Source organism: Apus apus, chromosome 25 (assembly GCF_020740795.1).
Source record: "Apus apus isolate bApuApu2 chromosome 25, bApuApu2.pri.cur, whole genome shotgun sequence".
NCBI lineage: Eukaryota > Metazoa > Chordata > Aves > Apodiformes > Apodidae > Apus > Apus apus.
The window spans coordinates 1,671,751-1,941,191 of NC_067306.1; the positions used below are offsets into that span (position 1 = coordinate 1,671,751).

The window sequence follows — 269,441 nt, forward strand, 5'->3', positions numbered from 1 at the left end:
CCGCCCTGCTCCGAAGGGATGAAGTAGCTGGAGATCCGCTGTCCTAGAAACACGGCGTGGGGAGCGGGAGCGAGGGGTGTTTGGGGGCGGGGGCTCACCGAGGACGCTCGAAGAAATCCGTTGTTGTGCCCGTGGCTGTTTCAGCTCCGTTGTTGCAGCGTCGTGCATGAAACATGATGTTTCGTTGGCCGAGCCGGGCTGGGTGCTGCCGGGCTCTGCATTCCCCTTCTCTGCGAGGCAGATGGGCGAGGAGGAGGGAGGCGGTGGGCTGCTCTGCTACCTGCTCTCCCCTCTTTCTCCTTCCTCCTCCCTCCGCCCTCAGTCGCTGCCGAGACACAAAGGGCAGGACGAGCCGCGGGGCTGCAGGTCGCCCCTTGTGAGATATTTCCAGCATCCTCGCAGGAGGAGGGAAAAATCTGGTGCATCCCGGGCTGGGCTCGGGCGTGGGGGGAGGTGTCGGGGAGGAAAACTTAAAATAACTCCAAAAGCTGCTTGTCCTCCCCCTGCCCCGGCTGGCTGCTCCCCGCCTGCTTTGGGGGGTGAAGGAGAGCGCCGGTGGGGTCTGCTCCCCCCTCTCAGGAGGGGTGGGTGTGCGGAGGGTGGGTGTGTACGATGTGCCCTGTGCCACCCCCGCTGGGTGCCGGGGACGCTGTCAGGGCTGTGCCGCCCGTGGGTGGGGGTCCCTTTGTCCGCCCACGCCGCGGGGAGCGCCCAGCCTTCCCCCCCGCAGCCTCTCCCCTCTTTGTTCTCGCCGTTTTCGCCCTGGCTGTGGTGAGAAGGGCCGGGGAGGGGCGATGCTTCGCCCCCCCGCGCTGCCTGGGTGTCAGCACCCAACTCCCGGGGAAGTTGGTGTGGGCTGCGCTTGGCCTCGGGAATGAGCCTGGAGCCGGGAAGGAGCCCGGCACCCGCCACGGGGCCCTCGGGAGCCGTGACCCCTTCACGGGTGTCTCGGGGGGTGGGAGGGGCGTCACATCCCTCCGCCTCTCGCTTAAGGATGGAGGTGGAAGGGGTCCCGGTGCAGGCAGGGGGTGGGCGTGACACCCTGACATTCAGCCCTTCGCTATGGCTGGGTCAATCCCAGGGACCCCAAACTGGCTCCAGGTCTGCCAGCACCTGGATCCTGGGGGCTCGGAGGCTTTTCGGTCCCTCTGGTTGCTCCGTGGCTTTGACACGGTTGCTGAGGTGAGGGCTGCTCTGCGGGATCCACCCCCACCCGTGACAAACCCAGCCCGGGGGTCAGGGCAATGTCCCCACGGAAGCTGCCTGGAGCCGTGTGATGGCTCCAGCCCCAGCCGTGGCTCTTCCCTCCTTGTAACAAGGAACACATTTCCAAGGTGCTGATGATTTCCCACCAGACTGCCCCCGGAGCTGCCGCCGCTCACACGCCTCTGGAAATGGCTCCGTGCTCCTTCTGCCTGGCTTCCCTGGGAGCTCCTGGTGGGCTCTGACCCCATCCCGGGAGCCCAGGAGGGTGGGGGGCAGTGAGTGGGGAGCCCCAGGCCCTGGCTGGGCTGCCAAAGGGCTGGTGCCTTTGTACAAAGGGAGCTTTGGTCTTTGTCAGGTGCTGTCCCTCCCCTCCCGGCAGGATGGGCCGGGAGGGATGTTCATCCCGTTGTTTGTTTGTTTGTTTTTCCTGGAATGTCCTGCCCGGGGTGTGGGAGATGCTGGTCCTTCACCTGGGGAGGCGGGGTGGGATGGGAGAGGGTGGGGGCAGCTGGGGGGGGTGATGCTGAGAATTGGTGATTGCACTGAACTGGAAGACGGGGGGGTGGGAGGTTGGGGGGGCTGCAGGCTCAGCCCTGGTTCTCCGTGCAGGAAAGCCCCACAGCTCCCCCAGAATGTGGGTTGTTTGGTTCTGTTGTTGTGTTGTTGTTTTTTTTCCCTGTTGGGAAAGGGGGATAAAAGCACCTCTGTGCTGCATTGGGGTGGGTGTGAGCCTGTCCCAGGGCATGGCCCTGCTCCATCCTGGCTGGGCATTGGTGGGCTGGGCATGTCTGTCCTTCTCCTTGTCCTCCTCCCCTCTCCCTCCTTCCCTTCTACTGGTGCTCCCAGCAGCAGCCTCACAGCAAAGGCCCAGCCTGGTGGGAAACACCCACCCGTGCCCACCTCTCCTTGCTTTTCCCAAGAAATTCTCCATATTGGAGCCTTTCTGGGAGGGAGGGGAGCCTGGGTGCCCTTTTGCTGCTGCAGGGACGTGGGTGGGTGCTGCCTTGGCACCCACAGGGTGCAGAAATCCCCACAGAGCACTGCCATGGAGCTGAAAGACCCCACTGCTGGGGGGAGCGGGATGGGAGGGGCCCAGCCCAGCAGCTCAGGGTTTAATCAGAGAAATCAATCCTCCTCTTTGCCACCCATCGATCCCAGCAGGGACACGCCTGGCACGTAGGGACGTGTGGGAGCTGATATAGCCCATGGTGTGTGGCACAGCAGGGAGCATCCCCAGCAGCAGGGGTTGGAGCCCAGGGAGGGGACAGGGCCAGGCTGGTCCCTCCTGGGGTCAGAAGGGGAGGGGACTGGCTGCAGGTATCCCCAGGGTGCTGTGTGCACGGGTGAGGCTGCTGCTGTTCATTGTAGAATCCCAGACTGGGTTGGGTTGGGAGGGACCTTAAGAATCATCCAGCCCCTGCATGGGCAGGGACACCTCCCACCAGCCCAGGCTGCTCCAAGCCCCATCCAACCTGCCCTTCAACACTGCCAGGCATGAGGCAGCCACAGCTTCCCTGGGCAACCTGTTCTGGAGTCTCATCATCCTCACAGGGAAGAATTTCTTCCTGATGTCCAGCCTAAATCTCCCCTTTTCCAGTTTTAATCCATCCCCCCCTTATCCTATCCCTCCATGCCCTTGTAAAAAAATCCCTTCCCAGCTTTTTCGCAGGTCCCCTTCAGGTACTGGAAGGTGCTCTAAGGTCTCCCTGGAACCTAATATTTGATTTCCAAGCAAGGGGAGTTTTGGAGAGGCTGGAGGAGGCAGCCAAGTGGGATCAAACTGGGCATTGGGAAGCTGTAGTGTGTGAGTGGGGAGGAGGAAGGTGCCGTGAGGTGGTTCCTGTGTTTGGGGGGGGTCACTTCTCCAGCGTTTTGCTCTGCCCCCAGGTGCTGGGGTTGTGTCCCTGGTTTGCTTCTGCTTTCTTGTGAAGCACAATTCCCACTTGCTCCAGTCCTGGAGCTCCTGGCTTGAAGGTTTTGGGCCTCCAGCAGAGCAGAGGGAGGGAGGCAGCACCCCTGGTCCTGGGGACCTGTGCTGGGGAAAGGGCAGCACTGGTGGGGAGGTGTAAGAAGGACAGAGATTCCCTTTTGTGCCAGCTCTGTGGCTGTGAAGTTCTTGTACCACCAGCACTTTGCTCCGTTTGGCTCTTTCCCAGCAGCTGTGGTCAAGCTTAGTAACTATTATTATTATTAAAGCACCCCTGGGCGGGTGAGGTGAGAGGTGCCTGGTTTGAGGTCCCCAGCGTGGGCTAGAGGGGTGGCCTGGCCAAGCTTTGCAGCATTCAGGGACTCAGAAGGCAGTGAGCAATCCTGTTGCCATCACCCGTGGAGGCCTGGAGCCCACGGTGGGGCTGTGCCCGTGGGTCTCACCCGGGGGGCAAGTCCCATTTCCAGCAGCCCCAGCCAAGGCGTGTAGGTCTGGGGAGGTCCCAGCTCATCCCCACCAGGCTCTGCAGCTCGGGATGGGAGGGCACGTGCTGGTTCCCATCAGCTGTGCTTGCTGCCATCCAAGGTCCTCCCCACCCCCGGGCTGTGCAGGCTGCAGGTGCATCAGGGCTCCAAGAGCCACTCAGAAGAGGAGCTTGAAATGCTTGCTAAAAAATTACTGATTTGCTCCTCACCACCCAACGGGGATAATAAAACTTGGCAGTCAGCTGTTTGTATTTTTTTTCCCTCCCCCTGCATGGTTTCCACTTTCAGAACAAATGCAAATGTAGATTTTTTTTTTTTTAAATTATTTTTTTCTTTAAACTCATCTCCAACAGAAGGGCTGGTGGAGGGGGCTGGGAGGGGGCGGGAGGAAGAGGGATGGGGGGGACAAACACTTATGGTTTGTTTGTTTTTTTTCCCCCTGTGCTGAAATGTTCTGATTGCAAAGGGAGGAGAGCAAAGGCAGATGATGCATTGGGGCTCCTAGCACAGCTAACAGCTCCAGGCTGGGCATGCCAGCATCTGTGCTCCAGCCCCAAACTGGGAACCAGTGCTCCAGCGTAACTGGGGAAGGAGAGTCAAAGAGCAGCTTCTCTCCCAGTCCCACCCCACACCCTCTTGCTCAGGTCACCCCGTGGTGTTTCAGACCTTGAAAAGGGCCTGGGGGAAAGGATGGGCCAAGGATGGAGACAGGGGCTCTCCTGCACGGCTGCTCCTCTGCTCCAGCCAAACCCTCTGGTGCTGCTGGAGCTTCTCCACCTCCAGTTTATAATATTTCAATTACAGCCTGTTAAAAGCCTTCATGTTTCAGGAGCTGCCTGGATTTACAGCTCCTGTCCTGTGGCCAGCTGAGGCATCCCTGAGCTGCAGCTTTCATGCTGGGGCTGCAGCCCCACGGAGCACCCATGGGTCAGCCCCCAGCCCCACAGGGCACCCATGGGTCAGCCCCCAGCCCCACAGAGCACCATGGGTCAGCCCCCAGCCCCACGGAGCACCCATGGGTCAGCCCCCAGCCCCACAAGCTCTCACTCACCTTGCTGCAGCCATGATGGTGGGACCCAGCATTTGGCTCCTGACCTGCCAAAAATTTCCCAGTCTCCCTTTCCCAAAGTGCTCAGGGTTTTCCTTGTGAGCACCCTGGGATTATGGGCATTGCATCTTATGGCCAGTGGCTCTCATTAATTGGCTTAATTGCCCGTGGGAGGCAGGGACAGGCACAGTGGGGAAAGGAAGCTGCAATTCCCCAGCCAGTAGCTTCACCCCCAGAGAGATAGTTTTGAAAAGCAGTTGTGGCATCTGGTCTGGGGTTTGTGGTTTGCTTTTCAGTGGGATATTTTGAGCTGAAATGACACCAAATGGGGAGTGACAGAGGCTGGATCCTGCATCCAGCTGAGCCCAGGGGGAGCCAGCAGCTTGCTGTGGGAGCAAGAGGGAGGGATGGAGCACTGGAATGGGATTTTGGGGGGATGCATTGTCCAGTGTAGGATTCCCTGGCCCTTCCAAGACCTGGGGTGCAGGGAGAGAAAAGGGATGAAAACAGAGAAGTGAATCCAATGATGAGCAGGGAGGAAAGGGCTGAGCAGGGACCTGGCCTGTGGCACCGGGTGCCCAGGGCAGCCAGGGTTCCATTGCTTGCTTGGATCTCCAGCTGGATACCAGGCTTGGCTCTGCAGGGCACACAAATTTCTAAAGCACTGGCATGTTTCAGATGCCAAATTCCTATGGAATTGGTGTGTGTAAAGCATGACATCTCTGCAACTCTGTGGTCAGCCTCGTGGCAGTGCCTCACCCAGCTCCTGCTCTGCCTGGGTGCTCCTTAGTGCATCCCTGTGAGCACCAGGCTCTTGATATTTTTGTCTACCTGGAGACAAGGCTGCCCTAGAGAGAAATCCCAGCTCCAGCTGCCCAAATCTGGGCTTGGCGACCCCTCTCCCAGCCTTACCAAGAGGCTGGTGTCACGCTGCTCTTCCTGAGCATCCCCTTGCTGGCTCTGAGAGCTGGAGCTGGGGCTTGAGGAGCTGGAATGGGTTGTTCAGGGAGGTTGTTGATGTCCCATCCCTGGAGGTTTTTAAGACCAGGTTGGATGAGGTTTTGTGCAGCCTGCTCTAGTGGGAGGGTTCCCTGCTCATGGCAGGGGGGTTGGGACTTGATGATCTTTAAGGTCCCTTCCAACCTTAATGATTCTGTGATTCTTGAAATCCCGTGTCCATCTGCCGGGGGCTCGGGGTGGCTGGGCTGAGCCGAGTGGCACAGGGAGAGGGTGTGAACCAACCACCTGTCAGCTGAGTTTCCTTCTGCGGTGCTTGGCAAGGGCAGAGCTGGAGATGGGTCAACTCTCCTCGCCCGGGTTATTTAGAGGGATGCTGTCATGGCACTCAGGGTTTTTATTTGGCTCGGTGGTTTTATGTTAATCAACCAGCTCGTGCGGCAAAACGAGAAGGGAAAAAGTGTCACTTTGGATCTTCATGCATGGAAAAATACAGCACCTCCCTCCTGCAATTAGAGTTGGATCTCTGGGAAAGTGGCCGGGGAGGCAGGCAGGGCTGGAGGCGCTGGATCCTGCTGTGGCCACCCCTGCCTGCTGTGGCCACCACGTGCCTTTTCCTGGCTTCAATATCCCCTTTGCAGGGACCTGCTGGACCTGCCCCAGGGTTTGCTCCTCTTCCCACATCACAGGGATGAGCTGGTCCCAGGCTGCTCTGCCTCTCAGGAGAGCTGGAAGGGCAGTGCTGGTCCTGGCAGCTCCCACCCACTGTGGATGCTTTCAGGAGGGTGACAGGGTGGGTTTGGGTGACCTGACCACCTCCCCAGTGCTGCAGGACTCTTTCTGATAATTTTTCTTTCCCAGACAATTTTTGCCCTTGTAGAGCATTTCTGGTAGGGAGGAACCTCCAGTGCCTGGCAGCCCTGGGGCCAGCAGCCCGTGTCTCTGAGGGGCAGTGGGTGTGTGTGGGGGTGAGGAGGAGCACTGGAGCTGGCTGGATCCAGCTGGGATCAGTGGGGATCACGGAGGAGCCTGAAGCAGGAGGAGATGTGGCTGCAGAGCCTCGGTCTTCATCTGGCTGACTGCACCACACCGGGGTCTGGTCAGGCCCCGCTGGGTCCCTTGCAGAAGTGGGGGTGACGTCCTGATGGCCCCACTGCCACCAGCAGGCAGCAGAGCAGAGGCAGCTCCTCCCTGCCCGGCCACGCACCAGGCGGCCCCGGCGCTGCCCGCGGGCTCCGTCTCATTTCAGGAGGATTAATGATTCCAGCACCATTTGAAGAACATTATATGGCTCATTAAAAACACATTGCCCAGACCAAACACAGAGTGGTTGCTTGTTTCCAGCCCTGCCAGCTCACCTCCCTGTGCCAGCCCGTGGCACTGCCCTCTGGGCACAGGTGGTGGTGAGGCCCAAGGTTTTGCTTTGCTGTGTGTGGAACGTTCCTGGCCCACCTTTCCTTCCTCCTCCAGCTGCTTCTGGGAGTGCTCGAGGGACCCAGCCAGCTCGGGCGGGGTGTCCCCTCAGCACCCCTTGGGGTATTTTGGCAATGCTGAGGTGTGGGTGTGCTTTGGGTGCACAGATGGTCAGAGCATCCTCTGCCCTCACCTCCCCTCCGTGGCACATGGAGCTGCCAAGCCCTGGGTGAGCTCAGGAGGCTCCCAGGGAGCCCTTGTCCCCTCTCAGGGAACCTGATTTCCAGGGCAAAGAGGGCTGGCAGTGTCTGCTCCCCCCAATACCCGTTCTGTTTCTCCCTCCCACACTCCTCCCTTCTTCCACCTTCTCTGCTTCCTTTTGAGCTCTCCCTGTGGCAGAGGGAGTCAAAGAGGGGAGAGGCTGGGGCTCTTCAGTCCTTCCTCATCTGCTGCATGAAAAACCAACCTGTAAAGGATGCTCAAGGACACTGCAATGACACCTTCCTCACTCCTCTCCCTGCCCTTCTCCTCTTCCTGCCCTGCAGGAAGCTGTTCCTGCCCCAGGGAATGGTGCATGGCTCAGCCAGGCTGCTCTGCTGAGGCTCACGACTCCATCCCTGCCTCTGTTTTGATGTTGCCATGTCATCTGCCCAGGCTCCGTGGTGTGAAGCAGCATCTTCTCCTTGCACGAGGTCCCTCAGGGCCAGGTGGCCACCAGAGCTCTTGGATAGGGACCTGTGCTGCTCCCTCAAGGCTTGCACCAGGGTGCTGAGCCTTGGGGACATTTGGATGGCTTGGGACAGGATGGCTTTGGTCTGGGAGCTGCCAGGGTCTCCGTCCCCAGGATGTGAGGGGACCTTGAGCAAATTGCTCAGCTGCCCCGTGACTCGGCGTCGCAGCCAAAATAACTCCGGGGAGGTTGTGGTGCTCCACAGATAATAATTAGCTCTTTTCAGCTGTCAGTCCCAGCTCCTCATAAAAGCAAGACTGTTATCTCCCTTCCACACGTGGAGAAGCCAAGGTGCTCCTAGGGCAAGTCCTCGGCCCAAGGTCACGTAGGGGGAAGCAGAGACCAAAACCAGGAGCTGGGACCTGCCACCAGGTCTGGGCTTGGGCTGCTCAGCAGCAGGGGCAGCTCTGCCCACTGGAAACATCCCTGGCCTTTTCCTCCCTCCAACACCAAGAAAATCCTGAGGATGAGGTCGGAGAGCTCGGTCTTTCTCCATGGGGAATGCTGTGCAAGAGGAGCCAGGTTTGTCCCCCTCCTGTTTCTGATTTCCACTAGAAAAGCTGTATTTTGGCACCAGGGTCTTGTTGCAAGCCAGGGAGAGGAGGGATGTTCTGGCAGGTAAGATCTACCTTGGGGAGCAGAAGCATCACTTTGTGTGCCAGGTTAGGGAGGTGTCTCCTGCCTCCAGGCTCCACTGCCCATGTCTGGGTGGGCTGGGGTCCCTGGGTCCCTCTGGGCACCCATGGCCAAGCACCCTGCCCTGGCTGGGGGCTGCTGGGTGCCACAGCCACCGCCAGCAGCAAATTCACTCCGGAGCATTTCCTGACATATTACAAAACATGGCATAAATAATTAAACCTGAACTGCAATTATCAAAACAAATGAATAAAGCACATTTAGGAAGGATTTTCCACTTCTCTTTCGTGCTTCTTGTTTCTCTCCCATTACGCCTTGAGGATTATTTACTCACTCTGGGTGTGAAATCCATTCCCGAACCGTGAGCCTGTGAATCCACACCCTGGTCTGTGGGGACGTGGGGGGGGGGGGGGGGGAAGCTGCACATGGCAACCACCCCCCTCCTTACTTGGCTCTGGGGGCGCAAACCCTCCCCAAAACTGGGGACCATGGGGCCTGGCCAAGCCCCAGGCTGCCCTGGGAGCATCCTGAGGGTGGCACAGCTGAGCTCCAGCAGGGATTGCTGAGTCCTTCCGTGCCATTTATTGGGGTGCAGGGGTGAGAAACGGCCCTCAGCACCCTGCTCCCCTCCTCATCCTCCTTGCTGGGAAAGGGAGACTCCACAGAGGGCCTCCCCCCCACCCTGAGCTGCCTGGTCTTGCCCTGTGGCTGAACCGAGAGGGCAGTGATGGAAGGAATGACATCAAGTGGGGACACAGGGAGCAGAGCCAGGCTTGGGACCAGGGGACAGATGTCCTGGGGCTGTGGGAGTGATGGATGAGCTGAGCTGCCTCCCGGCGCCGGGTGCTGCTTTGCCCATTCCCAGCAAAGAAAGAGATCCTTGTGGGTGCTGTGGGCTGGCTGGCCCCTGCCCTTCTCACCCTGCTCCTCCAGGCACAGGGGCTTGCGGGAAAGGGGGGGAGAAAACCACCACATGTCCCTAAAAACAGAGACTCAAAGCAGCCCTGGGGTGTTTTGCCAGGAGTCAGGCACTGCCCGGGCTGAGCTGCCCGTGGGCAGGATGCTCAGGGGGGTCTGGAGCAGGGGGCAGAGGCTGGGGGGGTTCTCCCCACACTCACCCATCTCAGTTTATAGGGAGCAGCTCAGAGTGAGGCTGGCCCAGAGCCCTGAGGGGGTGGAAGCCCCAACAGAGCTGGGCCTGGGAAGATGCTTTTTTGTGCTGGAACCTTGGAGTTGACATTCCCCAGGCTGGGAGGTGGCAGGTCCCCAGGAGAGACTGTGCTGCTGCACACGACAGGGCACAGCGAGGTTGTGCAGTTCCACTTGTGATGGAAAGGTCCAATTTAAGCATTTGCCAGAAAAAAACCCAACACAACAAGTCCATCCATCTGATTCTCCCTCGTTCTTCCATGCCCTTTACTCCTCTCCTCACCAAAGACCCCTCACTCAGGCCAGGGCAGAGCCAGGCAGGGTCCTCTGGGCCGAACCCCACAGCAGCAGATTGGGGTATTTTGGGGTTCATTTGCAGCCCCTGTGTGGACATTTGCCTCCCTACACTGGAGCAAAGCCCCCCAACAATGCACAGGGGAGAACATGTCCAGCATTGTGGGCGTGGGTTCAAATGGGGCTGCCACTCTTGTGCCCCTCTGGCAGAGCCCCCCCCTGGGCTCCCCATCCCTCTCCCCTCTGGGTTTCATTCTCAGACACTTTCTGCTGCTGCTCTGTTATTTCAGATTTATTATGTGCTTGCTTGCTCTGATTTATTTGTTTATTCCCCTCCATCCCTGGCAAACTCCCTCCTGGATCATGTTCATTCATGAATCTCCTCCTTTCCTGTCCCTAACCAGGGCTCGATCGAATTGCAGGAGGGAAGAAGCCAGGACTCTGTTCCCTTTGTTTAAAGTCTCCAGGTCAGTACCGGGGCCCAGCAGCGTGCTCCTCCCCACCCTGCTTGTTTGATGTTTGATGTTTCGCTCCTTCCCCACCCCCCTCCCGGCTGCAGGGACCCTGGTGGGTGAGGGCAGCACCTGCACCTCGTTTTCCCGGGTATTTATAGGAGGGTCCTGCCTGGTTTCTGGTTTGCGTTGATGACTGAGGCATCAGCTCCCACCCTCCTTGCAGGGGAGGGAGGGTTTTTGGAGCTGGGGATGGTGGAAGCAGCTGGAGGACATCCCTGTTGGTCTTGGAGGGACCAGCTCTGTCACCACCCAAAGCTGGAGTTTGAAAGGTTTGGATTTTAACTTGTTGGGAGTGGGAGGGGAAAAGCTTTCAAAGGAGAGGAAGGTGTTGGCTCTGGGTCAGGTGGAGAGGCAGGTGCCTTATCTAGGAGCTGGCTGTGGAAGTGTGGCTGGTTTAGAAAAGCTGTAAGAGGGGAAATGTGGTGGAATCTGTTCAGCAGCAACCCCTGCTGGGTCTGTCATAGTAATAGATTTTATTTCTCTGGCATCTGTTGGCCTCTAATGGGCTGGGTGGTCACGTTGCCAGAGACGGTTCCAGCGCCTCAGCAGAGGTTGCAGGGTTTCTTGCTGGGGAGGCTGCAGAGTGCACCAGAGCCTGTCCATCAGGCAGCAGCTCTGAGCTCAAGTAATCCCAAGAGCAGCAGCAGCACTGGTCAGTCCTGCCCCAGGTGATCAGGAAACCACCTGTCTTCAGTGAGAGCACGTTTCCTCCAGCAGCCGAGGTCTCTGGGAGCTCATCCCGTGGCCACTCCCCAGGGCTGAGAGCTGCAGGCACCTTGCCTGTCCCTTGAGGGACACCGACCTGCACCATCCCATTTCCTTCTGGTTTTGGCTTATTTATCTGGGACTTTGGTGGCCTCCTGCCCTGGAGCAGCTGGTTTTTCTGTCCTGGTGCCAGCTTGAAGGTAAGGGCAGCTGCACCAGCATCTCTGCCTGTCCTAGGGTTGTGCCTGGCTGTCAGGCAGCTGGGGGGGACAGTCTGGAGGTGGAGGAAATGAAGCTGGTAACACGTAGGGTGTGGCAGACCCCCAGCACGAGGTCCTGCTTGTTGTAAAACCCAAGCTCTGGAACAGCAAGCTGTAATTTAATTGTGTTTCCTGCAAAAACCTCATCGAGTTGTAACGAGCGTGTTATCCCAAAGTGGGAGTGGGGAAGTGGGATGAAGGCAGCAGCCCCTGCTGGGCTCTGCGTCCAGATGGGGATCCACCCTGGGCTCTGAAGGCTGTTCTAGCTTGTTTGCCATCCCAGAATTACACAAGCAATTAAGTTGCTGGCTCCAGAGGATGTGCACGCTTGCCCCTCAGCTGGAGAGCAGATTGCACGGCTGCTTCCTTGGGAAGGAGAGCTCAGGGGCTGTGCTGGTGGCCATGGCTGCTGCTTCTTTCTTGTAGGAGCTGGAAGTTGGCTCTCTGGACTGGACAGGGCACAGCCAGCCTTGGTAGTTCCATTACTGGTGTTTTGTGGGCTGGGGGGGGACAGACCCTGCAGGTCCTGGTGCTGAACCTCAACACACTGGAGGGGAAAGTGGCCTAATGGTGACACTTTGTTGGGATTCACGTTCTTGAGTGGGTCAGGCAGCACCTGGAGGTGTTAACACCAGCACTAGGAAGGCTGAAGGAAGGTAATGGATATGATTTGTGAGACTGGGGCATGTGTGTGTTTTTTTGGTCTTAAAAAGACCCTTCTGATCACCCAGTTTCACCCCAGCCACATGATGGAGGCCACGAAGCCTGGGCAGTAACTCCAGCAGCACAACCATAACTTCTAGCTGGCTGAGTTTTGATGTTTCCAAAGGACACCCAGCCTTGTTGGGAGGTGGGTGATGAGGGAGCCCCCCCCACCCCTGTGGCACGTTTGCCTTCTCTCTTGTCTGTGTCTGAGGCTTTGCCTGCCAGTCACCAGATCTGGTCCTGCCTCTGTCTGAACAAGATTAAAGAGCCCCCACATCCTTGCAGAGGTGAATGCATAGACAGCTATAAGGTCACCCTGCAGCCAGGTAACGATGCCAGTTAATGAGCTTGTCTGGAAAAAAAAAGAGGTGTTTTTGACCCTTTCTGAAAGGCTGCGAGACCTGCTTTGGGCCGACAGCCCCGTGACTCGGTGACGGAAACCAGCAAGGCTCTTTCATCCCATCCCCAGTTCTGGCAGCAACGTGGCTCAGGGTAACCCTGGAGGCAGCCAAGGAGGTTTTCAGGGTGTCTGGGGGAGGTGGAGGCTTGGGTTTTGTTTCCCAAGTCCTGTTGTGAGCCAACAGGATGCAACAGGGACTTGTTAGATGAGGCTGAGCTCTGGGATGGAGCAGGAAGCAGCAAGGGGAGCCAGGAAGGTGCAGCTGGGAGCTGGGGATGCTCCTCTTGGTGTTTCTCCTGGGGAAGGGACAGTCACTACAGGCAGGAATGGAGCTGGCTCAGGCAGAGCAGAGGCCAGAGGTCCCTGCTGCCCGGGTGTTCCCTGGGATGGGAGAAGGGGCTGTTCCCATCCACTGCCTGACTCTTCCCACTCACCTCTCCCCTTCCCAGGGCTCCCAAGCTCGGATGCTGAACCTGCCTGTGCTCTCTAAATACTTTTCCCTGTCAAGCAACCCAGGGAGGAATAATTCAGAGGCAACAGCTTTTTAATATCTCTGTGCTTCCAGTTGATGTTCAGTGCAGTCATTTGCCTTTTAATTAAAATTATTGCTTCTCCCCACACGTGCATCTTCCTCCCCTCTCTTAAAATCAGCAAACAGCCAGCCTGCCTCCCCCTCCTCCTCTGAGCTCCCAACCCCAGGCTGCTCCTGGCCTGGAGCCTTGTCAGCTCTTGCCCTTTGGTGCCACGTAGCCACAGCTCCAGGATCCTTCCCTGGTGTAAATCAGGGTGGATTCTCTGCCAGGAGCAGAGCCACGGGGATTTATACCAGGTCTGGCTGGGCAGTGTGACCAGGGTCAGTGTGTGAACCACGGGCAGCTTATCCTGGAGACCCAGGGTCCAGTGAAATCCCAGTGTCAATCCCAGCAGCTGCAGGAGCCCAGGCTGGGGCTGTGAAACCTCCCTTTCCAAACCTGCCTGGAGGGGGCTGGGACTGGCAGCAGGGGGGTGAGCCCCGGGGTAACGGGGGGTGCCTGGGGCCCAGGCAGCACCAGTGATCCCCAAAATAGAGCTGGGAGAGGACAGGGTCCCCCCAGGCTCCCCACGGGTGCCTGCAGTGCTGGCAGGTGTCAGGCTGACGTGCTCCAGACCTGCCAGCGCCGCTGACGTACCTGTAATTACTGTCTGATGAGCCAGAATTAGACTGGGAGAGGAGCAGGTGGATGCAAACGAGAGTGTCCTTGGCTGCCAGAGAGAGGTTTAACAAGTGTGAGGCTGCAGGCAGAGCCGACCCCACCCCACGTCCCTCCTGGCTGCTCCCCTGCCCAGCTGGGAACCAGCTTTTGGGAAGGATGGCTGTGCTGGGGTTGGTGGGGGTGGCAGGAGGGCTGGAGGCTGCTGGGGAACAGGCTCTTGCACTCAGCTGCTTGTTTCACCCTGAAACCTGGTTGCCCCGTGCTGGGTGATGGCTGCCTGATCCTCAGCCCCTTATTCCCATCCATGCAAATCCCACGGGATGGCTGTAGCATCCCTTGGCTTCTGGCAGCTCTACAGACCTCCCTGGGTTTGCCCATTTCTCACCATGCTTTGTGGTTTCTCCTGTTGGTGGCTCTGTCTGTCACCTGCCATGCTCGGGGTGAGGGATGGGTGCCCAAGCTGCACCAAGGTGTTAAAGCCTTCAGCATGGTCCAGGCTCTGTAATTCACAGCACAAGATGGGAATGATTCAGAATCATTTAGCAGCTTCTGCTTGGGAAGAGAGAGACCAGGACCTCAATTAAGCTATTTGTAAATTGTTAATTTAAGCATTTCACTCAGATGCCTTAAACTGTTCCCTCCTGCAGTTTACAAATGGGTAAAGAGCACAGAAATACAAATGGAGCAGTGGGGAAATGCCATTTAGTGCCCGTTTTTGGCAGTGGTGATGGCACTGCAGCTATCAGCACTTTGATATAAATCAGGGTAAACCAGGGCTGCCTTTAAAGGAAGATTGACTGGGGAGCAGTGGTCCCCAGGGGAGGTGGGGGACACTGTGGGGGTGACAAGGAGGTGATGCTGCCACGGCCTGAGGAGCTGGGAGCTGCCAAAATGCCCGGGCAGTCCCAGAGCTGCTGAGCCTCCCTGCCAGGAGGGGGTTTTGGGATGGTTTTTCCTATGTCCTGCAAACCAATTGTTAAAAAAACCCCAAAGCAGGTATCTTTCCTCTGGGTTTAGCCAGGTGTCTGCTTAAAGGTCACCTGGGTTTAAGCCAGGTGACTGTCCCCTCTGGTTTGGCTCTCCAGGTGGGTCAGCAGCAGCGTTGCTGATCAGTCTGGATGGGTGCAGCTCCCGAGCATCGATGGGTGCAGCTCCCCAGCATCGATCGGTGCAGCCACCCTGATTTATCCTGCAGATTTGCCCCCTGGTGCTCGCAAATGGTTCGGCAGCGGGACAGCTCGTCGATGCCAAAAGGTTTGAGGGGTCGTGAACCTCCTCTGAGGCACTCGGGAAGTTTGCCCCCCAATCCCAAAGCACTGGGAGGGAGCTTCTAGCCCCCCAAAACCCAGGGCTGCCCTTGGGGAGGCTTTCACATTGCTGGGGATTGCTTTCCCTCTGCAGAGCTAAAATGGAAAACTCCTTCCAGGGACCTGGACAGGCTGCCCAGGGCAGTGGTGGGGGCCTCATCCCTGGGGGGGATTTAAAAGCCGGGTAGATGTGGTGCTGAGGGACATGGTTGAGCAGTGGTCTTGGCACTGCTGGGTTAACAGTTGGGCTTGATGACCTTAAAGCTCTTTTCCAACCAAAATGATTCTGTGAATTGGACCAGGACCTGGACCAGGACATGGACCTGCCCCAGCTATCTCTGAAGCTGGTCCTGGTGTACGTTCCTTCATATTTCCCATTTCAGGATGGTGGGTATTTTAGTGCTGAGCCGGGCACAGCTCCTGTAACCCCCCCTGCCTGGGATGGGACCAGGCTCAGCTCCGAACCCTGTTGCAGGGAGCAGGATTTGCTCCATCTGTGCTCAGCAAGTGAGCAAAGAGAGAAGGGTGCTGAAGCTCTGCCAGCCCAGAAGGGTTTGGTGCTGTGCCACGGCACCGGGTGCTGCGGGCGCCAGCCGGGGCTGCTCTGGGCTGCCAGGCATCGCTCGGCTTGTGCCGCTTGGGGAACAAATCCTCGCTTCTCCAGGTGGGATTTGGCTTCCTCGCCAGCTGGGGAGCAGAGCCCCAGCCCCATGGGTGCTGCGGGAACAGCTTGGGCTGAGAGCAGAGCCCAGCCCTGCTCTGTGGCAGCAGCGGGTCCCCGTGGGAGGCTGGCGGGGACGGGAGCGTGTGACGGGGCCCTCCTGCTGCCAAGTCCTCCCCTCAGATCCACCTGCCACCGCTTGGCAGGTCCCGGTTGGGATCCGTGAGGGGCCCTGCCAGTTCTTCCAGGCAATGCCAGCCTCGGCAGATGTTGCTGCAGCCACGTGGCTCGGGTTTCTCTCCCCCAGATCCGTTCCCTTCCCTCCTCCGAGGAGCTGAACCATCTTCAGAGCTTGACACCTCCAGGTTCTTGCTGGGGTTTAAGGAGTTTGTATTACTCAAGAACTTATCAGCCATCAGTTGGCCAAGCTTAGTAAGAAATTACACTCCCTGACCCTTCAGCTGTGAAATATGTTTAGCTGTGTGATGTCAAAAGGTCTCCAATGCATTTTTTTTTTCTTCTTATAATCTGGTTCCTTCCCTGTTTCTGGTGTTAGCAGATATGGCACCTCTGCTGGTTCAGTGCAGCCACCAGCCTCTGAGATGGAAAAGGCCTCTCTGTGCCCCGAGGCTGGGGATCCATCATGCCTGGGGAAGGGTCTTTTTCCTGTTTGTGACACCCCAAGGGCTGGGATCAGGTCTAGTCTAAACCTGCAGGGACAGTCCCCAGAGCCATCCAAGCCTTCTGGTTTGAGGCAGAGCTTGTATCCTGATGTGGCCTTTTCTGGCCTGGTAAAGGACGTTGTCATGTGAGGAGGGGAATTCAAGCATGGGAAGCATTTTTCCAATGGGACGCTGATTTCCCATTGGATCTCCACTGCCCGGCTCAGCAGTCCAGTGGGTGCTGTTAGAGGCTCCTTTGAAGATCACCTGATGCTTCAGAAACCTGGGTGTGAGCAGGGAAATGGTGTATGTCCATCTATCATGGGTTACTGCAGGAAAAGCTTCAGTCTGGCATCCTGTTCTTAAAGCTCATCCAGCCCCATCCCCCTGCACGGGCAGGGACACCTCCCACCAGCCCAGCTTGCTCCAAGCCCCATCCAACCTGCCCTTCAACACTGCCAGGGATGGGGCAGCCACAGCTTCCCTGGGCAACCTGGGCCAAGGTCTCACCACCCTCACAGGGAAGAATTTCCTCCTCATGTCCAACCTAAATCTCCCTCTTCCAGTTTTAATCCCTTCCCCCTTGTCCTCTCCCTCCCTGCCCTTTTCTCAAGTCCCTCCCCAGCTTTCCTGGAGCCCCTTCAGGCACTGGAAGGTGCTCTAAGGTCTCCCTGGAGCCTTCTCTCTCTCTCAACACCCCCAACCCTCCCAGCCTGTCTCCAGAGCAGAGCTGCTCCAGCTCTCAGATCATCTCTGTGGCCTCCTCTGGACTCGCTCCAACAGCTCCATGTCCTTCTTGTGTTGTGAGCCCCAGAACTGACCCCAGCCCTGCAGGGGGCTTTCATCAGAGGGGGAGAACCCCCTCCCCATCACCCTGCTGGTCATGCTGCTGGTGTTCCAGCACAGAACCAGGTTGGTTCCTGGGCTGGCTGAGCACATCTCCCACCCCGGGGCAGGGGACTTGCTTTGTCCCTGATATCTTGTCATTTGAGTGCTGGACAATAGTCCTGTGTGTGCAGCGTGTCAGGGCACTGCCTGTGTGAATATTGCTGTATAGACTGGGCTGTGGAGCCCGGCTGTGAGCAGACACAAAGCTGGTCTGTCCGGCTCGGGGTGGGGGGGCTGGATTCCCGGTTTTCCCTCCCCATGACTGCCCTACTGTTCGGTGCCGGGGCAGAGCGGGGCTTCATTGTGCTGGGGAGCTGCCCGCGGGTCTTGTGAGAAGCAGTCGTGGTTTTGGAGAGTTTACAGGTTAAATAGGAGCCGCGAGAGGCAGCGCGGAGGGGGGGGCAGTGCCCTGTGCAGAGACCCCGCCTGTCCCCGGAGCCACCAGGGGGACGGGAGCGGGGACGCGGCCAGTGACATCGGGCATCCTCCCTGGCCAGCCCATGAGCTGCTGCCTGAAAGCAGCTCCCTGAGCAGCTGCTGAGAGCAAACCCGTGTTTGGCGTTGCAGGTGTAAATGCGGATGTCCCACCCTGACGTGCTGGCTGCTTTTACCAGGCTCTTGCTGGGAATTTCCTGGCTGCTGCCCTGCCCGGCCCGGCCCTGGGGAGCACGACGAGTCACCTTGCAATGGGTTGTTTGGGTTTTCCTGGTGAGCACAAGTGGCTCTTGCCATCACCCCCCGGGCTGCACTGCAGGGGCAGAAGTCGCCTTGGAAAGCCCCGGAGTGGGAAGATCAGCCTCTGGGTTTAGAAACGGACATTTTCCCCGTTCTTGAGCAAGTCCTACTGGGTTTTGGGGGTGTAGGTAAGTGTCCCTACCCGTGGTGATGCCAGGACCCTCCTGAGGACCATGCCCTTGGTGTTGGTGCAGCAGTGCCAGCTGCAGGTGATGCTGGTGGGAGCTGGGATGGTGCCTGGCACCTGCCATCCCTGCAGCAAGGAAGGTGGTGGAAGGGTCCTGGGGTAAACCTGCTCAGTGCTGCCCTCAGCTCCTGTCCCCATCCTGTGGCAGCTCAGTTCCCTGCCTGTGGGGTGGGGGATGGGTGCTCCTCTGCTGTCCAGGAGTGTGGGGACTGTCAGTGGATGGATGTGAGGCAGCAATAGATCTGCAGGCAGGTTCTTCAGAGCAGCTCATCAACTGCAATAATGTTTATTTATTCCTCATTGGCAGAGCAATCAGAATTAAAAGGTCACCCCATCCTCTGGCCCTCCCTGCAGCGGGACTGCGGGAGTGAGCCAGGTCTCAGGGATCAGCAAGAAGGACAATTAATCCTTGCTGCCAGCAGTAATCGTGTTTGCTTTTCCAGCAGAGCATCCTTCCACTGCTACACGCTCCTCGTGTCCCCAGCTTCAGCTCTAGCTCCCTGCTCTCCCTAGGGCCGGGGCCACAGGGAATCTTCCTCTGGGTCCTGGCACACGGGAGGGCTGGGCAGGTGTCCCAGCCCTGCCACTGACCTGCTTTTTGTCCTTGGTCAGGTCTCCTCACCTCTCATATGCATCGCTCATGTGGACACAAAGCCCTTTGGAGCAAGTCCTGCCCCTTCCCCACGATATGAACGCAGAGGAAGAGATGTTCTTGGCCCCCAGCTGGGGAGGAAGAAGCCCACCCTGTGCATGGTGTGCAGGAGCCAGCCCAGCCTCCTCGCTCAGTGCTCTCCAGAAGTGCTCAGCCAAGGGGAGCCAGGTTTTTTGGGGGGATCATCATAGCAGAGCATGCAATGAATCCTGCCTGTGCCAGCGTGACTCACGGCTGCGGCTGTTTGAGAGCCTGGATGGGCTCCAGCCAGGAGCTCAGTGCTCCTGAGTCTCTCCCATCTTGCCCTGCCACCGCTGGGCCCTGAGCCAGGAGTGCTTCTCTCCCCCATCCATCTGTGCCTCAGTTTCCCCATCTGCAAACTGGCGACCAAGCCTCCTGCGAGTCTGTTGTGTGAAGGTTCCTGGGCTCTCCAGCCCTTCCCAGCTGAGCTGTCTGGGCTGTGGTTTCAAGCCTTGAGTGGTTGGAAGTCCATGAGACAAACTTTAGAATGACAACATGAGCTGCTGCAGCAGGGTGGGGAGAAACACCAGGAATGGGAAACGAAGGGAAAAGGGGTGAGTTTGCAAAGTCACTTCCCAGCACTGGAAAATAGGGGAGAGACCTGGAAAGGCGGGAAGGACGGAGGCAGGTGGAACTTTACGGCATGTGAGACGGGATCTGGGCAGAGCACGCGCTGGGATCAGCTGGGGTTGCTCTGCCACGGATGTCGGGAACAACTGACCCTGCAGGCAGGCGGTGTGCAGGCACCAGGGACTGACCTCCAGACCCGGGGAGCCGTTTCTCACCGAACAAGGTGGCTTCGTTGGCTTCCATCGAGTACTGTGCGCAGGTGGTTTTTTCAGGCTGCAGGAGTTTGCTCTTAATCAAATTTTATCAGCGTTTTGGTGGTGCTGGGTGGTGTGCTGGTAGCCTGTGGCACACCGGTAGCCCAGGGCGTGTTACCAGTAGCCCACGGCACACTAGTAGCCCCGGGCAAGCTGCTGGTGGGCCCTTGCTCGGGCAGGGCAAAGCAGCAATCTGCTGGCCGAGCGTGGCTGCGCTCTGGCTCCCAGCCCCTGTGATGTGTTTGAGGGGACACGGTGACATTTCAAGAGGAAGAAAAAAAAAAAACAACACAAAAAACAACCCTACCCAGAGACCCACGGGTCTGAAACGCCTGAGCCAGAGGAGAGCGAGGGGAGCTGAGATCCGCAGGGAGCGGAGGAATAAAACGGGGAAAGGGGAGGGGGCAAGTTGCTGGGGAGGGGGCAGGATGTGAGCACAAGGGCTGGCTCGGTGCCGGGGGGTGCGATGGGCGCGGGCAGCCGTGGGCACCGCCCGCCCCGGACCCTGGGGTGTCGGGAACGGGCTCGGGAGCTCCGGCGTCCATCGGCTCCCGCAGCGCTCCGGTTCCGCCTCCCTGTGCCGGGGACTTCGGCTGCGGGGGTTCAGCGGGGGTGACCCGGGGTGAGCACCCCCTGAGCGCTGCTGCCGCGGGTCAGCCCCGCGAGACCGGGGGGGTCACATCTCCCCACCCGCTGCCTGCGGAGCTCGTCAGGAACCCGCCCTGGGTTTAATTAACACCAACAGCCAAGGCAGCTCGGTACGTCTCCTCAGATTTAACTCGACAGAGGCGGCGTGTTGCTTTAAATGCCGAGTGATTAGTGAAACCGTATTTCATTGGGTTTAAACATATGCGATAAGATGCGTGTGTTTGTCGCACAGATTTCGGAGTGGTGCTCCGAGCCGTCTCCTGCTCCCTCTCGCCTGCCTGGCTGCCACCATGTATCCTCGCTGGGCAAAGCAGCCCTTCGGCGTCCCCCCCGGGGCCCTGCCGAGGCTGCGGGAACAGGAGAGACCCCCCGAGCCCGGGGACCACAGGCGGCCTCCGTTGCTCGTGGGTATGGACAAAGGAGGGGGTACGGACACTGCGGGGGGGACGTGGAGGGGGACGTGGGGTCTGGAGGCACTGGGTGATGCTGGTCCCTCAGGGATGGTTCCAGCCCCAGGCAGGTGGGCTCTGGCCCCGGGGGCGATGGCTGGGCTGGCTGCCCGGCGCTGGTGGGAGGAGGCAGGCAGGGCTGCAGGCGGCTGCTGCTGCTGCCCTCCTTTTGCTTGAATAAACCTCAGCTGCCTGGACAGCAGCTTCTGCCTGGCGCTGCTGGAAGGGCCGGGGGGCTGCAGCTCCCTCTGACAGGGCTTGGGAAGGGCAGGAGGGTCTGCGCAGGGACGGGAGGGATGGCATCTGCCTCCAGGGATGGTGTGGTGGCCTTAGCCTGATGCCACCTGCAGCAGGACATGGGGCCACTCTGAGGTGGGATGTGGGGGACTGGGCACCTTGGTGTCCTCATGCCCTGTGGACAAGAGGACACATCCCAGCAGCATCCCTGTGCTGTGCTCTGTGTGTTGGAGCCTCTGATGGGGCTGACAGCAAAGTCTGGGAGGATCTGACCCATGTTTTCCAATTATGTGTGTGCTTTCCTGTATCTAAGAGGCTTTAGACATGGATCTGAGCAATATTTTTTCCAGCATTTTTGATTTTTAACTAGCTGTGACTAACCAGGCTGGCACAGCATGCTGTGACCAACCACCTACGTGCTACCTGTGTGCTTATAAATAGGGTCTGTTCTCCACACCCCATTTGGAGCATTCCTGGGCTCCTGAGTCCCTCTGTAACACCAGAACAGCTTCTTCTGACCTCTCCCCTGCAGCTGCTGGGGTGTAGTGTCACCCCACTTCCTGGCTGGAGTCACCCCAAAAGGCAGGGACCCTCAGTTCCTGCCTGGGGGCTGCGGGGGAGCAGGGCTTGGTGCCGTGGCAGGAGCTGCTGAGCTCTGGGCTGTGTGTCCAGGCACGTTGTGAAGGCAGCAGGAGCCAAAGTCTTCGAAAGAGTTTGTTCCCCCCGTGCCAAGGCAGAGATGAGCCAAGTGTTGTGCCGGGCTGAGCGTGGCACAGCTCTCCCCTGGCCCTGGTTCCCAGCATCACCCTCCCATCCTCCTTGTCCTCCCCCTCCCCACCTCCCTCCCTCTGCTCTGGGTTGAGGAACCATCAATTTGGTGTCTTGAGGGGACAGTTTCTTGCTTTCCTGATGCCTGATAGATTGGAATTGATTTCCAGAGCAATTTGCTTGAGCAGCTCGAGGCAGGAGCGCCGAGGACCCGTACTGTGACCTGGCTTTGCAAAGGGTGGGGTGGGGACAGCTGCATCTGGGGCTGTTCCTGAGTTATGGCATTGGTCCATGCTGGGGATCCTCCAGCATGACCTATAGGGCAAGCTGGGATCTCGGAGCAGCAGGAATTCACCTGCCTGCAGAAGGGAGGATGGAGATGACAGCTTTGCAGGTGATGGGGATGGGCCCTTTCCTCCAGCAGCCCCGTGCCTCAGGTTCCACTCTCCCATCCAGAGCCACAGAGCATCCCCAGGCTCGGGCCTGGCTGGCACTGCCAGGGCTAACCCCACCCCAGCTGCCAGGCTGTGCTGCTGTGTGGGTGGGAGACAAGACCACAATGTGGCTTGTGTTTGTGCTGTGAAGAGCTTGGCCCCTTCCACTCTCTCCCCTCCTTTATTTTTATCTGGTGTCCCCTAGCTGCTGGCATCTCCCCAGCCTCTCTGCCATCCCTGCCAGCTGAGGATGTGGCCTCTTGCCAGGGCACGTGGGGCTCCTTTCTGCTCTGGTCCTGACTGGGGGGGCTCTGCCCAGCCCTGCCCCGGGCAGGGATGCAGATGATCCTGCTGGCTTCAGCCTTCTGCCAAAGGCTGGAGAGGAAGCTGATGGCAGGGAAGAGATTTGCTCCAGCTCTGCCAGCTGTGAGCCATCCTTCCTGTGCCACCTCGCCCTCCACAAGCTTGCCCTGAACCAGGGCAGCTCCTTTCTGCCTCCCACTGCAATGGGGACTGATGCTTCTTACAGCCAGGGTGTCCAAGGGGACCAGAACATGTGGCGACAAGGCTTATTAACCTCTCACAGACCCCCCTGTTGCCTGGTCAGAGCCCACATCACTGGGCTCATGCTCTTCAGCATCACAGCTGCCTCCTGAGCTGCTCGGGAGAGAGAGCAGGAATAGCCCCTGGCTTGGAGCTGGCAGGAGATCCTGGGGAGATGCTGAGCCGAGGAGGCAGGGACAGAAGGAGGAAGGAGGCGAGGAAGGACAGGACCCAGCTCATGCTTTTTGGCTGCTGCAGGTTAAGGTGGGCAGGGCTGGAAGGCTCCTCGGGCATCAGGTCCCCCTTCCCTGGGTGACAGCACAGGGACCAGCCTGTCCAGTGTACCCCGGCAGGAAGGAGGGATGTGGGGAGGAGGCCCCAGGCAGGAGGGTGCTGAGCACAGAGTGAGCAGCCGGGGTGCTGCCCCTGCTCTGTGCCCGTGGGAGTTGGGAGGTGAAGTCCTCTCCCTTTCCCGTGTGCACCCGTGGGTGTGATAACACCTGCCGAGGTGGGAAGTAACTGCTGCTTTTTCCAGGGCTGGCCAGATGGGACTTCTCCTTCGGTTTGCGTTTTGACAACGACATGGGGATTTATTCGGTGGTTTCTCTGCTTCCGAAGCAAAGGAGGTGACTGTCAGGGCAGCCTTGCAGAGAGATGCCAGCTGGACCGCCCCGAGCTGCAGGCTGGGAGCAACTGGTGTGCACCGAGACGGTGCACGGCCTCGGATCGGCTCCTCAGAGCCTCAGGGCAGCAGCGGGGTGCAGGCAGCATCCAGGGCACGTAGCAGCTGGGGACAGGCAGAGCCACGTCTGCGGGGCCACATCCGAGCTGTCACCATTCCCGGGCACTGTCCCCCTGCCTGCCTTTGAGGAGCCAAGCCATGTCCTGGCCGTGGTGCCAGGGGAGCAGGGCTGTGGGGGCTGCTCTGACACTCCCCTCGGGAAGTTCCTGATGAAAGGGTCGGCGGGTGGTGGTTTATTTTCCCTGGTTCCACTTGATTTTAGGAGTGAAAGGCACGGCAGGGAGCCTGTGCTGCAGGGATGGGGAGAGGAGATGGGAGAGCTGCAACCCACCCTCCTGGGGGGGCTGCTGGGCATAGCATAGCCAGGGGAAGTTTGTTCCAGGATGGATGTTAATGGTCCCTGGTGGTGGCCTTGGCATCCCCTTGCTTTTCCCAGGCGGTTTGGTGCCAGGTCTCCATTAGCCGGGAAGCAAGAGGATGGCAGGGAAGGGTCAGCCCTGCCACCCACCAGCTTTCAGTCCCCATATTGCTTGTTCTCTCCTCCACCCTCACATGCTGGGATGGACCCTGAGTCTGTCCCACTCCCGGCGTCCCCACGGGACAGGGGAATCCACAGCCAAGGGTCTCAGCCGGGAGCAGGGACACATTTCTCTGTAGACAGATTCAAAACGGGCAGCTCTGGCTGCACGGAGCAAACGCTGGTGATGGCTGGACCTGTTTGGTATGTGGTGGTGCCATGGGTCTGGGGTGTTTATGTGTCCCTGGTGTGTCAGTTGCCTTGTCAACCACTCTGGGCACAGCTTTGGGAGGAGAACACCGACAGATGTTGTAGCTGTGGCTGCTGGACCCGTCGTGGGGGGTGAGATGGGAGCTTGGGGCATGTCTGGGGAAGAGGGGGGTGAACTGACCACTGTGTCTCCATCGAAAAATGAGTGCAAGTAGCAAGTGGCTGAGCCAGGGACAGGGACCCCCGGGGCAGCAATGCCTCTGAAGAGCCCTTAACCACAGCACGTCCCACTTGGGCAGGGGTGGGTATTTCTGAGGCCCACCCCCGAGGAGGGCTGTGCAGCAGAGCGGGAGTTAAGTGCAGCAGGAACCACCCAGGATCCCCCTGCCCTTCCCAGCTCTCGGAGCCTGGCAGGGAAGGGGTTAGTGCCGAGCGGGGCTCTGGGTGCTGGGCAGCCCTCCCGGGTGCTGTGCAGGCTGGCAGTGCGGCAGCCGCAGCCTCTGGGAGGAAGAGACGAGCGTTCCTCTCCTCCCGCTGCCTTAATGGCCGGGCGCGGGGGAGCCGCATCGCTCCGAGGGGCATCTTCTATTCTTTCGCCTCCCTTTATCCCCGAACGTACTCGCTGCTTCCCCTCCTCTCGCCCCTTTTTGTATAATCGCTTTCGTGGATGATTTTTCACGCTCCGTTAAGTGCCGTTGCTGTCACGGCCCGCGAGAGCCCGGCTGCCTCCTGAAGATTTATGGAACTGCAGTCGGGAACCGGCTTGGAAAGATCTTTCCGGTAAAGCCGGCGGGGGGATCCGAGCGGCCCCCGCGGCTGCTCTGACCTGGCGTGGCTCTCGTGGGGCCACCCCGGTGTCTCCCCCCTCAGCCTTTCCCATTCCCGGGAGCAGGGAACTGGTGGAGAACTGCACCTGGGGCAGCAAAGCACCGCTCCTCAAGAGCATCGCCCCAAGCACTGCCGGGCTCCGGGGCCGTTTTTCTCCCGGGAAGGAGGGGATGGCAGCATCCTGCTAGGAGCCCGGGCTGTGGCCCGGCCCGGGGAACACCTCTGCTGGCAGGTGAGGAAGATGGATGGATGAATCGTCAAAGAGAGCCACGCTTCCCTAGCCCCCAGCTGCTCGGAGAGGGGCTGGCCAGGATTTACCGTGGGATTTTGGCGGTGGTGGGAGCCCTGCGCCCGGCCAAGCAGCCGCCTGCAGCCCCTGGAGACGCGGGGGCTGCCTCCCCCGTCCCCCCGAAGCCGTTTCCCGGCCGCCCTGGAAGTCGTCCTGCACCTACGGGTAAGAGATGGGACAGTCCCTGTGTGGATGACATGTCCCACGGCGGCACCCCGCTAGGCTGAGGACCCTGGGCAGGCTCCGGCCACTGGCTCTCCCACCCCAGTGACCTATTTGGATGCAGCTCGGGGAAGCGCTTCCCGGGGATCGGCTGGTGCTGTGGGCAGCAGCGGGGCAGCCCGGGTGGGGGTACCCCTGCTCAGCATCCACCCACAGTCCTTGCACGGGAGGAAGAGAAACAACTTGGTTGTGGGGATTTCGGGTGGCAGGATGTCATTATCTCTTTGGGGTGAGGCCAGGAGGGGAGGATTAGCACCTTCTTTCTATGGATCGTGCCAGGGAAGCACAGAGGAGCATGAAGGGTTTAAAGTCCCTGTCTGAGGGAGACCTCATACCCCAGTTTCTGGCTGTTCTCTTATCAAACGGTCTCTGCCCGATCTGGACTGGGGTCTGGAGGGGAGAGTGGCCATCGTGGGGACAGGTACACGTGGGTCTGCGGCGGCTTTTCCTCCTCTTCGTTTGTCATGGAGTTGATGGTGCTGGGGCTGCCTTCCCCTGGCTTGCTCCGGAGCTTGGAAAGGGATGCGGGAACGGATGCGGCGCAGCCGGGGCTGGAAGGGCCCCCGCCAGCATCCAGCTTTGCTCTGACCCCCGCGCAGCTTGTGCAGGGCTTTTCAAATCATCCTTTTTAGTAGTCGGCAGAGAGACAGGGAGCTGGCGCGTTCCGCTCCCGGAGCGTATCATTAGGGAGCGGGGAGCTGCATGCTGATGCGTGGCTCGGCAGGGAGAGGAGGAGGTTGGGAAGGAGCCCAGAACGCAGCCTCACCCCTGGCTAAACCCCCTGCTAAACGCGGGGCTAATGGAGGCACCGGGGAGGGGGCTGCAGGGAACCGGCCCCTCCTGCACCCCCAAGCCCCCTGTCCCTGCACTTTCCTGTGGTTTGAGATCTCCAGCGAGGGAGAGGAGCTGCAGCTTTCAGGGGCTTTCAGGGTGCCCTGTCACCCGTCTTCCACAGCCTTCCTGGGTTTGTCATTCCAATGGGACAAATGATGCTGGGAGTCCTGTTGGCACCCAGGATCCCGCACTGCAGTGGGGCTGGTTTGGTGGGAACAGGCCATGCTGGGCTCCCTGCCCGTGCTGGGGGGAGGATGCCCAGGGTCCCACTCTTCCTCTTCCCACTTAAGAGCTCCAAGAATGTGTCCAGGCACTGCCAATGTCAATGCTGGGGCTGGGGTGGGTGCTGGACGTGCCCCCCTCCCCGAACATCTCTGCTGCTTTGCCATAGCAGAGCAAGCTCTGAGCCACCAGCCGAGGGCAGGAGGAGGTTTCCATTTGGTAGCAGCAAATCCTCGGGAAGAAGTGTGTGCCGTGGAGGGGCTGGTACATGAAGGGGCAGGTGACTCCAGGGCTCAGCAGGGTGGGACAGGAGAAATGGCTCCATCTGAGCCTCCCATGGGGGCTGGGATTAGCGGGGTGGTGCCCCGGGGTGATACTCTCAGCCCCACGTTGCCTTCTCTGCCAGCAGAAGGACTGAGGTGGCCCCTCTGGCATCGCTCCTGTGACACTTCTCATGTGGGATCTCAGGGCGTTTTGCACATGACCAACGTGCCACCACCACCACCCCCTTGCAGCAGTGACGTGGGGACCAGGCTCAGCGGGGCAGGGAGGGACAGAGAGTTGCAGCCCTCAAATTCTGCTGCTGATTTTTGAGTCTGGGGCTGATGGTCCCATGGATGAGGTCCCACTTGGTGATGGAGCATGGGGGACAGGAGCTGGACTGGTTGTTTTTTGGAGAAGGAAAAGGGATAAGGATGTCCCTGTGGCTTTTGCTGAGAGCCTGGTAGCAAAGCCCCTTGTATGACCTTGAGCAGAGGAGTTATGTCTGTAGCACAAGCTGGAGTCCTGTCCTACGTTAGTAACACAATCAGTTGATATAAAGCTAGTACGTTGAGCTGATCAATGATGAAGTGAAAAAGAAAAACCCTCCATGATTTGCTTAACGGGAGCTTGAGAAGGAAGGGAGTGGGAAAAGGGACAAGGAAATAGATGAATAACGGATCAAGGTTAAATGGTGAGTGAAAAAACGAAGACTTAGCGTGGTGAATCCCTGCGACGAGTGCTGCAGGTTGCCAGACTAGTTAGTGGTGGCAAAGACAGCTCGTGGCACGGTGGTGGCAGTCGGGACCAGCCCAGGGTGGTGTGACACGGGCTCAGATGGCACAAGAACCTCAAAAGCGGCTTTTTGGAGCAGGGGTTGGTGTCCCGAGGTTGCTCTGCGGCAGGTGTGGGGCTGAGCAGGGGCCGGGGACCGCAGAGTGACCTCGTCCTGCAGCCACCGAGGAGGTGCCAGGCGCTGGCAGCGCACGGGGACTTCCAGGCATTTGTCACCGCTCGTGCTGGATGCGCTCGGCACAGCTTCCCTGGCGAGGAAAATCCCGGCGTGCAGCTAAGGAATGATGAGCAAAGGGATGGGTCCTGGCTCCCCTGCCCGCGCTCACTGCCCACTCTGCCCACCCAGGATGGGGTGAGCTCTGCAGGGGCTGGGACGGGCAGAGCATCCCCCGGGGCCGGGACTGGTGTCCGAGGGCTGGGCTGGCAGCCGGGCGGGGGGCTGAGCCTCTGATGGGGGGTCTGGTCAGGGCGCAGCAGGCAGGGCACGGGGGGTGGGGGGTAACGGGCAGTGCCAGGCAGACACGATCCTCCCCCAGCCCCGGCCCACATTTAGTTTTCTTTTTGGTCTGTCCGTGTGTCCGTGTCGCCCTGTCTGTCTGTGCTCCGGAGCCGTGCCCAGCTCCCGTGTCCTGTCTGTGCTGTTTTTAGTGACCCCACACTCTTTTATTCATGTTTTGGTCCAAATCTCACAGTGTCGGTGACATCCCAGCCCCTCCACCCCCCCACCCCCCCCCCCCCCCCCCTTCCGCTGCCCCCTGCTCCATCCATCTCCTCCCAGCACCAGCCCCACACCCCGGGGGCACCGCTGCCATCGCAGGGGGACAAACTGCACCCACCAACCCCCTGGTTGGATCCCGTGGAGGGATGACCCCGCTTCCTGCCAGGCTCAGCTCTCACTTCTAGCTTAAAAACCCCGAACCTGAGCACCCCGAACCTGAGCACCCCAAACCTGAGCACCCCACCTGCGCCCCGTGGCAGCGGGGCTGGTCCTGACCCCGCTCTGCTCTCCCCCCAACCCCGCGCAGATCCCGAGAGGACCAGCACCCACATGATCTCTGCGGACGATGCCGAGTACCCGCGGGAATACCGGACCCTGGGCAACGGCACCCGCCGCTTCTCCAACGTAGGGCTGGTGCACACCTCGGAGCGCCGGCACACCGTCATCGCCGCCCAGAGCCTGGAGGCCCTCACCGGCCTCCAGAAGTCGGAGATGGAGCGCAAGAGGGACGCCTTCATGGACCACCTGAAGAACAAGTACCCGCAGCACGCGCTGGCGCTGCGGGGGCAGCAGGAGCGGCTGCGGGACCAGGTGAGGGGCGTCTCCTCGGGGCACTGGGGGAGGAGAGGGGCACGGGGACCGCCTTTTGCTCTCTGGGACTGTCTGGAGGAAAAAGAAAAAGTCAGCTCCAAGTCCTATTTTTATTTTCCTTTTTCTCTCCCTCCTTTCCCCCCCCCCCCCCCCCCCCCCCCTCCCTCCTCCCCATTTTCCCTGCAGGCAGTAAATAATAACAGGGAGGAAATGGAACTGTAGAAACCCTGGGTGCCACATTTAAATAATACTGGGAGATAGGCTGGGAGAGTTGGGGTGTTCAGCCTGGAGAAGGCTCCAGGGAGACCTTAGAGCACCTTCCAGTTCCTGAAGGGGCTCCAGGAAAGCTGGGGAGGGACTTGGGACAAGGGCAGGGAGGGATGGGATGAGGGGGAATGGTTTAAAACTGGAGGAAGGTAGATTTAGGTTGGACATTAGGGAGAAATTCTTGTTCAAGGGCAGGTTGGATGGAGCTTGGAGCAACCTGGGCTGGTGGGAGGTGTCCCTGCCCATGCAGGGAGGCTGGAATTAGATGATCTTTAAGATCCTTTCCAACCCAAACCATTCCATGACTCTATACAACACTCTGGGCCTGCCTGAAATGCTTGAAACTTGCTTTGCTCTTCTAGGGGAGCCTGGCAGGTATTTCAGATCACAGGCTTTGCTCTTCTGGTTTGTTTTTAAATTACGTTTGAGAGAGTTTACAAAATCAGAGGCGAACAGAAACATTTCAGAAATGTCAACATCCCTTTCAGCCTGGCGAAGCCTGCAGCAAAACACCACAGTGCTCATGCATAGGGCTTGGAAAGTGATAACAGTGTTAATTTTGAGTGTATGTGTATAAAAAACAGTAGATAAAAACCCATGCAAATCATTGTACCAGCACCCAACAGACGGCTGGGAAACCTGCTGAGAAATCCAAGGTGGCAGCTCACTCAGTTTGGGAGGGGAGAGAATTAAATGGGCAGGTTAATAATAATGAGAGGAATGGGAATGGGATGAAGTGGTTGGTGGGACACAGCTGGGCTGTGTTTGGGGTAAATCCTGCCCTCGGGAGGGGGGGGGTAAATCCAGCAGGAGAGGGGTGGCATGGCCGGGTTCCTGGTCTCCCTGCACACCATGTTCTGGGATGTGCAACTCGGCCAGGGCAGCTCCTGCAGAGCCTGATGCAAAGAGGAAGTTCAGGACATTTGGAAAAATCCCCCTGTGGTGGTTTAAAGGGGTGGCCCCACAGCCCCTCCTGGCTTCCCACTAATGTCCACATCCCTTTGGAATGGGCCTTTCTGCATGGGCACCCAAGGGTACAAATGAACTGGGAAGGCACAGTTTTACCCAGACAAATTATAAACCCCAGAAAGTAAGGGATTATCAACCTTCCCTTGGCCATAACCAGCTGAGTGCAGCCATGCCAGCTGTATCCCAACTAAACCCTGCCCTTAAACCCTGAGCTGCAGCCTGGGGTTAAATACCGCAGCATAGTGGGAGCAGGAACGTGCCTCTTCCAGGTCGAAATAAAAGTACATAAAAGCTTGGATTTAATCTTGTCCAGTTCTGCTGCAGGAAATAATAATAATAATATAAATAAATAAATAAAAAGGAAAAGGCTGGAGCTGAGTGTTAACGTGTTGGTGGCTGCCTGACAGCAGCAGATTTGCAGCTGCCCAGAATAAATCCGACTTTGGAATAAATAAAGAGCAGATGTACGTCCCCACGAAGCCAGACCCTGCTCTGTCCTGCATCACCACGGGGTGTGCTGGTGGTGTGGGGTGCAGGCAGGGGTGCAGGCAGGGGTGCAGGCAGGCTGGGGAGGCGCTGATTTGCTGCAGCTGGCTCTGTGCCTCAGTTTCCCCAGTTAAAGTAGGGGCCTCAGCTGCTTCCCTGCTCTGCAGCGGGGTGTGCTGCTACACTGGGGACCCTGGGGGGACTGAAATGTGGGGCTGGGGGTGCGAGGGGCTGCGGGCAGGGCAGGGAGGCGATGCTGCTCTCCCAGCTGGCAGCAGTTTTTTGCAGTGCTTGTTCTCACGAGTGCTTTGACCTTCTCTGTCGCTCTGGGGGTGACGGGCACTGCTGATGGGCGTGCTTTGGGCTGGGGAGGTGGGGAGGGGGGGTCGGGTAGGGTGCCTTGGTCCAGCATCACGGGGCTGCTGCAGCCCCCCCCCCCCCCCCGATTAAAACAAATTAAAAATCCCAGTTCTTTTGATTCAACTTGGCAGTTGTTGAGCCTTTCGGGGAGCGTGTGCTGGTGCATTTCTGCAGAACTGTAGGAAGGAAAACCTATGGGAATTCGGGGTCCTGGGGAGCCGCCGGGCGGGGAGGGGGGGTGTTATGAAAGCCACGCGGGTGGGCAGCCAGGGTGCTGAATACAAGGCGGGCACAGCTCCTGCAGGGGCTGCAAAGCCCTGAGTGGGTGGGATGGGGGGAGCCCGGCAGCCCCCTGAGCTGCAGCAGCATCTTATGGGGGAGTGGGGGGCGCGGGTTGCGTGTGCATATGTCTGCAGGTACAGGTGTACATGTGCACAGGCATGCGTGCACAGGTGTGCGCGTGCCCCACGCTGCCTGTGCTCACCTGCTGTGGCCCTGCCGGGCTGCACGGGAAGGGCAAACGCTGCGAAGATGCTGGGCCGGGAGGGCTGGGCTGCCCGTCCCACCCCGGCACGCCCCTGGCCCGCAGCACCTGCCTCTGCTCCCATCGCATCCCCGGCACCCATCCCTGCCCCATCGCACCCCCATCCCTGCCCCACTGCACCCCCATCGCACCCCCGGCACCCATCCCTGCCCCATCGCACCCATCTGTGACCCCATCCCTGCTCTATTTCACCCCCATCCCTGCCCCAGTGAACCCCCATCCCTGCCCCATCCCTGCCCCATCGCACCCATCTGTGACCCCATCCCTGCCCCATCCCACCCCCAATTCTTCCCCCGCCCCCCCCCCGGCCCCGCCCCCTCCGGGCGCGCGCACGCCCTCTCGCGGCAGCCGGGGGGGGGTGCGGGGCAGGTGGAGTCGCGGTTGCCGTGGTGACCGCGCCCCTATCAGGGCGGGCGGGCGCGCGCGCGGGGCCGGCGGCGGCAGCGGCGGGAGGTGGCGGCTCCGGTCCGGTCCGTTCTGCCCCGTTCCGCCCCGTTCCTCCCGCCGCGGCCCTGGCTCTGCCCGCCTCCCCCCCTCGCCCCGCACCCTCAGCTCCGCGGAGCCCAGCGGAGCCCGCCGCGCTGCGCATTCCGGGACGAGCTCACCTGCCGCAGGTACCGGGGCTTTGGGGGGAGTCCGGTGGGGCGGAAAGGGGCGCATCCCTCCGCGGGGGTGAGGGTCTGGTGTCCGCTTCCCGCTGCTGCTGTCCCCTGGCCTCCCCCTTCCCCAGATATCCCGCTCCCTCATCCCTGCATCCCCCTCCCCAGGCATCCCGGTCCTCCCCTCCGAGATGCCGGTTCCCCTCCCCGAGATCCGCGTCCCCCTCTCCCACCGCCATCGCCAACCCGTGTCCCCCCATCGTGCCCTTCCCGTGCCCGCGGGGCTCAGCGCCAGCGCAACCCCCCCCCCCGCCCCCCTTCCCGCTTCCCCTTTTCCTCCTGTTCCCGTTTCCTGGGGGCCCCCCCTCCCAGGGCTGTTTGTGGATGTCGTCGTCCCTGCGTTACCCTTTGGTGCAGCAACCAGCGGTAGCGGGGGGCTCACCTTGCTCCCCCCATCGCACATGGGGCTGTGCAAACCCCCTCCCCCCCCGCGGTGCCACTGCCAGCCCTGCTGTGCAGACCCCCATCTTCCCAAGGCAGCCCCGCGCTGCCCCCCGTGTCCCTGTCCCTCTGTGGGGGACACTGCTCCCCTCTCCTCTCTCGGGCTGCGGCGCAGGCAGCCAGAGAGGGGCAGATGGTGGCCGGGGTGAGCAGCAGCCCTGTGCCATGCGGGGGCTTGTCTTGCCTCCAGCTCTCTTGGCCGAGCATCCTTCCCGTGGGGAACCTGCTGGGCCCTTGAGGACCCCCCGGGTGTGTGCCCAGCCTGGACCCCCGTAGTGCTGGGTCCACCTTGCTCCAGCCCCCTGGGAGGCAGGGGAGCTGGGCACACAGAGAGGTGTCTGTGGCTTTGGTGTGTGATTGGTATCCATCTCGTCCTGGTGGGGTGTCTGGCTGTGCTCAGGGTGGATGGGGTACCAGGACACTCTGGGGTGTCTGTGCTGGGGTTGGGCTGGGGTACCAGGACACTCTGGGGTGTCTGTGCTGGGGTTGGGCTGAGGTACCAGGACACTCTGGGGTGTCTGTACTGGGGTTGGGCTGGGGTACCAGGACACTCTGGGGTATCTGGCTGTGCTGGGGGTGGGATGGGGTACCAGGACACTCTGCTTGTACAAACCCAGTGCTGAGGGTGTCTTGTAAACGCTGCCTGAAGTGAACGGGTTGGCAGGAGCTTGCTGGGGCAGTGGGAGCAAGGGGCAGAGCCCTTCGTTGCTTTTCTCGGGATCTGATCTTGGTCTCCAGAGGTGGAGTGTGATGTGAACCATTGCAAGCTGCTGTAATGGTGGAGGAGAGTGCGCGTGGCTGTCGGGAGTAACGTGAACGAGCATGTGTGTGTGTCCCTGTGGCTGCAGCCAGAGCTGTCTCTATCGATCCTTTTATTTTTCCCCTACTGGGAGCAGTTCCTGGTTGATTAAAAGAGACCTGGCCCACAGTTTGGCCTGGAATCAGGTCCCTGGGAGTCATGCAGAGGTCTGTGAGACACCCCACTTCTCCTTGGGCTTGATGCACAGAGCAGGGAGGAAGCGAGTGTTGAGGTCCCTGAGAAGTGGGTAGTGAGTACAGCTGCGTTGGTGGCAGCGAGGGCAGCTCTGGGGTATGGCCCAGCAGGGAGATAACCAGTGGATGCCCAGCAGGAGTTGGATCCAACAGCATCCCCTTGGGCTCCCAGTGCTGCCCAGTTCCTCGGAGTGGTGCAGGGCAGCGCGGCGCTGGAAGGAGCGTGTGTCTCCCTGCCCCTCCGGCGCACACGGATGTGATGCTGGGAATGCAGGCATCCACCCTGTCCTGCCACCCAGAGTTTCCTGCTTTGGGTGGCAATTGGACTCCTTCTGCTGGTGGCCTCGGGTGTCCTTGTGAGTTGGCCTGGGGGGGCTGCTGCTGGCTCCCTGGTGTCACGGTGCTGGGAAGGAGAGAGAGCACCAAAAATCTGCAGCAGACAGAGGCAGCGCTGCTGTCCCTGCTGCTGCAGACCTGGCTCCGGCGGTGCCGGCAGGGAGTGGGGAGGGTCATTCTCCATCAGCAGCTCCACCTCGGTACCCTCTGCCCCCCCCCCAGCTCTGCTGCTGGCTGGGCAGGGATGGGGCAGCCCCCTCCCCTGCACCCCAGGGTGCTGGTACCCACCATGGACCCCGCGAGGGGAGACAGGGCTCACAGCAGGGGGGTCCAGGGCTGCTCTAGCCCCACGGAGGGGTTGCAGCATGGGGAGAGCTGCAGGTCTGAGGGGTGCAGGGGACCCCACAGAGGATCCGCCCCCCCCTTCACTCTCGGTGGGGAGTTTGCAGGGATTTGCCTGCAGGGATGAGCTTCTCTGCCTTCGGAGGTACCTGGTGGAGGGTGGGAGGTCACCCCTAAGCTTCCGGGGGGGGGTCCTGGTGTGTCCGTGGCAGTGTGCAGCAGGGAGGGGATGGATGCTGCCTGCTGGGTTTACCTTGCACGTCCCTATTGTGTTGGTCCACCTACGCCGTGCCGTTGCCATAGCTACTCTGCAATCTGATCTGCCCGACTTCAGCCTGTTTTCCCTTGCCTACCCCCCAAAACCTTTGGCCATGCTCCCTGGCTGCCCTCTCCACACCCCGGGAGCAGGATGGAGGGTGCAGGAGACCCCGGCCCGTGTGGACGCTTCCTGCCAGTGCAGGGATGGGCAGAGGAAACCCCCCCCCTCCTCCATCCTGAGCAGGTTTGGATGTGCTGAGCACCAAACCTGGACCCCAGGGAACCTGCAGTACAAGAGAGGCCCTTGACCTTGGATGTGGAAGCTGGAGAAGGGAGATTTTCAAACCTGGGCAGGCAGTGTGTGTCCTGCTCCATCCCCCTGGGGCGCGTGGCTGTGAGCAGGCATCACTGCTTGGCTTTGTATTGGTATTGGGGAAGGAGGGGACTTGAGTGAGGGTCAGGAGCACAAATCCACTGATGGCCAGAGGTGTTTGTGCTCTCATATCCCCTGGGCTGCCTCAGAGACACAGTGTTGAAGGTCAAGGCTGTAACTGGTGCTGGAGAAGTGATGAACCTTCTCTTGGAGGTGTGTGGGGGACAGGATGGTCCTGCTGGGAAACTCTGAGCAGTGCAGCCAGGCCAGGGGTCTGTTGCCTGTCCTGGTGTCACTGTGACAGCCTGCTGTGGCATCTCTGGTGATACCTCTGGGTGGCCATCAGAGCCTCTTTGGGCTGGGGACTGGAGAGAGGTGTAAGAACCCCCAGATCTCTGCCTGAAGATGCTTTTCCCTGAAAGAGGAGCAGCAAAACTAGCATCTTGGTGCTCTTTTTATGGTGGGGACAGGGTTGCAGGACTCACTGAGGGCCCTGAGGAGCCTGGGTCTGGTGGGAATTTGCCCCAGCACTTCTGCATCCCATCTGCTCTCACGTTGGTGTGCTGGGATGCTCAGGTTTGAGAGGCCTTTTCAATAACTTCAAGACCTCAGATGACAGTATCTGCAACACGCAGCGTTGCTGTCACTTCACTCTGTCTGGCTGCTGTTTGCATTTGACTCTATCTTGTCATTTTGCTCTTTCCACTTTAATTCAGTTTTTCTGGCGCTAAAAAGCATTAAAAAACCCCAAACTTTAATAAGGAGAAAACAGATTAAACTCACTTCACTGTTATTTTTCAAGGAGATTTTTGTTTGTCAAGACGTTGTGCCTGGGGGGGGGACTCTATCGGAAACTGAAACTCCTGAAAATGAGTTAATTAAAAAGCCAATGAAGCTGCCTCTGCCTCTCCCTTTGGTGGAGTGTGCTGGGGATGCTGCTGCTGCCCGTTTTAGAGGGACACATTTGGTCCTGCCTTGTTAATCACTAACAGATTTGTGCTGTAATTGCTAACCAGGGGAAGTCTGCCTTGGTCAAGGTGGTGACTCACTTGGGTTTCATGTACCTCCTGTCTTCTCCTGGGACAATCACTAAACCAGGTGGTTTTTTTTGTTTAAATGTGACTCCAGAATGTCCTTCACTACACCACCCCTACCCCCCCCAGCTCTGGTTTTCCTCTCTTCTGCAGCATGTAGGTGGGGGCACCTCCCTGAGCCCCCCCGTGTGCGTGGGCTCCCTCACAGCATTGGGGTCACAGCCACAGCTCACCCCCGTTTTGCTCCAGCTCCTAAGTGCTTGCCTGTGCACATCTCTGGGCTTTTTCGGGGGGGGGGGGCCCAGTCCAGGGTAGTCCATCATTTTGCAGCATCATGGACATGACTTTCATTGTAATTATAATCTCAGCCTTTGTAATTCTTCATACCTTCTGCACAGCTCTGCTGCAAGCCGAGCTGCCTGTTTTATCAGTTGTAACAAGGCTGTCGCTTCAAATCCTCTCTCGGACCATTATCTCCCTTTGATGCTTTTGAAGAGCCAGCGATATGTTAATTCTACCTTGGCCCTCTCCTCTCCCCTTCTCTTTGTACAAATCCACCCTTGGCCAGCCTGGCCGGTGCTGGCAGGGGAGCTGGGCGCCGAGCTGGGGCTGGCCCTGCTCTGTCCCCCACTTTTTGGGGGGGTTTAAGGCTTGTGCTGGTCCCCTGGCACCGCTACCTCCTTGGACACAGCCTGGGCAGGTACCTGTGCCAGGTGAAGGCATCCTTTTTTTTTGTTTTTAGCTTTGGGAGGTTTGGGGTGGGTGAAGGAAGAGCAAACAGCAGGACGGGGCTGGGCAAAGCGCCGGCGCGGCAGCAGCGCCTGCGGGGACAGATGGAGCCCCTGGAAGGTCCTGGTGGTGGTGGCCATGGCCATACAGCACCAGATTGTCAACCCTGGGCAGTCCTGCCACTTGGCAGGGTACAGGCAGGGCAGGCAGCTCATCCCCCCCAGTCCAGCAGCCAGAGCTCGGGGGTCCCTCATGCTCCTGGGGCTGCCAGTGAAGGGGTTTTCCTGGGGCTGGGTGCAGGGAGCTGTGCCCTGCTGTGCCACCCTGGTGTGTGCTCCAGGTCATCCAAACCAGCCCAACTGGCTTCCAGAATATTCTTGGTTCCCTCCCACAGCACTTGGTGTTCAGACAAGCTCATCACCAGTTTGATGTGGAGTGTCTGTGTGCAGTGGGGATGTAATTTATGGGCTTTGTGATAAGCCTGTCCAGTCATCCTAAAATAATAAATAAAATACATACCAAGGGCTGGCACCAGATAGGATCAGTAATATCAGGGTCTGAGGAAAATTACTGAGACTCTTGAATAGCAAAATAAAGAGCATGGAGGGGGGAAAAAAGTTGCAGAAGGAAAAAGTCAGGAGCATCATCTTGCAGCACAGACTGGATTGGGGCCCTTCAGGAACTGGGACAGACTGGTTTGGCCACAGCTCTTGGAGTATTTGGATGAAATATCCATTCCCATGTGGAGGTGAATTGCAGCCATTCAAAGCACAAAGGAGTTAAGAGGTGGGTGAGCATGGCCTGGGTGCCAGGGCAGCAGCATATCCATGCCTCCAGGCAGCAGGCATCTCTGGTGGGGGTTCTCCCCCTTTTCCTTTGACTGGGTGTACTGGTTTCAGGTGAGGAGAACCAGCTGCTAGAGAGGATGAGCCTGGCGAGGCAAGGGGATGAAGGATTCATTCCTGTCCTTTTGCTGTGGTTTATTAAGGGTCCCTGGCACAGACTTTCCTGAGAGGTGGCATCCGAGTGTGGCCTCGGGGCGGCTGGATGAGGGCGGCCAAGCAGAAGCAGAAGCAGAAGCACCGTCACCAAACGGCAGCTTCCCCTGAGCCCGGGCACGTCAGAGCCTTCAGGAGCTGATGCAATCCTGCTCCGAGGCTGCCGGGTGGGCTGGGGCTTCCCGAGGCTCCTCCAGCCCGGGAGGAGCAGCAGCTCCAGCTCCCACCTGGGCTGGGATGCCCTGGCCTGACACACAGCACAGCTGTGGCTTCTGATTTGCCCCCGTGCTTGGTACTGGGAAGGTTCCAGTGCTGCCAGCCTTGCTTTTCCTTCCCCCAGCATCTTTTGCTCCTGGTATCTCTTGCCCCCTGAATTTTTTTGCCCTCAGCACTTGGGCTGCAAAGATCTGCTGGTGTTTAATTGCTGGATCCCATGGATGGCTTCGTTTAGTACCCATGGGCATTCTGAAGCAGTTTCTCACTTCCAGGCTGCTGGAGTTTTGGAACAGGTTTCAGTGCCCAGGACAGGCAGGGATCCTGCTGGTTATCTAATAGTGCCTGGTAATCACGGCTCTGAACTTCTATTTCTGGTTCTGCCTCTGAGTCATGGTGTGCCCTTGGAAAAGACCTTTGTGCCTGGAGGTTTGTCTGCCTGAGCACACTGTGCTCCTTGGGCTTAAGTCACTTTTTAAACAGTTTTGGTTTGGTTGAGGCAGGACTTGGTTTGGGTCTACTGATGTCTTAGGGGGTATTAAAGCAAACTGCATCTTGAGTTGGAGTAAGTCTCCTGCTGGGGTGTAAGTTGAGGCTAACAAGTGAATTTGTGTGTGTACACATGGCCTAGACCTCTGTTTACCTTGTCAGCAGGAAGGTCTGCAGCAGCAGATCTGCAGGGGGATTGTCAGATAAATACTGGTGGTGGTCTAAACCTGAACGTTATCACAACTTCTTCCTCTGCTTCCAGAGGAGATCCCTGGGCAGCAAGTGGGCACCACAGGGACTGGTGGGGACTGGGAGCTTGGTGTGGGTGCTGGCTTTCCATTCATTATTATAATGATGACATCAATATTAACATTAACATAAATATTAATGATAACATTAAAGAGGATAATAATAATTATATCCTCTAAGTAACAAACTAGGTTCACAGACACAGTGATTGTGGTGGGGAAAGAAATGCTGTAAAAAAGTGAGGTGATAGGTGGGTGTGAGAGGGGAGAGAAGAGCAGTCAAGAACTTTGATCCCAATAAAAAGACAGCTGGGACAAAACCTGCTCTGCACCCATTTCTCTCACCCCACCCATCAGCCACACGTCTTGGTGATATCAAAATGCTTTGGGGATTGATCCCCTTCCAGCAAGGTGGATCACACCAGACCCCTCCTGCTGCCCCCTCAAGCTCAGGCTCGGGGTGCTGCTGCAGCCAGGGTGCTGTGGCCAGGCTGGGCTGTACAGACCAGCCCCGGGGAGCTGCAGCTGCTTTCCACACCGTGCCAGCACATTCCCAAGTGCTTTGCTTTGCCTGAGCAGCAGGAGCTCCCCTGTCCCCATCCAGCCTGCTGGGGATGCTCTGCCCTGGGGCCTCTCAGTGTCCCCATTATCCATCCTCTAGGACCCTGGTGCTGCCCTGGGAAGGGGTCCTGGGTCTCTAACCTCCGCTGTGCTCCCCTGCCCAGGGGTGGGTGTTGCAGGGACCTGCAGCTCCAAGTATCCTCAGGACTTTCTGTGCCATCTTCCACTGGTGATGAGCAGCAGGTGCCCTGGGAGCAGCTCGCTCCCCAGCTCTCCAGCTTGCTGGGCTGGAAGTCGTGCCAGCTCCTGTCACTTGATGTCACATATTGCCTTGACACTGGTGGAAACACTGGGAGGAAGCAACAGTGGGAGGTAGCAGGGGCAAAGAGTGGGGGGGGATTGAAAGATCCCTTTAAAAATTCAGATTATCTTGGCCCCCAGCACCGATTCCCAGGGCAGCAGCCTGACCAGCACCTGCTGGGATGGTGTGGACGTACCAGTGACTCCAGTAGCAATACTGGGCTGCCATCCCACCGCCTGCTGTGCTCTGCTTCAGTCACCTTGCACCTGGGTCTGCATCCATTCCCCACCACCATCCCTGCCTCCTTGCATGATCCTGCTTCCCCTTCACCAGCCTGTAGCAGCATGAAACTTAAGCAACCCGTTGGGAGGGGACTTCAAACAGAAACTAGAGCAGGTTTAATGTCGCAGTTTAAAGCCGACAATTCTCAAAAGGAAAACAAAAGTCAAACCAGAATCTTAATGGTCTTTTTTGTTTTCTTTTGTTTTGTTGTTTTATTTTCTGTTAGCAACCCAACTACTGGAGCTTTAAGGTCAGTATTTCTGATTTTTCCTGCTTCTGTTTGAAATGCATGTGTTTTTCCACCCTCGCCTCATCTCTGTGACTGTGGAGGGGGGGTGGGAGCTCAGGGGGTTTTTTGTTGAGGGTTCCCGTGCCAGAGTAGTTTGTTCTCAGCTCAGCAGAGGTTTAAGCTTCTGAGAAGGATCTTGGTTTTTTTTTTGGGTTGAGTTGTTCAGATACAAACCTGTTGTCTGAGGAGAATGAGTCTGTGTCCTGCCCTCACAATCACCCATGTCAAATCCTGCTGCCTTTGGAGTTAAGTCATTGCAGCTGAGACCCGAATTCCGGGAAAAGGTCAGAAAGGAGGATGTTGGGGATGAGCTGGGAAGTCCCACCATGGAGCTCCAGCCAGGTGCCTGCTTCAGGACAAGGCTTGCTCTGATTTCCAGCCTTCTGAATGGAGGAGAGCTGGAGAGCAGAGCCTGTCCCTGCCCTCAGTGGCCCTGCTGAGCTCTGGGACCTGCTGTGCTCCCCATAGCACTGTGTGCTGGTCACTTGACTGCTTGCCCAGCATCAAGTCCCACTTCAGGCTCCTCATCTCCTTCTCCTGAGCCCCTCATTCCCTCGACAGACCAGGCTGATCCCACCAGGCTGATCCCAGGCTGATGGGCAGGAGATGAGCCTGGTGCGGGGGTCTCGGTGCTGCTCCCTGGAGCTGGGCTGTGCCTGCACCTTGCTGGAGAGGCAGCAGGAAGGGGCTTTCCAACAAATGCCGTGTTGGATCCCAGGGACCAACTGCTGTTTGGCGTGTCCAGGGACCTCCTGAGCAGCAGCAAAATTCTCTGTTTGGCTGGTGTTGCTGAGCCCCACAGGAGGGCAAGGTGCAGCTCTGTACCCTCGTTGGCCATCACATCCCTGCCTCCATCCTCTGGGCGTTCTGGTACCAGCCCCTTGCGCTGCAGAGAGGGCGGAACAGAGAGATCATCAGTCTCTGCTTCATTGCACCCCAATCTTTGTGCCCAAACCCACCTTTTCCAGCCTACACAAAGGGGATCCTGACGGGAGTCCCCGGGCAGCTCCGAGGGGCTGTGCCTGCCCGGTGGATCCTGCCAGCACCTTGGGAACAGTTGCCCCATTGTCTGGCAGGGTGCAGTACGCATGTCCTCGCAGCTCCCCTGCCTCCCTCCTCCTCGCCCAGGGATGTGGTGGCAACACTTCAAGGTCAGGCGTGTTGCTGGGTGACCTTGGCATGTTGTCCCTGGTGGGCTTGCTCTTCCTGTGGAAAAAACAGGCGCTTTCCTCAGTTGGCAGCAGAGAGTGGAGGCACTGGCGTAAAATGCAGGATATGTGCACTTGTTCCCAGTTTTCGTTCTTGAAGTATTTGCAGCGTAAAACCCGTGTGAGCAGCAGCTCCCCAAATGTTCAGCTGTCCCTGTTCTCACCGGCCTGTTCCAGCCATGTGCTCTTGGGGACATTCCTGGGACTGGGGGAGGAAAGCACAAAAGCCTTGGGCTGTTGTTGTTGTTGGTTGGTTTTTTCCCCTGTTTTTTTCTGAGTAAGAAATGAAACTGGGATGATCTTTTAGGGGGCCACCCAGTCCACAGGGATCCCCCCTGGCAGCACCTGGGGGTCTGCAGCCACAGAGGCTGCGTTTTCTGTAGCCACAAGTTTTTCCACCCAAGCCTGGAAGTACTTGGCATTGCAAGTGAAGCACCTTCCTTGGCTGTATCTGTTGTGGAAGTGTGTTATGGGTTACATCATCCCCCATTTCCCAGCCAAGGGAGGCCCCCAGCTCCCTGACCCTGCTACCAAGTGGGGCATGAGCCAGTGGCAGCTGGGGATGGCTTGTCCCCTGCAGGGAGCCTGATCCCAGCAGGCAGATGCTGGGAGCTTCCTCGAGGCCACCTGCATCCCCTGGGGTCTTCTGTAGCTGCAGGCTTGGTCTTCAGCGGGAAAGTTGCCTCCCACCTTCCTGCTCTCTCCTTGTCTCCTGCCCCAGCGCATCCCTGGGATTGCTGTGCTCTCTCTGCACTGAGGCAGCTTCAATGTCCCGTCCCACCAGCTGGGGCAGATCGATCCAGCTGCTCTGTGGCCACTGTCACACTGCTGCCAGTCCCCCAAGTCCCCAGGCAGATGCCAGAGTCCTCCAGCTGGAACATCCTGGCAGCCACCCACCTTTCCATCACCCAAACCGCCTCCCAGCTCCCAGCCACCATCCCGGCTGGTCTGGGGTTCTGGGTGTCAGCCTTCCCTGGGCAGGAACATCTCAGCCCCGTGCTTTGCGGGGCTTGGGGGCTGCAGGGACACAGCCCTGGATCTGGCTGGGGTGGCAAATCCTTCCCCAGGGATTTGTGAGGCAATTTGAAGGGTCTGGGGGCTCCCGCTGTGTCGATTGCAGGGGTGGGCTGCTCCCTGCTGGCATGGGAGGAGGAATGGAAAGAACTGAAGGCAGAGCCTTGGAAGAGCCCCTTTGGTGCCAGGACTTTAAAAGAACATCAAAGGGACTAAAGAAAAAGCTAGTGGGGAAAAAAATGACTGGGATGTGGAAGGGAGAAAGGGGGGGTTGGGGCAGGACACATTTGTCTTTAAATCAAGTGCCTGGGGCTGTGTCACCCGGCTGTGACCGTCCAGCTCCTGCCGGATGGCTCGGATGTGGCTCCGTGTCCTCCACCCCGGCATGGTCAGGCTTCCCGGGAATGCCGGGTCTCCGTAGCAGGAGCGGTATTTGCCTTGCGGGAGACGAGCAAATTCCGGGCGGGTTTAGCTCCTGCAATCCCGCCGCTCCGGCTCCAGCCGCCTCCTCCCGGTGGCCTCAGCATCCGCCCGCTCCTCGGGGACCGGACTTTGCTGCGGAATATTTTATTGCTGGCGGGAGGAGGAGGTCGGGGTGTAGCCGAGAGCTGCCCAGCTCCCCCCTCCTCCTTCCCCCGCTTTTGGGGCGTTTGCTGGTTTTCTGAGGCGTCCCTGGCAGCTTCTCTCTGGTGCTCGGGGATGGGTTGGTCCTGGGTGTTGTCACTGTTTATTGTTGCCACGTGGATTAGAGTAGGAATGGGGAAACTGAGGCACGGTGAGACTAGGTGACTTGTTTGAGATTACCCAGAGGAGCTGCATCAGCACAGCCTGCAACCGTGTCTGGGCTGGTGTCCCACGTTTGGGGTTCTTTACCTACAGCTGGTGCTGCTGAAGTTGGTTTGTTGGGTTTTGTTGCACTTCAAACCAGCCCCTCGGAGCTGTTTTCCCAAGGGGCACCCACACGTGGCCACGGGGCCTGGCCTCCCTGTGTGCAGCTGTTCAAGCAAATCATGCCTCAAATACCAGAGCTGAGCCTTGTCACCTGTCACTGCCAAGTCCCCGTCACTAATGCTGCTGACCCTGGTGTCCCTGCTGCTTTGCACCCTGTACTGGCTCCTCTCCCTGCTGGCAGAGGCTGCAGCCCTGTCACACCCTGCAAGGGCTTGTCCCTTCTCCCCCTCTCATCCCCTTTCTGCTGCTTTCTCACCCTTGGCTTTGCTCCTCGTTCTCTGGCATCTCTGCTGGATGCTGTAATTTGCTTATTTTTGGCAGATGCTGTCACACGAGGCAGCCTTGCCAGAGAGTGGGGACTGAACGTGGTGGCTGCTCAGCCCTGGTGAGGAAGGGGATGGTTGGGGTGGGCACCCACAAAGGGAGGGCCAGGTAGGGGTGGAGGCAGCACTGCACCCTCACCCCCAAAACCTCCATAATCCATCTCCTGGGATTGCCTCAGCCTTGGTGCTGGATCAGGCTGATTTCTGGACCCTCCCTCCACAGGATCTTCTGGCAGGGATGCTCCACTCTGCTCCCCATGGATGCCAGGCTGGACATGCCTGGTCGAGGCCCAGGGAAAACAGCTCCAGGAAGGAAAAGCTGGCTGGCTTTGCCAGGGGTTAATGATTAACCTCCCTGCCAGACCCAAGGTTGTATCCAGCACAAGGAGATGAGGATGAGTAAGCACAGTGTGTCCCCTCACCCAGGGGTGGTCCCAGCTCCAGCTCTGGGTGCCAGTACCTTCTGTTGCCCCACTAGGAGTGGCAAGGCTGTGCTTTTTGGGAAGAAAGCGAGTGTTTTGGGTGCAGAGTCCTCGGCATATCTGGGCTCGTGGTGGTGCCCTTGGTGCTGCCTTTTCCCACCCAGACATCCCAATCTCCTCTGCCAGGCAGGTGCTGCCACCAGCCCCAGGGGTGCCAACCTCACCACCGATGTCCTGAGGGGCCAGGGCCACCGCGGGCAACCAGCAGCCCTCAATATTCATGAGGCTGCAGAGGATCCAGGCTTTGAAATATTCATCAGGCAGGGGAAGGCAGAGGCTGTTGGTGCCAGCAGGAAGGGGGAAAAAATGCGGAGAGGGAGCAAACAGCCACACGTGTCCCCCTGCGGAGCCACCTGGGCCGTGTCTGAGGGCAGCGGGATGTTTTCTGCTTGGAAATAAGACATCCTGGGGTCAGGTTCCTGCGTATCACCTTCAGAGGGCTGGGCAGGTTCGTGTGCTGTGCAGGGTGGGTGTGATGGCTGCTGGGGTGACGGGGGTGCTGGCTGCAGGGGTTTCACCCCTGCCTGGAGCCCATCGCAGGGCATCGAGCTCCCGCTCACATCTGGCTGCCGGCAGCAGGCTGTGCACATCTGGTGGGGAAGGCCCCTCTCTTTAGTCAAGGGGTCCGGTTTTAAAACCACAAAAAAAAAAAAAAAAACCCCAACAAAACACACACCCTAATCCGATTTTAACGCTAATCCTGTTAACATTGAGATCGGGATTAATTCTGGGTTAATCGGGATAATCCTGACAAAATGTTGGGCATTAGACGTGGGGTGAATTATTGCTGCCGCGAGCGGGACGCTGGTAACTCGGCTGCAGGGCCTGGCTGGGGGGGAATGGAGAGGCCACAACCCCCCCGGGTGGGGGAGACCCCTGCTGTGTGGTTTATCCCTTCCTATGATGCTCAGAGCACCCTGTGCTGCTCGTTTCTTCCACCTTTGCTGCTGCAGCCCCAGTTACAGGCAGTTTTTCCTCCTTTTCTTCCCAGCTCGGCATCTCCTGGCTCCTCCATCTCTGGGGACAGGAGCTGGGCTGCTGGAAGTGCTTCCCTGCCCAGGGACTTTGCTGAAGTTCAGGGTTCAGTTTGGGTGGTGCCAGAGGGATGGGATGCCATCCAGAGGGACCTGGACAAGCTGGAGAAGTGGGCCCAGGTGAACCTCATGAGGCTCAACAAGGCCAAGTGCAGGGTCCTGCACCTGGGCCGAGGTAACCCAAGATATGAACACAGGCTGGGGGGTTCACACTTGAGAGCAGCCCTGTGGGAAAGGACCTGGGGGTCCTAGTGGATCAAAAGCTGGACATGAGGCACCAACGTGCAGTTGCAGCCCAGAAGGTCAACTCCATCCTGGGCTGTATCAAAAGAAGTGTGGCCAGCAGATGGAGAGAGGTGATTCTGCCCCTCTGCTCTGCCCTGGTGAGACCTCACCTAGAACACTGCGTTCAGCTCTGGTGCCCCCAGCACAAGAAAGATGTGGAGCTGTTGGAATGTGTCCAGAGAAGGGCCATGAAAATGATCCGAGGGCTGGAGCAGCTCTCTGATGAGGACAGGCTGAGGGAGCTGGGGGTGCTCAGTCTGAAAAAGAAAAGGCTCTGGGGGGACCTCATAGTGGCCTGCCAGTACCTGAAGGGGCTACAGGAAAGCTGGGGAGGGGCTTTTTACAGGGGTTTGCAGTGAGAAGTTGAGGGGTAATGGTTTTAAGCCAAAAGAAGAAAGATTTAGGTTAGAGATCAGGTGTAAATTCTTCAGTGAGACACTGGAACAGGCTGCCCAGAGATGTTGTGGGGGCTCCATCCCTGGAGGCGTTGAAGGGCAGGTTGGATGGGGCTTGTGCAGCCTGTTCTAGTGGAAGGTGTCCCTGCCCATGCAGGGGGGTTGGAACTCGATGATCTTTAAGGTCCTTTCCAGCTCAAAAAATTCTGTGGTTCTGATTCTTTTTCTGGCTGGTGGAGCTGCTGTGAAACACTGCACAAGGGTGCAAGGGGGTCCAGTTGCATCTGCTCATTTCCTGCTTGCTGGGAACAAGCACCTGTGCTGAGATGTGTGGGAGGAGGGTGGCACCACAGCTGGGGAGCCCTGTCTGAAACTGGTTTGAAACTCAAGAGCTCATATCTGGGCTGGGGGAGGCTGGCAAGGGGATGCCCAGGTGCCAGCAATGCTGGGTTCTGGTCAGGAATGCTGGGTCTGGTCAGGAATGCTGGGTTCTGGTCAGGAATGCTGGGTTCTGGATGCTCCCCAGGGGGATTTGCAGCCAGACTGGAGGCAGGGAGGTGTCTGCCTGGGAAGTGTCCCGTTACTGGGCTCTGCTCCTCTTACAGAACAGCCAGCAGCTCTTCACTGACTCATGCTCTGGGAGCATCAATAATTAAGGATGAGCAGAATTTGTTAGGAATGAATGGATGAATGGATGGATGGATGAATGGATGGATGGATGGATGAATGGATGGATGGAGCTGTTTGCCGTGCACGGGGCATCGGTTTGTTTGCAGAGGGGTTGGAGTTGCTTTGGGGGGTGACCAGACTCCTGAGGGTGTGAACTGGGCAGACTGGGAAGTCTCCAAGGAAGTGTCCAGACACCAGCTGGAGTTCATTTTGCCAGACTCCACTCTCCTGCACCCCGGGGCACTAATGCACAGCCCTCTCCCCATGAGGAGCCCCTCCAGCCATTACTGGGGCCCAGGAGGAGATGGAGGTGGTGGAATCTCATCCCAGCACCTCAAAAGGAAGGGAAGAGCAGGTACCATCTTGCTGAGGCTCTTGGGTACCACCCAGGCTGAATGACCCCAGGCAAACAGGTGGGATGAGGTTGGCCTGGCTGCAACCCCCTGGTGATGTTGTGATGGGGTCAGGCAGGCAGAGAGTTGGGGAGGGGAAAACACTGCAGGACACTCAGCTGCCCACCCCTCCCTCCTCGCCTCTGTTTCTTTAACAGCTCTCAGAGCTGCTTCAAAAAAAACCCAAAACCAAACAAGCAAAAAAAACACCTTTCAAATTTCAATTAAAATTTTCCTTGGAAATGCTGACAGAAACAGAGCTGCGGGAGGGACAGATGTTGTTGTTCTCCCAGCTTTGCCAACAGCTTCGTTCCCTGCTCTGACCCCGGCTGGCAGTGCCGAGCAGCCGCGGCCCCGCATCCCTGAGCACCCCAAGGGATGCTCACCCTGGTGATGGGGTCCCCAGCCTCCCTTTGGTGCATCCTCCACTTTTCCAGCACCCAGGCATTGGGAGCATCCCTAGCTCTGCAGGGAGAGGCTTTCCCCCAGACCCAGACACGTTTCTCCAAAGGGTGAGGTGGAGCAGGCTCGGTGCTGGAGTAGCCGGTGAAGCAGCGCTGAGCCTGGTGTGTCTGGAGTTCCACCTGGGATGGCCAGGGAAAGGCTTTTCCCCATCCCTTTGTTCCTGAGATCCATTTATCCAGGGAATGCTGTGGTTAATGGATGAGAGGAATAGGTATTTTTATTATTTATTTTGTAATAGATAAGGAGACAGAGGCAGGAGTGGAGAGGAGTGATGGAGAGTAGGGGTCCAAGAAGCATCAGGCAGGAGCCCCATGTGAAGGGTCCTGTTACCCTCTCCCATGACTTCTCCCATCCCAGGGATGCTGTGCCAGGAGATGGCACAGGAAGGTGCAGTGGATCACCCTGGTCCCTCAGCAAGAGCCTGGGGGACTCCCAGCACAGCTCAGGGGTGGCTCCAGCACCCACAAAGAAGTGATGCCAAAATATCCCTCCCTGCTCCTGGCACTGAAGCTGGAAGCTGGTGGGACCTTCTCATTCCCAGCACAGCCCAGACTGCTGGGATGCTGAGACCCAGTGCCTAGCCCGAGAGCTCAGTGCAGCACCAGATGGGACCCATGGTCAGATGCTGGATTAAATGATGAGTGGGGGATTATGAGGAATTAATCCAGATCAGTGTCCAACCAGGGGCTGCAGCAGGGGGTTTATGTACTCGGTAAATAACCAGTTGCGTCGCTTTGCCCAGGGCTGGGCTTGCCAGCTCCATGCCAGCTGTTTTCCAAGCTGATTTTTTGGGAGATGATTTTTCAGCAGAAGAGATGCAGACAGAAGGGAGCTGGGAGGGTGGCAGCATGGCAGAGACACTGCCCAGGACCTTCCCAGGGCTCCATCAACCCGTCCAAGGATGATGCCCCAACACGCTCTGGTCCCTTGTCCCTGCCAATGGGGCAAGATGGAGCTTGAGCTAAGGGGGTTTGGGGGCTGCCACCAGCCCCAGCCCCACCACGGTCACTGCCTGGTGACAGGAGGGTCCTGGTGGGAGGCTGAGCTGGGGGCCAGAAGCTGCCTGTGGCATTAGCACAGCGAGGGCTTGTCCTGCCCAACTGCGAGCCCAGGTCTGTATCCACGCTTGTGGGCTGTGTCCTGGCTGGTTTTTGGGAGGGGAGAGGAGGTGGCCTCTCCACCAGGACAGGCTGCAGGGCTTGGGTTGAGCTGGGAGGAGAAGCCATGTGGCACATTGCTGCGGGGAGCTCAGGGACCATCCTTCTCCTGCCCTGTCTCCTTGTTGCAAATAACGTTCTCACCGTGGCTGAACCAGCCCCGAGCCCGGCGGGTTGCTGAGTGCTGGGGCATGTGAGGAGCAGGGGGGGCAGGCAGCAAAGGCCTGAAATGGCTCCGTGGATCAAGGCTGACATTGCCCTCCCAGTGAGGTGCTGGTGAGGGCTCGACCACCTCTGCTGGGACAGACCCTCTGCCCTGTCTCCAAGGGTCCCTTTGCAGGGTCACGTTTGCTGCCTGTCTTAGGCAGTGAGTGGAAATATTAATGAGCTCCAGCGGCTTTGAGCTTTGCACGGGAACAGCTGCAGAGTGCCCTGCTCCAGCCCGGGGCAGGAGCCTTTTTTTCTCTCTTTTCTTTGAAGTGCCCTGCGGGAGGTCCCGAGCTGCTCCTCTGCCCCAGCTCTCCCAGCTCCACTGCCTCCAAACCCCTTCTGCTGCCCTCCTCTGTGCCCCTGGTCCCTCTTCTTCCCTCCCAAACTGTCCCCTTCTTCCCTGGAGCTGGCTTCACTCTCCATCAGAGCAGAGAAGCTCCACTATGTCCCCTGCTCCAGTGGGGTAACCATGGTGCCCATCACTGTGGGGCCAGAGGGACAGTCCCACTTCTTGCCTGGGTCCCCCAAACACCTCTGGCTCCTTCCCTCCCTCCTTCCATTCCTGAGCTTTCATCCCGTAAAGCTGGGGAAGGTAATATGGGAGAGGGGTGTGGAAGAAGGGAGGGGAGGCAAGGCAGAGGAAGCATCCTTATCTGCCCAGGCAGATATAATGAAGCTGCTTCAGCGCTGACAGTGAAGGGATTGTTGGGAGTTTTAGGAGCTAAAAGAATCACTTAATTGTATCTTTTTTTAGCTCTGGGGAGATAAAAGACAAAAGCCCCCAAGTCTCCCCTGTTCCCTGTCCTACCTCTTTTATATAAGACTCCCAGGGAGGTGTAGAGGGGCTGGAGATGCTCCTGCCCCTGCCCCTGAGGGGTCTTAGGGGAGCAGGGTGCTTCACGTGTGGGTTTTCACTGGGAAAACCACCGAAATAGCACCTGGGGTACAAAGCTTAGGGACTGCAGGGTGTTAGGTGTTGTGCTACAAGGGCTGTAGGGACCATGGGATGTCGGGTGTTGTGCTGTAGGGACCATGGAGCAGTGGGTATGGGACTCTGGGGCTATAGGCACCGTGGGGCACTGGTTGTGGGGCTGTAGGGGCTGTAGAGGCTGCAGTGCCCTGGGGTGATGTGCCGAGGCTCACACCTTAGCCACAGGGATGGCACTTGGCAACATGGCCTCTGCCAGCCTGTGCTGCCATGGGAGGGCAGGGGGGAAGGCAGAGATCCAACACATTTTTTTTCTTACCATTATTTTCTCCAGAAGAACAGGTCCTGGGGAGGGGATGATGGGGTGTGAACCCACAGCCTTTGGTCAGCTCGTGTGAAAGCTCAGTGGCTTTTAAGGTCCAGCCCAAACGTGGGCTCTTTTTTTGGGGGGTTGAGAGGGGTTAGTGGAGGAAGATGGGTGGAGACAGAGCAGGGTGAGACCCTGCTGGGACAGAGCAGGGGAGGGAGCAGAGAGGAAAGGGCTGCTAGGAGGGCAAAACTAGGTGTGAGACCACTGGAGAGGTGGGACCACAAGCCTTCAAGGTGTCCCAGGGCTGTATAAGGACAGGGAGCCCCAAAACCAGCTGCTTCACCCCCAAAACCTGCATGGGGGAGAGGATCTGCATGGTCCAGTCCCCCTTCCTGCTGGAAGCCTTTCAGCACCCGTGCTGCCAGCCTGCTTTGTGGGAAAACAACAGCAACACTAAGCAGTCAATTTTCCAGCAATTAGCTACAGTGAGACCATTTCAAGTCCTAGAAAACCCCGCCCCACAGGATTAATTAAATCTTCCAATTAATGTCTAATTTAAATGATGATGATGGCTGTTATCATTTCGTATTGATTTTTCTTTTTTTTTTTTTTTTTGGTCTTAAAATAGAGCTGTGGTCCCTTCCACGCTGCCTTTTCCACACCCCCGGAGCTGTTTGTTCTCTCTGTTTGATTTGCCAGCGTTCAACGTGTGTCTGGAAAATCAAGCCTGGTCCTTTGGGGCGGTGACAGGCGACGTTCACTGCGGGCACCTCTGACAAGGGGACCTGGCTGAGTGGCTGGAGATGTTTGTGCAGAAAGCTCCTGCCTGGAGCCTGAACTTTCAGGCAGTGGAATTACGCTTGGCCATGTGAAATTGGACTCCTGGCATATTAAATTTTTACTGCTCTAAACCCCAGCCCATTACCTTCCCCCGGCTCAGGCAGCCATAAACCTTGCTGCTGCTTTGCTTCCAGAAGAAGCTGGGCATTTATGTTCCCCAGGAGCTGGTTCATTGGTGTAATGGATGTGTAACCTCCTGTAATTGCTAAGGTTATTCCAGAGCTTGCATGCGAGCCCTGGCTCTGTCACCAGCTGGTTTTATTTCCAGTGTGTGGCTGGTGAGGGAGCTCAAAGGCGCCCAGAACCGCTCGGGGAGGCTTTGAAATGCAGAGTAGGGGGAGGCTGAAGTGGAAAATGTGAGAGAGTGGCAGGAGGTGAGGGGACTGTGAATGGTTGTACGTGGTTAGAGCAGGAGATGGGGAGGCCTGGAGCTGGCACTGGATCTGAGCTACATCCCTGTGCTGGCTCAGCTGGGGATCTGGGACTGAGCATCCCTGGATGCAGCTCAGCCTCACCCAAGCTCTGAGCTCTGGAGAAAATGTGGGAGCAGCACATCACTGTGCCAGGGTTTGGGGTACCCAGTGCAGCTCTCCTCTGACTTCTCCCATCTCCCCTTCCAGACAAGGAGCTCCCGACACTCCCAGGGCTCCCAGCCTGGCTTGGCCGATCAAGCCAAACTCTCCTTCGCCTCGGCCGAATCCCTGGAAACCATGTCGGAAGCGGAGCTGCCCCTGGGCTTCAACAGGATGAACCGGTTCCGGCAGAGCTTGCCCTTGTCCCGCTCCACCAGCCAGACCAAGCTGCGCTCACCAGGTACCCCTGGGGCTCAGCATCCCCTGGGATGGGCAGATGCTGGCACGGGCCGGGTGTGGGGTTGGTTTGGATCCGCCCAAATCGCCCCAGGAGGAGCAGGAGGTGCTGCACAGGGTGGCTGAGGGGGACGAGCAGCCTTTGGCCTTGCTGCTCCAGGGTGAGATTGGGTGCCCAGAGGTCCCTGAGTCCTGAGTTGGGCACGGAGACCTCCAAGGAGGTGGAGAAACCTGTGTTGGTGGCCTGAGCATATCTTCAGCTTTGGGTGGAGATCCACATCTCACCGCTTTCTGCTCCCTCTGCTTCCAGGGGTCCTTTTCCTACAGTTTGGGGATGAGACGAGGCGCGTCCACATCACCCACGAGATCAGCAGCATGGACACCCTGCACGCCCTCATTGTCCACATGTTCCCCCAGAAGCTCACCATGGGGATGCTGAAGTCCCCCAACACTGCCATCCTCATCAAGGACGAGTCGCGCAACGTCTTCTACGAGCTGGAGGATGTCCGGTGAGGGCAGGGTGCTCAGGAATCCACCGCGGATGGATTCCCCTTTCTCTGAGGGCATCATGAGCTGGGAAATCAGTAGGATGAAAGCAGAAGGGTGGGTGTGGGTGCAGTTCTGGAGCTGGGACTTGCTGGGGGCTTGGTGGCTGTCCTGGATGCTCATGGCTCTGCTTGTCTGGGATGCTCATGGGTCTTTGTCTCCTCTCAGTGACATCCAGGACAGAAGTATCATTAAAATCTACCGGAAAGAGCCGCTCTACGCCTCGTTCCCAGCCTCACACATCACCAACGGTGACCTGAGGGTAAGGGGGGGACAGGGTGTTGTGGGGAGAACCTGTGGTGTGGGTGCACTGGGGGGCTGGGACCAGTAAAGAGGGGAAGCGATGGAGACTGGGACTGGTAATTGTGTGTGTGTTTGTGGAAGGAGTAATGACCACAATTTGTCTTGCCTGGTTTCAGAGTTGTTAAGTGTTACTTTAAGAGAATGGATGTTTCGGGCGTCACAGCAGGGTAATAAACATGATAATTAGGGGATTCATCAGAATAAATCATCCCGTTCCTGGATGGGAATGAGGGAGCTGCTGTTTGCCACGGCCAGGTGAAGACACAGGAGCTGCAGACCTTGCTCCTTGGAGGGCTGCAGGGAGGCAGGTCCCATCTGGGCAGAGCCAGGGCAGGATCCAGCCCATGGGGCCACCGTGCTAACCCCCACCCCACCTCTTTCCACAGCGGGAGATGGTGTACACCTCCAGGGAGTCCTCTCCCACCCGTCGCCTGAACAACATGCCTCCAGCTTCCCACCTTGCCTCCAGCTCCCCCCCCCCAGTGCTCCAGTCCTCCTCCCCATCCCGTTCCCGCATGTCCTACAGCGGGGGCCGCCCGCCCTCCTACGCCGGCAGCCCCGTCCACCACAGCGAGCGTCTCTCCAACCTCCCACCTGCCCCGGGGGTCTCTCCCAGCCCCAGCGCCATCCTGGAGCGTCGGGATGTCAAACCGGACGAAGACCTGGCTGGGAAGAACGTGGTGCTGATGAAGAACGAGGGGCTGTACGCTGATCCCTACGGCATGGTGCACGAGGGCCGGCTCAGCATCACCTCCACCCAGTCCCTGGCGGGCATGGGAGACCCTTTTGGCTACTCGGGGGGGCTGTACAAGCGGGGGTCCGTGCGCTCGCTCAGCACCTACTCGGCGGCCGCCCTGCAGACGGAGCTGGAGGACAGTCTGTACAAACCCAACGCTCCCATCTACAGCGACACGTACGGGCCCGGCCTGGGGTTCCGCATGCCCCCCTCCTCCCCTCAGAAGATGGCTGATGGTCGCCTGGTGGACGTGCAGCCGGGCCAGGGCCCACACAGCCCCTACTCGGGCCCCCCCAGCCGCTCCTCACCCGTCCGCCAGTCCTTCCGCAAGGACTCCTGCTCCTCCGTCTTCATGGAGAGCCCCGTCAACAAGCCACGGAACCCCAGCTCCTCTGGCCCCCCCGAGCTCTTTCCCGGCCCCAGCGATCGCCCGCTCTTGGGGTTCGGCTCCCCTGGACCAGCCAAGGACACGGAAACGAGGTGAGAAGGGAAAAACAGCCGCACAGGTGTGAGATTTTCTGCTCGGTGCAGGTGGGGAGGCAGAAGAGCAGAGGAAGGCTTTTCCCCGTTGCTGCCATGGCAGAGGTGCTGGGTGGGGAATGAAGCACCAAATCGTGTGGGACTGAGTGGGGAAACTGTGGGTAGCTGGAGACAAGAACCGTGGAATCACAGGGTGGTTTGAGTCAGAAGGGACCTTCAAGATCATCCAGTCCCACAACTGCCATGGGCAGGGACACCTCCCACCAGCCCAGGCTGCTCCAAGCCCCATCCAACCTGCCCTTCAACACTGCCAGGGATGGGGCAGCCACAGCTTCCCTGGGCACCCTGGGCCGGGGTCTCACCACACTTTGAAGAAGAGAGATGGAATGGAGGGGGTGGATGTTGCTGGTGACAACAGCTCTGACCCCTCCCCAGTGTCCCTCCTGGGACTTGCAGGGATCTGGTGGGTGGGTGTGGGTGAGACTAGGACAATGAGGGTGTCCGTGGTGCCAGCACTGACTCCTCACCCAGCCCCTCTCCCGTGGCAGGGAGCGGATGGAGGCGATGGAGAAGCAGATTGCCAGCCTGACGGGGCTGGTGCAGAGTGCCCTGCTCCGCGGCTCCGAGGCTGAGACCCCCAGGTAAGGGGCAGGAGGGCAGGTGTGGGGCCCCGGGGGCCACCAGCCATGTCCCCTGGGCAGGTGAGGACAGAAGTGCCAGGTCCACGCTTCCTCCTGTCCTCTCTTTCATTGCAGTGAGAAGACAGAAGCCACCAACGGTGGGACCCCCCCCATCAGCATGTAAGTGACTGGAGAACCAGCCCCTTACCCCCCCAGCCCCCCCTGCCACAGCTGCTGGGGCTCTCAGGGTGGGCACAGGAGCGGGGGGGGGGGGTGGGGCTCTGCAGCCCCCACCACCAGCAGCCTGTGGGCTTGCCCTGCTCCTGCTGGCCACGCTGGCTGACAGAAGCCAGGATGCTGGTGCCACCTTGGCCACCGGGGCACGCATGGGCTCATCATCAGCCGCTGTTGACCAACCTCCCCCCGGGGTCCTTCTCCACTGGGAGCTTTTCCAGCCGCTCTTCCCGAGGCTGTACCCAAGCAGCCTCTGCTTTATCTCCCCCCTCACCCCCCGCAGCCACCAGCCGCAGCGGCATGGGGACACCGGTGCCCGCGCCCCCGCCACCCTCGGCCACCAGCACCCCGGCGGGGCAGCCCACGGCCATCACCCGCCTGCACATGCAGCTGCACCTCCACGACCTCCAGCAGAACGCCAGCGACCTCCGCAACCAGCTGCAGCAGCTCAAGAAGCTGCAGGTGGGTAGCAAGCTGGGGGCGGGGGGGGGGGGTGTCACCCCAACCCCACCCAGCTTTTACTGGGGTGGTTCCACCCCCAGAGCAGGAATATCCCACTTCCCTGGTGGTTTTGTGGCAGAGAGGGAGGGGATCCCTCCCCACGCTGAGCTCAGGGGTGTCCCCGCCGGTCCCGGGCGGGGGGGCGGGGGGGGGTCTGGCCCTGCCTGAAGCCCCTCCTGTCCCCGCAGCTGCAGAACCAGGAGACGGTGAAGACGATGCTGCGGCGCACGGAGACGGAGATCAGCGTGCGCGTGACCGACACCATGCGCAAGCACGAGGACCCCCTGCAGCGGCAGCGCAGCCTGGTGGAGGAGGAGCGGCTCCGCTACCTCAACGAAGAGGAGCTCATCACCCAGCAGCTCAAGTGAGCCAGGGCCGGGGAGGCAGGGGCTGGGCCGGGGTCCTTGCCTGCCGGTCTCCGCGGGGCACGTCCCGCAGGGCTGGGGGTCGGCAGCTCTGCGCGGTGCCGGGTCACACCCTCCGCCGTGTGTCCAGCCTGAAGGGAAAACCAAGGGAAAATGTTCTTTACTGTGAGTGTGAGGCTGCCCAGAGAGGTCTCCTTCTCTGGAGACATTCAAAACCCATCTGGACACGTTCCTGTGTGATCCTGCTCTAGCAGGGAGGTTGGACTAGGTGATCTTCAGAAGTTCCTTCCAACTCTGAGCGCTCTGTGACTATGACTATAAGAGGGGGTCCCCAACCCAGTTGTCCTCTCCCCTCTGCTATGTGGGGATCTGCCAGGCTGGTTGTCGTGGAGCAGCAGTGTCACCTCTGTCCTGCCTCTGTGCTCACAGTGACCTGGAGAAGTCTGTGGAGAAGATCCAGAAGGATTTGGCCCACAACCACCGGCTCATCCCAGTGCAGGAGCTGGAGGAGAAGGCCGTGGTCCTCAAGCAGCTGGGGGAGACGCTGACAGACCTCAAGGGTGAGTGAGAAGATGGCTGGTTCTGGGGTTGGGTGGCAAGCGGAGCCTGCCTGCATCTCCCCTCTCCATCCTCACACACGTGGGATGCTCCAGGTTTCCTGTTCCCTCTGGGTTTGCACATTTGCGGCTGCTGGTGTGCTCACCTGCACCTCCCTGCTCCATCCCTCCCACGGGGACAGGCAGGCAGCAGGGGGGGGGTTCCCCTGGTGACCCCCAGCTCTCCCCCCATCAGCCCAGTTCCCCAGCCTGCAGAGCAAGATGCGGGTGGTGCTGCGGGTGGAGGTGGAAGCCGTCAAGTTCCTCAAGGAGGAGCCGAACCGCCTGGATGGGCTGCTCAAGCGCTGCAAGACAGTGACAGACACCCTGGCCCAGATCCGCAGGTGAGCCCCCCCCACCCCGGCCCCACAGCCCCCCAGTGCTCACCCTGGCTGCCCCCACATAGTCACATCTTCTGCCCCTTACGAGAACCTTGGAGGGCACAGCTGGTCCCTTCAGTTGTCCCTGTGCCCGCCACGTCTTTGCTGATGTCTTCTCTGTGTTATGGATGCAAAGCTCAAGGGCTGTGAGGAAAAAAAAAAAAGGCTCATTTCTCTGCTAAGGAACTAAAACATGCCCTCAGTCCTCTCCAGTGTCCATGTGGGAACCCATCTTTCTAAACTGGCTTTCCCTGATCACTTGGAAAAAAAAGTGTCCTCCTATAGCCAGCCAGAGAGGCAACCCTTGGTGTGATGGGAAATCTCTTTCCTGAGGAGCACAAAAATGTTCTGCTGGAGAAAAATCATCTTCCAGATTCAAGGCTCGTGTGTGGGGCTGAGCCCCACCTGCCTCCTCCCATCACCACTCCTTTTGGGGTGGCTTCTGGCTCAGCCAGGCTCCAGCACCAGCCTTGCCTCAGGCTCATTGCTGCCCTGCTTTGCTGCAGAAACAAGCTTGGATGATCAGGCAGCCTCTGAATCTGCCTCCCTGTCATTCCCGGTCCTAATCACTTCGGATCCAAAGAGCATTTTCAGACAGATCTGACAGGGCAGGATTTGGAGACATACAATTTCCTGCAAGGTTCATGAAAATGGACAGTGAGGTAGAGGAGCTTGTTTGTGTGCTCCCCAAGAGAGGCTGTAGCATCAACTCCAACCCCTTCTACACATCAGGGAACCTGGGACAAGGGGGAACAGTTTCAAGCTGGAAGAGGGAAATTTAGGTGAGGCATGAGGAGGAAATTCTTCCCTGTGAGGGTGGTGAGAGCCTGGCCCAGGTTGCCCAGGGAAGCTGTGGCTGCCCCATCCCTGGCAGTGTTGAAGGGCAGGTTGGATGGGGCTTGGAGCAGCCTGGGCTGGTGGGAGGTGTCTCTGCCCATGCAGGGGGGCTGGGACTAAATGAGCTTTAAGGTCCCTTCCCCCCAGTCCTTGCAGCCACCCAGCACCTTCACTCTCTCCCTGGCAGGCAAGTGGACGAGGGCGTGTGGAGCTCCCCCAGCAACCTCAGCCAGTCCCCCAAGAAGGTGGCCCCTGAGACAGACTTCAGCAAAGGGCTGGATCTGGAGATGCCTACCAGCCCCCCAGTGAGCCTCCACCACCTGACGGCTGCCACCGAGACCCTGGGCATGCCCAGCTTTGGGCACAGCCCCCCCCAGACCCAGACCCACCCTTCCAAGAGCAATAACTCTTCCCGAGCTCCAGAGATGGTACCTGCCAAGACCCAGACAGGACCAGAGACCCCCAGCAAGAAGAGTGCAGACAAAGCTGTATCTGTGGAGGTGAGAGCCTGGGTGGGGGGGAGGGGGGCATTCCTCAGCTGGGGGACTCTTCTGGAAGGCCTATTCGTATGGGTTCCAGCTGAAATTTGGAACAGGAACTGAGTCCATCTTCCTGCTTGTTGGGTTTGCGGCCAATGGGATATCTGGGGTTTGAACCTCTCACTGTGAGAAGGACATTGAGGGGCTGGAGTGTGTCCAGACAAGGGCAATGGAGCTGGGGAAGGGTCTGGAGCACAAGTCTTACTGTGTCTTATTGCAATTTCTTCACTGAGAGGGTTGTCAGGCCCTGGCACAGGCTGCCCAGGGGAGTGGTAGAGTCGCCGTCCCGGGAAGGATTTAAAAAGCATGTAGATGTGGTGCCAAGTGACATGGTTTAGTGGTGGCCTTGGCAGCGCAGGGTTAACGCTTGGACTTGATGGCCTTAATGGTCTTTTCCAACCCGAATGATTCCATTATTCTGGAGGGTGGGGAGCTCTGGGTGATGCCAGCAGCCTTGGGAGCCACCCCCAAGTGCATATATTGGGGTGCACAGCTTGGAGAAGGGGTCAGCACCGGCCTTCCCCACCCCTCCTGGGCTTGGCAGGAGGTTGGGGAGGTACAGCTGGGCTGTGGGTCACATCCTGCCTGCAAGGGCAGGCACAGCTGGTGTGTGGCTGGGGGGCTGCAGCAGGATCTGCCTCTTGGTCCACAGGCTGCCGAGCGGGACTGGGAGGAGAAGCGGGCGGCGCTGACCCAGTACAGCGCCAAGGACATCAACCGCCTGCTGGAGGAGACACAGGCCGAGCTGATGAAGGCCATCCCCGACCTGGAGTTCGCTGCCAAGCACAAGCAAACCACGGGCAGCAGCAGTGCTGCCTCCACCCCCGAGCACAAGCCCTCCAAGCCGCAGCACGCAGCAAAAACGGGGGGCAAAGGGGACCCCAGCGGCCGCCGGGGCTCAGGTACCGTGCGGGGAGGAGATGGAGCCATCTCTGCATCCCAGGGGCTGGGGCTGCCTGGTCCTGCACGTGCCCTGGCCGTGCTGTCTCCAGTGAGGCTGCCCCACAGGGGGGAGGTGTGTGGCTAGGGGAGCCTTGGGTGTCGTATGAGAGGGGCAGGGAAAGGTCTCGTGCCCTCACAGCACCGTTTGTGCCCAGACGAACTGACGGTGCCTCGATACCGGACCGAGAAACCTTCCAAATCGCCTCCCCCTCCTCCTCCCCGCCGGAGCTTCCCCTCGTCCCACGGGCTGACCACGACCCGCAGCGGCGAGGTCATCGTCACCAGCAAGAAGGAGCCCGGGTTCATGAAGGTAGGAAGCGATGCCAAAGGGATGGACCAAGCAGGTCCCCATTGGGGAGACCAGCCCCAGCTCCCGGAGCACCCCCAGAGCCCTCACCACCCTGCTGCCCCCTTGCAGAAGGCTGAGTCGGAGGAGCTGGAGACCCAGAAGCCACAGGTGAAGCTGAGACGGACGGTGTCAGAGGTGGTCAGGCCGGCGTCCACCCCCCCCATCATCGCCTCTGCCATCAAAGACGACGATGACGAGGATCGGATCATCGCGGAGCTGGAGGTGAGCGCGGGAGGGGCTGCGGGGTGCCCCAGCCTACCCCCACCCCAGGCCCTGCCACCCTGCCCCATCTGCTCACGAGTGGCTGCCCCCAGCTCTGGGCATCTGTAGGGAACACCTCGGGATGGGGGCTGGGGAATGACACCCCAAGCATTCCCACAGGAATGGGCTCCCCCCACCCTGTGTCGCAGCAGGAGCATGGTGCTGTGGGAATGGGCAGCACAAAGCAGTGACACCGTGCTGGACTGGTTCACCAGCTCTCTTCAGCACTTCCACTCGGGCTTTAAGCCAAACTTGTTTGGTTTTTTTTTAACACTGTGCAGCTTCAGCTGGAGGTTTGTTGGGTTTTGTGCACCAGGTGCCCTGCAGAGAGCCCACCTGAGGCACCGTCCTGAGGCTCTGAACCCCCCAGGCTGGCTCTGCCCCGTGTCCTGCCCTGTTGGCTGCAGTCAAGGTGCCCAAGTGGGTCGTGGATGTCTTTTCCTGCTGGTTTTCCCCAAGGAGACAGGGGGACCAGTGATGCTGCAGACAGGGGACTGGTGACACTGGTCAGCAGAGGGACAGGCATGCCTCCATGGCTGATGGGAACAGCCAATGTTTTGCTCACTGCCAACACCTGCCGAGCCCCGGTCCTGGCGTGACCATGGCAAGCATCCCTGCAGGCATGGGTTGCATCATCATTGTCCCCAAACCTCCCTCCTCCAACCCCCCATGTTTGACTCCCCAGGTGTTTCAGAGAAGCTCTGCCTCCCCTTTCCTTCCCAAGCTCCGTTACGATCCGCTCGCGGCTGCCGCCTCCCCTGGGCATGCAGCCATGTGGCCCAACGGAGCCTCCGGTGCAGCTGAAGGATGGAAGGTAACAGCTCTCTCCGAGCGATCCTTTCTCCTGCTGCACTTCAACCACCTCCTCTTCCACCTCTCTCCAACTCACTTCTTGCTCCTTCCTCTGGTTTAACAAACTAACGGCTTCCCTTGCTCACTGCCACCGCGTCCGGCACTGACACGGCACAGGACCCAGCACTAACCCAGCCCGGGGCTGCTGCTGCTCCCCTGAGGGTCAAATCCTGCAGCCCCCGGGGTGAGAGGAAGGAAGGAGCCACCCCAGCACCCCACCAGGCAGGGCACAGGGGGGTTTTACTGCTCTCAAGCCACACTGGGTGCCTGGGGAGGGTGTCACTTGTGCATGTGGTGCATGATACAGGCAAGAGGGGAAGGGCTGGGCTGGAGGCCAGTGGCTGCTGGGACCCATTTGGCCTTGGCCTCGGCCCTGTCACCCCTCTTGGGTGCTGGGGCAGGTGCAGCCCAGGTGCACCACAGCCCTCCTACCTGGGGCTCCAGGGGAGAGACAGCAGGAGAGAGCCCAGAGCATTGATGGGATGGAGCAGGGGGGATCCCTGGAGTGAGGGAGCAAAGGGGTAGAGAGCAGAATGAACACTGAGCCCTTCACCTGGAAGCATCTACTGAGGGGAGCTCTGCCCCATTCAGGGCAGCTCATCTGCTAGGGGGGCTGGGTATGTGGCAAGGGTCCTGCTGGGTCCCTCCCCTCTCCTGGGGGTCCCAGCAGCAGGGCTGAATTGACCACAGCTGTCCCAGAGCAGCATCTCATGTCCCTGCAGGCAAGGACCCCTTTCCCCATCACTGGGACAGGTCAAGCTCCAGACCCTGAGCTCCATAACCATCCCAGCACTCCTGTCTCCTTCCCTCTCTGCCCTGGGTGCTACACAGACCCCCAGGGCTGGAGCACGAGTGAGACACACTGTGCCAGGGCACATGTCCCCACTGCCCATCCAGTGCCACCCAGCAGTGTGGCATGGCCACTGTATCTCCCCGTGGCTGCAGCTGCCAGAGCATCTCTCCAGCTCACCTTCCCTTGCCTCTGTGAGGGCACAGCCAGCTCTGCTCCCCTGGGCACTGTGTGGCTCAGGGCATGTCCCTTGGGACAGGAACAGAGAGGTGGGGCAGGAAGGTCAGTAGCTTCTGGCTGCTCTGGGTTTAAAAGGTCCAGTGGCCCTTGGTTGCAATGGCTTGTCCCTTGCCTTGGGCTCTGCTGGGAGCAGTGTCCTGCCACCAGGCCTGGGCTCTCCTCTTGCCCCAGTGTCGTGCCAGTTTATGGGAGAAATCCAAGCTGGGCCGTGGCAGTCGCGTTTCCAAAGGCATTTGGGAGCTGCAGCAACACTGACTCATTTTAGCTACAGACTCCAAGCAAGTTACAGCCAAAAATCTCCCAGTCCCAGGTTGCCTTAAGCACGGTGGGAAATGAGTCCGTCTCTGTAAGGATGGGTAGAGATGGGTAAGGGTGAGACACCAGGGCAGGAGGGAGCCGAGCATCCCCCTTCCTGGCCGAACCCGTCCCTGCGGGCGCGGTGATGCCCGGAGACACTGCGGGGTGCGGGTCGTGTTAGGACACGCGGTGCTCCCGGCAGCTCCCGCCTCCTCCCGCCGCGCTGCCCCGGCTCTTAACCTCTCTGAATTCTCTACCTAGGAGCCGCCGGCCCCGGCAGCCCCGGGGAGCAGGGCTTTCTCCCTCCCACAGATTGTGCTCACCGAGTGGGTGTCGGAGCCGCCGTCCCCCGAAGCCGAACCCGAGGTGTGGGTGGAAACGGGCTGCAGGGAGCACGGGGACCCGGCCGGCAGAGGCGGGGCAGGAGGGCAGCTGGCGTCCCAGCGCGGCGGGACGTGCCGCGTGTCTCCTGGCACCTCTGGAAAAGCTCCATCTGCACCTGGGTACCCTCCGGCCTCAGCCCCGCAGCCCCCGAGCTGCACATCTCGGGGCCGTGCCCCCGCGGCAGCAGAGAGCTGGGGGTCCCCTCTAGCAGCCAGCAAGGTCCCGGCTCTCTCAAGGCATGAACCGAGCGGTCCCGGGGGGGGAGGAGGAGGGGACACGGCTGCCAGCGCTGCCGGCAGCCAAGAAGGCAGCAGCAAGACTTGTCACCGAGATCCCTTGGCTGCTCAGCCCCGGGGGGAAGCCGTGGGTCCCGGTGCTGGTGTGGTGATGCTCCCCTCCACCAGTGCAGGCAGGGGCCCTGGTGCTGTTCCCCGGCTTCCCGGTGATGGGGACCCCCGAGGAGGAGCCAGGCAGAGTGTGAGGGACCCATCGCTCCCTCCTGGACACTCCGCTGGGGCTTGCAGACCAGTGCAGAGGGAGGGCAGCTTGCCAGCCCCTGCCTGCCCGGTGCCAAATCCAAGAGCTTTCCCAGGCAGAGATCCAGCCTGGAAGGGAAATGGACAGTCCCAGGCTGAGCATCCCCAGGAACAGGTCACTGCTTTCTCAAGGCCACGTCATGGGGCAGCATCACCAGGCTGGGCTGGTGCAGCTCCAGCTAATGGGGGGGAAGGTGGCACAGAGGACACCACGGTGGGGAGGAAGATGGTGGAGGGGCTTTGCAAAGGGCACTTGCCCCCTCATTGCTCCATGACTCCATGCAGCAAGGAGATTTATGAAGGCACATACCGGAGACTGGATAGCTTGGAAGAAACGATCCGTGAGCTGGAAATAACCATCAGTGAGATCAGCAGCCATCCCTCAGTTGAGTTTGTGTTCCGTAAAGAACTGCTAGGACAAGCAGGATCCAAAGATGCCAGCGGGGAGACCAAGGAAAGCCTTGGGGATCTCAAACATGGCAGCTGTGACCATGGGACTGCCCTGGACCTCAGTCAGGCCAAAGGTGATGTTCGTGAGAGTCCATCTCCAAGCAAGACCAAGCCAGCTCTGCTTCCCAAGCTGCAGCTCCCCGGCACTCCGCAGGTTTATTTTCTGTTACCCTCTTGCTGTGCTCTGCCCTGGACTCAATCTGATGTCTTTCTTCCTGCATCTCTACCTCCTCCCTCTCTGTGACTCTACCTCCAGGCAGAGCCAAGGTGGAAAACAAATCTCCCTTTCTCCTTGTCACTTGGAGGGGTTTGGGAAGTGCAGGCAGCAGAGGCAGCATCGTGAAGGCAGGTGGTGCCAGGCAGTGCTGCCATCTGCCCCTCACTGGTGTTGGTGCCACCGGGTGCCATCCCTTGCTGTGCATAGCACCGGATTAGACCCTGGTTGTCCAGTATCTTCGACCCTGGAAGGTTTTGGGGCTGAGCACGGGCCGGTGACAACTACGGGGCAGTGATGTGCATCCCCCGGGGCTGGGCGACAAAGGCAGCGTCCCTCCCTTTCCCGTTTTGCATAAACACTTCTCTAAGGAGCTGCTGTTTGACTGTGGCAGCTGCTTCTCCTAGTTAACTCACAGCGCTGGCTCCCCGGAGCCACCCGAATTGGTTTCTGCTGGAATCAGCAGCTCGGCTGGCTGGATAGCTGGGAAAAGAGGGGGGGGAAATGCCCTGAGCTGCCGCGCCGTCAGCCTGTTCCTTCAGTGACAGAGCTGGGGAAAGAAACTCCCTTTGCATTTGCAGCCCTTATCAGCCGCAGTTCCCAGCGGTGCCACAGCCCTGTCGCGGTGCTCTCACTGGGTGAACGGGCTGTCGAGGGGCTGTAGCTGCAATTTCTCCTGCCGCCAACTCCTGCTGCACCGCTGGAGCCTGGCAGGATGGATTTATGGCTGTGGCTGGTACCTGGGTATGCACGGAGCTCAGGGTGGGCAGGAGAGGCTGTGCCAGCAGGGCTGGCTGGTTGGTGCCATAAGTAGGTGAGGGCAGGTCGTGTACCAGCTCTCAAGGATGCTGCCAGTTGGTTGTGGAGGTGGAGATCCAGTCCCTGCTTGTGCCAGGGATGCTGGGCTGCAGGCAGGAATGGGATGTCCTGGTGCTGTGGGATACAGGAGTCCATCTGTGGGACCACTGAGGGTCATGGTGTGGGGCAGGCAGGACAGGCAGTGCAGAGAGCCATCCCTGCCCTGATTTCCTGACCTGCCTTTCCTGCTGTCCCTCTCCCACCGGGGCTGCAGTTCCACATCTCCGGGGCAGCATCGGCGCTGCCAGTTCTGCTGCCTGCAGCAGCTGGTCCAGCCGTGGGGCAGGCAGGAGGCAGCAGTGATGTCAGGGAGAGGGTCTGGGCTGCCCCAGGAAGCAGGGGACACCTGGCACTGCTGGTGCCAGCACCATGACAGGGACGCGCCAGAGGACGCGCCTGCAGGTACCGCTTCCCTCGCTGCTGCTCCTGCAAGTGTTTATATCTTCACCTGTGCATAACTAGGGAATAAAAACCTCTCTATTCCCACTGCCACCATTCCCACCTGGAAGCTGCTTCTGCCATCGCCTCTGTTCCTTTCTCTTGGCCATGTTCCCTGCCCTGGTGGGGATGTTCTCCCTCTGCCCTTTCTCCTGGTGTTTGCTGTGTCTGCCCCTAACTCCCTCTTTCCATTGCAGCAGGAGCTCTCGGTAAGTCCTGGTTGGTTTCTGAGCCCTCCAAAGCAGGAGCTCCTTTGGCACGTGGAGCTGGTGTCCCTGTCCTTGCCTGGCTTTGCCACCACGGGCTGTCCAGGCAGGGACATGGTGGTGCCACAGGGGCTCAGCACAGCTCCGGGCACCTGATGCCTGCTGCTGGCACTGCCCAGCTGCCCACAGTGCCACCATAGGCTTTCACCTGCTGGTTTTAACCCCCTTCCCCAAATTCCCTGTCCCAGCAGAGCGGTGGTGTTGCCATCCCAGCCATGAAGGTGGTGAACCCGGCATCTCGGCTGAAGCAGAGCCAGCAGGGCAGCCCTGACAAGAGCAAGCACATAAAGCAGCGGATGGAGTACATGAGGATCCAGGGCCAGCAGCAGGTGAGTGGCTCCAGCCCCAGCTCTGCCTGGGGAGACACTTCTTACAATGGCTTGTAGGGAGAGGGCAAGGGGGAATGGCTTAAAACTGGAAGAGAGGAGAGTTGGATTAGACATGAGGAGGAAGTTCTTCCCTGTGAGGGTGGTGAGACCCTGGCCCAGGTTGCCCAGGGAAGCTGTGGCTGCCCCATCCCTGGCAGTGTTGAAGGGCAGGTTGGATGGGGCTTGGAGCAGCCTGGGCTGGTGGGAGGTGTCCCTGCCCATGCAGGGGGTGGGACTAGGTGAGCTTTAAGGGGTGCAGGAAGGGCTCTCACCTTGCTTTGTGCCCAGCATGGTGGTTTCCATAGCTGGGGATGGGGACGTGAACTTGTGCTGAGAGTGGCAAACTCATGACCCGTGTGGTGTGAGCCATTTGTCCCCCAGCCCTCTGTCCCATCACTGCACTGACAGTAAGGGCTGAGCCCCAGCATTGGTCCCCTCACCCTGAGGGACCCCCAGGCCCCCTCGCAGAGCATTTTGGCCACAGTGCTGAGTGCTCAGCCCAGGGGCTCCAAGGGGCTTCATTTACCCAGGGCTGGGGCTGCCCAACCCATCTGGGGGCAGGGGGGAGGTTTGGAGAGCCAGGACCCTCCCTGCACCCCAACACCATGTCCACGGAAGCAGCTTGTGCTGGGAGGGGGGTGTCACAGGCAGGGTGATGGTACCAGGCACCCAGCAGTGTCGGGGGGGGGCACAGCAGCTGGAAAAGGAGCACTTTAGGATGGGATGTGTCCCCCCCAGCCCAGCACCTACCCCTCTTCCATCCCTGGGGGCTGCTCCTGCTGTGGGTGTCAGGGCTCACTCCCCTCCTGCTGACCCCCCACTCCTAGTGCTGTTGGGGGCTCTCAGGTTTGCTGGGGCCGCAGGTAAAGTCACCACAGCCAGTTTGCTGCCTTCCCCCACACCTCCCCACCTCTCCTCTCCCCTCTCCCAGCCCTCTCCCCCCCACCTCCTGCCCCCCCAGTGGGCAGCAGCACCACGGGTGCCTTCACCCCATCCTCTCCCCCTGGCTCTGTCTCTCCCCACCCTTTCCTGAGCTCAGCCGTGACAAACCACCCAACAAACCCCATTTTGCTCTTTCTGTTGGATCCATAAACCCTGTTGGATAAACAGAAGGTTTTTCCCAGCCACCTGGACTGGGCTGGGGGGAAACTGATACAATTTGGGCAAATGTCTCATGAATAAAATGGGCACCTTGCTCCCCCTGGCTCCAGCAAGAGGGCTCAGCCCCCCCCAACCTCCCCCTTGGTGGCTCCATCACCGAGTTGGAGCCACAAAGTTGACTGTGACCAAGATGGTCCCAGAGCAGTGGCCAAATGTCCCTGGGCAGGGTCTGTCCTTGAGGTTGGGGTCTCCCTGCTCCACCCCCCCACAAGTATATGTGGGTGTAGGTTGGTTTTCACACACGCCCCAGAATCAGCAAGAGTTGGGGGGCGTCCCTGTGCCCCTGTTCAGAGCTGTCCCATGGGCTGGAAGCAGAGAAACACCAGACCAGGAGTTTTCCACAGCACTTTGGTCCTCCCTGCCCTCCCTGGGCAGGATTTGGCCGTTCCCCAGCAGCCCACCCCCCTGCAAGCAGGAGCACCGAGGTCTGGCAGAGCCCTCTCCCTGTGCCAGGAGGCTTTCTGAGCATCCTCCCTTCCTGGTGCCCCAGCTCCCTTCAGACCAGCTTCTGCAGGAAGTGGGGTTGGGTGACATTGGTGCTGGTGGTGGCCCCACCAGCCTGGTGGGCACAGGGTGGGCACCATCACCCCCCAGAGGAGCCGGGGCTGGTGTGGGGCTGCCGAGGCTCTGCCCTGGATGGCACCTCCAGTCTAACACTGCCCTTCTTGTCCCCTCCCTGCCTTTCTCCCCTCTCCCCTCCAACCCCCTCTGTGTGTGTCTGTCTGTCCCTCTGTCCCTTTGTCTGTCTTGTCTCTCTCCTCCTCTCGGGGATGTCCCCTTCCCATCCAGTAACGTGTGGGACCAGCTCATCTCGTGCTCTGTTTGTGGTGGACCTTTTCCAGCTGCTTGACCTCAGGCCTAACTCAATGCTGCTTCTGAACAAACTCCTGTTTGGTTCTTGGTTGTGGTTTTGTTTTTTGGTTTTGTTTTTTTTTTTGTCCTTTCCTGTTTTGTTTTTTTCTTTCTTCCTTTCTTTCGTCTTCTGGTTTTTTTAAGGAACTGTTTGACTTTCCTCCCCTTTCTCCTCCTCCTCCTCCTCCTTGAATCTTGCTTTTCTTTCTAGGCCGCTAGACCATCTAAAGAGGCTACTGAGACCTCCCCCACGGTCTCAGAAAAACCCACGTCTGGCAGAACATCCATCCCTGTATTGACTTCCTTTGGGGCAAGGAACTCCTCCATCTCATTCTGAGCATCCTTGCCAGCTCCACCCAACCGCTCTCCTGCTCCTGGGGCCGGGCTGCCTCTCCCTTCCTTGGGCGGCTCCTCCCTTGGGACTTTGGCTTCTTGAGGCACCTGGAGGGATCATCACTTGTCCCTCTCTTTTCTGTTTTTCCAATGTCTTGCTCCAATGTGGCCGACCTTGTGTCTTGCCTCTCTGCTCCACCACAGCCTGGCCTCGTGTCACCTCAGCTCCGCCGCAGCCCGACTCCTGTTTCCCATCTCGCTCCGCAATGGCCAACCAGCCACTTTCTGTTTCTCTCTCTCTCTCTCTTTCTCCTCCCTTTTTCTTTGATTCTTCCCTTCCCTTTTGGTTCCTTTGGGTTACCCTTGGTTTGGTTGCCTCCCCCTCCCCCTGCCCCAACCCTCCCTACCCTGCCCCTTTTCTATTTATTTAAAGAGCTCTCAGAGCTTCGCTCCACCAGTTCCACCAGCTTCAAGCCAGGAGGACACGGGGCAGCGCCCGACCCCGCTGCCTGCGCCGGCAGCGCCCGTCCCACCACGGAGAGGTGGGAAACAGCGGCTGCCGAAGACCCCCCGGACACCCCCTGACCCCCCCACTCACCCCCCACCGCCCTCGAGCATCCCGGCAGCTGGGACACCCACCCGGAGGATGCTCGACGCCCCGGCCAGGTCTGGGCAGGGGGTGGTGGGTGACACCTCGGCCGGGTTGTGTCCTGCCCTGGCCCAGGGGTCGGTGCCATCCCGGGGGGGGGTCCCCACCACCAGCCCCAGCGCTGGACGGGGGCGGGGGGCACGGCGGGGGGGCCGGAGAGGCCGAAAGCTGAGGATGTAAAATGGGGAGGGGGCAGAGCTGGGGGTCACTGCGGGGTGGCAATGAAGCACTTTAACTGGTGGCCGGGGTGGGCAGAGGGGGGCTCGGGGTGGGGGGGGGTCTCCGGCCACACGGGGACACCCTGCCAGGTCTCTGTCCCCTTCTTGAGTGCCAGCACCCTTGGGGACAGGCAGGACAGGTCCCCGCAGCCCCCAGCTCTGGCAGAGGTGCTGGTGGGGACCCCCCCCACGCCACAGCCAGTGTCCCCGTGGTCCTTCTCCAGGGGACCCAAGCCTAGGGGACCTGGGAGGGGGTCCCTGGGGTCGGTGGCCAGTCCGTGCCTGCCCGTGGCCACCACCCATCAGCGCCGCCGAGCAACGCGTGTGCAACCACATGTGTGTGTCCATGCACGTGTGTACATGCGTGTGCAATGTGTGTGTGTGTGTGTGTACATGGGTGTGTACCATGTGTGGGTGTGGGTGTGTGTGCATGCAGTGCAACACCAGATCAAATCACCCCTTTCGTTGGTTAGTTCGTCCTTGGGTTGGTTCTTTTTAGTATTATTACTTCTTATTTCTTCTTTCTTTTCCCCCTCCCCTCTCTTTTTTTTGTATATCAATCATTTTTGTACAGAAGAACGAGCCTTTTTTTGAATAACAAAGAGAAAACAGGGAAAAAAAAAAAAAAGCAAAAAAACCCACCACATAAAAAAAAAAAAGAATCATGATGCAATTTCTTTGGATTGCAAAAAGCAACTCTTTACATTTAAGTGAAGTGTCTTAACATTTTATATTGTTTTAAAAAATATATTTACATATTATATATATATAATATACGTAATATAAATATATATATATATAAATATTTAAAAGGAAAGAAAAGAAATAAATCTCTTCACGTCTGGTATCTTAGGGGCTGGATTTTCTGCCCTGCTTAGACTAGAGCTCCTCGTGGTTTTGAGAGGGTGGGTTCCTCGCGGCTTCTTCCTCCCTCCTGCTGCGTCCGCATCCTCCCAGCAGCACCTTCCTCATCCCAACCCCATTCCCGGCCGGAGCCGGGGGTGGAAGGGGCCGGGTGCCCCCTCCCTATCCCCCCCCCACCCCCCCAGGGACTTTGCCTCCCATGGGTGAGAGCCCCCGGGGTGCTGCAGCACCCACCTCCCAGCAGCAATAGCAGTCACTTGATGTGTTTAATTACTAATTGTTGTTGTGGTTTTTTTTCCTTGGTACCAAAGTGAAACTGTAGCAAAGCCACAGCTGCTTGTGGCCGGGATGGGAAGGGTCCCTCTTCTTCCCCCCAGCCCCCTCCACCCCCCTCTCTTGCCCCACCACCCGTCCCGGTGCTCCTAAGGGGCTGGATATGCACCCTCCATCCTGCCAGCACCCATGGCAGGGGGGACCCACAGATATGTGTGTCCCCCACATTTTGTTGTCGTGGGCAGGGGGTGTGAGGGTGGCAAGTGCCACCAACCCCCACAGGACACGGGTATGTGGGTGCAAAGGGGTTGGGGGGGGGGGCTGTAATTTGTGCCCCCCCCTCCCCAATCTGGTAGCACCCATGGAAGAGACCCACAGATGCCTCCCAGGTCTTTCTGTCCTGGGGAGGGGGAGGTCAGTGAGGGCAGCAAGTGCCACCAGCCCCTCCCCTGGGGACACAGATAGGTGGGTGCAAAGGTGTTGGAGGGGACTAATTAGTGCACGCCCACCCTGTTAGCACCCATGGGTGTGCCAGGACACCCATCCCACTGGGACCAAGCTCCAGCTGGCAGGGTTGCAGGGTGGTGGGGGGGTCCCATTCCCTTCACCGCACCCTGGCTTTGTCCGATGAGCATCCCCCCCAACACACACAATGTGGGACTCCCACCTCCAGATGAGGAGGATGGGCATCAGGTGCTGGGGTTCACAGTGCTGGGGGTGCACCCGTTATTTTTCCCTCCCCCTTCCCCATGTCCCCCACCCCCCTTTCCCTTGCTGCCCACCGTGCTGGTCTCTCCGTGAGCGTGTGTCTCTGCGTGCGTGTGCGTCCGTCCGTTCATGGCCTCATGCAAACTGTCCGTGTGGCAAGCAAAACCTTGGTTCTGGCTAAAAAGGACAGGGGAAAAAAAATGAAAAAAAATATAAAAAAAAAGGAAAAATGTTGCAAAAATGATCTTTAAAAAACAACCCAACAGCAAACCCAAGCAAAGGAAAGCGCTGCCTGCATCGTGCATGTGTGGGAGGCGCCCACTGCATGCGCACCCTGCTTTACTCGTCTGGATGTTGTTTCAAAAATAAAAGGCTATAGCTTTTAAAAGGGCAAAAAAAAAAGAAAAAAATATCTTTAAAAAAAAAAAAAAAGGAAAAAAGAAAAAAAAGATGAACAAAAAATAAAATTCCTAATACTCTTTAGAAGCTGTTTTGGGGTTTCTACGACGTCGTGTGTCTCTCTCTCTCTCTCTCTCTCTCTCTCTCTCTCTCCGCATGAATTTTTCTTGTGAACTGTTTTAAAAGGATTTAATAAAAAAATAAAACAACGAAGAAAATAAAACAAGGCCTCACACAGGGAGGAGGGGAGGGCTGGGGGGGAGGGGCTGGCCCCCCACCCCATGCTCCCCCCACCCTGTGCCCATCGCTGTCCCTGTGTCGCTGTGGGTGCCATGGGTAGTTCTGTGCGCAACGTGACCATTGTAACTTGCAAACTCCCAAGACAAAGGGTTGCTTTTTCATTTCATTTTCTTTTTTATTTTGTTTTTTTTCCCCTTTATTAAATACTTTTCTTTTCTATCGGAGTGTCTGCCTTTAATAAAATTACTTTTGGGTTTTGTTTCTCTATGGCACTTTTCTTTCCACACACCCTCCCCTCCAGGTGTGGTCTCTTGGGCGTGTGACGGGGTGGGACATGCCCAGCCCCAAGGTCACCCCAGGTCCATGTCAGGGATATGGGGGGGGTGTGGGGGGTCCATCTCCTTCCCCCCATACTCAGAAAAGCGAGGATAAATCCTTCCCTAGATACAGGGAAATGGGGGGGTCCACATACTGAACCCCACCCCAGGCAAGGGAAGTAATAACAGCACAAAACCACCTGCTGGAATAACCAGTTTATTTCCAATATATAGACCAGGACTGGGGGGGTGGCTGAAGCTGGGGGGGTTGGTTGGGGTTTTTTTTTGCAGTTTTGCATATTCCGGCTCTGCACCGACTCGTACAACACACTGGGAGGGGGCTGGGGTGGGGAGGGAAGCACATGCAGGAGGGTTTAAAAAGTCACCACTGGTCCAGCACATCCCCTGGTCAGGGCTGGCCCCTCAGCTGAGCAAAACTTCTTAAAAAATCCTTATAAATCCTTTGTTGTATGTTACACGGTCAGAGACAATATTTACAAAGAAAAAGAATAAAGAAAACAAAACAACTTTACAGCAAATATTTGCATAACGTATGAGAACCACAAGGAGAAACAATGACATGACTTGACACCCCCCGGCAGTGGCTGCCCGACCTGGTGACACATGTGAGGCTGGGGGTCCCTGTGTGTGTCCCCCCAAGCCATGTCCCCAACTCCCCAGCACCTGAAGTGCACCCCCAGCCTAAAGTGCTTCTGGCCCTGGGGGGGTGGGAAGGGGAGCGGGGCTGGGGAGGGGGCTGTGTCAGTCCATGCCACACATGCTGTCCCAAACCACTGGTGGCCGATGGCAGCATGTCCCCCACCCCACGATGCCCCTCTTGTCACACCCACTCCCACGCAAAGACCCAGCCCGTGGGGATCCTGTCCCTCACCTCGAGGGTCACCCTGGTTCTGTAGCACCCTGACACAGAGCACAGGGTGACAGCACCGAGCTCCCCAAGGTGTGGGGTGGGTCTCTGGGGAGGGGGGGTCAGCCGCAGCATCCTGGGAAGCGCCCGCACTTCACATCACCACGGCTGGGGACAGCAGGGCCACCACCCCCACCCGGCCTGGGGACAGTCCCCATTAGCCCCCCCAAAACCCTCCTGGCACTGCCCGGGGGCCGGGGGATCATGGCATGGGGCCAGACTGCCCCACGGGACCACCACGGGCCCCTCCAAAGCCAAAAGGGACAAGGTGGCTTTGTCCCACCTACGCAGACTCCTTAAATAACAGCAGCTTGACAAGAGCACAATTAAATACAAGAACGAAGCCGAGTCCTTAAATTAAACATGGCTGGGGGCAGGGGGGGTGGGTTTGGGGGGTCAGAGACACTGGGGGAAGCGCAGGGGGGCCGGAGGGCTGCCTGGGGGGCTCTTGGTGCCTGGTCCCTCACCAGCGGTGCCGGGCTGTGCCGTGGTGGGCGCGGGGGGCCGGGCTTTGGTGGATTCCAGGCTGCTGAGCCCCGAGTCCTTGTCCCGACAGGGTCCCCTGGGCACCTCCAGCCCCGGCGGCTCCTTCCACTCGTTGAAGTTGAGGTCCTTGAGGCCACCGGGCACCACCACCGTGTGCCGGCGCCAGCCGCTCTTCTTGCGGCGGGTCTCCGGGGAGTGGGCCCGGCGCAGACGGACCCCCATGTCGTCGGTCGAGGTGCGCAGGCGTTGCCGGAGCTGCTCCCGCAGTGAGGGTCTCCCGGAGGGGACCCAGCCCTGCTCATCCCCGAGGGTCTCGCTGGCCAGTCGGGGCCTCCCCAGCTTCCTGCGGGCCAAGGTGTCGCATTGGATCAGGCGGTGGGAGTTGAAGGAGGGGCGGCCGGGGGGTCCCTTGTCCCCTGTCCCCCCGTCTGCCTGCCCTGGCCGGGGCCGGGTGCCCTCCCGGCTCTCCGTGTCCGTCTCCATGTGGCTGAGCTCGCTGCGCTCATCATCCGCCTCCTCCCCGCGGCTCCCGGCCACCGACGGTACCTCGGAGCACAGGCTGCGGTCCATGGTGGACAGGGTGGAATAGCCCGACACGATGGAGCGGGCGTCCGGCGCCGGGTCGGACCCAGCACCCCCAGCCTCCAGGGAACTCTCCTGCTCCATCCCGGCCGGGCTGGGGGCCGCCGTGCCGCGGGGCGCTTGGCCAGGTGCTGGCAGGCTGGGCGCAGACCCCTTGTCCTCCTGCTCCCGGCCCGGGGTGTCCCTGCGCTCCGTGTCATCATCGGTGCTGCTCCCGATGCCCTCGGCCTCTCTCTTCTTCTTCCTCTTGCAGGCGGCGGCCGAGACGAAGGGGATGGCGAGGAGCTCCCGGCGCGGCGGTGCCTTCCGTGATGGCCACGTGCCCTGGGGACACAGGGACCCCGGGTGAGGGATGGTTGTGCCAGGGTTAGGGACAGGCTCCGTGTCCCAACTATCATGTCCCCTCCCCACCAACCCCCAGCCCGGCACCCTCGTACCTTCGGTTTGGCGGAGCCGCTGCGGGTCGAGCCTGTAAAGCAGAGCAGAGAGAGGGGGGGGTTAGTCAGGCCCCCAGGGGTGGGCACATCCCGGGGAGGGGGCTTCAGTGGGTAGAGCTGGGGGGTGCTGCTCCGTTCCCCCAAAGAGGGTTGGGGACATGCCAGGGCCATAGGACTGGCTGTCCCCTGGCAGGGACACCAGAGCTGGATGGGTTTGTGTGCAGGAGATGCTGGGAGGCTGGGGAGGGACTCCGGTGGTGCACAGGAGTCCCTGGGACTGCTCACCCACTGCAGAGCCCCAGGATGAGAAGTGGGGACAAGGCGGGGGGACACGCAGGCACACACAGACAGGAAATGCAGCCAGGACCCCAGCAGCAGGACCCCAACCCTCTCATGGCCACGGGGCACAGATGGGACTGGGGCTGGGCGTGGTGCTGCCACCGTCACCCAGAGGGGACACAGGGAGCTAGCTGGCTTAACACATCCAGCCTCAGAGTGGGGTCTGGGATGGGCTGTGCCAGAGTGGGCTGGGACAGGCCATGGGGTTGTCCTGGCTACCTGGGGGGTTAGGGGACAGGTAGGGACACGGGGGTGACAGGCAGCACTGGCCCTGCCACCGTGGTGTGAAGGACAAGACGACAGACACCCTCACCCACCCCGTGTGCCCCAGGATGGGGTTAGCAGCTGCTGACGACGAGAGAGGGGGAGGCAGAAAGGGGGTGCTGACCCTCCCTGGGACATCGGGACCCCCATCCCCCAGTGTTTGGGTGTACCAGTCCTGGGACACCTGGCACCCATCCCTGCCAGGGGATGCCACCAGCAGTCCCAGCGCTGCCCCAGGCAATGACGCCAATGATGCAGGAGAGGCAGGGTTAAAGGATTTGGGGCACCCCAGGGGCTCGGCCACCTCTTGTGATCCTGGGGAACCCTGGGTCCAGTGGCTGGGCAGGACAGGGTCCCCTCCCCTCCCGCCGCCACCCCCCTGCTCCCGCTCTCTCGTGGTCGCCCGGAGGAGTTAGTGCGTGAGCAATGCACCCAGGATAACACTGTACCCGCTCTAGCTCTCGAGGAGGTCCGCTGGAGGAGGAAGAGGAGGAGGAGGAGAAGGAGGAGGAGGAAGAGGACAGCACAGAGAAGTTCAAGGAAAGAATGTAAGAAATCAGTCGAACACCCAAGTCTCCCGATCTCCGGGTTGGCAGCAGGGGCTGGCGTGGGGCAGTGGGTCTGGGCAGGGGTCCCATAGGCTGCCATGGCTGGAGGGGTTTTCAGAGGGACACGAGCCACCAGAGAGAAGGGTGACAGAAAAGGGCGGGGAGTGGGCTCTGCTGGCACCCCAGGGAGGATATCTCCCCTTTCCAGTGAGGAGGGAGCTGGGACATCCCGCTCCAGCACACGCAGGTTTGCCACGGCGAGCGCGGCTGGCTGCCCGTGGTGGTGGGAGCATGGGGGGATGGAGCAGCTGGAGAGACTCGCTGGGGTCCCTGGGTGCCAGGTCTGGGGGGGCCGGTGGCGCAGACACAGCTCCTCACCTGCAGCATCACCGGGTGCCGTGGTCCTGCCGATGTTGGGGAGCAGGTACTCGATGTTGGGCACTGACTGCACCTCCTTCTCATCCACGGGGGTCTGCCAGGGGAAAGGATGCAGAAGTCAGGCAGCTGCCAACAGCCCCCCGGCTCCCCACTGGGGCTCTGCGCCCCCCCCTGCCCCATAGCAAGACCCCCCGGGGTGGGGGATGGGACTCACCTTCTCACCCTTGTCTTCCTTGTCACTGAAGAACCAGTCTGACTGTGGGGGGGACACAGGAGAGGGGTTAGGGACTGGCAAGGAGCAACAGGACCTCGGGGTGATTAAGGAGCACTATCCCCTGGGGTGCAGATCAGGCCCCCCCAAGCCACACCACTGCCCACCTGCCCCTCAATGCCACTTACGTGCTGGATCAGGGTCTCCACGATCTTGTAGCGGTCGGGCATGTGTGTCACCATGTCTGTCATGTTGTCCTCGGACGTGCGCACCAGCGTGGGGCCGAACACCAGGGCCAGGTTGCGGGGCTCCATCTGCAGCCAGAGTTGGGGTTAGTGGCCACCCAAGGCCACCCTGCAGCAGTCGCTGCTCCATCAGGCACCATCTCCCTTCCCAGCCCACCACGAGATGTGGCTCAGCCCAAGCCAGGGGGAGCTCGAGGTGGGGCAGGGGTCCAGGAGAGCCTGCCTGGCCCAGGGTGGGCAACAGTACCTTGTTCTTCTCCGAGTGGTCAGCAATGGTCTTCAGGTGACCCACCAGGAACTTGAGTGTCTCATAGTAGTGACCTGGCAGGTCCCGGATCTGCAGAGAGACACCAGGTCAGCTCCCTGCTCCCCCCCTACTCATCCTTCCCACCTCCCCCAGCTCCCAGGGGGGCTCCAGGGCAGTGCCCCCCACCCCAACCCCTGCCCCATCTCCCTACCAGCTTCCGCAGCGTCCTCATCCTCTCGCTGGCATCTTCTATCCGGTTGGCCTCAATAAAGTCGTTGTACTTGTCTGAAAGCAGGACATGGGGGGAGAGTCAGAGGTGGGCAGAGGAGAGAGGGCACCCCCCAGGGCCAGGGACCCCTGGATGCACCAGCCAGAGATGCTGGGGGCTGGTGGGGTCCCACTGGGATGGGGCACAGATGGACAAGGAAGGACAAGGACAAGGGTTGGACCAGGGGACTCAGCGAGGAGGGGGTCTACAGAGCCTTGGGTGGGTGCTGGCCTGTTCTGTCACAGGATATGGGGACCTGTCCCCAAGACAGGGACGGGTGGGACAGGCTCTGGGGCTGCTGGTCAGCACATCAAGTCATCAGCACAGGGTCACTGGCACAGGGGTCACCTGTGGCCACCCTGGGGACCCAGCAAGCACAGGGACTCACCATCGGTGAAGAGGGGCTCGGGCAGCTTTCGGAAGAAGGATTTCAACAAACTGCTGATGACGTTCAGGTCCTGCCACCGCTGCGGGGAGAGGAGAGGAGAGCCTGCTCAGAGGGACCACACCAGGCAAACCCAGGTGCCAGCAGGAGAAAGTCCTCAAGCCAGGCCACCAGCACCGAAGGGGACACCAGCCCTGGCTGTGAGGAAAGGCCTGTGCCACTGCAGCAATGTGGTGAGATGACAGGGGACAAATGTGCCCCCGAGCTGCCACCTACGCTGCGGCCACCGACCACTAGGCGGCCCTGCCACTCCAAGGAAGATCACGGAGATGGAAATAGGGATGATGATGGAGACAGGGATAACCATAGAACCACAGAATCATCGAGGTTGGAAAAGACTTTCAAGATCACCAAGTTCAACCATCCACCCTACAACCTTAATGATGGCGACAGGGATGGTGACAGAGTCCTGGACCAGGACAACAGCCACAAAGTGCCTCCCAGGACATGTCTGCCCTGCCCTCACCTCATCTTGCAGGTTGATCTCGGTGGCTCCCTTGTTGAGCTGTTCCTGCAGGCTGGACACCACCGCGTTGTTCCCGGGCACGCGGTAGATGCCCATGTACTCCAGCCCTCGGTCCTCCACCACCCTGCAGCAAGCTTCCACGATCAGGGGGACATTCTGTGGGGACAGGGAGGGGGTGACTGAGGTGCCAGGGCTGTATGGGGTCCACAAGGGCTGGCACCACCAGCACGCCTCTACCTTGTTGTCCGGGGCAGGCTGGCAGTCCTCCAACCTCACACCAAAGGCCCTTGGGACAGATTTCTTGTTCTTCTTCATGATGTTGATGCCCCACGGGGCTTTTTGGGAGCCGCTCTCATCTGGGGAGCAAAACCCACAGGATCATTTGCTAATGAGCTGGGACAAATGTAAAGAGGGTCCCTGCTGCCCTATAGGGACAAGCACAATGGCAGCTCTGGGGTGAGACTCACCCCCCCATCTTTGCAAAGCCCCCTGGTTTGTGCCCCACACCCCAGGAGTGGGTCCTACCTTTCGTGACGGCCGCATCCTGCCTGGGGGACCGGGGCACACTGGTTCCCGTCTGCTTCAGGAACTCGGCTCTGATCCCCAGCCCACGAGTGCCCTTGGGTGAGGAGTCAGGCTTGGCACCTGCGGGGCTGCAGGGAGAGCAGGGGGCTCAGGTGGGCACAGCGGGGGGCACCAGCCTGGCATAAAACCTCCCAGAAAATGATGGCATCTCCCCCAGGCTGCCTGGCATCCTGCCCATGCCCACGGGGCTGCACTCCACACCAGGGACCCTGGGGAGCACGGAGCCACTTTAACCCTTTGCTCAGTGCCAGTTTGGCTGAACTGGAGCCTGCTGGTACCCTGGGCACAGCCTTTGCTCCATCACTTTAAAACTGAAGTGCAGGAAGCACTGGGGGGGCTCGGTGCCCACCGCCCCCCGGTCCATACCTCACTTTCCGGTAGTCATTTAACTTCTTGCTGATAAGTGCTTGGCTGGCAAAACCGGGGTCCTGGGGGGGCAGAAAGAAGAGGGGAAGGGAGAGCTTGAGCAGCACATCCACCAGAGCCCTGGGCAAGTCCAAGCTCTGCCAGGTACTGTGCGGGGCTGGGCAGGGCCAGGCGAGGGCAGAACCAGGTCCCTGCTGCCCCCAACCCACCACTGTCCCACTGCCATCTCCGGCGCGGGGCAGCACGTGGCGTCCAGGGTGACAGGCAGGGTCCAGGATGGCCAGAGAGACTCAGGGACTGGCACATCCCGCAGCACCATTCACACCTCCATCTGCCAGCACCAGGCACACCCGCTGCACCACGCAGCATCCAAAGACACGCACCCGTCCCTGCCCGACAGCACCACAGCACTGGCAGGTGCCCAGACACTCCAACCCGGCAGCACCTTCCCTGTGCTGGTGCTTTCGGACCTGTCGAGCCCTCTGCACCCTCCGGAGCGGGACCGTGTCGCAGAGAACCAGAGACCACTCCATGCTCAACGCACCCTCCAGGGCCGGAGCCTACCCTGACCCCGGCACCAACACTGCAACCAAATGAAGCCATCCCAGCTCCGTGGGCACAAAACCCACGGCCAGCCCAGCACCGGCACATCCAGCCCCGCAGATCCTCTGGTGGAGTCCACAGCCCCCAGGGAGCCTCTCTCCCCATCTCAGACCTGAGCAACTCATTGCACAGACCACAGCTCAGCCCCGACCCAGCGCCAGCCCTGTGCAGGCAGGGACCTCCTTGCCAAACCTCTCTCCACCAGCAGAGACACAAGACACCACGGCAGAGCTGTGCGTGCTCCTCTCCCAACACACAACCAAACGCCGCCGGCAGATCCGGCACCAACCCCGCCTGGAAGCACCGCTGAGGCACAGGGAGAACCACAGCACCTCCACTGAGCATCCCAGCACACCCTGCCCAGCCGAGGCTGGTGGAGCTGCATCTACTTGGACACCATGAACCCCTGTGCACCCCTGGGAGCACAGCACGGGACCGGTGAGACCCACACAGACCACGGAGCACAGCATGGGACTGACAAGCCCCAAACTGGCCCACCATGGAGCACAGCACACGGTTGGCGAGCCTCAAACCAGCTGGCCACAGAGCACAGCACAACATCAACAAGCCCCACGCTGGCCATGGAGCACAGCATGGGACTGACATCCCCAAACTGGCCAGCCACGGAGCACAACACACGACTGGTGAGCCTCAAACCAGTCGGCCACAGAGCACAGCACAACATCGACAAGCCCTGCCATGGCCACGGAGCATGGCATGAGACCAGCGAGCCCCACACTGGCCTGGGGAAGCAGCACAAGGCAAAGAGCCGGAGAGAGCCGAGGCGGTTAGTGCCGGGAGAGCCAGAGGCAGCCGGGAGCCCCATGTGGCTCTCACCTCGCCCTCGGCCTTGCTGTTCTCCCTGATGACTTTGATCCAGGCCAGCATGTCTTCCCGATCCTCTGCCTGAAAGAGATATTCACAGAAGTCAGCGGTCGTCAGGCGGAAGACGTGCTTCCTCTTGGTCTCGCTGTAGGAGATGTCCACCAGGCACGCTCGGATGCTGATCGGCTCCTCCTCACCTGGGGCCGGGGCGCAGGTCACCGCCTCCCGCCTGTCCTTGCCCAGGTAGAGCGAGTGGGTGCGCAGCGCGGCGAAGACGCGCTTCCACTGCCGGATGCCTCCACCGACCTTCTGCGGGGGGAAGGGGAGAGATGGGGCAGGGACCCCAAGGGTTGATGGTGGAGGGGGAGAGTTCCCCCTCCTCCCCCGGCACTGCCGGCTGGGCTGGGTGGGGTGGTGGCACCCACCTACCTTCCCCTTTTTGGTGAGGATCTGCTTGCAGTGGAGCCAGCCCTCCTTCCTCACGGCGCTGAACGGGACGTCCGAGAGGTCGGAGGTTGAGTGTCTTTTGGAGCGGGCATCTTCAGACGTGCCAAGACTGTCCAGAGACTGTGGAGGGGGGACCAGAGGGCACAGTTGGGATGATGTCGTCAGTGTCCCGACCAAGCAGAGCAACTCCAGGCTACCATCCCATCGAGGAACCCATGTGGGGGGCACCCCAGAACCCCCAACCCTTGCTGTCACCCAACACTCACCCCATCAGTGAAGAAGCTCCTCAGCATGCGGAGGCTGGGGACCCGGCTGGGCATCCTCCTGGGGGGAGAGCAGCCCCCGTGAGTGGGATGGCAGGAGGGGATTGTGGAGCTGAGTGGTGGTGGGACAGGGAGGGGGGTCCAGCCCTACCTTAGGATCTTCCCCTCATCCCGAAATGCATTCAGACCATCGTCACAGGACTTGGAGCGCTCGGTGGTGATGGCCAGGAGGTAGGACGATCGCCGGCCAGCCTTGATGCTGCCTGCCAGGGGGAGAAGGGTAAAGCACATGCTGCTCAGCCCAGCAGGCACAGGGCAGAGCTCCAGATCCCACCCAGAGCCCCCCAGCACTTACTGCAGTCCTGGGAGTAGTGTCGGCTCAGGGCGAAGGCGAAGGTGGGAGAGGAGGGGCTGGTGGCAACTGCAGGCGCCGAGTTCATGGCGCTGGAGACCACCGAGGAGGCAGGGACATGTTTGGCCTTCAGGTCGATGCTGGGGCTGGTGGGTTCATCTACGAGAGGGGTGGGCAGTGTTGTGGGAGGGGTCAGGGCAGGATGGGGGGTGGGAAGTTAGTGCTGAGACCCCTCAGTACTTCTGGTAGGTGGTGTGTTTTCAGGTGCCACCCCCAGCAAGCGGGTGCTGTGGGCACAACACCTCACTGTCCCCACACCAGCCACGGACAGATGCTCTGAAATCGTGCCACATGTCCTGTCCCCCCTTTCCCCCAAATATGTGCCCTCTCTGGTACAGGACCCGCTAAACCCTCTCTTGAAGGCAGCGACCCCCCCACCCTGACTCACCGATGAAGGGGATGGATGCCAGGGAGTCCTCAGGGGCCGCCAAGGGAGCCACGTGCCGGCCTTGCCGCTCAGCCACCGGCCTCTCCCCTCTGCCCCCGGCCACGGGGGGGTCACAAATGTCCGTCTCCTTCACCCCCTCAGGGAACACAAAGTTCATCTGCCGCAGCGGGACGGGCACCTTGCGGCCCGTGGGGGGCTTCTGCCGCAAAACCACCTCTTCCCTCCGCTCCTCCGGCTGCTCCGGCACTCGGCTGCTCTCCGGCCGCTGCTCCCTGGGTGCAGTGGGGACTGGTGGGGGACCGGTGGGTGGGAGGACAGCAGGGACCACCCTGTCTGACCGCTGTGAGATGCTGAAGGTGGGCAGGCCCCCGAAAGCCGGGTCGCGGAAGGAGAGGGCGTGCAGCAACCCGGTGCGGCGCTGGAAGGACGGGCTGTAGCTCCGGTAGCCGATGTAGCCCGAATCATCCACGCTCTGCAGGTTGGGCTGAGACGGGTGTTTCTGCACTGGCACCGGTTCCCGTGAGGAGGAGGAGGAAGGTGCGAAGGATCCGTGCGGGATGGGCTGCCCGGCAGCAGGGACAGTGGCCCGGCAGAGCCTCTCGGGTGGCCACGCAGAGCGGTCGAGGCGAGGGGAGAGCAGGGCGCTGGGCTCCAGAGCCTCCATGGAGCGGCCGTACCTGCCCAGGTAGTGGTCGGAGTGGGCGCGGGGGGTCCAGCCCTCCCGGGAGGGCTGCAGCAAGGTGTCGTGCGAGACGCTGTGGGGCCAGCCCCGGGGGGCTGCGGCTGAGCCCCCGAGCCGGTCGTGGGACGCGCTGCGGTGTCGGGGCGGCATGGCGTGCCGGCGCTCCTCCGAGGCGCTGCGCCGCGGCTCCTGGCTGCAGAACCAGCGGGTCAGGGCCTGCTGGCACTCCTGCCTGCCTGGGGCTTCCCGGGGGGGGCGCCCAGACCGTGGTAGCCCCCCGACACCCTCCTTGAAGCTGCAGCGAGTCCGGTGCTCTGAAAGGTGCTTGGGGACCCCGTAGGAGGAGGGAGCGGTGGGTGGGACCCCATATCGGTCGGGCAGAGAGGATGAGATGTTGCTGGGGCAGCTGGTGCGGGAGAAGGAGCCGGGGGGCCCGTGGGGTGCGGTGGGGGGCCGCGGGGGGGGACCCCCGGGCTGCGGCTCGTCGGGGCGGTGCGCAGGGCTGCCGGTCTCGCTCCGGGTGCCAGCGAGCGTGGCCGGGATGAGGGGGGATGAGGGGCCCACGGCAGCGGGGCGGGGGGCACAGGGGTCCGGCAGCTGGCCTGGGGGGGGGGTCAGCACCCCGCGCCTGGAAGGGGTAGGTCTTCCGTGGGTAGCAGATGGGAGGGGGCTCGGGGATGCTCTGTGCCCCCCCCGAGTACGGCTCGTTGCCCTTCAGGTAGGCGTCCTGCGAATACGCCTGCGGGAGGATGAGGGGGTCAGAGTGGGGGGTGCCGGGGCAGCCCCCCATCCCACAGGGATGCCCCAACCCACAAGCAAATCCTCCCATCGGGGCGGGCTGGGCAGGGGTGGCTGTAGATTCCCCCCGCCCTGGTCCCACTTTCCCACAGGACCCCCCCAGCAGTGAGCGATGCTGCTGCTCCCAGCCTCTCTGCTCCTCCCTCTGCCCCGCAGCACTCGGCTGCCCCCCCTCCCCTCCTTCCTAAAATACCCCGGCCTGCCCAGCCTGGCTCTCCCTTCTCACTTTTCACAGGCACCTCCATCTTCACACCCGAGGGATCCTGAAAGCCCAGGACAGGAACAGACTGGGGATTCCCAAGGCCCTTGGCAGGGCTCTTAGATCCCCCACACTCCAGCTATGCCTAAGGGTCTCCTCCTAAAAAAATCAGGGGGGATGTCCCTCGTCCTGGTACCTCTACTTCCAGACCCACTGCTGCTCCAAGGATGCTGGCAGGGGCTTGTCCCTAACTGTCCCCAAATGTCCCCAGCAAGATAGGGACACTTGGCCATCCCCACCCAAGGCACAGGAGGAGCATGGGCAGGGACAGATGAGGTTTGGTGGGACAAACAGCCTGGAAAAGCCACAGTGGGGAACCTAGTTCCTGACACCCACAGGGCAAACTCACCAGCTGGAGGATGTCCTCGTCCTTGGGCATGATGGAGAGCTCCAGCACATCATCACTGCGGGGACAAGGGACAGAGGGGTCAGGGTGGCAGGGGTCAGTCCCCACCTGCTCCCAGGGAGGCCAATCTCATGCTGTCCCCACAAAAGAACAAATGTCCCTGTCCCCAAGGGATGGTCACAGCACGCCTGTCCCTGGTCCCTTGCAGCAAGGGGATGGGGTCTCACCTGTTCTGGATCAGCGCGATGACCTGTGAGTAGGTTTTCCCAATGATGCTCTCCCCATTCACCTTGACCAGCCGGTCCCCTGCAAAGCCAGGGCAGGGGAAGATGGTGTCACTCAAGTCACTGGGGAGGTGGTGGCACTTGGTGGTGCTGCTGGTGACCCATGGGTGGCTCACAGCAGGGTCTGAAAGTGGCCAGGGCTTTTGGAAGGGGCAGAGCCAGGTACCCTGTGGCAAGGGCAGCCTTGGGGACTCCAGAGCCCATGGGGACACCAATGCTGCTCTAGGCAACCCAGCTCAGGGGTGAGAGAGCTGAGCCCCCCCGCCCAGTGCCAGGGAGCAGAGGGAAGGGGAGGAAAAAAGAGAAGGAATGTGAGAGAAGGAGCAAAAGAAACAAGAAAGTCCCCAGCAGAGGGAGAGCATCACACACATCCCGTGAGCATCCTGGAGCCACCCCAGCCCCGTGTGTCCCTGCTCACCCGTGCGCAGCCCAGCCTGGTGTGCTGGCCCGTCCTCCCGCACGTTCTTCACAAAGATGGTGTCCATGGGCTCCAGGCGGCTCCGGGGGGGACCTGCTCCCCAGGGACACAGCGTCAGGGACCCGCCAGCACAGCCAGGCCCGTCCCACGGCAAGAACTGGCAGCACCCTCCTCACCTCCCCAGGACCACACGTGACAGCTCTGCCTGCACCCAGGACCTGGGGGGCACAGGTAAAGCCCCGGCTCGGGCAGCCCCCCCCCCCAGCCCCCATCTCCCCCAGCCACACCATGGTCACACGGCAAGAGCAGAAACGCTGTGAGAAACCAGCGGGTGGGCAGGCTGGGGTGGCAGTGGAGGATGGAGGAGGGACACGGATGACGACCCCTCCCCAGGGACCACCTGGCACGAGGCAGGTGTCCCCCCCAGCAGGCACTGGGTGCCAGGTCTGGGCACTGCTGCCCGCACCAGCTCCCCGGGGAGCGCGGCCCCGTCACCGCGCCAGCGCCGATCCCTGCTGACACCTTCGCATTCGCTCATGTCACCGCCAGCCTCCAGGAGCACGACAGGACCCTGTCCCCAAACACCCCGTGCTCCACCGAGCTGCCCGCCGGGACCGGTGCTGGCCACACCACAGCCCCTCCAGAACCCCTTGGGCACAAGGTCCAGCAAACCTCCCAAGGGCTTTGGGGACACTGAGTCCGTCCGCCATGGCAAGTGCCACCGAGCTGCCAACAAAGCACTGCAACCTTTCTGCAAGCCAGCAGAGACAGGGGACTGTGCCCCCTGGCCACACCACCTGCTATGACCTGTGACAGCTGCACCTCTCCCGGAACCCTGTGCCCCCCAATCTGGGTGGTAACGTCCCCCTGCATGGGGGGTCCCCACGGTGGGTCATGGGTGCTCACCTGGTCGGTTCCCGTTCTCCTCCTCCTGCCAAGAGAAAGGAAAAACACTTATTTGGGAGAACCCAAGCCCCTGCAGTGGGGTCCTGGGAAGGCACAGAAGTGCCCACTGGCACCCACGCCAATGCAGCACATGGGCAGAGGGTCCTGGAGACAGGGACCCCCGAGAAGGGGACAGCTTTGCACCGCTGTCCCCAGAGGGGCACCGTCTGCCAAGGGGACTATATTTAGCCCTGCAATGATTCGGCGGGGGGAGCGTGTCCTGCAAGGGGGGGACACGTCTGCAGCTTCCCGCTACTTGGGGCGGGCTATGGCAGGTGCTGCAGGGGGTGGCAGAAAAGACCTGTCCCCCCTGCCCCTTCCACAGGCAGGTGACAGCCCTGGGAGCCATGCAGCTCTGTCCCACGGGTAGGATATGTGTCCATGGGCTCCTACCCTTGTCCCTCATGTCCTCCTGTAGGGATTCCCCTGCCTGGGGGTTGCTCAAGCTGGGGTGAAGCGCAGGGTGCTGGCACCCATGTGGGACTGCACCCATGCAACCAAGCCCCCAGCCCTGCCATGGAGCCAGCTGCATCCCAGGCTGCCCCATAGAGGGACTAAGGCACTGGGAAGGGAATTTCTCACTCTACTAGTACCAGATCCTGCCATGTCCTTGGGGCGGGGGGCACAACCTTGGCTCCAGCCAAGAGGTTTCACCAGACACAGCTCCCTCCCCAGGCCCAGCTGGTGCAGGGCAGCAGAGACACAGCCCTGATGTCCCCAGGGAGGGCGGGCAGGTCCCTCCAGGAGGCTGGGAAGGGACTGGTTTCCATCCAGTATGACGGGGGGGACATTCCTGGTGAGGAGGAGGAGGAGATGGTTGGAGGCACCTCTCCATGGTGTCCATCGCGTGGTGGGATGGAAAAGCCACACCCTGTGGTCCCAGCACCATTGTCCAGGTGCCAAGTGGCTGCCACGGTGCCACAACAAGAGCGTGGGGCCACCGAGGTCCCCTGGGGGCACAACCTCACCCTTCCCCCTGCCCTTCCCGACCCCCGGGGCAGCCCCACTCCGGAGCTGGGGCCCAGGCTGGGTGCGGCGAAGGCAGCTCTGGCTTCTCCCTCCCTGCTGACTCAACCCCACCGAAACTCAGCCCCCGGACCTGGCCGCCCGCCGGCGCCCGCGGGTGCCGAGCCCGCCCTGCCGCGCCCTGCCCCGCCGGCTGCGCCGCCAACGGGTGCCGGGAGCTATTCCCAGCCCCTTTCCAGGAGCATCCCCACCTCCCGGCGCTGAGCCGGTTCCTTCCCACGCCGAACCCCGTGCTCCTCAGCCTCAGTGCCCAGCACCACGGGGCAGGATCAGTCCCTTGTTCTTAGAGAATCCCAGACTGGTTTGGGTGGGAAGGGACCTTAAAGCTCATCTAGATCCAACCCCCTGCATGGGCAGGGACACCTCCCACCAGCCCAGGCTGCTCCAAGCCCCATCCAACCTGCCCTTCAACACTGCCAGGGCTGGGGCAGCCACAGTTTCCCTGGGCAACCCGGGGAATTTCATCCAAATACCTCATCTAGATCTCCCCTCTTCCAGCTTGGAACAGTTCCCCCTCATCCCATCCCTCCCTGCCCTTGTCCCAAGCCCCTCCCCAGCTTTCCTGGAGCCCCTTCAGGCACTGGAAGGTGCTCTAAGGTCTCCCTGGAGCCTTCTCTTCTCCAGGCTGAACATCCCAACTCTCCCAGCCTGTCTCCAGAGCAGAGCTGCTCCAGCCCTCCCATCATCTCCGTGGCCTCCTCTGGATCCTCTCCAACAGCTCCATGTCCTTTTTGTATTGGGGACCCCAAACTGGACCCATCACTGCAGGCGGTCTCATCAGAATGGAGCAGAGGGGGAGAATCTCCCCCACATCCTGCTGGTCACACTGATGATGATCCAGCCCATCTTGGAGGATGTTTTGGGAGGATGGGGCAGAGGTGGAAGTGAGTACATTGTTTTGGAGCAGCTTCGGGCCATCCCCATGACGAAATCTCCTTTGCACAGTCATGCTGCTGGAGACTGGTCAGGTCCACGTTCCTGGTGCGGACAGGAAAGAGCAGGCAGGAAGGATTTGGGAAAGCAGGATCAGGAGCCTGGGAAAAGTGCTGTGACGGAGGATGCTGAGTGGGGACTCCAGCGAGCGAGTCTCCCCACCCTGTGACTCACTTCCCACCACAGTTCCCTGCCTGCAGGGAGTAGGCAGCAACTGCTGAGCCATGGGGCAGCCAGAGCCATGGGGCAGCTGGATCTGTGGGGCAGCCAGAGCCATGGGGCAGCTGGATCTGTGAGGCCCAGATCTGCCAGGACAAGTTGAAGCTGGTCAGATGAGGAGGGTTACAACGAAGGGTTCAAACAGCATCCTCTGAATCCCTGGAGGTGTTCCAAAAAGGTGGCACTTGGGGACATGGGCTTGGTTGTGTTGGGCTGACAGTTGGATTTGATGATCGCAGAGGTCTTTTCCATCCTCAATGGTTCCGTGATTCTATGAACCACGCACTCCCAGGCCCAGCTTCGTGGTGGCCACATGTGATTCACTTCAGCTGGAGCCGTGTCCTGCTGCCCTGAGCCTCCCCCAGCCTTGGGAGCTCTGAGTTGCCTTTTCCTGCCATTCCTGGGAATGCTGGAGCCATGGGATTCCCTCCATTCCCAGGGACAGCCATGTCCCCTGCTGCAGGGCTCTGGGATGTCTCCAGAGACACTGCTCCTCCATCCCTGGGCCACCCATGGGTGGGTGCACCCCAAGAAGGCAGATGACAGATGGTCCAGACCAGCACCCCCCCCCCAAGCATCCTGCATCCAACCATGGCACTTCAGAGCCCTGGGGGTCCCCACGACCCATCCCCAGCCCAGCACCCCCCCAAGATCCCAGCCCTACCTTGGAGGGGGAGTGCACGGCTGACTCGGGGGGGTAGACGATGAAGTGGCGGAGGGTGAAGCCGAACCCCCCCTGTGGGCTCTTCCGCAGCACGACCGTCTTCGGGCCCACCCAGGGGAAGGGTCCCCCCTGGGCCGTGTTGGCGTTTGGGGACGCCCCATCTCTCCGGCCTGGTGTTGGCTGTAAGGGAGGAGGAGGAAGAAGATGTCACTTCTCAGGAGGGGGACTGTAGGCAGTCAACCCCCCCGCCCGCCAACAGCCCCCTCAAGGCCCCGTGCTGGGGGCTGAGATCTGCCCCAAAAGCTGCTCCACTCCTCAGAACCCTCCTCCTGCTCCTGGAAGAAATTCCAGCCCTCAAAGTCCACCCCACCAGCATCCCCCCCGGGGCCTCCTCGCATGAGACCTTTTGGAAGAGGACACATGGAAAGGAAATTAAAAAGAAATAAAGGGGGGGAAATGAGCTGTGCCTGGGGAAACAGGAGCCAGCGAGGCAGAGATGGGGGCAGATGGGGGAGTCAGGGACAAACGGTCCCATTCTGATGACACCGCAGTAATAACCTCGGGCAAGCCGGAAAGAGCCGCCTGGGAGGTGGCTGGATGAGTGATGCTTCCCGAGCTGGGGCAGGGACCTGGCACCACGTCGGGCTCTGGCAAAGGGACACTGCCTGGAGCAGCAGATGGGGCCAAGGGGGACGTGGCTCCATCTCCCAGCCCCTGGTGCCAGTGTCAGGAGGGGGAATGGGGGCGATGGCAGAGCTGGAGCAGCCGTGGGCATCTTGCCTGGCAGCCAGACAGGGAGCTTGGAGAGACAGCAGGAGTCCTGACACCTTTGGGAGGGTTTAGCACAGCTGTGGTGGAGGCAGAAAGCTCAGGTTGAGAAGAGGAGGTCACTGTTCTGCGTGGCTGCACATCTGGCTGCTCATCCACCAGCCCTGAGGTGGAAGCAGCTCTGCAGCCAAAGGGAGCGTCAAGCTCTGCTAAAACCAGAGAAATCCACAGCCTGGGAGAAAACCACAACTTGGGAGGGGGCAGGGTCAGGCAAGGTGAGATGGGACCCACGAGGGTCCTGCCCAAGTGCCACCTCCTTCCCCCTGCAGTAGCCCGAGTCAGCCCATCCCAGGGTGAGGGTGTTAAAATTCAGGCGCCGTCTGGGTTGCAGCAGTGGATGGAGAGAGGGAGGCACAAAGGGACGAGGCACAAAAAGCCTTTGTCTGCTCCTGTGCTGAGTGGGCCCTTTCTGCTGCCGGTGGGGACAATCTGATGGTGGCTCACGTGGGGAGTGGGGCTGCACCCCCCGTGCTGGCGCATCCACACAGGGCCTGGCTGCAGGTGGGGATGGGGGTCCCATCCCCGTGGGGACAGGTTCCCCTGTGGCGAGGGTCCACAAGGCATCACCCTTGCATGGCACCCATGGACCTGCTCCATCACACACCTGAGGGGTACAAGGGTTTGGGGGGCTGAGGGACACCACAGGTACCCCAAAACCACCAAGAGAACCACGATGCTCCAAACACAAGCACAGGAGAGCCCAAACTCCCCATTATTAACCCCAAACAGGGGTGGGCAAACCTCCCCCACAAGTCCCCAAACCCTCCCTGCTCACACCCCAACCACTGACCCCATCACCAGATGGCCCCACACTCCCCTGGGGACCCCCATCCTTTCACCCTGGGGCCAGGAGCATCCCGGCACCGTGCCTGTCCCCATCTGCGCCCTCCATTGTGTCGGCCTCCGGCTCGCTGGATTATTTTTAAGCTGACAGCTGAATGTGTCCTGCTGATTTTAACCGACACAGGCAAGCCTCGGAGAGGGTAGGATTGGTGGAGACACTGACCCGCAGGGATATGGGGACGTGTCCCTGTGTCACGGGCATGCCGGCGTGCCTGTGACACAGGGACACGTCCCCAGTTGTTGTGTACCCATCAGTGGGCAAACCGTGCCTCAGTTTCCCCTCTTCACACACCCCAACGTGGAGGTTTTTTTTGGCTACAAAGCCCCCAGTTTCAGGCTTGGGACATCCCCCACAACCCCCAGCAGTGAGGCTGACACCTGATCTGTCCCCTCAGCCATTTGTCCTCCATAGCCTGGACCCCAACCCCCAGCCCTTCCTCCAGAGCAAGAGGGGACGAAGGGGGGACACGCTGGTGCTCCAGAGCTGCCACAGCCCTGGCACTGCCCTGCTGAGGTGGGAAACGGCCCCACAGCCAAAGGGAACACTGAGATCTGCTCAAACCAGAGAAATCCACAACCTGGGACAAATCCACAACCTGGGAGACAAACACAACCGCATCCCCAACCCCCCCGGCCACCCCGCACCGAGAGAACCTCCCCAGCCCCTGCAAAGCATCCTCATCCCCCCCCCCCCACCCCCAAACAAAACGTGACACCCGGCATCCCCAGCACGCCGCTCTCACCCGGTGGCATTTCTCGGTGCGGGGGGGTGCGTGGCCGGGCCGGGGGGCCCAGCGTTGGTCCGGGCCAGCGACGTGTCGGTACAGGCTGCTCAGCCAGATGCAGCGGGGCTCGGGGGCGCTGCAGTCCACCCCGACGGCTCGCTCCAAGCGCCAGCCCTTGCCGGCTCTCTCCACGCTCCACAGCCCCTTCCTCACCACCGCCACGGGGCTGGGGGCTGCCGGGAGGCGGGGGGGACCCCGCAGTACCCGCCGGGACCCCCGCTGCCCTCCGCCCGTGCTTTCCTCCACCATGGGGCCGCGGTGCGGCTCTGGCTTCGGCGGGCAGGGCTGGCTCAGCCGGCGCCCGGCACGGCCATGGGCTCGCCGGCTCCTTCACTGCCTTTGCCCCCCGAGGTGGGCAGCGCGGGGGTGGGGGGCGGCGGCGGGGGGCGGCGGAGGGACGGCCGGGCCGCCTGGCATGGCTCGGGCGACCTGCACACTCCCTGCGAGGGACACGGCCCCGGCGCGACCGGCGACACCGGCCGCAACCAGCACCGGGGGACGGACGGACGGGGGTGGGATGGATGGAGGGTGGGATGGACGGAGGGTGGGACGGACGGACGGAGGGTGGGATGGATGGAGGGTGGGACGGACGGCGGGTGGGCGGCCACACGCCCCGGCTGGGCTGGCGAGCCGGGGCTCAGCTGCTGGCAGGGATCAGCGTGCCCAGCCCCCCGCCCCGAGCCACCCCCCGCCTGCCGTGTCACTTTGTCCGGACTTTCCCTTTTTTCTTTCTTTTTTTCCTTTTCTTTTATTTTTTTTAATTTTTTTTTCCCTTCCTAATCCACCCCCTTCTTCCTCCATCACCCCGGGCAGCATCCCACCCTCCCCGCTTCCTCCTCTCCCTCCTCCCGGCCCCTTCCTTCCTTCCTCCACTCGCTCTCTACAGGGCACTGGGCGATGCTGGGGACAGGGAGGGGGACAGCCTGGGGGTGCCACAAGTGTCACCTTTGCTGGGTCAGATGAGCCACCGTGGGACTCTGCAAGGGGGGACCCAGGAGGGTCTCTGAGACTGCCCTGGCCCCCTCTCTGTCCCCAGCACCCAAAAGGGACCACGCAGTGGGGACACGTACCAGCCTCAAGTTCTGCTGGTGCAGCCCCCCAGGGACCAACACAGCCCCCCCTGACTGACACAACCGCTCAGGGGACCAACACAGCCCCCTGACCCCCTGCTCAGTGCCTGTGGCAAAGGGTGGTGGCTCCAAGGACACTTCCCACCAAGAGCTGAACCAAAAGCATCCCCCAGCCCCGTCTCCCATTTTGGGACATGGCCAGGGCTGTGGGCACGGCGGGTCCCTGTTGCCCGCTGGGCACAGAGTCACCAGCCCTGGCTCTCCAGGCAGGGACAGCAAACTGCCCTTGTCACTGGCGTCTGGGGGTTCCACTGCTCCAGAGGGACAAATCACCCTTCCCCAGCCCGCCCCATACCCCCTTCGTGCCCCCTGAGCCACTCTCCACAACGACCAAAACATGGGAGCAGCAAGGAAACCAGCAGCACCTTGGTGAGCCCACAGACACCCAACCCAGGCAGGGGCTGTGGGTGGGCAGCGTCCCCCTGCCCTGCCCGTCCCCATCCCCGCACAAGGGGGTCCCGCGCTGCATTCCTGCCGTGCTGGAGGCCTGAGAGAGGCATGTGTGGCCACGCCAGGGAAATGCCAGGCATTGCTGGGATTGCAGCCACAGCCTGCGGGCCCGGCACCCCGCAGCCCCCTCCTCTCCTCTGCTCCCTGCCACCCCACCAGAGCGGGACCAGCCCCCAATACCAAGAACCCGCTTCCCGCACCCACCAGCCGGGCGGGCACTGGATGGCAGCGAGGGGACAGTCCCCAGAGTGTCACGCCACACAGCCCCCAAGCAGTGCTTCAGCATTCAGCATGTCCCCAAGCATCTACCCTGGCCAAGATGCCCAGCCAAGGGGTGGCTCAGTTGGTTTGGTGGCAGTCATGTCCCCAGGGACCTGGCTGCACACCCCATGACACCATCCCAGGGCCTCTACGCTGGCACCCCTGGGAGAAACTGCAACGGGGAAAAGTGGGATCCAAATCCCTGACCTTCCTCCTTGGGTCACCCTGCAGTCACCCAGTGTGTGTGCCGGGGGTCTCCCATGGGACCCACCCTGGGGGTCACCCCTAGACAGGCAGAGCTGCTGGCGTGTCCCAGCAAGCAGAGCCGGGGCTGCCGCAGCTGTTGGTGTGAGCAGCGCCCGGGGGGCTTCACTTTCCAGCCGAAATGGGGGGGAAAGAGCAGCCTGCCCAGGGCAGGGGGAGCTCCTGCCGGGGGTCCTGGGGCAGCGGGAGCAGCACCAGCTGCTCTGGGGATGGCGGGTCTGAACCTGCCACCGGGTCCAAACCCAACACCAGGTCTGATCCTGCCACCTCCACTCACGCCTTTCCCAACAACATCATGCACAGGGGGCTGGGGGCGGGGGGGGCTGCTGGAGAAGGGGGTCTCCAGCTCCCAAAGGGGTGTCAAGGGAAGGACGGGCCCCTGGATTGTTCCCGCAAGCTAAAGCGGGAAAGGTCAAGCGGCGCTGGCGGGGGCAGATTCCACCCCGAGGAATGCGAGCGCGCCTGGACACCTTCCAAACCGCTTGTGTTTTGCACAGGAGTGTCCTGAAGACGCGGCCAAACAGGAGCAAGGGGGACGGCGGCGCGGGCCCGACACGCACCGCACGGCGCAGGCGTGGGGATCTGCGCCCACCCACCCACCCTCCGGAGGGCTGCAGGGCCCTCTGCTGGCACTGCCACCCTGCCCGCACCCCCAGCCACGCCTGAGGGAAACTGAGGCACGGGGTGAGCCCTGCAGAGGCAGCGCTGACCCGGCCCTCTGCTTTCACCACAGCGGGGGGGGGGCTCTGGATTTTGCACCGCTGTCACCTCCCTGCCCCACGGCTGCTGCTCTCACACCCTGCTTGGACACTGCTGTCACCCCCAGGTGACACCCAGGGGTCCTGGATGGGGGGTGAGACCCACCCTGGACCCACGGTGACACCTCCAGCTGACACCCAGGGGTCCTGGATGAGGGGTGACACCCCCCACCATCCTCCTGGCTCCTCCAGCTGCAGCCCTGGGCTCCTGCCAGTGCAGCCATCACCACCCCTGGCACACAGCGAGGATAACGTCACCCTTTGGACCAGGAGAGGATGGAGGGACTGGCAGCTGCCCGTCCTGCCACCACCACAGCGTGTCAGGATCAGCCTCAACCTCCCTCCTCCAGCACCACTTCCCGAGCGGGAAGGAGGTTTCTCCAGCAGCGCTCAGGGCCCGGGGGGACAAACACTAATCCCTCTGGAACGGCGAGCTGAGATTAGGGTCAGAAAAATGAGGTTTTAATAGGATTTTCAGGGAGGAGAAAGCCATGTTGAGACAATAACTGATTTCCAGCCCTAATAAGGCAAAGCCGCTGCCTGCTCCCACCTGCAGGGGTGGGGGAACGGGAGTCCCACCCACAGCCCTCAGTCCCAGCCAGTTCCAGCTACATTTAGGGAGGCAGCATCCCCAAAAGGAGCAGAGACTGACACTCCCTGAAGGCAGGGGCTGCCTGTTCCCTTGCACCCCGGGGCAAAGCAGGGATCCTCCAGCACCCAACCCAGGGACCTGGCCTGGGGACACGGTGATAGGAGGAAGGGGGACAGCACCCAGGTGACAGTGCTGGGCTCAGCCCACCTGGCTGTGCCCCAGCCTCTGGGATTACTGCAGGAGAAAGCATTTTAAATCTCTTTAACCCAAACCAAGGCTGAGGAGCTTTGCAGCTCAGCAGGGATTTGGGGGTGTGCTCACTCGCTTGCTTGCACACGGCCGACGCGTGCCCCCTGGGGTGCCCCCAGATGGGAGCAGCAGCTCTGGGAGGAGAAATCTCCCGGGCACCTCCCAAACCCCTCCCCAGGGCTGTGGGCAGCCCCTGCACCACATCCCAGCTGAGGCAGGGACTTAACTGGACGGATGCACCAACCATAAGGAGGGCAGGAACCTCCAGGGGTGGCTCTCAGCTGCCAGGAGGGGCGATGCTGGCAGGGTTTGCTCTGAGTGTCCACTAAGATGCCCAAGAGTCTCCTCTTTTCCTACCAACCGCACAACCGCCCGGCTGTCGGCAGCACCCAGGCACCCATCCAGTACCCAGGCACCCACCCAGCCTCTCATAGCACTGTCGTGCCTGGGCAAACCCCACAGACACCACAGGGGAACCAGAGACAACCACCAGGACCCACAGCTCAAGCAGAGGGCTCCCCATCCCCACAGCCAGTCCTGGGGATGGCACAGGACGGGGGTCCCACGGGAGACAAGGGGCTGGCAGCACCCACGGGCACTGCCAAGGGCACGGCTTAACTCACTGCCAAACCCCACCCCACACCAGAGCCACGTGCTGGGGACCCCCACCCACATCCCCATCCCGGAGCAGACAGGATGGGGGGGTGACACTGAGCTCAGTGCCCAAGAGGAGCCGCAAACCGACCCTGACATTCCTCCCGCTCCGGGTTGGGTGTTAACGTGGGAAGGAAATCGCCTTGTTCCTGCCCAACGCCAACTTATCTTGACAGATTCTCCCTCACAGCCCTGTCGGATCCCTCCTGGCTCCATCGTGACCAAACCAAGCTCCCTTCTGGCAGCCTCCACGCCAGGGACACCAGCTCTGGCTCCGTGGGGCTTTTGCCACACGGAGAGAAATTTGGGAATACAGCAGGAAAAGCCTCATCCCCTTTCCTGCTGTCTCCTCGCCAGGCTGCCAGCCCTGGTGTCTGCTGGGGCACTCTGGCCACATGGCTCTGCCTGTGCTGGTCCCCATCACTCTTGGCAACCCCAGTCGAGCTCCTGGGGCAGGACTGTCCCCACTGACAGCTGTGCCACCTCCACTCACAGCCCTGTGTGACCATGGGGCACCTCCCCTGGGCCAACCCGCCCCGTGCCCCCTGCCCCACAGGTCCCCAGCCCACGCAGCTCATCCTTAACACACGGTGCCAGCAGGAAAAGTGGCTCCAAGGTGGGGACAAGGGCTGGGGACACACACCAGAGCCAGTGGGGATGTGCTCATCGGCCTCCATGCCAGAGGGGCTGGGAAACACGGAGCCAGAGTCACACCGACGGGTTTTATCTCCCTCAAGGATGTGGGACCAAGAGTGCTCACTGCCAGGGCTGCCTTCATCCCCAGCTCCTCCTCCTCATCCTCTGCCCCGTCCTAAAAACAGCGTTATCGGCAGCAAGCCCTAGAAAAGTAACAGGATTCTGTTTCCTGTTTTTCCCATGGAAACCCTCAAATAGAAGCTGGCCTCATTATTGCAATTTTTTGGGTCTCTATTTTTTTTTCAGCAGGGTAACAATGAGCCATTTCCTCCGGCGGCTCCGAGAGGCACCTTGCGCTCTGCTCCCGCTCCTCCACGGCGGGAAATCCTACCCGGGGAGGCCAGGGGGAGGCTGCTGCCTCCTTCCAGCCTCTGCCCAGCTCAAGGCCAGAGAGCTGGGGTGAGGGACCATGGCCTCACATGTCGGGGACCCCCCTGCACCTCCCTGGGGTGCTGCCTGCGGACAAGGGCCAGGCTGAGGGCTGGGGAAGGAGCGCAGGGATGGGTGATGCTCAGAGCTGGAGGATGCACAGGGAGAAGTGCCAAATCCTGCAGCCTTTTGGGTGAAAATAAAGAGACAAGTCGGGTCCTGAGCCTCCCTCTGGCCACCGTGAGGACAGGAGGCAGCTTTGGGGACGTGGCTTTGGGGACAGCCATGCTCCCACAGCACCTCCCACCCCGCTGCAGCTCCAGAACCAATGCAGTTTCCTGAGATTAGGAACAGCCCAACATTTTTCCACAGCCCACACACATCCATAAGGCAAACGAGCAGCCTGTCCCCCCTTCCATCACCTCCCTGGCCTCACCACTGGCCTCTCACTCGGGGACATCAGTGTCCCAACTGCCAGTGCCACACCAGTCACTGCCAGCCCCGGCAGGGACCACACTTTGCCCTGACACCACAGCCCGGCCCCCCGCCTCGCACAGCAGAAAAAGAGCCCACTATGTGCCACAATGGCACGATTGTCCCCCCAGAGCCACCAGGCTCCATCCCACCCGCCCCAGGGCTGCCCCACGCGCTCGGCCCCATCAAGGGACCCACTGTTGCCATCGGGGTGGATGGTGAGGGGAGGGATCACGGCTTCTGTGGGCACCCCTGGGTGCATGGTGACAGGTCTGTGGGTGCTGCTGGTGGTCCCTGTCTAGAAGTGCTACCTAGGTGGCTCCTACCTAGAAAGGCTGGACCAGCTGACCCCCGAGGTGTCTCCAACTGGGCATTCCATGATTCTACAATTCATTCCAACTGCTTTGCGATGACCCTTGACACAGGGGTTTCCACCTCCTTTCCCTCAGCTCCAACCTTGCTTTCCAACTCCCCGCTCCCATTTTCCCAACCTGGATCAAGCCCCCCCCCCATCCCAGCATCCTCCAACCCTGGGAAATCAACTTGCTTCCAGGACTGGGGACTCCAGGGCTCTGCATGGCAGAGTCCAAACCCACGGGCTCTTGCGACACGCAGCCGCCTCGGCGCGGCCCGTGACGGCAATTAGGGAAGACTTAATGAAATCCTGAGGATAAGCAGCCGTGGAAAAGGAGTCAGTCACTTCAGGTGCTCCGAGCCAGAGCCGGAGACGTTTGGGACGTGGCCAGGAGGTCGGCGGCTGGTTTAAAGCAACCACCGTGGTTTGCAACCTGGGGCATCCCAAGCCAGGCAGGCTCCTGGAAAGCTGGACGGGTTTGGGGAGCAGGCAGCAGAGCTCAGCTCAGCTCACACAGCCCAGCCTCACGGCCCGGAGGCAGCCAGGTCGATATTTTCCAACTTGAGAGCTTAAAATAGGTCATCTATCTCCATTCCTTTTTAAATCAGGTCTTGCTGCCTGCTGAAGACAAACTTGGTTTATTAATGGGACGACACCGACTTGAAACCTAATCTTTTTTTTCGCCCTTTAATGAGAATAAAAAACCATCCTCAGGGCTCGGCACCTTCCCAGCACAACTCCCCAGCCCTCCATGTTTTCTCCCAGCGAGTGGCTCTGCAAGAACTGGGCAGATGTCCTGTCCACTAGCTCTGAGCATTCCTGGGAGTGGGTCACACAGCACCCGGCAGCACCCACACCCCGCGGGGGGCACACGAGAAAGCCCCCATGGTCCATCCCTAACCAAGACCTGTCACCACACGTCCCCCCTGCTAAATCTGCAACATCAAACCCCTGAAGACCATGGTCCCTGAGCCCCAAATAAGGCCCAGCCATGGCTCTTTGGCATCTGGTGCTGGTGGCACCCAGGCAGAGCTGCCAGCACCAGGGGGTTCAGGACACGACACAGCACCCAGGCAGAGCCCCCGCGGCACCAGAGACGGTGCCAGAGCTCCCAACTGAGCACAGCACATGATGCACGTCAAGGTTAAAACCACAGCAGGGGTGAGGTCGGAGCCCTGGGTGTGTCCACAGGGACCTGTGGCTCCCAAAACCCTGATGCCACCAGCTGGACCCTGGCACAGCACCACGCTGCGTGCCCCGGCCCGGCGCCGGTGCCAGGTTTCGTGCTTGCAAGGCAGGATTGCGGCAGCAGCCCCGAGCACAGGCTTTTCCTGTCTTTCAAGTTCATGGTTCAGAGAGAAAGAAAGGGGAGAGAAAAAAAAAAGAAAGGAAAAAAAAAAAAGAGGTATTAAGAAACTCAATTTGCCAAGCAGCGTTGGTAAACAGGGACGGAGGCAGCAGCCACGCGGGGATGAGGGCAGCCACTGCTGGCCCAAGGCTTAGGGACAGTGGGGCACAGCCCCCGCCACGCAGCCCCGGGGCGGCTGTCGGGCAAGATTTCTGCTTAGGCAGCACAAAATCCTCACCAGAAGATTGCAAAAAGGGCCTTTCTCACCACTGGCCTCTCCAGACAGGCAGGGGGAGGCAACGGTGGTTAAGTAACCCCCTCCCCAGGTCACCCAACGAGCTGAGGGGCAGAGGCAGGCACTGAACAAAGCTCCCAGGCTCCAGGTGCTGTACCCCAGGAGGGCACATTTCACCCCAATACATGGCAGATGAGCAGATTTTGAGACTTGAACAATCCCCCCCAACTTGAAAAGAACGCCTGTGCTCAGCGGGACAGAGTAAGCAGGGAGGAATCTGAAGAGAAACCATGATTAATGCTCAGCCGCTGCCACGAGCAGCACTCCTCATATCTGAACCATTTCGCACACCCCAATTAATCCTTTGAGGCTGGTTATTAGCCCCATCGCCGGGCCAGGGAAGCCGAGTTCAAATAACCAGGAACTGAGGAACAGAGGCTGAATTCAGCTCTGGGGTGAGGACGTGCAGCCTCTGCTCACATTAGCAGGCGTTGGGCCAGTTCGACACCACAGCCCGGTGTGTCCCCCACTGCCATCCCCATCCCCACCCAGTGCCTTTGCTGGGATTTGGCACAAAACAGGCAGGAAATACGTTTTAGCTGGTGGCCAAGCTGGCCTTCCATGGTACTGTAGTGGTCCCAGGAGAGATGGGAATTGCCCCAGCGTCCTCCAGTCTGGCACTGCCAGTGCCCATGGCATGGGAGGAGCATCCACAGTGTGGGTCAGTGGTGCTCAGAGCCAGGGAGAGCCAGACGCAGGGGCAGGACACAACCTCAAGGGGCTGTGTGCACACTGGGGGGACTTTGCTGCCATCCCAGTGCCAGAGCTGGTAGGGATGGAGCTGGCAGGGATGGATACAGCCCAGCCGGGAGTTTCGGAGGAAACCCACGTGGGCGTTTGCGGGTCTGGTCCTGGAGAAGAGGAAGCCCAGCCCCAGGGTCTCGCCTCCAGCCCCACGGACAGATCCAGACGCACCAGCCCCACCACGACACCACCCTGGCTGGACATTGGGAAAGAGCCACCACAGCCACCACTGCCCGTGGCACCCAGCTCTGCGTGGGCAGCCAGCCCGCTCCAGCCCTGCTGCCCCCAGCCCCAGGGCACCGGCTCTGCCCCAGTCCCGGTCCCATCCCTGGGGTGCCCGGGCACCGCCCAGCACCCAGCCCCACGGCCAGACCTCAGCGCCGTGCACAGCCCCACACCACCAGTGCTCCCAGTCCCTGCTCCCCTCAATCCCAGTATCTCCCACTCCCTGAACTCCCAGTATCTCCAAGTTCCCCCATTCCCTGTTCCCCGCACTCCCAGTTATCTCCCAGCTTCCCCACTCCCCGCTCTCCAGACTCCCAGTTCCTGCGCTCCCTGCTCCGCGCACTCCCAGTATTTCCCAGTCCCCGCACTCCCAGTCTCTCCCAGTGCCCCCCAGTGCCGCTCACCGCAGAGGCGGGCGGCGGGATCCCGACCAGGCAGAAGGCGATCCCATTCATTGGGGCGCGGCGGCCGAGCTCGGCTCGCCTCGGCTCGGCCCGGCTCAGCTTGGTCCGGTCCGGCTGGGCTCGGTTCGGGCTGGGCCAGCCCCGGTTGCAGCTCCGCCTCCTCCGGGCGCCCGCGGCGGCGGGTGGGAGCGGGCGGGGCGCGGCTCGGCCCGCCCCGGCGGGAGGGACCGCGGGCACCGGAGCGAGCGGGACTGGAACCGGCACTGGGGGAGCAGCGGGACGGGGACCGGAGCGGGGACAGACGGGGGACAGACGGGGTGCAGCGGGACCAGGCAATGGAGACACTGGGAAACGGATGAGACACCCTGGGATGGGTAGAAAACAGCCAGGGACCAGGACTAGGCAAAGGACATCTGGGAACTGGGACATGGATGGGACACGCGGGGATCAGCACCAAGCAGGAGACATTTAGGGACTGGGGCAGAGATGGTCAAGGGGACACCCTGGAACTGGGACCAGGCAAGGAACATCCAGAGACCAGGACAGGGATGGGACACCCAGGGACCATAAGCCAGGGCAGAAGAACATGGACCAGGAGAAGAACCAACTAGGATGGGAACAGAGGGAGTGGGAAGAGGGTCACAGGACAGTGGGACAGTCGGATGGAGACTGGCAGGATGAGGCCAAGGCCAGGCGATGTGGGAGGAGGAGCACGGAAGGACACACAGACAGGAAACACCAGGACAGGGGGACAGGACTGATGGGGACTGGCACAGGCAGACACAGGGACGGAAACACCCGTGTTGGGGCTGAGAGAGGGACAAAGGCTGACACAGACCCACGGGGAAGGGGAACAGTGAAGACAGGAAATGGCAGGACAGAGTGATGGAGCCTGGACTGGGGGACAGAGGGATGGGGACAGCCAGACAGGGCCTGGCTGACTGAGGGACAGCGACAGTAGGACAGGGTGTGGCCCAGCTCAGGCCACTTGGACCACAGAAGAGCATCCCTAAGCCATCATTAAGGAGCCACTGAGTAAATTAACTCCCACACCTGAGTCTCGGGGTGCACCTCAAAGGTGCTTTGGTGGCCGCGACGCCGCGACATGAGCCCTGAGTCACCACGGGCTCAGCTGAGGCACACGACAGGCACAGCCAGGAGCCAGAGCCAGCCCTAGGGCGGTGGGGGGCAAGGCCAGAGGGGAAACAGAGCCACATGTGACGGGAAAGCGGGAGGAGGTGCAGGAAACAGGGAGGAATGACGAGCTCAGCCCACGGGGACGCACGGACGCAGGGTGGGGAGGACGGATGGCAGCGCCAGAGCTGGGGTTTGGCTGGGAACCAACAGGGCTGGATCCAAGGGGGTTCAGGCCAGGGCACAGCAGGATGGTCACCCCATCTCCCACTGCAGCACCCTGAGATGGCCTCTCTGCTGCCAGTGGGTGTCACCATCCTCACTCAGGTCCCCAGGGGGGACATAGCTCCATGTGTAGGGTGGCAGGGTGGGTGGTTGGAGCTGGCTGCTCACAGGTGTAGATCCACAGAGCCCCCCTGGGAGGATGCTGGGGACACACGACCTCCTGCTGGGCCAGCACTGGACACACGGTGCAGCCCAGGCTTGTGCCAAGGGCCCAGACACCACCACACGATGTCCACACACCCCGGCTCAGTGCCAGCCCCTCCTGAGCAGCCATTTCCCTGCCTGCACCCGAGGTTTGCTGGCGCTGCCCCGCAAGCCCCAGGGATGGCAGCCCCTGCTGCCCAGCACAAGTTTTCTGTGACACAATTAAGAAAGTCTGTGTCAACAACAACTTCCTCCAAGCGCCTGGAGAAACCTCAGAACCACCAGAAAAAAATAAATGACCCAGTTGTCAGGTACTGCCACGGGGGCTGGAGAGAGGCCATGGGGCCTGATCCTGCCTATTGGCATGTCCTGCCTGGCCAGCAGCTCCCACAGCTGCTGACCCCTCCACACCTCACACGCAGCCACAGACACAACCACAGGTGGACAGCACAGTCGGGCATCCCGGGACGCTGGAACAGCCCCCCCGGGGGTGCAGCACCCACAGCAACAGAGGGAAGGGATGGTGGATCCCGTGCTCTGGAAATGTGCAGGTGTCATAATCCAACAGAGACCCGCGGGAGCGCTGCCACCACCACTCTCCCTTGCTCCAACCTCGGGAACCGTCCCAGCAGCTGGAGGGAACAATCAGTCGGATGTGAGTGACGGGACGTTTCCTCCCCGCCAGGGCGCAGCCGGACGCCCGCACCACGTCTCCGGTCGCCCCCCGCCCACGCTCAGCGCCCCCCGGGCCCCGCGGCGGGTCCCTCTGTCCCCAGCCCCCCTGCGATGGCCACTTCTGGCCTGCGGTGGAGCAGCGCAGCTCCAGGTCCCGCCGGGATGTGCTGCCCGGCTGCCCTCTGCCTGCCCAACCACAGCAGGACGTGCCAATCCGGCCGCCTCCACCGCGGCCACTCTCCAGAGAGGCTTTCCAGGAAAAGCCTCCCCTCCGGCCGGGTCTGGCTCCAAGCACCCGCTGGTCACTCGCTCCCATTTTCCAGCTGCCAGCACTGCCCCTGGGGGACCTTCTTGTTGAGTCTCCCCGTGAAGGGACACGGGGTCACATCCTGCCTGCCACCCTCCTGGCAGCCCCCGATGGCCAGTAGGACCCGGCCATGGTCCCCAGAGCTCCTGGGTCCCCGCATGGCCTCCCCAGTGCCACCCTCACCAGGGAGGGGAGGTGACCCAAGCTGGCTGCAGTGTCCCTGGCCCCTGCTTCTTGCAAAGCACAGGGACAGGGATGAACCCTCGGTGAGGTCAGCAAGAAGCAGCCAATCCCAGCGAGGGGTGACCCCAGTTCTGGGGTGCATGGTGAGGGGGCTCAAGAAGAGCCCCCAGAATCCAGCCCCACTCCTTGGGCAGCTTTTCCACGGGGGTACTCAAGGAGTGGGGTGCCACCACGCACCCAGCCAGTGGCTGCCCCCTCCCTCCCTCTAGCCCTCTTTGTCTCCCCTGGCCCCACCCCAGCACCGAGACCCCATTTCCAGCCTCCCAGGGACACGTATCTACTCTGTCCCCACGTGCAGGGAGGGGATGGCACAACAGGGCCCCGACAGGGTGTCCCCGAGCCCAGAGCTGCCACCACCTCTCACCCCACACCCCATTCCATAACCACCCACCTGAAAAATCACCATCCCAGCTCCCCCCGCCAAGGCAGCCACCCCCCTCGCTGCCCGCCCTGCCCGCTTTAGCAGAGCGGATCCATCCCAGCCCCCCTCGGCCCAAATCCCAGCAGCGGCAGCAGCGGAGCGGGGGGGATTTTGAGCCCCTGCCTGCCCGGGCTGCCGCTCCCTGCGGAGCCGCTTCCACGCGGGAGACAAAGAGAGGGAGACGGGAATCCCGGCTAGGCGACGGGGTTTAACCTAATCCTAGGAATTAAAAGGAAGAAAAGCCAAAGCAGGGCGGCGGCACCGGGCTGGGGAGACTGGGGGGGACAGCGGCGTCGGGGCAGGGTAGGGCGGCAGCTCCGCCCGGCCACAGCTGGGACCACGGCACCGCGCTGGGGACGGGGACACCGGGCGTTGGGTGGGGTCCCACCACCCAGACCCCGTGGCACAGGGTGGCAAAGCCGGGTGTGCACCCCAGCGCCCAGCAACCTCCCAGCCCCGGGCAGAGGTTTTCCGAGAGCTCCTCTCCCCTCTCGGCAGCCACCGCGGAGCGAAGCCATTTTGAGCCGGCGGCGGCGGCGAGACGGAAGGTGACGGCCCCCAAACCCCTCCCTCCCCTGCCCGCCAGAGGGTCTGCAGGGGGGTAAACAAGAGCAAGGCCAGGGGGATGCGGGGCGGGATCAGCGAAGAAACCCGGCAGCGAGGCAGCAGGAAGCAGGGCAGCACCGCGGGGGGCCGGCGCGGACTTACATGCTCATCCCACATCAGGGAGGGGCCGAAATCCTGCTGGGAATGGGGGTACCCAGGCGACCCCTCGCTCCGTGTACCCCCAGCTGCCACAGCCTGTGGGGAGAGGGGCTGGGCAGGGCTGTCCCCGCCGCCAGCCCCTGCCCGCCCTGCCCGGGTGCCGGCGGGCACATGCCAACCGGCTGCCGCTCTCGGCCGAAAATTGCCACCACGGCTCCTCCGAAGGCGTCGCTGCCAATCAGGGCGGCGGGGAAGGCGCGCGAGGTGCTCGGGAGCTCCTCTGCATTGCAGCTGGATGTGCGTGAGGGGGCATTTTTGTGGGGTTTTTGGTTTGGGTTTTTTCTTTTTTTTCTTTTTTTCTTTTTTTTTTTCCCAGCGGGAAAGCAAGCCCAGAGACACGGCGGGCAGCAGCTGGCAAGGGGGGTTCTGGGCATGGGGGGAGCTGGCAGTGGCAGCCCCGGGGGTGATGCTGTCCCTTGGGCACAGCCCCTGCACATGGGGACGTCAGGCCCATCACGTGCAGCCCCCGCGTTGGTTCTCGCCGTTCCAGCGGGGCGGCTGCGTGTGAGATCCCGGGGGTTTGGCAGGGCTGGGGAAGGCGTCAGGGAGCTTTTGCCCGTGCCCCTGCTTCCCGGTGCCACCCCCCCCCTCCCGACCACGGCCCTTCCCCAGGCTGGGGAGGAGGGGGGAGATTCACAAGCACGCGGCCCCCAACGTGAGGGGAAACCCACCCACCGTGCGCCGGGGACGTGTCGCGCTCGGAGCGGTGGCGCTGCCTCTGTCCCCAGGGCACCCCCAGACCCTCCTGCCCCCGGGGGACACACACACACGCGAGGCATTAAATCCTGCGCTCAGATCTGGGCTGAACCAGAAAGATGGGGCTGGGAGCAAAAAGAGGAGGAAGAGCCCGAGGGGCGCGGAGGCTGCAGGGAGGGAGCTGGACCCATTGCCTGGGTGAATAGTGGTGGTGGGGGGAGATGCTCAGCCAGGGAATAAACCCCCCGCCCCAGGAGCTGGGCTGGGAAAGCCCCATCCGCACAGAGCTATGTGGGGGGACTGAGAGCACGCACGGCTCGGGGGGGCACTGGGGAGGGACACGCAGCCCAGCCTGGGCACAGTGGCCAGGGCGGCTTCTGGAGGCGTTGGCTGGTGAATAACAGGACGGGGAGACAGAAGCAAGACCGACAGACACAACCTCATTCAAGCTTACCACCCCCCCGAGATTTTTCCAACCCCCACGGCGGCTCCAGCCCCCTCCCCGAGCAGAAGCCCCTTCTCCAAATTATGCTGCTCACAACGAGCAGGGTGAGAAATACCTGGGGCTGCAACGGAAACCTGTGGCAGAGCAGGGACCGTCCCCTCCCGGCCACCTGTCCCCTCCACACTGCATGAGGAGCCAGAAACCGCCCCCCGTGGCAACCACCTGGGCCGGTGGGTGCCCACGCAGGCACCCCACGCACATGCCACAGCCGATGGGAGTGCTGGCGTTAGTGGGGCAGGGATGGCACACAGGGTAACAGGGATGGGACGCAGGGACCAGGGTGGGCAGGGGGCTCAGCCCCAGGGCTGCACGTCCCACCAGAGGGATGGGGTGCTGGCTGAGGCAGGTGGGTGCTGCCGGGGGTCCCAGGTTGGTGAGCTGGCAGGTGATGCCGGGGTGGGGCACGCGCGACCCCGGGGAAGCGGGGGGGGGGGATGTGGAGGTGGCGGAGGGGTGGGGGGTCGCCAGGAGAGCTGCTGGGGGAACTGGGGAAGGTGGGCGAGGACCCGGGAAGGCAAAAGGGGGGTCCCTGAGCAGCAGGTGGGGAGCACAGGGATGGCAGGCGGGGTCCCTGGGTGGGGGAAAGCCCATCGCGGTAGGAAGCTCTCCCCAGCCTCGAGCCCCCGGAACGGCGCCGTGCCCGGGGGTGCTGGACCGGACCCGACCCGCCCCGTCCTCGCTGCGACAGCCCCGGTCCCGGTTGTTCCTACCTGCTCCATGGGGCCGCTCAGGGCAGCGTCTCGGCGGGCTGGCCGCGGGCCATGGGCCGGTCCCGGGGCCGGTCCCGGGGCCGGTAGCGGAGCCGGTAGCGGAGCCGGCGCGCCCCGGTGCGGCCCCGCAGCCGCTGCCGTTTCTCGCCGCCGCCGCCCACGCCCGGCGCCGCCCGGCGCATCCCGGGAGCGGCGTCATGTGAGCGGCGGCGGGAGGGGGCCCCGCCCGGCCCCACCCGGGGCTCCGCCGCCCTCCCCTCCGCCCGCCCCCCCTGCTTTCCCCCTCCATCCATCCATCCTTCCATCACGCCCTGCATCCTGCCTCCTGCCTCTCCCTCACCCGCTCCACTCCTCGTCCTCCTTCCATCCATCCTTCCATCAATCCGTCCATCCATCCATCCATCCATCCATCCATCCATCCTTCCACCTCTTCTCACCCCTTCATCCTTCCATCCAGCCCCCAAACATCCCATCCTTCCATCCCTCCTTTTTTCCCTCCCTCCTTCCCTTGCTCCATCCATCCCTCCATCCTTCTTCCATCTTCCCACCCATCCCCATCCATTCTTCCTTCCTCCTGCCCACCCACACATCCTCCATCCTCCCAACCCTTACCCATCCACCTGCCTGGCCGTCCCTCCACCCTGCCCTCCATCCCACCCCCTCCTCATCACCCACCCACGCTCATCACCCTGGGGTCCCCGGGGGTGCAGAGGTCCCAGGGGAGCCGGGGCAGGTCTGTCCCCAGGGATGGTCCCAGGGCAGGGGGCTGTGCTGGCTGCTCCCCCCGCCAGCGGCAGCTTCGTGGCCCCTGGCCCGAGCGAGGCATTTCCCAGCACGGCAGCCAAGCTCTCCAGCCTGGGTAAATATTAGCTCGGAGGCAGCACCAGTGCCAGGCCCAGCACAGCCCAGTGACCCACTGGGGCCCTGCCAGCCTCAGCCCGGAGCACTCAGTCCTGCTCCCAGCCCCGGCTCCCTGGGCACTGCCCCACACTCTGCACTGGCTCCCCCTGCGTGGCCCCACGCTGTGCCTCAGTTTCCCTTCCACCTTCCCCAGCGCATTGGGGTGAGTGAGGATGAGGAGGGGCAGAGCCACCCATCCCGTCCCCTCAGCAGGGTCCAGCCCCGAGTTTATGCCACACTTGGGGGGACAGGATGGCCCGAATCCCACCTCTGCACCAGTCCAACCTCGTGGGTTGGGCAGAAGAGAGGGGGGGGGCAGTGCAGTGACAGCCCCAAAGGGCTTTTTTAGCCAGGGACCCTGCCAGGCTTGGACCTGCCACAGGGTGGGCAGCACCAGGAGCCAGCGATGCCCGACCCCCCCCCCCCCCGCGCCAGGTCCCACCGCAGTGGCCCTGGGTACCCACGGAGGCTGGGGGTCCCGGCGGCCCCCCGGTTGCAGCAGCAGCCCCCCCAGGGGCCGGGGGAGGCGAGCGGGGAGCGGGGGTGGGAAGAAAGCGGCTTTTGTCTGGGGGCTCCGAACCTCGCCCGGGGACCGGGGGGAAATTTGCTGCTTTCTGATGCTAATGAGATGTTAAAAATAAGCTCCGCGCAGCGCAGCCATGTTGGGGCTTTTCCAGGGCGGCTCGGAGGCGACGGGACAAAGGGGCTTTATGGGGCCATGGGGGGCAGCGAGGGGGTGCCCCATCCCTGCGCCGGGCATCCCACTGCCTCGGGGCAGCTCCCTGCCGAGGCTGATTCTCGGGGTGCAGCCGTCCCTGCCCACGGCACCTCCCCAGCATCACCCCCCCCCGGGGCTGGGTGAGCCCCAAAACTGCTCCCCTGCCCGTGGGGGGTCAGGGCTGCAGGTGGGCGATGGGGGGGGGGGGGGGGGGCGTTGTTGGCATCTCATTTCCAGCCCCAGCCAAGAAAAAAAATTCAGGAGGAGGCCCCAGATGTCGGATCACGCCTGGAGAGACCGTCTGGTGCCATCAATGGAGCCTTTGTCCCCGCGCAGAGCCCTGGCCTGGGGACAGGGAGCGTGGCCGGGGCACTGGGGCAACCCCTGCCCCAAGGGCAGGAGCACAGGGGGAGGATGGGGGGTCCCCAGCCCCACCACACCCCAACACCTCCTTCTGCCCCACACCCAGGGATGGAGGATGAGGAGGGGGGGATGCTGCCCCCCCCCCCAGCCCCATTCTGTCACTCTGCAGCCTTTGATCTGCTGGGGGGTGTTCAAAGCACCTCGCTGCAGGGGGGGGACATGGCACAGGGCTCCTGGGGCTGGGGAGGGGGACAATGAAGTTGGGGGGCAGGAGCTGGACTCAGGCATCACCCCCCCACACCCCTCAGATCCCCATCCCACAGGGATGCTGCAAGTAGGGGGCAAAGTGGAGCCTGGAGGGGGATACATCAGTGGCTCAGGACCCAAGACAACACATGAAACGATTTCCAATTCTTTTATTTCAAACCCCTTCTTCTCTCCCCTTCCCACCCCCCCAACCAAAAAAAACCCAAACCAAAACCAAACCATCAAACCAAAATCAAGTCATAAACGACGGTAGAAATGAGTTACAAACACAGAAGTCAGTTCCTTCACTGCCAACTTCCCAAAATAAAAATAAACACCCCCCCCAAAAAAAAAACCCAAACCAAAACAACACACCAAAAAACCAAACCAAACCCTGGGAACTTCACACCAGCTTCCCCCACAGGCCCTGCAGCAAGTTACTAATGTCTCCACACGAGAGGCCAAACATGCCTATGAATACAATATATACAGACAAACCCACAGGTACAGCCAGGCTCCCCCTCCCCACCCCCAAAAATAACCAAACACACCCAAAAGTGCATTCGTTACCATTTATATCAAAAACATTTTCTTAGTTTTCTTCTGAAAGATTGGCCTGCAAGTCTGTTCTTACCATTTAGTAACATTTTTTCTCTCTATATATATAGCTTATGAAAATAAATTATACAGCAACTATTTGAATAAATTAAGCACACACCAAAAAAAAGGAAAAAAAGGGGAAAAAAAAAAAAAGATAAAATTAAGCAAAGCTGCATTTTTACCAAAGGGTGGTTGGACAGTCCTGGTGAAGAGCAGCACGAGGTCCTGCACATCTGCTCATTCCTGCTCCAAAGGCAAGTGTCACCCACCCAGAGTCACCCACTGCCCACCAGCCATTGTAGGAGGAAAGGCCTGAGTGGGTGGGGGTCAGCTTGTGTGGGGTGGGGGCACTGGGAGGGAACTGGTGGCATTTTGGGGCACCATTTGTGCTTTTCAGCCAGAGGCACAATTGGAGGCAGCACCAGCAGGACCCCGTTAGCCCAGGGTGTGTGTGGGGTCCCACCTGCCCCATCTCACCTGGAAGACTCTGGATGAGGAGCAAGGGAGCACAGGGACATGGGTAAATAAATCCCTCCATCCCTGAAAGCCGAGGGGGCTCGGGTGGGTGTCAGGGTCCCAAAAGACCTAAAAATGGTCTATTTGAAGGGTAAAATCAGCCCAGTAACCAGGGACAAGAACCACGGGTGGAGGCTGCACTCATCCAGCTGAAAAAAAACACCATCTCCAGCTGAAAAAGCTTTTCCAGTGGGCACTTTCCACACTTCGGTAGTTTTTTATGGTCCATTTCATTGCTCATCTGCCTCGGGCCCCTGACAGAGGCAGGACAAGGACAACCCCAGCAGAACTCAAGGTTGGACAAAGGAGGCTGTAAAAATTTCTCCCAGATCAGCAGATGAGAGCACCCTCCAGAACCAACCTCCAGAACCATTCCTGGCAGGACACAACCACCAGGTGTTCCTCCCCAAACTGGGATGGGGATCTATGGAGCCACCTGTGTCCACAGAGACCATCACACCCCCAGGCACAGATCACTCCCTTCACATCCAGCCTTCAAACAAAAGCTCTGGATCTTTTCCATGCCCAAACAGACCCAAGTCCTCCCTCCCCTCCCACCTAGATGTGAAGGAACTCCAGGAACAGCTTTGTTTTTAATGGATTTCAGGAGAAGGCTGTTAACTACACTTGACCTTGGGCTCTTCTCCAGGGCTGCTGGCCACAGGCACTGACCACACTCCAGCTCCCCTGCCTGTCTTGGAGCAAGGAGAGGTGGAGCAAGGCCCTGGGAAGGTTGAAGAGCATCTGCCACCTTCATGCCAGAGCCCACCCTGCTGCTCCTGGGGGTGCAGATCAACAAGGGGAGCTCTTGTGGAGCTCCAGCCAACACTGAGAACCTCAGAGCAACAGGCTGGTGTCCCACCAGCCCCAGCAAATTCCCTCCCTCATTTCAGCTGCCACAGACAGACCCCCAAGCCTTGCTAGCCTCCCCTTTAGCCTCCCACCATGCACAGGGGACAAGGAATGGCAGATGCACTGGTCAGGCTGCTGGGAGAAACCCTTCCCAGGACAGTGACAGGACACATGGAATTCAAGTATTGCCCCTAAAGCCTGGCTGCTGCTTCAGCAGCTCTGAGAGCCACAGAGACACCTTGGTCACCTTCATGGGGAGCTCAGGGGGGTCCCCAGAGGGACAGAGGAAGGAGCAGAGCAGGACAGGGCTCTCCTGACCCACCACAGAGCAGGGCTGTGCCTTCTCCCCACCAGGCCAGCCCAGCTCCAGCAGGATGGGCTCCACACTCATTCCCAGTTTTCCCTGCTCTGCTGCTTTCCCTTCCCAAACCCAAGCTGTGTCTCTCCAGCCCAGAACAGGGAGAGGAGGAGTGACAACACTGTCACTACCATCACACCAGGGAGAGGACCAGCTTCTCCCCAGCTCGGGCAGGACCCAACTCCCAGCTCCCCACAGCCCCATCCACACCCACCAGCCCCTGCTGCCCTATCCTTGGCTCCAGGGTCTCATTTTGGAGACAAGCTGGACAGGAGACACATGCCCTGGGCACTGTCCTTTGCTGGCACAGACTTGGACACTTCAGGCACCAGACCAGGCTCTTGGGAAGACTGTTCTTCCCTTCCAGCATATGGGTAAGTCAGAAGATTCAACTCCTCAGCACAAGGACAGCCAAACTGCAGCCAGGCCAGCCGGGTGGATATTTGAGTCTCACCTGCTCAAGCACAGATATTTCCCCCCTGATGGTGGCCCCACGTGCCCCGTGTTCTGCTCCAAGCAGCTGCATTCATCTGCAGGCTCCTGATAACCTGGTGTGAGCCAGGGGAGGGTCTATGGCCAAGGGCAGTGGAGGTGGCTGGGGGGGGACAAGGGCCTGTCCCCAGCTGGAGGGGACAGGGTGGCTGTGGATGGATCAGCTCCCATTTCACCAGGGGTCAGGAGATGCTGCTCAGCACACCCTGGGGCAGCTCCACTGCCCTGACAGCCACTGTGACAGTCAGTAGTGTCCCATGAGGTATTTCTACACATTTTGAAGCTCAGTTATTAGTTTCATCTGGAAGCCAAACCTTTTTTTTTTTTAAAAAAAAAAAAAAAGAAGAAGAAAAAAAAAGAAAAACCACCACATATTTTTTTTCTCCAAGACCAAAAGTGAGGCCAGAGCTGAGGGAGGGCAGGATTTGTCAGCACCCTCCACAGCAACACTTGGCAGACAAGCAGTATTTTTCCAGGCTGCTTTAAGATCCACACAACTGTGCCTCATTCAAGGACGTGGATGATTCTGCAGGGCAAGACCAAGGGCCCAGCAGCTCCTGAGTGACCACAGCCAGCTCCCAGGGCTCCCAGTCCAGATCCAGGGACCTGGACCACACACAAACCCATCATGTTTTCAGAGCAGACTGTTGCAGGATGGAGCAATTCCTTCAGCTCGGGCTGCTGGAGCGATTCCTTCACTTTGGGCTGAGGGCACAGGAACCTCCTCATTTAAATACAGCAGGAAAGATGCTTCTCCAGACTTCTCAGCATCACTTTGGGCCAACAAACTTCACCATGAAATGCAAACTCTTTGCTGCAGTGGATGAAACAAGCAGCCTGGGATCTGAAGGGGTCAAGGGGGTCTTTCAGACAGTGCCAAGCCCAGGAACACAGCAAGAGCCACCACCTCTCTGGGCTTCCCAGTTTCTGAGTTGCTGTGGTTCCATGGACATTCCTGGAGAGAGGAGGAAGCAGCAGGGAAGCTCACAGAGATCAGATGCTGCTCCAGGAGAACCCTCAGTTCTTGCCTCTTGCTCTGAGTCACCCCAGAGATGATGCTCAATGTCCTGGCAGCTCCAAGTTCCTTCACAGCTCACCAGAAAGACACTTCCTTCCTTCACAGCTTCTGGAGACAGCCAAAGGCTAAAAGTGCATGTCCCAGGGTCCTGTGAGGCTGAGACCACCATGGCAAGTACCTTTGGACTGTGGCAACAGTGATGACAGCAGCTTTGCCACCCACCTTCCTTCTACCCATCCTGGGGGTTCAGCAAAGTCTTCCAGTGTTTGCTGGGGGAATGTTGCCTCCTCAGAGAAGTATCAACCATTCCCTTTGGCTCCAGGACATCCAAGTGGTTCCCACACTCTTCCTTCCTTGGGCCCTACTTAAAAGCACACAGGACCACCCTGCAAATCCAGCTGCAAAGCTCAGCTGCCCAGGGCTGGGTTTGGCCCTCTTCTCCCAAATCCCAGAAAGAGGAGCAGCTCCAGAGGTTATTCCATGTGGCTGCACATCCTTCTGGCTCAGTCTGTCTCCAAGCAGCTCATCAGCTGCACCACCTCTCGGGGGGGGAACCAAAGAACAGTCTTGCCTTAACTCCTGGAGCAGATGATCTTCCTAGAGAGTCCCCTTCTCTCTCTCTCCCCCCACCTTGAGGTTTCCAAGGGAGGATAATAAAACTCAGCTGCTCATAAGACAGTATTTCTCATGCTGAAAATTCCAAAGGAAAAACAACAACCAAAAAAAGACAACATCAAAAATAAAACTTTCAAAAACCAGTAACTAGTGCCATGACATTCTTTGTTCCACAAGGAGTCCCCGAGCTGGGCTCAGCTGTCTCCAGGACCCTTCTCCCTCAGGCAGGAGCTGAGGCTCTTGTTCCCACTCTGCTGTGCTTCCCAGGAGCCCTGATCCCTCTTCTCCGGACAAAAGAGCTGGAGCAGCAGCTGCTGAGCCGGCTCCACTGGCGCCTCCTTCCCGGGGCTGCAGGGTGGTGACAACCACATTCCTGGGGGGAGTGGGAAAGAGAGAGGGGAGAGGGATGAACCAGCCCCCTAGGACGCAGCAGGACCTGCCCCAGACCAGTAGGTGGGTTGGAAGGAGGGTGAGCACAAGGCTTGTGTGGGCACAGAGGTGCATGAGAAAGCAGCAGCAAACTGGTCCCTTCGGCAGGGAAAGCTGGGGAAGGAAGAGCCAGGACTTTGTTTTGGGAGGGTTTGGGTGTTTCCTTTGCAAAAAGGGAGGGATTTAGGTGTGAGCCCGGGCTGGGAGGGACCAGCAGCACTCACCTACCATCAGTGACAGCGACAAGGCAGCAGGGCAGCCGGGCTACGTGGAGGACTCTGTCTCCTGCTTCTGTTTGGAGATGAGCTGAGCTTCCTTCAGCGACAGGTAAACCTCCTCCTGCGGGTCGTAGTAGTAGAACTTGCGGATGTAGGAGATCAGGGGCCTGGGGGTGGAAGGGGCAGAAGCTTTAACCCTGAGACACAGACACACCAACCTCCAGAAAGGATCACCAGCACTTCTCCCCCAGCCCTCCAACCTCCAGCAGCTGGGACCCCAAGGCTGTGAGAGCAGCAGGTAACTCCTCACTCAGCTGCTCACCCCCCCACATCCCTGCACACCCCAGGATGTTCCTCTGGCTGCCCCAAGGCTGAAGGAGTCAACTGCTCCTGCCCAGAGCCCCGGCTGCAGACACAGACACCTTCTCACTGCCTGCTGCAGGGAGGGTCAGGGTGGAAACCAGGAGGACTTGTCCCCAGGCCAGTCCTTGAGACTCACTTGGGCAGCGGGAGCTCGGGGATGTGGTCGATCCGGACCAGCTGCCTGATCCGGAAGCGGCAAAGGTGCTGGAGGGATTTGACATTGCTGAACCTGGAGACTGGGTACAGGAGCTGCACAGGTGTTGGTGGGAGACCTTGGGAAAGAAACAACATTGGAGAACAAGTGGTATGTTAGACAGGAACCCCTGGAGCTCTGGGCAGGGCCGTGTCCCACCGCAGACCCCCCAGGAGCCCATTGCTCCGGAGTCACTTGGGATCAGGAGAGCCAAACCTTCCCCAGTGATGCCCCTTGGGCTGCAAAATGTCCCCAGTCTTCCTCACCAGGCAACAACAGCTCTGCTGGCACAGGGTGGCTGTGGAAAAGCAGATCCCAGGGCACAGCAAGCTGCTAACCACCCCCTTCCCCCTGGACTAGCAGATGAAGCACCACTTGATGCAGAGAAGCAACAGAAAGGAGGCAGGAGAAAGGCAAAGGAGAGGGCAGGCAGCACAGGCTTTGCTCTGCACAACCCTTTAGATAGCTCCAGCCAGGCATTAAAAACCAGGGGGGGGATTTGGTCAGCTCAGGCTGTGCCAGAGCTGCTCATTCTTAGGGTCACGAGGCTGGGCACAGAGGCAGAGGTGGTGGCAGCTCCACCCAAGCAGCTCCCCACGCCAGGAACAGCCTGGCAGGGCTGAGAGCACAGACATCCAAACACCCTCCCACCCCAAAACCTCCTCCTCCCCCAAAGTTAAGAGCAACAATGGAGCCCACAGAACAGGAGCACCAGGAAGGATCTTCAGGAGCTGGGTTCATTCACAGCACAAGGTTTTATCTGTCTTTACAGCAGGATTCAAAGCTAGTTATACTCTAACCCCCTCCTGCTGGCTTGTGTCTGAGGGCAACGGAGTGAAAGGAGAAAAGGGAAAGCTCTTCACACTAAGATGGGCTCAGAACTGCTCCAGGCAGCTCAGGAAGCTGCCAGCCAGCTTTTCAGAGAGCAAAGAACAGCGAGCGATTGAAGGCTGGATTCTCTCCCCCTCCTCCTTCTCCTACCAAAAAGGAATTAGCCTCTGGGAGCTCAGCCAGCGAGGATGGGGAGGCAGCACCAGCTCCACTCTTTGCTAGCCACATGCCCCAGGGCCAGCAGCCAGCACTCTGCTAGCCACACAGGAGCTGGGAACAGCCCCTTCCCCCGAGCACAGGAGAACAGCACTAACCAGCACCCAGGGAGATGTGGATCCTCACTACTCTCCCCCTAAAGATCAGGCAGCAGGGTGGGACTCTTGTTCTCCAAGGATCAAGGCACCCAAGGTCCAAGGCTGCACCCAGAGGGGAGCTGCAGGACCCAGAGGCAGCAGCAGGGCTGGCTGGTGGCTCTGAGGGACACCAGGCAGCCAGCAACTCCTCAGCAGGTGCACAGCACCATTTAGGGGGTATATTTTCTTTTTCAAGGATATTTTTCTGGAGCAAGCCCTTCCTAAGATATTTGCCTGGAGTTTTAAGCCCTCAAAGCCCCATTCTGGAGGGGAAGGGATTTCAGGAACAGGAATTTGAGGTATCTTGCAGTGGAAAGGATATTTTGAAGGCTGGGTCCATTCCAAAACCAGCTTTACATCCCCCTCCTCCCCAGAACGGGACCCTGCTCTAAATCAGTTTTCCAGTTATTACAGCAGAGGGCAACACTGAACAGATCTGGGCTGGGACCCTGCCGGGAACCCTGAGGAGGGAAGAGCAGCAGCTGATCAGAGAGCACAACACCCCCCAGGCTGGGGGTGGGACTCACCAGGAACCCTGGATCGGAGGAAGTAGAGAAACTTCCCGTTCTTGGAGTGCATGATGGCTCTCTTGATGAACTCCACCACAGACTGGCAGCGGTCCTCAAACTTGGGGTGGCACCACAAGCTGAAGGTCCCTTCCAACAGAACAGAAAATATAGATATAATACAAGGCTACAGGAAAGCTGGGGAGGGACTTTGGACAAGGGCAGGGAGGGACAGGACAGGGGCAAGGGTTTCAAGCTCAAAGAAGGGACATTGAGATGAAATCTGAGGAGGAAATTCTTCCCTGTGAGGGGGGTGAGAGCCTGGCCCAGGTTGCCCAGGGAAGCTGTGGCTGCCCCATCCCTGGCAGTGTTGAAGGGCAGGTTGGATGGGGCTTGGAGCAGCCTGGGCTGGTGGGAGGTGTCCCTGCCCATGCAGGGGGTTGGATCTAGATGATCTTTTAGGTCCCTCCAACCCAAACCAGTCTGTGGTTCCTGTGACTGTAGGAGCACTGGTGCAAGAGGAGACATTTAGTCTCAAGTCTGATGTTCTCAAAGACCAGGTGAATGCTCCTGGGTGACTATTCTCAGGGAGCTGGGACATGACAGAGCACTAAGAGGAAACACCAGTGTCACCAGCTTGGAAGGACCCTGTTCCACTGGAACCAGATCTGCAAGAGCTGAGGATACACAAAGACATGACAAGACCACTGTAACCCGAGCATGGCCACTAGTCACACTTGCCTGCACTTGCACACAGCCTGAAACCACTGCTGGATCTCAAACCTGCTCAGATAGAGCACCAGCAGAAGCCCCTGCTCCTCTGCACTATCCCACCACCAGCACTCCCACAGAAAGGCAGCAAAGAGGGATGATCCAGAGGCTGAACTCCTCCTGTGCCAGCCCTGCAGCTGGCAAGGATCACTTCTTTCAGAGCAGGCAGGGAGCAGCTTCATGTTCTTGCCAGCTCCAACACCTTAATTCAAATTACTGTCAAGTAAACAGTGAAACTGGAGACAGGCAGCCCAGGGAAAGCAGAACCCCTGGGCTGTCCACAGGTCTCTAAATAGGTTAAATTTAAGCCTCAAGTCAGACCAGTCTCACAATCTCTTTGTGCTGCAACCAGACACCCCTTCCTTGCACCAAAAGGTGAGCTTTATTGGGGAAAAAACCCACCAAAAGCCTGTCCCCCCTGCCATGGACCAGTTTGGGAGCAACCACCTGGGTTAGCACCTGCTGAAGATCCAGGATCAGCAAGGACAAAAATAAGTCACTCTTGTTGGGGATCTCAGAGGTGAAGGAGCCCTTTGAAGTGGGCAGTAGATGCACAGGGCAAAGCACCAACACCAGCTCCCCCAGCCTGCCTAAAACAGGACAAAGAAATTTTGGGTTCTTCCTCTCATCTACCTGAAACCTGAAGGTCAAGCACTTCTCTCTGCCACACCCCCCCCCTCAGCCTCACCATTTGTCACCTTCATTGGTTTCTCAGAGTGCTCAGCTCTGCAGTTTCTTGTGGTGCTGCAGGACATTCAGCACAAGGATCATCAGTCCTGGGGAGTCCCAGGGCTGCTGAGGCAGAGCCAGGCCCTGCACCCAGGAACCACATCTTGATGGGAGCCCACAGGGAAGCACCCACCTCCATCCAAGCAGTGAGGAGGACAGATGGAGGAAAGGGAAGGACTCCTGGCTAAGGAAGCTCCGAGAATGGATGTATCCCAGCCTCAAAATAAGAAACTGGACCAGCAGCAAGAGAAGCTTGTTCCAAAACTCAGTTAGGAAGAATTTTCCACTGCACAGGCAGCCTCAGACCCCCTCCACCTGCAGGAGCTTCTTGCAGTGGAAGGACAGAGGGATGAAAATCCTTCCTCCGTACAGCAAGGTCAGGGGAACCAGCTCTAAATCAATCCTGGGGCATCTTTCCACCAGAGGGGCTCAGGAACAGATGTGCTGCCAGGTTCCACTGGCAGAGGTGGAGGAAGACAAGAGGGCCAGCCCTGGGACAAGGGCAAAGAGGAGACAAAGATGAGCTTTGCTCTGCAAGGTTGGAAAGCCCTGCCTTCTGCAGCAGGTCAGGGGCAGCCTCTGAACCCATTATTTGCTGCCCCAAATAATGACAAGGCTGTCACTAGAGCTTGTCCACTGGTTCCAGGGCACCTTCCTCTGTGCCTTGAGCCTCTGGGGCATTTTGCTGGCCTGAGGACAGCAGCTCTGCAAGGGTTTGGTACAGAAAACCAGGGGTGAGGGTGAGCAGAGGGTGTGGGGGAGGTGAGCAGCAGCCCCACGCTGCAGGAAGGGCATGAGTGGTGCCCCAGGAATTCCCCAAGTAAAAACCCATTGTAGTGGGGTTGAAGATACTGCTGAGCACCCCTTGGGCAGGGGGACAGCAAGGCAAGGTGACAAGCCAGGACGTCAAGAGATCTCTTTATCTTTCACAGGGAAATGGGCTTTGTTTTGGGAAGCACTGGCAGCTGCAAATGGTGGCTCTGCTGTAGGTCACAGCTCAGTGACATGGGGTCCCACAGACCTTGGGCCACCATCATTTTTGGGTCCAGCTTTCCAAAGCAAGGCCTGAGGCCACGCACAGGGAACTCCTGTACTCCCCAGTTTTGTCAGAGCTGTAAGGAGAGTCACTGCCTGAGGCACGAGAAGCCAAGTCAGATGCAATTTCTAAAGCTTCTTGCAGAACCTCAGCACAAGAGTGAGGACACTTTGCTGCTGCTGCCCCCTCTCCTGCCAGCCCTGTGCCCAGAGCACTGTCCTGGCACCTTGTGACCAGGCTGGTCCCCAGCCACAGGTCTCCAGTGTCCCCAGAACCTCCCGTGGCTCTCACCTCTGTAGTGCTCCATCCTGGTGTGGTGGGTGATGCCCTGAGACCGAAAGCTGAGGCTCAGGATGTAACGGGGGTCAGAGCTGTCTCGGACCAGAAAGGATCCATCTGGCTTCCCCTTCAGCTTCATCTCTGCATCCTCCCAGTTCATGGGCCCCCAGTACCACCCGCACTAGGAAAAAGAGACAGCCAGAAGGTCAGCAGATGCTAGCAAGAAAGATTTTTATCTGCAGCCAAACACGACACAAGTTGCTCTTGTTGGTAATTCCCCTTCAATGCCAACATGGAAGGGTCAGGATGTGTCCACCCTGGAATATGGATGGTTGGGACTCATTGCTCCTGGGTGAGAGCACATCATCACATCCCTTACCAGCCAGAAGCAGCAAAAGAACAGATGAGACCTTGATACCCCTCCCGTGCACAACAAAATGCTTTTCTAGACTCAGAGACCTCACTGGAGGGTTTTTTCAGTCCTGTCCTTATCTCATGCTCCCAAGTCCAAAACCAGGATGATCAGTCCCCAAAAACCAGAGCCCAAACCCACAGCTTTCTCCCTCTGGTTGCCACCACCCCCCTCCACATTCTGGTTACCTTCTCCAGCTCTCTCAAGCTGGCTGCAAAGCTGCTGGAGTCCGGGCGGTAGAGAGGGCACTGGAGGGGGGGGGTGGGCTGCCCAGGCATCGCCTCCGGGGGCCGCAGGGGGACAATCCGTGGGAAGGCATCTGCAGAGGGACAGACAGCCCAGGCCGTGGTCACCACGAGGAGCTCACCCCAAGGAGAAGCCACCCCATCCCCCTGGGGTCAGGGCAGAGCGTGGAGGGGCTGGGCTGAGCAGTGGGAGGACAAGGTCCTGGGGGAGGACACGGCGGCGTCACCGCCCGCCTCTGCCAAGGCGACCAACTCGGTGACTTCACCTGCTCTTCCCTCAGCTCAAGGGAGGGCAAGGGCAGGGCCAGGTGGGACAGGCTGAGAGGAATGGGGACACAGCCTGAAAGCCCTTTGGGTGCTGAAGGAAACTGCAAACAAGAGGGTGAACGCAGAGGGAAGCCCCTGGTTCAGCTGGGGGGCACGGCCAGGGCTCCTGCTCCCACAGCCCCTTTCTGACACCCACCAACACAGCACCTGGGGCTGCTGAGCTGCTGAACCCAGGAGGAACCAAGTAAAATGGGAGCTGCTGGATTGAGGACACAGCTGGTGCAACCACCAGCTTCAGCAAAACCACCGTGAGCAACGACACCGCATCACCCGAACACCAGGGCCGTGGCACAGCAGTGCCTGAGGAGGCACAGCACCAAGGTTTACCAAGAAATCCCCCAAAGTCCAGGTCCCTGAAGGGAAAAGCCTGAGCTGTGCTGCTGAAGCTAAGCTGACCTGGGGCATGGGGTGGAGGAGGTGGAGGCAGAGGGAAGGACTGCAGGGAAGAGCCCATTGGACCCACTAGGACAGATGCAGGCAGCGTCCCACTGATGTCATCTAGGAGAGAACAGAGGGAAGAGAGATTCAGGAAACAGGAGAGCAGTGAGCCCAGTGCTGGAGAGCACCTGGAAACATGGCCTGAGGAGCTGGCACTGGGCACTGCCTGAAGAACAGGAGATGGAGCTTCCAGGGAAGCTGTGGCTGCCCCTTGAAATGTTCAAGGGCAGGTTGGATGGGGCTTGGAGCAACCTGGGCTGGTGGGAGGTGTCCCTGCCCATGCAGGGGGGTTGGATCTAAGTGATCTTGAAGGTCCCTTCCAACCCAAACCAGTTTGTGACTCCATGATTGTATGGTTCCCACCAGTAGCACATCAGCCTCCTCAGGCAGCTGCTCCGGGCGCTCCAGCTCAGAGCCACACACACACTCACACTCACACACACACACACACTCACACTCCTCAAGCCAAGCAGTCCCATTTCCAGCCCAGTAAGCTCCTCACATGCAGCTGGCAGCACCAGACAGGATGTTAGAGGAGATTCCACAGCCCCAGCACACGGGATCTGCAGGTTAAGGTGCTGCTCAGGCTGACTTTACCCATCCTAAAGCAGCTCCTGCCCTGAGGAGCCTCCTCCAGAGGAGGACATGGCAGCTACACTGGGCTCCACTGCCACCAACCAGAGAGCAGAGAAGGGAACTGGCCTGACTGGGCCATGGGCAGGAAGGGGGAGCTCCCCAAGGCAGCAGAATCACCAGGAAACCAGCACGTCACATCCCACCTCGTGCTGCTCCAGCACCACCCTCCCCTCCTGGCTGATCTAAGAGAAATGCTGAAGCCTCCAAAGAACAGCAAGAAACCCTCTGCTGGGGACCCTTGGGACACTGCTCCTCCACCCCTACCAGGGCAGTTCCAATGCTCCCAGGGGATGCAGGGCCAGGGATGCTCTCCAGGATCATACCGAGCAGGCTGAGGCTTCTTCGTGGAGGGGGTGGAGGAGTTGGAGGCTGAGGGGAGGTCAGGCCTCGCTGAGAGATGTCCACGTCCACCAGTGACACCGTTTCACCTGGAGGTTGGTGGAGCAAGACTGTTAGTGTGGCACCTTCACCAGGGCAAGCCAAGCACAGGAAGCCAGGGGGAGAGGGGAAGGGGCAGTAACCTCTGCAGGGCTTGGAGGACCATTTAATCAGCTGGTTTCTAATCAAATTTCCTGCCACACCCGTTTTGAGACAACAACCAGCTCTGCTAACACAGCCCAAAGGGTCAGGCAGCAGGGAACAACACCAGCACGTGTGCCTGAGCCCCAAGTTCAGCTCCAGGATGTGAGGAGAAGGCACCAAGAGACCTTTTCATCCCTGAGGTCACATCTGGGATAACACTCTTGTTCATGCCAGTCTGAGTTTGCCTCCCAAAGCCTTGGATGATCAAACACCTCTTGCCCCTAAAGCCACGAGGGTATCAGCTCTGAAAATTAATAAAAGGGAGCTGGACAGGCTTTGATATTCAATAACTGGAATTCACTGAGGCCTAAAGTACCCAGGATGCTGCCTGGGGAAAATCATGACACAAACTAGAGTGTCTTCACTTTAAACCACAAAAGCTTAAAATGAATCTGAAATCACGGGAGGGAAATGAAGCCACCAGATCAAGGTCAAAGCATCAGCCTCAGTACAGGGCTGAGTCAAATGGAAAACACCAAAATCCCAAAGTGAGACCCAAAGTGGTGTCACCAGCACACAAACCAAACCAGCCTGAGCACCTGAGCCGTGGTCTCAAGGACAATGAAATCCGGCTGCCTCAGATTTCAGTTCCTGTGGGCAGGGAACTCCTGTTCTGCTCCAGAAACCATACCCAGCATCACCCACCTCTTGGTAAACACCTGACAATGTCCCTACTGTGCATTACAAGGGACAATATTGACTCAGCTTCCCCTTCTGCTTTTAAAAAGCCCTGTCTAATAATAAGTGATGTCAAAATTGGTATTTGGGGTTGGTTATTATCTGAGGTACCTTCTCCCTGGGGGATTTATGGGTGTGAGCACACACACAGGCAGCCACTTTTATTTCCACACCCTAAAAATAAAGTGGCTGGGCTGCATTCATCTGCTGCAAACAAAGTAAGAGGGGGTTGCAGGAATTCAGCTCTCATATCCTTCCCAACCATGCAAGTTGGGCCAGACATCTGAATTCTGTCCTGTTCTGGTGGTCCCTGTCCCAGAAAATCCTCTCTACAGCAGCTGGTAAAGAAACTGAGTCCTCAGGTGAGTGAGACTGGAGAAGTCAATGACAAAACAAAGCCATTTAACTCCAGACATTCACTCTGGGGACACTTCAAAGGTCTTCTGCAAAGGGAAAGTTCCTATGAGAGGGCACTGGCTGCCCTTCCATCAACTGGCAAAAATTGACATAAGCAACTTTAAAAATAGTTAATAGGATAAACCAACAATTGATCAAACCAACCTCCCAAATTTCAAGCAAAAACTTGCCAACTCCAGGCTCTCCTCTGTAGCTTCTTCAGAAGAAGAGCAGCTCTGCACACACCTCAGGTACTCCCATCACCAGCAGGCAGAATTACAGTTTTTATACTCACAGCTTCCCCTACCAGCAGCTGACAAAGCAGCAGAAGCAGCTTTTGCTTTCACCAGCCTTGATTTGCTAAACAAATGCACCTAAAACTCAGAGGAAGCAAATCACACCACGAGAGGAGCACGTCCTCTGCATCCTGCCCCATCACCAGGACATCACATTAGCAGGGGAGCTGGACTAGACAATCTCCAGAGGTCCCTTCCAACTCTGACAATTCTATGATTCTGTGGCCACCAGAGGGATGTGGGGATGGAGAAGGGAAGCAGCAGCACCAGGGCTGAATTGCCCCCAAGTGACTCCACTTCTGCAAGGGCTGAAGAAGCCACAAGAAGAGCCAGGAGCAGAGGAGCAGCTTCCAGTTCCAAATGCTTTGCCTCACAAGTCACTTCTGGGCAACTAAAACCAGTTCTCAGCTCATCCCCACTGCTCTCCAGAGTGGGATTTGCCCCACTCAGGAACAGAAACCACACACCAGCTCCTGCACCCAGCTCTCAAACCCCTGGGCAGCCTCTGCCCTGCAATAAGCCCCAACATCCATTTATTTTCAATCTGACCTTCCCGACCAGCCACGTAAAACCCCACACAGCTGCTGAAGACAGCTGCCCTTCAGTTCCTACTCATGCAAGTCTTGGGTCTCTCCCCAGGAAGCCCCCAGCCCTGTGGCCAGGGCTGTGGTGACCACAAGCCCACACCACCAGCTGCACATGACCATGACAAGGAGGTTTTTTTACACTACAGCTCTCAGCCACGGACAGGGCAGGACTTCCCCCTCACACCATTTATAAAACCAGCCAGCTTCCCCCCCGCAGCAGAAAAGGGAAGGTCAGAAACCAGCAGGAGGTGGGGAAAGGGGGGGACATGCAAGGAGGAGGAGGGCAGAGCTCCACCAAAGGGGTTTTGGTGCCTGTCGCTGTCACGCAGCGGAGCCACTGAGGTTGGTGTGGGGTCCAGGTGGGAAGTGGGGCTGGGTCTCAGCCCCCCTCAAACCAGGGTGGGGAGCACCCAACTGCACTGGCCCTGCAGGGGGGTTCCCAAACAGCCCCAGACCTTCCCCTCTGAAAGCACAACCTGAACTTGTGTTTCAACAGGCAGGATTGCAAGAGGCTGATGCACGACAGCCGCGTCCTTTGCAGCTCCTCCTGGTCAGGGTTTGGGGACAAAGAGGACAGAGGGAATCCACAGGGATCTCCCACGCACGTGGAGGCAACATTCAGGGTCTATCGTGACGCTCACACTGCTCGTTTCAGAGCCAAATGAAACACCAAATGAAATCTTTCCAATCCTTACCTGTGAAGAGGGGGCTGAACACAACCGGGGAAAAGGCACTTTGAGTTCTCGTCAGTCTGTGTTTCCTGTGGAAAATAAGGGAAGGAGCTGTTAGTAGATGAGGAGACTTGGTGGATCCCACCAGAAGAAGACAGCCTGTGACCTTCTCAAACCAGGAGAACCTCCCCCAGCCTCTACAGAAGCTGGAGGCAGCTCCAGAGCTGCGTGTTGATCCAGCTCCTGCAGCAGTGCTGTGGCCTAAGTAGGGCAGCCAACCAGTAAAGCTGGGTCTCCGTCCTGCTACCAGGCAAATCTCTAACTAGGTAATTAATAAAGTCTTTGGAAAGAAAAACCCCAAGCACGTCTGGTAACCAGAGCCAAGGAGCTGTTTCACAACAGGCCTCAATGCTGTTCCTCTGGGTCAGGCCTTGCCAAATGCCTCTGACAAACAGGTTGGGTCCTGGGCTGTGCCTGGAGTGACAAGGGCCCCTGTGCCACCTCTCTGGAGGACACCAGCTCCACATTGGGCTTGAGAGGCATGTGAGGGGCAGGGGAGCTACACCTGGAGCTGATGAGATGGGTGGAAACAGCTAAAAACACAGCTCTGCCAAGGTTTGCCTTCCCAGCCAGTGGTTTTATGCCAACACTGAGGCCACCCAGTGTCCTCCCCACACAGACCCATTCCCCTTCCAGCACCTTCCAGTCCCGTCCCCCTGCACGGGCAGGGACACCTCACACCAGCCCAGGTTGCTCCAAGCCCCATCCAACCTGCCCTTCAACACTGCCAGGGATGGGGCAGCCACAGCTTCCCTGGGCAGCCTGGGCCAGGCTCTCACCACCCTCACAGGGAAGAATTGCATCCAAATATCCAGCCTAAATCTCTCTACTTCCAGTTTAAAGCCATTCCCCCTCATCCTATCACTTCATGCTCTTATAAAAAATCCCTCCCCAGAGAAAATGCTGGTAAACTGAGGCACAGAGTATGGCAGCCTGAGGACTTGAATCTGTGGTTGAGGTGAAACCTCCCTGGTGCCAGGAACACACTCCCACCTTACACCAAATGCTTCTCATGTCCAAGCACCTCTCTGGGTCACACAGCTGCCAGTAAATGTCCAATACTCTTAAAGTTTGCAAATAAAAATACTAAGAACACTCATCATCCTAATATTTAAAACTCCATTAAGATGTTTGGAGGTGTTTTCATTTTAATCCTCTCGCAGCTACTTGAGGGTTGGGTGTTTCCCCCAAGGAGAACAACTCACCCATTATCAGCCACCCGTGCACACACACATTTTTGGACTAAGACCAACTCACCTGATGGCAACAGCTCTGTTCCCACCCGGCTTAGCGAGGAGCACTGCTGGCATTTTGCTGCCACCAAAACAGCTTCATTTCCTGCCAGTGTTTTCACAGCCACTGATTTCTGAGACTTCTCATTTCTAGCAAGCTCACCCGGACCAAATCTTCCACTTCCCAACTCAGTCCCCACCACAACCACCACCTTCCATGCTTCCTTCTCCTGCCTCAAGTTCTGCAGCACCCAAATGACACTGAAACTCGTGGAGAGGTAATTAAGTGTGACCAGTACCTGAAGGCTGCTGCATTGGGTCAGTGCAGCCCTGAAGAGCTGGAGAAAGCTAAGGGTGGACGTTGCCATTCAGGAATGCTACGGGCAGATCCTGCATGGATTTGTGCAGACAGAACTGGGAAACCCCTCAGACTCCAGCAATAAGGATGTTTAGGGCCAGTTCCCCACGAGCCCTGCCTTCACTCATCCCAGAGCACCGTCCTGGTAACACCAAGGCAAGGTTCACCCCACCATGTCCTACTTTATGCACAATAATAATAATAAGACCCTCACAAGACTTGGGTACCAAACCAGAAGCGACCTGCAGCAAGTGCCCAGGTCCTCCTGCACCCACCTGGTTGCAGAACCACTGCCCACCCCTGTCCCCTTTCCCTCCAGCCACCTCTGCAGTACAAACTGCTCCCAGAAAGAAGGGCCATTTCATTCTCACACAACCTTTAACTGCCACCACCCAGGCCCTGGGTGAGGAGCTGCACGTTGGTGCCTCCACAATTACTTTCTTGCAGCTGAGCAGAATCCAAGTATTGATCTTAGATAATGGGGCTGGTTTCCTTCCTAACTGCTGCAGGAGGCAAAGCTGCACCACGTTGGCCTCCAGGACCGATGGGAACCTGGGGCAGCAACTCCAAATACCAGGAATTCTGCTGCTTGCGGATGTTTAAAAACAAAGAGTCAGATGAGATAAGAGCTGGGGCAGAGCAAGGGAGCTGCCCCCTTCACCACCAGCCCTCACAAAGCAGGAACAAGAGCTTGACAGCAGAGCCATGAATGAAGCCACTTCCCAGCAAGCCCAGCTTAGCTAAACTGGATCTAGCCCCTCCTGAGAGCACGGGCATCCCGGCATCCCAAACCACTCGTCCTTACTGCTGGGAGAAGAAGAGCCAGACCTCCAGGGCCAGCAAGGACCATCCCATCAACCCACAGCTTCCCAGCAGGAGAGATGCCAGCTGGGAGCAGAGCCACATCCCAACGGCACGGGAGCAAAAAGCATCACTCCAAGAATCCAGCCTCGTCAGCAGGAGGGGACGCCTGGAACTGGAAGCAGCAAAGTCGTCCCTGAACCGCCAGAGTTGCTGCATCAGGCACCTTGAAGTAACCTTTGTTAAAATGCTGCCTAATTAGCTGCACGATGCCAGAACACCAGGGTGACCATTAAACTCCCCGACCAGAGGGAAGCCCCGGGCAGCCCAAGGGTGTCCTCTGCTCCTGACATGCCAGGACAACTGCCAACCCTTCACTGCCTGATCCCAGTGCCAGCAGGTCCTGAGGACTCCACGCTCTCATCAAAAGCAAGGACCAAATAAACCACAAACCCATTAGCCAAACGTTTTGTCATTAAGGCAACCCCGTTTGAGGCCCATTTAGTCATTTGTGGGAACGGAGCCGTTGTGTAAAACGGCTTCACCACCCCCACGGGGGAAAGCAAAAGCTCCTCGTGGGCAGACGAGCTCCAGGGAGGACTCAAAACACCCCAACAAGCTGCGGAGCTGGGAGCTGACCTGGGATTTGAGGCAGCCCCATCTCAGAAGCCATCCCTCTGCTTCAAAGGGGAGGTAATTTTGGCTTCTGCTGCAGCCCAGTTGCCTTTTGGGCTACCAAAGAGCTCGGGCAGCACAAGGCAAGGCTGCAGGTCACACCTGACCCAAGGTCAGCACCTTCAGAACGAGCCTGGAGAAAGTTTCCTGCTCATCCATCAACAGGGCTTCAGCCTTGCACCAGGTTAATTCACCCCACAGGGAAAGGGCTGAGCTGTAACACAGGCTCTGCTCCTTCATTTAATGCAGCTCCCGGGCTGGCTGCACAGACCTGGGGCAGGTTCTCCCTGCCTCCTCCATGAGGAATTTCACTTCTGCAGCTGGAAATACCACAAAAAGCAGCTCGTGGAGCACAGGAGGCCCATCCTGACCAGCCCCTCTCCCTCCCCAGCTGGTGTCAAGCAGCTTGTGTCTTCTGCTGAAGCACGAGGCTGGAGGAGGCCACGGAACAGGGCTGGGGAAGAGAAGGGGTCGCAGGGTCCCACACCAACAGATCCCAGGATTTGTCCCTCCAGCCCAACACACGACCCGGCCACGACCTGCCACGGGGGCACCGGGAGGGCACCCACCACCACGGGAGCCACCCAGTGATGCTCCCAGGCCTCAGGAAACCCTTCTCCGAGAGAAACCCGAGCCCCGTGGTTCCCAGCTCAAACCTCCCCCCCCAGGACACACGGTTTCCTTGGTGCCCCCCGCGGCTCTGGGGGCTCCCCACCCTCAAACCCCCCCGGAGAACAGCTGGGCAGCCCCAGAGCCCCCCAAGCCAGGGGGCAGCCTCTCCCCCCGGACACCCCCGTACCTGCCCGTCTCCTGCTCCCGGCCGCGGCCCCCGCAGACGTCGGTCAGGCTCCCGGCGGATGCGGGCAGCTCCCCGCCGCGCCGGCCGCCGGGGGAGGCGGCGGCGTCCCCGATGGCGGAGCCGCCGCTGCAGCTCTTGGTGCGGAAGAGGCGGCTGAGGCGGATTTTCAAGGAGCCCTTCCTGGCGCCGGGGCCGGCTCCGCCGGGAGCCGCGGGAGGGGGCGCGAGGCCGCTGGCTCCTCTCCCGGCGGGGCGGGCGGCTCCTCGCCCGGGGGATCCCGGCTCCTCCTCGGAGCAGCTCCCGGTATCGTCGGGTTCCAGCGCTTCCAGCACCAGCAAAGCGTCGCTGGTCTCCTCGGCGGCGGGCCCGGCGGGGGGGGGCGGCGGCCCGAGGCAGGGGCAGCCCCCCGGCCCCTTCGAGCCCAGCCCGGGGGGCCGCAGCCCCAAGGCCGCCAGCTGCAGCTCCAGCCCGCCCGGAGGCCCGGCTCCCCACCTCGCCGCCGCTTTGGGCTCCAGGGCGCAGCGGTGCCGCGGGCAGAGCAGCTCCCCGCCGCCCGCCGGGCCGCCCCCCGCCGCCGGGCCGCCCTCCTCGCCGGGCCGCCCCTCCGCCGCGTTGCGGAACACCATCAGCTGCGGCGGCGGCCGCGGGGCCCGCATCGTCCCCACTCCCGGTAACGCCGCCGCCGGCAGCCGCCCGCCTCCGGGGCCCGGCGGCCCAGCGCCCGCCGCGCCGGTACCGGCACCGCCCGCCGCGCCCGCCTCCGGCCCGGCCCCGTAGCCCAGCAGGCGGCTGAGCACCCGGTAGGAGGCCGCGGCGGCCGCCTCCCCGTCCCGCAGCTCGGCGCGCTGCATGGCTACGGCCGCCGCATGGCCCAGCGGGCCGGGCCGGGGCCGGGGCCGGGACCGGGAGCGGGACGGAGCGGGCCAGGCCGGGCCCCCCGCCCTCTCTCCTCCGCGGCCGCCGCCGCGCGTCGCCACGCCCCCCCACTTCCGCTCCTGGCCACGCCCCCGCGTGTGAGAAGCCACGCCCATTAAGAGACCACGCCCATATATAGGCCACGCCCAGCGATAGGCCACGCCCCCTCGCCCCCCTCCTCAGCGCCGGGGGTGGGGGGGGGACCCAGGGACCACCCCCCGGGGCAGGACGGGGACGGGAAACTGAGGCACGGACGTCGAGCAGCTTCGTGTTGCGAACCCTGCAGAGCAGGGCTGGGGGGCACCGGCCGCCCCCCCGCCGCGGGCACGCACCGCCGCTGCAGGCGGAGGGAGGGGCGGAGCGGCCTCCCGTGCCTCAGTTTCCCCTCTGCGGCCAAGGCGGTGCTGCGCGAGACGCAGGGCATCACCCCGCAGCTTTGGGGGGGGGGGGAAGGTGGGCGTCAGGTCCTGCCGTGGGGACCGGCCCCCCGTGCCACCCGCAGCCCCACGGGGACATCTCGCGCGTGCCACCCCCCCCCGCCCCCCCCCAGATCCATCGCAGGGCCGTGGGGGTCGGACACGGCGGAACTGAAACCCGGGACCATATGGGGAACCAGCGGGCGACCTGCTCCCCCCACCCCGGCCCCGGCTGCGAAGGGGCTGCGGGGAGGGAGATGCCAGGAGGAAAATTCCGGCCCGGTTGCCATGGTTTCCCATCAGGATGCGCTTGCATCATGGCCAGCCCGAGGGGGCCGGGGTGCGGGGGTCCTCACGGGGCTCAGGGCGGGGGGCAGCCCGGCAGCGCTGCCTGCCCGGGCGCGGGGGCGGGCGGGGGGGCTCCCGGCGGGCAGCGCCAGCAGATGAACACGTTTGGGAGCCGGGTGACGTCTGCTCCCGGATCGCCGAGCGAGGAAAACAGGCGGCAGAGCCAGAGTCCGGCCCGGCGGAGCGGAGCAGGCTCGGGGACCCTGCCCACCATGTCCCCCTCGGGCCGCCCACCGGGGCCGCAGGGGAGCGGGGGGCTGCGCTGACCCCCGGCCATGGGCTCTTGGCGGTGGCGGCTCCTCTGGCTCCTGCAGGCAGCGCTGGTCCGCGGCATCGTCCTCACGGGGGGTCAGCGCCCGCAGGAAAGACCCCCCGGGCCGCCGGGATGGTCCCCGGCTCCCTCGTCCTCCTGGGTGCCCACAGCGGAGCCGGGAGCCCCGGCGGATGCCGAGGGCTCGGGGGCGGCTCTGGAGTTCCTGCAGACGGGGGATGCGCAGCGGCTGGCTCAGGCTAACTGCAGCCGGGGGGTCCCGGCGGGGGCCCCCGGCCCCGCTCCCCCCCCGGGGCTCCGTGCCACCCTGCGTGCCGCCCCCGAGGCGCTGGCCCACGCCGCCAACTTCCTCAACATGCTCTTCCAGACCAACGACATCCGCGAGGCCAGCGTCGGGGAGGACGTGGAGTGGTACCAGGCGCTGGTCCGCAGCCTGGTGGAGGGGCACCCCTGGGTGCGCCGGGCGGTGCTGGCCCTCGACGCCCACCCGCTGGCCCCCAAGCCCCGGCTGATGCTTCAGGCCACCAAGGGGGAGGGTGAGATCCTGTTGCAGGACGTCTCGGCCGCCGCCCCCAGCCTGGGCAACCTCAGCTGGGACAACGAGTGGTTCAACGCCCTCAAATCCCAGCGGACCCCCCAGCTCCGCAAGCGCGTGCTCAGCAACGACCTGCACACCATGGAGACCCCCAAGTGGCAGCGGGGTGACAGCTACGTGGGGGAGCCGGGACAGGTGCGGTGGTCCCCGCCGTTCCTCGAGTGCCGGGACGGCAGGTTCCTGCCCGCCTGGATGGTCACACTCTCCTCTGCTTTCTACGGGCTCAAGCCAGATCTCAGCCCTGAGTTCAAGTAAGTGGTAGCCGGAGGGTTTGGAGGGGTCGAGGGGGTCTAAGGGGGCTGGGGGGATGTAAGAGGGTTGGGGGAGACGCTGGAGGCACCACCCCAGGGTGCAGGCAGCAGGGTGCAGGGGATGTGCCAGTCCCCCTTCCTGCATCCCCTGAGCCTGTGCGTGGGTATTTGCACGTCCACAGGCAAGAAGCTGCCCCCTGTCCCCCCTTGGTTGGCCCCCTCACATCCCACCTCGGACTGCCACCCCCCTGCCACAGCTGGGCTGGGGGGGCTGAGCTGGGCTGGGGTCCCTCCTGGGTGCTGGGGGTGTCCCTGGACTTGTGGGTCCCTGCTGCACCCCACAGCGGGACGGGGAGGGGGCAGCTGTGGAGAGGGGACATGGCCCCTGCTCCCAGGGGGAATCCATGTCCTCCTCAGAGCACCCAGGGAAGGTCAGTTCTGCAGGACGAGCGACAGGGCCACCCCAGCAGCTCCCGTTTCCTGACTGGTTGTATTAAAGCCCCTCTTGAGAGCCAGAATTCACACCCAGGAGCTGCTGCCCCAGCTCCAGCCTCCTCCCAGCACATCTCTGAGGGGGGACATCCCCGATCAGGGGTCAGGGGACATTGATGACACTTCACACTGTCCCACCAGTCCATGCACCAGCACCAGCCCCCCCCCGTGGCTCTGTCCTCCCCTGCTGCCTGTCCCAGGGCGAACGGTGGGACATGGTCAGACTGGGTGGGGGGCACAGGGAGGCTCCCCCCGGGCTGACCCTGTCCCTCTGTCAGGGGTGTCGTGCGGGTGGACATTGAGCTGCAGGACGTGGCCATCGACCAGTGCTCCAGCGGGCCGGGCTGGTTCGCCGACACGCACCGTTGTGACCTCAACAGCACCCAGGTACCAGCACCCAGCACCCTGCTCCCCATCCCCTGCAGGGCTGGGGGGGTCCCCACACCACACCGTCCCTGTCCCCCCATCCAGGCTGTCTCCCTGTGCGTGTCCCTCCCTCCTGGCTGAGCTTTATCCTCTCCTGGCCCATCCATCTGCTCCGTTCAGCTGCTCTGGGCGCTGCAGCCGAGGGGTTTATTGTGCAAATCTTCCCTCCCCGCCACCAGCAGCAGTGGGTGACCCGGCTGTGGGTGACACCAGGGACAGCAGGGCTCCAGGGGCTGCCAGCAAGGGGCAATTCACCCCGACCACCCCCATCCCCTCCAGTGGTGCCCACCTAACTGAGCTGGTGATGCCCAAGAGTGTTTCACCACCAGCAGCATCCCCCACCAGGGCAAACCCTGCAGCCCCCCAGCTCAGGGTCCCACCTCGAAGGCTAAAATCTGTCCCCGAGTGGGAAAGGCGTCACCAGCGTCTCTTTCCTGCTGGCAATACCCTCGGGAGGGACGGGCTGTGCCATTGGGCATCTCTCCAAGAAACAACAATACCCACTGGAGCTGCCAGCCTGTTTGGGGCAGGATTTGGCCGAGGGGGATTAGGGCAGCAGAGCCCTGCCCGCTGCTGCCGTCATGGCCGGGCAGGATTAGGTGTCCATTTAGGTTTTAGGGAGGGATTTGGGGGCCAAGCTTTGGCTTTTAGTTCTTCAATGTTTAACCACTGATTCCTCCCGGCCATGGAGGAGGATGGGATGGGGTCAGGTACCCATAAACCGGGGGCTGCTGGAGGCCTTGGGACAGGGAGGGGGTGCCAGGGTGGGGGGAGCAGGTTGAGTCCTTGCCCTTCAGTGTGTCTCAGCCTGTCTCCTTCAGTGTGTCCCTCAGGAGAGCCGTGGCTTTGTCCTCGGGAGGTACCTGTGCCAGTGCAAGCCAGGCTTTTACAGGGCCGGCGGAGTGGCCAGTGGTGCCCGGGCAGGTGGGTGCTGTGCCCAGCCCTGGGGTCCCCCATTCCACCCAGTGGCTCATGGCTACAGCCACGGGCTCCAGGGCTGGGGGGGTTTGGGGAAGCCCAAGCATGGGGAAGTGCCACCAAGCCCAGGATGTGGTGGCCTCACCTGGCCGTGGCTCTGTCCCCAGGCTCGGCAGGGGCAGACGAGGGGTCCCGGCTGGCGTGCCAGCCCTGCCACCAGGGATGTGCCACCTGCGAGGATGACAAACCTTGCCTGATCCAGGAGGACCATGTGCTGCGGGCGGCCGTCCTGTCCTGCCAGGCTGGCTGCATGCTGGCTGTCTTCCTCAGCATGCTCGTCTCCTACCACTTCCGACGGAGCAAGGCAAGACGACCCGGGGTCCTCCCCCTCCACCCATCACCCCGGCCCCGCTCCCCTCCCACCCTAAAGCCCACAGCCTCGGGGGAGCTCTCGGGGGGAGGTCACAGCAGCGGGAAGGATGTCACAGCTCCAAAACACCCTGGCACGCTCGGGGAGGGTCTCCCTGCCCTGGATCCCCCCCTGGGCACTGGCTCTGGGCTGCACCCTCATGCCTCTGTCCCTGCAGAGGATCCGGTCATCGGGAGTCATCCTCCTGGAGACAATCCTCTTCGGGTCCCTCCTCCTCTATTTCCCGGTGAGTATCCAGCCGTTCCCAGGGCTGAAAACCCCTGGGCTGGGGTTTAGGAGCGTTTGCAGCCGAGCTGGCCCCAAGCAGGGCACAGGCACAACTCCACCTAATTGTTAATTTTTGCTGGCACAGCCCCAAGTGGCCGGGATATAAACCTTCTCGGAAAACCAAATCCCTTTTCTCTCTCTGGCCGCGGGAACTAATCCCTGCCCAAATCCCCTCTCCCTCCCACAGGAGCTGCGAGGTGGGGCTGAGGGGGGAAGAGCGGTGGTGGGGCTGTCCCAAAAGCGGGTGCTTTCTGAGTCTCTGATGTTCACTGCCCGGCCCCCCACCCCCGGCAGGCAGGATCGAGCCCATGCCAACCACAGAACATGCCCCCCAACCCGTCTCTCTCCCACCTCCCCCCAGGTCTTCATCCTGTACTTCAAGCCGAGCATCTTCCGCTGCATCGTCCTGCGCTGGGTGCGCGTGCTCGGCTTCGCCATCGTCTACGGCACCATCACCCTCAAGCTGCACAGGTAGCTGGGATGGGGGGGCTGCTGGGTACTCGGGGATCCCCCCCTCCCCAAGCAGGGCTGGGCTGGGGGCTCACCCCTCCACCCCTCGCAGGGTGCTGAAGGTGTTCCTGTCCCGCACGGCCCAGCGGGTGCCCTACGTGTCGAGCGGGCGGGTGCTGAAGACGCTGGGTTTGATCCTGCTCCTGGTGCTGTGGTTCCTGGCAGCCTGGACCATCGGGATGCTGGAGAACATCGACAAGAACATCCCGCTGGTGATCCGCACCCAGACCACCCATGGTCTCCACTTCTACATCTGTGGCCATGACCGCTGGGACTACATGATGGTGATTGGTGAGGACACCCCCTGAGGTCATGGGGGTGTCCCCCCCTCAGCCCCAGGGCCCCACCCTGTAAAGGCAGCCTGTGGGATTTTTATTTCCTCATCCGTTTCACCTGCTGGGAACCTGCAAATGGGACTGGGGTGCCCAAGCTGCTTCCCACCCTCCTCTGAGCACCCCCAGGACTCACCCTGGTGCAGGGTCAATCCCCCAGCACAGGGTGATGAATCCTGGTGCCTTCAGGCAAGCTGTGCCAGAGGATTCCCTGCACCAGAGGATTCCCACCCTCCTCTGAGCACCCCCAGGACTCACCCTGGTGCAGGGTCAATCCCCCAGCACAGGGTGATGAATCCTGGAGCCTTCAGGCAGGCTGTGCCAGAGCATTCCCTGCACCAGACCCAGCTCCAACCGCGGCGTGTGCCCAGGGCCTTGATGGTCCCTGAAGCAGGGGGCTCCCAGCAGGCAGCCACCCCACGGGAGCAGCAGGGTGGTGGGTCTGGGTGCTCAGCACCTCTCTCTCCCGCAGCTGAGCTGCTGTTCCTGCTGTGGGGCAGCTTCCTGTGCTACGCCACCCGCCCCGTGCCCTCCGCCTTCCACGAGCCCCGCTACATGGGCATCGCGCTCCACAACGAGCTCATGATCTCGGCTGCCTTCCACCTGGCCAGGTAGGACACGGGGCTGAGATTCCTCACCCCTGATGAGGCAGGGGAACCAGCAGCAAACCCTTGAAGCCAGCAGGCTCCCTGTGCGGGTCCCCAGCAGGTTCTGGAGGTGGGGAGGGGGCTCTGGGTGCCTGGGTGGGACCCGGCGCTGCCCTCCTCACCCCTTCCAGGTTCATCATGGTCCCCTCGCTGCACCCCGACTGGACCCTGCTCCTCTTCTTCGCCCACACCCACAGCACCATCACCATGACCCTGGCGCTGCTCTTCATCCCCAAGGTAACGCTGGGCTGGGGGTGACGGGGCTGGGGTTCCCCGCTGTTCCAGGGCCCCCCCAGGGAGCTCACCCCTCGTCCCCCCCCCGCCCAGCTCCTGCACACCGGCTCGCCGCTGCGGGAGGAGATCGCGGCCGAGGTGTACGAGGACGAGCTGGACATGGGCCACTCGCGCTCCTGCCTCAACAGCAGCATCGCGTCCGCCTGGAGCGAGCACAGTCTCGACCCCGATGACATTCGGGTGGGTGGCACACTCAGGACCTTCTTTTGACGCTAGCTATGCAGCCCCGCGCAGAGTAAGAGGTGCCTTTCGCAATCTTTCTCCTGATGCAAAGCAGAGGGGGGGGCTCGGGGGGGCGGGGAGTGGGGGGGTGCAGGGTCGAACCGCCACCGTGGGGAAACCCGCTGTGTCCCCCCGGGTGGGAGGGACAGGCAGTGTGGGGGCTTGGGGACACGGTGACAGGCTGGCCTCAGGGCTCAAGCTGGGGCGTTGTGGGGTCACCCCGTTGTACCTGCTCTCCTCTCTCCCCTCTCTCTGCCGCGTCCCCCGGCGCGCAGGAGGAGCTGAAGAAGCTCTACAGGCAGCTGGAGGTGCACAAGACGCAGAAGATGGCAGCCAACAACCCCCACCTGCCCAAAAAACGCAGCCCCCGCCGCTCCACCCTGCGCCGGAGCAGCGAGGAACGGGCGGGCACCCCGGAACGCCGCGGCTCCTCGGCCAGACTGCTCCCCGACGGTGCCAGCCCAAGGACACGGGGGGGGGACAGTTCCCGGCACCGCCCCGCGACCCCGCGCAAGTCCCGCAGATCCGAGGGGCCCGCGCGGGAGCCCCGGGGAGGCTCCTCCACCCCCGGTTCCCCCGGGGAGCCTGTGCTGGGGAGGAAGATGGTGGTGACAGCAGCCTCGGAGCCATCTGACAGCGAGTCCCTCGATGCTGCCCCGCTCGTCTGCAAGTCAGCCAGCGCCCAAAACCTGGGGGGCCCCGGGCAGCCCCCCCTGCCCCACGCGGCCCCCTTGCAGAAGTCACACAGCGTGGTGTCTGGGGCACGAGAGGTGGCCCTGCTCGCTGCCAGCCGAGCAGAACGGCACGGAGACCCTCACCCACCCATCCCCTCCTCGGGGCAGCCCGTGGGCCAGGGAGAACAAGCCAGGAAGACCCAAAGCCCCAGCGCAGCTGATGCCATCCCACCAGCTGATTCCAGCCCCACCCAGGGGGGTCCCCAGGAGCACTTGTCCCCCCTGGGCCATGGGAAGGTGCAGAAACATGTCACCTACACACCCATCAAGAGCATCAGTGTTGACAGCTCCCACCTGCCTGGACGGGTGAGGGTGGCAGTGAGGAGGACCCCACCACCACCCCCTGTCCGGTACCAGAGCCTGGGGCTCTGTGCCACACCTTCTAGGGACAGCCCGGAGCCACCCACGGACCCCCCAGCACAGGTGGGGAAGCCAGAGGGGACAGCAGAGGAAGATCCAGGACAGGAGTGTCCCCCGGAGAGGAGGGGCCAGCTGAGGGCCATGGCCTCCATCCCAGCACACGTCTGCCCCTGGGAGCTGGTCCAGGAGGAGATCCTCAGCCAGAAGCAAAAAGCCAAGGAAGCAGCAGACTCAGGGACCCCCGGTGACACAGTGGCTGCCCCCCCAAGCCTGAAGCCATTCTCCCAGAGCTCCCTCCATGGCCTGGAACTTGCCATCAAAGCCTTCAACCATGCCAGGGGGAAAAGCATCCTGAGGGGAAAGAGAGAAGGCAAAGGGAGCTCCAGGAAGAGGGACCATGAGCAGGAGGGGGGCAGCAGGAAGGAGAGGTCTGGCCTGGCAGGGACATCAGCCATGTCCCTCGGGGGGGTCGGCCAAGGCTCTGCCACCAGAAGTCCTGAGTGGAGTGGGCAGAGGCCTAGCAGTGTGCCCGCTGCCCACTCACGGGGGGACAGCAGGGCAGAGGGCCAGTGTGACAGGCCAGCCCTGGGGACAGGCAGTGCTGAGAAACTGGCAGAGGACCCCACTGCTCTCCAGGGGGATGTGGGTGCTGGTGGGGGCCCAAGGCCACCCTCAGGGGTGCATGAGATCCCACTCTGTGTTGGTCACCGAGAAGGAGCAGAAGGTCCCTGTGAAAGCTCAGCAGTGGCTGGTGGTGGGACAGCACAGATCTGTCCCCAGCAAGAGGCTGAGGCTCCAGAGAAGGATGCTCCTGCTGCCAGGGTGAGCCTGACCACAGCAAAGGAAGGGGTGGCTGAGGGGGGCAGCAGGTCCATCCACCCCCCTTCAGACCATGCAGAGGTGGAGCAGCCACATGCAAAAGCCACTGCAGGCAGGTCCCAGCCACCCGCTGCTGGTGTGCAGGGAGTGGCTGCTGAGGGGACAGGGGCTGAGGCTTGTCCCCGGGGAGCCTCAGGCATCCCAGCAGGAAAAGGAGCCTTGCTGCGCCAGGAGGCCGTTGCTTCCCAGGAGGACAGTGAGGTCCTGCTGGGAGAGGAGAGCCCGGGCAACAGGCTAAAGAAGAGCAGCAGCCAGCCTGAGCTCCTTGGTCCCAGGGAGAGCTGGGGTGTCAGGAAGGTGTCCCCAAGGAGCCGGAGTGTGGAGATGGCCCCGGCTGCTCTGGGGACAGCTGGAAGGACAGAGGTCTGTCCTGGGGAAAGCTGGGCAGATTCCAGCATGAAAACAGAAATATGCCCCTTGGAGGAGAGCGAGGGCACCCCAGGAAAGGGTGGCAGCAAGGGGGAAGCCCCCCGCCCCGGGGAAGAGCCAGACATGGAGAAACCACCAGCACCTTCAGAGAAAGTGGGCAGCATGGAGGGCAGGAGGGCTGAGGTTTGTCCGTGGGAGAACAGGGAAGTGGAAAACACCATCAGAGCAGAAATCTGCCCCTGGGATGAGGAGGGGGCTCAGCTGGAGGAAAAGAGGCAGGAGGGAGTGAGGAGGCAGCTGGCCAAGGGAATCAGACCAAAATCAGGGGGTTTTCTGGGAGAGCAGGAGGGCCAGGGCAGCACCAGCAGTGAGGGACCCCCCCCAAAACCTGCTCCCAAAAGTTCTGAGCTGCCAGGTGTGACCTTGAGGAGCCGAACGAGCGCTCAGGCTTCGGTTTGTCCCTGGGAAGCAGCAGGAGCTGACAGCGACGCAGGAGAAGTTTGCCCTTGGGAGAGAGGAACGGCCTCATCTGATGCAGGAAAATCACACGATGGTGACATTTCCCAAGAGGAGGATGGGGCTTCCCCAGAGAGGGCAGCCCCGAAAGCCACGCCAGAGACCACAGGCAAGGGGAGCAGCCAGCGAGGAGCCCCCAGCCCTGGGGAAGTTGTGGAGCAGCCCAGCATGGGAGTCAGAGGAAAACCCCCACTGCTGCTCAAACCATCATCTAAGCAAGTGGGAACCATCGACAGCAAAAAAGCCAATGTTTGTCCTTGGGAAGTGGTGGATGAGCCACTTCCTAAAACAGAAACCTGCCCTTGGGTAGAACATGCAGCTCCACTGGGGAAGGAGAAACCAAGTCAGGACATGTGTGGGACTTCCAGTGGGGAAAACAAACCAGGATCTGGAGGACTTGAAGATGACAAAGCAAAGCTGGCAGAGGGGGGTGGCCAGTGGCTGGAGCACAGGAACACCGGGCCAAACACAAAGTTCATTAAGAAAAGCCTGGAGCATTCAAAAACAGAGTCCAAGAAATCCCAGACATTGGTGAGCATAAAGGAGGAGGTCTGTCCCTGGGAGAGCCTGGGCACGGAGCAGAGCCCAGAACAACCTCATGGCAGGAGCCCCAGGCTGCCCAAATCACCTTCAAAGAAATCCCAGAGCGTGGAGAGCCTGAAGGCAGAGGTGTGTCCTTGGGAGGCTCCTGAGCTCGAGGCCACTGATAAAGCAGAAATCTGTCCCTGGGAGGTGGCTGCTCCTCCATCAGGCAAAGTGAGCAGCTCTTCAACAAGTCAGGGTGTTTTGAAAGAGGCTGCAGAGAGCACATCTGCAAAGAAGGAGGCAGTGAGCAGAGACCGTGAGTCCATCTGTCCCTGGGAGAGCACGGACACGGAGGGAACCACTGTGGGGTCCATCAGGAAGAGCACAGAGCTGCTGAAATCCCAGGCATTTGTGAGCATGGAGAGCATAAAGGAGGAGGTCTGTCCCTGGGAGAGCCTGGGCACAGAGCAGACCCCAGAACAACCTCACAGCAGAAGCCCCAGGCTGCCCAAATCATCCTCAAAGAAATCCCAGAGCGTGGAGAGCCTGAAGGCAGAGGTGTGTCCTTGGGAGGCTCCTGAGCTCGAGGCCACTGACAAAGCAGAAATCTGCCCTTGGGAGGTGGCTGCTCCACCATCAGGCAAAGAGAAACCAAGACAAGCCAGCGGTGCTCTGTCCACAGTGAGCAGAAGCCCTTCAACACATCGTAGTGTCTTGAAAGAGGCTGCAGAGAGCACGTTTGCAAAGAAGGAGGCAGTGAGCAGAGACCGTGAGTCCATCTGTCCCTGGGAGAGCACGGACACAGAGGGAATCTCCAAGTCCAGGACAAAGAGCACAGAACTGCTGAAATCCACTGCCAAGACATTGGAGAGCATGGGGAGCATGAAGGCTGAGGTCTGTCCCTGGGAGAGCACAGACATGGAGCAGCCCCCTGAGAAGTCCCGCTCTGGGATCCCAGCACTGCCCAAATCATCCTCAAAGAAGTCCCAGAGTGTGGAGAGCCTGAAGGCAGAGGTGTGTCCTTGGGAGGCTCCTGAGCTCGAGGCCAGTGATAAAGCAGAAATCTGCCCCTGGGAGGTGGCTGCTCCTCCATCAGGCAAAGTGAGCAGAAGCCCTTCGACAAGTCAAGGTGTTTTGAAAGAGAAAGGAGAGAGCACGTCTGCAAAGAAGGAGGCAGTGAGCAGAGACCGTGAGTCCATCTGTCCCTGGGAGAGCACGGACACGGAGGGAACCACTGTGGGGTCCACCAGGAAGAGCACAGAGCTGCTGAAATCCCAGGCATTTGTGAGCATGGAGAGCATAAAGGAGGAGGTCTGTCCCTGGGAGAGCCTGGGCACAGAGCAGACCCCAGAACAACCTCACAGCAGGAGCCCCAGGCTGCCCAAATCATCCTCAAAGAAATCCCAGAGCGTGGAGAGCCTGAAGGCAGAGGTGTGTCCTTGGGAGGCTCCTGAGCTCGAGGCCAGTGATAAAGCAGCAGTCTGCCCCTGGGAGGTGGCTGCTCCACCATCAGGCAAAGAGAAACCAAGACAAGAGAAAGATGCTCTGTCCACAGTGAGCAGAAGCCCTTCGACAGGTCAAGGGCTCCACAAAGAGACAGGAGAGAGCACGTTTGCAAAGAAGGAGGCAGTGAGCAGAGACCGTGAGTCCATCTGTCCCTGGGAGAGCACAGACACGGAGAAGCCCCCTGAGAAGTCCCGCTCTGGGATCCCAGCACTGCCCAAATCATCCTCAAAGAAATCCCAGAGTGTGGAGAGCCTGAAGGCAGAGGTGTGTCCTTGGGAGGCTCCTGAGCTCGAGGCCAGTGATAAAGCAGCAATCTGCCCCTGGGAGGTGGCTGCTCCACCATCAGGCACAGAGAAACCAAGACAAGCCAGCGGTGCTCTGTCCACAGTGAGCAGAAGCTCTTCAACAAGTCAGGGTGTTTTGAAAGAGGCTGCAGAGAGCACGTCTGCAAAGAAGGAGGCAGTGAGCAGAGACCGTGAGTCCATCTGTCCCTGGGAGAGCACAGACACGGAGGGAACCACTGTGGGGTCCAGGACAAAGAGCACAGAGCTGAAGAAAACCACTGTCAAGACATCGGAGAGCATGGGGAGCATGAAGGCTGAGGTCTGTCCCTGGGAGAGCACAGACACAGAGCAGCCCCCTGAGAAGTCCCGCTCTGGGATCCCAGCACTGCCCAAATCATCCTCAAAGAAGTCCCAGAGTGTGGAGAGCCTGAAGGCAGAGGTGTGTCCTTGGGAGGCTCCTGAGCTCGAGGCCACTGACAAAGCAGAAATCTGCCCTTGGGAGGTGGCTGCTCCTCCATCAGGCAAAGTGAGCAGAAGCTCTTCAACAAGTCAGGGTGTTTTGAAAGAGGCTGCAGAGAGCACATCTGCAAAGAAGGAGGCAGTGAGCAGAGACCGTGAGTCCATCTGTCCCTGGGAGAGCACGGACACAGAGGGAATCTCCAAGTCCAGGACAAAGAGCACAGAACTGCTGAAATCCACTGCCAAGACATCGGAGAGCATGGGGAGCATGAAGGCTGAGGTCTGTCCCTGGGAGAGCACAGACATGGAGCAGCCCCCTGAGAAGTCCCGCTCTGGGATCCCAGCACTGCCCAAATCATCCTCAAAGAAGTCCCAGAGCGTGGAGAGCCTGAAGGCAGAGGTGTGTCCTTGGGAGGCTCCTGAGCTCAGTTCCAGCGACAAAGCAGCGATCTGCCCCTGGGAGGCGGCTGCACCTCTGCCGCAGGAAGGAGCAGTCCCGGGGAAGGGGAGCTCCCCATCAAAACCAGCTGGTGCTTCCAAACCTCAGGAGAAGGGGAGTGGGGAGCGGGAGTCCGCCTGCCCCTGGCAGAGCCTGGGCACGGAGGAGCCCTCCTTAAAAACTGCAGCAGGCAAAGAGCCGTCCAGGAAGCCTGACCGTGCAGAGAGCAGGACATCTGACATTTGCCCCTGGGCAGCAGCAGAGCCCACCGGCTTCCAGCCCGGCGTGCAGCCCCGGGGAGCTGAGGGAGTGTCCCCCAGCGGGCCGGGAGAGCCAAAGCTGGTGGCAGGAGCCAGCGACGGGTCAGCTCTGCTGGGGAAACCCACGGGCAGAGCTGAGCACAAGCCCCTGTGCCGCATCGTACCGGGCATCCAGCCCCGCCGGGAGGCGGGAGCGGCTCCTGCCGCGGGCAGCAGCTCCAGCCCGGGCAGCAGCACAGCCCGGGGTTGTCCCTGGGAAGCAGAAGAGGCTCCAGCAGCCCCCGACAAGCCCAGCACAGACAGCAGGAAATCCTCCGAGGTGTGTCCATGGGAAGAGGTGGAGGGTGTAGATCCCACCCCGACCCTCCCTGGGCAGGGCAGGGCAGGTGTGAGCCCTGGAGATGGAGACAGGGCTGCGAGTGGAACCAAGCCCGACGTCTGCCCCTGGGACCACGAGTAGCTCCTTCCCTCCAGCCACCAGCTGGGTGCAGACACAGCTTTCTCCAACAGAGGGTCTCCAGCTGAAGGCTGCTGCCTACCTGCACAGCCTGGAGAGGGATGGAAGTGTCCACCAAAGCCAACGGCATGGCCATGCTCCCAGCAAGCTCCACTGGTGGCCATCAAAGCCAGCCAGGCTTGGGGACCAGCAGCAAGGGGGCAGTTAACATCTCCTGCCTTCAAATACCACCCACAGGTACCAGGCCCAGCACAGGGTCCCCTCCATCCAAGCAGGGCACCCAAGCACCTCCCAGTGGGAGGTGTCCCTGCCCATGCAGAGGGTTGGAACGAGATCATCTTTAAGGTCCCTTCCAACCTAAACCAGTCTGTGATTCTGTGGAAACAGCTTTCCAGGGCTTCTGCAGCCCAGTGGATCTCCCCCAGACCTGCTGTCACCTCCATTTGAAGCCAGGGAGGTTTCTGTAAGCACTGCTGGGACCAGGCAGGTTCTGAAGCTGGGGATGAAGGGTTGTTCCCAGCCAGTCCCACCACACATCTTGCTTCCTTGCCACAAAGTCATTTATTTTTAAATGTCCTCTGAAGTCACCGAGCCAGCCCCAGGACTTCCACACATGCCAAGCAAACCTTTCTGCTCCGTTTTGGTCCTGCACTGTCAGCCCAGCCCTGCCCTTGGTGATGCCCAATCCCATCACTCGACCTGGGTGGGATGAACCAACCTCCAGGCCACTCCTCTGCTCTGCTGCAACCCCTGCCCCTCTGCAGGCTGAGGTGGGTGCTCCCTCTTCAACCTCCTCTCAGCTGTGAAGGTGTTTGTCTTAACTAACAAAGCCACTGATTTCTCAAAGCACTTTGTTGTGACTGGTTCCTTCTTCACTCACCACGTGTACAGACGTGCCCAGGGCTCAACTTCCCATCACAGGAGTCGTCTCCACCAACACTCCCACCAGCACTAGCAAGCCTTCATTTTTCACAGCCCATCTGTAGAAAGGCTGGATGCCTTTTGCCATCCCACATTTCCCTTCCTGCCTGTATTTCCCAGGCCATTCCCCTGGGGCAGAGAGGCAGAGACTCCTGTGTGACAGAGAAGATGCTGAGATCACAGAGACACAAGGACCTCCAAGAGGAGAAGCCTCAGAGTCAGCCCCTGGGAAACACCACCTCCTCCAGCCTCCCCAGATATCTGTCCCTCTGCTCCATTTAATGGAAACAAATAAAAACAGAGACAGCAGAAGTGAAGGTTTCAGTTCTCCCTCTTGTCTCCACAAGGCTCAAGGCTCATCCTGACCTTCTTTTCTCCTTTACTTCCACTCCCCTTAGGAAGTGGGTGTTGCTCCAACGTGCTCCCTGTGCTCTCCAGCACTGAACAATCACCTGGTTGTGTAAGGAAGTGTAAGACAATAAAAAGTGTTGTCTACAGAGTGCACACTGGGTGGCTGATTTATGGGGTGTGGGCAGGAGCCTAAACGTGCTCAAAAGGCAGAGATAGAGCAGAAAGCAGTGAGAGGCTGAGAGGGAAATCTGGGAACAGAAGTGGTTTAGTTGCAGAGGTTTGGAATATTGGGGAGAGGGATGGGGACCCACACACTGCTAGACTAGAAGGAGAGGCTGTTCTCCCAGAAAAACTCTTTTCATTCAGAGCCAGAGCTGAAGAACCTGTAGGTTTTGGTTGAGGAGTCACATCCATACCTGTGTGTAAGCTGCTTGAGCCACACCAGGCACCAACCAGGCAGCTCCCACTCCATTTATTTTAGTTCCCAGCCCAGCTCACATCTCCTGGAGCCTGGAATCTCTCCTCAGCTGGTGAATGAAGCACAGACAGGAGGCTCAATATAGCAGGTTCCTCCAGGAAAGGCAGACAAGTTGTGACACCCTTCAAAAAAAAGATGAGAGGGATTCTCCATTGCTGGCTCCTCTCCCAGCAGAGCACCAAGATGATCTTCTGTCCTTTCAAAAGAACATCATCCACAAGAAACACTCTTGAAACTCAAGGAGTCATAAACTCTCACTGCATACTCCATAAATCTCTTCCAAGGAAGATGAAAACACACACTGAACTCTCACCAGCTCTGGAAAATGCCCGAGTTAAAAAGCAAGACAAGGTTGAGAAGAAATGATGACTAGTGGGTATTTTGCTCTGTTGACTGGAAGTAAATGGAACGTATCCAAGCAAAGCAGAGCAGGACCAGCAGAGTGCACTGGCTCACTCCCAGCCCCAGAACCTCTGGGTAAGTGTTTTCCCAACCCCCACAGCCTGCAAATCCCAGGGCCCTGCTGCGAATGCCATCATGTCCACAGGATGGTGCCAGCCTCCCACTGACAACATCTCAGCACTGAATCCCTGAGCTCTGGAACAAACTCACCAGAACCCAGCAGCCAGGAGAAACACCCCCTCTCAGGAAGGTGCTGGTTGACACAAACACTGACCTGAGGAGTCAAAAAATCTTTTATTCAGTGATCCTTGCTGTGCTGCAGCCCCTTTGGGAAGCTGGGCCACTAACAAGCACCAGAGCAGCAGGAGCCTGATTGCAGGGCCCACCCAGCACAATTTGATTTGAAGTGTCCTTGCTGCTCTGCCCTCTTTTCTGTTAAAATAAAAAGATGCCTGGGAATCAGTAGAAAAGAAAGTGCCAACACCTACTGCTGCAAGTTTTAATGAAAGCCCACCAGGTCTGTGACATTTCCCATGGGAGTATTCAACATTCCATGCCTGGATAGATTTCTGCTGCCAAGGGCTCCCAGGATCCAGGCTCAGGACAGAGGTTGGCCTGAAGGGAACAGGCTGCCCAGCCTCACAAACACAGAGTGGTAAGAAGCTGCACACTTAGGGCTACTTGGACAGAGTCAAGCTCTTCTCAGAGCTCATCTGAATCCCCCTCCCAGGACCCTCTTGCTTCTTTAAAGGAAAGAGGAGCAATGAGCAAATTCTTAGTGGCTGGACTCCCTTTCTGAAGCCATTTTGTTTGCGGGCTGCTCCCTGGGAAGACACAGCCACATCCAACCCCCTGCATCCAGAGATGTTCTCCACTTCCCTCCAGGGCTGTTGGCACTGCTGCCTCTGGCCAGGCTCTGGAATTTCCTACTTTGCTTCTTTGTGCTCTTGTGAGGGATCCAAGGTTGGGCCAGGAATCATCACCGTCTGGAAAAGCAAGGAACAAAATCAGCAGGAGCCAGAGCAGCTCTGAAGAGCTGTCACAGGAATTCTTCATGTTATGGAGCACGAGAGGGTGGGCAGGGGGTCCTGGAACTGCAGAGGCCTTGCAGGGGGAGGTGACCAGGTGGCAGCAGTGTGGGGGAGGACACAGAGGGGGAATAGGGATGACAAGCCTTGCTCTACACCAGGGCTCTCACCTCCTTCCTCTCCAGCACCCATTTTTAGTAACACAGGAAGACAAAGCACCTGCCCTGCTTTGCCAGGGAGCTCTAACCCCCTCAATCATTGCTGTCAGATGTCCTCAGCCTCCTGTGACAGCTTCCAGGTGCTGGAGGCTGATCATCCCACACCAATAAACAGTTCTGCTTCCAGATCAATGCACTGTCTTCCTGTTACAGGAAGCTCAGCTTTGGTTTTGTCTGGAATTAACTCAGGACCTCGGCTCCCCAGACACAGGCCGTGCTGGTGCCTCCTCCTGGTGGCTTTACCTTAATGATGGGCTCCTTGGGTGGAGCCCATTCCGGAACAATCTTCCCATGCATCCTCCAGGTGCCATAAGGGTTGACCAAGTACCTCTCAAACACCACATACTCCAGAACATCCTTGGGGACCTGCTCCCCGCCGTACATCAGCCGCCCGAAGCGGTCGTAAATGGCCAGAGTCTGTGGAAAGAGCCAAGGCACTGGGGTGGGGCAGGGAGCAGGACGGGAAGGGGGGGCTGCAGGGAGGCAGGGGGGAGCAGGGAGGGCTGTACCTGCCGGGTGTGCATCCGCACGGTCACCTGGCCGTACAGGTTGCCGCGGTTGAGGACGCTGTCGCAGCGGACGTGGACCACGCGGGGAGGCTCCAGGGACTCCAGGAAGCTCCACCGGATGGTCCGGTACCTGTTCCCACGGACCATCTCCTGCCAGGGGGAGGAACCAGCACCCCCTTCATCGGGAGGTGAACTGAATGACAAGCAAACTACTGGACACAAGGGAGCACTTATTCATCAGCTCAGACCGGTGCTTTCCCTCCCTGCTCTCTCTTCACTGTAGCCAGAAAAACATGAGACGGATGATCCCATCCCTGAAGTGTTGAAGGGCAGGTTGGATGGGGCTGGGAGCAGCCTGGGCTGCTGGGAGGTGTCCCTGCCCATGCAGGGGGTTGGAACTGAATGATCTTCAAGCTCCCTTCCAACCCAAACCATCCCATGATATTAAGAGAGACATTAGAGCACCTTCCAGTACTGGAAGGAAGTCTACAAGAAAGCTGGGGAGGAGCTTTGGACAAGGGCAAGGAGTGAGAGGACAAGGGGGAATGTATTAAAACTGGAAGAGGGGAGATTGAGGTGAGACAAGAGGAGGAAATTCTTCCCTGTGAGGGGGGTGAGACCCTGGCCCAGGTTGCCCAGGGAAGCTGTGGCTGCCCCATCCCTGGCAGTGTTGAAGGGCAGGTTGGATGGGGCTTGGAGCAGCCTGGGCTGGTGGGAGGTGTTCCTGCCCGTGCAGGGGGTGGGACTGGATGAGCTTTAAGGTCCCTTCCAACTCAAACCATTCCATGATTCTATGATGAGGCTTTAAGGAGCCCCAGAGACCATGGAAGACACCCAGGACAGGCTGCATGTGAGGAGCACTCACCGGGTAGCAACGCTCGGTCACCAGGGAGTGAAGCTTCTGCTTGTTAAAGCTGGAAGTGAAACACACCCTGTTACTCAAAGGCACATCTTGCCAGGAGGCTCACCCCAAATCCCTGCTTCCCCAGGAGACATACAAGCCACTGGCAAACTAGAAAAAGCCAAATTCTCAGCTGTGACCTCAGCACAAAATCAGAACATGAACCCAAGACTTCAAGGAAAAAGACTCCAAGATCCCTTGGAACCCAGCTCTGCCCTGCATGTTTTCTTGGTGTTTGGAATTGTAACCAAAAATGATGCAGCTCTGAAACCTGTTCTATTCCTGGAAAGTGGGGCAAGCCAGTGGAGCATCATCTCAAATCCAAACAATTCCCTGCAGTGTGATTCTACCCACTCATCTGCTGTGGGGCAGCAGCTCCTTCCTCTGCAGGGCAGAGCGAGTTTTCTGCCCCCTGCTTGTCATGGATCAAAAGCCAGAGACCAAATCTCCAACATTCTGCTCTTCACAGAGATGGGAGCAGGAAAAGACAAAGTACTTGTTGCAGAGAAGGTGAAGGGATTAGAAAAACAAGGAAGAAAACCAGAGCATGTAAGGAAAGAGAAGCTCTTACTTTGCCAGGCAGTTGTGAGCTTCAATAAATATCTCCTGGGCCTTCTCAGGGAAGGTTTTGGTGCTGAAATCTGGATCATGATCTTTTATCTTACGCAGGCTGAAAAGACAAGAGAAGCTCTGCAGTTAGTTCAGGACCATCAGGAAACACCTCACATGTTCAATCTCCACAATTCAAGTCCAGCTTTTACCAGGAAGCAACTGAGAAGGGGAGACTCCCCACTGAGACACAACTTCTAGGTGCTCATGAGACACTCAAACTGCTGCAAACCCAAAGAATCTTCAGGAAAAAATAATAAATGAGTGCACACTCCATCCACTCACACCAAGACAGGTTCCTTGTGTCCATTCTCACACCAGGGACTCCAGGTTAAGTGGCACAAAAGAACGATGGAAGGAGTAAGCAGAAAAGGGCCATAAAGTGAGTAGAGGGACCAGAGAGATGCTGGGAGGGCTGGAGCAGCTCTGCTCTGGAGCCAGGCAGGGAGAGTTGGGGGGTTCAGCCTGGAGAAAAGAAGGCTCCAGGGAGACCTGAGAGCACCTTCCAGTGCCTGAAGGGGCTCCAGGAACGCTGGGGAGGGACTTGGGACAAGGGCAGGGAGAGAGAGAACAAGGGGAATGGATTGAAACTGGAAGAGGGACATTGAGGTGAGACATGAGGAGGAAATTCTTTGCTGTGAGGGTGGTGAGAGCCTGGCCCAGGTTGCCCAGGGAAGCTGTGGCTGCCCCATCCCTGGCAGTGTTGAAGGGCAGGTTGGATGGGGCTTGGAGCAGCCTGGGCTGGTGGGAGGTGTCCCTGCCCATACAGGGGGTTGGATCCTGATGATCTTCACAGTCCCTCCCAACCTTCACCATTCTATGATTCTATGAAACCCAGATGTGTCATCTCCCCAGTGCAAGACAGAAAGGAGCAAAACTTCTGCAGCTCAGAACCAGGAGCAGGTACGTACGCCAGCTGGGAGGCTGCACTCTGCTTCAGCTGCTGCATCTTTTGCTTCAGCCCATCTTTGGACAGGGAAGTCAAGCGGGCATCGCCCTCAGGAGGGACATAAGGGTCTATAATTTCAGCTGCAGGAGAGAGAGGAAGGTCAGGAAGCTCTGAACCAGCAAAACAAAGGGAACAAAGCCACGTCTGCTGAGAGCTGGAGAAGCAGCACTGCTCCCTGATCATGTGTGTAAGATGAAATACCTGTGCTGGCCAAGTAGAAGGTCCGTTCTATCCGTTCATCAGGAAACATCAGCCCCAAAGACCTGAGTCTCCTCTCCTTCTCTTCAGGTGACAGTTCTCTGGCCCATTCAGGGACAGAAAACCTCCTCTTGGTTCTGACGGGGACAACAAGACAGGCTGGAGCTGCTCCAGCAGGGCGGAGCACGGACCCGGCAGCCTGAGGAGGAGAAACAACAAAGCTGCAGAGCTGGCCCAACAGCCAGGAAACAACATCAACACCCGGACTCGGTGTCCCTTCACACCTCCTGAAAACAGAGCAGCTGTAAACACCCCAAACGCCACCCTCTGCAGCCCTCCCTGCCCCACAACCCTCCCCATGCCCCCTAACCCACATCTCCTCAGCAACTTCCCGCCTGCTTTAGCTTCTCAGCCCCTCAAGAGCCCCACACAGCCCCTCACCCCGTCCCTCCTGCCGCCCCCAGCCCCTCACCCCGTCCCTCCTGCCGCCCCCAGCCCCTCTCCCGGGCCCTCCTGCCGCCCCCAGCCCCGCTCCCGGGCCCTCCTGCCGCCCCCAGCCCCTCTCCCGGGCCCCACCTGCCGCCCCCAGCCCCTCTCCCGGGCCCCACCTGCCGCCCCCAGCCCCTCTCCCGGGCCCTCCTGCCGCCCCCAGCCCCGCTCCCGGGCCCCACCTGCCCGCACACCCGCAGGCCCAGCCGCCCTAGTCCCGCCTTCATGGCGGCCGCCATCTTCCCGCCGCGCGGCCCGCCGGGATGCGGGCGGAGCCTGAGCCCGGGAGGGGCGGGGTCTCGGGCGGGAGGGGGCGGGGTCTCGTACGGGGGGGCGGGGCCGGCGGGAGCTCGCGCCGCGGCTCCGAGTGGAAAATTCCAGCGGCTGCGGGTGGGGGGGGCCGGGGGGGCGGGGGGGGGGGGCCGGCGGAGGCTCCGCCCCGAGGGGACCCCGGTGGCTGGTGCAGTGCGGGGGGGGGCGGGTAGGTTGGGCTCCAGCCGCGCCCCCCCCCGGTGATACCGAGACAGGGGGTGCGGGACCCCAACCCCAGGCCACGCGTCAGGGACCCCCCGGGACTGCGGAGCGCCCCCCCCCCCCCCGCCCCGGGGACCCCCTCCGCCCAGCCTGGATCCGGCGCTGCCGCAGCGCCCGGTGCCTGATGCTTCTGGCATTTGAAATGGCAGCAGGGCCGGGGGGCTGCGGCGGAGGGGGGGGGCAGGGGAAGGGTCCCCTCCCAACGTCGCGGGGGGGGAGGGAGGGGGGGGCAGCACCCTTACCCTAAAGCAAACCACACTTATCCCAACCCCCCCTTCCCTTGAAATTCTATCCCCAGGGATGCAGCTGCGGGGTGGGGCCTCGGTCCGTGTCGCAGCGCGGGGGGTGGGGATGGGGGGGGTACAGACCCCCGGGGTGGGGTGCAGACCCCCGGGGTGGCCCCGGGCGGGGGGGGGGGCTCGTCGGGAGGCTCCGGGCTGGGCACGTTCCTCCTGGCCCTGCTCCCAGTTCGCTTTGGGGACTGTTGATCTTGGCGTGGAGGAAGCGCTGCCGCAGCGGGGCGGCTGGTTAATGTGTAGTGACGGCTCCGCTGCGCTCGGGACCGTTGATCCCGCTGTTATCTGCGCCGGCGGGAGCAGCCTGAGCCCGGGAGCGGCCCCGCGGGGACGTGCCGGGGGCCACGGGAGGAGCCGGACACTCAGGGGTGGGCGGTTTGTATCTGGATCTCAACAGCGGCTCCAAAAAAAAAAGCTGGCGTGATGTTCAAGGGGGCTTAAAAAGAGAAGGAGGATCCTCCCCGCTGCATCCCTGGAGCCGGTTTCCCCTCCGGAGAACGGGGGTGAAGCCCCGGAGCGGGTCCTGGAGCAGCCGGGTTGAGTCAGCGGCCCCTGCACCGCGCGGCCTCGATGCTTTCCCACGGCCAGGGACTTGTGGGGCTGGATTTTCCCAGCTCATCTGGCTTTCCCGGCAGCAGAATGATGCCATCTCAGCTGGTTTCACCACCGCTGTGGGACTCTGGCAGCCCCCCAGCAGCATGTCCCCAGCACGGGGGGGGTGGAGGGAGCACAGCCCAGGAGCATCCCAGTCTGCTGTGGCCCAGGCCAGGGCTCACCCCAGTCCCAGTGGCCTCTTGAGATGCCACTTGATGGTGGCTCCAACCCACGTGTGACCTTCCTCTTGCAAAACCACCCCGCTGGGATGTGCCCCATCGGAGAGCAGGATCAGGGCTGGGATTTGGAGGGACCTGAGCATCAAGAGAGGTGGGACGTGCTCAGCACCAGCCCAAAGCTGAGCTGTCCCCAGCAGCTCTGGGCAAGGGCTTGGCCACATTTTCCTCCATCCTTGTGCAACTGGCCCCAGGTACCTGGAGAGGCACGAGGGCCACGAGCAGCTCCGCACGCACATGTTGCCACTTTGGGAGAGGGGGGAGACACTTCCCACCCCCCCCTGGGAACTGCCTCGGGAAGCAAGAGGCCCCCCAGGAGCCACTTTGCAGCTTCTAGTGTGCCCAGTTTTGTCCCCGTGCTCCCGAATACCAGAGATTCCTGCCCTAAGCCTCCAGCCCAGACCTGCGAGGCAGGATTAGCCGGTGCCCTCCGGCTGCTCCCGCTGCTCCTGCTCTAGGCAGGAACGGCAAAAACTCTGGGGGGGGGAAGAGAATAAAAGCCTCTCTCGGGATCTTCCTTTTTCTTTCCTTCCCCTTTTCTTTCTCCCCTTGTTTTCCTAATTAAAATGGTGCACTGACAGCAGTTGGTGGCTGCAGAGGCTCTGGGCTAATTACAGCTCCTGGCTTCCACCCCATCCGTTTGTCCCCAGGCCCTCCCCAGTCTGGCACTGCAGGAGAACCCGGTTTGGTCAGGACATGGCAGAGGAGGCAGCTTCCCCCCGGCTCTCTTGGTGGAGGCTCCACTTTCTTTCTTCCTTTCTTTCTTTTCGGATTCTTGCTGACAGCAGCATCTGTCATCTAACAATATCCCCTGCTCGGACCAGGACCCGCAGGAGGCACCCAGAGCTCTTTGCTGAGCACAAGCCCCGTGGCCAGTGTGCCCACCAAGTCCCCATGCCACCCCCCCAGCACTGGACACACACTGGGAGGGCACCCAGTGACCCGCAAAGCCATCGGGAGCAGGAATTAGAGCTCAGAGGAGACAATCCCCTCTGCCTGCCTCCTGCAGTGTCCAGCGGCTCTGCTCCAGGAATAGGTTTATCCTGCTCTTGACCTTGTTGCCTGCCTACCCAAGGAGAGTCACCCATGGCCACAAATCATGCTGGGGCATCAAAAGCAGGATGAAGGCCTTCTCCATAGAATCACAGACTGGTTTGGGTTGGAAGGGACCTTCAAGATCATCAGGATCCAACCCCCCTGCATGGGCAGGGACACCTCCCACCAGCCCACGCTGCTCCAAGCCCCATCCAACCTGCCCTTCAACACTGCCAGGGATGAGGCAGCCACAGCTTCCCTGGGCAACCTGGGCCAGGCTCTCACCACCCTCACAGGGAAGAATTACCTCCTCATGTCCAACTTCAATCTCCCTCTTCCAGTTTTAATCCATATCCCCGTGTCCTGTCCCTCCCTGCCCTTGTCCCAAGCCCCTCCCCAGCTTTCCTGGAGCCCCTTCAGGCCCTGGAAGGTGCTCTAAGGTCTCCCTGGAGCCTTATTTTCTCCAGGCTGAACACCCCAACTCTCCCAGCCTGGCTCCAGAGCAGAGCTGCTCCAGCTCTCAGATCATCTCTGTGGCCTCCTCTGGACTCACTCCAACAGCTCCATGTCCTTCTTAAGCCGGGGACTCCAAAACTGGACACACTACTCCAGATGGGAGTCCGTCCATCCTGGCTGCAGTTCCTGCAGGGAGGCTCCACACTCAGCCCACACCGAGCTGTGGGGTCCCCGCTCCAACCCTTCCCTCACCGGGAGAGAAACGGGACTTTCTCTCCAGCACCCTCTGGCATCTCAGGCATGAGCTTGCTTGCAAACAACTTCCCTGGCTCCCAGCACCCACACGTCCCCACCAACACCCTCCGTGTGTCCTGTGGGGCTTCACACCCCACCAAAAGCGTTGGGAGGGGATGGTGGCAGGAGCACGGGGAGGGCGGCAGCCGCCCGAACCCCCCGCGTGGCTCCAGCTGTTTCCTTGTCTCCCTTCCCCTCCTCGGGGCTCTGCAGCACAATGCGGCCCCGCAGAAGCCCCAGATGAACCCGGGCTCAGCAGCCGGGTGGTTTTTATAACGATGTGCTAAGAGCTGTCTGTACTTTCTCCCTGCCCCAGTTCCTGCTGCCGGCTCCTCCAGGTCTCAGCAAATCACTCGCTCACTCGGCGCTGCCTTGTGTTTTAAACAGCGAGGTATCACTTCTAGCAGAAATAAATCTCTTTGGGGAGAGGGGAAAGAAAAAGAAAAAAAAAGGCAGCGATTGCTGTTTCTAGTGCTGGGAGGCAATTAATGATTTCCTGCCTCTGTGAGCTGCGCTTCCTTCTGCAAACCAGGGAGGTGGTGGCACCCACAAAGACACAATACGCTTAATTTTGGGGGACTGAGACTTAATGAGGTCCATGTTTAATGCCATATGGAGCCAGGGAGGAGGCAGTGGCTGAGTTGCTGGATCCAGGATTGCCATGGCAGGCCCTGGGGTTGCAAATAGGGCTGGGGTGTGGGGAAAGCCATCTCAGGCTCCCCTCTTCCAGAAGAATTTGATTTTTCGCCCTTTTTTTTTTTTTTCCCCCATATAAAGTCTTGATTAAGAATTTTTAAACTTCCTGCTGGTGTTTGTCATGAACCCAAACAGCCATCCAGCATCACCCACTTGGGACATTTATTGCCCTGTAAATACAGCGTGCTGTATTGTGTACATAGCTTTTTAAGACAGATTCCTGACATAGCATCTTCCACAAAGCCTCGGCCACGCTTCGAGGAGCTGCTGTCCCCAGGCGAGCAGGGAAAGCCCCAAAGGGCTCCAACAACCCTGGGCTTGGCCATGGGAAATGGCAGAGAAACCCCTTTCTGAGCAAAAGCTTAAAAGCTTTGTTGTTTTTTTTTACTTTTGAGGACGTGAGCCTGGCCACGAAGGGATGCCCTGGGGTTTCACCTGAGCTCTGCAACACCCAGGTTTCACCTTGGTGCTGAGGTTCATGCACGAGGAGGAGAAGAAAAGCTGCTGTTGGCTCAGGGTGGGGAGAAAAGCAACCCCAGTAGCTGTCTGGACAGGTACAACCAGCCTGGAGGACAGGACACCTCCTCTCTGCACGTTGCTGTATTTTTTGCTGCAAAGTCTGAGGGGTTTGAAGTTGATCTCATGATTTTTTAACGCTGGATGGTGGTGATACAGCTGGACCCTGAGCTCCTTATCTGGGCCTGGGGAGCACAAAAGTGGCCGAACCCAGGGGAGAAAGGGACCTTCAGATACAAGGGTCAGATGCTGATGAGCAGGGGTTTAGAGGATTGGGTGGGGGTGATGAGAGACCCGGGAAAAATCCAGCCCTGCACGGAGCACCCGACGTGCTGCTGGCGTGGGACCTGCCGGGGCGCAGGGCTGGGAAAGGGTAAATCCATAAAAAAAACACTCCATGGAGGAGAACCAACAGAAAAACTCAGGACAATGACACACTGGAGCTCATCAAGCATTTGCAGAGTCAAGTCCCAGCTTGGTCCCAGGCTGCTGTGGCCGCCCGGTGCTTACGAGCTGCAGAAAGGCAGGGAGCTGCAGGGACAAGTGTTACACTGAGGCCAGTTCCGTGACAGGACGACGTTCCGGGCAGATGTGGGACCAGGGAGGCTCTGAGTGACCCCTGAGCCGCGGCTGCACCCTTGGGTGCCCCGAGGAGACCGGACCCTGCCCCGCTCTTGGACACACACACATACCCAGTCCCCCCACCCGGGGGGAGCTCCCACGCAGGGAACATCCCCCCCCGGGAACCCTGAGACCCGGTGCAACCCCGCTCCCCCCACCCCGGGTGCGCTGGGACCCCCCCCCAAACCTTTGAACCCCTCTCAGGACACCTCAAAGGGCTGCACCGTGACAGCTTCCCCCGGGACCGGAGGAACCCGCTGAAGGGCTGTACCGGGCAGCTCCCCCGGCACGGGGTGTGCCCGGTAACGGGGTGCACCGTACAGCCTCCCCGGTGACTCGGTACCGGGGTGCATTGCTCACCCCTCTGGGGTCGGGTGTACCGCGCCAGCTTCTCCTGGGCGGGGGGACCCGCTTACCGGAGCGCGCACCGGGCACCCCCTCGGGCCGGTTGTACCGTGACACCCCTCGGGTCGGGTGACCGGGTACGGGGATGTACCGGGATGTACCGGGATGCCCCGCGATGCACCGGGATGCACCGCGATGCACCAGGATGCACCGGGATGTACCGGGATGCCCCGGGATGCACCGCGATGCACCAGGATGCACCGGGATGTACCGGGATGTACCGGGATGCCCCGGGATGCACCGGGATGCCCCGGGATGCACCGGCAGGTACCGGGATGTACCGGGATGCACCGGGATGTACCGGGATGCCCCGTGCCCGCGGGGGGGGTGGAGCCAGACCCCCGGGAGGGGGGGGGGGGGAACGGACGCACGCGCACCGCCCGCGCCGCTTACGCAACGCGCTCGCGCCGCTCTACGTGCGCGGCCGCGTGGCGCCGCCGCGCGCACGCGCCCTTCTTCCTCCTCCTCCTCCTCCTCCTCCTGCTCCTCCTGCCGCTGCTGCTGCCGCTGGTGCCGCCGCCTCCCCCCGCTCTGCCCCCCCCACCCCCCCCACCCTCCCCGCTCCCCCCGCCCCGCACCGGCCGCCTCGTGCCGGGAGCGCGCGCGCGCGCCCCCGCCCCTCCCTCCTCCTCCTCCTCCTCCGCCGCCGCCGCCGCCGCCGCCGCTCGCCGTGTCGGTGCCGCGGCCGCCGCCTCCGCCGGCAGGAAAGCCTCCCCTCTCCCGCCCCCCCCCCCCTTCCCCGCCCCGCCGCGGGGGGGCGCAGCCCCGCACCCCCCCCCGCTCCCCCGCCCGCCGCCCCGCCATGCCGGAGAAGCGGCCCTTCGAGCGGCTGCCCGCCGATGTGTCCCCCGTCAACTACGGGCTCTGCCTCAAGCCCGACCTCATCGACTTCACCTTCGAGGGCAAGCTGGAGGCCGCCGTGCAGGTAGGGCCCGGCCCCTCCGCCTCGCCCCGCACCCCCCCCCCCCCCCAAAAAAAAAACACAACCCCCCGCCGGCTCCTCGGGGGACCCTGCCCTCAGCCCCTGCCCCCGCCGCGGGCCTGGAGGGAGCCCCCCGGGGCCGGCTTCCCCCTTTCCCTCCCTCAGCCGGGGCCTGAGGGAGCCCCTTCCCCGCGGGGGTCCGCTCCCCACCTTCCCCCTTCCCCGCGGCCTCCCTGCCCCGCGCTGGGCCCCGCGGCGGGGCCGGGCAGGTGCAGGGAGGCTGCTCGGAGCTGCTCCCCCCCCCTTCCCCGCGGTCTCCGCCCTCCCTTTCCATTCAGCCTAGACACAGAGATGTCTATAAATCCACACACACCCCCCCCCCCCCCCCGGCCAGGTCGGGGAAGGGGAGAGCGCGGCCCGCGGGCCCCGCCCGGCCCCGCTGCGGCCCCCGGGAGCGGCCTGGGAAGGGCCGGGGGCCTCGTCCCGCCGCCGCGGGCCCCGAGCAGCCCCCTCCAGCCTGCCCCGGCTCCTGCTCCCGCTGCCCGAGCCGACCCCTCCGGCCAAGATCCGTGTGCGGGTCAGACGTGGAGCCGCGGGGATCCCGCTGGCCGCTCTCCCCGGCTTCCCCCTCTTCTTGTTTCCAGCCTTCCCAGCGTGCTGCTTTTATCTCTCTCCAGCCATTCAGACGGCTCGGGATTTTGCTGGAAAGGCGAACCAGCGCAGGGTGCAGTGACAGGAGAGCTCCCCCGGCGCGGCCCGGGGAGCTGGTGGGCCTCGCTGGGGTGAAAAGCTGGAAGGGGGTGAAGCGAGAGGCCGGGTCCGCAGTGGGAAGGGGCGTCCAGAGCTGAAAACGCCTGCTGCGAGGCAGGAGCTTCCCCCTGCTCCTGCTTCAGAGCCGGAATGTTTGCTGAAAGCCCTGAAGTCTCATAGTCATTCTCAGGCTGCCGTGCCAAGATTTCCTCAATGTGCTTTCCTGTCTTTGCTGGTGCAATGGTTCGAAATAGATGCTGAACCGTCACTGGAGGCTCCTGAGCACGGGATGAGTGTCTGGAGAGCTCGGATGTGTTAGAAGGAAATTTTTTAAGCATTGGGATGTGTACAGATTTCAGTGTTGGCCTGGAGAGGTGCCCCTTAGAACCTTGCTGTGAAGTGGGGCAGCACTGGGGGGGTAAAGCTGCTGCACCCGAGGCACAGGGACAGAGAGAGCCGTGCTGGTGTCTGTGGAAGTTGGGGAGGGCAAAGGCTGTGGGTGATAGTGAGTCTTGTGACTTTTGGGACCTGGAGGAAGGCGAGCAGAGATGAGTAAGTTTGTGTCATGTGGAAGAAATACTGAAAATGTAAATGGCCTGGCTGATCCTGTTCTAGCTCAGGTCCTCGGGCTGCTCTTCTCAGTTTGATGGTGCCTGGGTGGAAATGCTGGCCTGAGAAATTCCCAGTCTCTTTCGTCTTAATCCCAGCCACCTATTCCTGTCTTTGCACCCAAGTTGCTGCTCCTCACTCCTGTTACAGCTGTGGGGCTGTGCTGTAAATGGGATCACTGAAATCATCCAGGTTAAAAATAACACTCGGGGGGAGGGGGAGTCGTGGCTTTTTAAGCCAGCATTGCTGCTGAGGAGCCAGTAGTACTGAACAGCAGCCTTGGAAAGTTAGTGTAAATCCAGGAATAATGAGGAATTGGAGGCTTCTTGTGGAGATGGTTAGCAGGTTGGCAGTTTTTAGTCCTGTTGAGATATGTTTAGTATTGGTTGCTCTTCAGGGGATTGCTCAATGGGTTCCTGGAGCAATGGATACCACCTGACAATGCAAAATCCTGGACTTTCCTACCAGCATGAGTTAAGAAAGAACACTCACCTGACGAGTTCAAGGTTGTAAAAAAACTTGCCCACATCATGGTGAGCTGTTCTGGTGTTCCCACTGTAGAAAGAATTTAAAAAATACAGGGTGAGGTTTTAAAAACACATCTACAGAATATTTATTTATTTTAAAAGAACTTTTCACAACCACAGGCCAAAGAATCGTGAGGCCACAGCCCCCAGCTGTGTGAAAGTGAGTGCAGGAGAGGGGCAGGAAGGTGTGTGGGGTTAGTGTTCACCTGCTGGTCTGGAGGCAGAAATGTGGAGAAGTTTGCTGTGGCAAACCAGGTAGTGGTTTTTATAACCAATAAAGAATAATTATCGGTCTCCCTGCCCCATTCCAATATGGTAATGGTTGGACATGTGATAATCTACAGCAAGTGCTCAAACCAGTCATGCTTCCTGACCTGCAGGGTGAGCACTGAAACTCTTTGACACCAGAATCAATCATGATTAATTACAGAATTAGGAAGATGTTTCGTTATGTACATCAAAAGTGTTTTCCTTTCTTATTTTGCATCTTCAGTAGCAAACTGGGGTTACCGAAGGCTGTGATACTGAGTCAAGGTATTACAAGTAAACACTTGATCAGCCAGTTTGTGCCTCTCACTTTGCAGCCATTAAATAGGATTTGGCAGCTCTCTGTAGAATTTTGGTGAAGTCTTTCAACTTGAGCACCAAGCCCTAAAGAAATGTTAAATAACCTTCCAGCCTGGGCTTTGGGGCAGTACACGTGTGCTGGCTTTTGCACGTACACAGAGCTTAACAAAACATTTTGTCTTTATGCCACAATAATAAATGTTACAGTTCTATGGCTCCTTCAGCTGAGCTTCAGAGGATAAAGCCCTTTGTGATTCAGAAGATAAGGCTGTGGCTTCAGTGTCAGCAGTAGCCAGGTTGATTTCAGAGCCTTAAAAATAAATAGTGTTTGTAGTTTATTGTTCTAGTTTTCAGGTTAGGCATTTGGCCCTCTGTCTAGTGTTTGTCTCTTGGTGGTTTAATTTCTTAGCCTTTTGAAGCTCTGCTTGTTAAGTATCTGGTAACCTATTTAAGTTTTGTCCAGTCATTCAAGATTTTTAAATAATACAAATTGTGGTGATATTAATGCTTTGGAAGCCTGTAGAATTGTGTAACAATGACATAAACTGACACTGTATAATGGCCATTTATCACAGTTGAAAACCCCCAAATCCTTAAGGGTTCCTTGTGAAATAGTTCATTTATCACAACTAGGGCAGAACATGGTTGTGGGAGAATCAGATTCTGTGTGTCAGTGGCAGATCTGGAGCAGAATCAGAGTTGCCTGCTCACAGTCCTGTGATCACTGTCAGCTCTGTCATCTTTTAGCATTTTAAACTGTTGCTTTGTTGGGTGTGTGAGGATGTTTCTGAATGAGCACAATTAAGATTGTTGTGTTTTTGGTGGTTTTTTTTGTGGAAATAGTTCATCTGTTAGCTTGAGATTTAATCATTCTCACCCTGACACTCAGGGTCTGGTTATCAGGGCTGTGCACTGCTGTTGCTCAGTGTCTAGGTCAACTTTTTTCCATTCTGCTTTGGACACCTGGGAGGCTGACTCCAGGGCTGGGACAAAGAGGGGATGGGTGGCCCTCCTGTTCCAACTCCAGGGGCCACACCAGTCACCAGCAACAGAAACAAACCTCTGGCTCCCAAAGTTCAACCAACATTTGTTTTAAGCTGCCAAATGGAAGTTCTTAACACTGGGTCATGGCTCCAAACAATCACCTGTCCAGTGCAGAACTTCAGAGAGGTGTGTGCTTGTCTCCTAACTTCCTGGTATTTCCTTCTGGATTAACTCCCTCCTTTGGAGGGTGGTGATTCATGTATTTCCTTGCAGCCGACAGTCAGGTGTTTCTTGGTTGCAAAGCAACCTATCTGTAAAGAATTTACAACCTGAGTAGATGGCTCTTTTAAATATTTCCCAGCCCCTTGAATATATCTTAAGGATAGTCTGTTATATTTAGCAATGTTTAACCTCTATCTCTTGCTTTTTATAGGTTAATTGTGCAGTATCTGCTGGACCGAGGAATAAGTAGTCTTTTGGTCCTGCTTGCATGCCAGTTAAAGATTAATTCTGACACTCTTGCATGTAAAACTTGAAAAATTAAGTTGAATGGGTGTAGTATTTGTGGGCAGTATCCTTTTTTTGAAGGGATTGGTCTAGTATGAATACCCAGTCAGGTTATCCAGCATTGTAGCTTAAATTAGATCTGGAGTGTTTAGGCTACCATGTTGAGTGTTTGAGTCTGGTGCTTCAAAGAAAGGACTTCAGGGCTCTGTGGACCCTGATGCCACCAGCTTCAGAACTAGGAATGTCTTTGCTCTCCTCCCCACAGAAAGGCCTCTTTCAAGCTCTGTAATTCATCAGGCTAAGATGGTTGCATTGATCAGAGTTACAAAGGGATTTACTTGTCTGGGTGGATTTGACACTTCTGAAGTGTGTGTGACCCCTACAGATGAGTGTAGCTGGATGCTCTTTGGAATGAAGGGAATTTTTCCAGTGGGCCTATTAGTCATGGCACTGGTAATTTTACTTTTTGGCTACCAGAATTTGCTCAAGATACAGATTAATAGAAAGCTTTATTCCTTTTCTTATTGAAGTTTTGAATTCTTGAAAAGATAGATCCTGCAACACAACTGAGGTAATTTTAGTTGCCTATTTTTAGTGAGTAAAATGCTAAAAACATACATGCTTGTTACAATGCTGCATTTAGAAAAGGACTCTGAAGCTGAGTGACAAGATTTTAATAAGCTAGTCTTATAAATGGCTCTAGAAAATTAGTTTTAACTATGGAAGATGTCTTTTGGTGCACCTAATCCTGTATTTTGGGTAGGCTGGCATTCTACTGAAGCCACTCAGCTTGAGTGAAAAGGTTTTTCCATCAAGCCATTTCCTGCTCTGATAACCAGTGAAAACCAAAAGCTTTACAGCATCTTCCAGTCCTGAGCCAAATAATTAGCCTTTTTAGCTCTCTTCTTTTGTCAAATAGTGTTGCCTTGGAAAACTTTTGGAGGGAACTTAAGCTGTTCTCTCCTCATGGGTGAGATTTTCCTTCCCAGAAGCAAAGCCTGACCACAAAGGTGGCTGTGAAGAGGTTGGGAAGGTTCTTGACATAGTGGAAACCTCTTAAAGGTCTGCAGCTTGATTGCAGGGCAGACCTGCTCGTGGTATCTGTGTCTGGCTCATCTCAGTAGGTTTTTGAATTCTGATTCATTTTTCTAGAGTTTCATCAGAAGGACCAGGTTGAACATTTTGAAACATTCCTTCATTCCAGATGCTGGTCTTGGTTCATCTGCTGCTTTGAAGTGTCAGCCCCTGTGGCAAAGCTGCTTTCATTGTGGGCATTTGTAGCTTGCTCTTGCCTTGATTAGCCTCTTCTCATTGAAGAGTAAATTGATTATGTTACAGAGCAAGGGGAGCAGAGTGACAGTTTGTAATTGTTTAGACCTTATGCAGCAAGATGCTTTTTTGCCTTTTGCATGATTGCATCCATGAAAAGCACTGCATGGGCAGAGGATCTGCCTTCTGAAACATCGTGTTTGCAGAGAGGCAGAAGCAGTTTCAAGACACCACTTACAGTAAAACACATTCATTCATCTTCATGATACATGGTGTCTGCAAGCAGCAGGTTCTTGTGAGGTAGAACGGTCGTAAGTGAAGTGTGCTGAGTGGTTCAGAGTTTTGGTTTTGTTCTTACAAGTGTGTCTGTGTTTCATTATTTTTAGTGGATCAGAGGGAGGAGGCTCTCATGCTGCAGCCTGTGTGCCAACACGAAAACTTCCCCCCCAACACCTAATTAAATTATGAGAGTCTCAGAAGTGTGCTGTGAGGACACTGTCAGTGTTCATTTCTGCACCTGAATTTTGCCCTTCGTTTTACAGGAGTTGGAGGGTAAACAGTTCTTGGGCTGCTGGTTCACTCAGTCCCTTTAAATGTTCTCTAGCATGTCCCACTCTTGTAAAACTGGCTTGATACTTGTAGGAGGTAAGAAAAAATGTAAAAATAGGTCATTGCCTTTCTAAGGAGCCTCTGAGGTTGTCTCTGTGTAAACCTAAAACTTATTTTGCAGGCACAGGGCTACACTGAAAATTCTCCTGTCCTCAGAAGAGGTTGTTTTTTAACGATCAAGCCTATTGTTAAACCCAGCATTGTCTGCAATTTGGACAGCTCTTTAGGCATCTTGAATTCTTAATCCATAGAGATTTGGATTTGTAGATTGAATAAAGGTCTCAACGAGACATTTATAAAAAGCTTTTCTCACTCTGATTTTTCTGTGTTTTAGAAGACCTTGAAAAACCCCAAACCCTGGTACCGTGAGGGAAACTGTTGGGCTTTGATCTTAGGTTTTTAGAAGTGTTTTAATCCTTTTGTTTCATGCACGGAAAATTGGGGAAAAAAAGTGGATTTCAGATGGTAAATCTGTATGAGAAGCATCAAATAATTTGCTCCCCTTATGCTCTGCAGGAGTGTTGGTTTTTAGAATTAGGTTCAGTTTTTTAGGTAACATGGTTTTGGTTTTATTACCATAAAGAGGCAACATGGTGAAAGCTGCTCAGCTCCTCTGCACTGCTCTGTACCACAGGCTGCAGTGGGGTGGCTGACAAGGAGGATTTGGGAAGATTCCCTGATAGTTACATTTGTCAAGAAGTACAAGCCCTTATGTAATATTAATTATACAAAGAGTTCTGTTAATTGGAATAAGCCATGGACGTTTGCTTCAGAACAAAGTTAGTGGCTGAGCTTAGGAAGAAAGGCCTGAGTTAGGTTTGCCTGGTCTTAACCATCCACTCTGGGGGTTTCCTAGGAGCACCTGGCTCCTCTGAACCCTTTGGTTCACAGATGATTAGACCAGATGGACCATCTTTGTGATGTGGGTGTGTCTATTAAGTTATGGATTTGAATTTCTTAAGCCTCTCTTATCTAGAGTAGAATTTGGTTTTTATGTACACAATGACTCGGGAACCATTTCTCAGGGAGCGCAGGTAAAACAGATCAAGCCTGAGTATCTGCTTCTGTTTACTCATCTGGTGTAGATATCAGCTCCTTTATGGCAGAGTGGTCAGTGTCTGCTTCTACTCTGAAACTTCAGAGCTCATTATTTTGCCTTTACTGGTAATAAAGCCTTTCCCCTCGGAGGTGTGCTGGGTGGACTGGTGTGCATGTGCAGAGCCCCTTACTGGGCTTGCTCCAGAGGCAAAGGGACCCATAAGAACCCCTTCCTATCCCAGAGGTCCAATTGGTTTCTGCTGTGTGTTCAAACACAGATAGGTGTTAATATGGCATTTTCATGCTATAATAGTTAAAAGTCGAGGAAGGAATGTCAGTCCTTATGCTTTAAGAAACTTTGTGGCCAGGGTAGGAAGTAGTTCCTTCATGCATACATCAAACTCTAGTTGGCTGTTACAGAAATTCCTGCACCTTTATTTAAATAACTGGCCTTGTCTATTGCTAGAAACTGTACTCTGGACTAGCAGGATTTCCAGCTCGATCCAGTGTGATGATTCTAGTGGTTTCAGCCATAACTTTCTAAATAATGCCTAGTTTAATTCCCAAATATTTTCCCCCTTTGTAATTAATTGATATTTAATTTGAATTCCTCTGTATTCAATCTCTTGCATCCAAACAGAAAGCTGGCACAGTGTGACAGTTGATTACTACGCTGGGAGCTGGCCACTTGTTAAATAAAGCAAAGAGTGTGTAGCCAAGAGCTGGCAGGAGGAAAGCTTTCAGGAAAATGTAAAGGCAAATTTCTTGGCAGATGTTTTTAACCTAAGAAGTTCTTACTGTCCACAGTTCAGACCATGGCCCTGTAGGTTGTGTTTGTGATCATCTCCAAGATGTAAGTTTGTGTTCAAAGGCTTTTGCTGTCATCTCCAAAAGGAAGCTTGAAGGCTCTCTATCTATTTTTATTGGTCTTGGATTCCCAGGCACATACAAGGGCCCCATTGTCAAGCTTTCATACCAATTTTTAACAGGCAGTTCATTCCCTTAAATAATTTACAGTCTTGATAAGTAGGCCTGCATGGCTTGAACATGATTCAAGTAGCATGTTCCAGAACAAAGGAGAGCAGGCAGGGGGATGGATTTTTCTTTCTTACCACCCTTAAGTACTAAATTCTATTCCAAACACTTGATGATGGAGGGGTTTCCAGATGAAAGGGCAGTGGGAATGCTTAGCTAAGGGAGCTCAGGGGAGCAGGGAACACCGTTTCTTCCTGATACTCATAACATTTATCTTTCAGGTGAAACAGGCGACCAACCAAATTGTGATGAACTGTGCTGACATTGACATTATCACAGCTTCCTATGCGCCTGAAGGAGATGAAGGTAGGGTTGCTTTTTTTGCTGGAGTGTTTATGTCTTAATCCTTTTCATTTCTGACACGAGGTGCTGCTGCCAACAGTTAACAACCCTGATTGCAAAATCACATGATAGTTTGATAAGCTAATCTACTCCTAGAAGCACAAAATTAATTGTCCAAGCTTTGTTCTCTTCTCATCACTACCCATTGCATTATGTTGAAAAAAGGTTACCTCTTGCTTCTGTGAAATCTACATTCTGCTCCATCCTGCCTGGGTGTTGTAGGAAAAGATGTTTGACTGGTTTTACATTAATATTTATCTTCATAATGGATAACTGTGTAAGAACGTGATCTGCACCTATGGATTTGGCAACACTGATAACATCTGTGAGAAGGGCTTATCTAAGGAATGCATCAGTAATGGCCTGGAGTGGGAAACTCTCGTTGGGAAAGATTTGGAAAAATACAGAGACACTTAATTAGCAGGATATTCCGAGTGTAGAACAACATGGAAAAAGGAGGTAATGGTTGGGATCCAGCTCAGTGAAAGCCTGGAAGCTACTGGAGAAACGGAGGAAGCAGTGCCTGTTTGTAATGCACAATTAGAGTAGCTGACATCTCCCCCAATTATGTTTTGAGGAGATTTAGCAGACACAAAGAAAAGTTTTAGCAATTGAAGCATGAACTGATTAAGGTGTGGAAAACAAGCTCCTTGAGACAGAGTGATGGTCTAACATGTGCAAAGCCTTTCTGGTGTTCTCGTGGAAATGTCACGTTCAGTAGTGATTTGGTCCACTGTGTGCACTGGTTCTTGTGTCCTTCAGAAGACAAAAGGCTCTGGGAGCTTCTCCTTCTAGGAGGGAAATTCCACTGTGGTGTCATTGTTAAAACCGAGGCTGTGAACTGAAGGCATGGTCTTGGTGATGGGCAGGAGAAAGGTGTTCCCTGAGTGGGTTTAAACTTCTCTAGTGTGCTTATGCAGCAGCTGGAGAGTGGGGCTGTGCTTGAACTCCTAAAGAAAAGAAATCCTGGTTTTCCAGGTTGGGTTTGGTGGGGACAACTTCAGTTCTTGTAGTGACATTATCCCATGGCTAATTTGTATGTGACAAGTGGGATGCCTGTACCATCTTTCCATTTAAATTGGAATAAAGTCTCTCTGCAGCCAAGTCAGGAAAATTTGAATGTATTCTCTTTGTGGTTTTCAGAGATTATTCCACTCCTAGGGGTCTATTTTTCTGTTCTTTAACAGTGTTACACTCTCCTTATAACTTTCAAGTAGCTGCTTGTAACTTTGAAATGCTACTATTATAGAGCTTAACGGCGACTTAAAATCAAGAACACTGAAGTGAGTTTCTGTGGCTTCAACTCTTTCATTCTGATTTTTTAGATAGCCTTGAACGTGGCACTCTGGACACAAGAGTTCTCTCACAGCCCTCTGGCTGCAGCACAGGCACTCACCTAAACTGCTGTATCATAGATACTTGAGGTGCAGAATTGTTGCCTGTTGACTATAATTATACTCAGGCTTCACGGGGTTAAAACATATCTTTCAGTTTGGGAAACTGCCAACTAGTGTAATGGCTTTGGAGGTAAAATTGCATGAAATTGGCCGACTATTTGCTGGCACCTGTTGTTACAGATCAAGTCAGTCTTACTAATGCTTCTATTGTGCACAGCTCTGGGATGGTAATTGTATAACTGGTCTCACAACCAGTGTATAAAATATAGTCCAACCAACAGAAATATCAGCCAGATCATTTGGATTTGGTTCCTTAGATGAGCCTTGCACCAACTGCCTATAAAGTCTGTGTGAAAATGGGTGAGAAGTTGATGTTTTCTCCTTTAAAGGCTCGAGTGAAGAATTGGTGCCTCTTTTAGTTCTGTACCTCAGTAGGGAAGAATTTGTCTCACGCTTGTCTGTAAATGTGAGACAAAAGATAATTGGTCACTTATCTTCTGTCAAGTGTGGTTCTGGTCTGCAAAGTTGCTGTGTGAAAAAGAGGCCTAGTTGAACAGATACCTTGTCCTTGTTTGTGGAGGTGATCTGTTGGGTTTTGTGCAGAATAAAGTATTATTTTGCTCATAATTTGTGTTAGTCTTGAGCACCTATTGCACTGTGGCTGTACAGCAGAAATCGTAGCTGGAACTTTGGGCTGTGCTTTCCCTCCCCTCCTCTTCACTCTTCTGGAGATGGATAGAGCAGAGGGTAGAACTTGATCTTTGGAATTTTAATGCAGATTTGCAGGGAAATCAGATTATTGCCCAATATTTGACAGGAAGCTGAGGGAGGATCTCTGAAGCTTTAAAGTCAAAGTAAAAAATGTTGCTGCGTAATCCACCGATGAGTGATAGTGAATAATAAACCAGCAGAGATTGATTGCATGGTACTTTGAAGTAGAAAAATTCTGTTTCATCCTGAAACGAGAGCAGAGATTGTAACTGGGGGTTGTGGATTTGGCATCTGTGCCAGGTACATGGTCACGGAACAAAGCTACTCAAGGGATGGAGTTTCCCATTCCTGAAGTTAGGACTGGCTCCTCCCCCTAATGAGCAGTTGAGTTTGTTTTTTCCTCAAGGCAGTTTTTCACATTTGTAGCCAAATGTTGACAGTGCAGCCTGAGCCTTTAGGTGCACGTGTCCTGCACTGCCAAGTGGTTGGCTTTGCTCAGATAAATCAAGAACTGAAAAGCCATTTCTAAGCAAGTTAGTTTTTAATTTAGATTTTAAGCGATTGAGTTTTGTACTTACTGAATGCTAAGTAGGCTGATCTTCCCGTGGATCTCTCTTTTAAGGAGCTGTGAAATTGTGATGGAGTCATAATCAGTGAATTATATTGTTTTTAACTTGGAAAGCTTCTCAGATCTAAAGCAGCTTCTTAAATCTAGAGATGCTTGGAGGGTAGTAGTTGGCAATTTTTCTCAGAAAATGACAAGCAACTGTAGTGATGTTTGTTCAGCAGAAATAACCAAGTGAACTTTGATCTGTACTTCAACCTCCAAAAGGTTCTAAGGCCAGAACTCAGTATTTTGGTCTTTTCTTTCCTAGCATGGAAGGGAGGTGCTTGGATGCTAGTGAAAGATGCTGGTGACACCTCAGCTGATGTTTAAAACCAGTAACTAAAGATTCCTAGTGTTTATAAAAAGCTTTGCAATGTCACCCAAATTTATCTGGGTGTTGCTTTCCCTTGCCTGGGAGCACGGTGGTCCCATGATGATCTGGAGTCATGCTGCTGTGGAAAGGGACAGTGACACTTGTCCCCACTCCCTCCCTTCCCTCGGCATTCCTGTGTGTGCTGTAGAGCAGCCATGTGATCAGGAAACTGCACTGGCTGAAAACTGCCTCTGCGAGGGGAAAAAAGCAGCTTGGAGACAGATCATCTTCCTGGTCCTGGGGATTGTGTGTGGCTGCCAGTGGAAGGGAGGGAATGGGAACGTGCAGCGGGAGCCAGGTGGGGGAAATGAGACTGCTCTCTGCCTGTGGCTTGGCAAATCTAGCCTGCTAGTTGTGAGACCATTCTTTGTTGTAGAAAAAGCTCATCTTCATCCCTTCTTCTGCAGAGGACTTGATGTGACTGAATTTTTCATGGTAGGTTTTTAAGGAGGCCTGGGCTGCGTTGGCGTGAGCAGTTTGGGAGTGTCTGATTCCCAGTAATGCTTCTAATTTTGAAGGATTTTACAACCACTGGGTTGAAACACATGAAAAGGTGTGAAAGGGCTTGAAAGCATGAAGTATTCCTGGGAATCTCATTGGCACAAGTCTAGTGGCTAATGCTGGCAGAGGACAGTGTGTGCTCTGTCGACAAGCAGATGTTTTAAGCTAAATTTGCAGACAGAGTAGCAGAGTGCACACAGTCACTGCAGCTCAGTTGATGAATGCAAGTTCATTAAGCCACTGTACCTTAATTGCCTGTGACTTCTCTGTGCCGTGGAACGAGGGCTGCTTGAAAAAATTCCATCTCTTGCATTTGGCTTCGTCTTCACTTGGAAATACGTGCACATTTGACATTGCTTAAAACCTTTGTCTGAGTTCCAAGTTTCTAAGCATGTCATGCAGAAATGGGGATCATTAATTGATGTATCCATCTGGTCAGTAGTGCAGTTTCAGGAAGTGCTCTGTGGAAGGACTGCCACTGATTTATAATGCTACTGTAAAAGTTGATCTGCAGTGCTCTGAGTTTGGGAGGGTTGCTAGATCCGATTTTTATGCAGATTTTTTTCCCCAACGCCATGGAGAGCTAGCAGCTTTTCATTTTCTCATGCCACTTGGTCCAGACTGTGTACTAATGTGCTAGTGATTAACTTGCAACCTTGCAGTGCCAAACTCTCCAAAGTTAGGAGGCTGCCAAAATTGTGTTGTTCTCTTCAGGAGCTTTTGTATTCAACACTGGTAGGAATTCAGACAGCCTTTTACTGCAATTACATCTTTGTTATAAGCAGTTCCCTTAAACTCTTAGCAAAAAGTATTGTTGATGGTTTTCCGTGGTTCTTTTGCTCTGGATTAAATTACTGGCAGTGAATAGTTAGTTTAAAAAAAAAAAAAAATTAGTTTGAATTTTTCATTTATATTTTGCATTTTAGAGATTGATATTTAAGCTGCTTTGAGAATTAAAATAATAAATTGTTGGAGTCGGGCATGGAGGGGACACTCTTCTAGAGACCAACTCCTCCGTGAGTGAACCTGGTGGGAAACTGTTCCCTTCTGTCCCAGATGTGCTCTTGCTGTTGCTTGTGTTCATCAGAGGCTGGTTGCCCTGGCAAGGGGCAGCCCTGGGGTATCACAAGACTCTCCCCCAGTGCAGATTGTGATCAGGGTGTTCGGGGGGTGCTCAGCTCCGGGGTGGCTGCTGCCTGCCTGCTGCAACCGCGGCTTGTTTAAACATTGTTTCTGACCTTAGGGGATTGGAACTACAGCTGTAAACTTAAGGTTAAGAAGCTCTTTGAAACAAGGTTGCTTTCTGCAATGTGTATAATGTGCCTGCCCAGGCTGCTGCGGGGGGAAAATCCGACCATGAAGGTCTTCACCTTCCTTTAGCCCCAGGAATGTTTACCTGGGTCTTTCCTGTGACTTTCCTAGTACAGGTTAAAAAGGTTATAAAGTAGCAGAGCTACAGATTCAGCTACACTTAGGAGGACTTTACAGTTGGGAGAGGAGGAGAGGGAAACTCGATCTCCATTGTCAGCTTTTGGCAGAAGATCTGCATAACAGGCATTCTTCTGTATTTCTCAGTTTCAGTAGGTTAGAACTATGATCCTGAAGTCATGGTATTGTTTGTCTTCCATATCAGATTGTTTCCATTAGGAGCTGTAAAAAGATACAAATGTTTTTCGTTTGCTGTGGTCATTTTAAAACACAGGGAGGGGGGAGTGTTTCTGCATTTTTGTCCTGATCTTTATCAGGCATTTCTCAGGTTTTCATCTAACCTCTGACCACAGGCTGACAGCTCAGCATCTGCAGGCTGTCCAGCAGCAGGGCTCCTCCCAGGCAGCCCCACATCAGTTTCTGACAGGTATTCAGCCTCATCCTTCCCTCTGACCGAGGTCACCAACGTGCTATCTCAGAACAGGAGGTTTGTTGTCTGGTTGGACTCTGAAGATAGGCAGGGTCAAAATTCATCAGATCTGAGTGATGCAGTCAGCTCCACTCCCCATGCCTGGGAAGCCCACTTTTATAGAATCATAGACTGGTTTGGGTTGGAAGGGACCATAAAGACCATCAGGTTCCAACCTCCCACCAGCCCAGGCTGCACAAGCCTCATCCAACCTGCCCTTCAACACCTCCAGGGAGGGGGCAGCCACAGCTTCCCTGGGCAACCTGTTCCAGTGCCTTCCTACCCTCATGGTGAAGAATTTGTCCTGATGTCCAACCTAAATCTCCCCTCTTTCAGTTTCAAACCATTACCCCTTGTCCTCTCACTGCCCTCTCTGGTGAAAAGCCTAGCCACGTGAGCCTTTTGGGCTTGTGTGTTGTATGTTAGTGTTCCCTTAATATCTTCTCCGCAACTCTCTCTCATGTCTCTTTCTCTGCCTCAATGTTCCACAGTTCTAAGAAGAGAAGTGAAACCTTTACTTTTTGTTGCTCGTTGCCCAACACTTACTGGCATTTTGATGTCCTTGGCATGTATTCTGTTTAAGTGCTCTATCTCACCCCTCTTACAGTTGATTTTAAAAATCTCGAAACTCCTCAGCACAGACTAGTAGTCTAAAGTTCTTCTACTTGGTCCTGTATGTATTTTTTTTTTCTTAAATTTGTTTCTGTACTCCATTCTTTTTACAAGTAAAATTGTAAGCATTTATGTATTATGTACCCGAGCATGGTGGTTAACTCTGATTAAGTGCTGAGCAGAGCTCTCTGAAACCAGTAGTTAAGACTAATGCATTCATGCAGTTCCTGCATTGCTCTTCTCTGTGAGCAGAGGTTGGTATTAACTCTGACTTAAGGCTGAAATAATAATATTCCAGTATAAATAGCACTTGACATTTTATAGAACATAAAAACATGTTTCCTGTTACTTTTGTCACATATGGAACAACTTAGCTGAACATGTTGAATGTGCTTGGGCTGCCTCTGAAACTGAACACCTGGGGTTTTGTAGTGATACTTGAGCATGGAAAACAGGTCGTTCTCTAAATTAAATTGTTGTTTCTAACAAGCTTTGTCATTCAGAATTCCTTGTAGTGAGGAGGTTGGTGTAGTGTTACGTTTTTCTTTAAAGATGTTTACCTCTCTGTATCCCAGCACTTCCCACTTTTCTGTCCTTTTTTTCCACGACTATCCACTTAAGGAGAAAACTGGAGCTATTCACTGGATCTTTCTTTCTAGGTCAACTCTGAAAGTACCTGAAAAGGTTGCCAGACCCTTGCTAGCATTTCAATATCCTTCAGACTGGTCCCTTTCAAAATTACACTGAACTGCCAAACGTTTATTGGAGTGTAAGTCTAGAATTACACCTCAGGGTGACTGCGCAGGAAGATGCGTCGTGTGTCCAGGCTTGCCAGGTTTGGTAGCTGAAGATGCTGCTGCGTGGCAGAAAGCATTGCTTGATTGTTCTGGGGCAGATCTGGGTTTCCAAAAGGAAGCTGGTGATCCCTGGGGATGGGCACAGAGTGACACAGGCAGCAGAACATGCCAGGGGAGGTCCCACAGCCACAGCTCTTCCCGCAGCTTTGCCACTTCCCAGTCCAGCCTCAGCACTGGGCACTGCAGGAGCCTTCCCTGCCTTGTGCTAGTGCAGCATCCCAAGGGATGGGATGTGTGGCAGAGGTGGAAGGAGCACGGAGCTGGTGCTTTGAGCTTGTGGCTGTACAGGCTGGTGTAAATGTGGTGGATTTGTCTGAAGCAAAATAAAGTACCATGGAACTCAGGCAATGGCTGGTGTTGGTTGCTGGAGCTTATATCATTCTGGATTGTTCCAAATCAGCTTTGATATGTTCAGCAGCTACAGTATATTGTTGGATTCAGCTGATTCAGTTAATTTTAAATGTTTGTGAGTTATGAAAATGTATCTGGGGGTTATTTTGAACCAAGTAGTCTCTTTTTCTGTTTCAGAGGTACATGCCACAGGGTTCAACTATCAAAATGAGGATGAAAAAGTTACTCTTTCCTTTCCCAGTACTCTTCAGAAAGGTAAGAGCTATTTTCATGCTTTTTGCTTGCTTCAACTCTGTTTTCAAGATGTTTGCACTTGAAAAGGCTGGAGTAGGACAGCTCTGTCTTCCCTGAAGTTTCTGACTGGGAATATGTGGTGCTCCCTAGGGAGTCTGTCCACTGTATGTCACTTTGTGAGCCTCTGGAATTGAAAGTGTTTGCTTCCAACACCTGAGGTGACTCTATTTACCTGCTACTGGGAGTGAGGCTCAGAGGCATTTTGTGTTAGCTGCTGATGATCTGGTTTCTCTTACCAAGAATGAGCTAATCTGAATTGCTGCAGTATCTTCCTGGGCCTGAAGGTGCTGATTCTTTTGAAACTGCCACAGGTTTTTTTGTTGGCTCTGAGGAGTCTGTCGATTGAAACTCAGCTCTTCAATTTGAATAAACCAGGTTTATTTCTTCTCGACAAATGCAAATGCAAAGATTCTAGGCTGATCAAACCTTAGTGTTTCATTCTGTGGGATATTTTTGTGCTGATTAAGATCAGGTTCCCCCTTTTGCACTGAGACATGGAGGGCAGAATAAACCCTGAGACTAATTGACTTAGGAGCTCGAGTGCAGCCACTGCTCCATCTTGGCTTGTGGAGTGTGTTTCAAGAGGATGTTGTTATTCCTCAGTCACCATCCTGTACTTCTGCAGACTTCACTCAGATGTAAGGGTTGTAGGATTAGACTTCTCAAGTGGCTTTAGCTTAGGTCTGGTTACTGCCTTGTGTGTAGAAGGTTCTGCAGCAGCCTCTGATTGTCCCATCAGTGCTGAAATGCTCTGGCCAGTCTGGCTTTGCCTCATGGCTCTGCTGGAGCTTGTTTCATGGGCAGAGAGGGAAGGGCTTGAGGGAGGCTGGCACAAAAGGGGTGGGTGGAGATGAGCTGGAGGGACATCTTATTTCAGCAGGGCAGGGGGCCAGCTGAGTAGCCTGGCCTGAAGATCCAGACCAAGTAAACGTTCTGTTTGGCGCATGCAAATAACAATGTCCCATCTGTTTCTGTTGCAGGGACAGGGACACTAAAGATAGACTTTGTAGGGGAGCTGAACGATAAAATGAAAGGGTTTTACCGAAGTAAATACACCACCCCCACCGGAGACACACGCTATGCTGCTGTCACTCAGTTTGAGGTATGGGCTGCATCTTTGTTTTCAGGGAATGGCCTTCTTAGGGTAGGATTTAGGATGAGGAGAAGACACAATTCCCTAGCTTTTTAGCTACACCCTCTGGGTAAATTTTGAGAACCAGGGGGGCTTTTTTTGGCTTCTTGCTCTTGGTGTGGCTGGGTAAGAGTAAGAGCAGCCTTTCCATTGCAACTTGAAGGTCATTAAATTCTGGGTCTGGCAAATTCCCCAGTCAAGGATCATGCTGATGAGTGATGCATCATTTATATACAATAGCTGCAATGTTTAAGAACAGCTGTTTATTTAGATGTGGTCAAAGACCTCTGTGTCATTTTCCTTTTTGAAGTATAATCATTTTTTTAATAGATCGTGTCTTTATCTCAGTATCTTAACGACATCCAAAACGTGAGCCTGATACTGTCTCAAGTATTATATAAAGCCTGGACATAATGACAAAATTTTATACCATATTGTAGTTCCAGAGTTATCTGCCTGATTACATAAAACCATGGAGGAGCTACCTGGTGCAAATAGAGCATTTCTGGGGTGCAGAATATAAATAGGTGGTCTTATGTGTATGGTCTGTGAACGCCTGGGTGCTCTCTCTGCTTTCACATGACTGAGCTTTGCTCCTCTCATGACTCTGCTAAATTTTGCTCAGACTGTAGAATTCCATCAGAGCACAGAGAGCTTTTCAGCTGCCTTTTTTTTTTTTTTTTTTAAACCCAAGAGTGAAATAAGTTATGATGGTAAGAATAAAATGCTCTAATGCAGAGGTCAAGAGTGTCAGTGAAGAGGCTTTGCCAGTGACCAGGCATCATTCCCTCAACTTCTTGCCTGTAAAATGTGCTGAATTATTCTGTGTTTTATTGCCACAATCTTTTGTGGTTGATTTGTTTAATGGTCTTACTTCTTTCAGGCTACTGATGCTCGCAGAGCTTTCCCTTGCTGGGATGAGCCTGCTATCAAGGCAACATTTGATATCTCTTTGGTGGTTCCTAAGGACAGAGTAGCTTTGTCAAATATGGTAAGTTCTTGATGGGCAGGTAAACAGTGTTTTAAATGAAACTGTGATAATGCCAGTTGATTATTTCATAGTTACAGAATCCTAGAATCACAGAATCCTGGGGTTGGAAGGGACCTCGAAAGATCATCGAGTCCAACCCCAATTGTGTGTCTTGGTAACAGACATATTTAGGAATACAGACTGGCTTGCTGACTGTCACTAAGCAGCTCTACATTGAGAGGACTTTTAAAAAGATGATATTGTGCTGTCAGATGCCAGCACAAAACCCAGGGAGGTTGTACAAACCACAGTGGTGGTTTTTTGTTGTTGTTTTGTTTTTTTTTTACAAAAAAAGTCTTAGCATATGTCCTGCCACGTGCTGCTTGATTGAGAGTGACTGGGGGAAAAAAAAAGAGCCTTTGCATGCTTATAAAGCTGTTAGAGCTACAGGAGCAGACACAGCACTGGAGATAAAGAAGTTTTCTGCCCTAGAGAATATGTTTACCAAAACTGGGGTACAATGTGCAAGCAGAAGCACCTCTGTCACAAATACAAGTGGGTGTTTCCAGGTTGTTACTCTAAATATGGTGCCAGTATTTCTAGAAGGTGTTGCTGGAGAAGAGTAAGTCAGTTTAAAAACAGACTTTTTTAATTCCAGCAGCTGACTTCCCTGGGTACCTGTGATGTCCTGCTCTGCCCTCTGACCACATGCTTGTGGTTTCTGTTTCAGAATTTGAAGTGAGAGCCTGGTGCCTGGTTGAGGTGTGGTTACATTCTCTTGGAAGGAGAGAAACTGATAGCTGATGTGTTCAGCTGCCTTTGCAGTAATTAACTGTAACATACATTTTATAAAAGTCTCCCCCAGTATGTGCTGGGGCACTTGTAGTTAGGAGGGGAGCTGCATTGTGGTCTGTGTTTTCAAGTCATAAAAAGTCATGGAATGGTGAAGGTTAGAAAGGACTATAAAGATCATCAGGTTCCAACCCCCCTGCTCTGAGCAGGGACACCTCCTACCAGCCTAGGCTGCTCCAAGCCCCATCCAACCTGCCCTTGAACACCTCCAGGGATGGGGCAGCCACAGCTTCCCTGGGCAGCCTGGGCCAGGGTCTCACCACCCTCACAGGGAAGAATTTCTTCCTGATGTCCAACTTCAAACTCCCTCTTCCAGTTTTAATCCATCCCCCTCATCCCATCCCTCCCTGCCCTTGTCCCAAGCCCCTCCCCAGCTTTCCTGGAGCCCCTTCAGGCACTGGAAGCTGCTCTAAGGTCTCCCTGGAGCCTTCTCTTCTCCAGGCTGAACACCCCAACTCTCCCAGCCTGGCTCCAGAGCAGAGCTGCTCCAGCCCTCGGATCATCTCTGTGGCCTCCTCTGGACCCTCTCCAACAGCTCCCTGTCTTTCCTTTCCCGTCCTTTCCTTTTAAATGTGTGACTCATGGTGATGCAATAGTTACTTGAATGGATTGTGTAAGACAGTTTCGATTCCATGACATCAACCCCCTCCCTTCCCTGCTGGCAGAACGTGGTGGACCGGAAGCCGTACCCGGACGACGAGAACCTGGTGGAAGTCAAGTTCGCTCGCACCCCCATCATGTCCACCTACCTGGTCGCCTTTGTGGTGGGAGAGTATGACTTTGTGGAGGCCAGGTCCCTTGATGGGGTCCTCGTGCGTGTCTACACTCCCGTGGGCAAAGCAGAACAAGGAAAGTTTGCATTAGAGGTAAATGCACTCGGGGGGACTCTGCCATCTCCAACAGGCTGGATCCAGCTCTTCCCAGTACTCAGGGATCCATGCAAAGCTCAGGAGGGTGTTTTACCCCTTGGAGTGACTGGGCTTGGGATGAAGCAGAGTTTCAGTTGTGGGAAAGCTGATCTCTGTAGTGATGGAAGCACAGGGTTTCATTCAGCTCTGACTTGGTGATGGAGCCTGTGGTCCGAAGATGCTGAGAAGCACTGAAGGGTGGGCTGGGAGAAAAAAGGGATGGGAGTCTTCTACAACATTGGAAGCTGGGAATGGGGCTTCAGGAAGAGATCTTGGGGGTGCAGCTTTCTTAGGCTACTTACAGTCATAAATGTCCAAGTTTTACCAGTTGTTCCAAGTTAATATTTATCCTCTCGTTTCTTACAGGTTGCTGCTAAAACTCTGCCTTTTTATAAGGACTACTTCAATGTTCCTTACCCTCTTCCTAAAATTGATCTCATAGCTATTGCAGACTTTGCTGCTGGTAAAGTAACTCACTTTATTGATGAACTGTAGTTTATTTGAATTTTAAACCTTTAGGAAGAGGTGTGTATCAATATCAATAAACCTTTGTATTTATTTTATAAAGGTGCCATGGAGAACTGGGGCCTTGTTACTTATAGGTATGCTGTTAAAATACTGTCTTTCCCCCTCTTTGTTCACTAATTCTTGGAAGTAATTGGAGTGGTTTTAGAGAGCTGTAATACTTGGGTATCATCCCAAAGGAGACTGAGTAAATACCTTCAACTTTTGCTTCGGTTTTGGATAATTTTAACTTCTGTGCATTGTTGTACAAGTCTTAGGGAGGCAAGGATGAGCTTTTGCAGCTACTGTCCAAGGGTGTGGGATTTTTCAGTGTCTGGCAGCACTGCCTGTTCTACAAGAGAACTTTCTTGGCTGCTTTTTCCCCCGTAAAACTTACGTACTTACTGACACAGCTGGAAGAGTTTCTTATTTTGTGTTGTAGGCAAGTTGGTAAATTTAGCAACCACAGTATAACCATGTGGACATGAGTAAATCCAAAATATTAACTTGCCTTCCTTTTCAGTTTTTTTTGTGTTTCTCTTTTTTTTTTTTTCTTGTTCATCTGATCAAGCCTTTGTACTTTGCTTGATATTTTTACATCATTTGTGCTCACTGTTAGAATTATTTCCCTTCATTTTGTACAGCTTTGATCTAGTAACCTTGGGACTTGAAATCCTGAAATTGTTTGAATTTCTTAATTTGGCCTTAAAAAAAAGAAAAAAAGAAAAAAAAAAAGGAAATGGAAATTTGAGCCCAGGTTTAAAAATCTGCTCATCTGTTTATCTCAATCCTGGTGAAATCTGATATTTTACTCCCTGTGGGGGGAAAAAATAAATGTCCTGGATGAGTAGAATTTTTTTGGAAGCCTTAATTGTGCTGTTAATTCCCCCCACCCCCTGATGTCAGTTTGGCACCCTTGCTGGATCCCTCTGGGGACAGAAGGTTGGCATAGTCTGCAGGCACCACCTCTGTTTGGAGGTGCATGTTTTTCCCCTGGGAGCTGCAGCGTTCCAGGGCTCTCTTGTGACTGCCCCACCAAGTGCCACCCGTGGCAGGGTGCTGGTGTGAGCCTGGCCTGGGGAGCACGAGTGGCTGAGAGTGTCTGTGTGTGCCCTGCCTGGAGAGCCTTGTGCATCTGTGCAACACGGCTGGTTGTGCACCTGGAAGAGCTGGAATTCCTGTGGGAATGGGGGAGGCAGAGAAGTCTGGCTGTGCAGGCATCATGCAGGGGCAGTTGCAGTTAAGGTTCCTAGATTAGGTAGGTGAGCTCTTTTTTAAACAAAGCATAAACTTTCTTGTTCCTGCCTGGGTTTTTGCACTTGTCTTCTTGCATGCCAGAAGGAATTACTGCTCCAAAGCATTCCAACAGCTGTGGAACTTACCAAAACCATTGAATGGCTAAACTGAAATAGCTTTGGGGTTTGTTTTTGTTTAGGTTTTTTTTTCAGTTGTTCTGATCACTTTTTAGCTTGCTTAGGTAATTTAACCTGCTTTTGATTGTATTTTTTTTCCCTAGGCGTGTACCACTCTGCTGAGTTCTCTTTCTCTCTTGAATACAGGGAGACTGCATTGCTCATTGACCCCAAAAATTCCTGTTCTTCATCTCGCCAGTGGGTTGCTCTGGTTGTAGGACATGAGCTTGCTCATCAGTGGTTTGGAAACCTTGTGACTATGGTATCTAACCATTACAAGTTCTTCTACTTGTCTTTGACATGTGCTTCATATCATGTGTGTGTTTGAGTGCCCCTGAACAGCAGGCATGCTATCTTTGAAACATAAAATAATTATTTATCTAAAATACTGCTGTATTAGCACGTTAGCAGTGTGTTCTCTAGAAGTGTTCCTAGATCTTTTCCAGGTGAAGTAACACTCAGTTGTTTGAACATAGTCCTAGTCAGAGCTGAGCAGGTGTTCCATGGAAATGAATCAGATTAATCAGAAGCAATAGAACCATGGACTGGTGAAGGTTGGAAAGGACCTTAAAGATCATCAGGTTCCAACCCCCCTGCATGGGCAGGGACACCTCCCACCAGCCCAGGTTGCTCCAAGCCCCATCCAACCTGCCCTTGAGCACCTCCAGGGATGGGGCTGGAAAGAATTTTCCCCTAATGTCTCACCTCAATCTCCCTCTTCCAGTTTTCATCCATCCCCCCTTGTCCTCTCCCTCCCTGCCCTTGTCCCAAGCCCCTCCCCAGCTTTCCTGGAGCCCCTTCAGGCACTGGAAGGTGCTCTAAGGTCTCCCTGGAGCCTTCTATTCTCCAGGCTGAACACCTCAACTCTCCCAGCCTGGCTCCAGAGCAGAGCTGCTCCAGCCCTCCCATCATCTCTGGGGCCTCCTCTGGACCCTCTCCAACAGCTCCATGTCTTTCCTGTAAATAATAATTCACTGTGTTGCTCCCAGAGAGGCACGTTGCACTCAGGCTTTCACACCAGGCAGGTGGGTCAGTACCAGCCCAACACTGCAAATTGTTCTGGTCCTGTAGCTGAGAAATTGCTCAGTAGTAACTTACACACTTTACTTTGGATAGATGGGCAGCCTGCTCTCTGAATGGTTTGAATTTTAAGTCATCTTGCTGGGAATCAGAGCATATCTGAGGCAGCAAGACTGAAATCTATAAATAAATTCCATTTAGTGCTAAAAACTGAAACCTGGATCTGTCAGAGCTTCTGCTGTTAACAAATGGCTCCAGCTTACTGTGCTAATTGGATCTGACATTCTTTTTCCCAAAACCCTGCAAACAGATGCTTGAATCCAAATATTTCATGGGTTAGGAAGTTTCTTGGATGGTAAGAAACCAGCGTGTTTGCTAAAAAAGTGTGGCTTCTGGAGCCCAAATCTGGATTTTTCTGGCTTTTAGGCTGTCTAGGTGGAGTGTGAGTGAGTAAAGGAAAAACCCCACTGTTAAATATTAATTATAACACCAAGCAGAGGTTTTCAAATTTTTCCACAGTCCTCTTAAAATCTAGTCAGCTGAATCCCTTCCTGTTTGTGGTAGCACAGGTAGGAGAGCAACACAACATTTAGATGGCAAAGTAACAGAAAGTCATATATTTTTAGATTTTAGTGGAGTTGAGCAGCTGGAAGCAGGGAGAGCCCAGCATCATGTGGCTGGACACCACTGCAGGATGCCAGCAAGTGCCTTGGGGACCAGGAGTGACCTGTGAACTATTTGTGGTCCTTCTGACCATTGAGAACTGTGGCAGTAAGCTAGAGATGAGCATAATTTACAAGAATTCCTAAAAAAAAAAGTGTGTTGAATAGGCTTTTTATTTTCCTTCTGCAGCTGTAGGTCTTCCAAAAATGTTCCCCTTTGCTTAGTACTTTATGTTCTGTGATGCAACATGAAAGACATTCCAATGTTGCTTCTCAGCTCCCAGAACATCAGGTTTTTCTCCTCTCTGCTCTGAGGTGCTCACAGCACAGCAGGAAGCCCCAGGAGCACCACTGGTTTTGCTTGCCAGTTCTAGATGTTACTGGCCAGCACAAGATGTCACTTCTTCTGTGGCAAAGAGAAATGAAATCAGAATAATCCCAGGGGAAGAAAGAGATTTGTGAGCAATTATTTTGCCAGGGGGGAAAACCAAGGAGGTGAAAAGGTTTAGAAGTCCAACCTAATTGCCCAAGAGTCTGTGTTGCAGTTGCCTTAATCCTCTGGCACCAATCTGTGTGTATTGGAACCTTGTCTTGGAAACAGATGCCATCTGAAATACAAAAGAAAGAATTGGATAGTCTCCACTCTAAAAATAAAGCAGAGCTTATCTGTCTAGTTTCACTAACAGCTTTCCTTGTTGAAATTCCCCCCTCCCTGGGGTAAACGTTTCATTCATGGTAGAAGCAGAGGTTCTTTGTGGAGCAGCTCACTGGGCTGATCCTGCATCCTGGGAAGTTCTTTTTGCCCTGTCACCAGAGCCCTGCAGGTCTGGGCTCCCCCCCATCACATTTACAGAGGGGTTGGTAAGAGCAGTTATGGAAAAGGGAGTTTTCTTCCTCAGTATCCGTGGCTTGTTTCCTTAGCTCGCCCACTTCAGTTCAGTGTTAGAAGGAGGGAAGAATTTCAGAATGTCAGGGTAGCATTCTTATCTTAAAAAAACAAAGCCCACCTCTGGCTGGAGAGGAACAACTTTTGACTCTTTGCTAGATTCCAGGTTTCCACAGTCTGGAACACTGCTTCAGACTCCAGGTTTTCTCCTGTGCATAAGGGTATTCTTCAGGAAAAAAGCAAACCCAAACCAAATCCATCTTCTGCAGCTGCTGCTGTTCAATTTGGAAAAGCCCCTGGGGTTGTGCTGCCCACAGTCCTGCTGCCTTGCTGGCCTTGTGTTCCCTGACTCCTCTCCCTGCTCTAGTGGACATTCCTGGCTGTTCCCTCAGTGGCTCTGCTCTGACCTCTAGTCTGGTCTCCAGGAATTCCACTTGTACCTGGTGCAGTTCTCCTCTATGCAGAGTTTCTAGAACTTAGATCAGTTCCTGGGTGCTGGTGACTCTTCTTAGTTTAATGACCTCTTTATAGAGAGGAATTTCTGCTCAGAAGTGTCATCTGTATCTCTGATTTGTACTCAGCTAGGCCATTAACAGCTTCTCTGTGCTGGAAACTTCTTGTTAATTAAATGAAGCTCTTGGAATTTTGTCCTTTATTCTGCCTTCTTATCTTTCCAGGAATGGTGGACCCATCTCTGGCTGAATGAAGGATTTGCCTCCTGGATTGAGTACCTGTGTGTGGACCACTGCTTCCCAGAGTATGATATCTGGACTCAGTTTGTTTCTGCTGATTACACACGAGCTCAAGAGCTTGATGCCTTAGACAACAGTCATCCCATTGAAGTAAGTTCTGTCTTTGCTCTTGGTTGTCTCCCTTTTTTTCTTCTCAGCTGGGTGTAAACTTCTTTCCTGTCAAGAAATAAAAAACAAGGACCTTTGCAGTCATTCACCATGCAATGGCAAACCCAAAGTTGCATTTAATTTGTGGGTTTTCCTCTACTTGAATTAGTACTGAAGCAGTGAGGCTTGAGGGGCTGAAGATGGCTTTGTCTGGAGTTTTTTCTACTCCACTGACTTGACATGGCAAAGTTGTGATCAAAACTCATTGTTATTTGTGTTTTGTGTTGCTTTGTGATCTAAGTGTGTAGTTTTCTGGCACATGAGCACAGTGAAGTAGCTACTGACTGACCCCAGTGCTCAACAACATCAACCAAAGTGCAGCACAGCCCAGAGCCCAGGTACCAAACTTTGCTGGGCTTTTACTGCTTCCTGCCTGTGGCCACCTGAGGTGTTCTAGTGTTTTGTACTCCCAGAGCTGAGTGTGATGCTGAGTCTTGAAATTAAGTAGGATCAAGCTGGGTTTGCTGCTTTGAAATGAGGCAGTAGTTGGGGGATGAAGAGAAGGCAGCAGCAAGCTCAGTTACAGCAAAACTGGGAGCTGTGCTAGAGGAAAACTCCCCTGTTTCTCCCCAGAGATCACCATGGATAAGTTTTCAGATGGCTTCGGGCCTGTTTGGTGGCTCAGATGTTGGGAGCTGCCCTTGCTTTGTACAATGGGTCATTTTAGAGTGACTTACTCATTGGGTGCATTTCCTGAGTGTGCATTGTTCACTGTCCCAGAACTGAGCAACTGCCACTGCTTGGTTGGTTTTTTTTGCTTGTGGGGTATGTGTTGAACCAAAGGACTGAAGCAAGATCCCCAAGTTTATTTGCTTAAATACCAAAATCTGAATTTAAACATGTTTAACCTGCCAACCAATCCTAACCCAGCCACGTGTGATTAAGTTTGATTGGCTGGGGTGCAGAGATGCCACCAAGACAATTTGCCTGTGCTTTCTTCAGTGGGAAAAGTCAGCTCCTTAAACAGCAGGTCAAGGAAAATAATCTTTTGTGGTAGTTAAAACTGTTCTCACTGTCACTTCTGCTCTTTCCCACAGGTTAGTGTTGGCCATCCCTCTGAAGTAGATGAAATATTTGATGCTATTTCTTACAGCAAGGGAGCATCTGTGATCCGAATGCTACACGACTACATTGGGGATGAGGTAAAAAGATTGGTGTTAAAAAGCCAGGTTAGATTGTCAAACCTTTGTGCAGTTAACACCTTAAAGAAATGTAAACAATCTGTGTATTCTCTGTTTTGAAAACTTTCTCCCGTTTCTCTTTGGGTTCTATTTGAGAAATAAGATAGTGGGAAAATGTGGAAGGAGGTAGAGGTGTCCCTGCTGATCCTAACATTCCTTGGGCAATTCCTGGTTATAAATGCAGCACAGAGGGAGGATAGACAGGCCCTCTGCTCTGGTGCCATCACATGTCCACTTGTGTGTTCCCAGGACTTCAGGAAAGGAATGAATTTATATCTAACGAAGTTCCAGCAGAAGAATGCTGCAACAGGTAACTTGGTGGCTGTTCTGTGCCCAAGAGAAGTGGTTTCTGTAGACTCTTTAAAGTGTTGGATTCTTAAAACCGCTGCTTTTTGCACCTGGGAGAACTGTGATGCAAGGAAACAATTGGCTTGGTTCCAGTTTCATTCCCTGTGTCCCCTGCACAGCCAGAATTCAGCATCTTCCAGGGGTTCTGGTGTCTCAGGAGGATGTGGCTGGGGATCATCTGAAAGGGCTGCATTTACAGCTGATGACCACAGCTGCCTTGGTCTGGCTTAGAAATGGGGTCTGTTGCTTTGCCACGTCAGCCCTTTGCAGGCTTCCTGGGGCAGTGCTGGTTGCACATGTGATCAAACAGCTCCAAGTCTTGTCTAAAATCTCACACCAATTTCTGCTCTTGAACCTTTTTTGTGTATCAGGCATAAATGTGGAAGGGGAACATCATGCTCTGTCAGCCAAAACCTGCCTGTGTTTGCTCAGCTCTTTTGATGTGATATATAAAACACTTAAGGAAAAGATTCTTCTGTTTCCTGTTTTGAATATTTAATGCTCATTTTTATTATGCTTCATCACAATGTGTATTGATTGAATGTTTTTTTTTAGTAGCAAAGAAGCTTTCTACTCCCCTTCCTTCCCCATCAGTGGTTTAAATGATTTCCTTTTTCTTGCCTCTCACCTCCTTTGAAGGGCAAACTGGAGCAATAACACAGCCCCCCACCCTCCTAGAACCCTAGAATGGTTAAGGTTGGAAGGGACCTTAAAGATCAGTGTCCAGGGAGTGTCTTTAATAGTGTCTGATGTGTCAAGACTTGGGGAGTCCTTAGTCAGACTTTTCTTCTGCAGAGGACCTTTGGGACAGCCTGGAAAAAGCTAGTGGAAAACCTATTGCTGCTGTGATGAACACATGGACCAAACAAATGGGATTTCCACTCATTTATGTGGAAGCTGAACAGGTAAATATAACACAGCACTTCAGATCAGAAGTTCTGCCTTCTAACTGTGTTTTGAGATCCAGTTTAGCAGTGGCTGATGATCTCAGAAGTTCTCTTTGATCAGGAGGCAGTGCTGTGGGCTGCTTTGCTTGGGGACAGGTGTGTTTCTGAAGGGAGGTGCAGCTCACCTGAGGAACCCAGAGCAAAGGGACCTGGAGCTATTCCATGAGCTTGGATCACATGCTTGGGTTTGCTGACAGGGCCCAGAATGTGTGCTGGGAGGGGGATATCTCTGACTGAGCCCCCCCTGCCACACATTTGGCTTCTCCCTCAGTTCAGTCATGTTTGTTCTATAAGATTGCAGGGTGTGAGGGAGGTTTGCTGGCTGGAAGCTGAACTCAAGACAACAAATTCAAATGAGAAATGGGGCATGTGTGTGTTATCAGTGACAGTGATTAATGCTGTGGAATGATTCTGGAGGTAGCTGCTTTTTCTGGAGGAGAATGGAAGTGACTCTGTTTAACAGAGGGCACAGGAATGCATTAATACACAGAAGCAACAGCTGAATATTCTGATCATTCCTTTCTCTCTTTTTCCTCTTTTTTCCCCTCAGCAAGATGATGACAAAGTGTTGAAGTTAGTCCAGAAGAAATTCTGTGCCAGTGGACCATATACTGGTAAGCTGAGTGCTAAGAGCAGGAAGGGAGGGGCTGGTGCTGCTCATGCAATAGCAGCAGTGGTGGGAGGTGAAAGAGCTGCAGTGCAGAACAGGCAGGTGCTTGGGTTCAGGTCTTTAGGGATTTGTTAAAACTCTAGAAAGCCTGAGGATGAACACACTCACACATGTGGTTTCCATGTCCTCTTTGCATGGAAAACTGCATTCATCTGCAGCCCTTGGCTCAGTTTTCATTCTGAGATGCTTCTCTTCTGATGTCCAGTTTAAGGCCAGTGCTGCCATCTGAGGAGCTCTCTAAGCTGCTGGTTTTGTTGTAGTGCTGAAATAAAAACACCACATGTGGAAGCCAACTCTCTGTGGACACAGATTCCACCCATCTTCCATAGGAATTTAGATGTTTGGCTTGAAAGGTCAGTTAAAACAGAAATTCTTGAGTTTTAACTCTAGAACTGCCATTTTCCTTCAGATTTGTGCCTTCTTAGCTTTCAAGTTTCAGTACCCTTGTTTAAAATGCTGCTGAACTTGTTTGAACATCAGGCAGAGTTCCTCAGAGCTGTGTGCATACTTCTTTTTTCCTCAGGCCTTTTTATTGTTTCTTCTTGCAGGGGAGGATTTCCCCATGTGGATGGTCCCCATCAGTATTTGTACAAGTGATGACCCCACCCGTGCCAAAATGCAAATATTGATGGACAAACCAGAGCTTACCTTGGTCTTGAAAGATGTCAAACCAGAGCAGTGGGTGAAGGTGAGTGGTCACAAAGGAGAACACATCCCTGTGAGTAAGTTTGTCCCTGTAATGTTCCCTTGCAGTTCATTTTTCTCTTTTTTTCCCCCCCTTTTTTTTCCCCTTGTATGACTTGTTGGAAGAGGCCTCTTGTGCTGCTGTTGAGTGTTGGCTCCTCTCTGTAGTGCTTGCTCAGTGCAGCCCCTTCCTTCCCAAGAGCAGTCAAGACAATAAAAAACTTGAGCCTTTTTAGGAATCTGAGCCTGGAAAACCAGTGTGCAATTAGAGCAGCTTTTGAGTTGAAATGTGGTGGCTTTTTTGGTATCCCGTGGCAACCACAGTGTCACAGTTTAACACAGGGACACACAGCTTGGTTCAAGTCCATCCTGAGCAAAAATAGGCCTGTTTATCTTTCACTAGTGGGAAGGTTTTCTACTGGCTATTGCCAGACAAGATCTGCAAGTGAAAAAATTCACTGTTGGGGTCTCCTGCAGTCACTGCACTTAAAAACTGAGACAGCAAGTGGCTGGGGTTGCTGCTGTGTGAGCTGCTGAGGTTGGACAGCACTTGTCTCTAAGCTGGAGCTCTGTTCTGATTCTGCTTTTCACTCTGGATTAACACTAAGGGTCTCTGAATATTAATCAAATCTTCCCATTTAATTATCATGGGCATCCCTGCTGCCAGGCCTGCCTTTTCTCTTGAGCCACCCTATCTGTGTCCTCCCTGCTCACAGAGGGGTATAAAGTGAACAATTCTAAAAATGCCCTGTCTAAAGGAGGGTAGAGTTTGGTATTTCTTCCTGAGAAAGCAACAGCCCAGCTCAGTCCAAGGTGAATTGTAGGACTGCAAAGATCAGTCTGTGAGGTTTATAGTCAGTGCTGAGGACTGGAGGTTGGGCTGAGTGGTTGCAGCAGCAGCAGAGGAGTGACTTCCTGATCAGCTCAGCAGTGTTTATGGTTTATACCAACCACAATATTTGACCATCTACACTAAAATGCTAGCAGGTGGCAGCATGTAGCCCGTCCAGTTCAACAAACTTACTGCCCATGCCTGGTTTTTGTGTTGGGCAGAGGTGCTTGCTCTGCTTTCTCAGGGTTCTATCAAGATGGAACAGAGCAGGTTGCAGGAGAGTTAAAGTTCTAACATCTGTTAATGGAGCAGTTTGTACAGGGGAGTTAAGGTTCTAGCATCTGCATTCCCTGTGGTTTATCTTCTCAGTGCATGACCCCAGTTAGGAGTTAACCCTAGGAGAGAAGTTTCTCATTTCTCCTTGCTCCTTGTTTCTTTGTCACCTCTCTCTTGTCTTCTGCATCTCTGAGTGAGCATTGCTTTGAAATCTTCAGCCTTTCTCCCTCACTTCTGCCTTGTTTTGTCATTTTATTTAAATTACAGTGCCTGACTGCTCTGAGCTGCCATGCTTGGAGGCATTTCTAGTGGTTCAAAAGGAAAAAAAGCATTTCTGTGTTTGTTCCTTACCTCTAATTTGTGACTCTTTTGGCAGTTAAACCTGGGAACAGTCGGGTTTTACCGTACTCAGTACAGCCCTGACATGCTGGAGAGTTTAATACCAGCCATCAAAGACCTCTCCCTACCCCCCGTGGACAGGCTTGGCCTGCAGAATGATCTTTTCTCTCTGGTAAGCAAACATTTGCTGTTCTGTCCTAAATAGTCAGAGCCACAGTACCTGCAGGAATTGGTGTCTGAAGAGTCACTCTCAGTTCCTGGAGGCAAAGTGCCTTGGGGATTACTGCATACATCTAGCTCTTAACTAGCTGGACAAGTTCTAACTTGTATTCCAAGACTCCAACCCTATGGAAGCAGTGTCTGTGACTCCTGTTGCACTGTTCTCTGAAGGGGGTGCATTGTACTCTAGGTTGCCTCACGTAATTCAGTGTTTTGAGAACCTCTTCAGCTCGTCAAAAGAAGGGGATTTTAATGATCCCCCCGATGACTTTATCAAACACTGTCCACCCAGCACCCTGTGCTTGATCCAGCTGGGCTTGTTAAAACTGTCCCCCACTTGAGGAGGTGGCTGTTGGGGGTTCCTAGTGTTGAAAAACAAGGAATTACCCCCAAACTGTTGTAGCTGCCTCTGAACAATAGCCACTGGATTTTGGATTGTACTTCGATTCTTGCTGGTCAGCAAGAATGTGGAAACTTTTAAATAGCTGGATTTGACATCCTGCCTCTTTAGCCCCAAAGCTTGTAACTTTTGTCATTGCTTCACTGAAGGGGTTTGAAACTGTAACTGAGTCATTTCCCAAGGATTTCCAGACTATTGTGACCAAAAAAATGAGCAAATAATCCACATAGGAACATTGTGTTAGACTCCTAGTTGGGTTTCAGTTTTAATCATGTTTTTATCATAGGTGAATATAGCTTAGATAATAAAAATTGATCTTCACCTCTTTTCCAGTACCATAAATTACTGGTCTGGTTCCAGATTAACAAAAATCTGAGCAATCTGGTTGGAGATACCTCCTGTAGGTACTATCGACTGCAGTAAGCATGGAACTGTTTTCATGACCCTCTGGAGCAGTTAATACACCATTTTCCTGGCAGAGGTGGCAAGGCAGTGCTCCTTGTTCTGCTAATTCATGGGAAGCAGGAAGCAAAAATGACTCCTGCTCCTCAGTGTAACGAGGAGCAAAAAATATTTACAGTTTTTTAGTTTAAGATTTTGGTGGGTGTAGTACCTGGCTTGGAGGGGGGGAAAGGGGGATTTGTTTGGGGTTTTATTTTTCCTTGCCAGCACTGTTGCAATTTTGTGAAGTCACTTAATCTCTTTGTCTTGTTTCTTGTTTGCAAAATGTGCTTATAATTCTGTAGCTGCCTCCTTGTAAAGTGCTTACCTGTGTAGAAGCAGCCTTGTGTGCTGTGAGCAGCTGAGGTGCTTCAACTAGTGTTAACTCACCTTGGCAGGAGCCCAGCACAGAGAAAAGAGCTGGTGTGCAGGCTGGGAGGACTGTCAGATAATGTGATGAGCTGTTAAATGTCTTCATTCTGCTTTGGAAGTAAGATTAATGTGGTGTCTTTTCCTCTCCCAGGCCCGAGCTGGAATCATTAGCACTGTAGAGGTTCTAAAAGTCATGGAAGCTTTTGTGAATGAGCCCAATTATACTGTGTGGAGCGACCTCAGCTGTAACCTGGGAATTCTCTCAACTCTCTTGTCCCACACAGACTTCTATGAGGAGATCCAGGTGTTCGTGAAAGATGTCTTTTCACCCATAGGGGAGAGACTGGGATGGGACCCCAAACCTGGAGAGGGTAGGAAACTTCTGCTATGAAATCCAGGAGTGGTTTTGGAAGACTCATGTGTAAATGAGCCAGCAAGGTTTTGGGGGAGGGGAGAGAGGGGAGGAAGAGGAGCCTGAAGCAGGCATTCCAGGGGCATTTGTATCCTTTGAAACCAAGCAGACAAACACAAAAGCTCCTAAGACCCCTTTGTTATCAGGTACAAGTTAAAATGGTCAAGTTTTTCCCTATCTGGTCACCAACTGATAAAAATTCTCTCCTTTAGTTTTGCATCTGTGGGAGTGCATGAGACTTATTAGCCTACAAGGGTGGAGAGCCATGGATGTGCATGATTACTGGTCTTAGTCCACAAATGGTTAATATTACTGACTTGGCTCAGGTTACAGGTCCAGCCTGTTGTGTTTGGGCTGGGATCATCTTCTCCTGACCCTCTTGCTGTAAAAAAATGAATGTATTCTCCAACTGGCACCAAGGAGAGTGAGAAAAGGCCTCATTTCTTTAGATACCTTCATGCATCTGGAAGGATTGTTACACAGCTCTGCCCTAGTCACTCTGGGTGGAAGAACACTTAATTTAATTGCTGAACTGTGTCAAGATAATGACTTTTTTTTCCATACTCACTCATCAGGTCATCTAGATGCCCTTCTGAGAGGTCTGGTCTTGGGCAAACTGGGAAAAGCTGGGCACAAGGCAACATTAGAAGAAGCCCGACGCCGATTTAAGGATCATGTGGAAGGAAAACATGTGCTCTCAGCTGACCTGAGGAGTCCTGTAGGTCCTCGTACATTGTGCTTCCCAAAAGACTGTCCCCACTCACTTAGCAATGTGCTCTGAACTCTTTGTGTTTCCAACTCTTGCAGTAATTGAATCAATTAAGCCTCATCTCTGTGGCCAATACTTAGTCATAACTCATAAGCTCAGCTGTACCCGCAGCGACTGCCACAGGGCACCTCTGGTCTCTAGATGGTGTTGCTTTTTGGGTTTTGAAGACTGTCCAAGTGCAGGGCTGAACCTGAGCTGACTTCTACTCAGTTACACCCTTCCACGACCAGCCTGCATCCTCCAGGCTGAAAAGGGCTGTGGAAAACTGCAGGGATCATGGAGGAGCTCTGCAGGTGTCAGCTCAGCCCTTGCAGAGCCCACAGTCTAACTCTGGTGGATGTTGGACTGAGTGTCTGTGAAGTTGTGCCTCTCTAGGTGTTGGGTGGTCCAAAGATTTCTTCTTCTGGTGTTTTGCTGGGGTTGAAAGTACCCAAATTATGCTGAAATTGAGGAAGAGGCTGAAATGGAGGAGTTGATGGGTCTTTTTAAAATCCTGTCTTAAAACATAGAAGGGATCAGTGCTGGTCTGATCTGTTCAGTTGTTTGAAGTCTACCATAAAACATAGGAATTGATTGTAGCATTTCTAAAAGTGTGGGTTTTTTAAAGGACTGTCCTTATTTATGCTCTCTTAGGTATATGTAACTGTTTTGAAGCATGGAGATAGTGCTACCCTAGACACTATGCTGAAGGTGAGTGCACACACTGTTGGTAACTCTGCCAGCTTATGCAATGGAAAGCTAAATACTCCCCTCTACAAGTTATTTTAAGCTGCAGTTTATCTGCACACAGGCTCAATCTGATGTGCTGCAGATGATGTGAACACTGGAGATTCGTGGTGCTGTCCCTTGCTCTGTGTGTGGTGTGAAATTGCCACCTAGTGGATGTTGCATCTGTATTTGAGGAGGATTTTTCACTGCTTGGAGGCAGGGCCCTACTTGACCTTCCCTAAGCAGTGGTGAAGATCAGTTTATTGCTAATGGTCCTTTCTGCTGATGTCCATGTAATGAGGTGTGGATAGCTGCAGGAGGACTCATGAGCAAGTCCAGTTTGTCACATATTAGGCTTGAAGACTGATCCAGCAGGGCTGGGGAAGGAGCCAGCATTTCATCCCAGGCTCTGACACTTTTTCCTTTGCCTTTGAAGCTTCACAAGCAAGCAGACATGCAGGAGGAGAAGAACAGGATTGAACGAGTTCTTGGAGCCATCTCTCAACCAGAACTGATTCAAAAAGTTCTCACCTTTGCACTTTCAGTAAGTTCTTGGGGAAAAAAAATATCTACCAGTTCCTTACCTCCTGGGAATGACAAGTGTGTCCAGAGCAGTTGGTGGCAGAGCTTGCAACGTGTCACCACAGGAGGAACAGTCCCCAGTGATCCAATCTTTGAGTTGTATCTTCAGTTTTCTGGGGGGAAGTGAAAAGCTGTCATTGACAGTTTTGGGGTAGAAATGCATAAAACCAAGTCAGTGCAGAAATGCATGAAGCCAACGTGCTCTGCTTGCTGAAACAGCCTTGAAAAGCTGTCTCCATTTCCCCCTGCAGGAAGAGGTACGTCCCCAGGACACGGTGTCTGTCATTGGTGGAGTAGCTGGAGGCAGCAAGCAGGGCAGGAAAGCTGCTTGGAAATTTGTAAGGGATAATTGGGAGGAACTTTATAATCGATACCAAGGAGGATTCTTAATATCCAGACTAATAAAGGTAGGTGATAAAAAAAAAAAAGTGCCCTTCTCATCCGTGACCAAAACTAAAATGCTACATTTGAAATGCTAAATGTTTACCCTGGGTTAATGTGTTGGGTTTTTTCTTTCCTTCAGCTAACAGTGGATGGATTTGCAAATGATAAAATGGCTGCAGAAGTTAAGGTAAGAAATGTTAATTAAAGTAGTGATTAACTTCATCTCTGACCAACATTGTGTGCTTTAGGCTGTAGGAACCTGATGGAAGAGCCATGAGCTTCTGTTGGTTTTGCTTTTGAACTGTTGCCCAGTCCCACACTGCTCTGAGACTCCCCAAAAGACAATCTTTAAGGCTGATTGTAGCAAAATTCATAATTGCTCCAACTCCCATCCAAGCTGAGGCCACTTGGTTCCTACCAGACTGACTTGGCACCCTTGGGACTGACTGTGGTAGCACCCAGGGACTCCGGGGGGGAATTTACACAGCAGAAATGGGCTGAATTCCATACTATTGCTCCAAGATTTCCATACTATTGCTCCAAGATTTCCATGGTCATTTGTGCTGTGTGTGGAGACCAGGGCTTGGGCACGAGGCAGGTCAGTGTTTGCAGAGAGTCTGGAAGTTGGTGGCTCAAGGGGTTGTGATTTCATTTCTGGAGTGTCCCCTCTGCCCTGGGAGTGCTGCTCTTGGCAGTGTTATTAACATGTGTGTAGGTTGTTTCCTTTACTCTTTGCCCACATTTACAGGGAGTCCTTCTTGGATGAATAAACTTGAAAATATGGCCCTTCATTATCACTTGTCTCAGGAAAATGCTCAGGAGGGATTATTATTTTGGAGATAAGCTGAGCCTTGAGCTCTGACTGTCCTTATCAGCTGGGATCTCTTCTTAGAAAAGATCTAGTAGCAATAGAGATTTTACAGAGAAATCTTGCACTATATTTCTTTTTAAAATCTTTTTTAAAGAACGTTTTTCAAAACACCAGAACAACTCATCCCTAACTAAATCATCACTGCTTCTGAAGAGAACTGTTGTGCCTGGCTTTTAGCTGGAGTGTGTCTGAGTCTTGATGTCACCTTGCAGTGCCCGTGGGTGGGAGGTGACCTTCCAAATCCTGGGGGCAGCCTGAGGCGGGGGGGGGGGACCCCCAACTGTGCCAGCTTGATTCTACCCTGAGCCCCTTGCAAAGTGCCAAGTCACAGCAGCCTCTGGGGCAGGTTTCTTCAGCTACTTGCAGGGGAATCAATAGTGTTGGTTCTGGAGGGAGAAATGTGAGACCCTTCAGGCAAGCCCTGGTGCTTTGAGGTCATTCTGTAGGTTGGAAAGAGGCCGAGCTGGAATGCTAAGGAACCTGATAGCTGGAGAAATGCTCCTGCAAAATGGCCTGGGGCTTCCGGTGGGTCTTCTTCCAAGGACCCAGAAATACACACTTGATCTGCTGCTCGTTTGTTGCCTCCCCACGAGGGGCTGAATTCATCTCCTCAAGTGCCACCTGCTGTCCCTGGCAGCAAGGACAAGGCAGGACAGGAGGCAGAGCTGGGAATAGTTTGCAGGAATGCTGTCCTGGCTTTCCCCTAGCAGAGAGTGGAGGGGTTTGGTCGTTCCCACTCTGTGCTGGGCAAGGAGGTGGGGATCGGGCTGGGCAGGGAAGTTATGAGTGGTGGGACAAGAGGGAATGGCCTCGAGTTGCTCCAGGAGAGGTTGAGATTGGATGTTAGGAAGGATTTCAGGTTATCAGGCATGGGAACAGGCTGCCCAGGGCACTGGTGGAGGGATTTAGGAGTTGTATGCACAGAGTACTTAGGGTTATGGTTTAGTTAAGGACTTGTCAGTGTCAGGTTAACAGTTGGACTTGATGATCTTGAAGGTCTTTTTCAACCAAGGTGATTCTGTGCTTGGGATTACAGGTTGGATGGGGCTTGGAGCAACCTGGGCTGGTGGGAGGTGTCCCTGCCCGTGCAGGGGGTTGGGGCTGGATGAGCTTTGAGGTCCCTCCCCAACCCCATCCAGGACTCAACGCTGCCGCAGCCACTTGGTTGACTCCCCCACCACCTGCCTCTGCCTGTCCCTCCTCCCCCTGACGGGTGGTCTGTGTCCTTTCCCCCCACCCCAGGCCTTCTTTGAGAGCCACCCGGCGCCCTCGGCCGAGCGCACGGTCCAGCAGTGCTGCGAGAACATCCTGCTCAACTCGGCCTGGCTGAAGCGCGACGCCGACAACATCCACCAGTTCTTCCTGCAGCGCAAGGTCCCCCCCCCGGCCACCGTGTGACCCTCTCCTTGTCACTGCTGCAGTCCTGCTGGCCTCATGGGGAGAGAGAGAGAGAGAAAGGGAGAGAGAGGGAGGGAGAAAGAAAGAAAGAGAGGGAGAGGGAGGAGCTGCCCAACAGCTGATTCATACGCCAAGAATTTGGAGTCTTTTTCTCAAACCAATGGGGATTGGACAATGAATGTAGTTAACTGGTTCCTGCTCACACTCCAGATTGAAATTCTATTAAAATTATCAGCAATTCAGCAACAAGGAAAGAAAAGAAAAAGAAAAAGGAATTTAAAAAACAACAAAAAAAAAAGAGAGAAAAAAAAAATGTGTAAATATGATAGTAATAAAATAGAGCATAACAAAACTGTGAAACTTCCTCCAGCCTTGTCAGTGGTTAAAATATTTAACACACCCCCCCTCCCCTCCTCCTGACACACTTATTGACAGATGTTCTGTTTTTTACACCCTCCCCCAGCCCTCCCAAAGAGAGGGGAAAAAAAAAAAAAAAACAAGAAGGAAAGGGGTGGTTTCTAGGGCAGTGGAATTTTGTGGAGAGTCTGGGGCAGGAATGGGCTGGTGCCTCTGAGCGTGGTGTGGGACAGGTCCCTGGGCAAGGCAGGCAGCTGGTGTCACATAGAGTCTGTGCATCCTTCTCAGTGCAAGGTTTTGGGGAGATGTTCCTGCAAACCCCCCCCACCCCCATCATCCAAGGATACTAGGTTCCCTCCCTCTTGTGTTACCTCTCAGCAAAAAAAAAGAAAAAGAAAAAAAAAAGAAATAAAACCAATGTTCTGTTGCTCCTCAGTTCTCCTCCTTGGGTTTCACTGCTGATGTCCTTCTTGGAGATAATGGAATCGTAAGGAAACACCTTCCGCAGCCACATGAAATGAGAGAGATTCATGCAATGATTATTCTTTTTTATTTTATTCCCCTCCCCCCCCCCCTCTTTACTAAATGACACCCTCAACATGCATGCAAAGCAGGAGGCACCTGCTGTGTGCCTGGTTCTCCTGGCTGCTCTTGGGGCAGGTCTCTCCTGCTCGAGACACCGTTAACGTGTCTGAAAAGGTCCAGCTTGTCCAGCCTCCTCCTGCCCGTAGCAACACTAGCTTTTTGTTCCTTTCTGTGATGTTGATGGTAATTTGATTCAGAAGCCTTAAATTAGTGATGACTGGCGTGATGATGAAGTCTAAGCTGTGTGCCATCATTTACTTCCCAAAGCAGCGTGGTCTACTAACCAGCCACAACACCCTCTAATACAAAGGTTGGAGCTCCAGCTATATTTTTATTATTATTATTCTATTCTTTTTTTTTTTTTCTTTAACAGGAATTCATATTTGGTGTGGCTTTAACTGTATTTCAGAAGGTCATCAGACTAACTGTCAGAACTGCTTCCCTGAAACATTTTTGTGCTATTGTTTAAAAAAAAAAAAAAAAAGGAAAAAAGAAGGAAAAAAAAATTAATAATAATAATTAAAAGAGTTGGCGTTAATAAAAATGTCAATGTGAAGTTCATGTCCTGATCTCCTGTTCTGTTGGAAGCCTGAAAGTGGTGCTGCTTTGAGAGGACCTCGACCCTCTGAGGGAGCAGCAAGGGTGACGTGTGGATGGTGTGTCCTGAACCAACCCCAAGGAAAACCTTGTTCCTGCTCTCAGGGTGGGGCTTGGGGAGCTGCACGAGCTGCTCTAAGATCCTGTGTGATGGGAGCAAGGACTGGAGCCAAGCACTGAGGAGCTAAGCAGGGCAGAATCTGGGAGGGAAAGGGGGTGGGGGAAGTGAAGAACAGGTTTCTGTGAAATATCTGGGGAGTTTGAGGGAAGAGTTGTGCACGTGCTGCTGATGCCAAGCAGGGCAGGGACACGCACTAGAAACAGGCAAGTTTGGGGCTGTTCAGCCTGGAGAAGAGACCTTAGAGCAGGTTCCAGGGCCTGAAAGGGCTCCAGGAAAGCTGGGGAGGGGCTTGGGACGAGGGCAGGGAGGGATGGGATGAGGGGGATGGATTGAAACTGGAAGAGGGAGATGGAGGTTGGACATGAGGAGGAAATTCTTTGCTGTGAGGGTGGTGAGAGCCTGGCCCAGGCTGCCCAGGGAAGCTGTGGCTGCCCCATCCCTGGCAGTGTTGAAGGGCAGGTTGGATGGGGCTTGGAGCAGCCTGGGCTGGTGGGAGGTGTCCCTGCCCATGCAGGGGGTTGGATCTAGATGAGCTTTGAGGTCCCTTCCAACCCAAACCAGTCTATGATCCTGTGAAGTCTGTGGCTCCTGGAGGTGCTGTGCTCTTGGTCAGTGTTTCACAGGTTGGTATCCCCAGGGCTAGTGTGGCTACTGGGTCAGAAATGAGCCTGGAACAGGACTCTGATTGTCCTGAGTCATATCTGTGAACCTGGCTGCTGCTTTTCCCTGCTGTCAGCACTGCAGAGCCAGTGCCATTTCAGAAGAGTAAGCTGGTTTCCCTTCTGCTTCTTGCACATGGACAAAATAACGTGCAAAGTTGTGATTCTAGCATGACTGGTGATGTATGAAATGAGAAGTCCTGTAGCTGCAAGTTGAGGTGATCTTGTTTTGACTTTAAACAATGCAAATGACATGCAAGCAGTTGAAGGAGAGGGACAAAAATAACAAGCCTGTGGTCAGTGAGCAAACTGAATAGTCCCAGCAGACTGACCAGGCCTGGTCTCTCCTGCATGCAAAGAAAGTAGATTTTAATTCTTCATGAAAGTCAATTTTAATTCTTTATGAAAGTAAGTTTGGGATTTGTCCACTTAATAGGAGTTATTAATTATTTTTGTTTCCCGTTGGAGACAAAGTGATGGTCAGAAGAGGGTCAGGACAGGAAGAGCCAGAGTTCCTGTGGGTGAGGAAGGAGAGGAGGCTCAGGTGATGGGCAGTGAGGGCATTTCCCACAAGGATGGAGCATATTCCCTGGAAGTGCTGAGGGTGCAGAGTCCCAGCACCCACCAGGGACACCTGGGGGAGACCTGGAACAGGTTAAACACCTTCAAACAAACCTTGGCACATTCTTTCTTCCCTCTCAGGCAGTTTGTCTGTGTCTTAAAGCCCCACCCTGTGTACCAGTGGAGTCCTTCATCCCTAGGACAGGCTGAGCATGGAAAGAAAAGTGTTATAATAAACATACACATTTCTGTATACAGTCATTGCTTTGGTATTTGCAAGACTCTTCATAATCTGTCAGGGGAAGAAGGAACAAGCTTGTCAGGCAGATGTGGGATGAGCTGAGGAGGAAGGGTTGGGAATCTGGTTTCCTCTCCAGGTTTAAGACCAAGATTTCACTGAGCATAAGTGGAACTGCAGCATCTGGAAAGAGATGATTTGCTCCCTGAAATGCCAGGTTTCTTTCCTGGACATACTCCTGGTAAGAATATAATCCCTATTTTAAATTATAGTACAATGAAGTGGGGTACAGCAGGAAGAAAACCCAACTTGTGAGATGCCTTTGGAAAACCAACCAAAAAGACCCCAACAAACCCCTGAACTTGACTTCCCAAATCCTGCTCCAGCTTGTTGCTGTGCAGGGCCAGGAGCTGCAGCAGGGCCAGGGTGTCACCCTGCACGGAGTGTCCCTGGGATTAGCTGTTCCCCTGCTGAGTTTCACAGGTTGATGTTGTGTTCGAGGCACCTCAACCCCCAGAGAACACACCTGTAGGAGTGAGAAACACTCTGTGCTTTGAGGTGGACACACGAGTCTTGGCCACCAGGCTCAGGGGAGGGACACCAGTGAGAACCCATCTCACTGCAGGAGAGCTCCCTTTGCTGCTCTTAATTTGTGGTTTCTGGTTAAAATGATTCACGTTCAGGTGAAAAAACCACTTTTTTTTGGGGGGGAAAACACAGGTGCCAGAGCTCAGAGCCAAGGAGGCCAGGGGGCTGAACTTTTCCCCTGGGTTGGTGTTGTCAACTCATGAACTCTTCTCTTACAGGGACCCAAACCAGGAAAGACCAAGTGAGATTATTTTAAGACTGAAGTGCTTGGAGAAATCATTCCCTCTGAGCAAGGAGGCCCAGGTGAGTGTCTTGTCTAACTGCAGCCACCTGTGCTGCCCGGGTTCCATCCAGGTATTTATTTTCAAAACTGGTTTCCATCACCTGTCAGGAAGATGCACCTTCTCTGGGCAGCACCTTGGGGCTGCTCCAAGGAGCAGGGCTGGAAAAACATTGGGTGTTAAAGCAGCTTTTAATGATTCACTCCTCCCTGCTGCATGTTTTGCCCTTCCAGCACTTGTGGTTGGTTGTGTCAATGACCTTCTTCTGGATCCCTGTGCCCTCAAACCTGGCACTGTCTGAACTCTGCTGGATTCTGAGGTTTCCACTGAGCTCCAAGCTCTGGATGTATAAAAAAAATCACAGGTGGTTCCTGGTCCTTGGAATTGCTGTAGGATTGTCAATTATGATGGACAAGGGGGAGTGGATTAAATCTGAGAGAGGGGAGATTTAGGTGAGACATGAGGAGGAAATTCTTTGCTGTGAGGGTGGTGAGACCCTGGGCCAGGTTGCCCAGGGAAGCTGTGGCTGCCCCATCCCTGGCAGTGTTGAAGGGCAGGTTGGATGGGGCTTGGAGCAGCCTGGGCTGGTGGGAGGTGTCCCTGCCCATGCAGGGAAGGGCATCCAGGTCTCCTGAGCCCCTTCCAGCTGGAGGGGCAGCACTGGGGCTGTCACGACGCTCAGTCACGACGGTAACGTCACCGCTGCCCCCGGGCTCAGCCGAACCTGCCCCTGCCCCGCGGTCCCCGCCCTGGGAAAGCGGCTCTTCCCAAAAAAAAACCCTCTTCAGGGCCAGGAATGATGAATCAAAGAAGTGACCGGCAGGGCCGAGCGGAACCGGTCGCGGTGTCTCCGCTGCCTCTTCCCGGCGGGGCCGGTTAATTGTCCCTCGGCGCCAGCGCCCCCTAATTAACGCCGCTAATTGCTCCCTCCGGGCGCGCGAGCTGCGGCCCCGCCCGGCCCTGCGACGCCTTTAATTATTCCGCCGCACGTCGGTAACGGGGCCGCGCAGCCCGGGGCTCTGCCCGCCCCGCAGCACCGGGCACCGGCGGGGCCTGTCCCAGCGCCTCCCGGGGGCGGGGGCGGGGGCGGCTGCCCCGGGGGCTCCGCGTCCCGGCAGGGCCCAGCTCTGCCCGGGCCCCCCCGGCCCCGCCGCTCCCGGTGCCGGTTCCCACGTGGCCGCCTCCGCCTCCCACCGCCGGATCGCCCTTCCCCGCCGCCGTCCAATCAGCGCCCTCCGCCGCCGGAAGCCCCGCCCCCTCCCTCCCTCCCTCCAATCACCCCGCTCCGCCCGCTGCCGCCAATGGGCGCGCGCGCCCGCCGGGGCCCGGCCAGCCAATCGGCGCGGGGTTGGGGGGGGGGGGGCGCAGCGCGCGCGGCCGGTATCCCTCCGCCCCCCTCCCGCGCGGTGTGTGCGTGCGCGCGCGCGCGCCCGGCCCCGCTCTCGCGCGGCCTTTTTCTCCCTCCGCCGCCCGCAGCAGCAGGAGCCGCTCCCGCCGCCCCGCCAGGCCCCCCCGCCGGGCCCTGCCCTCGGCCGCCTCCGCGGGGCCGGCCCCGGCCTCCCTCCCTCCCCTCCCCCTCCCTCCCCTCCTCCGGCCCGCCCCGCTTTTTCCCCTTCCCCCCCCCCTCCCCCTTCCCTTCCCCTTCCCGCCGCCGCCGCCGCCATGGAGCTCATCACCATCCTGGAGAAGACGGTCTCCCCGGGTAGGGCGCGGCCGGCGGGCGGGCAGCGGGTAGGCCCGGCGGGGCGGGGCGGGGGCCGCGCGCCCCGGGGCGGGGGGGAGGGGGGCTGAGGCGGCGGCCCCGGGAGGGCGGGGGCGGCGGGAGAGGCGGGTCGGGGTCGGGGTTGGGTGTGGGGGGGGGTCTGGGCCGCGCTGCCGCCGGTGGCACCGGGCGGTTGGGCCCCGCGGGGCTGACGCCGGTTTCCCTCCGGCTTCCCCTCCCCCCCCCCCATCCCTTCCTCTCCCTTCCCCAGACCGCACCGAGCTCGAGGCGGCGCAGAAGTTCCTGGAGCAGGCGGCCATCGAGAACCTGGTGAGAACCCGGGAACCGGGAGGCGGGGGGGGGGGGGGGGCGCGGGAACCGGGCCCGGGGGGCGCTCCCCTCCCCCCCCCCCCCAGCCCCGCCCGGCCCGGCCAGGCCGAACCGCCATGAGCGCAACCTACCCTGCCCGCGCCCGGCTGCCCCGGCCGGCCAATAGCAGCGCGGCCTCCGCCGCCGCCAGCCAATAGGAGCGCGGCGCCGGGCGGAGGGGGCGGGGCCCGGCGGCGGGAGCGGCCGCGGGGCCATGTGCGGTGCGGCCATCGCCGCCCGCCCCGCCCCGCCCGCCCCGGCCCCGCACCCCCCCCCGGCCCCGCATCCCCCCCCCCCCCCCCCCCCCCACCCCCCCACCCGCCCCCCGACCCCGAGGGGAGAGTTACCGGCTCGTGGCACCGCCCCCCGCGGCGGGAGCGCAGCCCCGGGGGTGCCCCCGGTGGGAGCTCCCGCTGGGAAACGGCGGCCCCGAACATCGGGCAGAGAAACGCAACCGGCTCCGGGGTTGCCGAGCCCCGGGGGGGATGAGGTGTTTTGTTTTTTGGGGTTTTTTTTTTTGCTTAGTCAAGGGGTGGTGCTGCGGGAGGGGAAGGGGCCGCCCCGGTGTTCGGGGGGGGGGGGGGGTCGTGTCACACACCGGGACAGCAGCACCGGCTCCCGGGGGTTCCTGGGCAGGCACAGGCACTGGGCCCCACCGGTGGGAACGGGGGAAGCCCCCGGGTCTTTGTTTCTGCTGCTCCATGTGGAGCATCTCTCGGGGCCAGAATTCGCTTTGCTTTCCTGCTCGGGGTCGGGTCCGAGTCAAAAATCCTCTGGATCTGCTGTTTGTCAACTCTCAGGACCCCTCTGGTCGGGCTGGAGCTCCCTGGGCTGTGTTCTGGGAAGTGTTTCAGGGAGGACTTGAGCTTCTTGTGATCCTGGGGCTCCAAAGGACCTGAGGGACACGCTGGTTTTTCAGGGTTTCCTTCATCCTTGGTGCCTTTTGAGAGCCAGGACAAGGTGGTGAGGGGAGGGTGGCAGTGCTGGGGGTGTGGATGTGGCCCTGGAGTAGGATGGGGATGGTCCAGCCTTGGGGGATGGGGATGTGGGGTGTTCCCAGCAGGAGCTGAGAAGCCCCACCTGGGCTGTGAGGATGTGGAGTCAGGGCTGTTCCCATCACAGCCTGGGATGAGTAGGTGGGAATTGCCCTGCCTGGCCTGGCAGGAGGGAAGGGGCTGAGGTGGGGAGGAAGGGGCAGGAGGTTCTGCACCCAGGGCTGCTGGCAGGATCCTCCCAGTCAGTTCATGGAGATGCAGCCACGAGAGCAGCTTGTTCTTCCCCAGCCCCTCCTCCCTGTAGTTAATTTAGTGCCTTTTCTGAGCTTCTCATTGACACTTCTGTAGGTGTGAGCTGAGGTCGTGCACATCTGCATTTGCTTTGAGTCTCAAGTCTGGAAGGCTTAATGTGATGCTTCTCATTTTTAGCTGAAATTATTCTGAAAGCTCCATGAAAAGACAGGTTTTAATATTTTTTTTTTGCTGACTTGTGAGTGAGAAATCCAAGGATGTTTCCTCACCTTTGAATTTTAGGACAAGTTTTCTCCTCCAAGGTGGCAGCAACACTTCTCTTTCAGCCTGTGAACTTATTCTGGGTGGTTCTTGGCTTTTAGTAACATCAGTCTCTAAAACACGAGCCCTGGTGGGTGGCTGGGAAGGGGGTTTGGTGTGGTGAGTTTGGAGTTTTGTGTGTTTCATTACAATTTCAGAGTACCTCTGGGTGGCTGATGCTCATCAGTTGAAGTTGACCCATGTTTTTTGCTCCCAAATGCTGCACTTTGGATCTTGGAAGAGCACCAGAGAGCCCAAATAAAGCTTATTTTGGAGAGCCATTGAAAATGGGAAGTCCAGGATGTTGGACTTCATGTTTCTGTTGAGCTTTAGGGAGTTGAGTTAGTTTTCCAAATGGCTTTTTGGTGCCCTAAAAGCTTTGTTTGTATCCCGAGCTCTTGCTACAGAGCTGAGAGAAATGGTTACAAGTAACTTTGTTAAAACCTTCTCAGGAAAACCCTGTTCCTGCTGGGGCTGAAATGGTTTTCCAAAGGCTGCAGCTGCTTCCACAGTTTCCTAGGCAGGTTCCTTAGCAGGGAACCAAAAAGCTTCAGTGCTGAAACCTCAGCTGGACCTTGAGGTCATCAAAGCCTCTGGAATGTAAAGTTGTCCCACCAGGGAGAAGGGTTGAAACCTGGAGACGTTTCCTAGTGGCTCTTACCAAGACCAAGGGGCACCAAGGTTGGGTGTTCTTATTTTTTGGGGGGTGATAACATTGAGGTGTGTCTGACAGATGGGTTTGGCATCTCCCAGGCCTGTTTGTCACGCACCAGCAGAGCATCTGCTCTCAGTTTTTAGCCATTCCAGGTGTAGTTTGGGTGTTTTCCTGGAAGTGAAGGAGTAGCAGGGAGCTGCTCCGGGCAGCCTGGGATGCTCCTCCAGGAGATACATGTCTTGGCATGTGACCTGAGGGGTTTATTTTAGGGAATACTTAAAGCAGGCAGGGAGCAGGGCAGGTGACAGTCTCTCAAGCTGGGAGAAGGGAAAAAAAAAATCCAACAGAGTCAATGGCTGCTAATTCCAGTGGTGCTAACGAGGAGCTTAAGGCCCCTAATCCCGGGGCTGGAGCTGCTGCCCTGGCAGCCTTTGCTGTGGGGCTGCTGGAGAAGGAGGTTGGTGGGTGGTGGCTTCATCCTGCTGGCTGGGTGGGGGGCTTTTCCCCTGCTGGTGGGGAGGTGTGGGTGCTGAGCCCTCCTCTCTTCCCCAGCCAACCTTCCTGGTGGAGCTGTCCCGTGTCCTCGCCAACCCCGGGAACAGCCAGGTGGCCCGCGTGGCAGCCGGGCTGCAGATCAAGAACTCCCTGACCTCCAAGGACCCTGACATCAAGGCCCAGTACCAGCAGAGATGGTTGGCCATCGACGCCAGCGCCCGCAGGGAGGTCAAGAACTATGTAAGTTTGGTGGCTTTGGCTTCTCCACCCCTTGTTTGTCTCGCCAGGGGGGGTGGAGGCATGAGGGTCTTTTCCAGCCCAGGCTCCTGTTGGCCCCTGCTCCCTTCCAGGAGACAAGCAGTGTCATCTGCACTTGCTTGGGTGCTTTGCTGCTTGTAGGGTGTTTCATGGAGTGATAGGATGATTCAAACTGGAAAAGGGGAGGTTTGGATGAGGTGTTTGGAAGGAATTCTTTGGGTGGTGAGAGGCTGGCCCAGGTTGCCCAGGGAAGCTGTGGCTGCCCCATCCCTGGCAGTGTTGAAGGGCAGGTTGGATGGGGCTTGGAGCAGCCTGGGCTGCTGGGAGCTGTCCCTGCCCATGCAGGGGGGTTGGATCCTGATGATCTTTGAGGTCCCTTCCAACCCACACCCTTCTGTGATCCCCTCTGCACTTGCCTGGGTGTTTTGTTCCTTGCAGCATCTTTAATCTCTAGAATTACTAGGTTAAAAAAAACCAAGAATGAGGCTCCTGCTTTGAATTTCACACCATCAATACTTCTACAAGGAGCCTCTGAACAGTCTTGGGTGGTCACAGGAGCTGATGTTGCTTCCCCACCAGGTGGTGTTTCTTTTTTTTTTCTCCACCTGAGCAGCTCCTCAGCCCTGGTACAAACCCCAGCCACATCTTGGGAGCACTCCCTGTGTCAGAACCTGCCCTTTTACGTGAGGCACATTTTTAAGAGCAGAACATGGTACAAAATCGACACGTTCCAAACAGGAAATGATATTCTTGAATTTACACACAGGTGGGGAAGTTGCCTGAGGACTCCTGTGCTCTTGGGTAGTTCAAGTTCAGGCCTTGCAATGGCAGAACTGTTTGCTTGGCTGATGGGAACAAAGGTGTCCCTGGAATTCCCTTGTCTCCTCACTCCTCAGTCTTTTGTTTACCTGGATAACAGCTAAAGGGGAGCTTGGGCTGTAAACAGGAGCTGTGGGGCTGCTGAAGCAAACGAAGCCAATTTATGAGTGGGTTTTGTCAAGTAAGAGTAGAAATACAGTGTTTGGGAAGTGATGTCTGGGAGGTGGAGGTGTGGGACTGGAAATGCCAAAGCCAAGCCCTGCCCTCCCCCACTCCTCGGGTTTGAAGGAATTGTTACTGGGCTGGAGAAACAGAATCATTCTTCTGGTTGATTTGTGATCAAAAAAGGAGATTATTCCGTTCAGATTATCCTGGCCTGAAGGGTGAGGTGTGTGGGGAGGGTTTTTGAACCCCAGTTTGCTTGGGTTTCTTGGCACTTCTGGTGTTCAGCCCCAGCAGGAGGAGCCGCCGGGTGAGTCGCGGCTGCGCCTTGAGCCTGGGATGTGGAGGATGTGGTGGGAGGACCTGCAGCCCCACAGCTGGGCCTCCCTCCCTGGAAGGGGCAGCTGTGGCCACCTTGATGGCACGTGCTCTTTGTCCCTGGTCACGGCCTTCTTTGTGGGGGGAGAAAGCAGAACAAGGGCTCTGGGGAAGGGACGTGCTGGGAGGGAAGTCAGGCCGTGGCTTGGGTGGCAGGTTGTGGCTTGGGTGGCAGGTTGTGGCTTGGGTGGCCAGTGGGTGCCTTTTGGTGCTCAGGGACATCACCCACCTCCTGCTGGTCCCTCCCACAGGTTTTGCAGACACTGGGGACAGAGACCTACAGGCCCAGCTCAGCCTCCCAGTGCGTGGCCGGCATCGCCTGCGCAGAGATCCCCATGAACCAGTGGCCAGAGCTCATCCCCCAGTTGGTGGCCAATGTCACCAACCAGCACAGCACAGAGCACATGAAAGAGTCCACGTTGGAGGCCATTGGGTACATCTGTCAGGACATTGTAAGTATCTTCCAAATTCTGTTTTGTCTGGAGTCCAGTTGAAGTGTTGGCCCAACCTCTCCCAGCACCTTCCCCCTTCCAGCCTTTCCTTTCCCACACCCCTGTCTCAGGCTCCTGGTGTCTGTTGATGCTTGTCCAGAGGATGTTTGTGCTGACAGAGCCATGGGGATGGTGTCTGGAGGGACTGACCTGCTTTCCCACCACAGATCCAGGTCCTCTTTCTTGAGATGCAGCTTTAAGTCTGCACGTTGCTGCAGCCCTGGGTTTTGTTCTACAACTCCAGTTGTGTGAGATGTTCCAGTTGAGTTTGGGTCCAAGTGTTTGATTCCTTTCTCTGCTGGGGAGACCTGACAATGACCCTCAACTCGAGTGAACAGTAGATAATTTGAATTTCAGAATTCTTGACTCATAGACTGTTCCACTCTTTGAGGCACCTCCTACCAAAGGTCCTGGGGTTTTCTCACGCAGCTCTCATGGTGTGTCTGAGGTGAATTGTTGGTCAAACTAAAAACCCTCTGTCCTGTCTGAGCCACCAACACAAACCAGGACCAGCTCCTGCTTTTTTGATGCTGCTGAATGTCTTGGAGAGCACAGGTGGAGCTGGTTGAGCCTCTGTGGAGTGAAGCAGCAAGAGAAACTTTCTGCTTGGTGCTTCCCATCAGGCTGCAGGGGGTGGTGTCACCAGGGAGGGACAATGAGATGACAGAGGAAATGTGGAGCTGTACAGGGGAGCACTCCAGGATGAGTGGTGTTTGGTACAAGCCTGCAAGGCTGCAGTGTGTGTCCATCATTTCCTTGGATGGCATGGATTGTTGGGCTCTGGATTTTAGGTGCCCTGGTCTGCTGGTGGGGTGTTTTTGTAGCCAAGGTCCCTCTGGAGAGCTTTGTACTTTGTGTCAGTCACTCTGTGACACAGTTTATGGAATCACAGAGTCATTAAGGTTGGAAAAGACCTCTGAGATCAAGTCCAACCATCACAACCCAACTTCACCACGTTTGTGGGTGTGGTTTGGGAATCTAGTGCTGGATAAATTCTCATGTAACCATTAATACAGTTACTTGGGATGAAGAAAAAATGCATTTTCAGTCTATATTCACAGCTTTATTCTTTAAGCCTCAAGTGCTTACACAGTTACCTCTCCTTGCTGCTCCAGACAAGGTGTTTTTGCCCCGTGTCTAAAAAATACTGGATACTTTGTCCAATAAACATCTCAACCACATCTGCTGAGACAGGGCTCTGCCCAGGAGATAAAGGAATTGGAAATCAAGTGGTTTTAACTTGCTAATTGAATGAAGTCAAGTACTCTGGAGCTTGTTGACCTGTTCTTTGGAATTTATTTGGCATTTCTGGCTTGAGTATCTGGAGTATTTGTGCTTGGTTCAGCCTTTTCTCTCCCAGCAGCTGTAAAGGTGTGTGAACTCCTGGCATTTGCCTCCTGATCCTCCCCTTGGCCTTCATGTCCTAAAACTTGTGGCTTCCAGGATCAAGCTTTGAGGGTAATTGAAAATAAAGAAAAGGTTGTTAAGCTGGCAAGTTACTTTATCAACACTTCTTTTAGGATCCAGAGCAGCTTCAGGACAAATCCAATGAGATCCTGACAGCCATCATCCAGGGAATGAGAAAGGAAGAGCCCAGCAACAATGTGAAGCTAGCAGCTACCAATGCACTCCTGAACTCTTTGGAATTCACCAAAGCAAACTTTGACAAAGAGGTGAGGGGGGAAAGCTCTGACAATCCATGGTCTGAAAGGCAGGGAAGGGCTGGATCCACGGTCTGTGATGAGAAATCATGCACCACGCTGAGCTTTGATGCATAATTCTCTTGCAACTGAGACTGGGATCCCTTTCCATAAATCCAGAATGTTCTTGTTGTGATGCAGAAAGGCTGTGGAAATCCTCAGAAATCCTTCAGTGGGAAGGAGACATCCTTGGCTTTTTTATTTTTTGGGGAGGGGGGGATGAATTTGAACTGACCCTGGAGTTGAGCCTGTTAGATGCTCTGCTTCCTAATCCAGCTCCACTCTCTGCTGCTGCTGTAGCTTGGATCAGCACTTTCTTTCAAGTGGTGTGGCAGCAATCCAGATTTCACTCTGCCTCTGAATATTGTTGGGGGAGGAAGGCCTGGAAGAGTCTCCAGAACAGGGGCCTTGGGATGAGACTCTCTCCACAGCAGGAAAATCTCTTAATGTTTTTCCTTTTCCTCCTTGGATCAAGTCTCTCCTCTTGGCCTCTACCAGGGAGATGATGGGGAAGATGGAATTAATGCTGAACCTTCAGCTTGGAAGGTTTTGTTCATGAGAACTTCCCCATGTCATCTCTTCAGTGGGTGTTGGGGATCAACAGGAGCCTTTTCAAGGTGTGGGGTGGGAGGTGCCTGATCCAGTCAGACCATATTTCTGTTGGGCTGTCCCTTCCTACTGGGATGCAAGAATATCCAGGTACTGCCCCTCAGGAAATGCACATCCTGGCTGAGCCTTGAGGTTCCTTGAACAAATTGCTGAAATAATTCAGGAAACAGTAGGGTTTATTTATTTTTTTCCTAGTTTTTCCTTATTTCCCCCCCCCATTACCAGAAAAAGCTGGTGTCTGAAGTTCTGGGTCTGTTTTGGGCACCCTGGGAAGGGCTTTTTCAAATGAAAGCCTGAGATTCCCATGTAAGTGAAGAAATGTTTAAAAAATCCTGCAGTGAAGAAGTCACCTGTGCCACTCCCTGGTCTTTAGAAGTGCTCTGTGAGTGATTGTCCTTGTCCAGACTCAGAACAGGGAGACTTGCAGAGGCTTTGATGCTTTTGTGCTACAATTCTAATGTTCTTTTATTTCTTCTTCTAGTCTGAAAGGCACTTTATTATGCAAGTAGTTTGTGAAGCAACACAGTGTCCAGATACAAGGGTGAGTGAAAATGATACAGGGGTGAGTGAAAATGGTTCCAGGGTGAGTGAAAATGAGTGCCCTGATTTGTCACTTCCCTGGCTAGATCCTCTAGCATCAAAAACCAGTTGGAAAGTGGCACGTGACGTGAACAGTGTCTTGTTCAAGGACTGGTGCTCGTGTTAATACTCAAAATGAGCTCTGTGCCTAAAGGCAGGAGCTGGAAGCTCCTGGGAGTGTTTGTGTGGTTTGTTTTTGGGAGGCTCTGTTAGGTCCGGAGCAAAGGGAATGGGCAGGAGGGCTGGGTGGTTCATCTGGGGTGGGCTGGGGTTTTCAAAGCACTGGGAAAGGTCCCAGCTCTGCTCCATGTTCTGCTCTGGCAGGTACGAGTGGCTGCCTTACAGAACCTGGTGAAGATCATGTCCCTCTACTACCAGTACATGGAGACCTACATGGGCCCTGCCCTCTTTGCTGTGAGTACCCGGGTTGCTCAGCTGGGCTCCTCTTCATCCAAGGGGGAGAGTTTTCCTCCTTTTCCCAATTGTTTTTTTTTCTTTCTTTGGCTGTGATTGAATGCTGGGAATCCCGTTTTTGTTTTTTTTTTTCCCCCAGTAAAATCCATAAAAACCAGCCTCAGGTGTTTTTAAAAATAAGCCCCAGCCTCCCCAGGACGGGTTGGGTGAGTTGCTCTGCAGGCCCCTGAGGTGCTGATCAGCCTCTCAATGAGGAGATTGTCCCCAAGAGCAGTCACACTCGTGTGGCATCAGATTTCAAGCAGTCTTGGATCTCTCACCAAGAGAGAAGCCAAGAGCCAAGAGCTGGGAAACGTGTTTCAGGAGAAGCAACTTGGTGAAGTGTCCTTCTTTCTTTCCTGCTTCTGCAGATAACTATTGAAGCAATGAAAAGTGACATAGATGAGGTGGCTCTACAAGGGATAGAGTTCTGGTCCAATGTCTGCGACGAGGAGATGGACCTGGCCATTGAGGCCTCTGAGGTGAGCTTGGGAGTGGCTGCTGGGGAGTTGTGGGAACACCAAATCAGTGTTTTTGGAAGGAAGCCCTCCTGTTCTCTCAAGTGGAATAGCCCAGGAGATCCCAGCAGAGCTCTCTGACCAGCCATGGTGCACTGCTCTGCTGGGACATGGTGTGTCTGTCACTGGAGCTGAGACCTGAGGCTGCAGGAGGCTGGTGGGCTCAGGCACAGCTTGGGGTTGTGGTCCCAGCTCTGGTGCTGGGAGCTGCCTCACCCCACCCTCAGCTCTGGTTGTTTCTTCTGCCAGTCAAGGGAAATGCAAAGCTTGTGGCCAAGGTTGCCCAGGGGCCACCCTTTGGAATTCTCCTCACGAGCCCCTTGGGTTGTTCTGTGGGCTCTGTACCTGATGTGAAGTCCTTTGTGTAGCTCCATCTGACCCCTTTGGCTCCCTGGGTGAGATGAGGTTGAGCTGCCTTTTGAAGTGAGGAAGGTGGTTTTCTCAGCAGCCTGGCTGGGAATTGAAACTACTTGAGAGGAAGTTTCTGTGACAGGTTTGATGAGAACACTCTGTGACACTCAGGTGCTGGTTCTCTGCAAATGGGACCTGACAGCTCCCTGACTCCTTCTGAGCATTCCCAAGTCAACTCAGGCTCCTCCTGTAGGGATTAACCTACATGTGCATTAGGCATGGACACCAGGCACTGGGTGGCACCAGGAGATCCTCAGGATCGTGAAGATCTTTGAGCTGCTGCTTTGTTAAAAGAGCATCTGGAATTGTTGAGATAAATGTACCACGTTGCAGGGAGAGTATTTAATAGAATCATGGGATGGTTTGGGTGGGAAGGGACCTTAAAGATCATCCAGTTCCAACCCCCCTGCATGGGCAGGGACACCTCCCACCAGCCCAGGGTGCTCAGAGCCCTTGAATTACTGGCTGGCTGGGAGGTCTGGTGGACTCTTACAATTCTGGAGTCTGTTACAGGCAGGAGTGACATAGCCCTACCTCAGAGCACAAGCAGATTGGTCACATTCTATATAATACATTATTTATGAGTTAAGTATAAAATTATGGGATGAAATAGAAGTGATCATTATCCCTTACAAAGAATGGGGCCGGGGATGAATTTGGGATATTGTTCTGCATGCAGATGCTGTTGGCATAAATTAGCTGTGGAGATCAATAATAGCTTAGACTTCCAAGGGCTCTGGATGAATCATATCCATCTTTAAAAGCAGCTAAATATATATTTATGTTGAATTTCCAAAAAAAATCAAGGATAAAAGGACAGTCAGCAGCATGTAGGTTTTGTTTTTGTGCTGAAGACCTTTGGCTGCTTCTTCTGGGAGTCACTTGTTAATTACAGGTAACTGCAAACTGAAAATATTTATCTTTGTACCCTTTGAGGAGGGGCTCCCTACTTGGATGGTGGAAAATTGACTTTGTGTATTAAATATGTAGCTGGGGTAGGTGCAGGGTGTCCTTGAGGTTCCTGATAACTTGAGTTTTGCTTCTTGAAGGAGAGGAAAACATGCAGAAGAGAACCTGGTACCCACCAGAGTTCATCGTTCAGACCTCATGCCTCTCAGTGGTTGGAGAATCATTTTGTAACCCTTTTGATTTCCAGGCAGCAGAGCAAGGGAGGCCTCCAGAGCACACGAGCAAGTTTTATGCCAAGGGAGCACTACAGTATTTGGTCCCAATTCTGACACAAACATTAACAAAACAGGTGAGTTGCACAGGGTGAAGACACCAGCAGCTGCTCTCGGGTGCTGGGCTGGTGCTGAGGCACAGAGCAGCAAACTGGTTGTGGCTCCCTTGCAGGGGTGACTTCTTTGATAGCCTTGGTCCCCAAGGTGCTTTCTGTCCCCTGGGGGGGTTTGAGGGGTGCTTTGGTGGTCCCTGGTCTGTGATGAGGCATCATGCACCACTCTGATGGAATGATGATGCATCCTGTTTGGGGCTGAGACTGGGACTGCACTGGGTGCTGGGCCTTGTGTGTGCTGGGTGCTGCTAACACAGGCTGCTGGTGGTGGTTTCTGAAGAGGCTGGGCAGTTACCTGTGTTCCTAATGACATCTGTGTGAAATCAAAACCAGTAGAGGATTTCTGTGTCGTTGGAGATCCAGTTCCTGGGATTCTTGAGCTCTGCTTTTTCAGCTGTGAAGTCCATGTTTATTAAGCACTTCACAGGGACTTGTTTTGGACTGAGTTTCACAGTCTAATCAAAATTAATAGAGTCACTTGCTACAGCAGGTCTAATTATAAAACAAAACTGTTAATTAAGCCATTCAGGACAGAGTTGATTTGGTTTGCTGAGAAAATGCTTGGAGAAACCAGGGAATTGTTTCCCTGTTTTGTGTCCCTGTTAGCTTGGCTGCAGGGAGTTCAATATCAGGAGGTTCTAAAGTGTTCCTTAAAACAGGAGAGATAAAACAGGTTGAGGGAATTGAAGCTTCAAAGGACTTTGGGAAGGGGCTGAGGCAACAGTTGAGGGAAGAAGCTCTTCAGCTGGTACATTGGGCCACTCTGTGAGGTGATGGATCAAAGGAGGGAAATTTCAGCCCAGCTGAGAGGGAAGCAGCCTGGGAGATGCAGGAGGGGGGGGTGTGTGCTGAGCTGCAGCTGATCCAGGTGACTCAGGGAGCTGCATCTCTGGCAGAGAAGCAAGTACTTCCAGACCTGGATGGATTTGTAAAGATAACAGGAGGTAACAAAGGCAACTGGAGTTGATCCAACGGGCTGGAGCTGCCTGGGGCTGGGGAGGGATGGTTTCCCCCAGGCTGACCAGGGGTGCTGTTCTCCTAGGATGAAAATGATGATGATGATGACTGGAACCCCTGCAAAGCTGCAGGAGTCTGCCTGATGCTCCTGGCCACCTGCTGTGAAGATGACATTGTTCCCCATGTCCTGCCCTTTATTAAAGAACACATTAAAAACCCAGACTGGCGATACAGAGATGCAGCTGTGATGGCTTTTGGGGGCATTTTGGAAGGACCAGAGCCTAACCAGCTCAAACCACTAGTCATACAGGTAAGAGTCATGTTTCCTGGGAGGCTTGTAGAGCACACACTTTGATTTATGTAGAGGCTGCCTGCTTGGCACAGTGTTCCTGTTCCAAGAAAAAGCCAAAGGATGCCACCTTGGAATTGTGTTGTAGGGATTTGGTAGTTGGGTTATAGCTTTGAGTCACAGGGACATGCAGGACACCTGACTTCAGACCTGCCAGTTCTCAAGTCTTGCCCTCTGTGGAATAACTTCATAAATGTTAATAAATTGAGAACAATGTCCTAACTGGATCTAGAGTGTCCTGCCCTCCCCAGTTTATCCTTAGAGGGAATGTAGCAACATCAGAATCAGTGGCTTGGATTAAAACTGGAAGAGGGGAGATTTAAGTTGGATATTAGGAAGGAATTCTTGAGTGTGAGGCTGGTGAGAGCCTGGCCCAGGTTGCCCAGGGAAGCTGTGGCTGCCCCATCCCTGGCAGTGTTGAAGGGCAGGTTGGATGGGGCTTGGAGCAGCCTGGGCTGGTGGGAGGTGTCCCTGCCCATGCAGGGGGGGTTGGGACTAGATCTTTAAGCTCCATTCCAACCCATTCTGGGACTCTATGATTTCCACAGATTGCATCTGATCACATCTTCCTTCTGACTGTGATTATCTTCTAGGCAATGCCAACTTTAATAGAGCTAATGAAGGACCCCAGTGTGGTGGTGCGGGACACGACGGCCTGGACAGTGGGCAGGATCTGTGAGATGCTGCCTGAAGCTGCCATCAATGACATTTACCTCGCCCCCCTGCTGCAGTGTCTGATGGAGGGCCTGAGTGCTGAGCCCAGGGTGGCCTCCAACGTCTGCTGGGTAAGGTGTCTCTCTGCTCTTGGACCTCTCCTGAGTCTGTATCCACAAGGGGAGTGCAGCTCAGACTCATATTTATGAACACACACACAAATACACACGTATGTGCTTGTGTGTGTTGGCTCACAATGTCAGGGGTTTCAAAGAGGACTTGTGGTTCTGGTGGGAAAGACTAAAGGAAGAAATGGATATGAAGGAGAAAAATGTTAATATTCAGTGAGTGTAGTTTGAAAATGCCATGGAAGCTGTCCTGGGTGACAGGGACATTCAGAAAAGGCTTCCTGGGGCTTGGCTCTTTTCTTGGGGGCAGCTGGGTTGTCTTCATAATGCTAAGGGAGATACTTGTTTCCCATTACCTCAACCAGCTTCTGCACTAGTTCCAGAACTAAACTGAGGAGCCTGAGATGTTTTGGTTCCCTTAGAGCTGCAGTCCCTTGGGTTGGTTTGCTCAGTTCAGGTGTATCTTCATCCTGATGCATGTCTGTTCCAAGGAGCTAAAGAGGATGTGTCCCTGCCTGCCTTTTAGGAGAGCTGCTCAATCAGAGTTGAGAGATGAGGATTTGCATGTCAAAACAAGTTTTGGAAATGACAGCATTTGTTCTCTTAGTATTCCAGAGGTTTGAGGACTTCTGGTCAGCACAGAAGCTTTCCCTGATCAGTTGGTCCTGGCAAAAGTCCATGTTGTTGTGGCTTTTGTCTGCTGGAGATGACTACTATGTTTGTAGAGTGAAATGAAAATCAGGAGGCTTCCAACTCCTCTGATCCACCTGTCTCTCAGAGCAGCTCTGCAGTTGGGAGCTTGAGCAGCCCACAGCCTTGTCTCAACCAGGATTTTAACTGGGTAGAACCTGTTGAGGTTCAAGCAACCTGCCTCTGTCCAGTTGATTCTTGACAGCTTCCAGTTGAGACCAGTGACAGTCTGCAGCCATTTGTCTGCAGCCAGCCTGCCTGCCTTCTGTCTGAACATTATGCTTTAAATCCTGGACATTTTTACCACTGTTGCACCAAAGCTCCAGGAGCTGTTCATGAGGAGAGTCCTTAATCTTGTTTGGGGAGGTTTTTTGGGGGTGGTTTTGTTAGAAAGAAATATGTATTTATATATGTTTGTGAGGGTAAAACTTAGGTGAGTAACAGGAATGGTTGTTGTGTGTTTCAGGCCTTCTCTAGTCTTGCTGAAGCTGCCTATGAAGCTGCAGATGTGGCTGATGATCAGGAAGAACCAGCAACCTACTGCTTATCCTCCTCGTTTGAGCTAATAGTCCAGAAACTTCTGGAGACTGCAGATAGGTAACCCCAAACCAGCTGCCTTGAGCTCTGCAAAGATGCTTTGCTTTTATGATGACTTCAGACTTAGATCTGAATGGTGGTTTTATCAGAAACAGGCTTTTTTTGGGTGTTGTTATCACACAGAATATAGGATGCTAATCCCCAGGAAGAAAGCTATTCACACAGAATAATTTCTCTGTATTTTGGCCATATCTGCTTTTAGTAAGTCTGGGCTTCTTCCATGGTTTGCTTTGAAGTTTCCAAGCATGGTGTAAGACTCTGCTCATCTTCAGCAGTGATAAAACTCTTCAGTTTTGCTACGAGGCCACTGAATAATCAGGATTGCAGCAAGAAATAATTGTGTGTGTTGTTCCTTTTCCTGGGCTTGTTCCATGCTGTTGCTGGGGTGTTTCATCCTCTCACAGGTATTCCCAGAAGAGCTGAGGACCTAGTTAGGCTGCCTACTGTCCTTTTCCCATCTAAGCTGAAATTATAAATAGATAAGGCAAAATATTTTTTTTTTCCCCAGCTCTGCAGATGCAAAAATAAGGGGAATGCTGAATTCTGCCTTGAAGGGTCACATGAATCTTGACAGCTCAGAGTTCAATCCTTGGATCAGTTCAATCCTCAGCTGAAGCCTTTTGCTGCAGGACTGCATCTTCTTAAATGGTGTCCCTGTCTGAACAGTTCAAAGTCTAAACTCTTCCTGTCTAATTTACATCCCACCAGGAGCTTCATGCCTGGCTCAACATCACTCATTCTAGCTCAGATCTTGGCTGTCTTGATTTCCAATTCAACACCCTCACCAACCTCTTGGGGGGCTGTCAGAGGGGCAGCAATTTGTGCTGAGGCCATCCCAGGCAGGGTTAGCAGCACCCTGGAAAATGGGACTTTTGAGGCTTTTTCTGCTCCCCTGACTTGCTGCCAGTGACTGAAGAAATTAGAGATCATTATTAGCAGCAGATGAAAAACAGGTGCTAAAAGTGGCTTCACAAAATTCACTTACTTTCAAGTCTTGGATTACAGGAATGCAAGTGCTGCTGCTTGTCACAACACTAAAATTTAGCTGTTACCCATCCACTAAAAAAAAAAAAAGAAAAAGACTGTTTCTAAGCACTGGGAGCTGCAAATAAATTCCTTCTGTTACAGGCCTGATGGACACCAGAATAACTTGAGGAGTTCTGCATATGAGTCTCTGATGGAAATAGTGAAAAACAGTGCCAAGGACTGTTACCCTGCTGTCCAGAAGACAACTCTGGTCATCATGGAACGACTTCAGCAAGTGCTGCAGATGGAGGTGGGGACAGCAGAGCTCCCAGAACCCCTGGGGCCTTTTTCAGGGGAAAAAAAGTCAATGTGATGCTGCCCTTGGGCTGTGGATTCAGCTGGGGTAGGAAAAGGAGCTTTGTTGCTGACTGTGTGTCTTGTATGATGTGGTTGTGGGGGTGTTTTTTTATAAATAGGTAGATATTATATATAATCTATATCTAGACATTCAACTTCTGAGCAGCACCTCTTCAATTTGAAGGAACAAACATTGATAAAAGGGAGCCTTGGTGCTGTCAGGATCTGCTGGGTTTGCTTGGGCTGCAACACAGGCTTTTCACACCTGGGTTTTGTTCTTTTCCAGTCACATATCCAGAGCACTTCAGACAGAATCCAGTTCAATGATCTTCAGTCTCTTCTTTGTGCTACTCTACAGGTAAGTTCCTGCCTCCTGTGCTCGTGGTGATGAGAGAAAGGTGTTGGTAGAGTAATTTCTGTGCCCCTGAGGATGCAGGCTTGGTCCTGGTGATGAGATCTGAGAGAGGAAATTGGATCTGGTGTCCCAGCTGACACGTGGGAGGTGACACAAGGTTCACAAGGCTTCAGTGCAGCACAACTTATAAAATTGAGGGCAGTGTGAATAACTGCCTGGAGCAGGTGGAAGGTTGTGGGTGCTTCAGGTTGGCTCTGATGTTGGCTACAGGCTGAACAATTGCTTTGGTTGGCACAGAGGAGAGGGGGAAAAAAAAAAACAACCCACAACCTCCATAACAGCTTTAATTTGCTCATCTGCCTCTTGTGGTTGGTGTTCTTATTTAAAATGGCACTAATTAAAATGCACTGAGTGTCCTTGAAATTAAACATCTGGTAACGAGTAGCCCATGTGACTGGGAGTGCAAGTGCATTTCAGTTCCTTGCTTATTCCTCCAGAGTCCTGAAAACAGCTGTTTTGTTTTTTTTTTCTTCCCCAAAAAAACCCCTGATGGATCAGCCCATGGTGTGTGATTGTGCAGCTTTGCTGTGTGCTCTGCAGGAAGGGGCTGCTGTGCCCTCAGGCCTCCTGTACAGGCCTGGAAACAGCCTGTGAGGGCAGGCTGGGAGAGTTGGGCTGTTCAGCCTGGAGAAGAGGAGGCTCCAGGGAGACCTTAGAGCACCTTCCAGTGCCTGAAGGGGCTCCAGGAAAGCTGGGGAGGGGCTTGGGACAAGGGCAGGGAGGGAGAGGACAAGGGGGATGGATTAAAACTGGAAGAGGGAGATTGAGGTGAGACATGAGGAGGAAATTCTTTGCTGTGAGGCTGGTGAGAGCCTGGCCCAGGTTGCCCAGGGAAGCTGTGGCTGCCCCATCCCTGGCAGTGTTGAAGGGCAGGTTGGATGGGGTTTGGAGCAGCCTGGGCTGGTGGGAGGTGTCCCTGCCCATGCAGGGGGTTGGATCTAGATGAGCTTTAAGGTCCCTTCCAACCCAAACCATTCTATGATAGGATTCTATGTACATTCAGTACCTGTGCAGCTCAGAGAAGAAAGGAGGGGTGTCTTGCAGAGCAGAGTGTCTGTCTAAACTCCCATTTTACTCCTTTCCTGGGTGGTGTTACCTGTTCCCTGCAGTGTTTCTTCCCCCCCTTGTTGGCCCAGGCCAGGGAGCCTTTCCCTCTGGGTAACCTCCTGCTCCTACGAGATTTACTTCCCCTGCTCTTCAGTGAGGTCAGGGGGTCTCCTGGTGTTGTCTCCAGGTTGTTTTAAAAATAACTAACTTCATCCTTGCTGTTCAGAAGCCTGTAGCATCAGATCTTCCTGCCACTCTCCAATTTTTAGGGTAATTTTTCCAATAATGGGGAGGTGGAAGGAATCTGTCTTGATGGGCTGCAAGGGGGCAGTGTCAGTGCCTGCACTCTCTGCTGGGCACAGTGGGATCACTCACCCCTTTCAGGACATCTCTGCCTGTGGGAGTTGAGGATCAGGGGGAATTCAACTGCTGGGTTGAATTTGTGAATGTCTGTTTCTTCATCATCAGAAAAGCTGAACTTGAAGCATTTGCAGGAGTTGCAGCAGATACTTAAATGCCACAAAGTAAAACTCAGCAGGGAGGGGTTTTTTTTCAGCATTGCAAAGTCAAGTGCACTGCTTTGGTACAGACTTCCTCTCTACTGCTGGAAATACAATTATGAACATCCAGCAGGGGAAAAAAAACATTTGTTAATATTTAAATGAAACAAGGAGATCAAGACCAATTATTTAAACAGCCAAAGTCAATCTCTTTGGAGTGACTCAGTTTGAAGAATCAGACTTGAAATAATAATTTTCCTCTGCAGGTGAAGGATTCAGTCTTTTTCTTTTTGTAGGAAATGCAAGTTTCTTTTAAATAAGGATCCAGCAAAGCTGTTCTGTAGTTGACAGGCTGAAAGGGGTGATTGGAGCTGTACAGGAGGAGGAGAGGGTGGATTCATGTCAGATATTGAGGTGTTTCCCTGCTCCTCTGCAGGGTGCTGGGGGACACAGAGCACCCCCGTGCTCAGCAACCTGCTCTGCCCTCCAGAAGCTTGCTCTGCTCCTCTGACACCTCAGTGCTAAACATGTTCCTGCAAACCTGTTCTCATAGAATCATGGAATGGTTTGGGTTGGAAGGGACCATAAAGACTGTCAGGTTCCAACCTCCCTGCTATGAGCAGGTTCCAACCTCCCACCAGCCCAGGCTGCTCCAGGCCCCATCCAACCTGCCCTTCAACACTGCCAGGGATGGGGCAGCCACAGCTTCCCTGGGCAGCCTGGGCCAGGGTCTCACCCCCCTCATAGTGAAGAACTTCTTCCTGATGTCCAACCTGAATCTCCCCTCTTTCAGTTTAAAACCATCACCCCTTGTCCTCTCACTGGTGAAAAGCCCCTCCCCAGCTTTCCTAGAGCCCCTCCAGGCACTGGATTGTTTGCATTTGCAAACATTTGCATTGGTTGTGTGGTAATTTATTCTCTCTTCACCCTGGGTGGGAGAGGTCTGACTGCTCTGAGCAATAATGGCATTTTCATGTCATATTTCTCCAGTTTGACTCCATGGTGTAGAAGCACAGGTCACGTGCAGCCCTTGCTTGGCAGTAAGAGGTTGGGGTCACGTTGCTGTGATGGGAAAAAGCTTGGGTTTTTTTTTAAATAGGGACAATTTTGAGCTGGTCACATTGAATGCCAGCTTACAAATGGCAAGGCTGGAGAACAGCCTATGCAGCAGGAGAGGTAAATTCAGCTGGATAATTGAATGCAGCCCAAATGAATGGGACTTTGCACCCGCACTGACAAAGCACATTTCGGCAGCAGCAGAGTTCAAACAGCAGCTTCACTTTTAGCAAAAGCCCAACGTGGTCACGAGCATCAGGAGCCAGCTCAGGGGATGGAAATGCACGATTCAGCTTGGCATAGATGGAAGCAATTCCAATCTCTCTCTCTCTCTCTCTCCTCTCTGTTCCCACCCAGAACGTCCTGCGGAAGGTGCAGCACCAGGATGCGCTGCAGATCTCCGACGTGGTGATGGCCTCTCTGCTGAGGATGTTCCAGAGCACAGCAGGCTCAGGGGGTGTGCAGGAGGATGCCCTGATGGCAGTCAGCACCCTGATTGAAGGTCAGGCTTGTCCTGCAGAGCTTGGGGCAGAGCTGGGTGGTGGCTTCCTTCTCTTTTGGACAGAATCACAGAATGTTGGGGGTTGGAAGGGACCTCCAAAGATCATCCAGTCCAACCCCCCTGCCAGAGCAGGACCAAAAACTAGGGCAGGTCACTCAGAAAGGCATCCAGACAGGTCTTTAAAATCTCCAGAGAAGGAGACTTCACAACCTCTCTGGGCAGCTGTTCCAGGGCTCTGTCACCCTCACAGAAAAGTTCTTCCTCATGTTGAGCTGGAACTTACTGAGCTCGATTTTGAATCCATTACCCCTCATCCTGTCACAGGGCACAAGTGACAAGAGCTTGTCCCTGCCTTCTTGACACCCAGCCCTCATGGATTTATAGACATATAGGTCTCTGTGCTGCTGCAGGACAGATTGAACCTTAGCACTTCCTCCTCACTGCTCCCTGTGAGCCCTGGTGGGGTCATGGGTTTGGTCAGTGGTGGGTTTTAGCCAGTGGTCTTGTTGAAAAGAAATGGTGGTGACAGAGATCAGTGTTAGTGTGGGCCAGAATGGGTGAAGGGAAATAAACTTTGGATTGTGGTGTTCCAGGGAGTTTGAGCTTCATGGTTTGGGTTTAGGAGATGGTGATACGTGGTCTGGAGCTCCAGGAACACACACTGTTGTCTGAGCAGGAAAGCTGAGGTGTAACTTCATTGTCCAGCCTCTTTCATGGGCAGGTTGGATGTGGCTTGGAGCAACCTGGTCTGGTGGGAGGTGTCCCTGCCCATGCAGGGTGGTGGGACTGGATGATCTTTAAGGTCCTCCCAACCTAAACCAGTCCAATTCTGTGAACACCTCTGTCTTCTCTCCACTAAGAGTACGTGTGTTTTGGACATGGATCCTCAGGGAGATCAGCTTGCAAGGAGGCTCCTTTGAGTCTTCCCTTTCTCCAGAGCTGTTCTGGCTGGCCTGTTGAAGGTCTGGGCAGGTGACAGGGCCCAGCTGTGGTGGCAGTACCTGTCTGGTGAGGACACAGGATGCTTTGCAGTGCAGCAGAGCTGGGTTTGGCTTTTTGGAGTAGCCCCTTCCAGATGTATTTCACTGATGCTCAAGTTTTGTCTGAGCATCCATTTGTTCTGCTTCTGTGGAGCATCCAGGCACTGCTTCTGGGTGGAATATAATGGTGGGTTTCTCTTATGTTGAACCTCCAGCAAATACATCAGAGGTTGGGATTTTTTTTTTTTCCTGACTGGAGTATTTTCCATGCTCAGTCCTAGGTGGAGAGTTTCTGAAGTACATGGATGCCTTCAAACCCTTCCTTGGCATTGGACTGAAGAACTATGCTGAGTACCAGGTAGAGCTCAAACCAGGCAGCCCTGGGTTTAAATCCTCAGCTGCTGAGTTCAGCATCTGTAAAATAGCACAACTTCTGGGTGATGGAACCAAAACTGGAGCCCTGTAGACTTTAATATTAGCTGCACACACCAATTTAGGCTCTTTGTAATTCAGCAGAAAGAGGCCAAGTCAGTCAAGACCCTGTTTGCACAGTGGCTACATGTGAGTTGGCCTTGATGGGGAAGGAGGCTGCTGTTGGCTGTGGGTCTCCAGTAGAAGGTCAAGCCATGGTCCTCACCATGGGGTGGATGTTCAGACCCACCTGGCTGCTGAACTTGTTGGTGTGGGTCCAGACCAAGCACCTGCTGCTTTGGTGGTATCTGGATCTCTCTTCCTCCCCTGTGGAGAAGCAAGCTCAGCTCTTGGCAGCTTTCTGATACCAATGGTTAACAAAGCAGGGACTCATCAAGGTCCTTCTCCTCCTCCCTGCTGGAATGGCTGCAGCCTCTCACCACTGCTGGGTGCTTCAGGAAGCTGAAGCTGTCGGGACAGAGCGGGGAGGACTGAATCACTGGGTGGGTGTCTGACTTGCTGTTCTGTTTGCAGGTCTGTCTGGCTGCAGTGGGCCTGGTTGGTGACTTGTGCAGAGCCCTGCAATCCAACATCTTGCCTTTTTGTGATGAGGTTATGCAGCTGCTCTTGGAGAACTTGGGGGTGAGTGTTTACCTTCTCATTAGCCCAGTTAGTAACAGTTGGCTTGCACGCTGAGAAGAAAGTGGGAGGTGGGAGAAGCAGAAGTGTTAGGCATGCTCTGAAGATCCCATGTTTGACAACTATCTTGCTTACTATTTGAATGGAGTCCAAATTTATGTGGGGGGGGGAAAGGATTCACATTTCAAGTCAATGACTTCCTTTATTAGCTCCTCCCCCCTGTAAGCTGAACTGCAGCTGAACATCACGGTGCTGAACTGTCTTCCAGAATGAAAATGTCCATAGGTCTGTGAAGCCCCAGATCCTCTCAGTGTTTGGAGATATTGCCCTGGCCATTGGAGGGGAGTTCAAGAAGTACCTGGACGTTGTGCTCAACACCCTCCAGCAGGCTTCCCAAGCACAGGTTGATAAGGTAGGCACTGGGGCACGTTCCACATCCCTTCGTTAAAGTCATTATTGAGTAAGAGCTGCAGAGATGTCACCAGGGCATTGCTGATCTGTGCTTTCCTGCTGCCTTTCCAGTCTGACTATGACATGGTGGATTACCTGAACGAGCTGAGGGAGGGCTGCCTGGAGGCCTACACTGGCATCATCCAGGGCCTGAAGGGAGACCAGGAAAACGTGCACCGTGAGTACTCGGTCCTGCTGTGGGGATCTGGGCCTGAAATGGCAAGGGGAGATGGGAAGAATTTGGCTTGGACAGGCTGTTCCATGGCTGTTGTCACCTCCTTCAGCATACATATCTATTCTTTATCCTTGTTCATTCCCTTTTTCCTGCCCTCATGAGCAGGGACTGGGTTTAGACCCTTCACTGTGGTTCCTCCAGCACATTTTCTCCGACAGCTCTTCCAGAGCCAGATCCTGGCTGTGTGGGGGTGCACAGGAACCCCTTTTAAAGGGCAGACTGTTCCCCAGGAGCTGTATTTCACCCTGCTCTGACCAAGCTGTTCCCTTGCAGCGGATGTGATGCTGGTGCAGCCCAGGGTAGAATTTATCTTGTCCTACATTGACCACATTGCTGGAGACGAGGATCACACCGACGGGGTGGTGGCTTGTGCTGCTGGACTGATAGGGTAAGCAACCCCAGCCTGTCTCAGCTGACAGCACACTCATCAGGTGGGCAGGAAGCCTTGGACAACAGCCTTGATGTTTGAAGCTGCATTTTGATGCCTGTCTGGAGTATTTCATATCAGGGTTTCTCCAGTCTAGTGTTGGATGTTTAAGGTGGTGAGGTGGTTATGCAGGTGAGGCCCTTTCACTGATGGGGTGAAAACCAGTGGGTAGAAGTGAAAGCTGGATGTGTGCTACAGGAATTCCACATCTAGGGTTTGTCAGGGATGACCTGGGCTTCAAAACAAACTGCCCCCCCCTCAGTTCCCAGAGTGGAGGGATTCAGGTCAGAGTGTTTTATTCCTTTTCTGTTGCATTTAGCTGAGGGGAGCATCAGGGAGATCAGGCTTTGGACAGGAGCTTGAACGTCTCTGGTTAGTCACAATTTCAGCAAACTGTTCAGCTCTGCTGCTGCAATTAGTGACCATATGCAGCATTTAAAAAAGGACATGAGCTGTGAGTCAGATTTCCTTTTGCTAGCAAGAGCTGATCAGAGTGGTGCTGGCACATCTGCTGGTGGTGCTGAGCCTCAAAAGCTTTTGCTTTCTTCTGCAGGGATTTGTGTACAGCATTTGGGAAAGATGTACTGAAATTAGTAGAAGGTAGACCCATGATACATGAACTGCTAACTGAAGGAAGAAGATCCAAGACGAACAAAACAAAAACCCTTGCTACCTGGGCGACTAAAGAACTGAGAAAACTGAAGAACCAAGCTTGGTAAGGGATTACACCCACCTCCTTTTCATGCTGCATAATTAGGAAATTGGCTAAACTCCTGAGCCTGAAAGAGCTGCTTCACAAAAGCCTTGTTCTCTAGGAGGTTGTTTCTCAGTTATTTTCCTGTAAACAAGCCCCATCTGTGGTCCTGTCTGTCAGAACACACAGTGAGGAGCATGGTGTGAACCCCTGGGCTTCCACAGCACCAGCTGCAGACTTGGGGGCTTCTTGCTTTGTGGGATGTCACCTGGGCTCCTCCAAACATGGGGCTGTTGAAGCCTGTTGGCTCCTCAGGCCTGCTTGGGGTTCAGGGACCCAGCTGGTTGACATTTTTAGTCATGGTTTAGTTTTAGATAGTCCTGCGAGGAGCAGGGATTGGACTTGATGATCCTTGTGGGTCCCTTCCATGCCCCAAATCCATGATTCTACTGAAACATCTTTTAAAAGGAGCAGCTTATAGAGAGGGGCGTGATGGTGCATCTGCCTTTGGGAGGGGAGGTTTAGGTTGGATATTAGGAAGGAATTCTTGAGTGTGAGGGTGGGGAGACCCTTGCCCAGGGAAGCTGTGGCTGCCCCATCCCTGGCAGTGTTGAAGGGCAGGTTGGATGGGGCTTGGAGCAGCCTGGGCTGGTGGGAGGTGTCCCTGCCTATGCAGGGGGTTGGATCTAGATGAGCTTTGAGGTCCCTCCAACCCAAACCATTCCATGATTCTATGAATAAGCCTGTTACAGCTTTTGTCACCCAAATAAGAAATTCCTTAGTATCCTTAATATTTCCCTTTTAATCCATTTTTTTTTTCCACTTACTGCACCTTTTACCTCCTGATTGTGAGACTTGTTTTGGGTTGTTGTGTCTCTGTTTTTATAAACGAGCCCTTTTTGCTTGCAGACCTGTTACCATTGGGATGACACCTGAGAACCCCCACTGGAAATCTCCAATCTTTTGAAAAAAACAAAACAAAACAAAACAACCAACAAAACCAACCAAACCAACCAACCTGGAAGTGAGGAGTGTGCACGGATGCTGAATGTTTGGGAATGAGAGGATGAGTGAGTGAGGCTTGAAACACACCACCTTGAAAATCCCGCCGCGGGCAGCGAGCCCAGCACGGACTTGGTGGAAAACCTGGAAAACCTGGCACCTTGGGAAGAGGGAAGGACCCGTTTTGTGTCCTAGTCATGAGTCTCTTCTTCCAACAGACCAGGACTGGCTTCTCCGTGGTGGCCGGCACTGAAGGGAGAACCGAGGAGAAGGAAAACTTGGGAGGAGAAGGAAAACGGGGTTTGGTGCTTTTTGAGGTCTGGCTTGGGCTGCTGGAGAGAGAGAGAGAGAGAATGAGCTGGAGCCTGGATCTGCAGCCATAAATGGAGAGAAGGGTGAAGGATTTTCAGTCTAGGAGTGAGTGTGTGTGAATGAGCTGGTATCCACATTCTCAACTTCGAGTCATTGCAGTTTATCTTTTTCCCAAGAGAAACAAAAAAGGGGTTAGTTGTTGCATTTCATCAAACTAACTGAAGTTCAGTCTACTGATGCAGCGTAAGAGATGTAAAGCAAAAAATACATGAAAAAGGAAAAAAAAAAAAAAAAGAGAAAAAACAAATGACAAAAAAAAAAAAAAAGCAGAGGAAAGTTGCTCTTTAGGGCTTTTTATTTTAGGGAAACACTGACGAATGTTCAGAGCTCCCGTTCTGAGACGCTTTTCATGATCTTGTTTCATCAAAGCGCCTTTTCTTCCTTCATATTGTTCAACTGTGAATGTAGAAATGGGGGAAAAAAAAACCACAAAAAGCCCCTCTCGAGTCAATGGGGAAAAAAAAAATAAACCCCACCAAAAAAAAAAAAACAACAAACCAACCAAACCAACCCCCTCTGGCGTCAGGGGGAGCAGAAAGAAATTGTCCAACGGGATTTCAGGCTTAAAAACCACCACAACTATCCATGTGAAAAGTGCTCTGAATTGGCAGTGAGAAGGCAAAGGGAAAAGAGAAAAAGATCTCTCCTGACTTGTACTGTAGCAGCCCGAACATCCACCCCCCCCAAAATAAAAAAACAAAAAAAAAATTGTGCCAAAGAGTTGAAAAACAAAAGACAAAAAACTTCAGGTAAACATTTTGGATTGCAAAAAAATAAAATAAAAAATAAAGAAGGAGGAAAAAGAGGGAAAAAAAAGAAAAAAGAGGAGAAATTCAATGTTGAAACAAAATCTGATAAAATGCCATTTGGAAACTGCTTGGCCTTTTGTGCTCTTTATTTGATCCGATTTAATGTGGAATCTTGGTCTCTTGCTGCACTTCAAAAAAAAAAATCCACAAAAAACAAAACAAAACAGAAAAAAAGGAAAAAAAAAAAAAGAAATTTATATAAAATATATATATACTGACTTGAGCTACACGAGACGGCACTTGTAAAAGGTTCTATTTTTCCACTGCAGTTGAAGATTAATAAAATGGTGTCAAACATTCCCCAATACTTCCTTTTTGTATTCTTGGTCTTTCTAGCAAAAGGGGAAACCCCATTAATGATTGATTTTTTTTATTATTATTATTGTTATTATTTTTTTCAGTAGAGTAGTACCAGTCGGATGGGCAACTCAGCAATGAATTGGCTGCTTCCCCCATCGTGCAACATCTGACTTTGCCCAGGCAGGATCAGGATCCTTCTGTTTCCTTTTTCAATGAGATGTTGTTTTTCCTTCTGAGGAGGAGTCCCTTGCTTGTCCTAGATCCTCAGCAATAAGCCAAGACAAAAGGAAAAAAAAAACAAAACCCACAAACCTGGAGGAGGTGCAGGGTTTGGAGACTTGTAATTTTGTTTTTCATTTCATTTTGAAGAATGCAGCTGTGGAGACTTTTTACCAGCATTTGAATCTGCAGTTTAACATGGGCATTTTTAAAAGCTGCTCGTGGGAGGGAGAGTAGAAAACCTTAAGCAGTATTTCTTTTTTTTTAATTATTATTTTCTTTTTTTTTCCCTAAAAAGCAGGCAAGGGATCTGCTTTGATTCCCCAGTTTCCTTTTCCCAGCTCTGATCCTTGGATCCAGGACAATGGAGCCCACTTTTGTTGCCCATCTGCACTGCAGCATCCAGAATAGCTCTTGTACAGGGTATCAGATAATGTGCCTTTCAGTGCTGGGTTCAGGTTGCAGTCGAAGTGCCGACTTTGAACCAGTGTACAAAACAAAATAAATGAAATAAAAAATCCAATTCCCAGGTGTTTTAGAGTTTTAGAGGAGAGAGGAGGAGCTCTGTGAGCTGGGAGAGCCAGTCAGCTCTGGAGCACTGACTAGGGAGAGGCCTGGGTCACGTTTCTAGTAATGCCTTTTCTTTTTATTTTGTTTTCTCGAGGTTGGGGGTGGGATTTCCTAAAAAAAAAAAATGCTAAAAAAAGAAAAAAGCCATTCCTGAAGTTGGGGAGGGGGCGTGGAGGGAAGAAACCTGATCATTCCTCAGTGCTACCTGTTTCTGTCCTGTGTGGCTGTTCAGCTGTAGACAGCAGGAGAATAAAGTACACTGAGACAGTAGTGGAAACAAACCTGTGTCTGGCCTGTTTGTTTTGGGGGTTTTTCTTGGGGTTTTTGTTTTTTTTTTTACTTTGGTTTCGTTCCAGGGAACCAGTTCTCAGGAGGAACTGCAGCCACGTGGTGATGAGCAGGAGCTGCTCTGCACCTCCCTGCCCCTCTTATCCCTTAATCCCTTTACTGCTGGCTGTACAGGCAGGGCCAAAAACCTATTTTAAATCCTTATTTATTTTTTAGGAGGTGATTTCACTGCTTGGCAGACTAAAAATCAAAGATTTATTCTGTTTAATAATGTTTTTTTTTTCCCTTTTCAAAGTGCTGATTTCAGCCCAGGAAGCTGCAGAGCTGCTGCCACGAGGGGTGAACTCCCAAGCCAATCTCTTGGTGCAGGTGGGGGGAAATGTTTCATCTCTTTAAGTGTCCATTTAATGCAATCCTGGAGTTTCAGCTCCTCGCTGTGGTGCTGAGGGAGGTGGTTCAGTGGTGGCCTTGGCAGTGCTGGGTGAGTAGTTCCCTGCTGTGAACAGTTGGATGTGGAGGATCCTAAAGGCCTTTCCCAACCCAAATGATTTGATGATTTTAAGCTCCTTTCTCGACCTAAACTTTGTCCATTTTTCCCATTGTCCTTAGCCAAGGAACTGCCTCTTGGGTGCTCCTCTACCTCCCAAGACTCCCAGCACCATCACCGTGTCGCCACCCACCCAGCCATAACCCCTGGGAAGGATCCCCCACGGGTGGGTAGGACCCATGGATTTACCTTCTAAAAAAAAAAAAAAAAAAATCATTTAAAAAAGCCACTTTATTTTTGTTCCCTTTCCTTTTTCTCCTCCCCCCCTGGCTGCTGCCTGGTTTTCCCTCTCCAGCTCCCCCGCGGTGCCTGGCGCAGACGGGGTGGGTGGGTGGGTGGCTGCAGCACCCGTTTCCTCTCTGGGGGAGCTGGAGGTGACAGCAGTTGTGTCATCAGCTCTGTGTGACACTCCGGGGATAACGGGGCCCTTGCGAGGCTATTTCTGGGAGCAGGAGCTCAGTCTTTTCTCCTGACTCTGGATTTGGATTATTTTGCATCTTTTTTCCCTGGCTGGGAGCAGGGGGATGTGCTGAGCCCTGGGGCAGCTGGAGAGGAGAAAGCCCCTTCTCCTTGCAGCTCTGGAGAGGGGAAAAAACCCAACAGCAACTCACAATTGGATTTTGGAACCTGGGAGGTGAGGCCGTGTGGCCGTGGAGCCCTGGGAAGTGCTGCTACAGCTCCCAGCCTGGCACTTGCTGGAGGCAGCAGTTTCCCACCCGGAGGGTGGCACGATGGTAGGAATGGGGACAGGGTGGTGAACGTGGCCCCTGAGCTGCTGGGACTTAAACTTCCCAGCTGAGGGGACTGGAATTTCACTGCTGCTCTTGTCCCTTGTTGTGGACCCTGTGTTGGTGACTGGTGGGAGGAACCTGCTCAGCTGTACCCTGCTGGCTCTGGGGACACGGGGCTGTCCTGCCACAACCCAGATCCTGGAGAGTCCAGACATGAGATGCCCAGGAGCAGGATATGCTAGAGCTGAGCCAGGATCAGTGTGACCTGGGATGGACTGAGCTGCTCCAGGACGTGCTCCAGGGTGGGGACTGGGGAGGTTTCTTTGCTCGCCGGGGGTGCAGCTTTCCCAGCCTGATCCTCCCTGGATCCTCTTCCACTGGCTGCTCCTTCTTCCTTCCCCCTTGGCCGACCCTGTGACAGTTCCCGGGGCAGCTGAAAGGCTTTTCTTTCCTTAATTCACCGTGACCTTCTGTGCCCTGTCCCCTGCACGCAGCCCCCGGGGGGTGGGTCCACATCCCCCCTCCCCACCTCCCATCCCCAGCACCGCGGCTGCCTCCACCGCACGGGGCGGGGGGGGGCTGAGGCCGTCGTGCTGTTTGCCTTGTGTCTAAATTAACTTCCCAACCTGATGGAAAACCTTAATTTGCACTTCAAAGAGCTTCGCAGCAATCTGCCAGCCCGAGCAAAGCCGGAGCTGGCACTCGGGATTTTTCTAGGGCCCTGTTTGTGGCACAACCCACAGCTCCTGCCTACCCTTTTGATCCCCCCCGAGATCATCTGGTGCTCTCCTTGTCCCCCCGTGACCTCCCCCAGCCCGCAAGAACTGTTGATTTCTCCAGGCCATGCACTGAAGGCAACAATTCCCTGGTAGGAATTCAGATGGAAACAGCCACACTTGGCTCTCCCAAGCCTCGGAGCAGCCTGGTGCCCACCAGAACCTCACATCACGGTTTTGGCTCCGAAACCCCCCCTACAACACGTGGCTCCTGCTCCAGCTGTGGGAATCAACCAACATCTCTTGAGCAGAACCCCCTCAGTGCCAGCCTGGGGTGGGCAGGGGTGCAGGGACCCCCAGAGTGGCCCTGCTCTGGCTCGGTGCTCCTTGTGCCCAATCACCGCCGCGTCCTCCCGGCACATCCCGGGCTCCATCCAAGCGATGATACAGCTGAGCTAAACATAGCACCAGGAAGGGGGGGTCTAGGACAGGGCCCCCCATGGGAGCTCCTCAGGCAGGGGCTTTGCTCCCTGTGGATCTCCAAGGGAGGGGACAGGGGTGAAGCCAAGCTCTGTCTTTGCCAGGTTTTGCTCTGATACCCGGCTGGAGCCGTCGTGGGCTGGAAGCAGATGGTTGGGATGCAGGATCTCTCTGTGCTGGCACCTCCTGGATCACCTCTGCTGCCCTTGTCCAGGGGGATCAAAGCCCCCCACCCTGGGTCACCATTCCTGGTGCTCTGCTTCCAACAATCCCCCCCCCCAGCCCGGGTGCTCCGGTGGGGTGGGATGAGGCCTTGGTGGGGATGCTCATTGCATCAGGGTCACCCAGCACTGGGGGTCTGTCCATCCAGGCCTCAGGGGCTGCAGGCACCAGGCTGGCAGTGGTGCCCCCACCCTGGGGGGGGAATGCAGGGGTCTGTCCCCCAGGAGCCCTCAGCAGCAGTGAAAGGAGAGCAGCTATTAATTACCCTGCGCAGCAAAGGGAAAAAAAAAAAACCAACGTAATTCCATAATGGAAGCAGCTCGGAGAGAAGAACAATTCAGGGAATAAAATGTTCTGAGGGGCTGGGAGGAGGGGGTGTTGAGCCCAGCCCCCCAGAGCATGTTGGCTGCAGCTCAGCTCGGGGGGGCTGCCCGGGGAGAGTGAAGCCCCTCCGGGGTCGGTCCCGGGGTCAGCCCGGTGCCGGGGGGGTGGTCTCCCGGCCGCAGGAGGAGCTGGGGTCCCGTCTCCCCCCGTCACCCCGAGGCAGGGCAGGGGGTGGTGGTTCCTGGGGGGGATGCAGCGGGACCGGGGATCCGGGGCACGGCGGGTGCCCGGGGATGCTCCAGGGGGATATTTGGGGGGGGGGGGGCAGCCCCGGGGGCGGCACCGGCGCGTGGTGGGGGGAGGGGCTGGCGGCCGCCCGGTGCCCACGTGGTTTCTCGGTGTCTACGGAGCGGAAGAAACCGGAGCCGGGGCTGCGGCGGGGGCGGCCGGGACCGGGACCCACGGCGGGACCGAGCGGGGCGGGGAAGGAGCCGCATCCAGGCGGGGGCCCCCGCATCGCAGTGCCGGTGAGTGCGGGGCCTGGGCCGGGGCCGGGGGGGGCAACCGGGCTGCCCCCGCCCTACCCGGGCCTGTCTTCACCGGCCCCATCCCCATCTGCCCCCGCCGCCCGCACCCGCGGCTCCATTCCCGGTTCCGGCTGCATCCCCGGCTCTGTTCCAGTCTCCGTCACCGGCTCCATCCCTCTCTCCATCCTCATCCGTGTCTCCATCCCCATCCCTGTCTCCATCCCCATCTCCACCCCGGACCCCTCCCGCGGCTCCCTCCCTGTCCCCTGCCCAGGGACCCCCGGGGCGGTTCAGTACCGGGTTGGGCTCAGGAGGGGCGGGCAGCACCGGGCCGGACCGGGGGGTCTCGGGGCGGCTTTACCGGAGGCTCCGGGGCCGCCGCAGGCCGGCCTCCCCCCCCCCCCCGCTTTTCCCTTCCGGTGCTTACGACCCCCTCCCGGGCTCACCCGCCTGCTCGGGCCCCGCTCCCGGTGTCGGGGGGTTCGCTGCCTCCCGCCCCCGCTGCACGCCGGTTTGCACACCGGTTTGCACGCCGGTTTGCACGCCTGCCCACCTCCACCCCGGGCCGCAGCAGTGGCACCAGGTCCTGGCCTCCCGCAGCCCCCCGGCCTCCCGCAGCCCCCCGGCCTCCCACCCGGGGCTGCAGGGGAGGTGCCCAGGGAGGCTCAGCAATGAGGAGGGGGGCTGGTCCCGCTCCCAGCCCCCCGGGGCCGGGGCTGCCCGCCTGGGGGCTGCGCTGGAGCCGGGTCCCACCGAGCACATCGCCCAGACCCCCCGCGCGGGGCCGTGCCGGGGGGGCTCTGTGCTGCCTGTCCCCCACAGCCTGGTGGCACCCGCTGCCTGGCACAGCCCGTCGCTGTCCCCAGCGGGGCTGCAGCCCTATTTTCACTCTCTTTCAAGATATTTGTAGGCCTCGAGGAGGGGCCGAACGCCGGGAGCCTGGAGGGATTGTAGCGGCGCCGTGGGGACCTCGGCCGCTGCCCCCGGAGCCTGATGACGGCTCCGCCACCTCCCGCTGACCCTCGGGTGCCCCGTGTCCCCAGTGCCCGCCCACCACGGCCCCCCGCCCGCGCTGCCCACCCCTGAGACGCGTCCCCGCGCCGCAGCCCTGCCCAGCCCGCACCGCCTCGCCCCGCGCCCGGGGCCCGCTGCCAGGCAGGTGTCAGCCCGTCCCTCCGAGGGGGGAAACTGAGGCACGGCTTGGGGAGCAGCCTGGCCAAGGGGATGTGGGCTAGAGGGAGGGACCCCGTGGGTGCAGAGCTGCTGCTGGGCCCTGTGTGTTGGGAGGGAGGGGGTCCCGTCGCTGCTTGGCACTGGGGGTGCCTCCTCCACCCCACATGGTGCCTCCAGGCAGGGTCTGGGCACCCCACAGCCCAGGACTTCTGGGGTCTTGCTTTGACGGGGTCACCAGGGGTTTGGGAAGGGTCTCATCTTAGCTTATTGGGGTGCTTCTGTTTCCCCATAGGGGCTAATGATGCCCGAGTGGAGATGGGTCTGGGAGGGGTGGATTTTAAAAGCCCTCACAGGAGCGGACAGAGTGGGGCTGGGGGTATCAGGAGGCTGGGCTGGCCCTAGGCTCTGGCGGCAGCTCGGGGGGGGGACCAGGCTGTGCCCCCCCTCCCCCCATCACCCTGCTGATATCACCTCCCTCTCCAGGCTTTGCGCTATGAATTATTTGTGTGGCAGCAGCTCTCAGATGTCTGCCCGAGCCGGCGAGGCTGCGCGTGCCCGGTGGCCACCCCAGTACCCGTGGGGTCCCCAACTGGGATGGGATGGGGTGGGGGTGGGGGGGGACACACGACACACAGTGCCAGGGCACCACGTGCGGGTGCTGGGGCTCAGCACCGCAGCCCCCACCTCTGAGCACCTTTTCCCAAATGGAGTCGTGGCAAAACTCCAAGTCCTGAACTGGGGACAAATCCGGCAGTGCCGGGAGATGTGGCAGAGCAGGCTGGGAGGGACCAGCCCCCCCCATCCCCCCTCCCCCCCGGGCTGCTGAGGCTGAGGGGTCCCTGGGGGGGGAGCAGCAGTGCTGGTATCTAGGGCAGGGCTGGGGATGCGTGGGAGCTGGGAAGCCGCTCGCGTGCGGGGTGGGAGGCAGCAGCACCGGCCACTATTTCTGGCTCTGGCTCCCGGGGGGATGTGGGGGAAAGTCACTGTGTCCCCCTGCCGGGGCTGTGCTGCTGGGGATGCTCTCTGCCCCCCCTGCTCCTGCCCTCACCCCGGGTGGTGGCAGAGGCTGCCGTGAGACCCCAGTGTTCCCCCTTACCCCAGCAGGGCAGAGGTGATTGCCTGGCCTGTGTCCCCCCCACCACCCGGGGGGACACTGCAGGGCTGGGGCCAGCGTTGGCTCCTGGGACCATCCTGCCTTCGCTGTGGGGACACACTGAGCTCCTGCAGACCCTGCTGCAACCCCAAGACCCAGCCAGGCTTTGGAGGGGGGGGTTGCTGATCCATAACTCCCCCTGCCCTGAGCTGGATCCTGCACCCAGTGTCCCCATAGCCCAGCTGGCTCCAGGCTGCCCCTGGCTGGGTTCATCCCTGCTGTGGGTCACCAGTGGCTGTCAGTCTGTCCCTCTGTCCCCCTCCCAGGCAGGACATGGACTCCATGTTCGAGGACGACATTAGCATCCTGACACAGGAGGCACTGGGGCAGGATGAGGACTGGCTGGACAGCCCCAACACCGACCTCTCGGGGGAGATGTGCTCGGCCTCCCACTTCGCCCTCATCACTGCCTACGACGACATCAAGAACCGGCTGACGGGGCTGGAGAGGGAGAACTCGACGCTCAAGCGCCGGCTCAAGATGTACGAGGTCAAGGTGAGGGGCTGGGGAGGGTTGTCGGGGAGGGGACAAGGGACTGGGGGGCCCCGCTGACAGCCCTGCCCCGTGGCTGCAGTACCCCCTGATCGGTGAGTTCGGGGAGGAGCACATCTTCTCCCTCTACGAGGCCAAGGAGACGTCGCTGCTCAAGAGCGAGAAGGCGTCGCTGCAGCAGCAGCTCAACCAGTTCCAGCACGAGGTGAGAGGGGCCTGGGGGGGTTGGGGACATGGGGGGGGGCATCCCCAAACTGCCCACCCACCACCCCCTCCTTTGCCTCGCTGGCAGCTGCAGAAGAGCAAAGAGCGGGAGGAGCAGCTGGAAGAGATGATCCAGGCCTATGAGAAGCTGTGTGTGGAGAAGGCTGACCTGGAGACCGAGCTGGGAGAGATGGTGGGTGCCAGTGGGGACCAGTGCCTGGGGACAATGGGGTCCCCTTCCCGTCTCCATGGCATTAGCTGGGAAAATGGCTTCTCCATCCCAAGGGAAGGCCGGTGCCACTGCCAGGGCTTGGTGGGGACTCAGGGCTGGGGGGGCCAGGGCTGCTCACCCCCATTATGGCCACGGGGGGGGTTGCAGTGATGCATCTGGCTCTACTTTATCCCAGCCTCTTTCCATGCCCACCTCCCTGAGGGATGCTCCCAGCTCCAGTGTGGTGCATGTCCCCTCATCCCAGTGCCACGTTCTGAGGGTCCCCTGGGCATCCCTGGCTTCCACTACCCCATCCTGTGTGATGCTCTGCCAGCCCGGAGGGGGCCACCCCCACCGTGCCACCCCCTTTTAGGCTGTGGCCAGACCTCAATGACACTGCCAGGATGGCCACAAGCTCCACAACCACCCTGAGCACTTGGTCTGCCGGGAGGGTCACGATCAACCCTGGGGAGGGCTTGTGGTGCCGGGTGGGAGGGGGGTTCAGCCCTTTCCCCCCACCCCCTGCAGCGGGCGCTGGTGGAGACGCACCTGAGCCGCATCCGGAGCCTGGAGCAGCAGCTGCGGCAGCGTGAGGGCAGCACCTTCCCCCTGCCGGGCCAGGAGGTGCCTTTCCTCGCCCTGCACCCCAGCCCCGGCCTGACCCACGGTGAGCTGCCCCCTCCCAACCCTGCGGGACAACTCCCCCCCCCCCCCATCTCGGGGCTGTGGGAGTGGGGGGGATGCTGAGCTGTGCCATGGGCCGCAGTGCTGGAGCGAGCGGGGGGCTGGCAGAGCCGGGGGCTGGAGGCTGAGCTGGAGGCAGCCAGGCAGGAGAGCCAGCGTGCCCAGCACCGTGAGGAGCACCTCAAGGCCGAGTGTGAGCGGCTGCAGGCGGAGCTGAAGCATCTGCAGGACACACGGGAGCAGGTACAGGAGCGGGAGGGACCCTTTTGTCCCTGCTGGATGGGGGTCTGGGAGCTGACACGGTGTCTGCTCTCCTCAGGACCAGTCGGAGAGGGACATGGCCTGGGTGAAGAAGGTGGGCGACGACCAGTAAGTGCCTGAGGGTGGACTGGGGTGAGGGATGGGCTGTGGTGGGGGGTCACCTCCGTGGCAGGAAGGAATGGGGGCACACAGGGGTCTCTGAGGGGGCACCCCTGGGCTTCACGTTCAGCGTGACGTGGCGGGATGGGATGTCTCTTTGGGCAGGGTCCTGGAGGACTTCCCCCCCCCCCATCGCAGTGCTGCAAGCACTGTGGGAGCGCCCCAAAAGCACCCCGTGAGTGGAATTGGGCAGGGGGTGGGCTCAATCCGGTGTCTGGCACCGCACAGACTACGCGGTGCCGGCTGGGCGAGCGTGCGGCTGCCTCCAGAGGGCACTGACGGCGTGTGGCTGCCGCGCAGGCACCGAGCAGGGCGGTACAGCACCGAGCAGGGCGGTACAGCACCGGGCAGGGCCGTACAGCACCGTGCAGAGCGGTACAGCACCGGGCAGGGCGGTACAGCACCGGGCAGGGCCGTACAGCACCGGGCAGGGCGGTACAGCACCGTGCAGGGCGGTACAGCACCGTGCAGGGCCGTACAGCACCGAGCAGAACCAGGACCATGTCCCGGCTCCTCGGGGCCACCGGCTGCCCCTTCTCCCGCCCCGCACCAATCCTTGCCGGGGCGGTTCCTCTCGCGGTGCTGTCCCCGCTGCGGTGCTGGGTCCCTGCCCCATCCCTCACGCCTCTTCCTCACCCCCCTTCCCCGCAGCCATAAGCTCGGGGGGGTCCATCAGCGCCCCCTCCCCGGGGTGCTGCCAGGTGCTGGGACGGGGACTGAGCACCCCGAACCCGGGCTCCGCAGCCGGACCCCTTAACTCCCCTCCCTAGAGCACCGGGGGGTGCAAAGCCCGTGAGACTTCCCGTCCGGTCGGAACCCGGTTAGTGCGGGGTCGGCTCGTTCCTCCGATTCCAGCCTCGCACACGGTGCTTGGCAGGACCTGGCACCCCCTGTCTGTGTGTGTCCCCCCCGTCCCGTGCTGTGACACCGGGCGGGACACGCCGGGCTGGTCTCGCGGCTCCTGCGGGCACGTCGGGCTGTGTCCTTGCCAGGCTGGGGACAGATAAAAGGTGACACACGGGGACGCGGGGCCGGGAAGGTGCCGGGGTGTTGGAGAGGGGTGTTAGAGAGGTCTCCCCCCCCCCCCCCCTCCCCGCTTCTTCCCAAGGTGTCGGATGCTTTTGTTGTTTCTTGACACCCCGAAGTAAATCCGCGCTGGCATCCCTGGGGGGCTCTGCTGCGCATTCGAGGGGGGTCCCGCCATACACCCCCCTACTTCCCCTTAAATAACTTCATATTCTCGCAAAGCTCAGCCCCACCACGGCCGGGAGTGTTAAACTCACCCCCTCCTCCCAGCTCTTGTCCCCCCCTCCCCACCCCTCTGCCCTCAACATCCCCCCACCCCGGGAAATCCCGCTCCAAGCAGATCTATTCCCGTTGCCCAAACCCACCTGGATTTTTAAGCCCGACTTCCCCAGGTCGGGGTGGGGAAACTGAGGCACGGCCGGCCCCGCGCCGCTCACCCCCAGCCCTTTTCTTGTAAACACGGCTCTTTTTTGTAACCCGAGCCTCTCCACCACTTTTTTTTTGGTGTGAAAAGCGCCTTATCGGCGCTTTCCATCTCCGGGTGCCTTTTCTGGCTGCCTTTTGCCGAATTACTCACCGTGCGCCGCGCGGGGGTCCCTCCAGCCCCCTCAGTTTTTGTTTCTTTTCTTGGTTTTGTTATTTTCTTCTTCTTCTTTTTTTCTTAATCCTTTCTGAAGTCACGGTCGTTCCCCTTTGTGGTTCCTGGGCAGCAACCTGGGGCAAAACCGGGAGTTAAATCAGAGGGAAAGCCCCCGAAGGTGGGGAGGGTGAGGGGGGTTGATGGGGAATAGGGGGTGCTGGAAAGCCACGGGGTCCATCCCCAGGATAACACCCCTGACATCCAGGGGTGATGTGGTGCCAAAATCCGGGGGGGCTGTTGCGTACAGGAGGGTCGCAGCCCCTCCATCCAACCCCCCCCCTCCTCTCACTTCTAGCACCGTTTAGGTGCAATTTTGTGGGTTTTAATGAAACTTGCACCCACGGGTGCCCGGGGCTGCCGCCGTGCTCACCGCCTCCTTTGCCAGCGATGCTTTGGGGGTCCCGGCTAGGGGAGGGGGATGGCATCCCCTGGCTGGGGACGAGGAGGGGACACGGTGTCGGTGGTGCTGGCAGGGCCGTGGGGACCCGGGCGGTCCCGCAGGGTGCGGCGGGGCCCTGGGCGGCCGCGGCTGGTTTGTTCTCACGCTTATCAGCAGTTGCGGATCAAAAAACCTCACGGTTTGCCCCGAAACGGAGCTTTTTTTCGAGGGACGGGATGAGGGGGGGTGGAGTGAGGGGGTAGCCGATCTAAGAAGCGGCCGCAGAGTCGGCACCGGGGTCCCGGGCTGAGAGTTGGGTGCCCACAATGCGCCGCAGAGGGGAAACTGAGGCAGGAGAGGTGGGAGCGGGGGACGGGGGCGCTCGGGGATGTCCCTAGGTGCTTGTGTCCTTGGTGCCACCCTGGGGACCCTGGGGGTGTTACTTGAGACCCGGCTGGGGAAACATTTTTTTTTCTTTCTCTTTCCCTTTGATTTTTCGTCTTTATTTTCTTCCTTTCTTCTTTGATTTCTCTCTCTCTTTTCTTCTGTTCTTTTTCTACTCGCTTCTTTTATTTTTCTCTCTCTTTTCTCCTTTTCCTTTTCTATTTTATTCTTCTCTTTGTCTATGATCTTCTCTTTTTATCTCTTTTTCTTTTCTTTTTCTTTGCATTTTCTTCGTTTTCTCTCTTTTCTTGTTCTCACTTCTCTTTCCTCTCTCTGTTTTCTCTCTTTTTTCTCTCTCTTTTCTTTCTCTATTTTCTTTCTCTCCCTTTTCTTTCTCTCTTTTCTTCCTCTCTCTTCTTTCTCTCTCTTTTCTCTTCTTCTCCCTTTTCTTTTTTTCCTTTCATTTTCTTCCCCCACCACCTTATTTATCTTTTCTTTTTAATTTATCTTTTCTTTCCATTTATTTTTCTGTTTTCTTCTTGGCTTATTTCTTGGCTTTTCCTTCTTTGCTTTTCCCTCTTCTCTTTTTTTTTTTTTTTTTCCTTTTTCCTTCTCCTCTCTCCCACCCCCACACCCCCGGAGGAGCTGGCAGGGGGGCTGGCAGGGCCAGACCTGTCGCCTGCTGTTACGAGCGGCATCTCCCGGGTCCCCGGGGTGTCACAACAGCTCAGCTGAACTCCCGGCACGGGAGGACTCGCCGAACCCCCCAACCCCGCGGGGCCCTCGGAGACGGTTTCTCCCTTCGCCTCAGCGCCGAGAATACGCTTTGGAAAAGTGACACCCAAGTTGGGGAAGAATTGATGACTTTGTCAGGGCCTCCGAGAGCTGCGAGGCCGGAGGGTGGGGACACAGACACACACACACAACCCACCGCACCCACCTCCCTCCCGCTCCCGTCGGGCCGGGCAGCCCCGGGGCGGCCGCGGGGGCGATGCTGAGCTGCGCCGCTTGTCCCTTGGGAGTTCAACGCCTAAAGTTGGGGTGGTTTGGAGCACCCCGCAGCCCCCAGCGGGGGGGTTGGGAGGGGGGCTGTTTTTTGTCCTCGGTGACACTTTGTCCCCTCCGCAGGGTGAACCTGGCGCTGGCCTACACGGAGCTGACGGAGGAGCTGTGCCGGCTGCGGAACCTCAGCTCCCTGCAGAGCCAGATCCTCCGTGCCCTCCTGCAGGAGAAGAACCTCAACGGCGGTAAGGGGGGGCTTGGGGGGGGCTGCACCCCGCGTCTGGATGAGGCTGGGGTGCAAAAAATGGGGAGAATACACTGGCTGCCATCGTCCTCTGGCCAGTGCTGAGTTCCTGCAGGTGCCTGTCCTGGGGACCATCCATCCTTGGAGCATCCATCCCTGGGAAAATCCATCCCTGGGATCATCCCTCCTGCTGGGGGTCCCCGCAGCCACCTCCCCTCACCCATTTGGGCTGGCACAAGGATGACAAGGGATATTTTCTGCACCTCCAAGCTTACGGGGGGGTATTTTCTCTGACCCCCCACCCTCCCCATTTTGTTTTCCAGGCCAGCGCCATTCCCCGCTGTCCCAGTGCCACTCCCCACTCTCCCAGTGCCACTCCCCGCTGTCCCAGTGCCACTCCCCGCTGTCCCACTGCCACTCCCCACTCTCCCAGTGCCACTCCCCACTCTCCCAGTGCCATTCCCCAGCCCAGCAACGCCGCTCCCCCGCCCCGCAGTGCCCCTCGCCCGTCCCACCGGGCCGTTCTCCCGCACCCCAGTGCCAATCCCCAGCTCTTCAGCGACGCTCGCCGGGACCCCCCAGCCAATCTCCAGCCCAGCAACGTCGCTCTCCAGCCCCCGGCCCCTGCCAATCCCCTGCCCAGCAGCGCCGGTCCCCGGTGCCTCCCTCCAGCCAGTCTCCCGCCCAGCAGCGCCGGTCCCCAGCCCCACCGCCTTGCCCGTCTCCGGCTTCGGCGTCACCCCACCGGCTGCCCGGGGAGAGGATGGAGCTGGGATACCCCAAACCTTCCAGCCGCCACGTCAAAGCTGGCTTCCAGGGTCGCCGCAGCTACTCGGAGGTGACCAACGTGGCCCTGTACCAGCAGAGCCGCTCGCTCTGGCTCCAGCCCGAAGCCTCGACGCTCCCCAAGCCCCGGCCCTACGTAGGCGAGGTGTACATGGGGGGGCCGGGGGCTCCCCTGAGCTCCCACGAGCACTTCGAGGAGCACGTGCGCTTCGAGAAGCAATCGTCGGATGAAGAGGAGTGGGCTCTCCCCAGCCCCCCCAGCCCCGAGGCCGGGGCCATCCGCTGCGCTTCCTTCTGTGCCGGTTTCCCCGACGCCGACGCCGTGCACCGAGCGGCCGCTGCCTACGCCCGGGCAGAGCACGCCCAGTCCTGGCCCTCCATCAATGTAAGCAGGACCCCCCCACCTCCCAGGGGATGTATCGTGGTGGGTTGTGGGGCGGGGAGAGGCAAAGAAACCCCACACACACACCCCACGCAGGCAGGGTGGTCACAGTCTCCACATTCGTGGGGATCCCAGCCTGCAACCGTGCTGGGGAGGAGGAAGGGGGTGGGGGAAATGGGGAAGGGGGGGAAAGGGGTGTGGAATTGAGGGCGGTGGGCTCAGTGGCACTCTGTGTGTCCCCGGCCCGCAGCTGCTGCTGGAGACGGTGGACTCGGAGGTGCGGAGCTGCCCGCTGTGCCAGCTCGCCTTCCCCATCGGCTACCCGGACGATGCCCTGGTGAAGCACATCGACTCCCACCTGGAAAATAGCAAGATCTGAGCTCCCCCACACCCTCCCCCGTCCCTCACTACACACCCCCCCTCCCCCTCCCCTCACCCTGCCCCGGTCTTTGGATGCTGCATGGAAACACACAAGGAGCCCCCACGGCTCCTGAAATACCTCCAAGTCTTCAGTAGCTACGGAAAGACTGAGCCCCCCCCTCACCCTGTAAGTGGGCTCCTCTGCTAACCCCCCCCCTCATGCCTCCCCTGCATCCACACCCGGTTTGGATGCTGGAATGGGGGTGCTGGGACAATGCTGTTCCGTGGGTAGGGGGGGCTGCTGGAGGGGTCTTGTCTGTGCCCTCGGGTGTTGCTGCTTGATCTCAGGGAGGATTCGAGGGGCCGGGTCCTGGGTCTGGCCCCCAGGAAGCAGGTGAAGGGAAGGGGGCTGCCCCTTCCCCAGCCCTTCGGGTCACAGTTGGGTTTTTTTTGGGGGGTGTGAAGGTGGGGGCAGCTGCTTGTTCTCAGTCCCCTTCACCTCCTCCCACCAGTTCCAGCATCTTCCCATTCTTTTACATTAAAAGCCCCCCCAGTTCCTCCCCCCTCCCCACAAAGATGCTGCAGAGAAATGAACCCTAAGGCGCAGCATAGACCCCCCCCCCACCATTGCACTGGGGGGGCTCTCCCTGATCCCACACCCCCCCCCGCCTCACCCCGTGGTGTTGGGACAGTACAAGCCTCCCGGGAGCCCCCACCCCCCACCACTGGGACCCCCCTGCTTTATCCCGGGGCTGCAGGTGGTTGCTCACCCCGAGCCCCCTGCCCTGTCACCCACACCCCCCCCCCCACGTTCAATCTACCTCAAAGCCGCCGGGAAGGGGGGGGTCCACAGCGCTGTCCCCCCACACCGAGCTGCTCTGCGCTGCATGTCCCCTCCCTGCCACGGCGCGCACCCCCCCCGCCCCCCACGCACCCTCAGGGGCTCAGCTGGGTACGGGACCCCCCCCCCCGACACTGCACTGGGACCCCCAGGTGGGTGGACCCGCGCTCCGTGATGCCACTGACTCCAATAAAACCCTTCCAGCACCCAAATGCCACGGTGGGGGGGGGGGGCAAAGCTGTCTCCTCTTTTTGGGTCCCCAGGGAGGAAGGGAGGGGGAGTCGGATTGTGGGTCAGTCCCCCCGCCTGCCCTGGTTGCTTTTGGGAGCATCCGTGTGATGAGTTGCGATTGTTCTCTGGTCTCTCTCACTGTGAGGGGTTGCGGGGGGGTGGGTGCCGGTCCCGGGGTGGGGTTTGGGGCCGGTTGTGGGGCAGGGTGCAGGGCCGGTCCCGGGACAGGACTCAGGGCTGGCCCCGGGGCAGGGCTCGGTGCCGGTCCCAGAACAGGGTGCGGGGCTCGTTCCCGGCAGGGCAGGCCCCGGGGCGATGGTGTGAAGGAGATAGGTTGGGTGCTGGCAGCAGCGCAGCGGCAGCACCCGGCCTTATCACGAGCTGATCTCTGCATCTAGCAGGGTTGGGAGGGGGTGGGTGGGAAAGCACCCCCTGCCCAGGGCTGAGCCCGATCCGGCCCCCCCTGGCCAGGTACCAGAGCCCTGGGGTGCCAGGCAGCGAGGGGGCTGAGCTGAGGGGAAAGTGGTGACCCCCAAGGGGACATGATGCTGTGGGGAAGGGTCGCAAAAAGAGGGGGTGGGGTGGGGAGGGGGTTTGCACCCACCTGGGGTCAAGGCCTGACCTGCAGCTGAGCAGGCGTCGAGGGCGGCTGGGCTCCTTCTCCACCCAGCCACCGGTTTGGACTGGAAATATGCTGGGATGGGGGTGAAGGGGGGAGGCCGGTGGTGGGCAGGGGGTGTCTGGCCCCCACCCTCTCCCACCACCCACCTTCCTCACCCCCCCCCCCCCCCCCCAGCTCCTCTCTCCTTTTTTGAAATCACGTGATAAATGCCAAGCGGCGGGTGCTGTTACTCACTCGTCCTGGCCCAGCCCTGCTTTCCTCCGGGGGCGGCTGCCACTGAGTCAGGAGGGTGCTGGCCCCCCCCCCAGGACACGGGGATACCCCGCTACCCCCCAAAAACACCAGCCCCTCTCCTGCTCCTGGGCTGTGCAGGAGGAGCCGGGTGTCTCCGGGACGTGTGTCACCCAGGGGAGATGTGTCCCTGTCCCACGCGTGTGATGCTCATGTGGGCCTGGGGGTCGTGGTGCCCCGAGTTTCGGGGTATTCACCTGTGAAGCCCCCCCTGGGGGCTGCCCCCCCGTCTTTGGGTGGTGCCTGGGGGCTGGGAAAGGGGCTGGCAGTGGCCATGGGGTGCTTGTGCTTGTGGGGGACACGAGGGTCAGTTCCTGGTAGCCTTGACCGACCCCCACAAGAGGGACCGGCCCCCTCCGATGCCACCCACACCCCGTGCCTCAGTTTCCCTCACTCACCCCGGCATGCAGGGCAAAGCGGGGCCGCCCGAGGAGGGGGTGTGCGTGTCTCTGTGTGTGTGTGTGTGTGTGTGTCCCCGTTTCCTCTGACCCCCCCCGGGTGCTGCCACCTTCTCGGCACCTTGCAGGAGGGAGCTGCAAACCGCAGCCCTGGGCTGTGGTTTTGGTCTCCCCCTCATCCCCTCGGGGTAGGGGGGCTCTCGCCTGGGGTTGGTCCCGGGGGGGGGGGCCGGTGCACCTCAGGGTGCTTGACCACCTCGCAGGGCTGCAATGTCACCCATGTGTGGCACCCCCCCCGCAGTAGTCCTTGTCCCCAGACGCACCCTGGAGTGCCCCTGCAGCTGTCCTGTCCCATGGGGGCTGGGGGGGGGGGGCTCGTGGCCCCCACTGTCCCCACAGCTTAGGGGGACCCCCAAGCATCCCCCCTGCTGCCACAGGCATTGCACCCCACTCCCCACGGCAGAGTCTGGGGACAGGGACAAGCTGATGGCCATACCCAGGGGTCTGGTGTGGGGGTCCCACTGGCAGTGTGGGGGACTGGGAGGACCCATGTCTGGGCTGGGGGGGGGTCTCACCGTGGGCCAGGTGTGTGACTGGACCCCCCCAGACCCCTGCTGTGGCCCAGCTGTGCCAGCTGAGGTGGCAAGGGACAAACCAGTCCCACCTCAGCCATCATCAGAGCACTGGGCTGTGGGGGGCTTCCCGCAGGGACTGGTGTCTCCCCCAGCCTGTCCCGAGGGATCATTGTCCCCACAACCACCTGGGATGTCACAGCAGGTTCATCCCCCAGCGCTGCCCACCTGCAGGCAGCCCCCTCCCCACCCCGGGGCTGTGCTCCCCCCTTCCCTAGTAGGACATGGCCCTTGTCCCCCTGGTGTCCCGATTGTCCCCATCCCCCGGGTCACACCTTGCTCGTTTCCTATGCAGCAACTTTCTTTTTTTTCTTTTTCTTTTTTTTTTTTCCCCATCAAAAACCCCCTCTTATTTCGAGCTGGCTGGAAGGTTTCTTTTTCCAGCAGGTTTTCGGGGTTTTTCTTTCTTTTCTCAGCGTTTCTCTCATTTAGGGGAAAAAAGAAGCGATTCTCTCTGCTCCGTCCCTGCAGCTGGGTCCTGCAGCACCGGGCTGGGACTCACACACTGGGGACCAGGGATGCTCCTGCCCCATTTCTATCTGTTTGGGGCCAGTTCCAAGCGGTGACAGCCAGATCTGGTGTCCCCAGCCTGCATGAGGGGGATTCTCTGATGTCTAGTAAGGGTTGTGCTGCTCTTTTGGCCCTGGGCGCTTCTTGCTCCTTTCCTCTTTGCCTCTGTGGGGGTCACACAGGCTGACACCCCCTGGGTGGAGGGATCCTCACAGCTCCAGGGGACCCCCTGGTTGGCTGTGGGGGAGCTGGGGGGCTGTGGGGGCAGCTCGGCCTCCTCTCCCCTCCGCGGGGTTTATAGGAAACGGCGCTGGGAGGAAGCGCCCGGCGCTCCCGCCCGGGTGAGCGTTTCTTTCCAGCCGTGGGTGCTGAAAGGCCCCTCTGCGCCGCGGATCCGGTGAGTCAAAACCCGAGCCCTGGGGTTTAACCACAAGCCCCAGAGCTGCCGTGTCACGGGGGGGAGCAGCCCCAGAGGCGTTTATCAGAAATGGAGGGGGTGCCCGGCCGGGACCCCTCGGTCCTGTGGGTGGAGGTGGCACAAGGGGTGGGTCGTGGGCTCGGCTCTGGGCCCACGTGTCTTGCAGAAGGACCCTGGGCTGCTGCACTTCGGGTCTCGGCTGGGTCCCCCCTCGGAGTGCTCAGTGTTCACATCACCCCAGGGTGCCCACATCACCCTGGGTATCTCCATCCAGCTGGGTGCTGGGTCTCTGCACCACCTCTGAGTGTCTGTGTCCCTGGGGTGCCTGTATGAGGTGGGGTACCCGGTCCCAGCACCATCCCAGGTGCTCACACCATCTTGGGATGCCCACATCCACCTGGGTGCCTGGTCCTTGCATCACCTTGGGGTGCCAGGTGTGAAGCATCTCCCTGGGTGCCCACAACCCTCCGGGGTGTCCTACATCCCCCTGGGGTGCCCGGTTCTCTTTCCCTGCAGGCAGCAGCTGCCTGTCGCCCTCCTGCCAGCTCTGGCTGCTGCTGCTGGTCCCCTTCCCACCCGTGTGCCAGCAGCTGCCTGACCTTTCCCAGATGCTCCTCCTGGAGAGACAGAAGGTTTCTGCACGTGCTTTGCCCTCCCCATCGTCCCCCCTCTCAGCCTAGGGAGGGGGGCAATCTGTGGTGGCCCAGCCACCCCTGGGGAGCTCCTGCCCTTCACACCCAAGATGTTCTGCGTGTCCCCTCCTGCCCAAGCCACCCCAATGTCCTTCCTCGTCGCCGTGATGGGATCAGCTCCTTATCATCCATTTGCATTCACACATACACACACACACACACCGCTTCCCTCTTTCCCAACCACCAGGGGGGCAGCGGCCTCAAATGACAGGGACACACACACACACACACACACACACAGCCCCGGCTGCCATGTGCCCAGCACCATCACGGATGCTGCGGAGAGACAAGTGCCACCGGGCCCCCCGGGGACCCCCGGGCTGCCGGCCCGGCCCCAGCCTGGCACACGGGACCCGCCGTCTCGCTGCGGGGAGGTGACGGAGCCAACACGGCGTGACATGGGGCTCGCACATCCCCCCCGCCGCGGTCAGCGCCTCGCCAGCGCCCGCCGGGGGGCACTTCTCGGCTGTCACAACCCATCTGCGTCGGGGGACGGCGTCTGCCGGCGCCCTAAGTGGGGTTAAACTCGGGGTCACCCGGATCGAGCATCCAAGGAAAGAGGGGGGTCTAGTGGAAGACAACACTCCCCCCCCCCCCCAAGTCCCCCCCTGTCCTGGGACTCCACGTCCCCCGTTGTCAGCGGGGAGGGATGCAGGGCTTGATGCTAAGAGCGCTGGGGATGCAGCAGAGGGAGGGATAGAAAACGTGTCCCCACGTCCCTGCGTGGCTCTCGGGGACAGCGCGGCGGTGGCCAACCGTGGTGGTGGTCCCGTGGCACCCGTGTCCCCAGGCTCCTCAGCTCTTGCTGCAGGTCCTGGCTGTCACCGAGGCCATGGGGACACAAGGGACTCTGACAGCCACGACCCGCTGGTGGCCCCATTCTGGCCAGTGGCCCAAAATGCAGCACCGGGCAGGTGCCCGGGGGCCATCGACACCCGCGCCGGCAGCCTGAACTCCCTGTGACCTGCCGGGACAGCGGCCGCGGCCACCGCCAGCACCGGGTCAGCCTTACGGGGACACAGCAGCAGTCCCTGCTGCAATCCCGCCCTGTGCTCCCCCATGGGGGGACCTCGGGGTCCCCTAAAACCCCCCAGCACCTGCCGGGCAGCTCAGGGCTGTGAAGGTGGAATTTTGGGGACAAATCTTGCGCCATTGGGGGCCTTCCCAGTCCGATGCCAAACCTTGGGGCTTCGGAGGAGCCGGGCTGGCAGGAACTGGGGCTGGGGTCCCACTGCCACAGCAGGGACACGTGTCGCCGGTGCCACATCCCATCCCAATCCTTCACAGCCCCCCGCTCTCATTTTGGCTCCCCCCCCGCCACGCTCCAGCTCTCACAGCCCCGGCTGGACCCGCGGGCGGCTCCTTTTAACCGGCGGCTGAAATGAAACCGGCTCCGGCTCCTTCCCCCTGACCTATTTTTAACATTTGATTGGATTTAGCTTTATTATTTTATTTTGTTGTTGTTGTTATTATTATTATTATTTCCCGCCCCCACTCCCCGCTCGCCGGCCCCGGGTGCCACCGCGGTGTCAGCCCCCGTGTCACATCAATTAACGGGCGCGGGGCGTCATTTGTCACTTCGCATTTCCCACAGCCCCCCCCCCCACCCCCTGCCGTTGCCGCCGCCGAGGCGGGGGGCGCTGGCTGAGCCCCCCCCGCGGGATGGGTGCCCGTCATCCCGGGCCTTTCGGGGTGTCCGGCTCTTGGGGGCTGGGGACTGGTACTGCCACCCACTTTGGTGGGTAGGAGGGTCCCCGGCGGTGGGGACTGGGACACACGAGCGTGCCCCCCTCCCCGCCCCGGGCACAAGCAGCCGGTGCCGACACCTCCACTTCCGTCGGCGCGGCCCCCGTGGGTATTTTTAACCGGGCTTGGCAGGCGGCAAGTGTCCGTCCTCACCGCTGCCCTGCCGCCGGCTGCTCCCCCCCGCCAGCCCGTGCCACCCCCCCGGGGCAGGATTGGGCCCTCCGGAGCCACTTCAGATCCCACAGGACTGCACGGGAACGGATGGGACAGGATGGGACCTGAAGGGGCAGGATTAGTCACTATGTAGGGCACCGTGGGGTGGGATTGGACCCTAAGGGGACAGGATGCGACCCAAGGTGTCAGAGCAGGACCCTGAGGGAGAGGATGGGACCTAAGGGACAGGTTTGGTCCCCAGGGCACGATCAGCCATTGCCATATCCTCTGGAGCATCCTCAGCCCCACTCCAGAGGGGTCCAACCCCCCTCCGTGTCCCCATGTCACCCGTGGGACCCCTCCCATGGCTGGATCACCGGACGAGGTCTCAGGGGGTAGGTGGGGGGGTGGCAGCCAGGCGGGCGATCCTGAACACGCGTGTCCCCCCCAGGGCCACGTGTTGTCAGGAGCTGTAGCCTGTGTCTTTCCCCCCCTCCCATTCTCGCCCCCACCCCCCCCAGGTCAGCACACATCACTCCCCGGCCTTTGCCTCGCGCTGACGAAGAGGAAGGGCCGGGGGGGGCCCGAGCCCTGCACACCCCCGTCACACTAAGCCAGCCAGACAGGGGCTGAAGCCCCCCGGACCCTCCCTCAGGGCCCCGTGGCTTTTCACCCAGGATCTGGCTCTCACTGAAGTAAATCGCCTGGTACAGGGAGGGGCCGGGGATGAAAAGGGCTCCCCCCGGTCCGGCGGAGCTGGCGGGGGGGCCCTGGCACGGACCCCTGCACACACGGCGGGCCGGGTCACTCCAGCCCGAGCTCACACGGTGAGGAAGAGGAGGGACAGGAGCCACTGGGCAGCGCCCGTCCCGCGGGTCACACCGAGCCCCGCGACCGCGGGACTTGGGGTTTTGAGTGGGACCAGCTCAGGGACGGGGAAGGGTGGGGGCGCGTCCCTCTGCCGGACCCCCGGTGCCGCCCTGCGCCAGGGCTCCCCGGGAAGGTGGTGACAGCGGTGGGGACAGGAGCGGTGGCGGTGACCGCGGCGGGGGCGCGGGGGGCGCGGGGCCCGGCACCAGGAGGGTTTTGGATGGCAGCGGCTGGAACGATGTTAATGACTTTTCTTCCTGTCGCTCTCCTTTTACACCGCGGGCAGCTCCGTAACCAGAGCCGCTTCCTTCCCCGAGATTAAGGAGCCGTCTGCTCGGCCACCCCCCCGGCCGCTGCCACCCCCCCCCCCCTCCACCCCGGAGCTGCCACCAACTTGTCACCTCCATCCTCCCAGCATCCTCCCAGAGCAGGTCAGGATTCATCCCAGCAGATGAGGGGATGGTTTCAGGGTGCTCAGGGGAAGCCGCAAGGTGGGAGGGGGTCTCCCCACGCTCCCCCCCCCCCCCCTCTCCTTCTTCCTCCCCGGACCCACCCCCGTCCCCAGTGGGGGGCTGCAGAAGGGCAGGGTGGAGCGAGGCGGCCGCCTGCCAGCGCCGAGTGGTTTGGGGCAGGAAGGAGGTGACAGTGGTGGGGCACAGGGTGGGGAGTGGCCGTGTGGGGAGGACGGGGGCCGGGACCCACCGCGGTGGGGGCTGAGGCCCCCCCAAACCGGCCACTAGCTCTGCCTCGTTCCCCACTTGTCAGAGCCCGTGACTCAGTTTCCTCTGCCGCTCGCAGGACGCTGGTGGTGACAGGGGACCTGGCTGTGCTTTCAGGGGGGACACAGAGGGTACCCTGACTGCGGGACAGCCAGGCTGGGGGGGGGAAGATAGGGGAGGGGGGGGAGGTTGCAGGGTGGAATTCCGGGTCGGCTACCAGGGGAGGGGGCTCCTCAACATCACTCTCCTCCGGGGTCCAGCGGGAAGGGACCATGGATGTGGCTCCATCTCCCCCCCACCAGGTGCAGGATGTGGCTCCGGGGGGTCCCCGGGGGGGGTGGCAGGTGGCCGGCCCGGCCCGGCTGAGCTGCGGTTTGTGTTTGTGCCTCCATGAACCTCTTGTGCCTTCGAGCAGCAGCGAGATGCAAATTCCTCCAGGGTGGGGGGAGCATTTTTGGTTTTTCCTCAGCCCAAATTTAGCCCCCTTGTTTGCTCAGTGCCCTCGCGCTCGTTTTAATAGTGAAAACAGGAACGGTGCCATTTACCAAGAAAATAACCCTGAAGTTTCCCCGCAGTTCCCAGCAGCCAAATTCCTGCCTGAAAAGCAAATCCCTCCCAGTGGCACCAGGACCTGGCTGGGATTTGGGATGGAGTGGGACAATGGGGTTTGGGAACAATGCGGTTTGGAGACACTGGGGTTTGGAACAGTGGGATTTGGGGCAGTGGGATTTGGAGAGAGTGGGGTTTGGGGACAGCAGGTCACTGGCCAGTGGCTCTGCCGGGGATTTGGTCCTGTCATCATTCAGGTTTATGTCCAGGAGCTGTGAGATGATGGAGACGTGTCACAGAGGTGACACGGAGCAGGAGGTCTCCAGGATAATCCCTCCCACAAAGACTCCAGCCCCCATCCTGCTGCTGGAGACCCCAGGGAGGAGGATACTCAACCCTGCAGCTGCAGGAGGAGAAGCTGAGGCAGGGGGTGATGCAGGGACTCGGCTCTCAGGAGAGGAAATCCCAGCGGGCCGGGGCGGGCTGGAGGCTGCGGCTGGTTCGGGGAGGGATGTGGCCTGTGGGGTGACAAGGGAGGCCCTGGCCCACGGGGCCTACTCTGCACCCTGAGCACCCTGAGCTGCTTCCTCCCAGGCCACAGGGTTGGGTAAGCTCTGGAAACCCGGCAGGTGGCCAAGAGGAACTGGGCACACCGGGCACACGGGGCACACTCTGCCACTCTTGGGCACCTGCCCCGTGCTCTCAGGGATGCTCAGATGTGCAAAGTGTTGCATCAGCCACCTGCAGAGGGGAAACTGAGGCACCAGGCTTGAAGTAAGGTCCCAGGGGACCCTTCCTGCAGGACTCGGGTACCGAGGAGGTCCCAGGGCCCTGCAGGTGACAATGCCTGTCCAGCTTTGCTGCTGCGGAGCCAGGAGGTTTGGCCTTCAAATCCTGGTGGTCACTTGCCACCCAGGGCTGGGGACAGGCCCCTCGGCCACAGAGACTGTCCCATCCCAAGGGACACCGTGTGGGAGGGGACCCAGCCTGACCCCCTGGCTGAGGATGCCCTGGAGCATCCTTGTCACCCGCAGCCTTGGAGGCTGTTCGAGGTGACAGCCAGGACACGGGTCCCAGCCCTCCTGTCCCCAAGTGAGTCCTCCTTGAGCAGGGACACTTGTGACAACAGTCGCCCCAGGAGTCCCGCTGTGTCTCCCAGGGAGGGCAGTGTCCCCGGTGTCACTTTACTGTAGGGGGGGGGGGAAGAATCAAGGACGTGACATCCTGGGGACAGAGCCACCCTCCTTCCCCCGCCCTCCCAGACCCAGCTGTGGGCACCGGCCAGGATCAAGACCCCCAGAGTGGAATGGGGGGGAGGGGGGGGGGTGGCAGGTCCCCGGGGATGCTCGTGAGCCCGACACCCATCGTGGCAGCCACCAAGGCTGATGTCGCAGCGGGGGGTTGTGCCTGTGAATTTCTCCTCCCCGGCGATGGTAAAACAGGAATGAATTAGCACCTCGTGACGTCAGGGAGCACATGTGCAGCAGCACTTGCTTCCCCCCCCCCCCCCGTTAATAAGTCGCTGTCCCCCCCCTTCCCCATCTATAACCCCCCCTCCGGCCTCTATTTTTCCTCCTAGAAACAGTTTCTGGAAATGTCCTTGTTTTCCTTCTTTTTCTCACTCGGGATCTCGGCGGGGGGGATTCCTGCCTGATGGGTGGGGAGGGGGTGGCTGTGCCCTGGCAGCCTGGGGAGGCAGGGGAGGGGGCGGGGGGGCAGCTGCCATGCTCTGGACACAGATGCCACACACAGCGGGCAGCGGCTGTGCCGCGGGGGGGTCGGGGGGGGGGGTCGGGGGGTGCACATGTGTGTGATGTGTGTGCACGTGTGTGTGTGCACACAGGCCAGAGTGAGGGGGTGGGGGGAAGCTTCCCCCAGCAGCAAAACACACCCCTTGCCCCTTACTGCCACATGCCCCAACATCAGCCCTCTGCCCACCCCCCCCCCCCCCCCCCCCCCCCTAATTCCCAGGGGATTAGGAGCCCAGAGGAGCTGGCAGGGAGCCGGAAAGGCAGAAGGGGGGGGCTTTCCATAGAGATTGAAGCCCGGGACCCCCCTGAACAACGAGGCCGGTGAAAAGCCGGCCCGAATGGCTGCTGAGCTGTGTCTGCTGAACCAACACCCCCCCCACCCCCGCGAGACCCCCGCCCCAGCCGGAGGTGACTCACCCTGGGGTCGTGGGGGTCCCGTCCCTCCTCCCCCCGCGGCCCAGTGAGCCCCCCACCCCGCGCATCCTTCACTCCCCATTTCCTCCTGCCCCACAGCCAGACCCCTCTTTGGGGGAAGCACATCTGTCCCCATCCCTGTCCCCATCCCTATCCCTGTCCCAGTCCTTGACCCCACCTTCATCCCTGTCCCCATTCCCGTCCCCATACACCCCTGCTGCCCCGCCCCGCCCCCCCCCCCCTCCCCCCCCCCCCCCAGCATCACCGGAGCCTCAGATCCCAGGGGATTTAGATGTGGGTTTGGTAGAGACCCACACGTGCCCCTTATCTCCCCTTATCTCCCCACTCACACCCCCAGCCCCAAGAGGGGTCCCACAGGCGTGAGGAGGTGGGGATGGGGACATCCCTGCCCCCAGGGTGGGGACAGGAGGGCCGGTGGCAGCGTCACTCGTCCTTTCGTGAGGTGTGGGAGTGACGGGAGGGGGGTGGCACCCGCCCTGTCCCCCCCCCCCCACCACGGCGCTGCCCCACTGGGAATGGAAAGTATTGACGGGCGCCGAGCTGGGGAGCTGCCAAGGGAAGCAGCCGCCCCTCCCGGAGCAAAATGCCTTCGTGATGGCTCCAGGGGACACGGGGACTTCCCCTGGCATAGAGGGGTCAAGGGCAGGTGTTGGGAAGGCCTGGCCTCGGGGTGGGCACGGAGGGGGGGCAGGGAGGAGGGCACCGCTCCCCAGGGAGCTCGGAGCACCCCAACCCTCGCAGAGGGGGAAGGAGGCAGAGAAGGGGACAAGACCCCGGTCACCTTGTCCCACTCGCCGGCCTGAGTCACCTCCCGTGTCTGCCCTGACACCTGGGGGGGCGTGAGGGGGGACCCCAAAATATCGTCACGCAGAGGTTGGGGGCTGCTGCGGGGGTGGGGGGAAGGACCCTCGCACAGGGCCCAGGCAGGGCTTGACCCTCCTTGGCAAACGGGCTAATTAATGGATTAATTAAGGGTTCTGGGAGGAGGGGAGACAGTGTTAACTGCCCCCCAGTGCCCTGTGTCACCCCAAAGCCCCAGGAGAGTGGCCCCCGCACTGTCCCCTGTTCACTCCACACTCTGTCCCTGCCTGTCCCCCTCAGCGTCCTTGTCCCCTCCTGTGTCCCCACCCCTCTCAGTGTCCCACTGCCCCCACTCCTCCCGCGCCCCCTCCGTCCCCTCCCACCTCCCCACTTCCCCAGTGCCCCCTGCCCCCACGTGTCCCCCCCGTGTCCCCCATCCCTTCCCGCGTGTCCCGCTCCCCACGCGTCCCGCTCCCCGCCCCAGGCCCGCCCCGTGCCCACTCCCCCCGCCCCGATGGGGGCTGTCTCCACCCGGGGGGGGGGCTTGAGGAGGGGCGGAGCTCCCGATGGGAGCCGCTTCTTTGGATAAGAGGCGCGGGGCTACGGGGATGGGCAGGTGAAGCGTGAGGGCATCGGCACCGGCAGCGGCGGGGCAGGGCACGTCTCCTTCCTCCGCGTCGCGGACCTTCCCCCCCGCGCCCCGACGGCACTTTTGGGGGCTTTCCGAGTGTTTCAGGTTTTTTTTTTTTTTTTTTGCGGGGGGGAGGGGTGTTGGGTTTTTCCTCCCCTCCCCCTTGGCTTTCTTCGGGCTGTCCCGGCTCGCCGCCCCCCCCCCCCCCGGGGCTACCGGACATGGAGGGGGCGGCAGGAGCCCGGCGAGGTGGGCACCGCTAAAACGCGCCCGGCTCCGGGTCCCGGGGCCGCCGGCGGGACCCCCATGAGCGGCTGAGCGGGGCCGGTGCCCCCCGCCCGTCCATGGGCGCGCTGGAGCCGGGCCCCGGAGCCCCCCGCCCCGCCGTCCCCATGCTCAGCGGCACCCCCAGCTTCGCCAAGGAGCCGCCGGGACCCCGCGACCCCCCCCTCGCCACCTCCTACTACGGGGATGGGGGAGAACCGGAGCCGGGAACCCCTCCGCTGCCTTACGGTGCTCCCAGTGGTTTCGGCGGCCGCTTCCTGGGACCGTGCCCGTCTTACCGGGCACCGCCGCCTCCTGCCGCCGCCCCGGTGGAGAGTTACGCGATGGAGGGTTACGCGGAGCTGTACGCGGGTGCCGAGGGGGTTTACTCCCCCGGGGCCGCCACGCTGTGCCCCCGTACCGGGCCGCTCTGTGCCCTGCCCGGTTACCGGGCGGCCGGTAAGGTGCAGGTGATGCTCAACAACTACCCGCTCTGGGCCAAGTTCCACAAGCACCAGACCGAGATGATCATCACCAAGCAGGGCAGGTGAGCCTTGGGGAACGGGGGAGAGGGCACCGGGGGGGTGGGGGTACCTGGGGAGGGAAACGCGTGGCAAAGCGGGAGAGAGACCAGCAGCTGCACCGGGATCTGCACGGGAGTGTGGAAGTCTGGGGGGGCACCGAGACAGAGACTGGCAGCAGCACCGGGACCCGTGCAGGAGGGAGAAGGTTTTGGGGGGCAGGGGTACAGACAGGGGAGGGGCACTGGGAATGCTGGGGTGGGCAGCCGGGGTGCAGGACAGGCTGCGGGGGGCGGTGGGGTGAGTGGCACGGTGAGGGGCTGGTGGTTCCTGCCTCATCTCCCCAAAAGGAGGGGGTGTGGAAAGTGTTAATGAGCCTGGGGGTCCCCATCAACCCACGCGAAATTGGTGGGGGGTGTGCAAGAGGGCCCCTCCATCCCTGTGGGCTTGGGGGTGAAGTCTCTCTGTGTGGGCAGAGGAAAAAAAGTGGGGGAGTGAAGAGGACCGGCATCCTCTTCCCCACCCCCTCCTGTCTTGTTTTCTAGAGTAGTTGAAACTTGTTGGAAGGAGAATGGGGTCTGGGAGTGTCCCCACCTGTGTCAGGGAGGCTTGAGGGGTCTGAGCAGGGTTTGTTCTGCCAGGCAGCTCATGGGGATGGTGCTGGGGGGACTGAAGGCAGCAGTTTTCCAGCCTCAACCCATGAGCCAGATCCAGAGCTCAGTGCTGCAACAAGTAGTGAGGGGGTCCCCGCTGTCCCCAGCCACCCACAAGCACGGGGAGGGGGGGGTGTGGGTGACACCCCCTCTACTTGCCGTCCTCCCTCTGGGATGGAAACCCCCCCACCCTGCTCTGTGGGGCTGGCAGTGTCCGTGTGCTCCATGTGTGCCCAGGAAGAGGGGGAGCATTTCGGTGTTGGTGACATGGTGGCCGGGCTCCTTCTGTCCCCTCTGAGCTGGGGTGTGCACAAGCTGAGGGTCCCTGGGGCTGGGGGATATGTTGGGGGGCTAAAGTGCACCCACTCCCACATCCCTCCTTTCCAGCACCTCTCTTGCAGGATCTGGAGGTGTGAAATGGGCCCTGGGGGGATGTGGAGTTGCCCCAACTCAGAGCAAGGGGAGCATGAAGTGCTGGTGCCCACGCTGAGCCCCCTTCAGCCCCTCTCTGGGGTGATGGGGATGGGATGGAAGATCCAGGCCCCCAGATGGAGTCTGGGAGGTCTCAGTAGGATCGTGCTGGGGTACTGGGGAATTTGAGCGCGGTGGATCTGAGCATGGGGCTCAGCCTCCTCTGGATCAGGCTCAGGGACTATGCTGTAGCTCCCAAAAATCCATAGCAAGGGCAGGAACAGGGCAGCTGGCAGAGACCCCCCCCCTGCTCCCTCCTTTCCCTGCCCAGGGGGTCTCCTTCTGCTGGGTATGGGGGCTGCCTGTGGCCATGCTTGGTGGCCTGTCCCCTTCCCTTGGCTGAGACAGACGGTGTCACTTTGATGCTGAGACCGACCTGCTGAACGTGGTGGAAATCTGAACACGTTAAGGCCACTTAGTTTGCCACGGTCATTCCCAGGCCCACTCCCCCCTGCCAGGCTCAGGGGCACTGAGCACCATTACAGATGGGGTGACGTGTCCCCTACATCAGCCAAGGGGGTGGCAGAGGCGTGGGGACCCCCAAAATCTTTTTGTTGTTGTTGGTTGTTTTCTTTTTGCTCTTCAGACCCCTCAGGAACCTGCTGAAATTCGCCCTGTTGCTTCCCTCCTCTCCTTCCCCAGCCCTCGTGGCAGGTGCTGGGGCTGTGCCCATCCCCGCTGCATCAGGGTGGCTCAGGATCTGGGGCTGAGGGTCTGGAAACTGGGGTGACCCCCCCGCCCCCCCCCGAAACCTCTCTCTGCCCAAGGCCCGGCTCTGCCACCAGCTCCCAGTCTGAAGCTGGGTGATTGTGGGGGCTCTTTTTCCAGCTCCACCCCCCCCCCCGGCAGCTCTAGGGAGGGGCTGTTGTGAGGGGGGGATGTGTTCAGTGCTGAGGGGGCTCAGAGCAAACCCAGCCTGGGGAGATGTCAAACTCGGAGCCACAGAACATCCGTTTCCCCCAACCCTGAGCTGCTTTTGCAAAAATCTGTGTGCAGGGCCGGGCTGCAGACAGGAAAACCCCAGAGTGGGGGCTCGAGGGGGGACCTGTGCCCCAGAGCAGGCACTGCTGGGCTGGGGGCTTGGGGCAGGGCAGGGGACACATCCTGTCCCCTTGTCTCCAGGTGGGCTATGCTGGTCCCTTAATGCTGGTGTCCCTGGGGTGCACATCCCTGCATCCCCATGGAGAGGAGCTGAGGTTGGTGGGAGATGGTGGCATTGGGGCCAGCTGGGTCAGGGGCTGGGATTTACCCCCAGCTGGCACCTTCCCTGCCCAGTCCTGCCCTTCTGCCTGGCTCTGATAATGCCACCCCGTGCTGCCACATTATGTCCCGGTGCCATTCCATGCCACCCCATATTGTCCCACCTCATCCTGTGCCATCCCACCAATTCCCTGCCAGTTTCCCACCTGGACCCCATCTCTCCTTGGCCCCCCCCATGGCTCTTGGGCTCAGCCAGGGCAGGATTTCTGTGGAAACCCCCCAGGAGTCACCTTCACCCCGGCCGAGGGGCCTGGGGAATTCCTGCCATGGGGTTCAGCTGTGGAACTGGGGCTGGCTTTGCCTTTCAGGGGGGACTTGGTGCTGCTTTTGGGGGGGCAGGGACTGTCTTTGCATTTGGGGACTCAAGGGGTGGCACTGCCTTTGGAGAAGATGCTGGGGATGGCTCTGCACTTGGGGGACACAGGAGCTGGCGTCGCCTTTGGGGGAGATGCAGGGGACATCTTTGGGGACACAAGGGTTTGCATTTGGGGGACACGAGGGGTGGCTTTGGTTTGGGGGTCTCTGGGGGTGGGTGTGCGTGTGAGGGGACACACAGGCTGGCTTTGCCTTCTTTTTGGGGGGGACTCGGGGATGGTCTGCCCAGGCTGGCAGCTGTGCTGTGCCACCATGCCGTGCCATGTCACCCTGCCATGTCACTGTGCTGTGTAGCCAGGCCATGTCACCCTGCCATGCCGTGCCACCCTGCTGTGCCGTGCCACCCTGCCATGCCATGTCACCATGCTGTGCAGCCGTGCAGGGGGGGTGGGGGCAGGTGGAGCCCAGCAGGTCCCTCTCCCACGCAGCTACGGTTCTTGTGGCCGCTCGGTTGCCACAAGGAGAGGGGGTGGCTCAGGAAACCAGAGCCCCCCTCACCCCCCACCCCCTATACTGCCAGGGTGCAGGTGGGGGGGCACTGCTGGCTGGGGTGGGGTTGTGCTCCTGCCCCAGGTTTGCAGGCCCCCCCAGATTTCCCTTCCACCTCGGTTCATCCTGTCCCCGCTCCTTATGTCCCCAGTGTCCCCAGGGTCCCATGTCACCAAATGTCCTCTTAATACCCACATCCCCTGGATATGTCCCCAACTCCTGATGTCCCCTGGCTCCCCTGCCCCATGGCCACACTCCCTGTCCTCCCCAAAACCCTGAGTCGAGGGGTTCACGCAAGAACAAGCCCCAAGGCAGCCTGAGAGCCAGGAGCCCCTTCCAGAGCTCCAAAACAAACATCCCAAGGGGATGCCGAGGGTGCCCCCAGCTTTTGGGGTACACCTTGAGAGGTGTATGATGACCTGACCAGGGCACCCTGCACCCTCTTAGGGCACCTCCCAAACCCCAGGGGCTGAACCGGGGGGAACCAAGTCCTGCCAAGGGAGCTTGGAGGGGAAGGATTTAAAAATAAAGGCGAGGTGTGCAGGTTTCGGGTCTTGCCCCCACCCTCCCGTGCCCCGGCCGAGCCCTGCGGTTTGTACCGCGGCGGTGGTTGAGCCCTGAGGCTCTTGCTCTGCTCCGCGGGGAGCCGGGGAACCGGCGCTGCCGGAGCCAGCGAGGTGCAGAGAAAAAAACAAAAGGCACCCAAACCACCAAAAACACCCAGAAAAAAAAAAAAAAACACCCATAGAAAAGCTGCTTTCTTCCTCCCTGAGCCTTGCAGCAGCTCCGGGCTGGTGCAACACCCGGGGCTGGTCATTGATGGTGTGGTGGGAGCTGGTGTGGCAGGAACTGGTGTGATGGGAGCTGGTGTGGCAGGAACTGGTGTGATGGGAGCTGGTGTGGTGGGAGCTGGTGTGATGGGAGCTGGTGTGATGGGAGCTGGTGTGGTGGGAGCTGGTGTGGTGGGAGCTGGTGTGGTGGGAGCTGGTGTGATGGGAGCTGGTGTGGCAGGAACTGGTGTGATGGGAGCTGGTGTGGCGGGAGCTGGTGTGGTGGGAGCTGGTGTGATGGGAGCTGGTGTGGTGGGAGCTGGTGTGATGGGAGCTGGTGTGGCGGGAGCTGGTGTGGTGGGAGCTGGTGTGATGGGAGCTGGTGTGGTGGGAGCTGGTGTGATGGGAGCTGGTGTGGCGGGAGCTGGTGTGGTGGGAGCTGGTGTGATGGGAGCTGGTGTGGTGGGAGCTGGTGTGATGGGAGCTGGTGTGGCAGGAACTGGTGTGGTGGGAGCTGGTGTGGTGGGAGCTGGTGTGGTGGGAGCTGGTGTGATGGGAGCTGGTGTGGTGGGAGCTGGTGTGATGGGAGCTGGTGTGGTGGGAGCTGGTGTGGTGGGAGCTGGTGTGGTGGGAGCTGGTGTGATGGGAGCTGGTGTGATGGGAGCTGGTGTGATGGGAGCTGGTGTAGCAGGAACTGGTGTGGTGGGAGTTGGATCCAGCGATGGCTTTGGCACACAGAGCACAAGGCCCAGCCCTGGAGGGGCTCGGGGGCAGCACAGCCCCTCGCTGCCACCCTTGGCTGTGGCTGCAGCTCTGATGGGTGGCAGGAGCCTCCTTCCCCCCTCACGGCTGCGTCTGGCTCCGGAGGGGCTGTGAGCCCCACGGGCCACCTGCTTTTAATACACAAGTGACAGGAGAAGGGTCTGTGAGGGCTTGGCCAGACCCCTGGTGTCCCCGGGATGCTCGAGGCCACCCGGGAGCACGTGCAGGGCTCCAGGCCACGAGAGCAGCTCTCTCTTTTTTTTTTTCTTATTCTTTTTTTTTCTTTCTTTCTTTTTTTTTATTTTTTACTCTTTCTTCTTTTTCTCTTTCTTTTTCTATTCCCCTCTGTCTCGCAAAGGCAACGTTGAGTCAGCTCTGCCCTTTCCACCCCTCTCAGCTTCCCCCTGGGCCGTGTTTCCTGCCAGATCCGTGGCCCATCCTGCCCCAGCCCCCCGGAGATGCCCACGCTCCCAGCCCCTCTTTTGCCCCTCACCCCTGTTTCAGCCCCCCAGCCCTGTCTGGAGGGTTTGAATGGGCAGCAGACCCCCTGATGCATAGTGCCACCCATGTCACGAGCTGACAGGTCTCTGGTGGGACAGCCTGGGAGGGGAATCCAGGAGCTACCAGGAGAACCCAGGCTGGCAGCTAGGGCTACTGGAGCCAGTGATGGAGAAGGAGGGAATTGAACTTGGAGAGGGGTTATCAGATCTCCCACCTCAGGGCTGGGATTTGGGGTGTGAGGGGACAGTGGGGTGCAGCCCCACGAAGGGAAGGTGTGTGTGGGGGGGTGGCAGCTGCAGCCCTGAGGCCGCAGGGTCCCCCCCATCCTGTCCCATCCTGTCCCCTTCCTGCCCTTGGCACAGGCTGGCGCCCAGCCCGAAATAGCAGCGGTGTTGGTTTCCCATCCGGAAGGTGCTTGGGGAGGGGGAGGAAGATGCCGGGGAGGGGGGGAATCATCCCCTAGAGCATCCCCCAGCTGCTGGGGTCAGTCAGCTCCTCACGGGCACCCAGCTGGGAGGTTGGGGGTGTGTGTGCTCATCACGCTGCCTCAGTTTCCCCGTCACCGCTCTGCAAAGACAAGCCACCCCCAGGTGCCAAGGGTTGAGCTGGGAGGGGTGTGTGTGTGTGAGTGACTGTGTCTGTGCCTCTGTCCCCTCCCCAGGCGCATGTTCCCGTTCCTCAGCTTCAACCTCTCGGGGCTCAACCCCGTGGCCCACTACAGTGTCTGCGTGGACGTGGTCCTGGTGGACCAGCACCACTGGCGCTACCAGGGCGGCAAGTGGGTCCAGTGCGGCAAAGCCGAGGGCAACATGCCCGGTATGGTGACAACCCCCTCTCCTCCGATTCCCTTCCTCCTTCTCCTCCTCTCCATGCCGGTGACCCCCATCCCTTCTGCCCCCACCCCAGGGAACCGGCTGTACCTGCATCCCGACTCTCCCAACACGGGGGCGCACTGGATGCGGCAGGAGGTTTCCTTCGGGAAGCTGAAACTCACCAACAACAAGGGCGCAGCCAACAACGTCGGGCAGGTAAAGGCTCTGCCACCGTGCCTGGGGGGGTGGGGGTGTGACCAGGACCCTGCCTGACCCCCCCCCCGACCCCCTCTCTCCGGCTGTGTTTTCCCTCTCCCCAAAGATGATCGTGCTGCAATCGCTGCACAAGTACCAGCCCCGGCTGCACGTGACGGAGGTGAAGGAGGGGGAGGGCGAGGACACGGACCCCTCCCCACGCACTCACACCTTCGCCTTCCCTGAGACCCAGTTCATCGCTGTCACCGCCTACCAGAACGCCGACGTGAGTACGAGACCCCCCCCCCCCGCTCCCTAGGATGGGGGTATCCCCCCAAACAGCCCCCCCCTCAGCATCCCAGGAACCCCAGCATCCCCCCCCCCAAAAAGCATCTTCCCAGGGTGCTCTGTGCTCACCCCCCTCCCCAGATCACCCAGCTGAAGATCGACCACAACCCTTTTGCCAAAGGATTCCGGGACAACTTCGACTCGTGAGTGTGTGTGTGTGTGTCCCCCACCTTCCCACCAGCGCCCCCCGACCCCGGCTGGCAGGAGGGTGTCCTCCTGCCGCCCCCCCAGTGTGTGTTTACTCCCCCCCCCCCCAGGATGTACACGGCCTCGGAGGGCGATCGCTTCACCCCATCCCCCCCGGAGGGTCCTGGTTGCCAGCAGCTCCTGCCAGCCCCCCGCTTCCAGCCCTTCCTGCCCGAGCAGTACCCGCTGCCCCCCGGGCGCTTCTTCGGTGGTGACCGGGGGGGTCCGCTGCCCCCCAAAGAACCCCCGCGCTGGTTTTTCACCCCCCCACAGCCCCCCGCCGCTGGGACGCTGGAGTATGGTGGCTATGAAGCGGGGTACGGGGGGGGCAAGTTGGTGCCCTACGGGGTGAAGCCCTTCACCCTGCCTCCCGCCCCCCACTCCTCCCTGCCCTACTACCCCGAGGGGCCGGGGGGCTTCGGGGCGGGAGGGGGCTGGAGCTCCGGGCAATACGGTCCTAAGGGCAACCCCGGAGCTCTGGGCTGGTACCGGGAACTCCGGGGGGAGGAGAAGGGGAAAGAGACGGAGGGCTGGGCCCCCCCCGCGGCATCGGGGGACTCCTCGGACTCAGGGCTCTACGAGTGTAAACGGCGACGGGTGTCCCCGTACCCCTCCAGCACCGAAAACTCCCCCCCCCGGAACGGGGACCTCTACGAGAAGGACCCGGGGGTCGATAGTGGCTACTACGGCTTCTACAGCAACTGAGCCACGCCCGGGGGGGAGGCGTGTCAGGTGTGTGTCCCCCCCCTCCCGGGCACCCCAAGGCCATACAAGCGGTCCTCTATGCGTGTGTCCCTCCCCCTATTTAACGCCCATATCCTGGGAAGACTTGAGCGGATGGGGGGGGGGGGGCTGCAGCCAGACAATCAGCCCCCCGGTGTCACCCCGGTGGGGGGCGAATGGGGAGGGGAGGAGTTGGGGAGGGGGTGCGGGGGGTAGGGAAGGTGTTGGGGGTTTTTATTTTTTTCGGCGTTGGTGGTTTTTAAGGGGGGTGGGGAGGGATTAATGCTGAAGTATTTATTGAGCCCCTGCGTGCCCAGCGTGGGCCTGGGGGGGGGGGGCAGCAGCATATCTGGCAATAAAGGGGACCCTGTGGGGCACGGCTCCTTTGCTCTCTGTGGTGTGGGAGGGAAACTAAGGCATGGGGGGGCGGGGGGGGGGGGGGGGCTAAGGGACTCGTGCCCCCCCCTCGCCTCGCTGTGGGGACACAGGCATCCCGGGCTGGGAGGGGATCCTGAGCCCTGGTGCTGGAGAGAAGGAAACGCTCTGCACACCCCAAGTCTTTGTAGCCTTTTATCAGAGCAGCCGGTGGGGGGAGGGGGTCGGGGGGGGGGGGGAGGAGGGGTCTGCCCGCCTGCGGGCACCTCGGGGTCCCCTGTTGTCCCTTCCCCCCCCTGCCCTGCAATAAGCCAGGGGACCCAGGCATCCCGTACCACCAGGGCAGGGGGGCACTGCCAGCCCCTGCCCTCCCAAGTACCCCAGATGTCCCCAAGGCTCTGCCCCAGGTCAAGGGGTGGCACTGCCTGTGGCCCCCCCACCCCATATTTTATATCACAGTTTTGCTTAAACACTGTTTTGCAAAGCAGATCGGGGGGGGGGTCATCATTACACCCCCAATCCTGGGGAGGACCAGCCCCTCCACTGGGCACCACTGCTGTGATGAGCTGGGAAGGTGCTCAGCACCCCCCGGGGGGGTGGGAATCACCCCAGGAGGGGTCTCATCACCCCGGGGTGGGGGGGGGTCTCAGCACCCCACGGGGTGGGGGGCGTTGCTACCAGAGCACCGCACTGTCCAGGTGGGCAAAGCCGGGGTCCAGGCGCAGCTTCCAGTAGGTGTTGTTGGTGACCCAGGACTCTTTGCCGTTGGCATCCGTCAGCCGCCTGGAGATGGGGAGGGGGGGGTGGTGGGGTGTCACAACTGAGGTCCCATCCCAACCACCCCGAGGGGGTGTCCCCTGTACCCCTGAAACCCCCCCCCCCCCCCAAACCTGAAGAAGCGAGCCTGGTGGGTGATGTTGTTCTCCTCCATGACCCGGCGCCGGTCCCGCTGCAGCTGCTCGATCTGTCGCTTCTGCACCTCGGCTGCTGCCACGTTGCCTTCCTCCAGGTACCTGGGGTGGGCACGAGGTGGGGGGGGGGGACGACACAGGAGACACACACATCGCTGTAACGAGCTGGCCAGCCTCAGCACACCCCCCCTCCCTTGCCCCACGTCCCCACCCCGGGGCGCTGCTCACCGCTGGTCGGGGCGCAGGCGGGTGTCGGTGGAGGGCAGGACCCTCCGCAGCTCCGGCGTCAGCTCGTTCAGCTCCAGAGCAAACTGGGTGAACCCGTAGTTCCTCTCGTGGTCGGGGGGCATGGGGGCTGCAGGGTGGGCGACACAACGCTGAGAGCCCTCCCCTGGGACAGGGTGACCTCCTCCCTGCCCCCCCAGGGTGGGGGTACCCCCCCCCACCCCCACACCCCCTGTCTCGAGGTCCTTACTGGCTCTCCAGACGCAGTGGCCCGCGGCGGCCCCGCGGTGCAGCTCCTCGTGCCACTTCCCGGCCAGACGCTCCACCACGGCCCCGCTGCGGCTCAGCACCACCCCCTGCACCTCGTTGGTCCCCGCGCCCCAGTACCGGGCCTGAGGGTACAGCGGGGCTGGGGGCCGGTACCGGCGGGAAAAGGGGGGAGGGGGGGGGCATCAGGAAAGGGTGGGGGCATCGGGAGGAGGCGTGGCCATCAGGGAAAGGGGCGTGGCCATCAGGGAAAGGGCGGGGTCATTGGGAAAGGGTGGGGCGAGTGGGAAAGGGTGTGGCCCAGAAGGGGCGTGGCCATAAGCGAGGGGGCGGAGATATTGGGAAAGGGTGGGGCAAGGAGCATGCAGGGGGGCGGGGCCAGAAAACAATTATTCAAAGTAGGGCGGTGCCGGGGGCGGGGCTACGAGATGGGCGGAGCCCAAGGACTGAAGGGGCAAAAGGGGCAGGGAGGTGTGTGCCCGGGGGCAACAGGGGGTTGCAGGGGGTGGGAGGGGGCGGCAGGTCACACCTTGCAGAAGGTGACCTTGCAGTGATAGGACGTGTCCCGGGTGTTGCGGATCAGCACCTCCCCGTAGTGCTCGATCCAGCGGGGGCCGCTGAGGACGTTGTGGATACACGTTGTCACCTTGTTCCACTCGAAGTGGTCCCCGGTCCTGCAGGCACCGGTCACACCGTCAGCTGGGGACACACACACACACCACAACGGGGGGAGGGGACAAGACCCACCTACCAAGGGGTGGCTGGGGTCTCACCTGGGCAGCTGGACATTGACTGTGCCCATGGGGACGATCTCCAGGGACTTGCCCCAGAATTTGTTCTTCCACCTCATGTCTGTGGAGAGGGGGAGGGACAGGAGGAGGTGAGACCCCCACTGGGGGGGGGTGGGGAGACAGGAGGAGGTGACACCCCCTTAGCCCACCTCAACACCCTCCTGGGCACCCACCTTGCCAGAAGATGAAGTTGTCAGACTCAGCGTGGCAGGCGGAGATGGGGGGGTGGTGGCTGACCTGCAGGGAGGAAGAGGGAGATCCCAGTACTCCTCTTGGCCCCGGCCCCTGCCCCCGGCCCTGCCCTCGTGCCCACCTGCTCGCTGATGAAGCGGAACCCTCGGTCGGGCCGCACGCACTCGTAGGTCTCTCCCAGCACCGGGTTGAAGGGTTTGCTGCCCGCCCGGTAGTAGGTGGAGGCGTAGGCAGACACGGCGAAGGCGGCCACGTAGACCTGTCAGCACAGCCCCCACGCTGCCACCACCGCCCCGGGACACAGCCCATCCCCCCCGGTGTCCCCCCTGCTCCCACATGTCCCAGGAGCCCTGCATGTCCCTCAGCTCCCCTGTGTCCCCCCAAGCCCCCCAAATCCTCAAATTCCCCAAGTCGCCCCGTGTCCTCAAAATCCACCATGTCCCCTGAGTCCCCCATGCCCCTCCTGTCCCCGAGCCTCCTTGTACCCTGAGCTCCCCCTGCACCGAACCCCTGTGCCCCCCCAAGCTCTCTTGTCCCCAGAACCCCTCAAGTTCCTTCAACCCTGAGCCCCCTATGTCTACCAAGGCCCCCAAGCCCCCCCCTATCCCCCAGAGCACCCCATCCCCCCAAAGTCCCTTGTGTCCCTTGAGCTCCCTTCACCCCCAAGCCCCCCTTGCCCCATTGACCCCCTCAACCCCGCTGCCCCTGAAGTCCCTCGTGTCCCCTGAGCCCCCTTGACCCCTCTACCCTCCGTGCCACCCAGCCCCCCCTGACCAGGCGCTGCCGGGGGTCCCGGGCACGGCTGGCCCTGTCCAGCAGCCCGCTGTACTCCAGCTCCTCGCAGAGCCGCTGCAGCGTGTTGAGGGGCTCGTTGAGCTGCACGGGCAGAGCCACCCGGGACAGGTCCTTGCCCACGCTGCTCCGCAGAAGCCCCCACAGGCTGACATCCCCGGGGGGGGCGGGGGGGGCGGGCAGGCAGCTCCGCCGCTGCGGGTCCGGCCCCGGCAGCTCCACCGGCTCCATCGGCAGCCCTGGAGCCTCTGCTCCTGCCGGGCACCAAAGTGGGAGGATCAGAGACGACCCCCGCCCCCACGTCCCTCCCACCGCTATCCCCTCCTCCCTGTACCTGTCGGGGGGCGGCCCGGCCCCCCCGGCTCAGCCGCGTCCTCGCAGGCGCTGTTGGTGGCCTCGCTGATGCAGGACTCATCGTCTGAAGGCTGGGGAGGTGCGGGGGGGTCACTAAACTGGGGGTGGGGGGGTGGCAGGAGGGGCTGTGCCGGGCAGAGACCACCCCGGGAGGATGGGATGAGACCCAGGGAGCAGGGATGGGCTGGAGGGGCAGGATGGGGAGGGGGTTATGGCTGAGGCTGTAGGAAGGGGAGCAGGGTTGGGGGGGGATGGGACTGGCAGCACCCGCCAACCCCCCCCCGCCCGCTGGCCTCAGAGACTGCGGGGACCCCGAGCCCCCAAAGTGGGGGGGCTGCGGGGGGCTGGGGGGACCAGGGGCAACACAGGGAGCAGGGGCGACATGGGATCTGAGGGGGTCCTGGAGACCAGGGGGGATGTAGGGGCTGGGGGGGACATGGGGACCGGGGGTGACATGGGGGTTGGGGTGGGCATCTCCCGGGCTGGCTAATGGGGAAGGGATGAGGAAGAGAGAAAGGAGAGATGAACCCACAGCAACAGTTCCCACTGTTGGGGGACAGCGAGGAGGGTCTGCAGACACCACCCTCCACCCCCACCAGCAGAATCCCACCCCACAAACCCAGACCAGCCCCCCACCTCGTGCTCGGAGGAGCTGGCAGAGAGGAAAACCTCGCAGGCATCGAAGAACTCGGTGTGGGAATCGGCCAGGGAGACGATGCTGCGGTTGGAGAGCTGCTGCTCCCGCGCCTTGGGCGGCAGCGCGTCCGGCTGCGGGGAGGGACGCCCACCGCCTCAGCCCCCGCCCCTGGCGGGACCCCCGCGTCCCCGCCCACCCCATCCCGGCCCACTCCTGACCTCATCGGGGTGCAGCGAGGCGAAGGAATCCAGGGTGGTGTCGGAGGAGACGGAGAGGGAGTGGAAGCGGCGCAGGGCGGGCTGCGGGGGCAGGGGGAGGCTGAGCCGAGCCCCCCACCCCCGGCCCGTCCCCTCCAGCCGGCGTGGGGCTGGCAGGGAATGGGGGGGATCACCCTGCAGCCGGCTGAGACCCTGCCAACTCGCTGCACCCACCAGCCCCCCCCCCCAGCAGCAACAACCCCCCCACCCCGGGCCTCGGCAGGACCCGGGGGCAGCCCTGCCCGCCCACCCCCCCCCCCCCACAGCCCCTCACCCCGGCGCTGCCGGGACCCGGGGCCGAGCGCTGCCGGTCCAGCCCCCGCCGCATCTCCTCCAGACGGGCTCTCTCGGCCACCAGGGCGGTCACCACGCTGCTGAGCGAGCCGTGCACTGCCGGGAGGCACGGGCCGGGCGGTCAGGCTGCAGCACGGCACTGCTGGGACCCCCGGCCCGGCTCAGACCACCCCCCGGCTCATCCCACCTTTCTGGGCCAGGACCCAGAAGCTCCTCTGCAGTTGGGCGTACTCCGGGGGGAGGCTGAAGGGCAGCTGGCTCTGGGATGGCTCCAGGTAACGGGAGAGGTTGGGGACGGAGCCGTGCAGGCGTCCCACCTTGAGGGGGGACACACACGGGGATCAGCGGGGCCCTGGGGGGCTCCGTTGCCCGGCAGTGCTCGGGGGGGGGACGACACCCACTCCACTCACCCTGCCGATGGTGTCATCCTTGGCAAAGCTCTGGGTGCACCAGATCTTGGTGGTCCTCCTGCCTTTCTTGGGCCTCTCGGTGGCAGGTGGGGGCTGTGAGGGTGAGGGGGGGGGGGGGGGCTGGAGTCAGGACTCTCCCTGGGGATGGGGTTGAGGGGGGGAGGTGGCTGGGAGATGCTCAGCCCTCCCACCCACCACCAGCCCCCTCACCTGGCTGCCGGAGATGAGGGGGGCCGAGGGGATGCGGTGCAGGGCCTCCAGGTTCTGCAGCATGGCTGTCAGCTCCTGCAGCTTGGCCTGGCACTCCGACAGCTCTGCCAGGGGCACAGAGCCCACTCAGGGAGAGGGAACACACAGCATCCCCTCCCCACTCCCCACACATCCCCTCCCACCCTGCTCACCGGCCGAGCAGCGCTCCAGCCCCTCGCTGTCCTTCAGCCAAGCATCCACCTTGTCCCGGGAGCTGGCAAGGGTGGAGAGGGCAGGGGCACTGCCTGAGGGCAGGATCCGTGTCCATGGACCCTGCAGCAGGGGGGAAGGGGCATGGCCAGGGCTGCTGTTGGCAGCCCCGCACCCAGACTCTGCCCGGTGTGGCCACCCCGAGGTGCCACCCACCTGTGTGGTGGTGGGGGTCCTCCCCCCGGGACCCCCCCTGGGGCAGGACTCAGGCTTCTCCCCCCGGTGATGGGAGCAGAGGCTGCTCACCCAGCTGGCAAAGAGCTCCGGGGACTTGATCTGTGGGAAACAGGCAAGTTGGGGCGGGGGGGAACCCGGGTGAGGGGAACCCAGAGCCCCCCATGCCCCCCAGTCCTGGCTACAGCCCCCACCAGCACCTTGAGGTGGTAGATGTTCTCCTCCGTGTCCAGGTCGACCCGCTGTGCCTTCTTGTTGATGGACATGACGGACTGACGGATGTCAATGGCTCCGTGCAGTTTGCCCTTGAGGACCTGGGGGAGCCCAGGGAGCCTTGTCAGGGGGAAGACCCCCCCCACTTCCTCACGCAGACTATGGGGTCTCCCCCACCCCGAGCACTCGGGAAGGCTGCACGGACACAGCCCAGCCCCACACTCACATCCTGGTGCGTGGTGGAGTATTTCAGGATGCCATTCTCCAGCACAAAGTACCTCTGGGGACAGAGAAGGACGATTGCTTTGGGGAGCAGAGCCTGGTCCCTGCAGCCCCCTCCTTGTCCAGGGGCCCAAATCACCCCAGAAGTGAGCAAGACACCCAGGGCCAGGCAGGGAATGAGCAGGGCCAGCTGGGGTTACCTTGTGCCAGCCCTTCAGGGGCCATTTTCTCTTCTTGAGCAGGTAGCCCTCGTGCCGCTGCGGCTCCTGGCCCAGGCTGCCCCTCACACGTGGCTCCTCCACCACCTCCCAGCTCTCTGAGCCCTGCTGGGGTTGGGGGGGGGGGTCAGCCTGGGGGGGTCCCTCAGCAGCAGGGGAGGATGGGGTGCTCCCCACCTTGTCCCCAGGCAGGGACACTTGGATACCCTCAAAGGGCATCTCTGTGTCAGCCTTCCTAAAGTGGGGTGAAGCCCCCCACGGTACCCCTCCCTGGGGGATCCAGCTGAGCCCCCCCCCACCAAAGCCCAGAGCCCCCTCCCAACCTGCTGAACGCTGCTGTGCTTGGAAGACACGGTGCTGTTGGAGCGTGACAGGGCCCTTTTTGGAGAGGACGGGTCCTTCTCGTGGCTGCCCATGGCTGGCGAGCAGAGGGGGACACACCAAGCCCCCCCCCCCCCTTCTCCTGTCTGTCCTGTAGGGCTGGGGGTCCCAGCTCAGCCGTCACGACCCGGGGGGTGGGAACCACTGCAAGGAAGGGGGTGTCACATCAGGGAGCCCCAGGGAGGGCATCACTCAACTCACCCTGCCCGCAGTTTTCCTACCCTCATCCCCTCCCTCGGTGGGGGGGAAACGAAGGGTGTGGGGGGGGGGGCTCCTCCTGGAACGGGGACCCTCACACGTAACTCCAGGCAGGACCCAGAAGCTTCTGTGGGAGATGGAGCCTTCGAGCCACCCAGCCTTATCTGGGCTCCACCGCCCGCCTGGCGGGTCCAGAGTCCGGCCACGCCGCCCCATCCCCCGCCCCCTGGACCCGGTGCCAGAGGGTGTCGGCACCGCGGGCACGGCCCGGGGCCCGACCCGGGACACAGACCAGGAGCAGCTCTGCTCTGTCCCCAGCCAGGACGTGACCCCCTCAAAAAACACCCCCATCCACCTGGCCACGGTCCCTCCCCGCTGAGTGTTCCCTTTGCCCTTATTGATTGGAAAGGGGAAACTGAGGCACGGGGAGGTGGAGGGGATGGGGACAGGGAGGGATGGGGAGACAGGCACAGGGACACTGAGGGGGTGGGGACACTGAGGCATGGGGAGACAGAAGCACGGGGACATTGAGGGACTGGGACACTGAGGGATAGGAAACATGAGGAGCAGGGACACTGAGGGATGGAGACGCTCAGGGATGGGGAAACTGAGGCACAGTGACACGGAGGGACGGGGATGCTGAGGGGCACTGAGTGATAGGGAAACTGAGGCACAAGGACATTGAGGGACTGGGACAGAGGGATAGGAAACACGAGGGACAGCGACACTGAGGGACGGAGAGACACTGAAGGATGGGGAAACTGAGGCACAGTGACACGGAGGGACACGGAAGGATGGGGAAACTGAGGCACGGGGAAGCTCCTCCCCACTCGCCACCCCCCTCGCCAGGTTGTCCCCAGGAATCCCGGCCGCTGCTGTAGGATCCCGGGATAAACCTCACGACGGCACCGGTCACCGCAGCCCGCAGCTCCCCCCTACCCGGTGCCACCCCCTCGGGGGTCTCCAGACCCCTTCACTGCCTTCAGCCCCCACCAGGGATGGGGGGGAAGCCCCTGCCCGCTACGGGCAATGTACGACCCCCCGGGAAAGCCCGGCCCGGTGCTCCCTCCCGTGGGGCAAAGCTCATCCCCATGTTCCCCCGACGGGGGGGGAGCTTTGCCCCACGGGAGGAGGCACCGGGCGGGGGTCGCCGGGGTCCTGGCAGGGGGAACACGGGGCTAGACCACCCCCCCAGGTGGGGGTCCCCGGTGCTCACCTGGGCTACCGACGGGCGGGCAGCAGGGGCCGGTCGCATCCTGCCCGGCGGCTGCAGGAACCGGAACACGGAAAGAGGAGGCGGAGGCACCGGGAGAGAGCCGCTCGGTTCTGCCCCCTTCACCGTGGAGGACCGGAGAACGGGGACATCCTCGTCCCGTGCCCAGCAGGACCTACCCGGCCCCCGGGATGGCCCCGCTGGAGGGACCGCTTCTCCTGCGTACTGAGGGGGGGTCTCATACGGGCTGCTCCCCCCTCCCCGGGTCAGTTTCAAGCCACCATCTCTGCACACCGGGGGCGAGGAGACCCCCGGGCACACCCCCACGGGGGTCCCGAGGCTCATCCCCCCGAGCTTTGCTTTATTTCCCCCCCCCCAGGATTATCCTCATCCACCCCCCCACACACACTGCGCTGCCCCCAGAGCAGCGCCCACCCCCTCCCCAGGGCACCGAGGGGAAGGAACCTCCCCCGACCCCCCAAAAAGGGGTGTCAAGGGGCAGGAACCCTCCCAAGAGAGACATCGAGGGGTAGAAGCCCCCCAAAAGAGAGGCACCGAGGGGCAGAAACCCCCCAGAGAGAGGCACCGAGGGGCAGGAATCCCCTCCCTGCCCCCCAGACCCATGACAAAGCCTCCAGACTCTCCCACCACCACACAACTCACTTTAATGGTCACTCAGTGTTACAGCACAGCCCCCCGTGTCCCCCCCATTCCAGAGCCCCCTCAGTCCCACCTCCAGTTCCCACCTGGCACCGAACTGATCCCCCCTCCCCCCCAGTTCTCTGCTGAAGCAGCCAACTCCCAACCCACCCACCCCCCCCCCCCCCCAGGGTCAGTGAGCCCCTGAGCTCTGGGCAGGGGGTGTTTCAGGGGGTGTCTCTGTCTGCCCAGCCTGCAGCTGGAGGATGTGCTGGTCCAGGAGAGCCATGAGGTGCGCGGGGCCGCGCTGGAGCAGGGAGGAGGTCTGGGAGGGCAGGAGGGCCAGGGCACCTGCTGTCTGGCCCTGGGCAGCCTCCAGGGAGGGCAGCTTGGCAAAGTTCTCCACCCCCTGCCTGCTCAGGATGGTGTCGTCGATGCAGGCACCTGGGAGAGAGGAGAGGAGCTGAGGATGGGACTTGGGGTGCCCCGAAGCAGAGCCCTTCCCTGCTCTGCAGCCAGAGAAGGGAAGGGTTGACCCCAGCCCTGGATGAGGGGATGGATGAGAGGAGCCTGGTGGAGCAGGCAGGGCTGTGGGGAAGGTTCTCACCCAGGAGGTTGATCTGGGGCACTCCCTTCAGCACCCGCAGCATCTCCTTCACCTTGGTGTCCTGGCTCACCAGCAGGATATTCCGCCCCACAAAGAGAGGGAGCAGGTTCTTGTACTTGGACTGGGACAGGAAGGGTCTGATGATCTGGGGAGATGTGGGGGAAGACAGCTCCAAAATGCAGCTTTTCCTTCTGGTGGGCGCCCTGCAGTCATCCCACTGCTCCTCTGCTTTTCCCAACCCTGGGATGAGCCCCTGGGTCACCCCACTGCTCCTCCACCTTCCCCCACCATGGGATGAGCCCCTGGGTCATCCCACTGCTCCTCCATCCTTCCCAACCCTGGGATGAACCCCTGGGTCATCCCACTGCTCCTCCATCCTTCCCAACCACAGGATGAGGCCCTGGGTCATCCCACTGCTCCTTCACCTTTCCCAACCCCAGGGTGAGGCCCCGGCAACTCTGCCCCTACCTCGTTCAGGATGAACTTGACCTCAATGTTGTGCTTCCGGAGGTAATGCCTCATCAGCACCACGTCCTCCCCAGGCATGGAGTTGTACTGGCAGACGGCGACCAGCCGGTGCTCCCGGAACACCTGCTCCGCCTGCCGCCGCAGGACCCGCGCGTACCCGTCGTCCTGGAGGGAGCCACGGGGCACTGGGGTGACCGGTGGTCCCCCAGCAGGACTCAGATGGCTCTCGGGTAACCAGCTAGAGCATCTCCCAGCCACAGACAACAAGAGGAAAAGGGGCACGAGCAGCCTGGGAAGCTCCTGTCCAAAGCGGGCTCAGCCCAGGCAGGGTTTCCCAGGGGTTTGTGGGGAGCTGAGGAGTCTGTGTAGATCTTGGAAGCACGGGATGGTTTGGGTGGGAAGGGACCTTCAAGATCATCAGGATCCAACCCCCCTGCATGGGCAGGGACACCTCCCACCAGCCCAGGCTGCTCCAAGCCCCATCCAACCTGCCCTTCAACACTGCCAGGGATGGGGCAGCCACAGCTTCCCTGGGCAACCTGGGCCAGGCTCTCACCCCCCTCACACCAAAGAATTTCCTCCTCATGTCTCACCTCAATCTCCCTCTTCCAGTTTTCATCCATCCCGCTCATCCCATCCCTCCCTGCCCTCGTCCCAAGCCCCTCCCCAGCTTTCCTGGAGCCCCTTCAGGCACTGGAAGCTGCTCTAAGGTCTCCCTGGAGCCTTCTCTTCTCCAGGCTGAACACCCCAACTCTCCCAGCCTGGCTCCAGAGCAGAGCTGCTCCAGCCCTCCCAGTATCTCCTCTGGACTCTCCCCAGGAGCTCCATGTCCTTGTGTCGGGGGCCCCGGACACGGTTCTCCAGGTGGGGTCTGACGAGAGCCGAGCAAAGGAGGAGAACCAGCTCTCCCGAGCCGGGGTGTGAGAAGCCCCCGGTCTCCCCGCCCCCCCCCCGGAGCGGCCCGGTCATCACCTCCTGGGCCGGTCCCTTCTGGCGGGGCAGGCAGCGCGGCGGGACGGCCGGGCGGGGGGGCACGTACTCGGTGACAGCCATCAGCTTCTGGCGCTGGAAGTGCATGGCTTTCCAGTGCCGGGTGACCGCTTTGGAGCCGCGACGGACCAAGTGCAGGGCGGGCAGCCAGGCTGGGGAGAGCGGGACAGCGGGACAGCGCTCAGCGCCGGCCCCGGGGCAGCGGGAGAGGAGCGGGACCCGGGACAGCTCGGGGGAAGAGAGAGAGGGGCAGAGCCAAGGGCACCGGCGGAGCAGACACCGGGGGAGGGGGAGCAGGCACCGGGGGAGCGGGAGGGAAAGGAGTCTTAAGGGCCCGGGACAGGAGCAACCCCGCGGGCACCGGGAGGGGAGCAGGCCCCGGGTGAGGACAGCCCCTCTGCCGCCCAGCAGCGCTACCCCCGCCGTGCCCCGGCCCCGCCGAGGGGCCCGGGCCGATCCCCTCACCCCGCCGCCAGGTCCCGCCGCTCGGCGCCGCCATCTCCGCGGGAGCGCGCAGCCTGCTGGGCACGCGGGGGGAGCCTGCCGCGCGCATGCGCGGAGGGGACGCGCGCACCCCCGCCCCGCCCTCTTCCGGCGTCGCCCGTCTCCTAGCAACCGGCACGCGGAGGCCTGCGGGGCCGGGTTGGCCGCAAACCGGGGGGCTCTGGTCCCGGCGACCCTCCCCAGCCTCGGCACGGGGGTCTCTGTGCCCCCCCCCCCTACCGGTGATCCACACCCCCATGATCCCTCCAGGCCCTGGGATCCCTCTGCCCCATCTGGGGGTCCCAGCGCTGGCCCCTCCCAGCTCAGCAGCCCGGTGCCCTGCACACCCCTCAGACCACAGGTTTCTCCCCCCCATTGTCCCGAAGGAATTCCCTCTGCAGAGAGCAGCAGGGTCAGCCCAGCCCTTCCAACACGCCCACCCAAAGGCCCAAGAGAGGAACAAGGACCCAGGCCACTTCCCAGTCATGGCTGGGCAGAAGGAGACCCCGCCGGGGGGTGAGTGAGCCATTGTGAGCTCGCCGATGGGTCACCCTGGGGGGCTCGGGGGGCTGGACCCCATGTCCCGGGCCCCATCACTCTGAATTTCCCACAGGCAGAGAGCAGAAGCCCCCTGAGGTGACCTTCAGCAACAGCCTCCTTGTCAGGGGGAACCTGCCCCAGCTGGTGGAGCCCCCACACCCAGAGAGCCGGTGAGGGTCCACCCCGAGCCCCCCTTCACCACCCAGGCTGGCAAGGCGGGGTCTCTGGGCACAGAGGACACTCCCAGCACCCCCTTTCCTCTAGATCCACCGAGCTGGTGTCCAA

At 58.0% G+C, this 269,441-nt stretch overlaps 11 protein-coding genes across 17 annotated transcripts; 6 read left to right on the forward strand and 5 right to left on the reverse strand.

Moving 5' to 3' along the window:
* The first annotated feature begins 612 nt into the window (after positions 1-612).
* Positions 613-68,014, forward strand: SRCIN1 (SRC kinase signaling inhibitor 1). Its single transcript, XM_051640082.1, has 22 exons — positions 613-955; positions 10,250-10,312; positions 28,585-28,868; positions 39,978-40,001; positions 51,324-51,516; positions 51,823-52,021; positions 52,227-52,320; positions 52,748-53,577; positions 54,126-54,218; positions 54,333-54,370; positions 54,709-54,893; positions 55,121-55,296; positions 55,727-55,857; positions 56,090-56,237; positions 57,298-57,610; positions 58,302-58,551; positions 58,747-58,901; positions 59,010-59,162; positions 59,887-60,015; positions 61,642-62,904; positions 64,718-64,855; positions 67,119-68,014. The coding sequence occupies exons 1-22, from the start codon at positions 613-615 to the stop codon at positions 67,242-67,244; spliced, it is 5,328 nt and encodes a 1,775-aa protein (XP_051496042.1). The 3' UTR covers positions 67,245-68,014.
* A 3,115-nt stretch (positions 68,015-71,129) lies between these two features.
* ARHGAP23 (Rho GTPase activating protein 23) lies at positions 71,130-99,032 on the reverse strand. The gene is given in 25 exon segments (XM_051640505.1): positions 71,130-73,228; positions 73,342-73,373; positions 74,871-74,964; positions 75,085-75,126; positions 75,270-75,395; positions 75,574-75,663; positions 75,785-75,858; positions 76,230-76,308; positions 76,753-76,908; positions 76,990-77,108; positions 77,278-77,405; positions 77,704-77,765; positions 79,144-79,440; positions 79,561-79,698; positions 79,845-79,902; positions 79,993-80,104; positions 80,197-80,352; positions 80,642-81,509; positions 81,511-82,062; positions 82,730-82,784; positions 82,954-83,032; positions 83,429-83,521; positions 84,335-84,359; positions 87,216-87,395; positions 98,940-99,032. Coding segments are annotated over 25 exon segments (4,662 nt in total). The 5' UTR covers positions 98,991-99,032; the 3' UTR covers positions 71,130-72,232.
* An 8,577-nt stretch (positions 99,033-107,609) lies between these two features.
* Positions 107,610-127,342, reverse strand: SOCS7 (suppressor of cytokine signaling 7). Of its 2 annotated transcripts, none has more exons than XM_051640380.1 (10): positions 126,404-127,342; positions 122,503-122,567; positions 119,592-119,696; positions 118,591-118,692; positions 117,811-117,941; positions 117,223-117,391; positions 114,417-114,545; positions 112,649-112,784; positions 112,160-112,316; positions 107,610-111,875 (listed from the first exon to the last, which is right to left on the reverse strand). In XM_051640380.1, exons 1-9 carry the CDS (start codon positions 127,252-127,254, stop codon positions 112,196-112,198), a joined length of 1,809 nt encoding a protein of 602 aa, XP_051496340.1. In that variant the 5' UTR covers positions 127,255-127,342; the 3' UTR covers positions 107,610-111,875; positions 112,160-112,195. The 2 variants fall into 2 exon arrangements, with proteins under 2 accessions (XP_051496340.1, XP_051496339.1); XM_051640379.1 differs by having other exon boundaries at positions 112,156-112,316.
* A 1,366-nt stretch (positions 127,343-128,708) lies between these two features.
* Positions 128,709-141,297, forward strand: GPR179 (G protein-coupled receptor 179). The gene is made up of 11 exons (XM_051640083.1): positions 128,709-129,199; positions 129,970-130,078; positions 130,939-131,029; positions 131,203-131,399; positions 131,623-131,691; positions 132,094-132,203; positions 132,295-132,533; positions 133,047-133,185; positions 133,353-133,458; positions 133,549-133,722; positions 134,013-141,297. Exons 1-11 carry the CDS (start codon positions 128,709-128,711, stop codon positions 140,526-140,528), a joined length of 8,241 nt encoding a protein of 2,746 aa, XP_051496043.1. The 3' UTR covers positions 140,529-141,297.
* A 1,655-nt stretch (positions 141,298-142,952) lies between these two features.
* On the reverse strand, positions 142,953-147,834 carry MRPL45 (mitochondrial ribosomal protein L45). The gene is made up of 8 exons (XM_051640441.1): positions 147,761-147,834; positions 147,093-147,288; positions 146,854-146,971; positions 145,905-146,003; positions 145,298-145,346; positions 144,433-144,582; positions 144,167-144,340; positions 142,953-143,663 (listed from the first exon to the last, which is right to left on the reverse strand). The coding sequence occupies exons 1-8, from the start codon at positions 147,815-147,817 to the stop codon at positions 143,604-143,606; spliced, it is 903 nt and encodes a 300-aa protein (XP_051496401.1). The 5' UTR covers positions 147,818-147,834; the 3' UTR covers positions 142,953-143,603.
* A 6,181-nt stretch (positions 147,835-154,015) lies between these two features.
* NPEPPS (aminopeptidase puromycin sensitive) lies at positions 154,016-192,601 on the forward strand. The gene is made up of 23 exons (XM_051640318.1): positions 154,016-154,186; positions 162,300-162,384; positions 169,904-169,981; positions 171,001-171,122; positions 172,036-172,143; positions 173,640-173,840; positions 174,249-174,345; positions 174,451-174,484; positions 175,946-176,060; positions 179,044-179,208; positions 180,303-180,407; positions 180,696-180,756; positions 181,590-181,699; positions 182,292-182,355; positions 182,960-183,099; positions 184,580-184,714; positions 186,126-186,345; positions 186,962-187,104; positions 187,789-187,845; positions 188,300-188,407; positions 188,697-188,852; positions 188,969-189,016; positions 190,943-192,601. The coding sequence occupies exons 1-23, from the start codon at positions 154,064-154,066 to the stop codon at positions 191,096-191,098; spliced, it is 2,631 nt and encodes an 876-aa protein (XP_051496278.1). The 5' UTR covers positions 154,016-154,063; the 3' UTR covers positions 191,099-192,601.
* KPNB1 (karyopherin subunit beta 1) lies at positions 173,678-222,069 on the forward strand. 3 transcript variants are annotated; one of them, XM_051640315.1, is made up of 22 exons: positions 196,691-196,787; positions 197,059-197,117; positions 199,911-200,093; positions 201,722-201,922; positions 203,482-203,634; positions 204,752-204,811; positions 205,174-205,263; positions 205,674-205,784; positions 207,388-207,489; positions 208,568-208,792; positions 209,425-209,616; positions 210,770-210,900; positions 212,029-212,176; positions 212,510-212,581; positions 215,599-215,743; positions 216,999-217,081; positions 217,669-217,776; positions 218,042-218,185; positions 218,296-218,401; positions 218,732-218,846; positions 219,439-219,600; positions 220,489-222,069. In XM_051640315.1, coding segments are annotated over exons 1-22 (2,631 nt in total). In that variant the 5' UTR covers positions 196,691-196,747; the 3' UTR covers positions 220,490-222,069. The 3 variants fall into 3 exon arrangements, with proteins under 3 accessions (XP_051496276.1, XP_051496275.1, XP_051496274.1); XM_051640314.1 differs by lacking the exon at positions 220,489-222,069 and having other exon boundaries at positions 219,439-219,604; XM_051640316.1 differs by lacking the exons at positions 196,691-196,787; positions 197,059-197,117; positions 220,489-222,069 and adding an exon at positions 173,678-173,681 and having other exon boundaries at positions 219,439-219,604.
* A 5,742-nt stretch (positions 222,070-227,811) lies between these two features.
* TBKBP1 (TBK1 binding protein 1) lies at positions 227,812-236,264 on the forward strand. The gene is made up of 10 exons (XM_051640371.1): positions 227,812-227,845; positions 229,283-229,507; positions 229,587-229,709; positions 229,797-229,901; positions 230,448-230,586; positions 230,686-230,846; positions 230,923-230,972; positions 234,581-234,699; positions 235,022-235,869; positions 236,117-236,264. Exons 2-10 carry the CDS (start codon positions 229,286-229,288, stop codon positions 236,243-236,245), a joined length of 1,896 nt encoding a protein of 631 aa, XP_051496331.1. The 5' UTR covers positions 227,812-227,845; positions 229,283-229,285; the 3' UTR covers positions 236,246-236,264.
* Positions 236,265-248,958: 12,694 nt separating this feature from the next.
* On the forward strand, positions 248,959-256,940 carry TBX21 (T-box transcription factor 21). The gene is made up of 6 exons (XM_051640395.1): positions 248,959-249,327; positions 255,244-255,398; positions 255,489-255,610; positions 255,717-255,875; positions 256,019-256,080; positions 256,195-256,940. Exons 1-6 carry the CDS (start codon positions 249,125-249,127, stop codon positions 256,826-256,828), a joined length of 1,335 nt encoding a protein of 444 aa, XP_051496355.1. The 5' UTR covers positions 248,959-249,124; the 3' UTR covers positions 256,829-256,940.
* A 463-nt stretch (positions 256,941-257,403) lies between these two features.
* OSBPL7 (oxysterol binding protein like 7) lies at positions 257,404-265,494 on the reverse strand. 4 transcript variants are annotated; one of them, XM_051640320.1, is made up of 23 exons: positions 265,433-265,494; positions 263,961-264,162; positions 263,620-263,745; positions 263,424-263,477; positions 263,185-263,298; positions 262,967-263,086; positions 262,753-262,873; positions 262,562-262,665; positions 262,352-262,444; positions 262,129-262,258; positions 261,922-262,037; positions 261,609-261,689; positions 261,390-261,521; positions 260,734-260,824; positions 260,382-260,653; positions 259,729-259,866; positions 259,589-259,652; positions 259,398-259,476; positions 259,154-259,298; positions 258,608-258,749; positions 258,361-258,487; positions 258,112-258,234; positions 257,404-258,004 (listed from the first exon to the last, which is right to left on the reverse strand). In XM_051640320.1, the coding sequence occupies exons 2-23, from the start codon at positions 264,051-264,053 to the stop codon at positions 257,896-257,898; spliced, it is 2,574 nt and encodes an 857-aa protein (XP_051496280.1). In that variant the 5' UTR covers positions 264,054-264,162; positions 265,433-265,494; the 3' UTR covers positions 257,404-257,895. The 4 variants fall into 4 exon arrangements, with proteins under 4 accessions (XP_051496280.1, XP_051496281.1, XP_051496279.1 ...); XM_051640321.1 differs by lacking the exon at positions 265,433-265,494 and adding an exon at positions 264,240-264,385 and having other exon boundaries at positions 263,620-263,742; XM_051640319.1 differs by lacking the exon at positions 265,433-265,494 and adding an exon at positions 264,240-264,385.
* Positions 265,495-266,248: 754 nt separating this feature from the next.
* MRPL10 (mitochondrial ribosomal protein L10) lies at positions 266,249-268,668 on the reverse strand. Its single transcript, XM_051640458.1, has 5 exons — positions 268,599-268,668; positions 268,116-268,285; positions 267,144-267,308; positions 266,676-266,820; positions 266,249-266,512 (listed from the first exon to the last, which is right to left on the reverse strand). Exons 1-5 carry the CDS (start codon positions 268,630-268,632, stop codon positions 266,262-266,264), a joined length of 765 nt encoding a protein of 254 aa, XP_051496418.1. The 5' UTR covers positions 268,633-268,668; the 3' UTR covers positions 266,249-266,261.
* Positions 268,669-269,441: the final 773 nt, after the last annotated feature.

Excerpts from the sequence above, each read along its gene's own strand:
- SRCIN1 (XM_051640082.1), top strand. The coding sequence starts at position 613 with ATGTGCCCTGTGCCACCCCCGCTGGGTGCCGGGGACGCTGTCAGGGCT. Across the intron at positions 956-10,249 it reads CTTCACGGGTGTCTCGGGGG|GGCTCGATCGAATTGCAGGA; the intron begins GTGGGAGGGGCG and ends GTCCCTAACCAG. Across the intron at positions 54,371-54,708 it reads CAACGGTGGGACCCCCCCCA|CCGCAGCCACCAGCCGCAGC; the intron begins TCAGCATGTAAG and ends CCCCCTCACCCC.
- SOCS7 (XM_051640380.1), bottom strand. The coding sequence starts at position 127,254 with ATGCAGCGCGCCGAGCTGCGGGACGGGGAGGCGGCCGCCGCGGCCTCC. Across the intron at positions 122,568-126,403 it reads CGGGAGCAGGAGACGGGCAG|GAAACACAGACTGACGAGAA; the intron begins GTACGGGGGTGT and ends TATTTTCCACAG. Across the intron at positions 117,942-118,590 it reads TCCTCCACCCCATGCCCCAG|ATGCCTTCCCACGGATTGTC; the intron begins GTCAGCTTAGCT and ends GTCCCTCTGCAG.
- GPR179 (XM_051640083.1), top strand. The coding sequence starts at position 128,709 with ATGCTCTTCCAGACCAACGACATCCGCGAGGCCAGCGTCGGGGAGGAC. Across the intron at positions 130,079-130,938 it reads GTGACCTCAACAGCACCCAG|TGTGTCCCTCAGGAGAGCCG; the intron begins GTACCAGCACCC and ends TGTCTCCTTCAG. Across the intron at positions 133,723-134,012 it reads GCACACTCAGGACCTTCTTT|GAGGAGCTGAAGAAGCTCTA; the intron begins TGACGCTAGCTA and ends CCCGGCGCGCAG.
- MRPL45 (XM_051640441.1), bottom strand. The coding sequence starts at position 147,817 with ATGGCGGCCGCCATGAAGGCGGGACTAGGGCGGCTGGGCCTGCGGGTG. Across the intron at positions 145,347-145,904 it reads GCTCACAACTGCCTGGCAAA|CTTTAACAAGCAGAAGCTTC; the intron begins GTAAGAGCTTCT and ends TTTCACTTCCAG. Across the intron at positions 144,583-145,297 it reads TGACCGAGCGTTGCTACCCG|GAGATGGTCCGTGGGAACAG; the intron begins GTGAGTGCTCCT and ends TCCCCCTGGCAG.
- NPEPPS (XM_051640318.1), top strand. The coding sequence starts at position 154,064 with ATGCCGGAGAAGCGGCCCTTCGAGCGGCTGCCCGCCGATGTGTCCCCC. Across the intron at positions 173,841-174,248 it reads AAGGAAAGTTTGCATTAGAG|GTTGCTGCTAAAACTCTGCC; the intron begins GTAAATGCACTC and ends CGTTTCTTACAG. Across the intron at positions 187,846-188,299 it reads CCCTAGACACTATGCTGAAG|CTTCACAAGCAAGCAGACAT; the intron begins GTGAGTGCACAC and ends TTGCCTTTGAAG.
- KPNB1 (XM_051640314.1), top strand. The coding sequence starts at position 196,748 with ATGGAGCTCATCACCATCCTGGAGAAGACGGTCTCCCCGG. Across the intron at positions 196,788-197,058 it reads GGAGAAGACGGTCTCCCCGG|ACCGCACCGAGCTCGAGGCG; the intron begins GTAGGGCGCGGC and ends TCCCTTCCCCAG. Across the intron at positions 205,785-207,387 it reads TGGCCATTGAGGCCTCTGAG|GCAGCAGAGCAAGGGAGGCC; the intron begins GTGAGCTTGGGA and ends TTTGATTTCCAG.
- TBKBP1 (XM_051640371.1), top strand. The coding sequence starts at position 229,286 with ATGGACTCCATGTTCGAGGACGACATTAGCATCCTGACACAGGAGGCA. Across the intron at positions 229,710-229,796 it reads TCAACCAGTTCCAGCACGAG|CTGCAGAAGAGCAAAGAGCG; the intron begins GTGAGAGGGGCC and ends CCTCGCTGGCAG. Across the intron at positions 229,902-230,447 it reads AGACCGAGCTGGGAGAGATG|CGGGCGCTGGTGGAGACGCA; the intron begins GTGGGTGCCAGT and ends CACCCCCTGCAG.
- TBX21 (XM_051640395.1), top strand. The coding sequence starts at position 249,125 with ATGGAGGGTTACGCGGAGCTGTACGCGGGTGCCGAGGGGGTTTACTCC. Across the intron at positions 255,399-255,488 it reads AGCCGAGGGCAACATGCCCG|GGAACCGGCTGTACCTGCAT; the intron begins GTATGGTGACAA and ends CCCCCACCCCAG. Across the intron at positions 256,081-256,194 it reads TTCCGGGACAACTTCGACTC|GATGTACACGGCCTCGGAGG; the intron begins GTGAGTGTGTGT and ends CCCCCCCCCCAG.
- OSBPL7 (XM_051640320.1), bottom strand. The coding sequence starts at position 264,053 with ATGGGCAGCCACGAGAAGGACCCGTCCTCTCCAAAAAGGGCCCTGTCA. Across the intron at positions 263,478-263,619 it reads CCCTGAAGGGCTGGCACAAG|AGGTACTTTGTGCTGGAGAA; the intron begins GTAACCCCAGCT and ends CTCTGTCCCCAG. Across the intron at positions 259,299-259,397 it reads GTCAATGTCCAGCTGCCCAG|GACCGGGGACCACTTCGAGT; the intron begins GTGAGACCCCAG and ends CGGTGCCTGCAG.
- MRPL10 (XM_051640458.1), bottom strand. The coding sequence starts at position 268,632 with ATGGCGGCGCCGAGCGGCGGGACCTGGCGGCGGG. Across the intron at positions 267,309-268,115 it reads AGAAGGGACCGGCCCAGGAG|GACGACGGGTACGCGCGGGT; the intron begins GTGATGACCGGG and ends GGCTCCCTCCAG. Across the intron at positions 266,821-267,143 it reads TCAAGTTCATCCTGAACGAG|ATCATCAGACCCTTCCTGTC; the intron begins GTAGGGGCAGAG and ends ACATCTCCCCAG.